The sequence below is a fragment of the Carettochelys insculpta genome, chromosome 1 (assembly GCF_033958435.1).
Source record: "Carettochelys insculpta isolate YL-2023 chromosome 1, ASM3395843v1, whole genome shotgun sequence".
NCBI lineage: Eukaryota > Metazoa > Chordata > Testudines > Carettochelyidae > Carettochelys > Carettochelys insculpta.
The window spans coordinates 224,734,844-225,023,201 of NC_134137.1; the positions used below are offsets into that span (position 1 = coordinate 224,734,844).

The 288,358-nt window shown below is 46.0% G+C and overlaps 1 pseudogene; it reads right to left on the reverse strand.

The window, feature by feature from the left end:
* Positions 1–233,395: 233,395 nt before the first annotated feature.
* LOC142011688 (zona pellucida sperm-binding protein 4-like) lies at positions 233,396–244,100 on the reverse strand (annotated as a pseudogene).
* Positions 244,101–288,358: the final 44,258 nt, after the last annotated feature.

A 288,358-nucleotide genomic window follows, 5' to 3' on the forward strand; every position in this document is an offset into this window, starting at 1 on the left:
CCCAAATTTCTGAACACCCGGGCGTCGTGGGTGCTGCCAGGCCAGCCAACATAAACGTCCAGGAAGCGGCAGCCCCGGCTGTCCACCAAGGCCTGGAGGACCACGGAATGGTATCCCTTCCTTTTGAGGAAGCGTCCTCCGCTGTGCTCCGGGGCATGGATGGGGATATGGGTCCCATCCAGAGCCCCAAAGCAATTTGGGAAGCCCAGGCTGGCAAACCCCGCGATGGCAGCATCCGGGTCCCCAAGCCACACAAGCCAGTGGAGGAGCAGGGCATTGATTGTGCGGACGACCTGCAGGGGAAGGACATGAGAGAGCACTGGTGAGGGGTGTGCAGGGTGTATCTGGCCCTCCCACCCAGGCTCCCTCCCTCGCCCCCCAGGGCTCCCCCCCAGGCTCCCCCCCCCGCCGTGGGCCCTCTTACCTCCATAAGGACAGCCCCAATGGTGGCCTTGCCCACGCCAAACTGCTCCCTTATGGATCGGTAGCTCTCTGGAGTGGCCAGCTTCCAGACAGCGATGCCGACCCGTTTCTCTATGGTGAGGGCACGTTGCATGGGGGCGTCCTGGTGCCGTAAGGCAGGGGTGAGCCACTGGCAGAGCTCCAAGAATGTCTGCCGGCTCATTCGGAAGTTCCGGAGCCAGCGGTCGTTGTCCCACTTGCTGAGCGCCAGCTGCTCCCACCAGTCCGGGCTCATGGGGTATCTCTACAGCCAGCGGCGGGTGCGGCGGGGGGGCTGGGAGGGCAGCAAGGTCTGGGGCCGCTTTCTCATTCCCCTGAGGACAGCTCATCTTCCTCAAATAAAAGATGGTCAGCTGCCTCCTGCATGGCACTGAGCAGGACAACCACTGCTCCTCCAGGGGCTGGTGTGTGGGCCTCTGGCTGCTGCTGCTGCTGCTGCTGGGGGTCCATGCTGCTTACCCGGGGTGTGTGTGCTTGTGGCTCTGCAGACCGCATGCTGTGCAGGCTGAGTGTGTCTGGGAGGGCCCTTTAAGGGAGTGGCTAGCTGTTGCCCTGGAAGTGCTAGTCCACCCTGTCACCCTGTCTGCAGCTGTTCCTAGAACCCTTATTTCGATTTGGCCCTCTTTGGTGTGTAGACGCTCCCCTGCAGCACCTACTTCAATGTGGTGCTGCCCAACATCGACGCTGAACATCGACGGCACCAGCCCTGGAGGATGTGTAGACGCTATTCGTCGAAATAGCTTATTTCGATTTTGCTACATCAAAATAAGCTATTTCAATGTAGCATCCCAGTGTAGACGTAGCTTAGGTGAGAAAATTACCTCAGGAGAAAGCTTGAAACCTGCTGAGTTTTAATCACAAGAAACCATACTTATACTTTTGTTTTAATTGTAACTCTTATCTCTGCTAGGGATTATGGAAATCTGTTCTTTAACAACACACTTCACCTTTTTGTGTTTTGATAGTATGTAGACTAGCACAGCTTTCTCTCTGTTACACTTCACCTTGTTTTCCTGTCAATTCATTTCAGTGCTGATATATCAAAGTGAGATATGCTCCCTCAGCTGAGCCACTGTATTTTGTTTCTTTGAAGACAACAGACTTGGTAATTTATGTTAGTGTCCACTGACAGGGACTTGATACTGCAGAGGAACTTTCTTCAAAGGAGGTTCAGAAGCTGAAGAGACAATGAGTTACCGAAAATGACAAAATATGGGTTGGCAGAGCCTTTGGAGTTTCTCTGGCTGGCTAACCAAGTTGGATGGCAGGAAGATGTGTCACAGTTTAGAACCAACAAATCCCACTTTTGCTAAAGCAGAAAGGAAACAAGTTCACCCATAATTCCGGAAACCCTGAGGAAGCATCACTCAACCACTTACTCCTGCATGAAAATTTCTACTCCAGGCCAAGAGGCCTTTAACTACTTCACCTCATAAATTAATATGATTGCTATGTACTCAAAATATTTCAGTTACTTAGGCTGCCACCTTGTTTGCCTTGGTCATAAAAATAGTACAAAAGAGTATGTGAAAGAGAGGCTACTTTTGAGCTAAATGAAATAACATCCTCCTAATATTTTACTCTTACTTTTGTTACCGAAAATTCGGTCCGCCTAGCTGAAAGCCAATAACAACTAGACAGGGATAAGGAAGATTTCTTTATTTCTGCAGGAAGGAGAGCCAAGTACCTTGGTACAAAGACTCTGCCTGGATACAGAGCTGAAGGTCTCTTTATACAAACATCAAGATAAACTACAGCCAAGCTAACATCTCATTGGTGTTTACTGCAAGTTCTCATAATGTTTCTCTACACAAGCAAAAGCAAGCACAGGAAAAAACTGGTTAAGGGCTAGTTTCAGCCACTTCTGTGAGTGCTAGGGGGTGTAGTTCAGAAGTTTAAGGTGCTGTGTATGTGACTTGCCCACTCTTATACAGTAGCTGCTATTTGGAGATACCTGCAAGCTGCCCAGACCAAACTTTTGTGACACTTCGCATATGTTTTAAGGATGGTGTAACTGGTTTTAGGGAAGTGTTAAATCATGTAGGTTTTAATTCGATTCTGAAACCTATGTGTCTTTTGTTGATTTACAATTGGTGGTCATTTATTGGACATTGGCCTATGGCTAAAATGCTATATTAGTAAACTTCATATTTTGGTTAGTACGAGTACCCCAGCTTCTCCCCTTTTTGTTTCCAAATGGGAACAGAAGCACCATGCTGAAACCCTCTTAAATGACTCCCAGAAGACTTGGGGAAAAAGCCTGATCCCGTGACTATTCTCACCCCACTTTTACAGGCTCAAGAGACACAGAAAGTATTCCCTCTAGATCCCTAGCACCTGGAGAGGTTGACTCATTCACTCTACAGAGTGGAGAAATTTGACCCCACTAACAAAAGGATGTAAGCAGGAATCCTTCTAGCTCATCCCACATCCTATCGCTCCCTCCCAACACGTAAAATGCATTTCAATGTCCCTTCTCCACTGTTGCACAGTAAATCCTTCTTAAGATTATAAGTTCTATTGCACACATTCATACTGCTTATTGCAAACTCTGTTGATCCAGGCAAGGCTACCACAAAAGGTGGTCCTACAGTCATTTGTATTTGCTTTAGAATGGCAAAACCCTGCTCTGTTTTCTGATCAGTCTTTTTTCCCCCAATCACTATGCCTACACTACAGAGATCTTTCAAAATAAGCCCTTCCAGAAATCTCTTCTAAAAGAGCTTCTTTCAAAAGAGTGCATCCACAAACAAAAAAAGCAGATAAAAAAAAAAGAGTGCTCTGCTCTTTTGAAAGAGCGTGCCCGCACAGCCTCTGCTCTTTCAAAGAAAGGGCCTGGGGAGCATCTGCACACATTTTCTTTCGAAATAACTTGCTAGTGTAGATGCAGTCAGTCAATGATGTTGGGATGTTTTATTTCAGTTGACGATTTTTTATTTTTAATTATTTTAAGCATATTCTGAGATTTGTAAACAAAAACTTTCTTGAAAACAGAACATAATTCATTTTGAAAAGTCAGAATGAAACATTTAGACAATGTTGCAAGATTTTTCTAAAAAATTGCTACAAATTGCCAGTTTCTGGTGAAAAACAAAGCAAAATATTTCCTTGGAAAATTCACAAACAGCTGTAATATTTAGTTACTTTACTCTTTCCTAGGTCATTGAGACATGACCTTTTCTTGTATTCAGTATCCTAGCACCTTCTGGAGGTCTTGTGGGGGAGAGGTTTACCATGATTATATGAGCCACAGTTTTATACATACCAGATAACAAGGCTTTTCTTTCCCTGGCCTATGACTTGCTACTTCTGCCAGTGAAGCCTATGCAAGTTCAAATGATACCCACTTCAATTATAATTGCAATTATATCAATTGACTTTATATTGCAGTTGTGGATATCGTTACATTCCACCTGTGCCAAAGACAAACTTGTCTCCAGGGCAAGTAAATACAGCAAACAGAATATGAAAAATGCAAATAACTGAAGTTTAATGATGTGTAAGTTGGGTGTTTGTGTGAGAACTGGTTGAGCAGATAAGCTTGTTCAGAAGTGAAACAAGAGTATATCACCAAGCAAAATTTTTTATCCAAGTGTTAATTAATGAGCCTTAGATGCCCATCTGCACTTCTAGAATCACCACATCAGACAACCCATTAATAACATTACTCCATCTGTTACTGTAGCTGGAACCTTAGCCACGTTTCTGACCATGCCAAAGCCATGCCCAAGGTTAGTGCACGGCTTGAGGACACAGTTAATACCACTAGATCCCATCTGTATCACCAGGCTGAACTGTACTACAACTAGCTGTCATGATACAGTGCTGTTTGCATTGCAGATGGTGCCTTAGTGCAGTTATGTCACAGGGAACAAAACAAAATCTGGTCACTTAAAGCAGCAAACCCAGAAGCCAAACCAAGCTGTCCAGCCACAATTATGAAGCTCTCTTCTCTAGGACCTGTCTCATCTTTGACTATTAAGTAACTGCTGGCTAGCAGTACTTGGGTCCAGCCTGAGAATCTAAATGGGCCTGTATTAGCCACTCCTAACTTATTACCACCTTAAACCCCTGTGTGAGATTTTAGAAGAAGTTTACTCCCTGCTCACTAGAAAGCAAATAAAGGTTTTTAATTCTGATTCTACATGTATTTAGGTGCCTAACTCCCATTGGTAGGCACCTAAATACTTTGAAAGGTCTGGGTGTTTGTGCTTTGTTGCAGGATGCCACAAACTTTTTATTGACACTTATCTGGGACAATGTGAACGACACACAGAGCTCTGTTATCTGTGAATAGTGGTATCACAATAATCACAATAAACATAACAGTCAGATCATTCAGAGCACACCACGCCATCACATATTCTATTAGAACATTTCACACAATCCACTGAAGTCCTGCTATTATTACCATTAGCAGGATAATCTGTCTTCCATGTTACATCCTTGGGGCCTCTTCCCCCTCTTCTAGAGTACAACAGAACAGAACCTTTTATTATCTAAACATACCCCAACAGACTAACACAAATGGACGAGGATTCCAGTAGTTCTGTACTAATGCTCTCCACGCTGGTTACTAAATTTTGGAGCTCAAAGATGACATTGTAGCCATTAGCAGAGATGGTCACATGAACCTCCCTGACTTATATCTGAGCTTCCTCAGCTCCGGGTAAGTAATACGTCAGCACATTTCAAGGAAAAAGGACTCCCCTTTAAGACATTTAAACTTATTTCATTTCCCTGACTGAGTGTTTCACTTTTTACATTTATAAAATGTGCCCTTTCCCCAGGCACATTTGCATAGTTGAGTAAAAACACATAAATCTTCCTTTTTCCAGAGATAGGAAGTCAAGTACAATCCCTGTTTTGGCCTCCTTAAATAACTATTGGAGCAAAGAGATGGCTCTTGCACTAGGTCTTATAAATGTTTATTAACTCTGACTTTGTTGGACTAGCTGTGGAGGCCAGTTCTAGAGGTCTCTAGTGAAAACACAGCCCTGATGTTTCCCTTTGGGGAAAGTTGCCTCAAACAAATACCCAAGCTGAAGGAAAAAACAAGAGCTCACTATGGAGATGGAACAGTTCCCCTGATATTCAAACTCAGTATCAAACATTTTAGGACCTGCACAACAGAGATCATAAAATGATCTCCCTGATACATGCACTAGCTAAATTATAGTCAACATAGACCAGGATTGCATGAAACCAATTGTAGAAGCAGAACTGTCACCGCAAGAAGATTTTAGAAAAGGATGAGTCACGTTTGATAAAATACAAGGAGTACAGTCACCCACTGATCACGTGTTTCTCCCAATGCTCAAAAGTGTATAATATTAAACATCACTAGTAGACATGGGAATTGAAAAGCAGCTAAGTGAATTACATTGCAAGTTTGTCCCATCAACAACAGATCTCACAGTGAAAACAGCAGCAGGTGACAATGGATAGTTTTCCTAGGGCAGGGATAAAACAAGGAGTATTGTGTTCCCAAGCACATTATTCTACGACAAGCCCTGGAAGGCTTGTACAAAGTGGCAGGAGCTGGGATTTCCACTGATGAAAACCTCATAATGGACCACTGCTAGGCTGATGACACAATGTCTTTGCTACAATCACAAATGCAATAAATGTCAGAGCCTGTAAAAACACTGAAAAATGTAGACTATCCCTGAATGTGTCAAAAATAAAATGCAGTCATGCTGACACTATTATATCAAGATGTTAGTAAGGCTTGTGACATGATTTCACATGACAGTCTGATAAACAAAGTAGGGAAATGTGATCTAAAGGAAATCACTTTAAAGTGGGTGCAACTCTAGTTGAAAGACCAAACTCAGAGAGAGTAGTTATCAATAGTTCACTGTTGATCATTGCGCATATATCCAGTGGTGTCCCACACAGGTCAGTTGGATAATTGAATAAAGAATATGCTGTTCAAGTGTGTGGACATAAGAAGGTCTATTTTGAGTCAGACCAAAGGTCCATCAGCCCATTATTCTGTTTTCTGACTACGGCCACTGCCAGATACCCCAAAGGGAATGAACAGTATAGGTAATCATCAAGTGATTCAAACCCTATTGCCCGTTCCCAGCTCTGACAAACAGGCTAGAGACATTACACTTCCCATGCTAGGTAACAGCCATTGACGGACTTCTCCATTAATTTATCTTGCTCTTTCCTGAATCATGTTAAAGTCTTGGCCTTCACAACATCCTCCGGCAGGGAGATTGACAGGTTGACTATGCGTTATGTTTGAAAGTACTTTTTTGTTTGTTTTATACCTGCGACCCATTAATTTCATTTGGGGATCCCTAGTTCATGTGTTACAGGAAGGAGTAAATAACTAATTCATTTTTTCCATGCCAGTCATATTATATTGATATTATATACACCCACTGATATTATTATATACCCACTTAGCCATCTCTTTCCCAAACTGAAAAGTCCCAGTTTTCTTAATCCCTCCATATATGACACCTGTTCCAATCCCCTAATCCTTTTCTTTGCTCTTTTCTGATTTTTTTTCCACTGCCAAGACATTTTTTAACATGAGGACACCACATCTGCACACAGTATTCAAGATGTGGGCAGATTGTGCATTTATACAGAGGCAATAAAATATTCTGTCTTACTGCCTATTCCTTCCTTAATTATTTTCAACTTTGTTTGCTTTTTTGACTGCTGCTGCACATTGAGTAGATGTTTCCAAAGAACTATCCACAATGACTCTAAGATCTTTCTTCAGTGGTAAGAGCTAGTTTAGTCCCCATCTTTTATACATATAGGTGGGATTATGTTTTCCAATATGCATTACCTTGTATTTATCAGTATTGGATTTCACCTGTCATTTTGTTGCCCAGTCACCTAGTTTTGAGAGATCCTTCTGAAGCTCAGTTTGCTTTGCACTTAACTACCTTGAGAAGTTTTTTGTCATGTGTAAGTTGTGTCACCTTATTGTTTACCCCATCGTGAATGAATACTTGTGAAGAGCTAAACCCAGAGAGAGTGGGTTCTTTGGTGGCAAGCAACCAGGTGAGCCAATGGGAAAAAGATAGGGGGCTTTTTGAATTGAAACAGTTAGCTGATGAGATGATCTTTCTTGTGTGTGGCAGGAGAGAGAGACAGAGAGAGAGATGGTTTAAGTCTAAACCAGGCTTGGAGGAGTTAATTAAAAATCCAGGCCTCAAGGAAATCTGGGCATACAGCTATGTAAGCAGAAAGTAAACATTTAGTCAGATGTGATCAGGCTACTTTTTATTTTTGGGTTTGGTGTGGGACTTCTCAGGCTGGCTGATGCATCCCTCTGTTCCAGGGATTCCCAACCTATGGGTTGCGATTATATTTTCTAAGGGTCACTGGCTGAGCAGCTCCAAGCCACATGTGGCTCTGTAAGAAACTATTTGTGGCTCCCACATCACTGCTTACCCCTCCGGCTCCCAGTCCCTGCCCTGCCACACTGAAATGGACCTCAGTTTAATTGCTTTAATGGCCGGCAGGAGGAATCCAGCCATTAAACTGAGTCCCATTTCAGCAGGCAGACCGGGGAACTGCCTGCACCTGGGGGAAGGGAGGAGGGCTGGGGGAAGCCAACTGAGGAGGTGGTGGCAGCAGGCTAGTGAAGGAGCAGCAGCAGCACATGGAGCTCATGTGAGTTACATGGGGAACGGGGTTTGGGGCTGAGAGTATTTTAAGCCTCAGGTGCAGGGGGCAGTTTGGGACTGAGAGTGGTTTAAGCCATGAGGCTGGAAAGGTGCATTTTTCCCAGGGGAGACCCTCAGCCCATTTTAAATTGGTTGTGGTCACAAAGTCTTCCTGATCTGTCAAAATGGGTCCCCAACTCGCAAAGGTTGGGAATGGCTGATGTAACGTCTAAACTGAATCTTAGGGAAGTAATTCTCTGTGCTTTAATCTTCCTTTTTTTGTTGCTCTGTAATACCTAGCAACCAAGTATACACTTTATCACATATATCTTTGGTTTTGTTAATAAGTCACCTTTTTAAAGGCAATGACTTGATTCCTGTGTCCTAGGAAAGGGTTTGAGTATATACATGCCTAAGACTGAAAAATCAGCTACCGAAGGTTGTAACTTAATTTCTTCCTCTTTATTACAAGCTCTCGCCTAAGGTAGGGTTAAGAGCTTGGGGTTACCCCCTGGAGCGAGACATCCCAAGTACATCTGCTTGGGTCCTAAAGAGGGGTTTTCTCACTTGAGTGGCGGCAGCCACCTCCCACAAGCAGGGGATCTGTGACCTTGGGAAGTTTTTAAGCAAAAGCCTGTAGAGGCAAGGTATTTTTAAGATCTCTTTCAGGCCCCCACTTCTGCACTGGGAGTGTCAGAGTTGGGAATAACCTTTGCAACTTCTTTCTCCAGATCATTTATGACTATGTTGAGTAGGATTGGGTGTTGTATGGACCCCTGGGGGACACCACTAGTTAATTCTCTCCATTCTGAAAACTGACAAATTTATAACTATCCTTTGTTTCCTATCTTTTAACCAGAGAGGACCTTTCACCTTAAACCATGACATCTTAGTTTAAGAGCCTTTAGTAAGGGGGCTTGCAAAGGATTTCTGGACATCTAAAAACATTGCATCCACTAGATCCCGTTTTCCATATGCTTGTTAACCTCCTCAAACAGTTTTAGTAGATTGTTCAGATGTGATTTTCCTTTACAAAATCCACATAGATGAACATAATATATTGGGGAATAGTCTGTGTGTCTGGCAATTCTATTATTTACTACAGTTCCAACAAGTTTGCCTGGTACTGAAGTTAGATTTGCCGGCTTGTAATTGCCAGGATAACCTCTAAAGGTCTTTAAAAAAAAAAACCAAACAAAAAAACTGGTGTTACATTAGCTATCCTCTAGCCATTTGGTACAGAAACTGATTTAAAGGATGGGTAACAAAGCAGTTAGTAGTTCTGCAATTTTGTATTTGAGTTTTTTCAGATGACACCAATCTTGGAAGAATGGCTAGTACTTTAAAGGATAGGATTAGAGTTCAAAACAACCTTGAAAAATTGGAGAATTGGTCAGAAATCAACAAGAAAGTCAGTAAAAAAACAACTGCAAAGTACTATACTCTGGAAAAAAATAAAATGCACAGGTACAAAATGGCAATAACTAACTAGTCAGTAGTGCTGCTAAAAGGCTTTGGGGGTTAGAATGGATCACAAGTTGGATATGAGTCAACAACGTGATGAAGCTGCAAAAGAGGCTGATACCCTATGAAGTACAAAGACAATGCTCATATGTGGGACAGGAGAAGTAGTTGTCCCTCTCTACTCAGCATCATGTGATGGATTACTGTGTCCAGTTCTGGGCAACATACTTTAGGAAAGATAAACACAAACTGGAAGATCCCAGATGAAAGCAACAAAAATGATCTAAGGTTTAGAATTTGACATATGAAGAAAGGTTAAAAAACTGGTCACATTTAGTCTTGAGAAAACAAGATGGTATGGGAATCTGATAACCACCTTCATATATGTTAAGGGTTATTATACAGCGGATGAAGTTCAATTATTTTCCTTGTCCTCCAAAGGTAGGGCCAGAAGTAATGGTCTTAATCTACAAAAAGGGAGACTGAGATTAGATTAGGAAGAACTCTAACTATGAAGATCATGAAGCCCTACAATAGGCTTCCAGGGAGGTATCTGGAATGCTCATCATCAGAGGCTTTTAAGAATAAGTTGGACAAACACTCTTCAGGGATACTAGGTCCTGCCTTGGCACAGAAGGCTGCATTAGATGAACTCTCAAGATCCATTCCAACCCTATAATGTGACAAATGCATAATTATACCTTAACACAAACAGTATGAAAGCAGACGACATGACTAAAGGCCAGCTTGTAGGGGCTGTACATGAATTTATTTACCTGGGATCATACATATCCAGCCAAGGAGGCTGTTTTAAAGAAATTAGAAGTTGACTGGATGGCTCATTCATCCATGGTCTCCTTTACAAAAGTTTGTTAAAAACCATGGCATCTGAAAGTGTGCAAAGACTTACCGATGTGACTCTATTGTGTCTACACGTGCCCCAAACTTCGAAATGGCCATGCAAATGGCCATTTCGAAGTTTACTAATGAAGCGCTGAAATGCATATTCAGCGCTTCATTAGCATGCGGGCGGCAGCCGCGCTTCGAAATTGACGTGCCTTGCCGCCGCGCGGCGCGTCCAGACGGGGCTCCTTTTCGAAAGGACGCCGCCTACTTCGAAGTCCCCTTATTCCTATGAGCTCATGGGAATAAGGGGACTTCGAAGTAGGCGGCATCCTTTCGAAAAGGAGCCCTGTCTGGACGCGCCGCGCGGCAGCAAGGAGCGTCAATTTCGAAGCGCGGCTGCCGCCCGCATGCTAATGAAGCGCTGAATATGCATTTCAGCGCTTCATTAGTAAACTTCGAAATGGCCATTTGCATGGCCATTTCGAAGTTTGGGGCACGTGTAGACATAGGAAATTCATGCAGCTAACAACTAGAAAACTGAAGCCTTTGAGATGTTGTGCTAGCAAAGAACCTTGTGTATCTCATGATGGAAAAGATGATGAATGGTTATATTATAAATATTATTGGGAGACAATCATAGAATACTAGAATGGAAAGGGATTTGAAGAGGTCATGAAGTCCAGTCCCCTGCCCTCATGGCAGGACCAAGAGGTATCTACAATCATTCCTGTTAGATATCTATCAACCTGTTTTCCATTGATGGATATTCTACAACCACCTTAGGCAATTTATTCTAGTACTTAATTGCTCTAAAAGTTAGAATATTTTTCCTAATATCAAATCTAAACCTCCCTTGCTACAATTTAAGCTCATTGCTTCTTGTCCTACCCTCACAGGCTACGGAGAACATCTTCCCTCCTTCTTGTAAGACACGTATAGATAATTGAATGCTGCTATCATGTCCCCTCTCAGCCTTCTCTTTTCCAAACTACACAAACCCACTTCTTTTAATCTTCTCTCATAGGTCATATTTTCTAGACCTTCAATTATTTTAGTTACTTTTCTCTGGCCTCTTTCCAACTTCTCCACATCTTTCCTAAAATAAATACCCAAACTGGATACAGTACTCCAGTTGAGGCCTAATCAGAAGAGTAGAGCAGAAGAATTACTTTACATGTCTTGCTCACAACACTCTATTAATGCATCCCAGAATCATGTTTGCTTTTCCTTCCCCCCAGCAATGTTGACTCATACTCAGCTTGCGGTCCACTATGACCCCTAGATCCCTTTCTACAGGCCTCCTTCCTAGGGAGTCAGTTCCCATTTTGTATGGGTGAAACCTATTGTTCCTCCCTAAGCAGAGTACCCTGAAGTTATGCGAGTGTTCTGTTCCACGCACCCTCACGTAACCTGGATTTCGTGTAAGTGGGGGGTACATTTTTTTCTCCGGCAGAACACATGTTCTACACCCAGAGAATGAGCAGAAAGGTAAGCCCTGGTGTGTGGGAGGGATGAGGAGGGTTCAGCTTGGCAGTGGGTAGGAGCCTGGAGTGGGTTAGGGCTGCAGGGGAGCAAGGGGTGGAGCTGAGCACAGGGGTGGTGAGTTGAGCCTGTACATGAGGGGTTGGAACCAGGGTGGGGGCCGGGGCAGGGGGAAGCTTGAACTGGGACAGGAGGATGGAACCAGAGCCACGTGCAAGGTTTGAACCAAGAGGGAGCGGGGTTGAACTGGAGCTGCACACAAGGGGTTGAACCAGGGCACAGGGGAGAGTTGAGCTAGAGCCGTACATGAGGGCTGATGAGCCAGAGCCAGGTGTCGGGGTGAGCCAGCAGGGGGTTGAACTGGGGCCAGGGAAGTTGAGCTGGAGTCGCACCTGAGGGGTGGTGATCTAGAGTCAGAGGAGGAGGTGGGGATTGAGCAGGAGCTATGAATGAGTGGTGAGTGGAGCTGGGGGGAGCTGAGCCGGGGGCCATGGGGGAGCGAGTTAAACATACCTGGAAATCGCACATTTCCAGAGTTTACTATAGGAATCAGGGGTCAGCCATATTGGGGCAGGGTCGCATACTCTGAGACCTTACTGTACTTCATCTTACTTTCCTTAGACCATTTCTCCAGTTTGTCTAGATCTTTTTGAATTCTGACCCTATCCTCCAAAGCAGTTGCAAATCCTCCCAATTTGGTATTATCTGCAAATTTGATAAATACACACTCTAGGTCAATATCTAAACCACTGAGGAAGATATTGAAGAGAACAAGTCCCATAAGAGAACCCGGGAGACCCCCACTTGTTATTCCCTTCCAGCATGATTGGGATCCATTAATAATTACTCTCTCTGTACTGTTATCAAACCAGGTACATGCTGTATCAAACCAGGTACATGCTCACCTGATAGTAGCTTCACCTAAGTTGCATTTTCCTAGTTAAATTATAAGAAGGTCATGTGATACTGTATCAAATGCTTTACTAAAGTCTAGTTGTAGCACGTCCACAGCTTCTCCTTTATCCACAAAGTTTGTTATCCTGTAAAATAAAGCTATCAAACTGCAGCAAGGGAGGTTTAGATTGGACATTAGGAAAAGGTTCCCAACTGTCAGGGTGGTCAAACAGTGAAATAAATTGCCAAGGGAGGTTGTGGAATCTCCATCTCTGGAGATATTTAAGAACAGGTTAGATAGACATCTATCAAGGATGGCTTTGATAGTACTTGGTCCTGCCATTGGGGCAAGGGGCTGGACTCGATGGCTTCTCGAGGTCCCTTCCAGTCCTAGTGTTCTATGATTCTGTGATTTGTTTCTGACAAACCCACCCTGATTGTTACCTATCACCTTATTATCTTCCTGGTGTTTGCAGATGAATTATTTAATTATTTGCTCCATCATCTTTCTTGACACTGAAGATAAACTGGCTGGTCTGTAATTTCCTGGGTTGTCCTTATTTCCCGTTTTATAGATGGGCACTATATTTTCCCTTTTCCAGTCTTCTGGAATATCTCTTGACTTTCATGAGTTTTCAAAGATCATAGCTAGGGGCTCAGATACCTCCTCTATCAGCTCCTTGAATATTCTAGGATGCATCTCATCAGGCCCTGGTGACTTTTCTAAGCAATTCTCTAACTTTTTCCTTTCTGCATTTTACCTTCTTGACCTACCCTGTTTCCACTAGCATTCATTATGTGAGGCATCCAGCCTCCATCAACCTTCCTGGTGAAAACTGGGAAAAAAAAGAAAAAAGAATTAAATACCTCTGCCATTTCCACTTTCTTTGTTATTTTTCTTCCCTTTTCATTGAGGCATGGGCCTACCCTGTCCTTGGTCTTCCTCTTGCTTCTAATATACTTGTAGGATGTTTTATTGTTTTCCTTTATATCTTGAGATAGATTTAGTTTGTTTTGCAGTTTTGCCTTTCTAATTTTGCCCCTACATTCCTGTGTTATTTGTTTATATTCCTCCTTTGTACTTTGACCTAGTTTCTACTTTTTATATACTCTATTTCCGGTCATTCTAGGTCTCCTGGTTAAGCCAGCCTGGTCTCTTTGCCACGATTCCTACCTTTCCTATTCAGAGAAATGGTTTGTTCTTGCACTGTTAGTAACGTCCCTTTGAAAAACTGCCAATTGTCTTCATATGTTTTTCTTTGTAGTCTCTCTTTCCGTGGGGCCTTACCTTCCAGCTCTCTGAGAGCAGCACACCTCACTGCTAGAAATCAAAAGGCACAAAAGGTATGTACATTAGTCACATCAGACACAAAAAGAAATAACCTCCAGAAACTAATGGTGGATAGGGGTCCATCATAACAGGAGAAAACCAGTGAGCAGATAGACAGATGAAGTGTTGCAGATTATTGGGAGGTCAGCTACTGAATACTTGAAGCAAGCATAGGACTGAGAAGCCTTCTAAAAATTCTGCTATGATATCACCAATACTGAGACATAAATAAATGGATTTTACTCTTTACTTCCATCAGAGAGTCTCAAACTGCTCCGCCTGTAAAGTCAGTTAATGAAATATCTTGAGAATCAAACTCTGTGAATTTAAAGAGGTATGAGGGAAGATGGTCTGGAATGGATCTTTGTCTTCTGAAGTGGTCCATACGGTAAAAATCATGGGCACAAAGTGAAAATTAATACTACAGATCCAAGTGGTCACTTAGCATTACCACAGAAGTCACTCAGAGACCAATTTAGTGGTTGAAGAACTGGTGTATTGAACCATTTTGCACCTGTCCATAATTAAAAATGCATCACCCTTTAACTCATTAAAATTTGATGTGGGCTCATTGTTGCCACGTTATTTAAATGCTTTAACAGATTACATTTATGCTTTAATACAGGCTATCATAATTATAAGTTTAATGGCAAACAGGTGTATTTTATAAAAGAAAAATGTAGTTAATTAAATTTAAAAATATAATTCACATTCAAACAATCTGATTTTTTCCCAAATAATCTGTTTTCATCTCTGCTGGTTGCACTCATCTTGACTTCAGTGAAATTGCAGGAGATCTGCATATAAGTGCAATTTCCACCGTTCACTATAACATGCTACTCTTATTGACTGCTGTGGAGATGCTTCCATGTTGTAGGAAAAAAAATACTTTGGACTATTGCTTCTAAAATCCCTTCAGGACATATATGAATTGGCCCAGCATATTCTCTGTTACTCAGAGGGCTCATAGTTAATATGCTGAATAATATCTGTTTGCTTCTTGTTGGGTGCAGCATAACTGTGTAGCTAACGTTCCCCAGAGGAGGCTGAAGTACATTCAGCATTTCTCTGCCATCTGAGCCCCCTCACACACTCATTCTAAATTCATGCTATTACACAGTTACTCAAAAATCAACACACTGCCTCAGACATGATAGATACCCTTAGCCTGTGGCTTCAGCTGTTACAGCTTAATCAGATACCATGGTGATGAGGGAGGTATAAAAAATTAGTTAGGTAGCTAAATCCTTGACAGTCACTCTCTCATCCCAGGGAGCAATAGTTTTCCCACTCTAGATAATTCACTAGGTAAAGGCAGACTAGTTTGTAATAGAGAACTATTGCCTGTAATGAATAAATGAATGATAATTAGATATTATGTCCCAAGGCATGGTATTAGTCCAGATGGAGGGCACGTGGTAAGGTGATAGCTAAATGGATTAGATCAGACAGCACATACTCCTATGTATTGTGGTGAAAAAGAGATTTGTGTTGCCCTTTTTCCCCCCCCTTTTCCTCAATTTCTCTATCTTCATTTTGCTGTGCTGCAGCACATTTCATCACCCTGCCAATGCCCTACAGGACACACAGCCTTTCCATGTTGGCAGTGTTTTTATTTTTATCAGTGTGGTGTGGGTATTGAGGCGGGAGAGAGGCTACTAGGAAACTATGAACACAGACTAAGTCTTCATCAATAAGACAGCTTGGGTTGGACAGAGCTACCAAGCCGAGCCACTTTGCAGCTGGTTCAAATATGTGCAATAATTGGCAGGATAACCATTTTCAGAGAGTAGTTATAAATAGTTCGCAGTCACACTGGAAGGACATATCAAGTGGGATTTCACAGGGATCTGTTTTGGGACCAGTTCTGTTCAATATCTTCAACGATTTAGATATTGGCATAAAGAGTACACTTATTACGTTTGCAAATGATACCAAGCTGGGAGGGGTTGCAACTAGTTTGAAATAGGCTCATAATTCAAAATGCTATGGACAAACTGGAGAAATGATCTGAGGTAAACAGGATGACATTTAATAAGGACAAATTCAAAGCACTACACTTAGGTTGAAACAATCAGCTTCATACAAACAGAATGGGAAGCAACTGTCTAGGAAGCAGTACTGCAGAAAGGGACTTAGGGGTCATAGTGGACCACAAGCTAAATATGAGTCAACAGTGTGATGCTGTTGCCAAAAAAGCAAACATGATTCTGGGATGTTTTAACAGGAGTGTTGTTAGCAAGACACAAGAAGTCACTCTTCTGCTCTACTCAGCACTCATTAGGCCTCACTTAGAGTACTGTGTCCAGTTCTGGGCATCACATTTCAAGAAAGATGTGGAGAAATTGTAAAAGGTCCAGAGAAGAGCGACAAGAATGGTTAAAGGTCTAGAGAACATGAGCAAAAAGGGAAGACTGAAAGAACTGGGCTTGTATAGCTTAGAAAAGAGGAGATTTAGAGGGGACATGATAGCGGTTTTCAAGTAATTCAAAGAGGGTTGCAAGGAGGAGGGAGAAAAATTGCTCTCCTTGGCCTCTGAGGATAGGACAAGGAGTAATGGGCTTAAACTGCAGCAAGGTTAGATTAGACATTAGGAAAAAATTTCCTGTGAGGGTGGTTAAACACTGGAATAGGTTATCGAGGGAGGCTGTGGAATATTCATTGCTGGAAATCTTTAAGAGCAGGTTAGACAGACACCTATGGGGGGGCTGTGATCTAGATGGTGTTTGGTCCCCTCAAGGTCCCTTCCAGGTCTAGTGTTCTATGATTGTGTGTGTCAGGGCCATAACCTTCCCATCTGCTGGCCAAACATTCTCATGTCTGCCTTCCCTTACAATGTCCTTAGCTGCTTTAGGCAAGAGCCCAAGGGAGCAATAGGGAAGAGAGAGATGTGTGAACTGCAGAATATGAAGACAGACAGAACAAGGAAAAAAAATAGAGGAGTGGGAGAGAGCAAGAGATGCACATATGGGACTGAAGGAATGAAAGAGATTTATTCTCTATTCCCTTGTTCATCTCCCGCACAGACTGAAAGTCACAAAAGCATGACAATAGAAAGGAGTGACCTGGGGTCAGAAGGGTCAGACACAGAAGCAGGGAAGGAAGGAAAGAGTTAAGAGAAAAGGAAGGGAGATGGAAAGGAAATAGGAATCAGAGAAAAAGACAGTGAGATAGGATTTCTTATGAAGATTTGCACCACCCACTGCATATGAGGTCTTCAGCTGGCCTCAGTGTTTAGCATCATAAATGGATGCGGTCTTACGTCTGGCTGGCAGGAAGCAGCACCAACAGACCAGAACAGCCCGAGTACAACTATAGCTGAAGCCATGTGTGTCACCTTACAGCTGAACTAAGGGCAAGCTGCTGTGTTCCAGTAACATGGTGGCATCAGGGACACTTTCCTGATTGCTCAGTAAGGCTCTGACTGCCTTCTCTGTCCTCGCTTTCTCTGTACCTTCCCTCATGGGCCACCGTTTCCTCTCAGCCTGTGGTGTTTGGCCTTTTCCTAATCTACACACCTACATCTGTCCTGGAACAGAAGTGCTCACAGACACCATGCGGAGCGCTCTTCTCTCAGGAATCTCAGCCCAGCCTGTGCTCGATTCCGTGTTGGTTGCCAGCAACACTAATTTGGATGGTCATAGTGGATAAAAGGCAGATCTATATGGAGTGGTGCTTTTGTGAAATTTACACCTCCCATTCTACAGTTATACATGGTCTTGGTGCCCTCCATTAGCTCCTGCCCAATCCCGCTGACACTCATCCTGTTAAACCTCACACTGAACACCTGGACTGCTCACAGATATTTAGCACCGTCTGTTTTCTGCCCAGTATTTGGTGCAACTGGTTTCATTAAGAACGTTCCCTACAGACATGGACACAGAGTCCAAGAACCGTTAACCCTCATGCGAGAAAGACAGAGATTCTTCCATTATAGTCATCTTAAAAGGGAACAATGATTCAATGTTACTGTGAGGAGTAAGGGGTTGTTTAAGTGCATGGTTTTCCGAAGTTAGCTCAGTTCTTTCCTCAGCAGATTGACAATGAAAGAGTGAAAAAAAAGAATCTGTAAGGGTTGGGGGGGGGGAAGCTACTGGCTCTGCATTCAATGGACACTGATCCTTGGCATGTGAAAGAGCTATAATCTTTTGTAATAGCGTCCATTGTCTAGTGATAAGGGCCAGCAAATAAAAACCCAATCTCTTACATGACTTTCCTGTAGCTCACATTTTTATCAGAAGGACTATGAAGGACAGGATTTGAATAGGTATTTATTATTGTTGTTGCTCCTCTGCCAGGTGAGAGCTGTCTGGGGTTTTGCAGATTGGCTTTTTGAGAAGGAGAATAGTGGCATGGAGCCTTGGTAAGTGTAACTTGCTGTATTCAAACACCTACACCATTCCTGGAACAGAAGTGGTCACAAATAGCATTCCGAACAATACTCTTTCAGCAATCCCAGTCCCAGAATGTGTTTCCCAAAGAGCAACTATGCCTCAAATTTTGAGTCTAAGGGACTGTTCAGACTGCTCTCTCTCCACCAGTGGTTCCCAAACTTTTCAGCATTATGCCCCCCTTTTGATTTTTGAGAACTCCTCATGCCCCCTGCCTCTTCTTTACTATCATCTAATTCCCTCTAACAAAAATTCAATTTGTAATTTAAAATAAACACAAAAACTTGATACAAAAATGTTGTTTAAAATTAAAAATAAGCACAAATTGTTTTTCTTAGCCCCTTGCAGGTCTCTGGTGCAGCCCCAGCTGGCCAGCTGCCTGAGCTCCATGCCATCCACCAGAGCTGACTGTGACAGCCACCCACCCACCTGAAACTTGCGCTGCCAGAGCCCCCCGCCTGAGCCCCATGCCACCAGGGACAGCCACCCACTCACCTGCCCGGGCCAGCCCCTACCTACCCACTGGGTGCCCAAGTCCCATGAAGCCTGGACTGACTGCCTGCCTACCAGACACCTGCCCCAGCTGCAGGCCAGCTGCCCAAGCCACCCACCTAAGCCCCACGCTGCCACGGCCTTCCACCCTCCTGCCATCCTGAGCCACCCAAGCCTCATGCTGCAGGTGCCAGCCACCTAAGCTCCACGTTACTGCGGCCAGCCACCCGCCTGCCAGCTCAAGCCACCCACCTGCCAGCTAAAGCCACCCGAGACCCACACTGCTGGATCCAGCTGCCTGCCCACCCGCCAGCCTGAGCCCTGTGCTGCCAGTGCCAGCTGCCAGCCTGAGCCACCTGAACCCTGTGATGCTGGGGCCAACTGCCCAAGCACTGCAAGTCGCACAAGCTGGCCGACCACCTGAGCCCTGCAAGCTGCCATCCCAAGTCCCACCCATCCCAGGAAGCCTGGCACCACCAGCCGCCCCCCACCCCCGTTCTTACCCCATCCCTCTCACCCGAGCCAGGCACCACAGCCCCCTTCTAGCCCCATTCTCATCCTCCTCCTCCGCAACCCACCCTCACTCATCTTTGCAGAAGGCAGCCAGCCTCACGAGGGTCTTCACCAGATGCCTGCTTTTTATAGCAGCTGTACCGGGTCACCCGCATAGAACGACAGGGGCTGAGAGCCGGAAACAAAGGCTGGCTCTTTCTTCAGGTGGGGAGAATGATTGGGGGGGGGGGCACAAGGTGGCCTGGTCACCTTGTGCCCCCCCCAGTATTTCTTCATGCCCCCCACCCCCGTTTGGGAAACCATGATCTACACAGAGCTTTCTGTAACAAAATCACCAACACCACAGAGACTGTCTTCTGAATACTCAATATTTGCCTGCACAAAAGACCTAGTAAAAGACTTTAAAAGTCTATGGTTAACAGCACCGCCTAATGATACCTTAATCATAAGTAGCAAGAACTGTACAAATAGAGAGGTAAATGGCAGTTTTGCCTCGAAGACTATGTCCACACTAGCACACTACGTCGAAGTAGCCTATTTCGACGTAAGAACATCATCTACACTTCCTCCAGGGCTGGTGCCATCGACATTCAACGTTGAAGTAACGATGGTGAATGTTGAAAGGAGCCGCCCTGGAAGGAAATGCGGAGCGTCCACACATGCAAGCGCTCCCCATCGAAATAAGGGGCCAGCAAAGTCCCAAGCTGCTCCCTTAAAGGGCCCCTCCCAGACACACACAGCCTGCACAGCACGACATCCACAGAGCCAACAACCAGTTGCAGACCCCGTGCACGCAGCATGGACCCGCCCAGCTGCAGCAGCAGCAGCTGCCAGAAGCCCTGGGCTAAGGGCTGCTGCACCCGGCAACCATAGATCCCTGCAGGGGCTGGAGGGAGCATCTCTCAACCCCTCAGCTGATGGCTGCCATGGAGGACCCCGTTATTTTGATGTAGTGGGATGTGGCTCATCTACACACTCCCTACTTCGACATTGAATGTCGAAGTAGGGCGCTATTCCCATCTTTGGATAGGAATAGCAATTTCAATGTCTCTCTGCCTAATGTTGATTTCAATGTCAAAATAGCGCACGGTGCATGTACACGCGACGCGTACTATTTTGACTTTGTGCCAGCTACTTTGAAGTAGCCGGCTAATATAGACACACCCAAAAAGTTTAAACTCTACAAGATCAAATTTCTCAGGGGCAATGAGATGAAAAAGTGGGCTGGGGTGGAGTGAGGGGAAGATGAATTAACAAAACTAACAACATGTATAACTCAGCCAGCCAGAAACAGTAATCTGAGCTCACCACCTGCCCAGCTTTTATGAGATGGCATGTTTGTATCTTCATGTTTAAAAGATTTTCCTGTGTGTACCAGAGTCAGATCTAGTGGCATAGTGAAGAAGGCTTGGTCTACCCTAGAAGGAAAAATCAATGTTAGATATGCAAATCCAACTATGACAATTGCGTAGCAGGACTCAACATAACTAAAATCAATTTTTACTGCCATCCACACAGCAGGCAGTCAACAGGAGAAATTCCCCTGTCAACTTCCCTTACTCCTTGCAACTGCCAGGAGTACTGGGGTTGATGGCAGCACCATGCCAAGTTCAATTTAACGCATCCCCAGTAGGCAACCTAAAATTGAACCTGAGAAGATCAGCCACCAGCACATTGATCTCTCCATAAATGTAGATGTGCTCTAACATAAGCATGTTCTCCCACTAGCCCTGCAGAGCCAGGTCAGCTCTGGGAGAGGGAGCTGTAGTCTGCTGCTTCCTATACAAAACAGAATTATTTACTACCTTCCAATCAATTACACAGCAGCACACAGTCGTAACTGAGGGCCTAATTTTGTGCTGCAGAACTTTTATTACTCATGAGGACTCTTGGGGGCTTGACTCTAAGATTGCAGGTTGAATCTGATGACTTGCCACTTGAAAAAGGTTTTGCATGTAAATGTGTTATGCTTATACGACACACACAGTGTCTTTTTTGAGGAGAAGGTGGTGTGCTGCATTTACTGAGAACCTAATACAGAAATCATATGCGCACACACACCCATGCACACTTGAGCGACATGGCTACAAATGGAAGCTACTGCTCTGTGGCCACTGAGACAACCAATACATGTGGGCCACACAATGCTCTTATAAAGCTACACTGCAAAGCAAAACTACAGCCCAGACAGGATTGCTCTCATTTATTCCAGAGTCTGCTATGGAATTTATAGATTCTGGCTCAGAACTGTGCAGCAGGTTCTGCTGCAAATCTCACAACTAGGGAGTCACTAACTCTACACAGCCCCAATCGTAACTGAACGCTTAGCAATACTTTCATGTCACACTAAAACTAATGGCTCTCAGGAGTCTCCCTTTTGACCTGAATCTGCTTGGGACTGTTAAAAAGGAAACTGATGGATAGTACAGGCCCTTCTGGGCCACACAGGGGGCCTGCATGATAATGGTAGTCCTCCCTCACGCAAGTTGCCCCAAATATAAGGAAGCAGCTTCTGTCTGTGGTGTGGATGGGTGAGGTACATGGCAGGGTGCTCTGCTAAAAGAAATAATCAAAAGAGTCTTATTCTCTTGCATTTATCAGGAAGGAATATATAAAGAGGGCACTTGCCTCATTAGATGTCTCTGTGGTCGCTATTTTTCCTGCAAGAAGGGAACTGGGCTCTGACCCCCATGAAGGCATTTTCAGGTGGAGTTGCAAGGATTTACTTTAGTAGAAAGTATATGCTTTGTCACCTGGCATCATGAGGCACACTGCGTGCAGAGGGGAAGGAGCAGGAGCAGGAAGGAGTTCTCTCTCAGGTCAGACTGGCAGAAGCCCTAAGAACTTTTTGTCTTCCTCTCCAGTGTGGGGCACTAGCGCATGTAAAAAGTACAAATGGTGGCTTATTTCTAACTTGAAGTCGTTAAATCAAGCTTTGAGGACTGAAGGAGCTCATAAGATGCTAAGGGTCAATTACGGAAGTAGGTGGGTGAGGGTCCGTGGCCTGCGACGTGCAGGAGGTCAGAGTGGATGACAGGCCTGCCAAAAGGAATTCCAGACCTCTGGATGGCACAATCAATGGGTGCCCTGCCCCACTCCCGCAACTGCAGACATGAGGTACCTCTAGTCAAGGAGGAGCTTAAGTGCCAGCCCTTGACCAGAGGACCCCCAGGCTGGCTGGATGAGCGAGTGAAGAAGCTCCAACCACACAGGTGGGGGTGGGAGGTGATGCTGTGGCTGGAGCACTAGTGCTGACTCCCCACAACTGGCAGGAGGGGGAGTCCTGAGCCTTGTGATTCTAATTAAGGTGAGCCGGGGCATAGCCAGCCCTTGGGCTCTGCCCACTGCAGGGAGTGCTTCCTGGCAGCATGCAGAGCTGTGCAGAGCCACCTGAGCTCCCCTGGGCAGTGCAACAGGTAGGCACCTTCATCCCCTGCCCCACTCCAGTATACCCTCCCCCCACAGACCCTGCACCCTCCCCTTTTCCGTATCCCTTCCCTTCCAAACCCTGCACCCTCCCCCCGACCCCACACCCTCATCCCCTGCTCCCTTCTGTACCCCCTCCCTCCCAGACTGTGCACCCCTACCCTGCTCCTGCACCCTCTCCATTGCCCAGACCCCATACCCCTACCCCCAGCTGGCTCCTGTTTTTGCTACTCGGCTACTTCAAAATCTGCGTGGGGTGAATAAAAGCATCTCTGAGGAGGCACTTTTCCCCAGAACAGGATGGGTCTGAGGGGTCGGGGGAGGAGGCACGCCAGCTGCCAGCCCTGGACTTCTCTAGCTAGGGAGGGGTGCTTAGGGTTTCTCCAGTGCATCAGGGACAAGGCTTGCTCCAGCCATAGAGGGTGAGTGTGGATGGAAGAGTCAAGCTGGGGACTACTCTCCTCCAAAGGGGGCTTCACCTTTGCCCACTCACTCGCGTCTGCGGCCTGCCCAGATGATGTTTAAGGGACCAGAAGGGTTCCCAGCTGCCACTACCATGGCAGTGGCCTAGTCCCCAGGTCCCCTTTAAATTGGCCCCTCAGCAATTTCCTCCTTTGCTTTCTCTCCATCACTCCCTACTGGCTGTCCTGAGAGAGGACAATGCTGGTCCCTTCCAACCTTAAAAGTCTATGGGTGTGTATTGCACAGTACAGCCTCGAGAACGCAGAGGCGGCTTGGGCTGCTTTGCAGCTGCCTCACCAGCGGCACATCCTGCATGTCTGAGACTTGCAAGGGTCACGTGGCATGCAAACATAATGACTCCCATGTGGCCAATGCCTGCTGGGCTGCCATGCTGCGGTCAGGGAGGCCACCTTTCCTGAGTGGCCAGACTACAGAGGCGGCATTGCTTAGAATTCCACCTGCTGTCCCAGATCCCTCTCCCGGCTAGTCAGTGGAGTTACGCCAAGGAAGGATTTGGCCCTGCTAAGCCAGGAAGCAAACTGGCTTGTTCCAGCCATATCTTTTCCGCCTGCTTTCTCCACACAGACCAGAGGGAAAGAGGAGGCATTTGGGCTTTTATTATTTCCTTCTGCAGAAAGCACCACTTGGTCACCACTCAGCCATAGCCGTTTCTTGTTATCATTGTCCATGAGCCAGAGTCCAAAGAAATGAAGGAAGTGGAGGCTATTTGCTGCTGTTGTTTTGAATGTGAAGCAGAGCGGAGCCTGGTTTCACGCACAGGGCAGCACAGGGTCACAGACTACACACAGACACCACCATTGCTTATCTCTCCCTGGAGGCATAGCTCAGAAGAAAGAAAAGAGATACGCAGCCTTGGGTAGGGTTCGCTGCTCTTGGCAAACTGCTGCCAGCACCCCAGCAGGGAAGGGTGCGCTCCACAAGCCAAACTAGCCCCCTTGATGTGACACAGTCTGTAGCTTATTACTGTAATTCCTGGGTCAGCCGGTCCCCCAACTTGGGGGCATATTATATCATCCAGTGGCCTAGAAGTGAGAGGCTCCAGAAGGACTCCTAGTGGGATATGGTACCATCTGCATGAGGTCACAGATTTAAAGTATGCAAAGGATGGTGACAGCCTTATGTATTTCAGCAGCAAGGCAAGCAGAGGGTTTCTGCACCTCCCCTTGTCCCGCACAGGTGCCGCCCATTCCTACCCTTTCTAATTTTGAAAAGGAAAATCTGTTGCTCCTGTTCCTACCCTGCTGCTTTGGGCACCAGGAAATAGGGACAGGGAAGGAACTGCTGCCACAAGGAAGGTACCCAATTTGCATAAACCCACCCTTCTGAAGAGGAGCAGGGCCAGCCACGGGTTCATTTCAGGCCAAATCAAGATATGGAGGCCAAGGGGCTGCAGGTAGAGGTTTTATTTCCCAGAAGGCCACAGTCTAACAGCTTTGTGGCTGGGAGGGGAAGCTGAAGGAGAACTCATCAGCCTTTTCCCCCTTGGCCTTACCATCCATGCTTGAAAGAGGATGGGCCCTAGAGAGAGAGGGAGCCGAGGGAACAGAATTGAGCGCTTATTGCTCTAACGTTGGCAGGGAGGCTGAAGCTAACTTTGGCACAATAAGTGGACAGGAAATAGCTCAGGTTGAACACCTGAGTCCAAAAGGCCTACAAAAGCTTGGAGGGCTGAACCGGACCATGAAAGTACACATGAGGGGAGAGAGAAAGAGAAAGTCAGTGAGGTCACAGTAGCAGTATCTGGAGTTGTCATGAAATATGGCATCACAGTTATTCTATAGCTGTGTTTATCAAACAAAAAACACAGACACAGTCTTCCATGAACAGCTTGAGTCCTAGCTTTGTTTTCTCCATTTACTAGAAACATACTTTGGAATTCTCCAGTGTGCAGAAGACACACAGTGGCTAAATAAAAGACCGCAAGCAACTATCATTATAGTAGTGATAGACCAGAAGAAGCTATAAGGCAAGCTGGAAGGATTAGATCCCAGGTGCCCCATGTAAAAGGCTTGATAAGTCACAAAGCACAGTGGCTTGATGAGCATTGCTCCATTGCAGAGGATGTTAGCTTAGATGGTGGAGATTGCCTTGTTGTCCTTTTCCCCCAGTCTGGTCTCATGGCTGAAGGAGCTCCCCTCAGGTAAGTAAGTGTTTGACAGAAGCCCTACAGAGCTGCCACTGCTTACCAGTGAGGCTCTGTATGATGGCTTGGCCAGATCTTAGAAGTTATTTTCAAGACAGTTCCACTCCCCTGAAGCTAGCCCTCCCGTCCTCTCTCCCTCCACCTGTAACAGTCCTGACATGAGGAGCCCATGTCTCCCTGTTTGCAGTGTGGAAGAAAGGAAGCTCACCCAGATGGATTTCAGCAGTTCTCATGAGTATTTTATGTTCCTTACTGATTTACAGCCAGTTCAGCATTCTTGTAAATGGCCATAAATTGGATTGAAGTCATAAATCATAACCAGGGAGAGTGTCTGAGTCCCAGCTCAGATTAAGACAGCAGCATCTATGAATATACCTAGAAAACATGCTTCCTTATTCCTGCCTCCAGTCTGTGCAAATAACCCAGACAGCAGCCCTGATCTTGATGGGCCTCACTCTGCCATGCAGCCTCCCACTCCCACACAGATACATGGGGATGCATTTGTGTAATATATACCACCCCATTTCTTACACCTGGCTGGCATGTCTATCTAGTTAAGATACCTATATACTCCCCCACCACCTTACCATAATAGCTGAGCATCTCAACCTTTGGGAAGAAGGGCAGTGCTACTATCCTCATTTTACAGAGGAGAAACTGAGGCAGGGAGCCCAATAGTGGGCTTTTCAAAAGACAATTAAATCATCATCATCATCATCATCATGTCAAGGAGCCCCAGCCCAGGAGGATTCCACTGACTTCAGTAAGACTCAGCCACCAAGGCACTTTTGAAAGTCCCACTGTATGTGACTTACCCAAAAAGGAAGTAAACCCTCAGGTAACACACACACACACACACACACACACACACAAAATCCCAGTGACCCAATCTCAGGCTGTGCCTACACAGTGAACCTTATAAAGGTGCGACTGCCCCACTGCAGTCACACCATTGTAAGGTGTATTGTGTACCTGCTCTTCATCATTGGGAGAGAGAGCTCACTCAGTGGCAAAATAAAACCACTGAAGAAGGGGTGGTAGCTTCATCGACAGAAGCAAAGTTCTTGCTGACATAGTGTTGCCCCTCCTGGTACATAAATCTTTTAGAAAACATGCCCCTGAATGACAAAACACCTGAGCAACAAGCATTTTAGGCATAGAAGTCCCTAATGCCCTGTGATCTGAGGATTAGAGCAGGAAGATAGGAGTCAGGGCTGTAGATCCCTCTCCTCATCACTGCCAGAGAATAGATATTTGGCTTTCAACAGCTCACTTAACCTCTTTGTGCCTCAGTTTAACCTCTGTAAGTGTGAATAATGATATTAACTGATATTCCAGAGCTTGTAATTGGAGAGCCTTGAGTTGTTAGGTGAAAGACGCATAAGAAGACAAAAGGATTACAGGCGAAATTTTCAAACATGCGTGTGTGATTTAGGAATAGGGTGACCATATTGCCTTATGCCAAATATGGGACACCCAAACAGGGGAGTATTTCTGTTCCCTTCTCCATGCCCCAGGGCACTGGAACAGGGCTGCTGCCCCAAGGAAGAACTCCCCAGCTGCAGAGGCAGTTGCCCTGCTGAAGTGGGGTGGTTTGCTGGCTGCCCCACGCTGCTGAGAATGCTTCAGGGATGCTCCTGAGCTCCAGGGGGAATTGCTGCCCTGTGGTAAGGGTGGCACTCCTTGGCTGTGAGGAGCAGCTGCAGCTCCCAGCTGCCCCATGCCTCCAGGCACCAGGAATGGGGCTGAAGGAGTGGTCCCCGCCTCTGGGGGCTCCCTAGCTGTGGAAGCAGCTGCACTGAGGTGGGTGGGATGGTGGGGCAGCTACACAGAAGGCTGTCCTGCGGCAGGGATTGGTCTAGTTCCCCTCAGTGCTCTCACCGGCTGCAGAGGCATCTGCCCTGCAGAGGGGCTATCCAGAACTGCTGGGGCTCCAAGTCCCTCTTAAAATCTTACCGGGGGACAAAACGCACTACCCTACCCTGCCTTACCTCTATGGCAGGGCCCCTGGATCCCTCTCCTGTTGCTGCCTCTACTAGCCAGTCAGTATGTGCCACATGTGCTGTCCAGCCAGTTCCTGATTGATTTTTCTTGCAGCTGTAGCTGCGCCGACTTGGGAAAAGGGCAGCTCAGCAAGGGGGAGTGACTATACTGGATAATTAGCTTTTTTGTTTTAAAACAAAAAAGGTGGGACGCCTGCCTAAAATACAGGACTATCGTGGCAAAAGAAGGGGGAGGATGGTCACCGAATTTAGGAACATAGGTCTCACTGAAAGGCTGTGGGATTTGTGTTCCTAGCGTGCTTTTGACAATACCATTCTATGAGTGGGATAGTTCTCTCAGTTACAGAAGGGCAAAAATCAGTAATAAGGCTCAGCCAGTGCTGTATTATTGCAAATGCACTGTGATGAAACATGCTTGTCTCTCCTAGAGACTCAAACATGACTAGGTTTTTGTTTGTGCACATGGGCCCCACCTGAGCGCCTGAAGGCACATGATCTAGCCCAGGTTATAACTCAATTCCCAGACGCATCTTAAATCCTTAAGTTTCACTTGATTCAGTCTCACCTATATTTATTATTTAGATCCATTTAGCCTTGTGCACACATCCATTGAGAAAGAGACGCTACGTCTCACTGTGGGCTCCTCCTGACAATTCTTAAATACATGGTTAATTTTCAACATGAATGGAGACTGATACAGTAGCATGCCCGTAGGATCTGAACTGGTAACAATGACTTTATTTGTTAATGATCTGGAAATGGGGATGAATGACTGCTCATTACGTTACACAGTCAGAATTTCAGACCATAATCATCTCTCCACCACCTTGTGCTCCCGCTGTCTGGCTTGTTACATCCATCTTTTTTTCCCCCTCTCACTTATTTATCATTTGTGGCTAGTGCACATAGCGCCTAGAAGCCCCAGCTCAGGACCAAGTTGTGCTAGATGATATACAAGCATGGGAAAGAAAGATAGTTGGGGTTAGACCAAAAGTCTCTTGGCACAGGGGTTCTCTCTTTGTATATACAGCGTACCTGGCACAGTGGCACCCTGTGACAGTGTAGTTGCCCTGCATCGACATAGAGGGGTTAAAAACAGCCAGAGGAGAGGACTGTTTCGGGAACCGCTCGCAGGCGAGGCTTGTGGCAGCCAACCAGAGCCCAGGAGGGCTGTAAAAAGAGATGGCTGGTTAGGGCGAGCACGCGCGTGCTCCAGTGCTGGGGAAAGAGGATGAGCTAGGGGAGCTCTGGCCAGGCAAGCCCCTGGCTGCAGGGCCTGAGACAAGGCCCGAGAGTACCCAGGCAGTGGAAGGTGGTGGGTCCAGCCCTTTGCCAATGACGAGTGGCCCTTTCAGGCTGCAGCTTACCCCTGAGGTAAGGGGCTACATGAAGACTGTCAGAGGGGCATCAACAAGGTGACCATCTGTCCTGTTTTTACTGGGACAGTCCCTCGTTCTCCAGCGCCCCACACTTCAGGGAGGAAGCGCCTGGTGCAGTGAAACTCATCTATGAGACAGCTGTCTCATTCCCCAGCCTGTCAACTGCTGCTGCTGGGGACCCCTGCTGTGGTGCAGCTCCCACATTCCCCCAGCCTCCTCTGCTGGGAGGCTGCAGAGCCCCTACTCTTGACACCTCTGCCAGGAGGTTGTGGAGCTCCCATTCTCCACTCCCTCTCAACAGGTGGCTGCAGAGTCCCCATTCCCAGTGCCTTACTGCAGTGCAGCAGCCCCCCTTGCCGAGGAGCCCTGACACAGGAGCACAGCACCCCAATCCCCAGCCACTGGTGTCCCCATATTTGCCTCAGGGCAATGTGGACACCCTAGTCGCTGAGGCAAGGTGGGCATAGGCAGGCTGGGGTACCCTGGGAGGGGAGGACCGCAGAATGTGGGGTACTGCAGAAGGGCAGTAGTCACAGGGAAGGGAGGGACCCGTGCCCTGATATAGGTTGGAGAACAAAAGTGGTAGGCAAGAGCGGGTGGGGTACTGGCCAGAAGAAGGCTCTGCAGAGGCTGGAAGAGTTGATGGCAATTGGAACAGCAGGAGGCACCACAGTGGTGAGTCTTGCCCATTACAGGCCCTCTTTGCAGCTCCAAAGTGCTACTGAAATAATTAAGTAGTCAGCCTTCTTCTGTTTGTAAGCTGTGAAAATATATTGAGACTGTCTTCCTAATTCGTTCTTTAGTCACATTTGGCAGTTTGGGTAAAGCAGCTGTAACCTCGGGGTCATTCAAAGATCAGTCACTAGACGTGTTTGCTACACATGCTGAACTTTGTGGTTGGTTACCTAGCTTCTTCCACAAGGTTAACACAGTCACTAGACTCTGAGTTCCTCATACAGACTACCTTGTTCTTCTGCATTTGTACAGAACCTAACACAATAGGATCCTCCTGAGTGGGATCTCCTTGACACCAGGATTGTGATGATAACAATTAATTAGCTTTTCAAAACAGTGATGAGAGCACGTGAGCTGCAATCACTGTTCTACCTCTTTATTCACTGGGTCTTGCTTTCCGCAAACACTCTTGGGCATAAACATACATTCTTCTGAATGCTTGCAGAAAGGGACTATGAAAGTTCTTGTAAACCAGTGACAAATCAGCTAGTTTTGCTTGCAAGAACAATCAACAGTTCTCTTTTGTTCCCTTCACCCAGCCATATAGCGAGCAGAGAGAAGACCTGTAAAATTTGCAAAATGACAAAATCACTATGATCAGATGAGATTAGAGATGACTAAAATGGACATTCTGGTGTGGTGAGAGGGCCTCTTGAGATCTCCAAGTTAATTTTGCCTGTGGAATGGATTAAATAGTACCAAATGTCAGCTGTGTTACAAAAGTGCCCCAAGACAAGAGATTCTAGACCTCCCACCAGGTTTTCATCTCATATGTGCTCTTACCACTTCAAATTGCACCTATCAGCCATTGTGCTGTCAGAGCAATAGATCCTGCATTGTTTTCAGAAATGACATTTAGACACATCCAATGGAGTATGGCGCAGTGTGGGTTTGTTTGCCAGATGGTGTTTCCTCCCTTTTGGTTGTTTACATGGCAGAACAAAACAGCCAGCATTCTCAGTGCTGCAGCACAGTCATCTCCAGGCTAATCCTCAGCATACTGTGCGCCTGGGAAGGTGCCTAGGTATGGAGCTGGGGTTTGGGAAGCACTGTGAGTGCAGGAATGTGGAGGATTGCTTGATTTGTTAATTAGTTAACCTTAAGCCTTTCCATGCTCAGATCTTATTTCCCTGCTTCCAATAAATTCCCTATTTTTACAGTGTTATTTTGAGACGTGCTGTTCCTTTGCTGGAGGTTTTGTTTATGTACTTTATTGTTCCTGTGTATTGGGTTTCATACTCTTTGTACAGTAGTAGCATATCCCAGGGGTCAACACCCTTTTTATCTTAGGAACCGTGGGGAGTCACTTTAAGAGGAGGCACAGGGGAAAGAAAGAACCTAGAATCCAACTTATGTGAGGAGCAGGGAAAAGTCGTTCCAAGTAGGAAGCCGGAAGAAGGATGCTCAAGCCACGTTTTAGGAATGGGGTTACACACAACAGTAAGAACTCCAGTCCTGTGAGGAAAGGGCTCTTACCCACCAAAGCTCATGATCTAATACATATGTTAGTCTCTAAAGTGCCACAGGACTGCTTGTTTTTGGGAAGCTGCAGCCTAACACAACTACCCCTCAGACAATTTATGCAGAAGGTTGTGGCCCATCCTGTTGGACACAGACCAGGGCACAAATACTCAGGCACTTGGCTACAGTTGGGTGATTTTTTTTTCCCTCAGCAGTACTGAATTCACTGGTGGGGGATGCATTGAGGGGGTGTACTGAAAATATTTACGAACTTGGGGTGGATTCAACTAATAGTTTTGACTGAAGAAAATGTAAAGAGTATCAAATGTCAAAATAGTTCAGAGGTCTTTGAAATGAACCATTTATGAAATAACATTTGAATGACTTTAATGACCCCAAAATTGTTTTTTGTTAATTTATTTTGGTAAAAAAAAAATTGGAAAAAAATAAAAGTGAGTTTTTATATAATTTTTCAATTCAGCTGCTGAAGCAACAACCACCACCACCACCACCACCACCACAACCACCAATTATTCACTCTTCTACTTAGGACTTCCATGACTGATTATTGCAGTTAATATCTATGAAGGAAGCCACCTATCCTGTAATAGCTCCATTTTGGAGAACACTCAGCATCTAATCTGCTCAGCAACTGAAATTCCTACAAGAATTGCACCCTGGGGCTCCTCCAAATAGAGAATCCAATTCGTGGCCAGTGCTCTGATACTCCCAGCCCACATATCATTAACTTAGCTACTGAGACAGAGTGCTTTTCTCTGCATGGCCATAACTTGACATGACTGCTATGTTCTACCAGGACAAGAGAACTGTCAATCACCACGATGAGGTGCCTGAGTGTGGGAGACGGATCTCACACAGGACCCAGACCACGCAGCTCACTTCCACAAGAAGCTGACAGCTGCAGGTCTCCTCACTTTCATGACAAAAATGCTAAATGCATTTATTTGATTAGTGCTCTCTGTAGGGTGAAAATTCCTGAAGCAGACAAGGGTTTGTTCTAAAGACCCCCTATTTGATTCTTAAAGTCTGGAGTAGGCCTATAATATCGAAACCTAGTAGCAGGAGCAGAAAGATATCTTGATGAGCCCCTTCTCCCTCATCTCTCAAGACCCAGAGAAGGACATCCCGGCTCAAGCAGGAAGGGCCTGGAAGTCTGAAGAGAGGAATAGCTGCCTCAGCAACCACATTCCAAGAGGCAGCCCTACATGTGGAAACCAATTGTTAGTGCTGTATGCTGTTAATATCTTCTGCTTTCAATCTTGTAAGCAAACACCCCCAGATGCGCCAGTGTGGAGGCATCACCACATTCTCTACCCTATCTTGACATGAACCGGTCATTGTATATCTGTTTTGTTTAACGTGTAAAGAAAATCCCCTGTACTAGAGATAAGATGTTCTATCAACTATGGGTGGGGATCATCTGTAACCTTTTTAGATTATTGGCTTATTGTGCTCATTTCATCTTTCTGCTAGACCCTATTCAGGTACCGTTGGGCATCGCCCACTCACAGCAAGCTAGGACAGTAACCTCCCTGTCTCTAAGGAGGTAGGGCCATATTACTAGAATAGAAGGCACTGCATTTTCTGAGGGTACTGGGGGCACCTTGTACCCCAGTGAATGCTGGGCCCATTCCAATAAGGAGATTTTTGTGTACTTGCCCATGTAACATCTTGATGAATCTGTCTAGGTTTGAAGTGGTTGGCAGCGAAAGCCGAACACATACAGAGCTGGTCCAAACGAATGGTTGCTACTGGTGTTTGAGTGCCCAGACTGACCACTCCATTGAAATGAATGGAGAGCCCTGCCCCTCCATATACCCATCTGTGTGCATGACAGTCCCTCACCAGGCAACTTTGACTGTTGACGGGACACGGCTCCACCGTACTCTGGAAATGACTGATAGCCAATGTGCTTTTGGGCTTCGGCCACCAACTTATCGATCTTTACCTGCAGGGCCACTAGACCCTCCTCTGGGTACTTACTTCCGCTGTGCCGCTCAGGATCCCATGTTAGGTTATCTGAGGTACACAGATAGGGAAACCATGGACCAGGCTAAAACCAGTACTCTGAGGCACAAAAAACAGGCAGTAAAGGTCAAGACAATGATTAGCAGCAGCGCCTCTACTGGCAACAAAATCCCCTGGGAACTGATGTGGGAAGTGTCTATCACGATATTCCTAGAAGCACTGGTGCTATACCAGCACTTCCAGAACAAAATTTAAAACGCTAAAATTGTTTTATTTAACCTGGTGAATTCATGAACCCTGTGGTTAAGAGGAGGGTCTCTAGGGTAAAAATTCCTGAGGCACACCATAGTTTGTGCTAAAGACCCCCTATTTGATTCTTAAAGTCTAGAGTAGGCCTATAATAGAGAAATCTAGTTAGCATGAGTGGAAAGATACCTCGCTGGGCCCCCTTTTTCCTTACCTCTCTCACAAGACCCAGAGAAGGACATCCCAGCTCAGGCAGGAAGGGCCTTGAAGTCTGAAGGGAGGAATAGCTGCCTCAGCAGCTACATTCCAAGAAGTGGCCTGAATGTGGAAACCAATTGTTAGAGCTGTATGCTGTTAAGTCTTGTGCTTTCAGTCTTGTAGATAAAACACCCTCAGATGCACCAGTGTGGAGACGTCACCACATTCTCTATCCTATCTTGACACAAACCGGTCATTGTATATCTGTTTTGTTTAACGTGTAGAGGAAACCACCTGTACTAAAGATAAGATGTTCTATCAGCTATGGGTGGGGATAATCTGTAACCTTTTTAGATTATTGGTTTATTGTGCTCATTTCGTCTTGCTGCTAGGACCTATCCAGGCGTGGGTAACACCCATGTCATATTTTCCCCCCACCCACCAATAATTTATATAATCAGTTGTAATCTATTGTCTGGCAGTGCTTCACTGAGTCCTGATGGGCAAAGCGACACTCCACCAGCGCTGTGTGCAACAACCTCTGCTGCTTGCTCCATACACGGTGTTCAGACTTTGTTCCAACACCCTCTCCACCAATGCTTTGCACGAGCAGACCCACAATACGCCTACACCCCCACTCACTAAGAGGCATTCACAAACACATTGTCTCTCTGGCTCAGGAGAAAGAAAGAGGGGAGATTATTATTTTTGCTTCTATTCTTAATGCATGTGAGCCTTGTAAATATAATTACAATGCAAGCCATGTAAGAAAGTAGATGGGCAGGAAAACTGTAGCACTCAGCAGCTATGCATGGCCCCCAGTCCCCCAGGCACCAAAAGTCAGCTCCTTCTTAATCCACGCTACATCTGCGAACAAATATCTCACCAGTCTTCTGTGGAACTTTTTAAAGATTTCTTTTCCACTGAGTTCACTTGCCTTTTGTACTGTCTTCCCATAAACACTCTATGGACTGAGTTTACTGGCAGGAGCATTCCTGGATGTAGCAAACTGCAAGTCAGGGTTGCACAATGATTACAGAAAGTACATTTTGAGTTTGTAATCAAGAATATGCCCATCATGTCTTTGAAAAAACATTTCCACCATAATGACACAACACTGAAGCCATTTCTACAGCTAAGCCCCTTCTAAAGAAAATATAAACAAGACAGGACATTGATCTCATTTTATTATCCTCCCAACGCTATCCAGTGTTTTGACCATTGAAAAGAGAAAAGCAGCAGGAGACCCCCATAAAACCCACTACAAACTTTGTTGTTATTGCAACCGATTTTACATGGAAAATATGCAGACTGACATCTTAGGAAGTGTGCCACAGGTGGTGTGTGACCAAGATTCGTCACCAAATTTGGTTCACTAGGAAGATTATTAGTTTCCCCAGCTACCAAACAGAACATGCAATGTGTCATTAAAAGTAGCCATCTGAACCAGAGGACTTGGGGTGAGTGCACCACAGTGTTCACTTTTTATAACCTGTATTTCTTTTTATCTTGTCCGACTTGAATGCTGATCCATTCCCTTCACACCGACAGTCAGGTCGGGAAGGCAGCATAAAACAGATAGTTTTAAATTCCGAATACAGCATAGCAAATATTCCATGCAATTCTTTCAGGCTATGTCTGCAGTACAGAGATCTTTTTAAAGAAGCCCCTCCAGAAGATCTCTTCCAAAAGAACCTTTTTCGAAAGATTGTGTCCACACATGAAGAAGCGGCTCAAAACAGTGATCTGCTCTTTCGAAAAAGAGCATCCACACAGCCCCTGATCTTTTGCAAGAACGGGCCAGGGATTTAAAAAAAAACAGTTCCCATGAGGACCGCTCTTTTGAAAGTTGGGCCCAGCAGAGCATCCACTTGTTTTTTTGTTTTGAAAGAAGCTGTTGAAAAGGGGTGTTCTTCCTGAAACAGGAAAGGAAGAGTGATTTTAAGGAGCACCACATTCTTTCGATTTACTTTCTAAAGAATGCTTTTTGTGCACAGATGCTTCATAGAATCTTTCACAAGAGCCCTCCTCTTTTGAAAAATATTTCAAAAGAAAAATATTTCTAGAGAACTTGCTAGTTTAGACACAGCCCCAAGTGATCAAGTTCACAATCAACCCGTAGGAGGATATATTTTGGCTGTAAATATTTCACTGAACAAAAAGAACCACAAATTATGGTATACCATGATTCATGCATATATGAACGAAAAGCAGAAGAAAGGGCTATATTTGATTAACCCAAATTCAGATCTGATTCTGATATAAGGCACACATTTTCGCAAAGAGGACAATCAACTCCTGGGAAAAACTACCAAGGGAAGTGCTGGAGTCTCCATCTTGCGATGTCTTCAGATTAAGGTGGGTTGCCTTTCTGGACTTGACACTTTAGCCACACTCAAGTTTTCTAGTACACTTTAGGGGTAACAGGGTGAAATATAATGACCTAAGATATACAGGAAGTCAAATTAGATGATTGAATGGTCTTTTCTGGCCTTATACCATAAACCTACAAATGTATTGTTACAAGTCTACCTCATCCCAAATGCCCCCTCATGGCCAGCTGCTCTGTCCTGGTTTCTTTCTCAATAGGGCACCTTAAAATGCTCCACACCATAATCAAAAGCTATTCTGAACAATGTTACCCAATTTATGCCTCACCAACATGGTAACAATGAAATGGAATTCAAAACAACAAACAGTCCTCACACCATTGTTAGCTAAGCCCACTCTCCCAACTGAGGGCCTGTCTTCCTTTCACAGTTCACAGAGTCTTCCATCTCAGACCCATACTGAGTGAAACCTCACTTCCTTGAGAATCTGTCTTCTTGCTCCCCCTGTAGTAACTCCCTGCCCTTCTTGCCTGGAGTTTGACCTTGTCATCCTGAGAGGTTCCAAAACCTTCTCTGCCTCCTCCAAATGTCTCCTTCCCTAACTTTCCAGCCATCACTATTTTACATGCCCCAGGTCTGTTTGGGTCACATGACCCACCATTCTCATGACCCTCTCCATTCTTCCCCCGACTGGGGAGGTGAGCTGGTCTTGTCTCAGTAAGGGCTGAGGCCCATCTCCCTCTAAGGGTCCAGCCATTCTCCTATGGAAAACAAATTGTTCATTACAGTGATCAGGCTGATCAAGGTCCTCAGCTGGCGTAACTTTTGACTTCATGAACTTCAGTCACACAAAAAGAGGATCTGGTCCAGTTTGCTCAGCTCTAGTCCCAGATATGTAACATGCCCTTGAATAAAAATAACAAAAGAAAGCAACAATTGGAGTTATATTATGAATAGCCTTTAAAAGATAATATCTCCTCTCCTCCTGTACTCAAAGCAGGAAGGACGGAGATTTCAAGGTTCTGTGTACAAGCTACTATGTGTATAAACTTGCACACCATGCTGCAGAATGAACCTGACATCCCAGAGACATAGGCTATAGTCTGCGTTGCAACCAGCAAACCAGCTAGCCACATGCATACAAGGTTTCAAAGGCCAGTCAGAGTAATTTGGTTTACTTCAGGTAGCAGTTCCACTCAGAGCTGACACTTGTCCAAAAGCTGTGCCCCGCTCCCAAGGACAAAACAGGATACCTCCCTACCATCTCTTTTCTAGCATTAGTACTCCGCTTTCCAGGAGGTACAATTCCAACCAGCTCCCTTTAAGCTTTTTTCCATACACAATATACATTTTCCTTCTCTCAATTTCCTCCCATTACTTCTACTCATTCTCCCACATATCACCTTCAATGGTTTGTGTTTTCCCAAGGCTGCCATGTCCCCTTAGTTGCTGCTTAACAAAGCTATTTGAATTTTGTCCTTTTAATCTCGTTTCCCATGAAGCAATCCCTCTAGCCCCTTAATTATTTGTGTTGCTTTTTCCTCTAAAGAACTCCAGCTTTTGATAATGACTTGATGGAACAAAAATGTGTGTAACTTTTATGGAAATGCCATAAGAGCAGCATATGTTTTCCAATACCAGACTTAGGTGACTCATATATGGATTATGGGTCCCCTTTCACTTATTAAGCTCCACACATACGAAAGCTATGGAAAATATTATGCTATCACTAACAGAGAGCGAGAGAGGTGGTGGATACGGTAATATTTTTATTGGATCAGCTTCTACAGGTAAGGGAAAGGTATGCTTTTGATCTACAGAGAACCAGATTGGAAAAAGAGCTCTGTGAAACTCAAAATCATATCACTCTCACCAACAGATGTTGGTCCAGTAAAAAGTTGGGCCTCCCTCACCCCGTCTCTCTTGTATCAGAGGATCAAACACAGCCAGCACAAGTCTTCAAATATACAGTAAATATGGCATATTGCTGCACACGTATCCTCCCCATATGAGGGAGGATAGGTCATTGGTGGGGGCTGTGGGGTAATGCATTGGAAAATTGAAAAGGGAAATGTTTACTCAGGCCAAAAGTGCATGCTTAAAACTAAGGAAATCCAGGCCAGAGTACAGGAATACAACAGACTGTAAACTTCAGCAGGGAATATATGACAGAAACGATGCGTTCAGGCTGGGAGTGGCATCACTGGGTGGCACAGGGAGAATGTAAACAGTTACTGTTGCACTGAACTGAACTAGCCTCTACAGTTCTACAGCTGCTACATGGGCTTGAATGTAAGTACGTACTAGTGCTTCCTCTCCCCAGCCTTCGCTGCCATGAGCGGGAGCTCACGTTGAGAAACTGAGTCGCGTTCCAAGCCATAATTTTGGCCCATGACACAGATAAAGACAATAAGAAATTCTTCTCTGGCCTCATCCAAAGCCAGCTGAAGCGTGGGAAGACTCCCATGTGCTTCAGCAGGCTACCTCCGGCCCCGAGTACACTGGAGAGCCTCATTTCTTTATTGATGCAGGTGGAGCACATCAATCTCCCTATCTGAGAGCACTTGAGGTCTCTGGAGGTAGCAGCCAGGGGAACCAGAGAGATTCATCTGGGTGCCCCACTAAATGTGCACTCTGTGGCAAGGGCCAGAACAAGCCTACATTTTAAGTCCAGCCAGAGCCTGAAGCCAGCCCCATAGTGTTGTCTTGTATTCAGACCCAAGTTAATCCTGGCACTTCTTGAACCTATCAAAGCTTCTGCCTTGTCTCTGGGGCTCAGCCTGATGTGAGTTTCCCACCTCTCCATAATCCGTTTCTGGCCACTACCTGCCCGCAGGGTCAGTGCGTCAGCAGCAGCACACCCCTCTCGCATCACATGTTACTGTTTTGCTGCACTTGTCCGTACACCTCATACACAGAGCAGCAGGGCAGGGATGGCTGGTAGAAGCTTGTGTACACTGACCCCCACAGGCAGGCGTGAGGTGGTCAGACAACCCAACCCAAGCCCTAAAGGCTGTTCCCTCAGACCTCTCTTGACCCGATCCCCATGCTTGTAGCCAGGTTCAATTCAAATTGCATGGTTCTACCAAGTAAGCCTGATTTTCCTCTGAGGAACATGAAAGGAAACTGGTTTTTTCCTGTTTTGTCCAAACCCAAAGGTTTCTGTCTATCAATACCTAGAATAGGCCCTGAATTTTTAGAATTGATTGGATAAAATATTCAAAAGGTATTTCATTACAGCCAAACCAAGAAATGCCAGTGAGAGCATTGTTTTTCTTGTCCAGCCACAAGAACGAAGACTGTGGAAGGGCTAGCTAAGCCACAAGAGCGTGAAGAGATGCAGAGACTTTTCTTCAGTCTTCCCCAGGCAGGGTAGTGAGGAAATATGTCCTCCAGGGTCACTCTGTCCTCACTGCAAAGGCAACGTGCCCCACACCACAGAAACATTAATACAGGAACCTATCTCTGCAATAAACCCCATGCCAACTCTGTCCACATGTCTATACAATTAACACCATCAGAGGACCTCACCACATCAGCCACACCAGAGCCTCATACACCCACACACCCACTAATGTGATATTTGCCATCATGTGCCAGCAATGCCCCTCTGCCATGCCCATAGTCCAATCTCAGCACCAAAGGATGTAGGGATATATATTGAACCTCAGGAACTGGAGCAGACAAACCTACAGGAGAACACTTGAACCTCACAGGACATTCAATAATGGATTTAAAAGTAGCCATCCTTCTACAAAAGAATTTTACCACAAGGTTACAGAGGAAGACATCTGAATTGGAATTCATTTGCAAATTTGACACATTTAACCTAGGCCTGAACAGAGATCTCAGTTATCTAATGCAGTAGTAGTAGGCATCCTTCAGTCTGCATAGACTATGGATCGCGCCCTTAAAAGTTTCAATTGAAGACTTCATTTACAGCGTCTATTGTGACTATAAAGACCCACACGAGAGTGACAGTCCTTGCTGCATCTCTTGCAGATGTAGTGGGTGTCTGGCAAGTCCTTATTGTGCTTTCTGTGCGCTCGCTTCTCCTCTGCTAGCTGTCTGATTTTCAACTCGCCCTTCTGAAGGCCCTTGTGTAACCCCTGCCTCCATCTTCTGCGGTTGTCTGCTAGTTCTTCCCAGTTGCCCAGCTCGATGTCTACCTCTCTGATGTCTCTCTTGCAGACATCTTTGTAACACAACTGGGGGCATCTGGGAGGTCTTTTGCCAGAGGCTAGCTCACCATACAGGATGTCTTTTGGAATCCTTCCATCGTTCATCCTGTGGACGTGGCCAAGCCAGTGGAGCCGACTCTGCCTGAGGAGGGTGTGCATGGTTGGGATTCCAGCTTGCTCGAGGACAGCTGTGTTGGTAACTCTGTCCTTCCATGATATTCCAAGGATGCGCCTGAGGCAGCATACGTGGAAGACGTTCAGCCTCTTTTCCTGGTGGGCATACAGGGTCCAAGTCTCACTGCCATTAAGGAGGGTGCTGAGGATGCAGGCTCTGTAGACTTGCATTTTGGTGCGAGTGTACAGCTTGTTGTTATTCCACACTCTCTTGCTGAGTCTGGACAGAGTTGTGGCTGCTTTTCCGATCCTCCTACTTAGCTCAGTGTCCAACGACAGGGTGTCAGTGATGGTGGACCTGAGGTAAACGAACTCGTGGACAACCTCTAACGTATAGTTGTCAATGCTGATTGATGGGGATTCAGCAACACCCTGACCGAGTACGTTCGTCTTCTTTAGGCTGATGGTAAGCCCAAAGTCCTTGCACGCTTTGGAGAACCGATCCAGCAGTTTTTGAAGCTGGTCTTCTGTGTGAGACACTACAGCAGCATCGTCTGCGAACAGCATGTCTCTGATGAGGACTTCCCGCACCTTAGACTTAGCTTTCAGCCTTGCAAGGTTAAACAGTTTCCCATCAGATCTTGTGTGCAGCAAGATGCCCTCTGTTGAAGATCCAAACGCATGCTTCAGGAGGAGTGCGAAGAAGATCCCAAACAATGTCAGAGCAAGCACCCATCCTTGTTTGACGCCGCTTCTGATTCTGAAAGCATCCGATAATGTGCCATCATATTGGATGGTTCCTCTCATGTCTTCATCTTGAGTAACCGTGGAGGACAGCCTATCTTGTGGAGCAGCTTGAACAGACCATCCCTGCCGACCAAGTCAAAAGCCTTGGTCAAGTCGATGAAGGCTATGTAGAGTGGCTTTCTCTGCTCCCTGCACTTCTCCTGCAGCTGCCTGAGAGAGAAGACCATGTCAACGGTAGACCTCTCTGCGTGGAATCCGCACTGCGATTCGGGGTACACCCTCTCAGCAATCTTCTGGAGTCTGCCAAGGATGACGCGAGCAAACAGTTTACCAGTGACGCTTAGGAGGGAGATTCCACGGTAGTTGTTGCAGTCGCTTCTGTCTCCTTTGTTCTTATACAACGTTACAATGTTAGCATCACGCATATCCCGTGGAACCTCACCCTCTTTCCAGCACAGGCACAGTAGCTCATGCAGGGGTTCCAGGAGTGTGTCTGCGGCACATTTGATTACCTCTGGTGGTATACCATCCTGAACAGGTGCCTTTCCTGCTGCAATGCTGTCAATGGCTCTCTTCAGTTCATCCACAGTCGGTTCTTGATCCAGTTCATCCATTACTGGTAGGAGCTCGACGGCATCGAGGGCTGCGTCAACCACAACATTCTCGCGTGAGTACAGCTCGGAGTAGTGCTCAACCCAGCGCTCCATCTGCTTGGCTTTGTCAGCGATGACTTCACCAGATTTGGATTTCAGAGGTGCCATCTTGTTCTGGGTGGGTCCTAATGTCTTCTTCATACCCTCGTACATTCCTCTGAGATTACCAGAGTCGGCACAGGTCTGGATGCTGCTGCATAGCTGGAGCCAGTGATTGTTGGCACAGCGCCTGGCTGTCTGCTGTACTGTTCTTCTGGCCTCTCTAAGTGCTTGCTGAGTACTCTGGCTCGGTGAGCGTTTGTACTCCAGGGCTATGTCTACACGTGAACGCTACATCGAAATAGCTTATTTCGATGTAGTGACATCGAAATAGGTTATTTCGATGAATAACGTCTACACGTCCTCCAGGGCTGGCAACATCGACGTTCAACATCGACGTTGCGCAGCACCACATCGAAATAGGCGCTGCGAGGGAACGTCTACACGCCAGAGTAGCACACATCGAAATAGGGATGCCAGGCACAGCTGCAGACAGGGTCACAGGGCGGACTCAACAGCAAGCCACTCCCTTGAAGGGCCCCTCCCAGACACAGTTGCACTAAACACCACAAGATACACAGAGCCGACAACTGGTTGCAGACCCTGTGCATGCAGCATGGATCCCCAGCTGCAGCAGCAGCAGCCAGAAGCCCTGGGCTAAGGGCTGCTGCACACGGTGACCATAGAGCCCCGCAGGGGCTGGAGAGAGGGCATTTCTCAACCCCTCAGCTGATGGCCGCCATGGAGGACCCCGCAATTTCGATGTTGCGGGACGCGCAATGATTACACGGTCCCTACTTCGACGTTCAACGTCGAAGTCGGGTGCTATTCCTATCCCCTCATGGGGTTAGCGGCTTTGACGTCTCACTGCTTAACATCGATGTTAACATCGAAATAGCGCCCAACACGTGTAGCCGTGACGGGCGCTATTTCGAAGTTAGTGCCGCTACTTCGAAGTAGCGTGCACGTGTAGACACAGCTCAGGAGTGCAGCGCGCTTCTTTTCAATGACTGGAATCATCTCATCAGAGTTAGCTTCAAACCAGTCGTTCGTGTGGCTAACTATTTAATGCATTACAAGGGAAATTTTCCCACCTTTTGTGTTAGCAGGAATGAGACACATCCTATTTAATCTGCTTCATCGGTTGGTCCTACTAGTGACAGGAAACCCTTTTCCCCATCTCTTCCCCTTCCTCCCTGCTATATAAACCTGGATTCTATTTTGCTGCTTCGTTTTCATCCAAAGAAGTGGGTTTTACCCACAAAAGCTCATGACCTCATAAATTTGTTAATCTCTAAGGTGCCACAAGACTGCTTGTTATTGCTGGAGACAAAGGCATGAAAAGATGGAGAAAGTGAAGTCATTAAAAGGAGGAGTGAATGGCAAACATCTCAAAATGACAAAGGATCTCGAGGACAGGGTAGCTGAAGCTACCATCCAGAACATGCAATGTGTCATTACAAGTAGCCATCTGAACCAGAGGACTTGGGGTGGGGGAAAACAGTGTTTACCTTTTACAAAAGAAATATGGATTATCTTGTGAAGTAAAAAAAGAGATGAATCATACTTCAGTATATTAGGAAATAGGTGAGAAAAAATCCTTAATGACAGAATTATAATTAGGCTTGGTGAAATTCAATTTTTTTAAAAAAAATCATTTTGAAGGATACATTCTATATTTATATTAAGCATTTTCCCCAATTTGTGTATTTAAATTTCTACCCTTGCAGAAAATTTCGGGAAGTAGGGTTTGACAACAGAAGGGCTTGGACAATATTTTTTCATGACAATAGACGTTGAGATTCAAAGAGTACAAGCTTTATAACCATTAAAAACACAAAATACCATCATCAAAATACCCAAACAAAATATCCTCCAATCAATTTCTACTAAGTCCCCAAGCAGCATATTTCTCACTTTGTTGGCAAATTTCAGTTAGCAACATGGAAATATTGCTTGGTTGGTTTGCGTGTGCATGGGGAAATCAGCATTTAACAACATTTACCAATATAAATCTAAACCTTCCAAGCCTAGTGATAAAGTACCTAGACGAGTATAGAACTTAACAGAGAAGCCAAGCAGCTGTCTTTGTCATACCTCTTTAACTTATTAGGATTCTGTGAAAGAGTTAATAAGGGGGATGAGGGAGCATGGAAGCGGAAAAGCTTTTGATATAGCCCTTCACAAAATTAAGAAGCTATTGTGGAAATTCTGTTACTCCTTGGGTGGACAGGAGTCTTGACATGGCTTAAAAGTGAAATAAGTAGCAGAAAAACAAAGAGCAGGAATAAGCATCTAATTCTCAGCATGAAAAGAGGTTAATAGTTGGGTGCTCCAGGGATCAGCATTAGGAAGAAGGATGTTCAATGTGTTTGTTAAAGATCTCAGAGAAAGAGGTGAATAGCAAATAAGCAAAATTTTGCTGATGGCACACTTTATTTGTTGCTATTCATTGGCTGCATTTACCTGACTTTCTCTCCCTGTGAAATGTTAGCAAACAGATCGTGAGTTTTGACAACTGTTGGACTAAATAGGACTCAGCTCAGTCACATGGTATGTTTGTTGTTTCCTGATTGGATTATCAAACCTTCCTAATGAAAAATGCCTGAAGAAAGCACTGGGGTTTGGGGGAATTACAGAACATGCAAAATTATTTCTTGTGTGAAAGAGGACATCTTTATATTTGGCTCCAAATTTAAAAATAGCAAGATTCCTTTCAGAAAGATGGTGAGGGAAAGATTTAAGCTAGATCTATTGTCTCTCTAGTAAATCTTCACATACAATTAGTTTTGTCACATTGACAATAAAACTTTACACATTCAAGGTTTTAATCAAAGGTTGCAGCCAGATTCTTACTGGGTCATAATATTGATAAAGTATGTAGGGTTGCCAACTTTCCTGACAAGACACCATTGCCACAAATAGCATTCATTCAGAATAGCTGGTTACCCTATAGCAGGCTTCTGGCTAAGGGGACTGTATTCAGAAAGCTGCTGTGTGTGTGGTGTGGTGTGTTAATATGTACCCCATTGTAAAGAGACTGAATCTGCCATTAAACATTTGATGTCTTCTTGCCATTTGCCAACCACTGTCTCAAATCACTAATTGTGTGTGCATCTGCATTGCTCTTTGTAGAGGGTTCACATATACTTGTTAATTGTGTTGTTCCTGAAACCCACAAGACCCTTTCCAGCAAATCATTTAAGCATCAGTGTTAGAACTTAAGTGTAGGCTGAAAATTAAGCATATGTTTAATTGCTTTACTGAATCAGGAGCATCTTAATGTGTTATGCACCCCTCCCTGCCCCTTATTAAAAAAAATTCACACATCTTCTAAGACCAAGTACATTTTAATATACTTTTCTTCTATTCCCCCCTACCTTTCTCCATGCACTAGGCCCACATTCTGACAACTCAGAACAGAGTAGTAATTGTGAAGGTATTATTGATCCCACTTTACAATGGAGATTGACGTCTACCTGTGTCCTTCTTGTTATATTAACTCCGTTAGTGCCAGGCAGAACTCTGGGGAAATACTCTATTAAGTGCTGCCTCATCCCTATGAATATCTGCAAAATTACTGTCATCTTGTAACAAGCCCATTTAGGCTCCTCTTTAGCAAAGCACTTCAATGCATGCTTAAAGCTCAAGATTTTTAGATGCTCTGCTGCCCAGGAAAAGACTTAAGGGCATGCTTAAAGCTAAGCATGTATTCAGGTGTTTTGTCAAAGCATGGATTCTGCCCATCTACCGCTAATGATGTCTAGCGGCGACTTGATGTTGTGGATTCTCATTGTCTTCATTTACTTCATAACTTCATGGGGGCTGAACTCGATGACTGCCCTGAGGTCTCTTCAGCCCTAGGATTCCATGATATGAAGTGGGTATAATATGATCAGACAATGAGAATATTCACACCTGGACTCACCACCCAGCTCCACTAGCACTGGCTTTGTTGGGACAGCCATATTATGATGGAAGACCAACAAATTACAAAGCAAGTTTACCAATGAATGCTGGTACACACTGCTGGTAATTAGATGAAATGCTCACTCAAACCCAGTATCATGAACAAATTGAACCAACATGACACAGAATATGCAGAGAGGATTTAAAAATTGTCTGTTCCCTAAGAAAAAAATCTGTTCCACAATCAAAAGAAAGACCAAGTATGGCTAAAACCCCACACTGCTTCAGTGGTGATGCGAAGACTGCAATTAGGAATACAAAAAAAAAAAAAAAACACCACACCCAAATGTCTAACATATAGGAGAAAGGAAAATACAGAGAAACCTATATAAGTTAGATGTTATGAAATACAGGAAATTGATAATGGAAACTAAAGGCATCTGGGCAAATTCTGTGTTGGCAGGGGAAAGATAAGGGACTCTTTAAAGTATGTTAGGAAAAACTAAACCTTTGAAAGGATACAGGCCTATTGCTAGATGGTAATGGTAAAGTATCAGTAATGATGCCAAAAAGGCAAAGCTGTTTAATAAGTATATTTGTTTTTTTGTGGGAAAGAGGCAGGATGATGTACTTATATCACAGGAGGGGGATGAAATACTTTCCAGTCCATTAGTAATGAAGGAGATATTAATCACCATCTCCTAGGAATAAGTTTTATTAAAATCAGCAGCACTGGATAGCTTGTCCTTAAGATTACTAGAGGAATTGACCAAGAAGATCTCTGGCCCAGGCATATTCCATAAGACTAGGTGACTGCTAATGTTGTGCCACTATTCAAAAAAAAAAAAAAAAGGGCAAGCAGGATAATCCAAGTAACCATGGGCCAGTTAGCTTGATATCAAACCCAGACAAAATAATGGAACATCTGATATGGAGTCAATTGATAAAGAATTAAGGGATATAAGTACAAGTAATGTCAGTCAACATAGTTTTATGGAAAAACAGGTCTTGTCAAAAAAACATGAATTCATTATTGAGGATGTTACACATTTGGTTGATAAAGGTAACTGTGTAGATGTACTTTACACTTTTGTAAGGTGTTTGAGTTAATACCTCGGCATTCTGATTTAAAAAAAAGTTACAATATCAATAAAGTGCAGGTTATATGGAGCAAGAACTTGTTATCAATGGAGAATCATCACTGATTGTTGCCGAATGTCCTGGCAATATGCCCAATTGCTACAAGCCCTGCTGTTATTCAATATTTTCTTTAATGATCTGAAGATAAATCCAAAAATAACTGCTGAGGACATTTTCAGGTAACACAAAGATGGGGAAAGTGGTAAATAAAAGGGAAGAGGGAAGCTAAAGAGAGCAATCCGGATTGCTTGATAAATGGAGGTTATTCAAGTAAGTCATGTTTTAATGAAGCCAAATATGAGGTCATACATGTAGGAACAAAGAATGCAGGCCCACACTTACGGAATAGAGACTTCGTTCTGTAAAGCAGGAGTGAGCAAACTTTTTGTGTCACCCCTCCACCCCCTTTTGTCCCTGCAATTAGCAGCCTCCCTCTACGTCTCTAATATAATCCAAACCAATGGAAATTTCAAGTATGTTGATATGGGGATGGGGCAGGGGGAACATACAGCATACATAAGAAAAGTCTGTAGACTGTAAAAATGTTATTAATCGGTATATAAATGTGAATACATGCACACACGTCACATATTTCAACATTTGTAATGAGGTGGATGAGCCTGAGACCCAGCAGCTGATTGTACTTCACCACCTTATGAAGTTTCACACACACAGAAGGGGCCCACCCCACTTTGCTCACCCCCGCTGTAAATCAATGACTCTTAAAAAAAAATAAAAAAAAAAAAAAAAAAAAAAAAGAAGAAGTCCTGACAGACATGCAACTGAACATGAACTGGCACTTCTAGGCTGTTGCCAAAAAGTCAAATGTGATCCTGGGACATATTAAACAGGAGAGGAGGATGTAGGAGTTGGGGGATGGATTTTCTCTCTGCTCTGTGTTGGTGAATCCTATACTGGAAGAGCATATCTATTTCGGGTGTCCACATTTTAAAAGTGTGTTGAAGAACTGGAGAGAGAGCAGAAAAGGAGGACCAAAAATGATGAGAGATCTGGAGAAAATGCCTAGAAGTGAGAGAATTAAATAGACCAGCTTAACTTATTTAAAAGGGGTTTAGAGATGACTTGAATATAGTGGGTAAGTAGTTTCCCAGGGAAAGGATACTGGATAGTAAAGGGTTTTTTCATCTAAAGGAGAAAGGTATAAGAACCTATGACTGAAAGCTGAAGCCAGACAAATTCAGAATAGAAACTAGGCATGTAACTCAGCAGTGAGGCTGATAAACCATTGAAACCAACTACCAAGGGAAGTGATGAACCCTGCATCACTTAATATCAAGACTGGATGCCTTTCTAGATGTGTGATAGCCAAACAACTCAGTACAGAGCACATGGGTGAAAGTTAAAGACTTGTGACATTTATGAAATCAGACTAGCTGATCTAATGAGCCCTTTTAGCCTGAGGCTCAGAGAAGATGCTGGATTATAGACTCAACTAGAAAACTTACCCGACATTGCCTGGGTCACAGTGACGGCTGTGTGGCCTGAGGTAATGGGGCCTGCCTGGTGGCTTCTCCCCACAGAGGGGTGAAGAGCAGTGTGCTAGTCATCCGGGGCTGGGGAAATGACCCTAGCGTGGGGAGCTGCAGGCCTAGTTAGTGGCTACTCCCTGGGGCAGTCCAAGGCAGCAGAGGCCATGTACCACATCAGTTCAGGGTGGCAGGGGCCAGCAGCTGCTACACGGGGTGGCGGGGCCCCATAGTGGTCAGCAGCAGCTCCCCAGGACAGGCCAGGGTGACAGGGACTGTGCTGACTGCCACTAGCAGCTTTCCAGGGCTGGGAAACTTGGTTCCCATCCCCCCAAGCACCCCCATCCCCTATTATTATTATTCAGGAATATGACTGCCCCTGCTCTCACACCTCTCTTTCAATTTAATATGAAACAATCACATTCCAGGCACAATTACACCCTTACTTTGCTTTAACTTATAAGAGGGAGCTGCACACCAAGTGTGGTGGCCCTAGCTCTCACCATTTAGGAGGAGCTCTTGAACAAAAACAAACAGACTCAGCTGGATGGGCGGATGCACAGACTCTCTAAAATGTATAGTCGATAGAATTTAAAATTGCATGCTATTGCACACTAAGGACAGAATGCACCATTATGATCTTCCAGTGTGACCTCCTGAACATACAGGCCATGGAAATTCTCTAAAATGTATTCCTAGATCATATATTTTAGAAAAATATCCAAGCTTTCAGAATAGCAAAGGTGAAGAACCGACCATGATCCTTGTTAAATTGTTTCAATGCTTAATTACCTTCACTGTCAAAAATGCACCCCTGATTTCCAGTCTGAATTGAGCTTCATCTTCCAGCCATTGCACAGTGTTATACCTTTCATGGATTGATTGAAGAGACCATTATTAAATGTTTGCTCCCCATGTAGCTACTTAATTGTGATCAAATCACTTGTTAACCCTCTCTTAGATTGATTTCCTTGAGTTACCATAAGCTGTGTTTTCTAATCCTTAAATCATTCTTGTGGTTCTTCCATGAACCCATTCCAGTGTATCGACATCCCTTTAAAATTGTAGGCACGAGAATCGAACGCAATATTCTAGAAGCAGTCTCACCAGTTTTGAACAGAAAGGTAAAACTCTCTCTCCATTTCTAAATCAAGATTCCCCTGTTTATGCCCCCATGATTCCATTAGCTCTCTTGGTCACATTGGGAGCTCATGTTCATTTCATTATCCACAACCTCCAAATCTTCTTCCCAAGAGGAAGCCCCCCCCCATTTTGTAAGTATTGCCTGCATGCATGTATATTTAGTCATATTAAAATGCATAGTTTGATTTGCACCCACTTTACCAAGTAATCCAGGCTACTCTGAATCATATGCTTGAGTCATGTGTTCTGTATTATATTTCCATGAGCAGCAGTGATTGAGCCCATGAAACTCACCTCGTATGTTTTCATAGGTTAAGTTCAGACATGATCCCTGCCAGTTATGTCCCATCTGTGACACTTTAGTATGTCTGTATGCATCAGTACCAAAACTATCAACACTATTTTGTTTTGTAAGCCCCATTTTGTCCTACCACTTTCCTTTCTGCCTTTTGCTTTCCTCTTGGATTGAAATTTAACAGGTACAGTACACCTTCAATTTAATGGACCCTGTTGTAATGGACTTTGGAAATAGACATTGTCTGCCAGCTCCCCCACCTCAATAAATGCTGGAGAGAGTCACCAGAGCCACCACTGGGGCTGAAGGTGCTGCCAGAGAGGCTAGGGCAAGCAGGGCGGGAGGGGTCACCAGGGCCAGAGGAGGTGGGCGGTGGGGGGAGGGGAGACGGCTGCAGGACACAGGAGCTCTCCTGTCCCAGCACCGTGTTCGTGGAGCATGTTGGCACTTGGCTGCCACCAACTGCAATGGCACTGAGCAGCAGCCATGGTGTCAGAGGCTGCTGCCCGCTGGTAGACGGGTGAGGGACATGTTCTACCTTTACACAGGCAGCGTGGAGCCACAGCACTGAGAACTACAGGAGGTGGAAGGAACCAGGACAGCATTCAGCTCCTCTCCTGGTAATTGGGAGAGGGAGAAGGAGGTGTGAAGGGAAGATTGGGGCAGAGGGCAGGAGTGGGTGAAGGGCTGGGAAGGTCAGTGCATCATCATACAGTATAACCATACGAATATAATGGACATTCAGCATTAACGGACACCTCTTTCCTCCCATTAGTCCATCAAATCGAGGTTTTACTGGCTTGAAAAAAAAAAAAGTCAAATACAGAGGGATGTCAGGTTGTTAAAGCAGAAGGTCCCTATTCAAATACAAGCACTGTTTGACAAGGAGTTACTCACTATCCAGGAAGACCTACCCTTCCTGGTGAGTTGGTAGCCAAGCAGCTGCTCACCTGAGGGGGTGCTTGAGACTGACAAGGAGGGTTGCAGGAGAGTCATAAAGGAAAATATTTGCTCTAGGTAGCACTCTTTCACCAGCCAGAACAAGAAAGGGGAGGAGGAAAGGATGGGTTGGGACCCCAAAAGTTCTACCAAAACTGAAAGTGTTCTGAGTAGTGAGGATGTTGGAGGGAAGAATTTGGCATGCAGCTGTACAGATGTCAAGATAGATAGATAGATAGATAGATAATCACAGATATCAAGTCTCTTGTGCTTTTTCTATAACTAGAGTGTGCAAGTGTTTAGAAATCCCTGTGCAAAGCCTCTGTGTTACTTGCCTACTTGGGTCACATAACCCCCAAAGAGAGACATTAAAATTAGGATATCAAACATGGAGTCTACATCTGGAATGTGTAGCTGGAACCCAGGAGCCAAAGATGCCTAAAGTCTGCCCAAATCCAGCAAACCAAGAACACAAGTCTCATGGGTTGGGTCCAGTAAAGCAGCTTGGAGAGTGCCTAGCAAGGGGAACTCATCAGGTTTATGCCCACTTCTGTGCAAAGCCTTATTTGCAGGCACAGCAAAATACATAGTCAGAAAACCAAGATAAGCAGAGGCTTGGCTTTTGTAGGCAGGGGATTTCTTCATCCTCATTTCTGTTGACCGGGGAGAGGAATTTGGGTAGGACTATTGTTTTGGTAACAGAGAGGTAGCCAGGTTAGTCTGTATTCTAACAAAACAAAACAGCAGCAATGTAGCACTTCAAAGACCAACAAAATGATTTATTGGGTGATGAGCTTTCCTGGGAAAGACCCATTTTTTCAGATCAGTTGTATTTCCAGTACAGACTGGAATCTATAGGCACAGAGGTCTCAAAAATATTGCGATAAAAATTGACAAGTACATAGGACTGAAGGATGGGGATGAGGGACATTAAGGCCATGTCTACAGTAGCCAAAAACTTTGAAATGGCCATGCAAATGACCATTGCAAAGTTTATTAATGAAGCGCTGAAATACATATTCAGCACCTCATTAGCTTGTGGGTGGCCATGACACTTCGAAATTGACATGGCTCGAAGCTCTGCAGCTCATCCAGATGGGGCTCTTTTTCGAAAGGACCCCGGCTACTTTGAAGTTCCCTTCTTCTTATTCCTATGAGCAGATAAGGGGACTTCAAAGTAGACGGGGTCCTTTCAAAAAGGAGCCCCATTGGATGAGCCGCATCAATTTCAAAGTGCCACGGCTGCCCTCATACTAATGAGGTGCTGAATATGTATTTCAGTGCTTCATTAATAAACTTTGAAATGGCCATTTGCATGGCCATTTTGAAGCTTTTGGTTAGTGTAGACATAGTTTAAGAGTTTTGCCTGAGAGAATTATGAGCATCAAAGGAAGAGAAGCAGCCCTTGCAATGCACAAAGTAATTGTTTCTGTTCATACCAAGTGTTAATGTGTCAAACTTGAATATGATGTCCAATTCACAACTTTTTCTACGTAATCTGTTTTTAAAAAGTCTGTTTGTTCTAAGACACAAATTCGCAGGTCTTTAACAGAATGGCCCACTCCACTGAAGTGTTCACTGACTGGCTTATGTTTATTAAAAAACAGAGAGAAAGCCATGGTAGTCTAGAAGTGTGTAGGTAAGTATAGCAATCAGTGGGTTTCCGGTTCAGTGTGGTACAAATCAAGGATGACCTTATCGGGTCCATGCTCTACCAGTACACTGATTGCTATATTTACCTACATGCTTCTAGCTTCCATTCTGCATACCTAACTAGATCCATTGTTTACAGTCAAGCCCTTAGGTACAATTGTATTTGCTCTGATCCTACTGACAGAGACCAAAAACTACAAGATCTTTACCAAATGTTCATAAACCTGAATTAACCGCCAGGAGAAATAAAAAAAAAAAAAAATTTCAGCAGGGCCAGACGAATACCCAGAGACCAGCTACTCCAAGACAGACCCCAAAAAGCGAAGAACAGACCACCACTGGTCATTACCTACAGCCCCTAACTCAAACCACTGCAACGCATGATTAAAGACCTACAACCTACCCTTAATCAGGATGCCACACTCCAGAAGGCCCAAGGTAACAGGCCTGTCCTCTCCTACAGGCAACCTCCCAACCTTATGAGGATGCTCACCAAAAGCCAGTCTATACTACAGGACCACCAGTCCTGGGACTTTTCTTTGCAACAAAGCCTGCTGCCAGCTTTGTCCACATAACCAGGTTAGTCACAGAAACAAGGGCGCATTCTCATGTTCCTCAACCAACATCATACATGCCATCATGTGTCAACAATGCCCAGATGCTTTGTATATTGGACAGACTTCAAACTCTCTTAGACAAAGAGTTAATGGGCACAAAACAGACATAAAAAACACTCCTGATCCACAAACCAGGCAGTCGACATTTTAATGGAATGACCTAAGAATTTGCGTCTTACTGAAGAAGAATTTTCACAGTACTTTGGAAAGAGAGGCTGGACTCTCTTTTATATTCAAATTTGACAAATTAATACGTGGTTTGAACCGGGATGAGAATTTTCTGGGTCATTATAGAGGCTCTTTTGCATACTTGGCTTAATCTATTTCTTGACTCCCCCATGCCCTGCCCCTCTACTCTCCGATTTGCTCACCTTGATAATTTTTTTTCCGATTTGTCAATCTTGGTTACTGTTTTTGGTTCTCTATGCCTTAAATATTGCATCCATTCTGGTATGGCTATGGTCTAAAGAAGTGGGTCTTTAGAGCCCACAAAAGCTCTAAAGTGAGCCCACGAAAGCTCACCTAATAAATTATTTTGTTAGTCTTTAAAGTGCTACTTGACTGCTTTTTTTTTTTTTTGTTTTGGCTTATGTATATTGAGATTCCTGATGTCTGTTCTGTGTCTATTCATTCTTTGGTCAAGGCTTTGCCCAGTGTCCAATGTATGATGTAGGAGGGGCATTGCTGGCACATATAATATTGGTTAAAGTACACAAGAATGTGCCCTTGATTTTGTAACATGTTTAGGTCCAGAGATGGTATCCCCAGAATAAATATGTGGGCAAAGTTGGCAATGGCTGACAGGAATAAGGAGATTCAACGTTTGCAGGGGCCTTTTGAAAAGGACCCCCGTGTAGACGAGCCACCTTTGAGCAAAAGGTGGCATTTTTGAAGTACTGTGGCTGGCAGCATGCTAATGAGGTTCTGAATATTCATTTCAGCACCTCATTAGTATTCTCCGATTTGGCCATTAGCATGACCCTTTCGACGGATTGGCAAAGGGCAAACACAGACCTGGAGGGTAATTATGTTTTATAAATATTTGGTAGAGGTCTTGAAGTTTTTGGTCTCTGGCAGTAGGATCAGGGCAGATGCATTGTTTCTAAGGTCTTCACTATAAATGATGGATTGTGTGGTGTGTGCTGGATGGAAGCTGGAAGCACGTAGGTAAGTGTAGCAGTCAGCAGGTTTCCGGTAGAAAGTGGTGTGGATTGTTTTGGGTCATGGCTCACCAATATGACCCAGGAATCTCTGTGTTTTGGGGTGAAGGGCGAACTTAGCTAGGAGGAGCTATCAGAGATCCTATCTGAAGGGAGGTCACAGGACCTGCAGCAGTTGTATGAACACTGCAAGTGATATAATAGAAGCAGTGAATTTATTACATATAATAATGGAGGCGACAATCAAGTATTTAGAGCGGTTAGATACAGCTTAACTCACTTTGATTAGTTACATACAAACCAGTACAAACATATACACACAGAACAAATATACCTAGGCTAACACCACACTCACACTCCTTCCTGTTGGACTTGAGGACCTGAAGGACCAGCCAGACTCTGAAGATGGTGAGATGCAAGACAATGTTAGATCAGAGGACAACTTTAAAGAAAACACTAGTAATAGTAAAATGAGAGAAATGAATGGAGAGAACTGAGGAAAAAAAGACAGACTAGGCTTCCAAAGAGAGGGACAGAAACAAGAGTCTGTTGGCTGAGAGGTATTACAGGTTGCCCTACGTCACTTTAGCCCAACTTTTCGAACTCAAAACTAGACTTCCGCACCCTAAGATTTTCAAGGGTATGCACACCTGACTGGGTAATGGCATTAACACCCTCTCCTTTGAATATGCATGTCATGTTGCAGCCCTATTTACCTGCAAAAAATAAGCATTTGGGGCAAAATACCACCTCAGTGACCTTGGCCTTAACTTTGCATAAACAGGATGGTTGTTCCGATGGGGCCAGAGCATCTCAGCACCACATGACAGCAATTTTGCTTCTTAACTATCTAAAGTCTGGGAATGCAGATGCAATCCCCATTATCTATTTGTCTGGAACTGTATAGATGCCCACACCTATCTAGCTCAAGCTAACCTCTTACCGATTAAGACTCCCAAAGGCTTCTTGCATCACTTCTAAACAAATGGAATAAAGTGAAAGGTGAAGGAAATAGCAGATAACAGCAAATATATAAATTTAGACTTATACACACACACTATATTGACACAAGTGTTCCCTTTGTTGTTGCAGAGTTCTCGTTCCAAGAGTTCCACAAGCACAACTGCGACACAGGATGTTAGAAGACAATCAGGGTGGTCCCTCTTGGTTTAAAGCCTATGATGCATTTGTAAGTAGCCTGGTATCACATTAACCTAGCCAATTCTTGCTAAACACATTAAGCAAAGCCAGGCATACTAAGGGGCAGGCATCCTCATTTCCAGTCACTGAGCACATTCTGTGTCAACAGGCTGGCCACCTTGACCTACTCCTCGTCTTCCATGCAGGGAAAAGGGCTCCCTCTCCTCCCCAAAAACGGACTCTGCCAGCTATTTGCCAAGCATTTAAGACCCCAGTCTGGCCTGCCCTACCGAGATAAACAAGGAGGTTATGCTACTAGTTACATGTCCATTACTGAATGCTGCTTCCATGGAAAATGTTCTAGGAGCAGTCTCATTTCCACACAACGGAGCACGTGACTGCTAGTAGCAACAGGGAGGGGGAAAGAGAGTGAATGAGTACTCAACCGAGATCCAAAATACTAGCCTAGGGCTTAGCACTTGGCAGACAATCAACACACTAGACTACTGTGCAGCGTTATCAGTCAGCATCCTTCTCTCGCTTTCATCTTGGTTTCTGTTGCTGCATGTAATGACAACAGATGTATTAATTTGCATCTTTATACATGTATATAAGCTCTACAAATAGGTGGGTGGGCATAACCTAACCTAATTTTCCAAATTATTCAGCACCTTTAATTTATGCGTTGGCATGTATTTTGGAGAACGGGTGAGCTGCAACGAGGAAATCACTGTGCATCCTTCCCTTGAACATCGAGGCCTGACCCTCCTGCCAGCTGTCTTTGCGTGTTACTCCCCTTTCAGTTGATTGGAATTACTCAGATCCCAGGGTGGCAGGATCAAGCCTTCACATGCAGTTGTGGGGAAATGGCAGCATGTTTTGAGGGTGTCTAATTGCAGTGTAAACAAACCCTGAGAGGCTAGGCCATTAGGACAGTTCATAAACAGAAATAAGCTCGGAGTATCTCTGATTTAATGCATGGCCTCACTGGGCATTACAGAATCTCTTCTGCACTGACCCACTGAAGCACAGGCCTGAGTCAGGGAAAGTACAGATCTGCATTGTCCCATGCGGAGCTGCAGTAGCTGTTGTGCCTCAAAACACAGGCTTCCAAGAGCTGGCAGGTGCACAAGGGGAATGTGCACATGGCCCTGCCCATAGGATGGAGCACCATGCTTCCAATTCCACGACCGGCCAACTCTGTAGATTGGCATGGCAGTGAGGGGGTGCTTTAACCAAATTGGAAGGAGATTCTCTTGCACCTTTAAGGGTTCGCAGAGGCAGTGGTCCCTGCATTCCCCAGAGTGCAGGAGCTGCAACTGAGGCAGCCCCTGAATGTGAGAAAAGGGTGCTTAAGAGAAGAAGGTTCTTTGTGCCCTCTCCCCTCCATGCCCGCACCAGGGCAAGCTACGAAGGGGCCATGTATTCATGAGACACTGCCGATATGACACTTTGTGAGTGAGATGACTAAGGATTCTGCTGCTGCAGGTGGCAGAGATAATCACCAGCTTAATTCATGGGCCTCAGTTTGTGTATTAAAAGATGCAGTTGTAAATGTAATGCCGTCACTGTCGGTGTGCTCAAGACTGCCGTCAATCAGCTACGCTTTGCAGCGGTGCATTTTGATATAGATGTGCATAGAGGGGGAGCATACATATCATTAATGTTCCAATAGTGAAGAGAGGCTTCAACAGAGATCCGAGCCATATTGTGCTAAGTGCCGAGCAAATGCACGGGAAAAGAAAAATGCTGCTATGGAGAATTTACAATATAAATACACAGGGCAAATGAATGTGAGGAGGGAACAGTCACAGGGAAGTGGCAAGTGAAATGACTGGCCCAAACTCACAGTTGGTAAGCAGCAGAACTAGGGATACATCCCAGGTTTCCTACCTCCCTAGAAAGTGTGAGACACTCGGAATTCCAATAAGCAAAGGATTTTACATGGAGTGGGGGCCCAGGGTCCATCCACATCACTTAAAGAGAAGGGGTTGGAGGATATTTTTTTTTTTTTTTAAAAGGAAGATCTGTTGAGGAGCGAAACCGCCTTCCACCCAGCTCTATGAATTCCCATTAACAGGCCCATGGCGAGGCCAGGATCTGTGAAGAGAAAGAGAAACTTCATGAGGAGGGTTGGGTTTAAAAAAAAAAGTCCTCTCTTGTGCCATGATTCTCCTCTCTCTCACGTTGATGTAAATGAAGAATAATCCCTTTGAAGTCTGTGGGATTGCATCACTTGTTAATCGGGCAGTTGTTAACAAGTCTCACAATACCTGGTGCGAGGGGGGTTTTAAACTTCAGATGCTGGAATCAAGAGATTGTATGAGAATAGCAACCCATCTTCCCCCACAAACTGGTAATTTTCTAGTGCTCACAGCTGCAGAGAAAAAGCTAGAAAGTGAGACCCCAGTGGACCATTAAGACTGAAACCAGAAGGCAAAAGAAAAAGAAACCCCAAATTATGGTTATAGAAATGTCATGATTTTTAAGCCATTCTTCTAACTCACGGATTTTTGAATGCTTGGTGTTGTCAATACTGTAACAATGTGAGTGAGTCAGATGTTTATCCAGGTTTCCAGGCTTTATTTAAATGTGAGCCTTATGAACCCAAGCAAACAAAAAAGTCAAATCCCACCTTAATCTTTTGTTCACATTCTCTTCGTGTAACTTTAGTCCTAAAATGGAGTCCTGGGGAATGGGGCAGACAACCCTCAGAGGAGCTCCTTGGCAGCATAAGCTGCTGCCCAGAGGCACAGGGCACTGAGAAACTGGGCATCAGCCCTATGGTGGGGTTCCCTGGCAGTGGAGGCTGCTGTCCTGAGACACCAAGTGCCAGGGAACAGGAGCCCTGCTAAATATAGGACAGTTTGCCCATTTTCTTAAAAAGTTAAGCCATCTGTGAGACAGTTTCAGTGAGGGACTATCCAGGCAAAAATGGGACAGATGCTCACCCTACTTATATACCCTCCCAGCTCTCTACTACAAATTTGAAATCTGCTGAAGGGATGTAACTCAAATAAAAGCCCCACGCTTCTATCAGGCATCTTCTAGTGAAGTACTTTTTAAACCATGTTCCACAGAACACTGGTGGTCCATGGACTATTTACAGGTGTGCTGTAAGGGTCTGCCTTTTTTGATTTCATACACGATTGGTATATGGTTTTAGTTATTAAAACTAGATACAATGTTACTTCTTTGTTGCTATGATACCCAAGTGAATGACTTCATTTTGGTTTTGCTGTGTACATTGCTGTTTTCTATTCTGGTCTGACAATTTTTTGAAGAAAATGTTTACAAGCGTTGAGCATAAATATATTATTGTTTGGTGATAAAATATTTCAGAAAAACTGTTCTTGTGGTTCCCCTCTATGATGTAAGAGACATGATCGCTCAGCAAAAACGGGTGGAGAAATTCGACAATGACACTCAGGTTCCTGTAACTGACAAAAGTTAGTAAAGACGGCATTTCCAAGACAATTTTAACAGAAATAACATGTGCAACCGATATTCAATGTTGACAGTATGATGTGTTCTTTGCTTGCAAGTAGTGCTGCAAAGCTTTATTCAGTTTAATTGGAACAGCAGTTGCCTTGATCTTGCTTCTACTGAATTGAAAATACCATCATCATTAATAGCAGATCCTGCATTTAGCAATCCAAGTACTGTCTATTTTAATTTAGGCAGCTCTTGAATCTCAAGGTTTTGCAGGGGGTAACAGGTGGGAGATAAGACAGACTGCCAAGGCTAACAAACAAGCTATACCAGATATGAGAATTGGGTCTAGAGTCTCAAAGAAGCTAAGGTCCTGTGATGCTGAGCATCACAATGCTTAACTTTTAGGCACCTGATTATTGGGATTCACAAAGCCTGAATTAGGAGTACTGGCTCCCTCTGTGATGAAAGGATAGACATAGGTGCCCTAGGGAGCAGATTCACGAAAAGCAGCATGGTAGAGCATGGCTCCTGGGAGGCAGCCAATGTGAGATGCTGAGGAGAGGGGTGTGGCCCTCTGAGACAGGAACTTCCCTCTGTGTGGGATTCTCCGCTGCAAACCCTGTTTTGGAGTTGGGCACTCGTGTCATTTTTGCAACATACGTGGGGGATATGCATTGTGCCTTAAGTGCAGAGATGAGCGTGGAGGCTTGGAGGGGTCAAGTGGCCCCCCCAGATAGGACTACCAGGATCAGGGAGGGGGAGAAGACTCTGTCCACTCCCTGTGTCTTTCTGCCAGCATGTCTAGCCAATCTTCTCTCAGGAAGAAATAGCTCAATCCTGCTCCCAGAACCTGAAAGGGAAGCACTTCCCTCCCAAAAAAGGATCTCTGTGGGGAACCAAGTCCTCTATATTTAAGTGACATAGCTATACCAGCAAATTCATAGTGTAGACCAGGACTGAGAAAATTGGTTGGTAAGATCTCCTGGGAGGAACAGCTTGGTGTTCAGGAGATCTGGCAGTTTCTCAAGGACACAATATTAAAAAAAGATACAACTGCAAAATATTACAATGCGTTGTAAAGATAAGAAGAATACAAAAGGCCAGCATGGTCCCCTCAGGAATCCTTTAATGCCTTAAATTTATCCTCATGTCACCCCTGTGAGGTAAGGAAGTGATAAAAATCAAAAAGGAATCCTATAAAAACTGGAAACATGGGTGCATTTCCAAGGAAGACTAAAACAGAATTGCTTGAGTATGTATGATCAAAAAGGCTAAGGCACAAAATAAAGCATACCTGGCAGATGGCCTAAAAAGACAATGAAAGAAATTCTTTAAATATATTAGGAATAAGAAAAAGATTAAATGAAGTATAGGTCCTCTACTTAGCCAAGAAAGGAAGCTACTAACTAATGACCTCCAACATGCACAGGTGTTTAATGCCTATATTCCTTCCATCTTCACTACCAAGGTTAACAGTGGCCAGATAGCACAAATATTAAGAAAAGCAAGTCAAAATAGGGAAAGAACAGGTTAAAGAAAATTTAGATAAGTTAGATGTATGCAAGCTGGCAGAACCTGATGAAAATCAGCCTCCTGTACTTCAGGAACTAACCAAAGCAGCCATTAGCATTTTTCTTTGAGAACCCATGGAGAATGAGTGAGGTGTCAAAGGACTGGAGAAGGGCAAATATAATAGCTATCTTTAAAAGAGAAGGAACAAATTGGATATGAAGAATTATAGACCTGTAAGCCTCACTTCAATATCAGGAAAGACACTAACAAATTAATTCATTTTACACACCAAGATGATAATTGGGTTATAGAAATAGCCAGCATAGATTTGTCAGGAACAAATCCTAGCAAATCAAACTAATTTTTTTTGTTGACAGAATGACTGGCCAAGTGCATAGGGGAAAGCAGTAGACATGATGTATCTTGATTTTAGTATGGCTTTTCACACAGTTTGACATGACAGTCTCATAAACAAGCTAGGGAAATGAGGCCTAGATAAAACTACCATAAAGTGGATGGTTCACTATAAATCCACAAGGGTATACTTAGTGGTGTTCCACAACATCAGTTCTGAGTCTGTTACGATTCAGTATGTTAATTAAGAAGCTGAATAATGGAATGAAAATATGCATATAAAATTTGTGGATGATCCCAAGTTTGGAGAGGTTGCCGTCACTCTGGAGGACAGGATTAGAATTCAAACCAAACTTCACAAATTGGAGAATTAGTCTGATATCAACAAGATGAAATTGAATAGGGACATATGCAAACATTTCACTTAGGAATGAAAAGAAAAGTCAGACATTCAACTACAAAATAGGGAATAACTGGCTAGGTGGTAATATTGTTGAAAAGCATCTGACGATTGGAGTTGATCACAGATTGTTGACCTGCATCACAATGTTTCATACTCAGTGTGATCCAAGTCAAAAAACCTACTTTTCTGGGATGTGCCTATTTCATTACACACTTAGAAAACCTCAAACGGCCTACAGTGTCCAATTTGGGGCCACATTTTAGGAGGCATGTTATGAAACAGAAGAGATCAAAAATTATCAAAGGTTTAAAAAAATGGGGCTTATTTATTTGTGAGAAAAGTTTCGGAAGTGACTTGATGGGTCATCAGATATATAGCGGGTGACCATGAAAAGAGACTGATGAATTGCTCATGCTCACTGAAGGCAAGCCAAGCAGAAATCAGATTAACATGCAGCACAGAAGATCGAGGTGGCCTATTAGGAAAATCTTAGAACTAGAAGGATAACACTGGCCTGGAATAAGGTTCTGAGGGTGGTCACAGAATTGCCATCATGTAAATTTTTAAGAACAGGTTGGACAAAACTGTCAGGGCTGGTCTGGGTGGTTTACTGGATCCTGCCTCAATCCAGTCCTTCTCGTCTATGACTGTATGATTCCAAAGACCCCAAAGGATGGCAACATGGTTGTCTTCATATTATATATTTTTCCCCAGAATGGGCACCAAGGGGGCAGGGGTGCAGCAAAGAAGACAGCCGCCCATGGGCCCACTGATTTAAAAAATTGCCTGGGGATCCCAGCCAGAAGCTGCTGTTATCACTGCCATGGCCAGAACTCCAGGGCCTTTAAATCACTGCCAGAGCCCAGGGTGGTGCTCACTGGGCGGCACAGAAGAGCTGGCTGAGACAGGAGGGCCTCCAGCCCTGCTCCTTCTACCCCAGGCCCTGTCCCTTCTAGGAGGGCCCAAAGCCAGCTACCCCAACACCTTTCCTAGGGGCCCTACATTTCTGTCCTCAGCTGAATTTTCACCTAGGCAATCCCACTACGGTTCCACGGGTGCAATGGTTCCTGCTAGAGATAGCTGAACAGTACAATAGCCTTTGCTGCTCCTCTCCCTCAACTCCTGATTCGAATGATCTGTTGGCCATCATACAGACTGTAAGACGGCCCTGTCCGGTCATGGAACTGGTAGGCAGTCGTGCACTCTCACGTCTCTGGCTCAACCTCCTCCATCTCCTGAACTGTCTCAAGACACAGAAAAGATAAGCAAGTGGTCTGTTTGCAGTCTGGAGAACCGAGAGACAGAAGAGTGAAATGTTCAAGACAGTGTTGGAATATTGGGGAGCTGAAATTTTTCAACTCAAGCTTCTATTTTGGGTGGCAAAAAAAAAAAAAAAAAATGCAGATTTAACACCAAGTTCATGTCAATTTCAGCCACTTGTTTCAGCAAAACTTAAAAAAAAATCCAAAAAACCCTGATGTGTTCATTTTGACATTTGTGATAAGAAACATTTTGGGGTTTTGATTAGAATTGACTGCGTGTTTTGACATTTCCCTTACTTGTAAAATGTATGCTAAAATATAATTAAAGAGTGCTTGAAATCTAAAGCAAATCTTTAATTTCAGGTGGAATTAAATAGTTCACTGAAACCAAAACTCCCCTTTGCCCAATTTTTCAGATTTACTAATTAACTGAAAAACACACTGTTCCCCCAGCTCTGCAGGGGAGGTGGGAGATGAACGAGTCACAGGAGAGTTTGAATGCATCCTCTCTTAAAGGACCAGCTCACATCCTGACCAGACATTTGTTAATAATTGTTTCCATTATTCAATCATTTCTAGTTTGTTCCTGATTTACACTATCTTCCAATTCAGCAACATATTTGAATGTTTTTAAATCCATCCCTAGTCAACAAGACACTAACGCATATACTTAACATTTAATATATGCTTACGTCCCATTAATGTCAATGGGCTTTGCACACACGCTTAAAGTGAAGCACATGTTGAAGTGCTTTGCTGAATAGGAATGATTTGCTGACTCGGGGCCTTACTCCTGGTAATCAGGAAATACAGGGAAAAAAAGCACACCCATTTGACAGTAGTTAAGCAAGATTGTTTTAAAACCCTTCAGTATGTCTTGGGATCTTGACAGAGGAAAGAATGCAACTATTATTTACGTTTACTAATGATGACAATGATTAGTACCATCCAACCTCTCGTGCCAGCCACCTTTCTAATCAGAGTGATCCTGTAACTATTATAGACAATTAAAATCCCTAAACCAAGGTGCAAAAGGAAGCAACCCTTTCAGTGTAAATACTAAATATTTAGCATAACAAGAGAGAGCTCCCTGACTCAGATCACAAATAAGTGTAGTTGCAGGCTTCCATTCTTTTTAATTTACCATCTGTTCCGTATGACACAGCCTGCGTCTCTTAAGGGTTTAGTACCAATTTATTATCCAAAAGCCACCTCTGCCTGCTATTAAAATCATGTTGGAGTGATTTAGAGAGGGAATCTGCCCATTCCCCCAAGTGGAAAGATGTGTCATCAGCATAAACGTAAATGCTACAGCCATCCTGGACTCTAGGAATGGGAACTACATCAATAAAACGCTTCCTCCCCCATCTCCTCCCCTTCTGTAGCACAGACAGTCAGCATGGGCTAGTCCTGAAGGGTGTGCGTGCATACGCGTGCGTGCGTGCATGCACACCCCCCCCTCTTTCTCTCTCCTCCTCCCAATCTATTTCTCTCCCTTGTCATTTCCCCCCACATCCTATCCTCTCTGCCCTGTCCCTTACCTGCTGCTTGCTCACTTCTCTCTTGGTCCTGTTTTCTTCTGGTGGTCTCCCAGTTCCCCTCTCAAGCTAGCATTCACTTTGCGCTTTTGTCTCTGTTGCCCACATCAGTTTCTCTCTTCCCCTTCTCATCCAGTTTCATTCATCTCAGTGTGACCACCATTACTCCTTTCCCTGATTTTCCCCCCTTCACGCCCTCAGCCCTAGCCCTCCCCTTTTCTTGCCTGTCATTTTGTCTTCTCCAGCCCATTCAGCCCTATTACTCACCCTATTATTTAATAAAATACAGATAAAGATAATTGCTGTCACTTCCTAAAACCCGGGGGCGGGAAACTTAGAAACATCCTAGCAGCTCCTGGACAAGAATCTCACCTTAATAATGGATGATTGTTAAATTAAGTGAGAGGTTTTCAATAGTCTCTACAAATTGATCCCAAGCCATGCCCCTCCACCTCCACAGTCACCTCACATGGCTTTAGCCACTTTCAATTAACTGAACAGCCCAAAGCATTCCACAGGGACCTAGGACAAATAGAAGCCAAACAGAAAACAAGCAGGGAACTCCAAAGCAATTAAACACAAGGTGGATTGGCTTCAAGGCATCTGGCACAGCTAGAAGCAGCACTATGGAACTCAGACCTTCAGGGAGCACCAGATGTGGAACAGGGAGCAAAGTTCACTTTGGGATAAAGACCAAGCAAAATAGTGGTACCCGTGGTTTTTCATAGGGTGATCAGATGCCCCATTTTTAAAGGGACAGGCCCATATTTAAGCATTTTACAAGCATCCCTACTTTCTAAAAAATGGGCAAATTGTATTTTCGCTCTTCCTTCCCACCCAGACTGGTGGGTCCTACAGCTGGTCAGACCCTTGATCCCCAGCTGCCCACCCACCAACGACAAGGGTGGGGAGGTCCAGGAGTTGAAGATGAGGGGGTTGGGCAGAGCTGCAGCGTGCCAGGCTGACCATGCCAGCTCATGGCCAGCAAGCTGCCCGCCCTGTTTCCAGCTAGCACCAGCTGCTTGCTGCAAAGGCTGGCAAGTGCAGGCAGGCAGTGGCTCTCGCTGGCCTCTCCTTGCTGTGCTTACTCACCACCCCAGCTCTGCTCCTCCTCCAGCAGGAGTGCATCCTGCTCCTGGTGCTCTGCTGAGAACCAGCCCCTGGTCAGGTCATTCAGCCCCCCCCAACAGCCCCACTGGCTCCTCCTTTCTCCCACTGTCCCTTGGGGCTGGCACCCAGCAGAAGCTCAAGACCCTCTGGTCTGAGGCACTAGCCAGGAGGGTCCAAGTTGCGCATGTGCCCAAGCCCCATACAATGCTGGCATGGGGAAGATTCTCTGTGCCTCAGCTAAGCTCTGGAGAGATGGAGAGGAAAGTATTTCCTGGCTGTTTGCATTCTGACCCTGCAGATCCCCAACCAGGAGAACTTGGCACCCTGTCCACATGCTGCCCCCCTGGTCCTATGCCCTGCCCCCCAGGGTTCTGTCCCATAGGACAGCACAGGGCTGCTCTGTCCACTGAACCCCTGCTAAGTCACCTCTCTGGCTGAAGTCACTGAAGCCCCTTCCGCCAAGTTCTCTGGGCACTGGTGCTCAGTACAGACTTAGGGCTTAACCCCTTCCTGCCTGCACTGTAGCCAGGGGATAACAGGTGGCTGCCTTTCTACACTGTGCAGGCAGCAAGGGGCAAGCTGTTTCTATCCCTAGAGGAAGCGTGGGCAGAGATGACTGCTGGAAAAACATGGGCCAGGTCATCCCCACCCATCCCTTCCAAAGCAGTTCCTGTCCCTTCCCTCCTGCACAGTGCCAAAAGGCTGCTGCTTGCCACATTCTGGTGCAAACCCCAACAACAATCTGGGAGGGAGCCAGGACCCTTCATTTCCCATGCATGTTGCCTTGAGAAAGTGTGGTGCCAGGTACAAGGAGAGGCAGGTCCATCCCTGGGCCCAACCAAAGGCAAAGAATAGAGAGCAGTAGGCAGGGAGGGTTTGATCAAGTTGATGAGTGTGACCGTCCCCTATCCCCCTGCAAACCTTACAGGTAAGAAGGTAAACACAAAGACTGCAGCTACACAGCATTTTTTTTTAACAGGGGCTCAGTCAACTTGGATGTTTGCACTGCATATTTCTGATTGACTGCCACAGAGCTCACTTGAACACAGGTAATTTTACTAGGTGTCTCATGTTCAGGATAGGAAAATATGATCACCCTATTCACGTGCGACAGTGACACCTTTGTATTCTACTTAAGGCCTCTACCAGCTTTCAGAGGCATCAGCCACTGTGTGCCTAGGTTTTGCTACAGCCTGTTTTAGAGGAGACATGCACAACCCTAACAATGAAAACCCCATTCGGGCCCCATAGAAGTCAAGAAGAATGTTGCCACTAACTTCAAAAGGGTGAGATTTCACTGGGAGATGTTAATTTTCCTCTTCCTTTATGATATGCTTCCTTAATCACAAATCAAAGGAACTTCACATGGGAAGCTTTGAACCAGTTCAAAATGAAAGCCGTGATTTTAAGCTGAGATTTTGAAATTACACAGGGATTTTTGTTTTGTTTCCACATAAAGTGTCCTTCACTTTCTGGTTGCCAAGTGGGGTTCAAGAAAATAAACCAGGAATTATTCCAGAACCAAACACACGTTAACAGAGTGAGCATCAGATGCGTGGGCAGAGCTGGGAGTGCCTGAAGAGTTCAGGACTGGAGTAATAGGGGTAATGCAGGACAGGCTAGAGAAGCAATGGCCATGTTTCCTAGGAGCCCAGCACTGGAAAGGTCAGGACAGGACTCACAAGTGGGGTACAGAACTGAAATAGAGTGGGGGATGCTGCAGATCAGCACTGAACACAGGGGACACTTCTGTAGACCTATGTTTAGCTCTCAACACCATCAATCTTCCACTGTCATGTGCACTAAAACTCACTTAGAAAATGTGCTTTAAAAAAAATGGGACAGGAAAAGAAAACACCAGGTTCCCATCTGATGATCAATAACAGTCAGAGACAGATGACTTTTTTCTCCCCCCAGCCATGGGGAAACAACTGTTATTGTTGAATTACTTGGGAATTTTGCCAGTGAACAAAGATAAACTAATATCAAGGAGAGAAGGGGCGAGATTGCTTTCCATGAGGCCTGCCACATGCCCCTTGAAAATGTTTCCATCAACCCTTTTACCGTAGCTAAGGTTTCAGCAATCAATGCAAACCAGGCACAAGGGAAAAGGAGGGGAAACTTGCATCCACTGTGAGGCCATGATGCTGCTGCTGCCCAGGAGGGAGAGGAAGGGAGCAGTACATGGTTTTGCCTGCCTAGCTGTCTAATCTGCGCCATACCACTGCAACCATTCTGGGGAAACTGAGGACTTTCAGTTACCAGAACTGTCAGTGCAGCACTTTTCTATATCACATGATTGCTGCTCCTGGACGGATTGACAGAGGCCACGAACACTAACAAGTTGTCAATTTCTACACTGCTGTGCCACTGCAACAGCAGAGGGACTTCAGGACAAGCATGAGGGGCACTGGCAGAGCTGCATCCCAGGATAAGACTGCATGAGAAGCTCAGGACTGGAATATGAACGGGGGCTGCAGGGCTGGGATCAGGTGCATTGGCAGAACAATCTAGGGTTTCAGGAATATAGGTTCATAGGAAGTGCTGAAAGTCATCAGAGCTGTAGCCACAAGGCAGGTTGATTTCTTGACTGTCTCATCCTAAAAACAACCAGACTCATTTTCTGGGAGTATGGTAATAAGAATCTTTGTCTCGTGTTATGTTTATGCAGAACATTTTTGCCTAAAACTCTTTAATCCAATGTCCTCAGCTGTGTGCCATTTACACTGAAAAACTGCCACATTCTTTTGTTGGCAACTGCATTTTTTCAAATAAATTGCCTGTGCCCTGTGACTCTGCCATAATAGACATGAACAATATGCATCACCCAAAATGTCCAGCCACCCTGAATCCATCGGTCATATGGCAAAATCCCAACTGTACAAGTATCTGGGAATTCTTGAGGGCATAGATTCTTAAAGGGCAGTTTACTATGTTTGGTGGGTTTCCTGTCAGTAATGGATTCCCCTCAGAAGTACTCCAGGGAAAATGGAAGGATTTGCATGGTCATGTTACTTGACTTTCTAGCACAGCATACTTTACAAACAAACAATTACCCTCCTTTCCAGTATTTTGTACAGGGCAGTTATCCTCACAGGACCATATTAATCCTGGATGTAAATCCACCGACAGCCACAGTTATACCAGGCATGGTAACAGAGAGGGAGGTGTGCTAGTCTATACACTATCAAAACAAAAAAGCAGCCAAGTAGCACTTTAAAGACTAGCAAAATAATTTATTAGGTGAGCTTTCGTGGGACACACCCACTTCTTCAGACCATAGCCAGACCAGAACAGACTCAAGGCACAGTTTGGTCCCTGATTACCATGGGCTTTCAAGAGCTCATATGGGCAGATTCCAGAACTGTGCTTTTGGAAAGCAGGTCACTGAAATAATTTGAACTTTCCAGTGTTAATTTCCAAAATTTTCCACGATCAAAAATTGGAACACGCTTAATTTGTTGATTTTTCTCAACATTACAAAAATCAGAGATGGTAAACTCACAGTGTAAATGGTGCATTACAGGAGTCTATTACAGAATGGGAGGACTTGTCCAAGGTCAGAACCAGTCACCGACTGAGTCGGGAGCTGATCCCAGGAATCTTACTTACAATACCATCAACTAACTGCCAGAGGCCATTGCCTAGCTATGCATGCCCCAGTCAGCAGAACAGTGATTAATACTGGTGTTACTGAATCCCAAGCTCCTTCTGTTTTTAAAGATTTCAGATTTGGAGCAGATCTTTTGCTGGGCTGGTAGTCATCCACTCTGAGAAGTTCCCAGAAATTCTCAATCATCCTTATGCTCTTCCCTATGACTTATATACTGCAGAGAATGAATAGGGACCTTGAGTGACTAGCTCTCTGAGGACTCATGGGACAGATACACATACTATATGAGTGTTTCATCCCACTGCTTGATCCCTGACTTCCAGAAACCTACTCCTGGAGGTAGGAGGAATCTCCCTCCATGGCCTACAAAGCCTTTGGTTTTTCTGTCAGAGGGGCCAGCTGGGATGATAGTAGACACTTCTGAGCCCAGCCAGCTTTTCACATAGACGATTAAATTCATACAACAGAACCATATTATGCCCTGGTCGCTTTCGGCTGCTATTGCCAAGGGCTCTGTATGCCCTGAGCCAGTCTCTCCATCCCAAGCTGCTTCTGCCCTGACTGAAACAAAGTCAAGAGACCACGATTCCTGTAGGCCCCAAGTCCCTTCTTCATGTTTGTGCTGTTGTTTAAATGGCTTTGTTTTGCTTAAGCACCCCTCTTAAAGTAATGTTTAGTTTCCAGCTGGAATGAGCTCCAGGAAGCACGGCCAGGGCCCTGCCTGAACAGCCGCCTGTAATTTACGGTGAGTTATGTTTCAATTACCTCAGTGTTATAGCGTCTCGGTGAGGGCAGGCATTATGTCATGTCAGGGATACGGGCGAGAAGAAAATACAGACACTCCCATTACAGCTAGTGATGGAGCAGTTTTAATAATATTGCAACGAAAAAAAAAGTGGGGGGGGCCACAAATGACTTTTCTGCCACACCATTACTGCACATTAGTAACACAACACAGCCAGGGTGTGGGGAGAGAGAAGGAGCAGACTGAAGGATGGGGAAGGAAAGAGGAGAGGTGAGATAAGCAAGAGAGAAAAGAAGAGAGTGAGAGATGGGGACAGAGGGAGAGAGAACATGGGTGTGGGGGAAGAAGGGATGGAGAGATAAAGAAAAAAAACCAAGAGAGAAGGAAGCTTGAGGTGAAGAAAAGGAGCAAGGTACAGAGAGAATATGTGGAGAGGATGGAGATAAGTAGATGAAGGAAGGAGTAGAAACAGTCACAGTGAGGGGAGGGAGATGGCACCTAAATGTATTTTATTCTCTTGACTTAAGGATGTACCCAACCTTCACTGCACAACCACAGAAGGTCCTGCCTATGGTAAAAATGCTCCAACACTCCCAAGCAAGGCAAAAAGCCATCCATGCTGCAGAACCCTGCTTGATAAGGTTGCTTTCCCTTCCAATGCCTGTCAAAGTGTTCTCTACTCACCATCAGGGCTCTTCTGCGTGACTGGATTTGAGGAATAGCTGCACCAGGTCAGACACCCCATTCCATCACTCACTCATGCTGCAGCCGCTCTTTCATTGCTGGAGTTGTTCAGCTTCCTCTTTGCACTTTGGCCCTTTGTTATGGGGCTTCCCTCTTTTGGGTTAGCAAAGTCTCCCTGGAGTGCTTATCCCAGCAGTCCTCCCAATGCAAGACTGTGCCACTTTCTCAGTGGCAAGTAAACCCCTTTTCTTCAGCACCAAGATTCCTGGCCTGTTCCTTTCCCACTGCAGGTCTCCCTTTCCCTCTCTGAGCCCAGAGAATGACTGAAAGCATCTACCCTCGCTTTCTGACCTTAGGCCAGCAGCACTTGCTCCTGTCCAGCTGGGTTCCATTCTCAATCAGTGCTTGCTTATCAAGCCTAACTCCCCCTCAGCTGTGGCCTATCCAGTTACTCAACCCCTTTCTGAGCTGCATGAACCCTGTCTAGGCTGGTGTGGCACACTGCTGCAGAGCCCTGATGGCATGAGGGGAAGGAAGTGGAACATAACTAGTGAATCCATTTATGTCCCTTCTCCAAAGCACAAGCAGGGCATGGCCCCTTTCAGTCAGGTTGAGTGGAGGCTCCACACGGAGTTATCCTTATGACACATTTGGGCTGACATGGGGCAGAGTGTAAAGACTGGCATGGGGAGAGTTGGTACAGCTCTTAATTGTATCTACCAATCCTGTGAGTAAGAGTTGCTTGTTGGAGGAATACAGCTTTCAACTTTCTAATTGTAATAATCACAATAAAAACTTCTATTTTTGTGGTGGCCTTTTTTTTGGCATTGCAGTTGAGCAGGGTAAGTCTGTGACTTCATTCCCTCTCAGAATTACACATGCTCAGTGACTCTTGTTCACACACTCTCTCTCTCGCCCCTCCTCTTTATTTTCTTGACACAAATGGCAGTCATTCCTCAGAGAATGTGCAGGGTTAGCCTGCTTTGTAATTCAAACCTTTTATTCAGGTTACCATTATGTCCTAAAGAGGAAAATATGTATTGGCTAAATGGCCTTTTATGGATGTTCCTATTGTGGGAGGGAAGGTTGGGCTCACACAAACACATACACTTCTCCAAATCATTGCTCTATTTATCACGGACAATGGAATTCTGCTAATACTCAGATCTACCTTTCTTATTCCATCGGGAGTAAAAATTCTCTTAAGCGTAGAGATTTACTTATGCCTTTCACAATGTTCTTTCATTCAAAACAAAGCACGGCAAAAACACAAGGAACTCGTCGAAGGTCCAGTGTCTGAAATTCAAAGGCTGGGTTGGGTCGGGGGAGGTCTACTTTGAGATGAGAGAAGAGATTCAGAAGGTCCCAGTCTTAGAGCCTTGTGGATTTGGTGCTATTTTACAGTTACTGATAGCTGGGAATTCTACAATGAAACAATTTTTGTCAGAAAATATTGATATTTCAAACTGAAACTTTTCACAGGGATGGATCAGTTTGGATTAAACTTTCTCAGGTCCAAGATATAGTTTCTGGGTCACAGTGAGAGAGATCCATCCCCTTCTATCCCAGAATAGGCAGGGCATGGATCCCAGAGGAATGGATCATTTGGGCTACATCTACACTAGGGAAAAACTTCAAAATGGCCATGCTAATGGCCAAATCGGAGAATGCGAATGAGGTGCTGAAATGAATATTCAGCACTTCATTAGCATGCTGCCAGCCACGGCACTTTGAAGGTACCACGCTTCGCTCACGCATGGCTCGTCTACACGGGGGTCCTTTTCAAAAGGACTCTGAAGACATTGAAATCCCTTTATTCATATCAGCTGATAGGGGATTTCGATGTTTGCAGGGTCATTTCAAAAAGGATCCCCAGGTAGATGAGCAATGCTTGCGAAATGCGGCACTTTCAAAGTGCTGCAGCTGGCTGCATGCTAATGAGGTGCTGAATATTCATTTTAGCACCTCATTAGTATTCTCCAATTTGGCCATTAGCATGGTCATTTTGAAGTTTTCCCCTAGTGTAGATGTCGCCTTGATGGTTACCTATTCTCTTCTTTCCCTCAAAAGCATCTCACATTGGCAGACAAGATACTGAGCCAGATGTCCCATTGGTCTGACCCAGTATGGTTGTTCTTATGTAAGAGTCAATGGTCTGTTCAGGCACTTTTGGACTGAGAGATAACAGGTTCAAGTAGCTACTACAGATCAGGCAGAGTAAGGACTAGAATCTGGGTCCCGTATAACTGATGGAAGTTCCACTAGCCTGTATAATCAGGTTTTTTGGGTTTGGCCTAATGAATACTTAATAAATGATACAAGGTAGAACAGCTCCAGCATGAAGAACTGAACTGTTGAAGGCCATGTCTACACTAGCCAAAAACTTCGAAATGGCCATGCAAATGGCCATTTCGAAGTTTACTAATGAAGCACTGAAATACATATTCAGTGCCTCATTAGCATGCGGGCAGTCGTGGCACTTCGAAATTGACGTGGCTTGCCGCCACACGGCTCATCCAGACGGGGCTCCTTTTCGAAAGGACCCTGGCAACTTTGAAGTCCCCTTATTCCTATGAGCAGATGGGAATAAGGGGATTTCGAACTATCTGGGGTCCTTTCGAAAAGGAGCCCCGTCTGGATGAGCCGTGCGGTGGTGAGCTGCGTCAATTTCTAAGTGCCTTGGCTGCCCTCATGCTAATGAGGCTCTGAATATGTATTTCAGCGCTTCATTAGTAAACTTCGAAATGGCTATTTGCATGGAAATTTCGAATTTTTTGGCTAGTGTAGACATAGCCGAAATGTTTCATTACATGGTATTCTGTTTTGTTCTTGCCAGCCGTGGATACAAACGGGTGTCATATTGTTGGCTTATCTAGCCTCTGGAAAGGTAACTACATCATACCAAAAACACTGAAAGGAAGCAACAAACAGGTGTTCCTTTCACTCCTGGACGTAAGAAAGTTCAAGTGGATCAGGCAAATTCCACAGGCACCAAAAGCAACGGATTCGTCCGTTATGGAGTTGGACTAGGCCTGCACCACACATCGGTTTGAGAGAAGAATGGAGGAGCCGGATAAATAGCAGCTGTTTCTACCTATTGTGACGGAAGGCTGCTGCTGCGGATGGCTTCTTGGCTTTTACATCTCCAAACCATCATGACAGATGTGCCTTCCAAGCTAGCATCGCACAGTGCCCTGTGGAGATGGTGAGGAAGCAATCCTGGTCTAATTATGAATTACAAACTGTAACCCATGCTAATGCAGTGCAGCTCTTAATCCCCCTCTAGTGGCCATGCTGTGCATAGAGGTGTATTGGTCTGATACTACAAATAAGCTTATTAAGTTGGGACTTCAGGTCAAGAAGTGGCCAGCCTGGCCTTGTACTGACTTTCTACCCTGGGCTCCCAGGTTGGCTACCTGCAGATGACCTAGCCAGTGCTGGTGGAATCTGACCAAATTAGAGCTGTTGCTTCTGACCACATATTCGTCTAGAACCAGTTCTGGTTGTACGCGTGAACTTTTGCAAACATGCACTAAGTAGCTTATACCAGCAATTCTTCTCAAACTGTGGTTAATGGACCGCTTTCTGGTAGTCTGCAGAGAATTGGCTCAGCGCATGGTGTTGACTCCTTTAGCTTGTTTTCAGCTGCTAAATAAGAACCTACATGAAATACTGTCATATCACTTTTCAGTGCTTTGCAATGCTGAGCTGCCATAGAGGTATTATTTAACAATCAGGGAGAAAACACAATCCCTGTGCTTCTTAATAGTACACAATGCATGGATAAATGAATTTCTCAAATAGGATGTGGGTCACACCATGAAAATATTGAGGACCGCTGTTTTATGCCACTAAATTGAAGCCTGTGAGACACTTACAAAATGTTCACTGACTTATTTACGCATGTGTTATTTCGGATGGTCACCTAACTCACATGTAATTTTTCTGCTATCTGATTGGATATCTGGAACTTTTTAAAATAATAGAATAACAACAGCGGAAAAACATTTTTTCTGGCGTGAATTTTCAGGCGAAAAATATTTCAAGCAGTCAGAATTGTTACAAATAACAAAACAATATGACCATAAGGACAGTAAGAATGCAGACACATCCTGTTTGCGTAGGAAAATATAGTGACCGATCTTCTATCAAAACTGCTTTAGTACTGAGGATTGTTACGCTTTTTTAGATGGGGAAGCTAGAGCACACTGAGATTAAGGGATTGGCCAAAGGTCCCAAAACAAATAGCAGAGTTGGGCACAGAAACCAAGAATCCTGAGTGCCAGTCCCTGTTCTAATAATTAGGCAACACTGCATTTTCTGTTGGTCTTTGGTGCCTCTTGAGATCATCAGATGTGGGGTTTGTACTATAAATGGACAATTCTATCAGAAAGACTGTTGGCTTTGATTCACGGCCCAGATGTCATGGGAGTTAACCAGATAAATTATTTTATATCCAACCTTCTGTGTACGTAGTTTAGCATTCTTAACTGCAGTGGCAATAGATTTCAAGACATTTATTTTCTTTTTGTTACTGTTACCTTGCCTTACAACTCTCCTTTTGTGGACGATCCTATTATAGGCCACATTATCAAGTGAGCGGGACATATTACAATCCATTTACAGGGCCAAAGTCCGCTAGGTTATAGAGAGTGTGAAGCTTAATAAGGTATAAAGAAATGGAAAACCTCTTTAATGGTACTGAGGGGACGTGTGCTTGAACACATTTATTCTTAACACATCTGTAACTAAGCTGTGGGTGGTTGAACCAGCCTTTACTTTGAATACCATAGACGTGTATTAAAATCAAATACACACTCCACAGGCAAAACTACTCTTCGAAGAGTTCCTATAAAATACTTGTATTCCTTAGCCAGCTAATACCTTATGTTAGTGTGTACACCTCATTGCTTCAACTCCAGCATTCACACCATTGGCTGGTGTGCACATTTGGGTGCACACATCGGTGCATTAGTGTTAGGCTGACACCCACATCCTATGTCACCCCAGGCTAAAACCTAAGCCACAATATTTTAGGGTTTCTCCTGCTACTGTTTTCCTTTCATTCCTCCACCCCACCCCCATTCTCTCTGGTTTGCCCTCTGCTTCCCCTGCTGACCACTGTAATTTTCGGAAGAGAAGATAGGGAGGTAAAGGAGCTGGGAGTGGATACATGAACGTGAGTGAATTGTAAGAGGAAACTATACCTAGATCAGTCTGGGTGACAGATGGCTCAGCTGCCCAGAAGAAGATGCTCAGGGTAATAAATTAATGCAGAGCTGCTCTGCAGGAACTGCCATCAGAAGCACCATCTCCATCTCTTTTTGGGTAAGACCTAAAACATGAATATCCTGGCCATTCAGGATCTAGTGTTTGCCCCTGAAATCAGCAAGACTCTAGTTGTTCAATGCAAGAAGTTTGCAAATGGCTTGATTGGAGTGCTGTTCCAATAAAAAAAAAAAAGAGAGAGTCCACTGAAATTATTTTTGACAGAAAATTGACTAAATAGTCTTTCCGCAAAAAGCATGTTTTATGTAGAATAATTTATTTCTTATGAAAAAGCTGAAAGCCAGAAAAAAATTGAAAAAAGTCATATCCTCCAAGTTTAAATATTTTTTCTGAAATCAGAAATATTTTGACTCCCAAATGCTGCTGAAATGTCTTATGGGAGTTGTAGTTCAGTCACTTCATGCTCCAATTCTCCTTGATGAAGAGCTCGACAGGGTCATCCTAGGAGATGTAGTCCACGAAGGAGCTTGGCCTTAGGAGCAGTACAGAAGCACAAATCATGCAAATGACAACTTCCAAGAGGCACTAGGGCAGCATTTTAGCCTCAAAATATTGTGGGGTTTTTTTGTTGTTTTTTTGCTGAGAACTTAAATTTTCCAGTAGAAAATTTCAACAAAAATCTAATTTTCCCTTTGTCAAAATTTTCTGTGGAGCCCTACCCCACACATGCCTATATATTCTGATCAACTCTACTTACTATCCTGTTAGTGAACATGATCTGAACTGGAAATTGGGTTTTGAGTCAGCTTGTTCCTTCTCCTTTGTCATTCACAAATAGTTGACCAAGTGAAGGTTGTTTGTTTTTTTCATTTTTTGTCCAAATTAGGCAGAATTTATTTAACCAAGAAACAAAATGAATTTAGTTTTGAACAGAAACAGAAGCTACCTGACTGCCATTTAGAAATTCACTTGTGCGGTTATTGGGGAAGGGTAGAAGGAAGGCAGAGAAGTGATGAGGACAGAGGCATAGAGGAGAAGGGAAACAGGCAATAGAGGAGGATCAGAGGAATGAGATGGAAGAAAAGAGGTGTCTCCACTACACACCCACAATGGCTCATTTCACAGAACATGTCCTGATACAATATGTGCAAGAGGCCTGTGAGACAGGCTGATATAGATGAGCCCATCCTTTGCAAATAGGGATGCCCCACAAGCACGTGTCATTGTGGAGAATGAGAGTAGGACATACAACTTCAAACAGCATATGCTGAACATGGACCCAAGGACAACCAGAAGCCCTCTGGCCTGGCCACTACCTATGCATTCAGGCAGTCATATAAGCCAGAAAAGTACATGTAAACCAGATTGTGCACAAACATGTATACATTACACGTACTTAACTAGTATGTGAACGTGGCAGAAAAAAGAGAAAGTAAAGTCCATTCAGCTTCTTTCTTTCTCCTTTAGCCTGTAAAGACCCGGGTGTTTGTCATCCTGTGCATAGCTAGTTTCCATGTGCATATCTAGTCCCACTGCTTTTTCAAGTCAGGAAAATATTTTAAAATATCCTGAGTCCTGGTCCCTTCCCACACTTCCCTTCCCTGAAAGAGTCAGTCCCCACAATGATTTGCTTGTAATATTTAATTCCTGGTTATAAATTTTAAATTTTCCAGTCTGGGGAAAGAAACAGTGTCACATGTTTTCAGTGACCAGCATCACCTAACAAATACCAAATAATCAAACATCCAATTCATATGTAATTTGGGGGCAGGGACTATCTACCACAATGCATTTGTACAGTGCCTGGCACAATGGGCCATGTTCTCACTTGTTCCCTCTTCGCTACTGCAACACGTCGAATAAATGGGATGTAATTTGTCTGTGCAAATATTCACTGAATAAATCTGAATAACAAATACATTTGGGCAAATAGAGATCACATCTTGAACAGAAGGAAGCAAAATCCACTAAATAAAATATCAGCTCCATCTAGTAGTTGCATTCTACCACCCACAATGCCTGCTGGTTTCTTTATTGTTTACAAGAGTGTACAAAGCATGCAGGATGCCTCACAGACCAATGCCTCTTCCATGGCTCCTGAGACTTGGGACACCTGTATCAGGCCAAATAACTTAGTATTTGGCTTTAGTCTGATATTTGTCATGGCTTTTTCTGGTTTCAAGTGTGTCACGTCTGGGGCTAAATTAAAGCCACACCAGATCTTCTTCTATTATTTCCAACATAGAACAGGTGGGACAGACTTTGCAGTGTTTTGGCTCTATAAATAGTTCACTGGGGGAATTACAACACATAAGCATCACCACATGAAAGCAGACATTCTAAGCTAGGCACACATCCTTCACAGCCAGCCAATCCCTGAGACTGGCATTGCCCCTGATTTACGCCCTCATTGATTGCCTAGGGACGTCAAAAATAATCTTTCCCCTGCCTTGATGGACTTTGGACCAGCCCTAGGAGTGGCTGTTGGTGAGAGAGACATGCTTTTGAGCTTACACAGAGCTCTTCCACTATACTGTAAAGCACCTCTCTGACCCATGGAAGTGGGTCCAATAAAAAGCTATTGCCTCACTGGCCTGTTCTCTCTCATATCTTGGGATCAACTTGACAACAACTACAGAGCATAGCAGCCCTACCTCACAGGAACCAGCACCCCATTCCTGCCTCGTGCCCCCTCACCCTTGTCTCTCTCCAGCTTTGCCTGTTTGTATTGTCCCAGCACAGGGTGACCTTTTGTCTCACTTTTGCCAGGACAGTCTCTTTTTTAAGCCCGGCCCCAGGTGTCCTGATGGTTTTGGCAAATTGAGACAAATGCCCAGTTTTGCCAAAAAGTGGGGATGTACCCCCAGGGGACAGAGAGGAACATGGGGGTTGGGGGAGGAGCGAGTCACAAAGCCGTCCCACCGCAATGATGCCCGGTAGCTCAGCCCATCCCATGCATGGGACGAGTCTGCCCCCCCGACCTTGAGGGAATGCTACATGGTGTCCCATTTTCCCTTTGGGACATATGGTCATCCTATCCCGGCCTCACTCTCTGGTCAGTTGATATGAGGATCTGTATGGTCTTTAAAGCTCAGTCTGCTATTAAAGAATCTCCCAAGGAAGCTTTGTCCTTTGAACTGGTTTATGCTTTTTTCCCAGAAATTCACTTGAAAGGAGCCCTTAGTAGCTAGACATTGATTTCCACGTGATGTTTAGGGAACTCACTGATTCAAACACATTTGAATACCTTCCACAGGCACTCTTCAAAGCCTTTGCTACTCTTGAACTGATGCCATTTACTTATTCATCCCTGCCTCAAAGTCCTTTCTTCTTTCTTCTACTTTACTGTCTGGAGCCAGTCTTTAATTATTCCCCAGAGCATTTCCCAGGTGAAGCAACTGAAAATTCTACTTATCACATCCTCTGATTAATGAATGGGCTAATGAAATAAGGGAGTCTGGAATTTCCTGGGTGTATTCTGGTTCTTTCGTTCCTTCGCAGGGAAATCAAATCTTGCATGCCCTAGTTTGCTTTTCCCCTGGTTGGCGGGGAGACCGACTGTATTCAGCTTCAAATGTTCCAGTGCTCTGAGGCTTCAAATTTAGATCATATGTGGACAGCTATCTGGAAGGGAGAGTATGGAATCTCCATTTTAACTGAGGCGACCTAGAAGGAGGAATGTAAGCAGCCTCTGGCTTCCCTTTCCTCTCTTCCCCTCTCTTTCTTTTTCTTTTTTATTTTATTTATTTATTTATTTGGTCATAGCTGCAGAATAAATGTTTCATTCACATTTCAAAGGCTGGTGAGTAACTAGAACTTTGTTGGCATTTTCCTCCTAAACTGAAAAAAACAAACACCACCACCCTCTCCCAGTCTGTTCCTACCACAAACATAGCAACCAGCGCACATGGCTTTCTGCAGGCAGCCCAGTTTGCATTTAATTAGCTCTGAGATATCCTAAACTCCTTTCAGCCTCCACCCCCATACATCTCTGCAGAAATCCTCACAACAGGGAATGTTGCAATAGAGTTGTCAAAATGCCAGCATTTGTGGTGCCCAGCCTTCACAGAGCTTGGGTCCCAGACGCTGGACCGTGCTTGGCCTGGAAATTTCTCCTTTTTCCTTCTACTCCACTTGTGGGGGGAGAGGGATAATTAATTTTCTGCAACTCCACAGCCTGCTTTACAAAAGTGAGAGGGTCTGATTGCCCCCATTTTACAAATGGGGAAACTGACCCAGCAAAGTGAAATAATTTGTTTGCTTGAGAATCAGCAGCACTGTCAAACCTGGGCTTCATTGTTAATTGAAATAATATCAGAAACAGTGTGTGTTTCGAGGGGAGGGTATTAGAGTCTAAACAGTTTTGAGTCCTCACCCCAGCTATAAAAGCTACCCTTCCTGGCCTCTGAAGGTAGTTCTACACTGCAAAGTCATTTTGAAATAGCAGCTGCTATTTCAAAGTAATATGAGAGTGTCTACACAATGCAACCACTATTTCGAAATAATTTTGAAATAGTGGATGCCTTATTTTGAAACTGGTAAACTTCATTGCACGAGGAATAGTGCCCATCTTGAAATACATATTTCAAAACAGGGACGGTGTACAGGGAAGAGAGCCTATTTTGAAATAAGCCATAGTACATACAATGACTCTGTTTTGAAATAGTCTCCAGTGTGTGTAGATGCTGTATTTTGAAAGAGCTGAGCCTTCTGGCCGTAGCCACACTAGCACCCCCCTTTTGAAAGGATGACGCTAATGAGCCACTTCGGCAGATGCTAATGAGGCGCTGCCACGCATATGTGCACCTCATTAGCATAATGGAAGCCACACACGTTGTGAAAATGTCGCTTTCCAAATGCATGCCGCTGATGTAGATGGGGTCTTTTGAAAGGACACCCCCCCCACCGGATTTCTTGGGGTGTTTTGGTTTTGGGAAAAAGGGGCTTTCGAAATCCAGGGAGGTCTTTTCAAAAGGCCCCCAGCTACACTGGAGGTGCACATTTCGAAAGCAGCACTTTTAAAACACGTGTAGCTGCCATTATGCTAATGAGGTGCTGCATATGCACAGCAGCACCTCATTAGCATCTGCCAAAGTGCCTCATTAGCATCCCGCTTTCAAAAGTGGGGTGCTAGTATAGCCACATCCTCTGTGTATAGCTGTGCTATTTCGGAATAAGATATTCTGGAATACGTTATTCAGAAATAACGCTGCCATGTAGACATAGCCTTCGAGTTGAGAGCAGAACCTAGGACTGCTAATTCTAAAACCCTCTCGTCTGACCACTTGGCCATACTACTGTCTCCAGATAAATCCTGACGGTTAATCTCTTGCCCTATTTTATTAGGTTATGCCCCCATCCAGAGCTAGGATAAAACCCAGGGTCACTAACTCTGTGTGTTTTGCTCCAAAGACAATACAACAGAATCCAGGTATCTCAAGTCCAAAACCTCTGCTTTAAGAGCCAGATGCTACTGAGAATTGTGGCATGGCTAATTTTGGAGGCTGAACTGACCACAAGACAAATTAGATGCAATAAAATGTCATTCTTGCTGGGTGATCCTTATTAGGATGTCCAGATTCAGGGAAAGAAAAACTGGGGGACATTTCCTCCACATTTCTATTTCATTTTCCATTCAAAGAGCTCTGCCATATTATTTCAGTCTGAATTACATCTATTTGGGATTAAGGAAATTCATGAGAGCACGAAGGACCAAAGTAAATCTGCCCAAGAGATCACAGTGTGTCTCTCTCCTGCAATAGGCTGCATAGGTCTGCCTCACAAAATGGCAGCTTCTCCAGCAGACAGACTCCTTATAGAGATAAGAGTTCAGGACTTTAGCGCTATGAAACATATGCGCCTGTCACAGGGCACTGGCAACTGGGAAGGCGTTCTTCAGAGAGATCTTAGTAGCTGAGAGGCTGGTTGCAGGGAGAGTCTTGACACCTGGGAAGGGATACATTTTGCAGTACTTGCCCCTGGGGCAGGATTGGGAAGATATAGGCAATGTACAGGTTAGGGGGAGCTTGTCCCAGGACCTACGGGAAAGTTTAGCAGCTGCAAGATAAGTAAGGATGGGGTTCCTTATGAAGCAAAGGTGGCTGCTCCACTGACTCTCCCCCTTCCTATATTATGGGTTCCTGCCCTTTCTTCTCACAAATCCCAGTGCATCCCCGCCCTGCTGAGCACTTACCTCACTCATCTTCCTAGGGGATGGACCCCACTGATGCGGAGTTGCCTGCCTGCTTCCTGACTAGCTTGTGCCTGTTAGTGTGCAAGGTAACCTGTAATATTCCCACTTGCACAGCCCTCTAGCTTAGAGGTGCTGTAGACAGCATTGCCTGTTCATGTAGGCACAGTCTCAACAGGATGCTTGCAAGCAGATGGTAAACAACCTGAGCACAACACTGGAGTAGTTGTGTCCCAGGTTTATTTTAACATGGGAATGTGCTGGATGCACTCTGGAGAGCCTCAGCTTGTGTCTAAGGAGCCAGACCACCGTAGCTATGAAAAGCAAGACATGGTCATCCCAGCCGTAATGGAAACCAAAGATCTCCTGGATAGGTGGTGGATAGTGATTTACTTGAGGAGAAGGGACAGGAAGAGAAAACTACAGGCTCCTGTCTCTCTCTACTTTTTCTTCTTCCTGATGCCCTTCCAGCCACACCCCAGCACTTCTTAGTCCTCCTGACAGCCAGCCAGGCTCTCTGACACCATATGAAGCAGCACATGGAGCAGGAAGACACCCTCACCATCAGCATAACAGAGTGACATTTCTTTCCCAATTCCACCAATTCCCTGCAGCAATGGATGAACCTCACCCCATTGGTGCATCTTTGTGACTGTGAGCAATGATAGGAGGTGACATGTAGACAAGGCTAAGGCAGGCTCAGACTTTGTTACTTCTCAGCCTTCTAATGCTGCTCAGTGTTTTGAATGGGGCTCCAGGTGATAACACACAAGTCTAGTCCATACCACAACTTCCGTCATTGTTGAATGGCAGGCCCCATTCATGCCAGGGTGGAGATGGGTCTCTCTGGGCTTGTCTACACTTGCCCCCCACTTTGAAGGGGGCATGTTAATCAGGGTGAAGGGAGATTATTAATGAAGCGCTGCAGTGAATATGCAGCTTTTCATTAGGCTAATTCTTCCCCATGGCAACTTCGAAGTGTCAAACTTTGAAGTGCCGGCTTGTGTGTAGCCTCAAAATTTTGGGGAGTAAAGGCACTTCGAAGTAGCGTGGGCACCTCGAAGTGCCCATGGCTACATGCAAGCCAACACTTTGAACTCTGATGCTTCAAATTTGCCAGAGGGAAGAATTAGCCTAATGAAGTGCTGCATATTCACTGCAGCACTTCATTAGTAATTTCCCATCGCCCTCATTAACATGCCCCCTTCCAAGCTGGGGCAAGTGTGGACCCAGCCTCTGTCTATTTTCCACATGAGGTGGAGAGGGCAGCTGAATGGAAGTCAGGGATTAAATCACAGACAGCATATGCCTAACTTGACAGGCTTTTTCCCATCCTCCCCCACCCCCAATGTTCAGTGCCTGTTAAATTTGCTGCAGCTTCATCTGCTTTATCATCTCATTTGCTTTCTGATCTGCCACCAGCCTGCCATGAGGCTGATCAAAGGCAGATGCAAGAGTGTAGTCTTGCTGAGTGGCCCAGGAATTCAAACAACTATGTCATTTCCTATCTCTCTGCAGTTTCTCTCTTCCTTGCTCTCTCTCTCTCCCTCGACTTTGCTTTTCATTCTTTCCCACTCATTTTCCCCCTCTTCCTCTCACTTTTTATTTCTCCTCCTCCTTCCCTTGCTCTCCGTCTCTCTGGTCTTTTTTTCTTTTCATTCTCTCTCTGTTTTTTCCCAGCCTGGAAACTCTCTCTTCCTCTCACTTTGCCGTTTTTGGCTCTCTTTTCTTCTTTCCTCTTCCCACTGTCTCTCAGATGCTGCTTCTCCTCCTTCCTGTCTCTTCCTTCCTCTCATTGTGAAAATCTTCACACAGTTATTCTTTTAGCCATAGATTTGGGAACACAGAGAAGGTATTGTCTCCTTCAGAGTTGTTCAACTCTTTGTCAGCAGCATCTTACATCCATATATAAAATGAACAGAGATATCTCCAATGATGTGTTCCCTAACGGACTAAAAGGCCTTTCTGCTCCCAAGTTCCATGTTCAAAGCCAGCTCTGAGAGGGCACAGATACACTGCCCCTTTTTTGTTCATCGCAAACTTTCAGCTTTTTTTTGAGAGAGAGAGATAAACACAGATCATTAAAGCAGGCAACAAAATTATGCAAAGGCTGTGCAGTTTCTGTAAGTACCATGTTAAAAAAACATCAGTCTCATAGCTCATACCAAACTGGCAATTCTGTCAATATCTGTAGCAATTATTTCTGTTATTTCCATATAGAAATTTATTTTAAAGCTACAAACTGGCCCCAAAATTGGAGGTGGATCTGATTGTCAATACGCGGTGCTGGGTCAGAGCTTTCCCAAAGCTTTCAATCTGATCAAGTCTGACCTTTTGATTTAGGAACCTAGAAACACAGAAAGTACTAGTAACAGAGAGAAAGCCGTGCTAGTCTATATGGTATCAAAACAAATATGCAGTCCATTAGCACTTTAAAGACTAAGAAAATAATTTATTAGGTGATGAGCTTTCGTGGGGCAGACTCAGGTCTGAAAAGTGGGTCTGTCCCATGAAAGCTCATCACCTAATAAATTATTTTGTTAGTCTTTAAAGTGCTACTGGACTGCTTTTTTGTTTTGATAGAAATTACTAGTTTGGCTCAGGCCTCAGGTCCATCTGGTTCAGCATCCCCCTCTGACAGTGGTCAACACCAGATGCTTCATGGGAGGATGTAAGAGCCCCTAAAAGGGCACATTTGGGCAATCTGTCCCCACCCCATGTTAGAAATGAGGAGGACACATGATAACCATATGCTGGCTTAAATCCTGAAGCACAACCTAGTTTAAGAATTTGGACATAGCTCTGAACCTTCCCAGTCCATGGGGTTGCTCTGATAAGGGGTTTGGTTTCATACCAAACTCAACTAAAATGTTTTTGCTTTACGTGGAGTCATTGTGGATAGTTCTCTGGAAACTTCCACCCTGTGTCTACGCGAGCCCCTTCCTTTCGGAAGGGGCATGTTATTGAGCGGTTTCGAAAGATGCTAATGAGGCGCTTCCATGAATATGCAGTGCCTCATTAGCATAATGGCAGCCACGGTAATTTGAAAGTGCGGCTTTTGAATTGCGCACTGCCCAGGGAGACAGAACCCCCCTATTTTCGAAATCCCCTTCTTCCTATCTGGCCCCATTGGAAGGCTGGGCCTGGGGACAACTGCCCCCTTAGTACCTCTCCCCTTCCCCGCTAAGCAGGCCTGGCCACAAGTGCAGCTCTTTGCTTTTTATGTGGGCTGCATCCACACAATATTTATATGTCCGGTATAGCCCTGAACATGTCACATGTGCCGCAGCTGTGTGCTGATTGACTTGAGAGTGTTTCACCGAAGCATTGCAATGCTTTGATGGACTCAAATGCACGTAGTCCACGTGAGCCTGTTGCAATGCCTTGGGAAGTCAATAAAAACGCTCTTAGGCCATGGCTACACTAGCACCTCCCTTTCGAAAGGGGGATGCTAATGAGCCACTTCGGCAGATGCTAATGAGGCGCTGCCATGCATATACAGTGTCTCATTAGCATAATGACGTCCAGGCGCATGTTGGAAGTGCCGCTTTTGAAACGCACGCCACCGGTGTAGAGGGGGGCCTTTTGAAAGGACACCCTGTATTTCAAAAGCCCCTTCTTCCCAAAACCAAATAGGAAGAAGGGGCTTTCAAAATCGGGGAGGACCCTGTCTACACCGGTGGCGAGCGTTTCGAAAGTGGCACTTTCAAAATGTGCATGGCTGCCATTATGCTAATGAGGCACTGCATATGCATGGTAGCGCCTCATTAGCATCTGCCAAAGGGGCTCACTAGCATCCTCCTTTCGAAAGTGGGGTGCTAGTATAGCCACAGCCTTACTGTACTGATTTTGGCAACTTTCAGATCAGGCCAAAACTAAGATAACATCAAGGCTTTGCCCTGCAGTAAAAGTCCAGAGATAAGTAACCTGTTGCTCTTCCAAGCATTAACATGTGCTTCGTGGTTATTAATTCTGCTGAGTTTATAATTGCTTTCTTCTTCAGCAGCTGAGACCATAAACTCCTATAACCAGCTAGCCCTCTGCATACGCATCTGACTTTACAAAAGCCTCAAAAGCCTACGTTTTCAAAGTGTCCACTACTTTGAGGTCACTTGTGCTTATACAAGACTAATTTGACGTGCCTGGGTATTGTAGTTAAACACCCCAACATTAAGGCCACTTGTCTTAAATACAAAATTGCTATCTTAATACAGTAGTGCATCTTCCATAATGCATGCTCAGTCCTACTGTTCCCAACCTTCATAACTAGAGCTCAAAAACCAAAATGTGCAACTATAATTTGCTCAGAGAATTTGTTCTCTTTCTCTTCTGGTCCCTGGGAAATAAAAATGCCATTAACTGATTTTGGTGTAAACATGTAAATAGACATAATACACTGCTGACATCTAGGTAGACTTATTCACAGAGCAATGGAGTTGCTGAGATCTGAGGTACATATGGGTACCAGTGACAAAGAGAAAGGTAGGAGAGAGGTCCTAGAGGCTAAATTTGGGCTGCTAGTTAAGAGATTAAAATCCAGAAACTCCAGGGGAGAATTCTCTGAAATGCTTCCAATTGCACGTACAGAGCCAATTAGACAGAAAATTCAGAGTCTTAGTGCATACATGAGATGATGGTATAGACAGGAAGTATTTAGGTTTTCTAGGAACTAGGGAACCATTTGGGAAAGGAGAAGCCAACACAATAAGGATTAGCTCCACCTAAACCACAACAGTACCAGACAGCTAGAATGTAAAATTAAAAGGTTATATACAAGTTTTTAAAATAAGGCCTAGGGGGAAAGCCATCAGGTGCAGAGGAGCACGCATTTCAGACAGACACATTCCGTGGGCAGGGTTTGTTAAAGAAGGCTCTCTATAGCCTAGTAAAGCGGAATGGATAAAAGCTGTTAAAATACAGGCAGTTCTTGAAGAGAGAAACAAAGTCAGGAATGTCCCATTCCATTACATCACTCAAAGGTAGACAACTAAATATTGATAAACTTCACAAATGTTCATATACAAAGGTTGCAAGTTAAATACGATGATGGGTGAACTTAAATGCCTGATATAAAATAAGGATATTTATATAATAGATGTCACAAAAGCTTGTTGTGATAATGATAATCAAGTGGACAAAATATACAGCAATATAGGAATGGTAGGTTACAGTGGTCAGGAGTGACACCATGTGTGAAAGATAACATAGGTAAAGCAGCAAAAATGTTAAATGAATGAAATAGTCCCACAGAATCTCTATGGACAAAAATTTCATGTCTGAATAATAAGAGGATAGCAACAGGAATATAGTGCCAAACACCTGACCAAGATGAGGATGGTTGTAGGGGGATTAGACAAAAAACAGAAAACTCAGTGGTAATGGGGGATTTCAACTAACCCCATGTTTTCTGGGTACATGTCAACTCAGGATGGGATGTAGAGATAAAATTTCTAGATACCATTAAGAATTGCTTCTTCGAGCAGCTAGTCCTGGATCCCCCAAGCAGAGAGGCAATTTCCGATTTAGATCTAGGAGGCAACACAGGATCTGCTCCAAAAATCGCAACAGAGATGAACTGCTCTGTAATAGCAATAATAATGAAAGTAAAATTAACATCCTTATGGGGGGCAAAATACCAAACCACAGCAGCAATTAACTTCAAAAGGGAAATCTATACAAAAATGAGGATGTTACTTAAATAGAAATGAAAACAGTCACAAAAGTGAAATGCGTAAAATCTGCACATAGAAACATTTTTAAAATGCCATACCAAACGATCAAACTAAATGTATAAATAACACATCTAAAAACACAGTATGAGAACCAAAAAAACGCCATCATGGCTAAACCATGTGAAAGAGTTGCTTAGAGACAAAAAGACATCCTTTAAAAATTGGAAGTCAAATCTTAGTGAAGAAAACAGAACGGAGTACAAACTCCAGCAAGTAAAGTGTAAAAATATAATTAGGAAGGCTAAAATAGAATTGGAAGAAAAATTATCAAAGGACACAACAACAGGAAAAAACATTTTTATGTATCTCAGAAGGAGGAAGCCTGCTAAATAGTTGGTGGGACCACTGGATTGAAGACAAGGCCATTGTAAAGAAGCTAAATGATTTGTTTACATCAGTCTTCATCGCAGAGTGTATGAGGGACATTCCTATACCACACTGAGTCATTCTTTGGAAGGTGATACATCTAAGGAACTGTGCCAAATTGAGGAGTCAACAGAAGAGGAGTAGGAATAAATTGACAAATTAAAAAGAAGTAGATCACCAGAACCAGATTGCTCTCGTACAAGAGTTCTGAGGGAACTCAGATATGAAACTGCAGAACTCCTAATAGTGGTGTGTAATCTATTGCTTAAATCAGCATCTGTACCCAATAATTGGAGCATTGCTAATGTAATACCAATTTTTAAAAAATGGCTCCAGGGGAGAGCCTAGCAATTACAGGCCAGTAAGATTAATTTCAGTACCAGGCAAATTGGTTGAAACTATTATAGTAAAGAACAGAATTATCAGACAAATCAATGAACATGATTTGTTGGGGAAGAATCAACATAGTTTTTGTCAGTGGAAATCATACCTCATCAGCCTTCTCGACTTCTTTGAAATGCGGACAAGGATGATCCAGTGAATATAGTATACGTGAACTGTCAGAAAGCATTTGACAAGGACATTCACAAACAGTGCTGAAGCAAAGAAAGCAGTCATGGGATGAAAGGGAAGGTACTTTCATTGATCAGTAACTGGTTACAAAACAGGAAATAACAAAGGGTATGAATAAAAAAATGAATTTATCACAGTGGAAAGAAGTAAACAGCAGTATCCACGAAAGATCTGTACTAGGACCAGCGCTGTTCAACATCTTTATAAACAATATGGGGGAAAATGGTGTGGTGGCAAAGTTTGTATCTGACAAAATTATTCAAGATAGTCAAGTCCAAACAGACTGAAAAGTTACACAGGAGTCCCTCTAAACTAGGTGGCAGAGTAACAAAACAGCAAATGAAATTCAATATAATGCACACTGGAAAATATAATCCCAACTATACATACAAAACACTGAGATCCCAGTTAACTGTTACTACTCAAGAAAGAGCTTTTTTGAGTCATTGACTATGGTTACACTAGCCAATTTTGCCAAGAAAAAAAAAGAAAAAAACACTCTAGTTTTGTCGACAAAACTGGTGGAACGTCCACACACAGAATGCTTTTTGTCAACAGTTTGTCAACAAAACTCACCACTTATGCCAGCAGCGTTCTACTTCTCCGCCATGAGGCATAACACTGCTGTTGACAGATTTTCTCAGCTAAAAAGCTGTGTGGCTGCTCTGGGGGGGCCTTCTCTCAACAGACAGGGCTTCCAGAACAATGGGCAGCCCTGTCTGCTGTGCTTTCAGGTGCCTGTTTTGTCGAGAGGGCAGCTGGGCAGTCCAGACATTCTGTTGACAGATTAGAGTGCTCTCCCGATTGGCTTTTGTGTGTGGTCGCACTCTGTCGACAGAAGTTTTGTCAGGAAACCTCTTCCAACAGTGACTTTCATCAACAGAGCGCTGTAGTGTAACTGTAGCCATTGTGTATAGTTCTCTGAAAAGATTTGCTCAATATTCAGTGGCAGTCAACAAAGCCAACCAAATGCTAGGAACCATTTGGGAAGCAACATAAAAGAAGACAGTAAGTACAGTAATGCCACAATGTAAATCCACAATACACCTACACCCTGAATACTGCATGTAGTTTTGGTCATCACATCTCAAAAAAGATAAACTAGATTTGGAAAACAGTTCAGTGAAGGGCAACGAAAATGAAGATCAACAAAGAACAGCTTCCATCTGAGGAGAGATTAAAAAGACTGGGATTTTTTCTCTTCTGAACAGAGAAGATTAAGGGGAATTACAATACAGGTCTGTAACGTCATGAATGGTGTGGACAAAGTAAATAAGGAAGTGTTTTCAAAGTTCTCTCGTACCACAAAGTGAAGGGTCACCCAAAGAAATTAAGAAGGAGCAGATTTCAAACAAACATGAGAGAATACTTTTTCACACAATGCACAGTCAGTCCATGGAACGCATTGCTGGGGCTGTTGTGAAGCTCAAAAGCATAACAGTTCAAAAATAAATAGGAGATACATTCCTGTAGGACAGGCCCATCAATGGCTATTAGCCAAGATGGTATAGGATGCAGCCATGTGCTCACAGTGCCCTGGAGACTCTAACTACCAAGACCTGGGACTGATTGCTCCAAAATTACACTGTTCTCATCATTCCTCCTGAAGCATTTGGCACTAACCACTGCTAGAAAACAGTATAGAGGGCTGATCTGACCTGGTATTGTTTTGTTGTTCTTGTGTTCCTATTGAATTCACCTAATTTATTTTTCAGTGTTCTTTTTTTTTTCAAACTCAGTGGACTGATCACAGGCAGGTTGCTGTAATATTAGATATGTGACATTCCAAATGTCAACTACTGGTTAGTTCTGATTGATCACATAAGTCACCCAGCATTGTTTCCATTCCTTGTTTGAATCTCAATAATTCTTAGAATCCAGAGGATATCCTGAAGAAACCTGGGAAGAGGAAGTAGAGAGGACTCATTGGACTGGAGATGTTTCGAATACCTTAAACCAGTGTTTCTCAACCAGGGATACCTGTACTGCTGGGGCCACACGGAGGTCTTCCGCGGATACATCAACTCATATAGATATTTGACTAGTTTTACAACAGGCTACATAAAAAACAGTAGTAAAGTCAGTACACTCTAAAAGTTCATTAGACAATGACTTGTTTCTACTGCATCACATGCTTTACGCTGAAATGTAAATACAATATTTCTATTTCAATTAATTTATTTGATAAAAATATGATAGTAAGTCAGCAAGTTTTCAGTAGCAGTCTTCCATGATATTTTTGCCTGTTTTTATAAGTAAGTAGTTTTTAAATGAGGTGCAACTTGGTGGTATGCAAAACAAATGTGAGTCCTGAAAGGGGTCCAGTAATTTGGGAAGGTTGAAATGTCACTTGTTTCAAGTCATCAGATTACCTTAGACCATGTTGCTCAACCAGTGATACACACATGCTAGGAGTATACGAGAGAAGTCTGGGGGTACTTAATTTTTTTAAAGGGTACAATATTTAAAAAGTTTGAGAAATACTACCATAACAATTTACTCGCCCACCACCTGGCACTGCCTGAAGCATTACTGGTAGAAAGATTGGGCTACTGTAAAACTGATTGGCCAGCTCATCATTCACAACAAACCTCACGGCCAACTCTGCTCACATATCTACACCAGCGACATCCTCACAGGACCTAACATCAACCACACCATCAGGGGCTCTTTCACCTGCGCATATACTAATATAATATATGCCATGTGCCAGTAATACCCTACTTCAATTTACGTTGGCCAAACTGGACAATCTCTACAAAAATCAGACATCAGGAATGGTAACATACAAAAACCTGTAAGGGAACACTTCAATCTCCCTGGACACTCAGTAACAGCTTTAAAAGTAGCAGTTCTACTACAATAACAACAACAACAAATTAAAAAATAAAATACAAAGAGAAATTTCAGAGCTGAAATTCATTTGCAAATTTGACTCCATCAACCAAGGAATGAACAAAGTCTAGGAGTGGTTGGCCCATTACAAAAGCAGTTTATTCCCTCTTGATATAGTCACACCTCTACATTAGCTACTGACAATGGGCCACATGCCCCCTGAGTGAACTGACTTATTTTCTCCTCTCTTAATGTTCACAACTCCACATTAACTGATGATAAGGAGCCACATCCAGCCTGACTGGATAGACCCTGCCAGCTCTGGCCTAACTGATGATAAGGAGCCACATCCAGCCTGACTGGATAGACCCTGCCAGCTCTGGCCCTCCCCTTTACAGAGACTCCCTCTTTAAATCCTCCTCTGAAACCTCCCCACTCATGCATCTGATGAAGCGGGTCTTTGCCCATGAAAGCTTATGCTCCAAAATATCTGTTAGTCTATAAGGTGCCACAGGACTTCTTGTTGCATTTACAACCTATTTTCTCTTATCACGATCACACAAAGTAGTTGCAAATGCATAAATGGCCCTAATTAAGAGAAATAAGAACTATGTTTGACTTGCTTAACTACTTCTGAGACAGTGAGCTCTGATTCTTTGCAACTAAGAGAAATTATGACAGATCCATCATCCTGTTATTCAACCTCTGATCTAGAGCTGACTCATTCCTTCAAGTTTTCTTAAGCCAGTATTGCATCTCCTCCTCCACTTCTATTTTATTTGTACCCAATACAGTGCAGACACTGCAGACTCCAACCAACTCATGATATGCACTTATGTTCTAGAGGTAAAAAGATCCATAACCCAGCTGAAATCCCCGGAGTCACCCCGTCTCTCCATCTCTCTCCTGTTGTTGTGCTAATGTGTTTTACTGATGCAGACACAGACAGAATCATGTTGGGTTTTTCTTTTCTTTTTTTTTTTTCTTTTTTTGCTGCTGCTGCTTCAGGGAAGAAGCACATTTACATTACTAAATACAGCTTTCCAGCAAAAGCACCAAGTGAAGGCAGGAGACAGCCTTTGATAAGGCAGAAAAAAGACTTTGAAACAAATAACCCAAATTCACCAATGTATTCAAATAAAGACACGATTAATGGTGGTTAAAAAAATCCCCATCCCTGACATTTCTGCTTCAAACATTCTTTATCATGGCTTTCATATTGGCTGTTACCTTTCCTTTTGATAATCTCTTCTGACTCACTTATCAAAGGGCATTTCCTCTTTTCTCTTTCTACTTTAATGTGTTTAGAGGATGCTGCTTCTTACGTATGTACCTGTGTCAGTCTATCCCGTTCATTACACACCTTTATGGCTGGATGTGGCTTTTCCTTTCTAAGGACACATTTTATTTCTACAGCAAAGTTTGCTCTCAAGGACTGCATCTACAGTAGCAATTTTTTTTTTTGAAAAATCCAGGCGTTTTTTGAAAAACCCATACAGTGTCTACACACAAAATGTGCTCTTTCAACAGGAAATCAAAAGAACACAGACCATTTTCCAGCAGCCCCCTTCTGCTCCTGGAGGAGAAACAATGCCTTTTCTCGAAAGAATCTTTCAAAAAAAAAAAAAAAAGCACATGCAGATGCTCTGGGGGCACTTATTTCAAAAGAGGTGTCCTCCATGGCTCCAGCCAGCTGCAGCTCAGAGATGCCCTGGGCAGTGCTATTATAGCTATATGCTACCTGCTACCACACCCTCACAGCCACCCGCTGCTGTGCTGAGTCACATTATGGTTGACAGCCAGTGATCCCCAGGCAGTCCCCAGGCTATGAAAAGGAAGACTGTCCTGGACTGAGTCTGAGATCCAGGACGTCCTGGGCACCTGCTGGGATGAGGAGGTCCTGCAGACAAGCACAGGGAAGAGGCTGGATGCCCCACCTTTGGCTGGCTGGCCAATGGACTCACCTTGAAGCAGGTCTGCCACAAGGTGAAGGAGCTTTGCCAGGGGTTAGTTTGGAGCTAGGGACACAGCCAGGCACTCAGGGGCAGGACTGACCACCTGACCCTTCTATTGGGAGCTGCATGGCCCCCTCAGGGGCAAGGACAGCACCCCTTCTCCTGCATCATCCATGACATCATGGCAGAGGAGCCCCCTGTGGCACCAGAGGAGAAGTCAGGGCTGGACCAGGACTAGCCAGGACCCTACAGCCAGGCCACTGCACCGGAAATGGAGACAGAGGCTCTTTCCAAGGATGACTCAATGGACAGGACTCTGGTGATTGCCGTGCCCTGGCCCATCGAGCAGGCATCCCTGGATATCTTCGAGGGACCCTCTTGTAAGTGTCTGGCACATCACACACCCTGGAGCTGGGGGGCTGCCCACCCCTCCCATGGCCTGAGGCAGGCCAGCTACGTGGATGATGGCCTGACCCTAGACACCCACCAAGGAGTGTGTCCCTGCAACAGTCAGCACATGCTCCCATGTACAGTGCTGTGGGCCACACACTTGTGTGTGGAGGGGGAAGGGAGGGCCAGGCTGCCCCTGGATCACCTGCCCCCTATGCAGGGATCCCTCCAGGGCTGGACACCCCCCCACCTTGCCTGCTAGCCTGCTCCCCATTGGGGGGGAGGCCTGCAACAGTCAGCCCCAGCCCAAGGCACCACAGAGCATAAGTCGCAGGGCCCACCTTGCAGGGCACACGTGCGAGTGCTCCTGGACGTCCCCGTAACTCAGCCTGGGGATGGGGGCTGCTGCCCATGGGGGATGGGATGTGGGACTGATGTACCATCTCTCTCTTCCCTTCCATCCTTACAGCTCCACCAGCCGAGGGCTGGGTGAGCCCCACCTCACCTCTGGGACTAGCCAGCTCCATCCAACTCATTGGGCTGGGAGGTCTGGGGCCAGCAGCAGAGAAGATCAGGGCCCCCACACCACCACTGCCCAGGTGGACCCATGCCCAAAGGCCATATCACTGCCACGGGGACAATGCTGGCACCTACACAGCTGCTCTCCACTGCTAAAATGAACTGGCAGAGTGGTGGCTGAGGCTGACCTGGCCTGATGGTGGGAGGTCTGGGCTGAGCTCATGGGCAACCTGCACACCATCAGCAGGGCCCTGACTGAGCAGGCAGTCCAGCCTGCTGCCCCTGACCCCCCACCCTCTGCTCCCACTTGATTTCCCCCAGCCACCATGCTGGTCTTCACCTGGTGGATCTTGGCCATGGTGGGCCATCCCTCTGCTGAGCCTGAGCCCACTGTATCCCTCCCACCCCCCAACCTCCCAGTGATCCTGGCCCCATCACAGCCCCAAAGGGGGCACCAGACCAGTAGAGGATCCCATGGCTGCCATGGCTCGCAGCCCACCATTGCAGGCCTCCCTTGCAAGTTCACATGCCCTCACCCTCTGCTCCAGACCCCCAATGTATATAGTTCCCCCCATTCACCCCTTAAGTAGTTTTTTGCATAGTTTAACATTTTCATAATGTTTTGTTTGTTATAGTAAAAAGTTTATTTTTCTGTAACCCAGTGTCCTTTGTTATTGGGGTGGTACGGAGGGGTATATGGGCGGAAGGGGTTGTGGTGGGTACAGTGTGGGGCTGAGGGACAGAGGAGCCTGTGGGGACATGGGGGTAGTGCCCAAGGGTGTGTCCCTAGGGCCCATAGGCAAAAAAACTCTCCCAGAGGGCCTCCCAGATCCTTAGCCCATTGCAGTGGGCTTGGTGGTCTGGGGCCCCAGCAGGCTGTTTGTACCAGGGGCTGGCCTTAGCCATCTACCCTTTGAGGAAGGTCTCCTCCTTGGACTCCAGGAAGTTGTGGAAGGCACAGCACGCCCCCACAAACTGGGGGAATGTTGTGCACCCCAACATCGAGGCTCATGAGGAGACATCTGAACCGTCCCTTCAGATGGCCAAAGGCACACTTGAGGAGATAGCACACACTTCTGAGGTGGCTGTTGAACACCTCCTGGGTGGGGTTGGGATGGTCTGCATATAGCCACATGAACCAGAGCTGCAGAGCATAGGCCGCATTGCCCAGCATTCACAGGGGGATGGTGACATCCCCCAGTGCGAGCTCCACTGCGGGATGTAGGTCCCTGCCTCCATCCTCCAGCAGAGGCTGGAGCTGCCAAAGACCCCAGCCTGGTCAGTCCACAGAGATGTCCACGAACCATCTCCTATGGTCCATCAGAGCCTGCAGCACAACCAAATGGCAAGCCCTTGTGGTTAATGTAGTGAGCCACACTGTGGTCCAGGCCTTGAATGGCAACGTGCATGTCGTCAGTGGCACCAAAGCAGTGTGAAAACCCGAGGGTGGGAAACCTCGAGACAACAGGGTCCAGGTCCCCGACATGGATGACCCTCCAGAGTAGCACTGCATTGATTGCCCTCATGACCTGCAGGGGATGGACAGCAGGCACACCTGTGAGTGCATAAAGGTGTGCCCCAGCCCCCTCCTCACCCCCAAGCCCTCCAGACATCTCCCCTCCTGCAAGGCCACCCCTCTGGCAATGGGACTATGTAAAGGTGGGGCATCACAGTCCCCCAGAGCGAGGCTCCCCAAACCCCAGCCCACAAGGGTCCCCTTTGCCCAGGAGCCCCCTCTGTCTTCCTGTGTGTGCCTGTGAGTCAAGCATGCCTTACCTCAAGACGGACAGCCCCAACGGTCGACTTGCCCACCCTGAACTGCTGCCCCATGGAGTGGTAGCTGTCCAGGGTGACCAGCTTCCAGATGACAATGGCTGCATGCTTCTCCAGGGTCAGGGTCAGCCACATCCAGGTGTCCTGGTATCAGAGGGCAGGGGTGAGCCAGCTGCAGAACTTCAGGAATGTTTTCTTCTGCATGCCAAAATTCTGGATCCACCACATTTCATTCCACTCATCCAGGACCAGCTGACCTCACCAGGTCAGATACTTCCAGGTCAGTTACCTCCACATGTGCCCGATCACCCGTGGGGGCATGGGTGGGACCATGGAGGGGTAGGCACCTCTGTACCAGTGCCAGGTCTCAGCCAGTGGAGGAGCTGGAGGGCAGCCACAATGATGGTGGCCAGCAGCCCAACCAGAGCATGCATGGGGGTCCAGATCTGCTGTGGGTCCATGACTCTCAGGTCTGAGCTTTAGAACCATTCATGGACTCTGCTGTGCTTGGGTGAGCTCAGCAGGCCTCAGTACGTGCAGAGAGGGGATGTTTGGGAACGGCCTTTAAGGGAGCACATGGCCAGAGCTCCCAGAAGGGCTAGCCGGCCATCCTCAGCATTTTCTGGCCCATTCTTTCAAAAGTGCAGCTTGGGCTGTGTGGCCACTCTCTTTTGAAAGAGCAGATCAATCCTTCAACACGCTCATAGTGTGTGGACACGATCTTGCAAAAGAAGTTTTTCTAGAAAAGATCTTTCAAAAGAACTTCTTTCGAAGGACCTCTGTAGTGTAGACATAATCAAGATGGTTTGGACTGTAATCCATGCAAGGGAATTCTGCTGTCATGCCACAAATGATACCTAAATTACGTGGCAAGGTGCACAACTAGCAGTAACTCTCCAATGCATCAGAATGGAAGTTCTACAACAGCATCAGGTAAATTGGGGGACAGAGATTTTTCCTTATTTGCATGTGATAAAGAATGATTCAATGAGTACAAGATCTCATTTTATTTACTTTGATAGTTACGTCAAGTGTGTTCAGACTGGTGGATTGAAAGTGCCATGTAAGATCTAGTATTAATTAGTAATAGTTGTTATTGTGCTTTATTGTTTATTTTACACTGACCCTATATTTTCCACTGTACCACAGGCTGTTGTACTAGAAATGCACAGCTGAACAGTAAGGTTTCCAAGGCAAGAAAGCTAAAGACATTGGTGTTTCAGTACTGCATATCTGGGGTTTTTGTCTGTTAGGAAAGAGCAGAAGAACATTTGGGATTGTGAGATAAACATACCTGGAGGTTTCTGTTAAAATAAAATGCAGTTAAACAGCTATCAAGATTGGCTCTTACTTTGCCAGTACTAGGTTTCAACGTTAGCAGTCCATAGTGAGATGTCTCACACTTCTCAGAGATATTGTTCCAGGCTGGCTCTAGTTTCTGAAAAACACTACTGCATGTGTTTACATTCAGATCACATTTTAATGGTTTGCTCTGCAACCATATCAGTTGGAAACACAATATGTTAGAATGTTAAATGGAAAAAGCACAATTCAGAAACCAACATTCTGGTGAAATTTTCACGGCACAGATTCAGAGAATACACTAGGAGCTAGCTATAAAGGTGGTTGCCCATCATTTTTTCTTATCTGACCCTATACTGTCAACTATAAATGTCAATTCTAAACACATGAATGAATCCAAAATGCAGAAAATTTGAATAACCCTACTTGCGGGATGTTTGAAATCTAGACCAAAATCTGAACTATGCTTTCACAAATGGCCCCTCCTTTTACAATAGGGCAAATTAAAACTAATCTCCTGACTCCTTGTCCCTCTTTGAACCTTGGAGAGTTTTAAAGTCAGATCCAATTCCAAATTGTTTAGTTTGAATCTAACGCTAACTGAAGTTAGTAGTGGGAAATATTGCAGACTGTGGGGCTTGCAAAGCACTTGGTTGGTGAAATAGAGTGGACTCGCCCCCTAAGTCCCCTGCTTAGAGGCTTGTGGCCTTGCCAAATTCTAGCTCAGTAAACAATAGAGAAATCCTCCAGTGGAGGCTAGAATGTCTGCAGGATGAAGCAGATAATCAGGGGATCAGGAAGGCCTCGTAAAAGATGCTGCAGGACCAGAGTCAGCTCAGCCCTGATGGAGACCAAGGAGAGAGGACCAAGGGGCCATGTCTACACAGCCCTGGAGCATAGTGCTGCTGCCAGCAGCGCTATGGTAACGAGGTCTCTAGCAATTGCAAATTTTCCCATTTGCTTACTTGTGCAGCTAATTAGCACAGCCACTTGAGATTTCACTCTTGACAGAGGGGGCTGCTGGCAGCAAAGAGGCCATGTGGATGTGCCTCTGCCAGCTAAACCCCCTTAAGTTGCCAGTCCCTCATCCCTATGCTCCAGGGCCCTGTAGACATGGCTGGAGTGACTGGCTGCTTGAGGGAGCAGCAGCATCATGGACATCTCCGAGTGGAGAGCTAGCGAGAAACTGTGGACTACAGATAGATTCTGATGGACTGTGACAGAGCCCTGAGGTAAGGGAGAGGACGCTGTCTCCAGGAGGGGAAGCTCTAGTACAGGGCTTCCCAAACTTTTTGGCATCATGCCCCCCCCTTTTGATTTTGAGAAACCTTCAGGCTCCCCCACCTCTTCTTTACCATCATCCAACCCCCCTTTCAACAAAAAAATCAATTTGTAATTTAAAGCAAACATGAAATCTTGATATAAAAATTTTATTTAAAATTAATAATAACCACAAATAGTTTTTTCTTGGCCCCAAAATTTAGTAACAATGTAATTTAACATCAGAAACAGCAGAAACAAATGAATTTAATGTGAAAGGTGATACTGCATTTTTTCAAAAGTCGGAAAATCCTAGGAGACCAACCATGGACCATCCAGGCTAACCTTGTTGGTGTCTGGAGCAGCCCAGGCTGGCCAGCTGCCTGAGCCCCGTGCCAGCCACCTGCCTGCCCAAGCCCCCACACTGCTGGGGACACCCGCCTGAGTCCCCGCACTGCCAGGGCCAGTGACAAAGCCACCCAAGCCGTCCACCTGAGCCCCCTTGCTGCCGGGATCAGCCGCCCGCCTGCCAGGCATGGGCCAGCCACCTGAGCCTCCTGCCTGCCAGTCATGGGCCAGCTGCCTGAGCCACCCACCCAATCCCCCACGCCACTGGAGCTGGCCACTCAAGCTGCCACAGCCAGTAGCCCACCCAAGCCACTGGAGCCAGCCATCCTCCTGAGACCCGCGCTCTCAGCGCCAGCTGCCCAAGCTGCCTACCCAAGCCCTGGCGCTTTCGGGGCCAGCTGCTCAAGCCATGGCACTGCCTGCGAGCTGCCCACCCGAGCTGCAAGCCAGCTGCCCCAGCCACACGTGAGCCACCTGCCTGCCAAGCCAGGCACTGCCAGCTTCCGACCTAACCCTATGCTTCTCCTTCTCCACAACCCACACTCACTCACCTTTGCAGGAGGCAGCTAGCTCCACCTGGGCCTTCGACGGCTGCCTGCTTTTTATAGTAGCTGCGCCGCGTCACCCACATGAAATGGCGGGGCTGAGAGCCGGAAGCGAGGGTCGGGGGAATGACAAGGTGGGGGTCACCTCACGCCCCCCTTGAATTTCTTCACGCCCACCTCTCCCCATTTGGCAAACCATGCTCTCGAGACACCACTCCCCATCCCAGTAGGGAACAGCCTGGAAGGACCCTAGAGAGGGCACTGAAATGGGCCCCTGTTAAATGTGCATCCTGGGAAGCGTTTTGTTTGATGCACACAGTGTGCTGCAGCCAGACAGCTGAGTAGCAGAAGAGGCCGTGAACTGAGGCAGTGCAGACACACGCACACTCAACCAGATGGGGGCACTTGTGGAAGGTGAGACAAGTAGTCTGAGTTCACGGAACAATTATCTTACTATGTGAGCCCAAAGTTTATTCTGGGGAATATGTGATTTTCTAGCCAAAGGGAAATATTGTACAGCTATATTTAACATAGAGCCCTCTAAAAACTGAGATGGCACCAATGAAGATCATGTACATGATTTCTTTTCACTTCATTAGATTTAAATAACAGCTTTAAAAATCACCTGTGCAAGAGCTCTAGGTGTCCTAACACTTAAATGATCTTACAACACACTCAGACACCCAGCAGTGTTATAAACTCTCGAACAGGAGCAAATTAACTCATCTCAACTCAGCTGGCTACAAAAAGCTACTTTCCACCCCCACCATTCCTGGAAAATATTCTCCAAACACTCTATTACATGGGTGAGTTTTGCATTGAGCCAGGAAGTCCTCCGTATTTGATCTATTTAAGTTCAAGAAGGGAAGCCAGGCCCAGAGGTCTATGGCATGCTCAGATAACGGTAGCTGGCAGCCTCTTTTGTAACCAATGGATCCAGCATTACCGCCCTGCTGACCACAGGAGAAGTAGACTATATGTAGAGAGAGAGGTGGTTTCCCAGCTATGCTAGTCGCAGGCCATTTAAGTCTTTATAGCTCACATGCCACCCCACTCAGAGAGCAATAGATACATAATACATATCTGTGAGCCTGATGCCATGTACTCTCAGCAGGATACTGTGCTAAATAAATCAAGCCTCTGTATTTTGCACTAGTTTCAGTCTCTGAATGGCTTAGAGACTACAGGGTTTTCCCCATTCATTGTTATTAATTGCTATTATTTATTACTATTAAGTTCTTTATTCTCTGCTCCAAGTTATCCTATTGTAGGTGTCACTTTCTCCCTGTCCTCTCTTCCTTTTCACCACTTCTCCAATGCAGACTAAGAACACTCAAGCTCTGCTCTTGAGCCTACCCCATTTTGGTGTGTTCAGAGCAAGGCAGACAAGTTCATTTGCTCCTCATCAAAGCGTGCTCTGCTCGTTCTTCTACCTCATATTGTCAAAGAATTGCTCAGGGCCCCACCACTCAGGAACCAAAATGAAGCAGACCACAAGCACTTGTGCAGTCACCCACCACTTTCAGAAGACCCTCACTGGATCAGCCCGAATTCCCATATGCAGGTAGCCCACCATGTCATCTGGAACTCCAGCAATATGATCCAGGACTGGCTGTACTCACTCAGAATTCTGTTTGCTTGGTCCCCCAGTGCAGAGTTTGTTGTTGTGCTATCCCAACTCTCAGAACCCCAGGTACATGCTCTATAACCTCACGTGGGATCAAGGGAGAGATGGCATCCAGCTGAAAAGTTTGGATTTATATCCAAACGTCTCCAAAGTCTGGGAAATTTCAAACCTGGGATTTCACACTTGGCCTGCCTTCATTTGCAAAAGTCTTTTTTATCAGATACAAAATCTGGGCCCATCATATCCTCCTGAGTAGGACAGTTCCAGTTCCACCCACATTTGCTTTCCCCAGATCTAACCATTGCAGATGTGCCAATCAGCCACTGCAATCAAGTAGGCTGTGATTCCATCCATGGCTTCCCTGACATCATCCTATTTACGACTGCAGCTCTCCCACCTTTGAGCCTCTTCGCAGGTAACCCATCACCTCTCTGAGTCCTTGGAAGTAAAGGCAACTGGCTCTCCATAGCCAGCTGTGGTCTTGAAGGTAGCAGTCTGCCTGAAATATTTAAAAGCCTAGGTCATATTCAGCAGCTTTCAGAGGAGGCAATTTCCACTGGCATAAATGAATAATAAAGACCATGACAACTGCTTTGACCCTGATTCCTTGCATTTGCAGCCAATCCTCTACGTGTCTCATTCCACTTTGCCACCTCTTGATAGCAAAATCCTTTTCTTGCAGCTGACACGAAAAGACTTCAGAAAGCAGTAAAACCCTCATTTGCTCCCCAGAATGTGGTTCTGTGCTGAAACCGGGGCTATCAGCTCTTCCCTTTCATGCCTAACAGTTTCACTAATGCACTCACCATAGACAAGACCAACTTCATTCATTTTAAAGGGAGACAATCACCTCACACGTGCCCAGATTTTGTATCTGGTGAAAAAGACTTTTGTAAATGATAGATCTGAAGATGGGCCAGATATAAAACCTACATCTGAAATCCCCCAAAATTTGATGGCATTTGGATATACAATTGGAACTTTTCAGCTTGTTTCAGTCTCTCGCTGTGAGTCACAGAAATGTTTCCATGAATGTATAATTATTTCTTTTTTCAGTTCCAAAAGAAAAAACACTTAACTAGAAGAAAAGCACAACACATAGCATAGCCGTCAACATTTGGTGACAGCAAGTCAATAGATTGCAGCTTCGCATAGTTAAATACATTTCCATAAAATCCTCAAAATTAGCATAAAACAATGCCTGATGGTGTTGGGACTTGCTGCTCTCACAGACCCAGGCCTCTGCTGCAAGCCTGGCAGCACTTAATTCTGAGACACTTGAGCTTTGCAGCACGAGGCAAATCTGAAAGTTAACCTGACCAGCTCGTTTTCATTATCTAAGCCACCACAAATACAAAGAGCAGGAAGAGCAGACACTGGCGGAAGTGAGAATGGCCATCATATTGTATTTTGTACAGCACTTACCAGTTTATCAGTATTTAACAAATAAATTATACCTTCACAATAGGAGTAATTTTAAGCAAGTCTTTCTGTTGCAATAGTCGGTGGTGTTGTTAGTAACAGATAAAGATGTCTGTTGGATTTTAAAAGATATACATAGAGAAAGTGACTGTCAGTTGTGCCACTCTATTTCTCTATTTGGGCATCAGTTTAACCATGCACTACCAATAAGGGCTCAGTCTGGGCCAGACCAGAAGAATGAGTATCCTAGAACATATCCAGATTTTTTCCACATTACCTTCTGCATTCCATGTCTCATATTTGTTGTAGAAGTTGAATGGCACAGTTCCTGTCTCCCCAGCCACCCTCGCAAAATCACAGTGTAGCAGGCAGGTCTGTCAGCCTTAGAGTCCACTGAAGTATCCATGGAATTTATGCACAACACGGAGAGCAGCAGTGGAAGCATCCCCCACCCTGTGTGACTCAATCCTGAGCTTGGGGGGCTGAGAGGGAAGTTTAGTTTCCACTAATTGAGCCCTTGGCCTCTCTGAGAAGACTGTCCATCAGGGATAAGTTGTGGTGGTGGGTCCCATCACATTGACACTTGTCTGCTAGAAAAGGGATAGAGCCCTGCCAGACACATTTCATGCTGGCCACTGAACAGCCAGCAGGTGGGTCACTAATGACTTGGACCAGACTGGTGCACGGTTTAAAGAAGTGCTCTATATTCCACTTCTAATCCCAAATCACCTAGTTTCCCTCCCTGCATGCGCAGCCTTTAAAATATATTTGGTAGCACAGAAAATGCATTTAAAGGGATTGTGGAACAGGCCAATTTCAACACTAATTTAACTGCAGTGGAGGAAGGGAGCTGTTTAGAAGACACGAGAGCACCAAGGAAATCACATTGTGCAATATCACATATTTGCAAGAGCCCATATTCATATCCACTTTCAACCCACATCCTTTGTTAGAGATCCTCACGCACAGTCTGTCCTGCTCTCTCATTGGCCAGCATTTTGATGGTCCTGGATGCAGTCAGTCAGCTTTTTTATTTGTCCCACTCACGTCAGCTTTCTGGTAAGGATTGCACTGTGGCCTCACTCCCAAGCCCTTAGCAAGAATCTCTCTCAAAGACAAGGCTTCCCTTGTGATCCATGACAGTGCTTCACCCACAGCCCCTGGCCTCTCCTCCATCATGTTACTTCTGTTCTGATAGTGACTAACACTGGACACAGCTCTTTTAAATCCTTATTTTTGGCAGCCTGTGAGAATGGGGATCAGCAACTGCCCAAGTTGTGCTGCAAGGGTCATCTTGAAAAGCTGCCAAAGCGGTGTCCATTTGTATAGTAGAAGAGCACTAAAAGGGTATTTGACAAAGTCCCAAGCAGTTCCTCCTGGGGTCCTGCACTTTGTGGCAGTTATAGAGCTGACTCAGAGGCTTACCACGTCCCTTATTCTGCCTCCTATTTTCCCAGCTTATCAAGCCATTCTCATCATTGGCACAGTCAATAGCAGGGGAGACCCCTCTTGTATTTCCAGTCTCTTCCTCTCTTTTCAGAGCTGCCTCCACCCTGGGGTGTGTGGAACACGCTGGGGGGAACCCATTTCCCTCCCACTCATGCCAGGGATCCTATGTAGTCACTGCTGGAAGGACCGTCTCCCTTGGCGCAGCAGCTTTCTCCACGGGCCACTTCCCGGGTACCTTCTCCAGGTTGCAGCAGCAAACCTTTTCTCCTTCAACCTCTCCTTCAGCCACCTTTTTCTCCTTTCTGGTTCATCCCCTTTCTCCTTCCCCCACATCGCCTTACGGGAAGCTTTCTAAAGAGCTCAGCAGGCCCTAACTGGCTGCAGGAACTTCATTCACAGCAGGTGTTTTGGATTAGCCTGCTGTTGCAGGAAGATTCCTGCTGAGCTTCAGTCACTGGGGAACATAAAGGCACAGCCCCAACTGCCAGCATACCTGCCCTTCACCAGGTTACTACAGTCTGCTGGCTGTGGTCTATCACAAGCATCAGACTACTTCCGTCAGGACAATCCTACAAGTTTGGTCGACATAGTTTGTTTTTTTTTTTAATGAGAGTTTTGAAAAAATATACCTCTCTAGCCAACACAGCAAGACTTGCAAAATCCATCATTTAGCTGCATCCAGGCCAACAGAAGAGTGCTTCTGCCAACATAACGCATGTTCTTTGGGCAGGTGGTATTGCCAGAAAATTTCTGTCAGTGAATGCTGCCTCTCCACTGGGTTGACATAACGATGGCAGCAAGGCATTTGTAGTGTGGGCAAAGCCTTAGATTGTGAGCTCTTTGGGGGCAGGCGCTGTCTTTAGGTTCAGTGTTTTAACATGTTGGACCTCCCTGGCATGGCACCCTCTTGACCTGAGTGGTCCAGAACTAGGGAGTTTGCCGGACCAGCGGAGGTCAAATGAATGAACTGTGTGGGTCTTCCTACCCCAGCAGCAGAGCAGACAGCCACTACAAGCCCCAGGGCAAAATGGGAGGGGGACCCAGTTCTGAGCCCCAGAAGGGACAGGGCCAAGGGCAGAAAGACAGAACCTAGGGCAGTCAGCCCTTCTTACCACTCAAAATGTGGTGCTGCCTCCCCTTTCCCTTACAGCCATGTGGAGCAGCAGACATGCACTGCCATCACACTTTGACCAGTACTGCCAAAGTAGCAGCAGCTAGAGCTCTGGGACCCTCTGAATCACTGGGCTCTGGGGCAATTGTTCCCTTTTTCCCTCCACCTCTATTAGTGGGCCAGTACCTTGGCTGCTGATGTACAAATAGCAGGTATTGCCCAGACATAGTCTGAAATGCCTGGCACTCCCACACTGGCAATCACTCAGAAAAACAGCTTTGTAGGGGGTTGACTCACTGCCCCAGCACCTCGTGCTACACACAAGGAGTTAGCTCAGTTCTTCCGGCTGGTGTTGCACCCATCACAGTTCTCTGCTCTGCTGTCTCCACCATCTGCAACTGCACTGCTCCCACAACTGTGGTGTTCCCTCCAGGACACTGCCCACCACCCCATTCTGCCTTCTTCCAGAGATGTATCACCAGTTCTCGGTCTCACACCTGTCACTCTGGCCCCCTGCAGCCAGGATCTAGACCTTCATCTCAGGGGCAATCCACTGTCTTTAGGGTCACACTTTGTGGTAGCTTGATGCAGTGCAAGGGAGAAGGGAGTTCCCAACCCAGGGACCCTCTGGCAGCAGTCATCTCCTGCCCTCCTCCTCTCTCCCTGTCAGCTCCTGTTCCCTAGGCCACTTCCCTGTGACCCTTGCACCTTCTTGGTCCTTGTGTCAATGCCTACAGCCTGGCAGGTATCAGGCTGGGGTGCCTCTCCAGCTCCCCTGAGCCTGCCCAGAACTGCTTTGTCTAAGATGCCTCTTTCCCTGGGACCCAATCCTGCGCCTTGCTGGTCAGGATCCAACTGCTGAGTGCTCTGCTGAGCAGCTCCTTATAAACAGGGCTACCCAGCAAGCCACCCTCTGATTGCCTCCCTGAAGCCCTTTCCTGATTGTCTGGCGCTCTGTACAGACTCCCTTGAGCCTGCTTCAACCTCTCTCTAGCACGAGTGGGGCAGCTGCCCCAGCACAGGCATCTATTGCAAGGAAGTTATTTTAATGATCCACAGCAAAGGGGACAGGGGTGGGGGTGAGGGCAGATACTACCAGAAAAGGCCTGGAGTTTTAGGCCTCTGACTTCAGGTATGACTGAGGCCTTTGGTTTCAGACCAAAAAGCCACCCTCAGGTGTCTTATGTTAGTTCATTAGAGTGGTAACTTGCTCAGGAGTCACTGATGAGGTCTGGTGGCTGAAAAATAAGCTTAGGAATGAATTGCAAGGAGAACCTCTGAGTGAGAACCTGGACCCCGCTTGATTCATCTCACTGGGTCATGGGGGGTGGGGGTTATAACAACTTTCACGTGGCCAAGACCATCTTAGTTGCAACTAGCAAAGTGTAGGAAGGGACACGCCAATCCTTCCAGCATGAAGAACAACAGCTGAGCTGAAGAGGCCTTTGTCCTGCAGCCAGTTAGTAATGTCTTTTATGGGCAGTGAAGTGCAGTAGCGGCTAGAAGCATTTGCTGCACAAGAGTGTGGGAGTAGCTGAGATGAATGGAGAATTCTTCACAGGGCCATGCAGACTGATAGGCAAATGTTCTCCTGGGGAACATGAAACAGAATGTGGTGGGTCGAGAAACAGAGAGAGGAGTGCTCATTGTAGACAGAGTACAAATGTATGAGTCAGATACATCCCAGGTGTTCCTTTAAAGGAAGTGGAGTGACACCAGCAATGAATATGGCTTTGTGCCTCTTCCAGGCAAAGGACATCACAAGCCTTTGGCCCATGCCTGAGGGGCTGTCTATATTTTATGTTTTGACAGGAGAATGAGAAAAGCCCTTTAGTCAGCATCGAAGGGTCCTGTGGCACCTTATAGACTAACAGAAAAGTTTTGAGCATGAGCTTTCGTGAGCACAGATTCACTTCATCAGATGCTGGTCTTGGAAATCTGCAGGGCCAGGTATAAATAAGCCAGAGCAAGGGTGGGGATAACAAGGTTAGCTCAGTCAGCAAGGGTGAGGCTTAATACGAGCAGTTGATCTGGAGGTGTGAACACCAAGGGAGGGGAAGCTGCTTTTGTATTTAGCCAGCCATTCACAGTCTTTGTTTAAGCCTGAGCTGAGGGCGTCGAATTTGCAGATGAATTGTAGCTCAGAAATTTCTCTTTGGGGTCTGGTCCTGAAATTTCTTTGCTGTAGGATAGCTACTTTTAAGTCTGCTACTGTGTGGCCTGGGAGATTGAAGTGCTCTCCTACGGGTTTTTGTATATTGCCATTTCTGATATCTGATTTGTGTGCGTTTATTCTTTTACGTAGGGACTGTCCAGTTTGTCCAATGTATACAGCAGAGGGGCATTGCTGGCACATGATGGCATAAATTATACTGGTAGATGTGCAGCTGAATGAACCCACGATGGTGTGGCTGATCTGGTTAGGTCCTGTAATGGTGCTGCTGGTGTAGATATGTGGGCAGAGCTGGCAACGAGGTTTGTTGCATGAATGGGTCCCTGAGTTAGAGTGACTGTGGTGCGGTGTATAGTTGCTGGTTAGGATACCCCTCCGATACTTAGCATGTGGCTATTGTCTTCTGAAACCTTCCAAACCTCAGAGACCTGAGGCCCTCAGTGAAACCAGGCTCACAGGGTCAGGCAGCTTTGCCTTGCACACTGGCTCTTGGCTGAAGCAGCAGACATCACGGCTCAGAGCCAGCCCTTTGATAAAGCCCCGACCCAAAGCTCAATAGAGGATGTGCTCCTCTGGGATTACTGGAAGATATTGACATTGTTTGGAGTGCAGGTGGCCGAGGAGTTTAGCAGATGGCTGCAATGAGATGGGAACTAGGGAACAGAGCTGTGTGCAGATGGTGCACTTATTCCCTTTGAGATAGTTTGTAGGCTGCCAATATGGTTGCAGACTTCAAAAACCTGTATTCCCACACACTGCTAATATCATCATGACATTTCTGTCCTTGGGGAAGGGACAGATGTAGGAGTGAGAAAGAGAGAGAGAGATAGGACAGAGGGATAGACAAAGACAGACACATACAAGGAAAGAAGGTTCATTTGTATGGTGAAAGACAGCACAGATTTAAAGAAAAAGAGAGGGAGACTTATCCGTCTCTGGCTGCATCTAAACTAGCAACTTCTTTCAAAAAAAAAAAAAAGTGCCTTATTCAAAAGAGCCCACAGAGCATCTACACACAAAACGCAGTCTTGCGATCTTAGATGGAAAGAACAGAGCACTTTTTTTCCAGCGGCCCTCTTCCTCTCCCAGGTGAGGAAGAGAGATTTCTTCCAAAAGATTCTTTTGGGAAAAAATGTGTGTAGATGCCCCAAGGGCCCTTTTTTTGAAAGAGCAGTCCTCATGACATCAGATTTTTCGATCCCTGGCCCATTCTTTTGAAAGTGCAGGGTCCGTGTGGATGCTCCATACTGAAAGAGTGGATCAACTTTTTGATCTGCTTTTTTTGTGTGTGGACGCACTCCTTTGAAAGAACTTTTCTCAGAAGAGATCTTCCGGAAAAACTTCTTCAGGAAGATCACTGTAGTGTAGACATAGTCTCTGAGATTCCATCCCTAATCTCCAGTGCCACAGCCTCTTCCTCGAGAATGAGTTCAGATTCCAAACAATGGTTAAACACTGCTTGAAAGGAGCTTCACCCCTCGGGTCACGTACCTGAGTATCAGTGCTTGGCTGTTAAAGTCTGAAGGATTTTCAACTAACCATTTTCCAAACAAGATATTATAACTTTCCGTTGATGAAAGGCCGGCAATAATTTTTAAACACAGACCGTACATATTACGGACCTGGATCCTGTGTTGGGGCCTGATCCAAAGCCCATGGAAGTCAATGGAAAGGCAAAAGGCATCCGCAGCTCATATTGACTCTAAGGGGAGCTAATAGCACTGCACCCATTCAGAATCAGGTGCCAGGTAACCAGTAAAAAAGCCTATATGTTAAGTATAGCAGCACCACACAAACAACAGTATTTAGCAGGTACTGTCTTTGGGGGAGGATTATTCACCTGAAGGGGTGGGCATGGGTATATGAAGTTATGTTAGCCTGGCCACTTGGAAAGCCAGAGAGTGGAGACAACTGGTCCATCTTTGGCCTGTTGTGAGTATTTGCAGCTGACATGAGGGTAACATGAAAGCTAGCTGGACAATTTTCTTTGAAACAGTTTTTAAGCTAAAGATGTTTTGATTTTGATGGAAAAACATTTCAAAACCACAACAATCTAAACTAAATTTCCTACGAAAAAAATTAAAATATTCCATTTTCAACATTTGAGAAAGGGCACATTTTTATTTTGCATTTTGAGGTGCTTTTTCCCCCACACCACTCGTTGGCATGTTTTTAATAAAGACGTTTTAAAAGATGTAAATACCTAGGAAATATGTTCATTTTAGTGAAATTCAATGTTTCAATCAACCTGAAATGTATTTTTCAAAATATTGTTTTCGAGGACATTTGGATTTCTTTTTCCGTTCCATTTCAAGTGGGGAAGAAAAAAAAATCTAAAAAGGAAAAACTGGTTTCCACCCAGACCTAGTTAATACCCTCACTCATAAAGAACAATCTCCATTACACCAATTCCACAACTGCAATTTAAAAGGCCAGCCTAGTGGCTACAGATTGGATTCTAGCATTAAGCCACCACCATTATTTTCTCAGATGATTTCATAGGAGTTGCCCTCATAAAACAGTAAAGAGGCAGTGGTGGGAGAAGTTTGGCACACTGTACTCCCCTGAGACGCAAGACACCTCCAAGAGATCCTGGCATGCAAGGAGACAGTGCATGTTATGGCAGACTGTGGCATGGTGGGGAACATGCTTGTTATGTCATGCCCTGCTCAGTCTCTGGGCCTGCTTCTCCTCAGCCCTTTGGAGTGAGCTGCACCCCTTCTGCCAAGCTCTGACCTATTATCTTTGGTCCTCATATGAGGCACAAAGGAGATGGTTGTTTATACTCTCCCTACCCCTACCCACTTTATCTAGAGCCTGGGACCAGCTGACCTAAGACGCCCCTCCTGTCAAAGAGCCAATGGCCACACAATAGGAAGCTCTACAACATGCACAATAATGCCTCATGCACAGGAAAAAAATCCAGGACTTCTAGGCCAGGTCTACGCTTGGAATTTAAGTAGATGTAGCTGTGCTGTTCAGAGACGTGACAGATTCACTCTCCAGAGCACCACACCTGTGTTCATCACACCCCTGGTGGGGATGCAACTGTGTCAATGGAAGAACTGTTCTATCAGCCTAACTCCAGTCACCCAAGGATGCAGATTACCTACAGCATGGGCAAACCCCTCTTACCATTCTATAGGCCAGGTCTCTTCGGTGGGGTGATGCTAGGATAACTACAGCATGGTAGCTATGGCACTATACCGCACACACACCCCCGCAGCGTAGACCTGCGTCGAAGCTCCCAGAAGCTAGCTGTAGTGAACTCTGTGGTGGCATGTTCCCCACACAGCAACCAATGCAGTCCTGTCCCTGAGGGCATATGCCCCGGTGCTTTGTCAACTTCCAGGTGATCCAAGCAGTGAGGTTTCTTCTGCCACTGGTCAAACTCTCATGTGTAGACACTCGGCTCAGGGTCTTCCCAAGGAAAACCCCTCTATCTGATGACTGCTTTGCAAAATTCATTTCTTTCCCTCCCTCCCCACTTTTACCAGCTCAGGAGACTACAACACAGGCAGATATGCTAATGAGACAATTAGCCCTCAGTTAGCTGATTGAGTGGCTTTTTATTTCTGTAACTAGCCAAACCAATTTGTAACATTATGAGCACTTGAGTTTCAGAGTGATCAGTTTTCCCTCTCATACACACACACACACACCATCCAAAAAAATGATGCTAAAAGGACACTATTAAAATTCCAAAGCTGAGTACTTAGAAATTAGGAAATGCCAGAATTAATGGTGTTAGTGCAGCCTTAACTTGTCTTCCATGTGCACATGCCTTATCATAGTCTTTAATTGCACAACAATGTTTTGTTAGTACACACAGAACCCCTCCTCTCATTTAGTGCACCAGATGGATGGTGCTCACTTAATGGGCAGCTGTTCATTTTCTCCTCATTGTTGAATGTGTGGCCCCAGGCCTTATTTACTGTACATTATTCAAACCCTGTTTCTGTGGTTCTGTGTTTTTGTGGGCAGGGCGGCTGAATACATCTATTGCTACTCAGGTCCCAAACATTTGAGAACTCACTATTCTGTCATAACTTGTCTCCTCTGAGCAGCATATTTGGCATCTTGACCTGACTGTGACTGTTACAGCCAACCCCTAAGCACACCCTGTAATGGAATCCAGACTATGTATAATCACTGGCTTTGCTCAGGTCTGCAGGATTCTTCTTTGCCTGATCCTTGCAGATAGCTAGAGCCTTATCTTACCATTTGATCCAATGGGCACTGTACCTGTGTTTATTTTTAAACTTTGCCCTACCGGAGCTGATGCTTTTTGGACCAGACCCAGATACAAGAATACTGTAGCAGTGAGGCCTGATTCGGACGACAGTGTCCCTTCATTTCAAACGATCCTTCTCAAATGATCACCCAGCATTCATCTCACCCAGCCTCATTAATATTCACTCTGCCACATGTGCACGTTCGCACATAGCCCAGTCTCACTGCACCTCCTGATTCCTCTCTCTGCAGTGGCCAGCGTCTTCCCTCCCTCTCCCCACAGATGGGTGCAGTTAAAGGCAGCAACAATGGGGCGTAATTTTCCTTGTGGCCAACACAAGACCAATGTTTTTTTTGCTGACTCTAGGGCAACAGAAGGCAATCAGCCGCGTTTTGTTGTTCTCCTGACCCTGTCCAGTTGTTTATCCATCTGGCAGCCTTTGCATGGCTCTGTCCCTCCACATTCTGGGGACTCAGGCTCCCTCTGCCTCCTAGGACAGTCTCGAGGGGGCTGAGGAGAGGTAGGAGTGCTGGGAGGGTTGGATTTAGGATCTTGCTGAAGCATGTAGCTGCCAGCCATATCTTTAAAAATCTGCAGAGACAGCTCAGAAGCAGAGTCAAATACATCTAGACCCGTTGTTTTGAAGCTATGACTTGCAACCCTATTCCTTGTCCCTTTTAATCAATTAAGTTCCATATTTTGTGCCTCCCCTTGCTTTAAAGGATAGGCCTTTTGTTGGCCTAAAGGACTCTGGCCATCAGCCTCAGATTTAAGACAGGCCAGGCCTGAAGTTCATGTCCCACCCATTCGTCCTTCCTGGAAGCATTATTCGAATTGCCCAACCAGCCAGGCTGACAGCAGCATTATGGAGCAGGAAGAAGGAATGCACAGCAGGTTAATTGTGCCCAGTTGGCTCAATATTTGAAATTATCCACCAAGTGGCCAGGTATCAACCAACAAGCTACTTGCTGACCGCTCACCCTGGGTAGTTCTCTGAGTGTCTGCTCTTCACCATTAGCTGTTGTGAGTCTGGCCATCTAAGTCACGTGGTATATTTTCAGCTTGCTGATTGACCAGCTCTTAAACCCACCAAGAGCTGTGACAGTAGCCTCATGTGAATACTTGTAACACGAACACCTCTTTTTCTCAGGCTCCCCTCTGCCTGCTAGGACAGTCTCGAGGGGCCACAACAGCACTCTGCCAGCAAAAGAACAACAACTTGTACAAGGAAACCAAATCAGAGGGACTGTAAACACCAATATGTGGTTTATATGTTTGCAAATACATTTTCGAAGCATTTGCCAAGCTCTGACTAAAGGGAAGAAGCAAAAGGTTGCAGAAGAAACTGTGTGGCTTTGAGCAAAGGCTTTTCGTTCACCCCTGGTTTAAGAGGCACAGCACAAAAAACTGAGAGCTAAAGGTTTTTTTCCTGTTACATTGCAGCAGCAGTGCCAGATATAAATAAAATGAAAATATAAATCCAACATTTGCTCCACGGACAAACAGAGGGAGAGAGGAAGAGTGATTTGGGGGAGGGAGAGAGGATAGATGGAGCACTGGAACTTCGAGAAGAGAGATGCATCACACAGTATATATTTTATATGTATTAATATTCATGCCAGTCCTTTTTCCCCCCCACCCCCCGGCTCTGTCTGCAGCTTCAGTTCATCTATCCAGCTCCAGGAGGGAGATGAATTTCTCTTCCCTTTCCTCTGACTCTTTTTACTAGTGACTAGGTGTCAGAGATGGACGTAAGTTCCTTGCTTAGATGCCTAGGACATCTGGTCATACCAGGGGAAGCCACGCAGATGTACCTTTAGGCAGGAATCAGAGAGGTAGCCGTGTTAGTCTGTATCTTCGAGAACAACAAGAAGTCCTGCGGCACCTTATAGACTAACAGATATTTTGGAGTATAAACTTTCGTAGGCAAAGACCTGCTTTGTTACATGCATAATCAGGCAGGAAATGTCTTGAGGGTACAGCCTGTTCAAGGACAGACCTTAGATGCCAAATTTTGGAGAGAAGTCTAATGAGACCAGAGTGCCTTAGGTCTGAAGTCACAGAATATGTTGCTGTTTGTTACTGTGGTGCATGTAGCTTTAAGAACAAAGGTGATTGTGTGAGCGCTCCACCTTTAAAGTACGGAATATGCCAGCTGGTTGAATTTAAATAAAATCTTCCCATTCAGCAGTGAGTTGCAGCTGGATTGAAGTCAGAGCTAGCTGTGGAGGCCAGTGTAGCTTGTGACTAAAACTCAGTGCCCCATCTTTATTCACTTTGGTGGTTATTTGGTTATTCTGCCCATTCTGCCCTAGGAGAAGTCACTGTGGTTAATTAAAAAGTCACATCCTGTTTATTTGGACCTGGAACCATAAAGGGAAAAACCACTGGTGTGGAGGAGGTTGGCATCAGCTTGCTGGGAGAGCCCAGCATCCTTTTGAAATCACTTAAAGTATGACTAGACTGAAGTTAGATACCTGCCACTGGCCTGTAGCTACTGGCTCAGCCTTGAGGGGCTCAGGCTTAGAGACAGTTTAATTGTGGCGTAGGTCTTTAGGCTTGGACTGCAGCTGGAGATCTGGGACCCTCCCACCTCAAAGGGTTCAGAACCAAGCTCTACACCACAATTAAACCATTTCTTAGCCTGAGCTATACTAAAACAGCTATTCTAAAAAGCCCCCGACCTGAGCCCCGGTCAGCTGGCATGGTCCAGGTGCAGGTTTTTAACTGCAGGATAGCCAGGCCCTCAGAGATCAGACACACAGCACAAAGAAAGGAACAGTAGGAAGCAAGGCACAAATAGTCATAGGTTTACAGATGGTTTCCCCAATGACGATAAAGGTAAGGATTCTGGAGTTTACATGCAAAGGCTGCAGAAGTATTTTCATGCCAATAACGCTGAAAACACCCACAAGAAAAGAGCCCACTCCCTGCCTCTGCTTGGAAAAGAGACATTGGCTGTCCTGGATGTCTGATGTTTCCCTTGAGAAGGGGGTGATAGGAAAGATGACAGCTTGATGGAAGCACTTAAAAAGCTCTGTGCACCTCAAACGTCACAGCCTGGGCATAGAAATTTCACTTAAGAAAGCAAAGTAAAGAGGAAAGTCTGTCAGCTTTCCTGGCTAGCTTTAAAATGCTGTCCTCCTGCTGTCATTTAGGTCTACATCTGTGAGGCATTTTCTGGGATTGTTTTATATTTGGGATCCGAAACATGGACTTTAATGAGCGTCTGCAGAGTATTGTTCACAAGAAGCAACTTAATTTAGAGGAAGTGGTAGACAGGGTATTTGAGTCAAACAACAGAAAAAGTGCAGGAGCTGAGAGACCATTCGTGCCTACCCATTGCAAAAGGAAGGAAAGGCTATCCATAGATCAGGTCAACAACTGAAGCCATTATAAGCAAAAAGACAATAAGAGCCTGGAAGGACCCATGTTTGCATTGTTTAGGAATACCACATGAACCATGACAATGCTTCTCCAGCTAAAGTGCAGGAGCCATAGGTGTGTTTTGGGGTGTCCCACAATGGAATTCAATGACACAAAAATCATTGGCACCCAGGTGACCAGGAATGAGCCTAGACAAAATATGTGTCTGTCCATACTAGAACAGCTTCTGAGACCTACTTGGAGTGCAGGATAAATGAGATTCAGTTGCTCCATAGGGCATCAGTGTAAATATAGTTAATGTGATGATGATGACGGGAACTAAAGCCCAGGCTCCAGTATCTGGAATTTCTCAAGTGAGAGAAAGGGAGAAAACTGTTTTTGTTATTACAAGACAAATTGACTCTCCGGTGACAAATTTGAGAAGAGAGGAATGGTAGGCATCCTTCAGTCTGCATAGACTATGGATCACGCCCTTTATAGTTTCAATTGAGGATTTCATTTACAGCGTCTACTGTGACTATGAAGACCCACACGAGAGTGACAGTCCTTGCTGCATCTCTTGCAGATGTGGTGGGTGTCTGGCAAGTCCTTAGTGTGCTTTCTGTGTGCTCGCTTCTCCTCTGCTAGCTGTCTGATCCTCGTCTCGCCCTTCTGATGGCCCTTGTGTAACCCCTGCCTCCGTCTGCTGCGGTCGTTCCCAGTGGGTACAAATAGGTGTCATTCTACTGAAGTCACGTGAGTCACACTGAGTTATGCCAGGTGGCCCAATACTTTCAGGTCCCTGAAGGTCAATGTTAAGTACAAAGATACATGCTGGCTATTACCTTGATTTGTTACAGAAGGTGTATGGAATTATTATTACTTGTAATACGTCACACCTAAGGCCCTGGATTGGAGCCTGATTGTACACCAGTGAGCACAAATACACAGTGAGAGAGTCCTTACTATCTACAAAGACAAGTCCAACAGCAGGTGGGAGGAAAAACAAAGGTAAAGGGAGGTGGTATGGCTGGCTCACAGGCAGACAGCGGGTCAATGGCAGACCTGGGAACAGACGCGAAGGCCCTGGTGGTACAATGTACTATTCAGTGAATCATGGTCCCTCTAATAGTAGATGATTGTTTACTATAGGTCTGGGGATAAGCTATACCAAAAAGTTTTTATGCAAAACCATTTGACTGCTCCTCTCCTTTCAGCCAGAGGACTCTTCCTTCGAGATGCTCCGCTGATCACACTGATGCTTCAAATGGCTTCCATCGTGGTAAACCCCTCCTCATTTCCTGTGACTGTCTTGCAATGGCTTCACATCCACATAAGTTGTTTGTTTGGTTTTTTTTAAATTAGCTATCACAACTTTAACTGAAACAAGAGGTGCAGTGTAACAGCCACATTGCCTCAGAGACTTTGCTTTGGGAACTGGGAATCTAGGGTTCAGTCCAGAGACAGGACAGTTCCTTATAGCCAGTGACAAAATACTGGACTGGGGGAGCCTGACTGTCAGAAAGCAGGTTGGTATATGTGCCCATGCTTGCGCATTCACAGCTGATGCGAACAGTTGGCTTGGTTGTTGTGCTGTGGAAATAGTATGAAGGAAACGGTTGGGGCGCGGGTTGTGAAGGCTTGGTGTGGGGCATGTATGGATATTATAGGATGGAGTGCACAGTTAAGGGTGAGCAGATTGCTCAGTGTGTGTGTAAGTGTAACTCAGGCAGTGCTGCAGGGCTCACTCCCATGGCTGTGTGTTTGAGTGAGTATGCAGCTGTGGGTTGAGGTGGCAGGAGGTGAGTGGATTTAAAGCAAAAGCATTCATACAATTAGAGTGGGATTTTTGAAAAAGCCAACCATTGGCTTCGTACGCTTTCCTGTGAGGTGAATGAGGCCAGTGCAGAGACATTTCAAAAGCTCATGTATGGACACAAGCTCATTTTCAATTCCTTGTTTCTTTCGCTCTTCTGAACTAGGGGGCAAATTTTCCAAAGTGCTGATTGCTTGCAGTACACACTGATGTCAGAAGTAGTTATGGCTGATCAGCACCCCAGAAAACCAGGACACAAATATACTCACCAATCTCACAGATAATTGTCCTGTTTGTGGCTTAAGCCCATGGCGAGGCTAACCTTAAAATAGCAACCTGCTTTTAACCTCCACAAGGGCGGAGAAGCCTCTCACTTAAAAAAAATGTAAAACTCCTCTACACTCTTGCAAAATTCAAAAATAGCAAGGTTAAGTTACTTGCAATATTTTAAGAAAACTCTTTGGGCTAAAATTAACCATCAGAAATTTCACCATAAAATTAAAATGACAGAAAGTTCAGAGGGAACAAAAATAGGGGCTAGAGTGCAGTAGGTGTTTCCCCACCCCTCAAGTCTCTGCTTAGGGTGCGCCCAATGTTGCTCACACTGGCAAAGAGACAGAGGCCTGGTCTATACTTATACTTATATTGACACAAGTTTGTCAGCTAGGTGTGTGGAAAAAAACACATCCCCTAGTGACACAGCTATTCCAGAAAACCCCCCAGTGTAGCTGCAACCGTGCCGACAGACCAGTGCATTTACTGGCTTCCCTAATAACAGTCCCAGAGGCGGTATAGTTGTGCCGGCCGAAATCTTCATTCTGTTGGTGTATACTGTGTCTACACTAAGGAGATCTAGCAGCATAGCTGTGCCACCATTGGTATGCCAGTCCAGGTTCTGTAATGCAAACATGACCTAAATCTGCAGCTCAGAGTCTTCCCATTCTCAGGGACTGAGCTACTGTCTCCATTGTTAGTGCTGGTACTGTGCAACTGGTGCAATGGTGTTCTGTTCCACAAATAGGCCTCCTCCATGTTAGAGTGAAAATTTATAATGTGCGGCTAATGACATTTTTAAACAATAGCGCTCTGCCCTTCTAGGATCTTACAAACATGTCTGCAAAGTTCACCTGTGCTCTTGCAGTTCCCCTTTGGAGGCAGGGTGCTGGCCATGGTCCTGATGTTGAAGCATCAGGAGTAGAGGAGGGATATTCATGTCTTCAGAACAAAGTGAGAGGCTGCACAAAGGAAGCAGAGCCCTCTGAATGTGATATGTTACTTAACCAGCTGTTGTTATGCAGACAGTGCTCAATAGTGACTTTCTCTCCTGTTACACAAAGTACTTCCTGGCTGAAGAAGGCAACACACAGGTAGACAAAAAGTGTTGTCTCTATCATACTGGTTTCCCAGACAAGAGCAATTACAGAACTACAGTGATGAACCTTTGCAGTTCCAGCAAAGAAATAAAGCATTTTTATCACAGGATTTGGCTTGGCATGACTTATCCACAACACATAGAAAAGGAACACAGTACAATACAGCACATCTTTATTTTGTGCTTAGTCACTGTTTCTCATGCAAATCTTGATGGAGCTAAAGAATGCAACCTGTACAGCACAAGTGACAGACCTCAGTGAAACAGGGCTGCACAGAACTAGTATAGTGAATAAGTTAAAGAATCCAGGCCCTGGAAAAATAACAATGGCAGAGGGACTGAGAAAGAGAAGCAGGTGCAAAGATGGAAAGAGGTGTTTCTAGATGAGATGGAGAGTTGATGACACAGAGAGAGAGAGAGACTGCAAAGAAGGAGGCCCTTGCACCAAAGGTGGTGAGACTGTATGAACAAGACAAAAAGGAGGCCTGTGCTAAGCAGGAGACAGAGAGAGAAGGTCCAGCCAGTTGGTTATAACAAATCCATGAAGGGTTTGAGAGGCTATAATCATCCAGCTCTTTGCCAAGTTGTTGAAATGGCAACATCTATTCTGGTGAAATTCGTTTTCTTATCAGAGCCAGCAAGGCCCAGATAAAACTTCCATATATCCTCCATACCAATGTCTCGTGAGCATCAGCAACGAAGGGTCCTGTGGCACCTTATAGACTAACAGAAAAGTTTTGAGCATGAGCTTTCGTGAGCACAGACTCACTTCATCCTGGGTCAGGAGAAATATGAGAGTCTATTCTGAGGCATCCCTCACCCAGGCAAATCCAACTAGCTTTAGAATGGGCTCAGCCAGACACCCCACACTTGAACTCCACCTGAAATTCAGGTTATGTTTTACAAACAAATCCTCTTTTATAATGAGCCAAACAAGTCAACTTAGATCGAAGCATCCCCAGTCTCAGGAGTATTCAAATATCAGCCTGGCTCTGCAATGGATGACTTGACACCTTCCCTGCATGTACCACAAAATGACTGTGGTCATCACAGGGTGTAGGAGAGTTGGAACCTGAAGGAATGGATCAGTTCTGAGTGAAAGGAAAGTTGTTTTAATCTTCCTCTGCCCTCAGAGACCTGGGTGCTGCTGCTTCAAAGACTTTAAGCAGATAGATTAGACTGGGTTAGATTGGATTGGCTTGAATGGAAGCTGCAAGCTTCTCCAAAGATTTCACAGTCTTTGGCCCTCTGGTGCTTTGTTGTTCGTTTCATTCCACAGCAAGCAAAGGTAATTAATACCTGGCTCTTACATGGCACTTTCTGGGGTTCACAAAGGAGGTCAGTATAATTATCCCGAGATCACAAGAAACTGGGTAAAATTATATTTTTTAAAGCTAGATTAATTTTATTTGGTACACCTACCTCCACAGCTCTCTGTGCCTCCGTTCACTTTCTGGTGTTTAAGCCTGATCTCATGGTCCTGACTCAGACAAGATTCTCATTGGCATCATTCTAACAAAGCATCAAATTTGTCCATCTGTGAAGAGGGTCCAGGAGGCCATGTGGCTTGTTTTATAGGGCATCAGACATCTTGGGTTCCAGTCTCAGTTCTGCCACTTGCTCACTGTGGCTATGTCTACACTACAAAGTTATTTCCAGATCAGGTGTTTAACAACAGCTATTTTGAAGCAAAACCATTCAACATCTTGGTCGTTCAGGTGTATGCCTCCACATCAGAGAGCAGGGTGGAAGAGATTGAGCTATTCTGTAAAGACTTGACAAAGACACTGGAGGAGATACTGAAGAGAGATGTGTTGATCATTGGAGGAGACTGGAATATGAAGGTTGGAACAGATAACAAAGGTTGGGAGAGAGTCATTGGAAGGTTAAGGTATGGAGAAAGAAATGAATGAGGTGAGAAACTACTAGAGTTTGCTACAGAGAATGAAATGGTGATCAGCAACATGAGATTCCAACACAAGGACTGTGGGAAGTAGACATGGTGATCAAATGATGGGAAGTCCAAGAACATGATAGATGTGGTTTTGATAAGAAGAGGGGTAACTTCAGGACAGCAGTGCCAAACTCTCCAAGGAACAGATATGGACTCAGACCACAGTCTAATGATTGCAAACATCAAGGTGAAATTCAAGGGAAGGTGTAAGACACAGTTCATGAAACAAAGAGACGTGGTGAGGCTAGGCAAGGAAGAAATAGGGAATGCATACAGAGCAGTGCTCAAAGAGAAGATCCGGAAGGTGGGCACAGAGGAAGAACTAGATAAGAGAGTTGAAGGGATGGCCATGGCGATAGAAGATGCAGTTGAGCAGATGGTTCCAGAAGAAGAGATGATCAATAAGAAGTGGATTAACCAAGAGTCAGTGAAGTTGGTCCAAGAGAATAGAGTGTTGAAGATCAGAAGGGATGTTTCCAGGTGGGTAGAAGAGCAATATAGAGGGAAATGCAGCAAGGTAAGGAAAGCGGCCAGAATAGATAAGTTGAAATTGATAGAGGAGCAGCATGAAGATATAGAGAGGTATTACAGTGAGTGTAAGGCCAGGGAAGTGTATAAGATGATCAGGAATATCAATAGGAAGCGGCAGCCTAAGCAAATGATGATCAAAGACGAGAACAATGTGGTGCTCAAGAACAAGGAGAAGGTTGTGCAGCATTGGACAAAATACTGCACCAATCTGTACAAAGCACAGCTGGACCCAAGTCTCTCAGAGAAACTGATGGAAGAACTGAAAGAGATATCACCACCAAGCATTCACAGCAACACTGGTATTTTGAAGGAGGAAGTAGAAAGAGCAGTGAAACCACTAAAGAACAACAAGAGACCTGGAAATGATAAGATCATGGGAAAGATGATCAAACATTGTGCAGAAAGTATGATTACACCAACTATTGTACACCAACGATGTAATATAATGTGGAAAGAAGGGAAGGCACTTAAGGAATGGACAAGATCCATGCTAATGACAATGCACAAGAAAGGCAGTGTGCTGGAGTGCAAGAATTAAAGAACAATTGCCCTAATGAGTCATCTAGGCAAGGTGCTGATGATGATATTGATGGAGAGACTGAGATTGCTGATAGCAAGTGGGATTCAGAAAAGATAGAAGTACCAAACAGCAGATATTGGCACTAAGATTGATAGTGGAGAGAGCTCGACAAAAGAAGAATATCTACACTTGCTTCATTGAATTTCAGAAGGCATTTGATAGTACAGATCACAAAGTGACTTGGGTGGCATTGGAGTCCTATGGAGGGGATAGAAGACTGATATGGTTGTTGAAGGATATTAATGACAATGCAGAGGCAGTGGTGAGAATGCGAGGAGAGTTGGGAAGTTAGTTCAGAATGAATAGAGGTATGAGACAAGGAGATCCAATATCTCTGAGTAACTTCATCACGCACCTAGAGAGAGCGATGGACAAGATCAAGGAAGAGGTAGAAGGGATGTCTATTTATGGGATGAGAATCAACAACCTGAGGTTCATGAATGATACAGTTATCTTCAAGAAAAATGAAGAGATGATATCGAGAACAGTGCAGGTGCTAAATGAGGAAGGGAAATGGTACAGAACAATTACGAACATTGATAAAATGAAGGCAGTGGTATTTGGAGATAAGGAAACAGGAAGAACGATCCATGTAGATGGGATCAAACTAGAGAATGTAGAGAAGTTCACACACCTGGGGAGCTACATGATATATGATCTAGCTTGTAAGAAGGAAATAGCGATTAAAATAACGAAAGTAAGAACGAGTTTGATAGTGATGGATAAGATCTGGAAAAGCAAAGCGATTAACCTAGGAATGAAGCTGAGCATTTTGAAAACGTGTATTCAGCAGCAAGTTGTACGGATGTGAGACATGGGTGATAACAAAAGATTCAGAAAGAAGGATATTGGTGTTTGAGAGGAGTTATAGAAAGATCTGGAGAATAGGATGGTTGCATAAGGTCACCAATGACGAATTATATAGGAAGATATAGCCAAAAGCTATTTGGGCATATCTGCAGCAAAGTCAAGACTCTGGTATTCGGCATAATGCACGGCTTGAATAGGAGAGGTGTAGCCCACAGGGAACGGGTAGATGATATAGTTCCACTAGCTCCACACCAGAAACTAAGACACTCCACACTGGACAGGAAAAGATGGAAGGAAACAGTGAGGGAGGCATTTGACACCAATGAGTGCTGAGCCCAGGGTTGTTGTTGTTGATGATGATGATGATGATTTTGAAATATCTTATTTCAAAATAACACAGCTACACACAAAATGTATTTCAAAATAGCATTTCCAGACAGCACTATTTCAAAATTGTGCCATTGGACGCCAGTATGGCTTATTTCAAAATAGCTCTATTCTGTGTCTTAATAGCGCCTGTTTCAAAATAGTTGTTATTCCTCCTGCAAAGAGGTTTACCCATTTCAAAATAATGCATCCACTGTTTCAAATTTATTTCTAAATAGCATGTGCATAATGTAGATACTAGTAAATATCAGCTGTTATTTCGAAATAAATCTGTAGTGTAGTCATGCCCACATGTGTGACTTTGAACTAGTTGCTTTCTTGCTGCTTGTGCCTGATTGTTTCCTTGTCTGTCAGACAGGGGTAGTGCTATTAGCCAGCTTGTAAAAATGTGCTGAGCTCTATCCATGAACAGTGCAAGAGGGGACAGGTAATGCGTGGACGTATTACCCAGAATTGGGTTCCCGTGACTAGCGAGAAACAACAGGGCTACTGGTAAATACTCATACTGTCTGTGACAGTCCAGGAAATGTCCTTCAGTCTCCCTGGAGAAGCTTGAAAGGGGGTAAGTGTTTTGAAAGAGTGGAACTAGACTGAAGAAGGAGCCTACTTCTTTTGATATTTAAACAGGACTTTTCTAAAGCCTGTGACCAATTTTGTTTTTTGAAATAGAGTGAAATGCTGATGTGTGAGCTTGCCTGCAGCCTCATCCTGCAGAAGGAGAAGGACTGGGGAGGGAGAACTCAGAAGGGAACTGGATGGCTTTCTCTCCTTCTCTTACTCTGCTGCAGAAGCTCAATGGCTTCAGCCTCCTCTGATTATTTGCCAAGAAGCTGCATTCTCTGCCTGGGTGGACTATCTGCCTTAGTAGCCTTCCTCTGTGCCTTGGCGAGGTCAGAGCTGTGGGACAAAGAAAACACTAGTAGGTAGCGGGTGGGAACAACCGGCCTTGGGCTGGACTCTGTAAAACCACTAGGACATGAGAAAGTGAGGGCAGGCCTGAGCATCAGGCAAGCAAGAAGGCCGGTTTTCAACTTCCCCCTGCACAAGGTACACAGAGAAGGCATTCTTGAAAGCTCTCACCTGTCTCCAGCCTGCATGTTTTTAATTAACCCCTTTGGAGGTAAGAGGATTGGCCAAGGTACAGGAGGATCTGAAGCGTAGAATGGGGCCAGTGGGAAGGCAGCGGGCTTAGTATTCTCACAGCGTGAAGCACACCACAGGATTTACAGTGAATTAGGATCAGTGGGACAGTGATGAGAGCCCCGGATGCCCTGCTAGTGCTCTTGCCTCATTTGGGACCCGCTCTGGAGCTACACTCATTAAAGCCTTGCAACCTGCAGTCAGTCACTGCAGATTACAGGCTAATGATATGACACTCGTGTGTTACAGAGTAATTACTATCCAGCCTGCCTCTGGGCACAGGAGACAGACAGTGACCCTGTATTTGTTTAGCAAGGACGCGAGTCTTCCTGTGCTAAGGAACAACAGTTTGCAGCCCAAATCTCCAAAAGAATTGGGTTAAATCCCCTTTCCTCATTTAATTGTGGTGGCTTTGTGAACACTAGGCTTCTGTGGCCCAAATTTCTCACTTCTGCTATAGCTTTGCCTGTAGTAGCAACAATCAGTGCTCTAGTTCATTGGCCACTGGTGTTTATAGCAGCAGGGTGCTCAGACCAACGCTGAGCATGATTGGGCCATGTGGCATCAATATTGGCAGCCAAGGGACCCTTGTCTACACTAGTCCTGCCAGGGTTTCCATCACTAGGGGAACTGCATTGGTTTTGGTAATTATGGGAACCAAAAGCCTAGGATGGTTCCAGCCTTAATGAACATGGTGCCAGTGAAAGGTGATGACCTGGTGGTCCTGGAGATTGAAAGCCTGTAGCCACCACACAGTAAGCATTAGGGTGTATTTCCTCCTCATTGCATCCTGCCAATATGCCTCATCTTCTGCTGGAGGGGCCATTTCTTGGGTGAGGGGGGGAGTTCTGTCTCTGTGGCTTATTCAAGTTCTCGGGCCTAATGATGCCATGAGTGCTGATTTAACATGATGGGCTCTGAGATACCTCCACCTTAACAAGAAATTTGACTGAGACTAACCAGCCTTTCCCGCGTGTGACTTAGCTGAAATCCATCAGAGTCTCTGATGGGCTGCAAATCTCCCTTGGGATGCTACTGTCTTCCAGCTTCATGAGTGCTGAGCATGTGACATGGGCAACGAATTCTGGGATGCATATGATCTACAGAGACCTCTGTGCATGTGGGCTGGGAATAGGGCTCCCATATGGGAGTGGGGGCAGAGATGGAATCAAAGAGAAGGAAGAGAGGGTCCCCATATTTGTAGGCAGTGAGAATTTTGGGGATTAGGGGCTTGCTGAGAATCAAGGGAAAGGATCAGAAGATAAAATTTTCACTGAGGTCAGTGAAAAGGACCTATAGGATTGGGGACCTGCTGTGGATGCAGAAGGATATGATCATGGGAGAAAGGAGAAGTGGTTGAGCAAGAGGAAGGAGGTGAAGTAGGGAGAAGGGATAAAGGAAAAAAAATCAGACTTGGCTAAGTTCACATAAATTCCCATGGGCTTATTCAAACCATGCTGCTGAATGTAAAAAGGGTCTCCTGTCAGTAGTATTATCTTAGTGAGCAGCTGCTCCCTTGATGCACTATGCTTTTCACAGTCCTTCACCTTTCTGGCCCTCACACTCATGAGTTCTTATCCAAACCCTCTCATTAGTATGGGACAAATTGTTCCCCACAGTATTTGCCTACCACTTTCTGTGGGCCAACTAAGCAATGGTGTGTGGTGGTGAGGGGGCTGGCCTGGCCTTCTGCCTATTCTTTTTTCAATGCCTTATTTTACATCCATATCCAGACTGTATCTCAGGCACTAATAGTGCTACATGGCAAGTGATAAATAATTAATGGCGCAGTGTCATATTTGTTACTTCTAAAACCTTTTGCCAGGAGGTAGAAGTTGGACCTTGGGTTTCTTTAACTGAATAGTAACATCCTCAGACTCCCAACTGCAAGAGAACAGGTGGAAGACTGTGCACTGAACGGAAAACATGGATATGGGTTCTGAGCAAACCATTGCTTGACAATGCTGAGATCTGGCTCCTATGTGCAGTCCCCCATCACCATCAGAACCACATGCAGAATTCACTCCCACTATGGGATGGGACATTCTGATCCAGAGTTTTGCTTCTTGTTTCTTCCAGCAAACAAAAGGCTGTTCCTTGGGAATATGAGCAAGCAACTGTGTAACTTCTTAGGAAGGCTCTCTGTCCAACGCAAACCAGAATCTGAGTCCTGCGACCACTTAGTCACACACTCAACTTTGAGATCATGAATAGAGTATTTGTTCCTATTAAAGACAACAAGACAAATCATGCACTTAACTTTAAGCCTCTGAATCAATGTTTGCAGGATTAGGGTCCTGGTAGCAATTCCTCTGGAATATCAACTAAGCCTCATACAGTTAAAGGGTAGTACATGTGTATGCTTTCCAATTGTTTAACTCTCTGCTGTTCTCAATAACCTCCTTTAAGCCTGGAAACAATCACATTTTCCAGAGGAAAGCCTTCTCAGAGAAATGCTACTTTTCTTCACTTGCGTTAATGTTACTTAGAGGACTAAAGCATCCAACCAAGGTTGGAAACCTTTGGATGGGATCTGGTGCCTTGAACTTGACACTTGCTATGAAATATGAAAATATTTGGGGGTTGCTAGTGAGGTAGGAAAGTCTTTCATGTCTTGGGAACAACCCAGGCTCAGTTTAGAAGAGCCTGGAAGTCATTACAAATATAGAGAGCTGCAGGGAATGCCCTTTTGCTTTACAAGCTCTCCTGGTGTAACCGTCACAGGGTGCTGTAAATAGAGCCATAGAGAGGTATGCTGTCTGGTGCTGCCAGCAGCACTAGCTGTCCCAGTTTTCCAGCTCAGGAAACAAGACTGTGCCTAGAAGCTAGATGGATCCCCTGGAAGGAAAGTCTTCTCTTCATGCGTTATCCCTTCTACAACACCTGCACAAGAAGCAGCATAAGTTGTCCCAGAGAATAAGTCTCCAACACTTACCCGATCAGAATTTTCCTCAAGATCACTGTGCTAAATAAAAGCACTTGTGATAACAGATTTACTGCTGATCCCTGGAGTTTCTCCTATGGTGTTGGGGCCCTGCTAATTTACATCACCATCAAGTTTAATGGTCATTCAAGAGCAAGAGGTCTATGAGCTCTTCATGACCTTTGGGGATCACTCATGTGAGCGGATAGTGACAAGTCTGCTGTTTAAAAGGGATCAAGAGGATGGCATCACTTAATGAAATCCAAGTAGGGTGCTCCAATTCTTTCGTGTTCATAGTCCTCAAAAGAAAATGAGCCTGACTGTACTGAGTCAAAGGAATGACTAGGATAACTGAGAAAAGCAGAACTGGGAAGAGGATGTAATAGGCTCCCAAAGAGAGGCTAACCTCAGATAGATCCATCTGAGCTGCTGGCTGCAGCTTTCAGCTATGAAGTTTGCAGCAGGATCCCAAAGGGAGAGGAAAGCTTCTGATAGTGCCAACCAAATTCCTGGCTGCAGCTTCATTCTCTGGAAGAGGAAACAAATCCCTGGGAGAGAAAAGAGTTTGGAAAGACTCAGCATAATATTGAGCTGAAGCTTTTATCTCCAGGAAAACACACTTTGGGATTTATCTTTTTCTGCTCGGTAACAAAGAAAGTCAAGAATGAACAGCTATGGCTGGGGCCAACGATGCCAATCCAGGAGGGCAACGACAATGTTTTTTGTGTCCCTATACAGTCATTATTGGTCTGTTGGCTGCCCCACGATGAACTGAAATTTTTGCTAGTCTATGATGTAACTTGTAAATATTCAAGTGACTTAGCTTGCTGCCTCCTGCTGCCCTCTTTGTTGATGAGGCAGAATCAGCACATCTGGCATTTTAAAGAAAGATTTAAAATGGGCACATTATTAACATTTGAAAACTGGCTCCTACTCATGAACACAGAAAGTGATCAAAGCATTTTTAATTGCACACAAGTGTGTGTACTAGCTTTATTTAATTTTTAGACTTTTTTACATTACTCATCACTGTAAGGCTGGGGAAGCTGGTAAATGTTAATTATTTAATCCTCAAAACACCCTAATTAGATGGATGGGTTTCATTTTGTCTACTTTTTTATGGATGGGGAACTGAGATAAGAGAAATTATGTGATTTGCCCAAGGTCACACTCAGGAATCTGTGGCATGACTTCATAGTAATGTACCTTAACAGGTTCTGAGACCTGGATTGAACCAAACCCAAAACCCCATGTCCAACTACCACAAGTTTTGGGAAAAATCATGTCAAGAGGCAATTCACCTAGCTAGCTGAAATTAAAAAAAAATGGTTCTACATATTTCTGTTCTTACGAGAAGTTCAGCTCTGCATCTGAATGATTGTGTTATGATGCACACAGAGGCCCCTATGGTACAACTAAGATTTAGCACTTTACTAGTGGTAACCCCAACAAGAAAATGGAGATGAAGCATTTCTTCTGAATGTAAAGATGTAAATCTTCTAGTATTAACTGTGCATGAGCCTCCTAGCACATGTATTTATGTCCCCTTTCTCTATAACAGGGTAAACCAAAACTCTTGGTTCAAGCATCCTCGGGATTTCTGGAAACATTCAGTTCTGTATTTGAATGATGTTTTCTTGGTGCACTGTATCTTCAGCACAGTATTTCCATGATAACAAAGCAGAGCTAACCTCCTCAGAGGTGCTGAAATTACCAGATTCTGTTTGGGAAGTGTAACAAAACCCCAATGCTGCCCAGTCAATCTGATACCTCATTTTCCCAACCTCCACGTTAAAAATCACAATGAAATACAAAAGACATACAATCATTACGGGAAGGTTGTATGTGGAAAATGTCAGAAGGAAAAATAATTTCTCTGCTCAGAAACACAATGTGGGTAGGACTGTTTGAGGTACAGGGATATACTACTAAAGATTGCTTACAAGAGGAAATGCAGGGCAAACAGTAGGAAAGACTGAGGAGCATCAGATTATGGAATGGCCTCTCCAGGGAAAGGGAAAGAGCCCCATTGCTTGGGATAAACACATTCTAGACCGGGGTGACCAACATCTGGCCCATGAAGCCTTTTAATCTGGCCCATGGAGTCAGCAGTGGTCTGTGGAAAGCCAGCTGTGGAATGAGTGGTCAGCAACCTGCAGCTCTGGAGCCACCTGTGGCTCTGGATGCTGCCTCCTCTGACTCCTCCTCCAGCTCCCTGCTCTGCCACGCTAAAATAATGGAACTCGATTTAATTCCTTTAACAGCTGATGGGAGGGATTGAGCCATTAAACCAATTTAATTGAGCTGCATTATTTCAGCACAGCAGGGCAGGGAGCTGCCTGCACTGTGGGTGGGGGAAGGGAGTAGGAGGGTTGACAGGAGCTACTCAGCCATGCTGAGGAGATGGCAGCCAGCAAAGGTGCAGCAGGAGGCAGCAGCAGCAGCAGCAGCGCATGGAGCTCCTGTGTGTGGTAGGTGGGAGGCAGTTTGGAGCTGAGGGGGTTCAGCTTGGGGATGGGGGGAGCAGTTTGGGGCTATTTTGTGTTCAGTCCCTGAAACATGTAAAAATTGCCATCTGGCCCCTGATGAAATAAGGTTGGAGACCCCTTTTCTAGACCTAGACTATACACTAGTAATATAAAGGAGGGAGGGATCCTGCATTCCCTGGGGGACAGACGAGTGACTCCTACTGACCATTTTCAATCTTTGGACCAAATTCAGTAACAGCATAAACCAGGGTAGGTCCCTGATGACCATGGGAGGTACATTGCCTTACACCAAGGCTCAACGTGCCCATGAGATTCTGTGAGCCTAATTCCCAGAAACTTCAGCATGTTTTGGACTGAGAGAATCACTAAAAGCATTTGAACGGGAGGCTTTGGGGCACGTGAGTGTCTGCATGCAGCCATCATGTGACAGTGTACGACACTGTCGACACGAGTGCCAGCAACGAGCAGATGATATGTAGCACTCCCAGGCTTCACCACGTGACCATACCATTATCTCCAAGACAGTGCATGGGCACAATCAGCTGATGTTTGAAGGCAAGTTGGCTGAAGCTGGACCTAATCAAGCCAGAGATGAAGCTGGTGGGCAGAAGAAAGTACTTAGAAAACTCTCCAGATATGGTTCAATCTCCTTTGGTCAAAGACACATGCCCAGAAAAAAAAAAACAATCGTTCAATTCAGTCCAGAAAGCTCTTGAATTCCTCTCTGATGCTGAGCTCCCACACACCACACACATCAGTAATGCTTTCTACGATGGATGATAACCTGGCCTCAGTCACACCCATTTCAGTCACCTCCTATCTGGATTACAGACGTGAGACGCCTGGGCATGAAGCCATCAGCCCTTGGGAAACTCCAACTACTACAGAATGCTGAAGTGTGTCACCTCACCACTATGGGCTACTGTGCGAGCCATGACAGATCTGTCCTCCACTTCCCACAGAAGATTGAGTCAAGTTCAAGGTCTCAGTCCCCATCTTCAAGGCATTCAATGGTATGTATCTAAAAGATTACTTGAAGCTTCAGGATGAAGACAGTGCTTGATGATGCCATTCCTCATGCATAAGGGACTTTTCTACCACTCAAGGAAAGTTTGCTAAGGTGGAGAATGAACCTTCTTTTCACGGGCCAGTCCCAGATTGTGGAATAAATTTTCTTGGGAAATAAGGACCCTCACGAACCTTCTTCATCTTCCACTCCAAGTGTAAGGTGCTTTTCTGCAACCACTGTTCTCTAACAAACCCGCAGTTTGTACATATATATTTTTTATATAATATTTGACTTAAAAATCCTAACCTTATCAAGCCAAAACACAGTTGCACCACACACACAATTCTCTCCTGGGGAGAGGATGAAATAATAAACTGTATGTGACAGAGGTTAGTCACATTACTTAATACTCTGCAGTGATAAGGATGGTAGGAAAACCTGCATAAAATAGATTCTTGATACCAGGAACAATGAAGGGAGCAGAATGATTGCTATGTATTTCAGAACCAATGTCTATCTTAGACTATTCATTCGTGTTGCAAAACAAGTCAAAACAATCTTCCATCCACAAATGCTTTTCATTCCACATAGCACACAACTGCATTGTGCACAGGATCACGCACCACCTTTATTATTAAACATATGACGAATTTTTCTCACAAGCTTTCAACAGCACATCCACACTCATTGTCAGAGATAAAACAAGCCCCAGACATGAAGGACATGCAGGGAGTATGTCTGCTTGGAAGGATTTCTCATTGCTGAAAAGGCCCAAGAGTCTCTTAATCCCCTTTTTCCTTCTGTTGTCTGAGTCCACCCTTTCTGACTACACAATGTTCTCTTACCCCTAATCCTGCTCTACCATTGAGGCTTTCCTTCCACTATAGAACACGATTTTATGGGAGTACCCCTTTGCTGATTTTGGAAAGGAGACTTAAAGATAGGGATTCAGAGAAGACACAACGATGTTTTTTTTTTCCACAGCTTCCAAAGAGCCTTCTCTGACTTCACTCTATTTGCAAATGATCCAGTCTCTGACACCCATCCCATTTGGGACAATATGCCATGGCTGTCTAGAGTGACACATACCTTATGTGTGGAAGGTGGGAGATCACAGAAAGGCCAGAAGAATCAGGCCTCCCATTTTAGGAAGAGAGTATATCAGTATGTTGGTCTGAGGAGGACCAGTGAGGATGAACATGGAGAACGAGGTCCCCTCTGAAAAAAGAGCGTGAGGTCTTCGCAGATGGTGTATTTGAACAGAGAGTTAAAAGTGGGAGAACACTGGAACAAAATGTCCAGAAACACTCCCTTGAGTCAAAAATGAGTGCTCTTTGGTTCTGGTTTCTTTTTATGTTCACTTTCCACAAATTTCAGTGGCAATGACCTTTATGCCAATAGCGGGGCAGAGGAGACAGAGAGAAGGCAGCCAGTTTCAGCCATGTTACTGAGCATGCTCCGTCTCGGTGAGCATGCTCAGTACAAACCAAGTATCACATATGGGGGGGACACATGATCCTGCAGGCCCTCCTCCCCTACCTGCCATGCATCACCTCTGAATGTTGGCAGCATCAGGTCTCACTGGCATGAGCCACGTATGACCACGTGAATCTCAAAACCAAATGCTTGACTCTTTGTGGAAGTCATGCCTGCATGTTCATCTAATCAGGAAATAGAAGCAACACAATAGGATTCATCTGAACAATCGCAAATAACCAGCAATGCACAATGAACGCTCATAGAGGACTGCTCATGATCAACACAGAGTTAAAAATACTGTCCGCCACCTAAAAAAAAAACAAAAAAAACCCAAAAAAATAAAATACAAACAAATACATTGTGTGAATTGCAGTCTACGCACAACTACTTGGGAAGGGGGGGAGCAATACAGACTGGATTTATTGTCAAAATGATATAGTTTTTCAGCTGTGTGGATGAATCATGGGTAAGGATTAGAAGTAAATGAGCATCTCTGACAGGTTCACTCACAGTCAAGATGCTTACTCCTGGCTGCTCAGGTCTGATGCTACCCTTCCTTCAGTGGCTCTCGCCAGGGCCTCTCTTGATCTCTGGGACTCGGCATGCTGTCTCTTCACGGCTTGGCCCTCTAGACAGGCTGCTATATGAGTTTCCCTTTCAGAATAGAAAAGTCTGTCTGCACCAACTGTCCAGTTATCTTTCCAAGCTATTCTCCAATCAAAGACTAGGCCACTTTGATGGGCTGATGAACCTGGACCCATCCACTACTTTGTGTTCCATCAGAGAGGGTCTATGAACCAAAGTCTCCTTACTCATACAGCCTGTTGCTATTTCTCAGTGTTCCTTCTTACTTTTCTTCTTTCTCAGGGTTACAGGCCAACCCAGGAGCTCATCTCAAGCTCTGAGTTCCTCAGAGAGTATCAGCAGCTTACTTCCTCTACAGACCCCTTCTGCTTCCAGCTTCCTGGCGTTATATCAGCCCAGCCTATACCTACTCATCTGAGTCTCATCTTTTTCTTTCTCTGGTGCAACCTGCTAGGTTAATTAGCCCCTTCCAAGCTAATTCAGCCCCTTCTGGTTAGGTATGCAGCCAACTTCGCAGTCAGAGCCTCATCAAAATATTAACTAGCACTTACATTACATGTTACAGGCTCAAAGCATGGTTCAAATCTCTTGGGAGGTTACTGTTACCCCATTTCACTGCAACACTGACAGGTCACGAGAGCTGCCCTCAGAGTCAGGGCCAGATTAAGAACAGGTGGGGAAGTGGAACAACACAGTCAAAGACCCCTCCCTGGTATATTCAAATATTAATGCAACATCATTATTTATACTTTAAAACTCTATTTGTTCTTTTTATTACTCATGTTGCATAATAAAATTGCACTTAATTATAAAATAAGAATGACGTTTTATTCCATTAAAGTGAATTAAACAAAATGCAGTTATGGAACTGTGGGTCCCCTCATGCCTGGGGTCCCTGGGGCAACTGCCCCTTTTACCCTTATGTTAATCCACTAATGCTCAGAGTGCTTGTTCCTCCAGGCCATGGAAGCTGAATTACTGTCTAACAAAGAAGGCCATTAACTGACTGGGACCCCCGAAGGGGCTGGGTGGAGAAATCACCGCATGGATATGTATGTAAAGTGAGCCTGTCTCTTGCATCACTGCTGTGGTAATGGGCCCTGCTTCAGTGGAGCAGCATCATAGCAAACACGGCAACTCTATTCTTCCCTCCTGCATCTGGCAGATGTTTGTGCCTCTTCACAGTCAGCAGTGAGACGAAAGGGTAAAGCCAGATTAGTTTTCACAGGGCTTGGCTGTTGCAAAACTACTGTGTAAAAAATGATTTTAAGTGACCTAGATGATGTCTTTTCGTATCATTGTTTAGCAATATCTGCCTCTGTAGATAATGTAGCTGTTAGTGCTGTTGGATCCCTTAGGACAAAACACCAGTTGTAACACATTTTCTCTGCACCAAAGCCTACATAAATGTTAGATGAAGCCACTTGAAACAAATATAGGTAATGGAGGGGGAATAAGTTAACAAAATCAGCTTTGCAGTTACTAAGTCATAATATTTTATTTATTTATTATCTCATAATAGCTATGACAAAAGTAACTACAGACAATAAAGTAGTATTAACAGATGCAGATATCAAAATGACTCTCATGTTCAACCCTTTGTAAAATTGCCTCTGACTGAAAGCATCCAATCTGCTCAAAAACACAACAAAACATGTAGCCCCCAAAATATTATGTTTAAAGCCTGGCTGAGAGAGAAAGCATCATTCCATGATCTATAGATGCAAAACTCAGCCAAAAGATAAATCTGCCAGGGCTGGCAAACTGAGGCAAACCTACCCTACAGGAGCGGCTGTGGCACAGATGTGGTACTGCAGCTGTGCCTCTGTAATGCCACGATGCCATGATCTATAGGGAAGGCTTGGAAGAGGTTCCCCCACACACACACTGAAGGAACTCCACCTCCTAAGCTAAAGTACTTAAGCTGGCAAAAACATTCTACCAGTGTCCTCGATGTATCTACACTGAGGGGCTAGGTCAGGATAGCTGCTTCACCCCGGGGTGTGAATTTTTCACCTCCCTTACCACTGCACTTATGCTGATCTAACCATAGACCAGGCCTAAGCCTGAGAGCCTCAGTTACAAATCTCCAGTTACATGGCAAAGGGAAGGAAAGAAATGTGTTTAGTTTTTAAAGATAAGTACAAAGAGTAACGGTCATTTGCAGATCCTCCCCTGGTGCTCCACAGAATGAAAGATTATGACAGCCAAACAACAGTGAATGGGTTATGGAAGAAAAGATGGGAAATATAAGAGGACCTCTCTCTTACAGAGTGGCTCTTGGAATAAAAAGTACACATGTCATGGTGTTTCTATCATAGCACCTTGAATTACATGAAGAATTGAGTTGGTGGTCAAGGCAGGTAAGGAGTAAAGGTGTTATGTACTCAAACTCCATACTTACTAAGAAGGTGGGCAGCCCCAAGAATAATACATGACATTCACCCAGTCTAGAGATGACAAAGATATGCATTATCTTGGCACTGCTCCCACCTGGGCAATGGGAGGTAACCATCTCCGGGCTGGATACAGATGGATGGAAGCTACCAGTGTCTTGTGGGCACCACAAAGTAACAAGGGTTTGCTAAATGACCCAAGATCTTAATCCATCATTGTAGGTACAATTCTCTCTCTGTTCCTCAGTCCCTCAGCACTGTGTCCATTTCATCCAGATTCAGATACGGACATTTCACTAACATCTCATACCTATCCAACACAGCAGGAAAACAGCAAGGACTGAGATCAAAGAAAAAAGTTGTTGAGTAATCCTGCTCCTACCCTTTACTTCCCTTCCTTCAGTTCAATGGTGTGGCACGACAACAACACTGTTGCAGATTAAATCCAGTGACACTGCTAACATAGTGCATAAAAATGCCCTTTCCCCAGCTCTCATACTTCAGCATTGGTTTTGTTATAAATATAATGAACATTTATGCTTTAGCCAATGTCATTTAGACTACTCCAAAGCATCATTCTGTGCATCACATAGCATGCAGCACTGCCTCATAAGAAGATTGGCATCATGTCTAGCAGCGTGTGACATTTCATTTTGAAGCCTGCAGCCAGGCTGGGACTTTGAGGTCTGCTTAGGGAATGTTACTTGGGAACAGCCATCTCCAAAACCTCAGTGCTCTGCAGAAAGTCATGTGGCTGGTTCAGCAGCACTCTGCTTCAGAATCAGCATGGAATCCCGGCTGGCAGTCTGAGCCAACGAAGTGCCTTTTTTTTCAGATTAGACACACAACCACTTGTGTGGCCAGCAAAAACACTCCGGCAGCTTTCCCAAAAGGAAGGTTAGCCTTGAGGTTAAAGCACAAAGTGGGGACATCCGATGATAATTCTTGGCTATGCCACTATCTTGCTGTGAGATTTCAAACCTCTAATTTAATCTCGCTGCCTCATTTTCTCCATTGGTAAAATTGGGCAAGCAGTACTTGTCTCCTCTTTCATGACAACTGGAGAACTAAACTAATCATGGTGAAAGTGCTCTGACTTTGGAAGAAGGTACTAGAAAATGCCAAAGATGACATTAGGCTTTTGCCCGGATCTGTCCACTCCAGGTCTCCTTGGCCTTTCAGCTGGTACTGCTATTCTTCAATTCCTGTCTAACACCATGTATGGTTTGCTGGTAATTGGAAATATACCATAAATCTCTCTAGAGGTGCATGAAAAGATCTTTGTGTACCCTTTTGAGATTGTGTCCTTCTGGCTGGTTCTCTGATAATGGAAGTGATTATTAGTGTTTAGCGCCTACTTCTTCTCGGTTTAATACCAAAAGATGTCTTTTCATCTTGTTAGAATTCTGGGGATTGAGCTGGCCTTTTGTGTAACTCACTTCTTTAAGATTTCATTATTTTCAACAATGGGAAGGAGTTCTCATTTGGCCTGTTTGGGGTATTTCCAAGCACAGCTGGTGGTGCCCAGAAGGGAGAAAGAGCAGCACTGTAGAGATATTCATGATGTCCAAAATAGAAAGCAATTTATATGGACAATTAAAAAGAAGCCACCAGGGACCTTGGTGGCTGAGATCTGGGATTTTGTAACCAGGCAATTTCTGGGATTTAAGAAAAAAAGTCATCTGAGGCCATTAAAAAGAAATGGAAAAAATAATTTGCCATATCATTTACCCAGGCATTTGATCCCTGGTTCATTACCAGGCTCTGAGGTGGAAGAGGGGAGCAGAGTCACCAGGGGAACAGGTTTGAAGTTTCACATTGGGTGCCAGGTAAAGGTGAAGCATGTCAGGGTCTCTGCATGACTTAAAAAAAAAATCCACTGAAAGTCTGTGTGATCTGGGCCCCTCCTCCTCCTGCTCCTCCTCCACTTCCCCATGTCCTTGCCCCTCTGTCTCTAATTCTGCAGTCCCCTGACTCCTCTGCTGTGTTTCTGCTTCTGACTCATGCTATTTCAAAGGATTAGGCTGGTTAAAAGGACAGAACTGTGGTAACGTACAGTTATTTGGTTTATCAGGGTTGTTTTGTTATCATTTTAGCTCCTTTGGCATTGGCTGGACCAAGAGCTGTAGTCTTTCCGGTCAACCCCACATTTTCCTGGTGACCCCTCAGATAGGAAGCTCTAGATCAGACACAAGAAGTTAAACCAATCTGTGGCAAAACAACCCTAAGAAATATTTTAGCTACGTACAAGAGCCTCTTAGGACCCCTGACCATGGGCTGAGGTGCCACAATGCGGTAGCAAGTGTAGAGAACTATAGTGTAGGTGAGGCATAGCAGTTGCTGGCATTTTTAAGTCCTAGGCAAGTGACTGATATGGAGGAGGCTGGATTCTTCAACGGGAGTGAGTGTTCAGCAAGCACTGACTTGAGTTCTGTGTTTATTTGGTTGTCCAGCTTCTCACACAGGAAGAGAGTCCAATCCAGGAGCTGCAATTGAAGTTGTGTAATTGTAATTGAGTCCAATCCAGGAGCTTGCAATTGTAGCTATTGTTGTGGGGAAGGTTTGAGGAGTGGGCCTTACACATTGCTCTCCTCTGTGGAGACCTCACACACCACTCCTTGAAATTAGACACAGACTGATAGCACAGATCTTCTCAGCCAGGTCTAGCCAATGCAATGAGTTTTAATGTCTAGCCTGCATGGTTTGAGTTTGGCCTTCAAATTGTCTTTGTATGTGAGGATGGGGTGACTTTACAGTGGGTTTTCACGGTATCTGCATCATAGCGGGTGGTAAAGCACTACTTTTGGTACGTGGAAAATTTTCACACAGACCATGTCTGACCCAGTGAAGTAGAGCTGTGATGAGCATGCTCTTGGTGCCAGATATGTGGACCTCAGTGGTGGTCAGGCAGATCATTTGTAAGTGGATCTGTATTACAGCATGACTAGAAAATTGGCAGGCCTCTGGGACCATGCTTATATTTTGTGGCATTAATGAGGGAAGATTATCAGATAAAAAGGTGAGTTTGGGAACATATTGTCCATATCCATCATAAAAACTTGGCAGGTCTAAGGCTTCCAGCTCCACTAACTTGGAAGTCAAGAGAGAAAAAGTTACACAAAGCTACTGCTACTCAGGATATCTTGTCGTCAGCTAAACTACCAGGAGTCTCTGGGTCCTTTCTGTCCCATGGTGGTTCTCTGCCAAAAGCAGAATTACATTTTATGTCATTTCAGAGCCAATGGATCTTAAGCAATTTAGGCAGTCCTGGGATGAGAGGGAAGGTTCTCTCATGGATCAGTATCTAACTGAAAGATAGGAGACAAAAAGTAGGAATAAATGGTTAGTTCTCACAATTGAGAGAGGTAAGCAGTAGGACCCCACGGAATTGTACTGGAACCTTGGGCTGGTCAACGTATTCATAAATGATCTTGCAAAGTAAGGCGGCAAAATCTGTGGAAGATACATTACTTAAGAAAGTTCTATCCAGAGTTGTCTGTGAAAAGTTTCAAATGGATTTCAACAAAATGGGCGGCAGGAACAAAACGACAGATGAAATTCAAATGTTGATAAATGTAAAGTAATGCACATTGGAAAATTCTGACTATATACATAGAAAAGGGTGGTGTCCCACTTAGCTGTTATTATGGAGGAAAGAAATCTTGGAGTCATCGTAAATTGTTCTCTGAAAATATCTGCTCAATATCCAGCAGCAATCAACAGAGATAACAATGTTAGGAAGCATTAGGAAAAAGACCGAAAACGAGACAGAAAATATCATAATGGTACTATATAAATCCATGGTGCACCCACACTTGGAATACTACGTGTAGTTCTGGTTGCCCCATGTAAAAAGAAAATATATATAACAGAATTGGAAACAAAACCCCAGAAAATCAATCCTGAGTGGGTCAATCTTCCACAGCAGTATAAACGTAGGCTTAGAGGAAGTGATACATGTTTATAAAATAATCTCTGTTGTGGAGAAAATGAATAAAAATGTGTTATTTACATCTTCACGTAATATAAGAACCAGGTATCACTCAATGATGTGAAATCTATAGGCAGAAGATTTAAAACACACATAGGCAAGTACTTCTTCACATAATGTACAGACTGATTGCCAAGGACACTGTGAAGGACAAAAGAATAACAGGATTCAAAAATGAATTAGATAAGTTCACAGAGGATAACTCCATCAATGGCTATTCAGAGTGGTCTGGGACAAAACAGCGTATTCTGGGTGTCTCTGAGCCTCTGACCAGTGGAAGGGAAGCTTAAATGACAAGGGAAGCATCACTTGATAGCCAGTTCTGTTAATTTCTTCTGAAGTAGATGGCACTGTTGGAAGACAGGATACCTGTCTAGATGAACCTTTGGTCTGACCTGGTCCAGCCATTCTCACACAATTTCATTAATAATAAACTACCAGCATGTACACGCAACTCCTCCCTTTCATCTTCTTAGCGCATTTCATGTAAAGATTTCAAATTATTTTTTCCCAATATTTATTAATGAAGCCCTGTCATAACCCATAAAGTATATCTGTATATACTGTATGGGCTTTGTAGAAGGAGAGGCAGTGACTCTTATACTAAGTTGCCTAACCCTTTCCATTGGAAAATGGTTTTGTGACCATTTTTCAAGTAGCTGTGACACCTGTATAGTTTGCAGAAGGAACTGCAAATTTTATAGGAGGAAAGCCCTAGGGTCAGTGATGTGCTTGTTTCTGAACCATTTATTTCTGGTCAGATTTGACTGGTATAAAGTGAGGAAAATCATCATATCTCATCTGTAGTTTGCATAATGTTGCTTGCTTCTGGCAGCATGATTGTGATGTGAACTTGCCTAGAAATATGTGAACTATGTCAATACATTTCCATTGTTATCTGCACGAAATAACGCCACAAGACAGATGCATAAAATCATCTGATAGAATAAAAGCCAAGGTTCTGGTGCTCTTACCTATACACAGGAGGTTTATCCTACTATTCATGCAAGCATAAGATTGTAAAGTTCCTCACCATTTTATTGTTGGTGTTTATTATAAAGCATCCTGTACTTGTTATCTGGTTATAAAGGAATCCTTGATATATTATTTCAGAGTAAGAGCTGAGAGCGAGTTAAATTACATTAACCTTTAACGCTGGTATTATTAGGTAACATCAGAGACTGTACTACCGTGCAATTTCCTCACCTATTCTTATCCCAGCAGTGTATTTTTACTTGGTGTATTTTTACTAATAGTGCAAACCCTGCATTAGAGTCTTTTGAACTCTCTGCAAGGGTTTTCTGTTCTCTTCCAGTTGAGTGCTCCTTAAGATGTAGAGCTATCTTTCCCTGACCACTATAGATAGATGCTGAGTGGAAAGGGGCAGGTTTGCATGGCTGCAGCTGTGTATGCTGGCCCTTGAGCGAGTGCTGAGACAAATCAGCAAGTAACGGGATGGCTGGATTGGTACGCGCTCTGTGTCTGTGTTTGTTTTGTAAGACGGAGGCTTTAGGACTGTACTGGTTTATTAAGGGTTGCTGGAGCTTGATTAAAATTACAGGCTTTCTTCAGGGCTAGTATTAATCCTTGAAACTGAGTGTAAGCCCAGCACATGCTACATAACAAGGGAGGGACATGAAGTCACTTGTGTTACTAAAGTGTGTCAGACAGGTCCATGACCTGGAGGATCTGATGTTCTTAGATATAGAAACTAAAGTATAAGGGCCAAACTCTGCTCTCAGTTCCTCACACCTCAATCTAAAATAACAGTTGACTTCAGTAGTTAGTCCAGCTTTACAATGGCAGTCAAATGAGGGTTTTCAACGAATTAATGTTTCTCCAGATTTACATTGGTCTAAATGAGAGCAGAATTTGGCCAGTGATTCATTGTAAGAACACAAATGAAAATATCTGCATTAAAGAATAATTTGGTCTGTGACCACAAGGCAGCCCTTCTGTCAGATGTTCGGGGGTATGTCTAAACTACCGCTGGGAGTGAACCTCTCCATCTGGGTAGACAGAAGTAGGGCACTGAAAATATCTGCAGGTGGTTTTGGTTTAATTTGGTAGTTGGGGTATGAAATCTGATGGCTAGTCCAAGCCTCCGCCGGTGTTTCAACATTCACGCTGATAAAAATAGAGCCCTACCCTGAGCTCCACTACTGTCTGTCTGTCCAGTTTGGGAGGCTCAATCCCAGACACAGTGTAGACATACCTCAGAACAGAGCTGGTACAAGGGGACACAATATCTTGCCTTTGAATACACTTTCATAAGGAAATAACCTCAGTACACATTCGGCTTAAGATCCTCCCTGGAGCCCATCATTTACAAGCTCTGTGCTGTAAGGATGTAATCCATAGCTCATTTCAACCCAATGAAAAAATCATGAGGGCTCACTACAAGGCCCTAAATAGAAGTGATCAGTTTTTGTTATGAAGGGTTGTAGGACTAAAGATGTATGTTAATAAAGAGTGGCTGCCTCCTCTTCTACAAGCTAGTATTAACTGTGGGAATTAACACTGTAATTAACGAGAGGGAAAATAAATAGTATTTTTTTTTTAATTCAACAAATATTCCAAATGCACCAAATTCTGAGCCGTGTTGCTCAGTTGTTGCTCAGCCCTTTGTCAGGCAATGTCCCCCTGACATCAGTGAGAATTTTGTCTGAGTAAGGCCCAAGAAAGAGCCCTCTGGATTTGTGCCTTCGGTTTCAGGGAAAGTTCTACCTGAGTAAATCAAGACTGTGGGCAGGATAGGGTCTAATAGTCACAGCCTTGCATTGGCTGACCAACACTATACCTCAGTGGTCAGAGGCACTGTAGCCCAGGATATATAGGGATTCCTGGAATTCTCAGTAGGAGTATACAGTAGATGGTGTGTCTCTCTTTAATGGACACTCCTCTATAGCTTAGCTGATCAGTGGTGATAGCCAGTGGCAAGTGGGGAGCATGGCATGGCCTTGCCTCCTCCTCTATCCTTTGGCCTGGCTCAACTCGCCTTGCAAAGTGGTTGTGTTCCATATCGCCCACTTAACCTGAGCCACGGAGGCTTTGAGTCTGTGACAAGCCCAGCCACACAGCTTGCCCTTGAGCCCAAGCAGTGGAGGCTTGTGATTTTAGCTCTGGAGGTCCTTGACTGAATCCCTGGTGTGTTAACCAAGATGCTGCCCCTTAATTGCACTCTGATGACATTGCACACTCAACCAATGGCTACACCGAACCTAGCCCTAAGTAAGAGCTTCGGTCCTATACAATGTCTTTGAACCGCTATACAGAGCTCTCTATAAATATCTGGAAAATAAAAAATTATAGTAATGGGCAGAAATATTGTTGAGTTTTCTTAATGATAAATGAAATGGAAATTTCTAGCTGAATGATTGATACAGGAAGTCAGAATTCTTTTTGCTAGGGAGCTGATGCCTCTTTATATCCTCATCTCATAAAATTGTCAGAGATATTTAAAAAAGAAATATGCCAAAATTAAAACAGAGTAGAAGGAATCATTTCACATATTTAATAGCATAATGAAGTCTTTTAAATGTAATTTTCTTTACTCTTCTGATTTTGCATTCACAAAGAGAATCTCCTCTTCCATCTTTATTAGCCAGTGTGTTTGTCATCATTACAGGTCAAGTATTTTCATAAGCAGTTGATGAATATTAACCATTCAAAATTACACAGTAAATAGTTTCCTCTCACAATGACAACTCTTGTGTACGGAAATATTACTCAGAGAGTAAGTAGCTTGTCATCACCCTTCACCTCCCTCTGCCACTCCCTTGTTTTGTACAAAGGGCGACTGCATGGGAGGGGAAATGGAATTCTTCCCTGTGCCAGTACCTCAGAGGCCTGAGAGGCTGTGTGCTTCATAGCTACATAGCTCCGGGGCAGTAGCAATGACCTGTGCTCCCCTGCATGGGGTTTATGGCTAATGCACCATTTGCGCAGGTCACAATCCCACTGGCTTCTCCTTTACCCCTTGGCCCCTCTGACTGTAATTCCATCCTCCTGTTACCACAGAACCAGTGGCTGCCCCTGGGCCTCAGTGGCTAGGTTTGGAGGGGCTCTGCTCCGTGCCCCCCAAAGGGGCAGAGCCTTGGGCAGAAGCAGCAGGGCTGAGAGCAGTCAGCCCTTAGCCCCGCCTGGAGCATAGCCCACAGCCACCTGGAGTAGAGCTTCCACAGTGTTTTGAAAGGGCCAAGGGCACTGGCTGCCACCTCTGCCACGGGAGCTCTGGGCCCCTTTGAAATGCCAGGCTCCTGTCCACTTGCTCCTTATGCACAACCCCTCGCCCCTGTTCCACCTGTGACCCTGCACAGACTAAGACAACAGGTGTTTGAAAATGTGTTTGCCAATGTTTTGATGGACATCTTTAAAAAACATGAATAGACAAAGGTTTAACACCTGTGAAGATAAATTCACTGGACACGGAACCCACGGCTGACCGGGACTCCCTAACATTTTTAAATCCGGTCCACGCTCAGCACTAAGTGGTGTTTTAAAACACACCAGCCAGTAGTGTTAAAACATTACCCATTCCCCTGCTGTAAGCATGGGCTCCTGGAGAGAGCGACTACAGAAACAAAAGGGGCTTTGGGCAACATTCCCTCTAATCTTTTCTATACGTGTACAGAATAATTCTTATATGCATCGAGGCATGTGCTGATATGCACCACCCATAGAAACAAAGAACCGAGCTGTAGGCACTCTGCTAAACAGCTGGTCAGCATTTGAATCTCTCCTGCATGGCCGCACAAGCCCACAGCTTACAGGGAACACCGGCTATGGGATACTACTTTGTTTTATCCCCATCATATCAAGGAATCCCAGCATTTCAGAAGCACATGGGGCCTTCTGCAGCTGCAGAATCACTTCACCCAGCGAATGCAGCTCTCTCCCAACTCCAAAGCCCCTCAGCCTCCTTGCACTGGAGCGTCTGTGACAGCTTGCAATGAGAGTAGCAAAGCACATTTTTGTAGAAAGCTGAGCAACATGTTTAAAAAAAAAAAAAAAAAAGAGGTGGGGGAGTGTGAAAGAAATCTACTTGTGAAGCTTCTAGTATACCGCTGGGCCTCCTGAAAGTGAAGAGCAATGTTTACAAAGTTGTCAAACATTAATGGAATGGTGAGTGTCATAGGTGGCACAGGATATTTCTGCCTTCCCATCTCTAAACCAGGTCATTTTAATTAAGTCCCGTAAGCAGAGAGCCCAAAGGGAAGTCTGAATGGCTAAAAAATCCCTAGCCAGGTCCTGACTGGATAGGGTTAATAAAAGATTTGCTGTCAGATATTTAATTAGCATTGAGGTACAGGGATTTGGCATTAGGCTCAGGTTTGTTTAGGGCTCATATGTGCTCAAGCACAGAGGTAATTTCACATTGTACTTTGCCGTGCCCTTTGCTAAGCTCAGCAAGCAGTTGTTACTGGGCTATAGTGACTCAAGCTAGAGTAAAAGCACCACCTGGAGGCAGCACAGTCCTGCACTGATCCCAGCTACAACTCGGCACATAATTTCTGATTGCCAGAAAAACTGGTCACATGGGGGGAGAGGGGAGAGAGGGGTATATTTGCTGAACATGGGCTTTTACACCCACCACCATTCAATCACAATGGAACATCCTAGTTAATCAAAAGAATTTCACTCCCAACACCTCCCCTCTCTCCAGTCAGCATGGAATAATCCATTCAGGAAGCTCCCCAGAGACTGTTCTAATAAAAAAAATCCTCCCTTTAGGGCTTTTCAGATTTTATTTGACTTTTTTCTCCCACAATCACTGTAGCTTATTTGCTTTCTCAGAAAATGTCATGTATATAGCAGGGACGTATAATGGGTCAACATCAACCCCTTGGATCAAAACTACCCTCATCTTTGGAGCTAGGGTTTCAAAATATAGACCCAGATGTGAACTGGGTAGCTTAGGCTCATTTCTAGGCATAACACTTCAATGTCATGCCAGATGCTCAAACTAGCACTGAATCTCTAGGTTTCTGCCTGCTGTGCAGTCAATAAGCCCAGTTCCTGGATATGCAAATGTTATCATGTATGCCATGCTGGCACTACAAAGAGCATGGCAGGGCCCTTTGAGGATACCAACAGCGGCCAATACCAGTCAGTGAAAGGCTGGTGTAAGCGTTAGAAACTGGTCTTCCTTCCTGGCCTGTCTTTGGGGCAGCAAGGCTTTCCAGAGCAAGAGGAGTGCAAGTAGTGCCACAGAAGTCTTAGGGTATATCTATACTTATAGGGGGAGTTCGATAGGCCTTGACTGATTTTCTGGAGATCAGCAAAGACATTTTTTTTTTAAATTAAAAATCTTTCTGGGCTTGGCTGTTGACCCTGGTATTTCAAGGTGCCACACGGAGTAAGGGACATCAGCGCAAGCCTGAAAAGCCCCAGTCTACAGCAGGGAACAAAGTTGATACGGATACATCGATTCTAGCTACACTAATACCATGGCTAGAATTGCATAGCTGGGATTGCCGTCAATCCCTAGCATAGACAAGGCCTTAGTCTTTGTAACTAAAACTACAGGGATAGGAACAGCAGCATATACCACAGTGATGGATCATCTCTCTGCCCTGTGAATACTGCTAGCGTGAACAGGTATCTAGTCTACATTAAGTGACGGTACATATATGCTTACGGTGGTATTGATGCTGGTGAGATGGATTTTTCTTAGTTCAGTTTAGCGCATCTACTTGGGATGCACTAAATTGAATGCTGAGGGTATCCCCATCAACTCCAGCACTCCTCCCAGTTGTAAGGGAAGTTGACAGGCAAGTTTCTCTCATAAATCTCCCTCTGTGGGGACAGCAGAGAAAGTCCACCTAAGGTATGTTACCCTAATCTAGCTACCAGAATAGCGTAGCTGGAGTTATCTTAAATTGACTTGCTTGACTAGCACAGAGTTGCCCTCAGGCCTCTTCAAACAGGACTAGGGTAGTTCAAACTAGGCACCTTTTAGCTCACACTAGCAGCATCTACATGCAGGAGTTACAGCACAGAACTTTTGTGCACGCGGCAATTCTCACCCCTATAATCTAAACTCCAGTGCTCAGAATGTGCATAATGGGGTTTAAGTGAGTTTAAAGGGATCTGGTTCACCATTGCCCTGTACTTCATATAGTCATTTATGTCAGTGTGAACATGTGACATTTTATTTTGGGAGTATTTTATGGTGTGTGTACACGATGCACTACAAGCAGCAGTGTGTGGTGTACATGTCACAGTGAAAAGGAAGTTGCAGCTGAACTGGTGCATAGCTCTACATGGTCACTGAAATGCACTGGTGGGGAAAGGAAGTGAGGAAATCTGACATTTAAAGTGTTTTTCTGAGCTGCCTGATCTCACAAGTAGAGGACTTTTAAATAACTGTGAGCAGTACAGAAGGTCACCAATGAGGAATTCTACAGGAAGATACAGCCAAAAGAGAATCCACCACAGAAGGTTATACAACTCAAGGTGCAGCTATTAGGGCATATTTACAGAATGAACGACAAATGGAAAATCAAGATCCTGGTATTTGGCCTAATGGACGGTTGGAATAGGAGAGGCAAACCCCACAGAGAATGGGTAGACGATATAGTAGATTGGTGCAGAGCTATTCTAGAAAAACTAAAAGCCACTCCACACTGGACAGGGAAAAGATGAAAGGAAATAGTGAGAGAGGCATCAGACACCAATGGGCACTGAGCCTGCGGTTGTTGATGAAGCTTTAAATGTGATCTGAACCACCACATACACAGGACAGATTATAGGGTGCTTGCTACTACAGAGAGTAAGGGAGTAGTTCTTTCTTGGGGAGCTGGGTGACTGGAGGGGACCTTGCCTCTGCATTGCTGACTCAGGGTATGCTGTTAACAGTATAAGGCCCTGGAATGAAGGGGAGAGGGCTAGGATGACATGGGGCCAGCAGAAGACACAGTCCACACGCAGACTGCTGGGATCTTCATTAGCCCTCTGCCACATTGGCATAAAACGTCAACTTTTAAAATAACATTTCCCACGAACTGGAAATTCGGAGTCTCAGCCAGATCGAGCTAGACATATTCAGAGGGGCCAACAGCGACCACAGGCCAAGGACACAGACACAGACACACCCTAAGAAAGCACTTGGAGTGACACTCCCCCAATATTTCAAAGGGGCCCAGCGCTCCCGGCCATTGCAGCAACTCCCGAGGCAAAGGCTGCAGTCAGGAGTTCCAGACCCCTTTGAAATTCCGGGCCTCTATGCAGCTGCCCACCTTGTTCACCCCATTGATGAGCCTGGATATAGTCCTTTTCCTGCCAGGAACAAGCAGCAGCTCTATTATGTCTGTGCCAAAGCAGAGCCTCACGTCAGGCTGTCCGATCTCCCTTAGACCTCCGGCAGCATGCCTTTGTGCCTAGGTGACACTTTATCCCTGGCCTGGAGGGTGTTGCACAAGCCCTAAGTGCTTGAGTGGCAGATCTAGCAGGACATCCTACTGACCGGTCACTTTGTGCCTGCCTTTGTCCCCAAGGGACCAGAACAGTCCCCCTTCTGCTCAGCCTCCGATACAATTTTCATTTTTCCCCTCACTGCCCCATTTGATTCTTTTCGCTGATTTCTTTATGTGGAAATGTTTCAGCAGCTTGGGACTGCTTTACTCCAGGTCCCTGTTTACTCTGGGAATGACATATAGTCACGGCACACAGTTTGTTTCCTGCCTGACCAATTTATTACTGGCTGCTTTGAAGTCCCACAAGTACTGAAACAAAGGTGATGGAAAGGTGTGTTGTGCTGGGGCTGTTTTGTGTGCTGATCATGGCCCCACTACAGATTAACTCCCCCCTTTTATGAGCTCACTGGTACGCTGGACAGCTTTTGGTTGAGCAGGTCTGTTTCATAAAATTCTGGGCAAACTTGGCGACAGTGATGCTTTAGCGATTCAGGTGTAATGTTTGTGGAGAGTGGGCTTAACTGTATTTCTTCCAATCTGTGTGCAGACTGACAAATATAATATCCAATAGCTTATAATGTTTTCTAATACATTGATTATGTGATTTTTATAGTGAACAGATTTTTTTCCACATCTCTCCTGTCAGAATAAGCCATTCCTTGTGTCTCTTTTGTGCTCTTGCTTTCTCATCGGTTAAGCTGCTCCCTCACCTCTTTCTCTCTCTCTCTCATAGAGCAGAGGTAGCCAAGTTCGTCTGCATCTTCAAAAACAATGAGAAGTCCTATGGCACCTTATAGACTAACATATTTTGGAGCATAAGCTTTCATGGGCAAAGACAAAGTGGATCTTTGCCCACAAAAGCTTATGCTCCAAAATCTCTCATACCGCAGTTTCTAAGCCCAGAAGGGACCACTGATCATCTAGTCTGATGTCCTGTAGAACAGAAGCCCCAGAACTGCCCCAAAATCATTCCTACACTTTATCTTTTAGAAAAGAAATCTAATCTTGACTAAAAAGCTGTCAGGGATGGAAAATCTTCTAAGACTCTTTGTAAATTGTTCCAGCTGTTAATTACCCTTACTGTTAAAAATTTATGCCTTGTTTCTCTTTAGCTTCAAACTTCCAGACACTGGATTTTTATACCTCTCTCTGCTAAACTGAAAAGCCTTTTATTAAATATTCATTTCATATATCATCACATACTGACTGTAACCAAATCACCTCTTAATCTTTCCTTTCTTTGACTAAATGGATTGTGCTCCCTGAGAGTATTACTAAGAGGCATTTTTTCCCTAATCCTTTAATCATTCTCATAGCTCTTCTCTGAGTCCTGTCTAATTTATCAACATCTTCCTTGAATGGCAAGCATCAGAACTGGATGCAGAATTCTCCCACTTTTTGCGCCAGCACCAAATATAGAGGAGGCAAAATCTCCCTGTTCTGACTCGAGATTCACCTGCTTATGCCTCTCAGGACTGCATTAGCTCCTTTGGCTGCAGCATCTTATTGGGAGCTCATGGTCAACTCATTATTCACCATGAGTCCCAAATCTTTTCAGAGTGCCTGCTTCCCAGCATGAAGTCACCCATCACGTAAGTAGGACTACATTCTAAGTGTATGTATTTGCATTTTGCACTGTTAAAAATATACCTTGTGACTGTGTCCAATTTGCCAATCTATCCAGATCACTATAAACGAGTGGCATATCATCTTCATTATTACCTCTCCTCCAATCGTGGTGTCCTCTGCAAACTTTATCAGGGATGATTTTAGGTTTTCTTCAAAGTCATTGGAAAAGTGTTCAATAGCACACAGCCAAGATCCAATCTCTGTGGATCAGATTGTCACCCGAAAACCCCTATTTAGTGGTGATTCCCCATTTACAAGTATATTATGTGACTCACCCATTTTAATCCATTAAATGCATGTCTGATAATTTTATATCATTCAAGTGTTTGTAATCAAAATGCTCTCCATTGCTAAGTCAAATGCTTACATATATCACATCAGCAGTTACCTTCATCAAGAAAATTTGTCATTTCAGCCAAAAGATCAAGTTACTTTAATAGTATCTACTTGCCATAAAATCATGTTGATTTGCATTGATTGCATTACCTTTATTTCTTTGATACAACACTCCTGATCACACCATTATCTCACCCAGTATTCATGTGAGGGTGACAGCCCTATAATTACTTGGGACATTTTTTTTTAAACTTTAAAAAAAAAAAAAAAAAGTGAGGCACAACATTAACTTTGTCTTTTGGAATTTCCCCAAAGCTTGAAAACTTATTGAAAAGCAACCTTAACAGCCCAGCATGCTCCTCGGCCAGCTCTTTTAAAACTTTTTGAAGCAAGCTATCTGGACTTGCTAAGATATCTAACTTTAATAGCTTCTGTTTAACAGGAACCTGAAAGACTAATGGAATAGAATGAGTTATCACAATGATGATGATGATATCAAGTCTTTCCTTTCAATACTGAATAGAAATTATTTGAATACTTCTGCCTTTTCAGTATTGCTATTGATAGTTCTTCCATTTGCCTCTGGTAATGGACTGACATCTTTGGGTGAATTTTTTTTCCAAATATATTTCGACAACTCCTAGTTATTGTCCTGACCTCTGATGGTCATAGAGTTCCCCTTATATCTTTTTCCTTCCCTTACCAATATTCTATAGTTCCTCACTTCTGATTTATATTCCTTCCTATTAACTTCCCCTTGTTTCCATTTGTTACATAATTTTTTCCACTTCCCCGCTAAACCAGGTCATTTCTTTAACCAGTACAGATTTCTTCCTCAGTTGTGTTTTTTGGGGCATATGGTAAGATGTTCTCAAATGATTCCCAATAATTATTCATGTTTTTCTTTCTGAATTACTTCTTCCACTCATATTTGTTTCCAGGGTTTATATCATACACACACACACACACATAAGTCTGATTAAAGCAACAAGTATATACCTTACTGATCAGGACCTTATCCTGCTTGTACATTTTAAATATGATCAACTCATGATCGTTATAGGCTGTTCCTCATCTCTTTCTCTCCTTCTTTCTCCTTTCCCTGTCAGCAGATCAGTTTCTCGGCAGTTGCAGTCTCATCCATCAGTCCGATTCATCTTCCCCTGTCGCCTTTGGGGAGAGTGAGAGGAAAAACCACAATCTGCCTTTCGAACGAAACTGATGGCAGCCACAGGCATTAATATGAGAAGCTGGGGAGGGTGTCATTTTTCACTCAAGCTGACAGTCAAGCAGTTTCATAAATATGAAATCAAACCAAAGGGTTCCGAATTGGCTGCCACTCCTTCCTGCTCTAACCGAGGGTGTCACAGCCATCCCCTTCTCCAGCTTCATACAGGGAAAGACAAACAAGTAAATCACTCACAAGGAGTGAATGAGAGGATGTGCTTAATGACACGGGAGTGATGTCACTACTCATGCCAGGGAAAAGGAATCAAACAACTCATGGAGGGCACTGGCCACCCTTAATTATGGCAAATTTTCCTGAGCTGACTTTGTTATTGGGCTGTGTGCAACTGTCATGGCTCCTTCCCCACTCCAGCAAGATAAATGCAGAAGTGGGGGCCAGGAAAAGTACCTCCAAAACCCTGTCTACCAGGTTTTGGTATAAACTTCCCTCCCAAAAATCCTAAAAACCTTACATTTTGGGAATAAAATTCGCTGCCACCAGCCAAGTAGTAATAAGAAAACCAGGGAGAGACTACTTGGGAAATCTTAGCCCCATAAGTAAAAACCAGGACACAAGCATTAACCAATACCAGGTTAATAAAAGGAAAGAACTTTTATTATTACAGCAATATTCGTGTTGCAAGCCTTATGACTAGATGGAAGAGTCACAAAGGAAAACACATGGGGAGTCTCCACCATGGGCCTAGAACTTAGTTACAAGGAGAGTAAAAGAACATTTCTAAAAAGTGCACAGACATCAGATCCCACTTCCCAAACCATAAAACAATAAAGCCTAATGGATCTGTCTAAACTCTACCCTACTTACAGAAGATTGGAGGGGCTGTACTTGGAGAGAGATATTCTGTCTCCCCCTCCCTCATGGCTGGAAAGAAGAAGAAGGAACAGAGAACAGAAGAGGGAGGGGTCAAAATTCAATCCTTACCTACATTCCTATAGGCCAACCCCACCTGGCTAAGGAGGTTAACCCTTTTACTCCCAGGCTGCTGGCTAACCCTTATGATTATGACAGCAACAATGGGGTTAACATATGCCCCTCACTGCATGGGACAGTCACTCCATGCCCGATGACAGTTCACTCAGGCGCACACACACACGCACACCCTGCTGTGGCAGGTGAGTATCTGGGTCACATCAGGATTCCAGCAGCCTTGCACTACTCTTGTGCCTTACAATAGATAAGTAATCATGGGATCTCCCATTAAAATTCCTGACCATGCCTATGGAACAGCCCAAATAGGAACTTATCCAGAAAACCACCTTATGTTTTACAAAGTGCTCATATCAGGATGAGGCAATACAGGCTGTGAATACAGCAAAGAAAGCATGGAGCTCCTCTCTGCAATAGATGTTTCCAGCCATGACAGCCCCCTGGGACCACAGGCGAACAGGTATAAATTAGAGCAGCCCTGAAACTGCTCTAGTTTATATCAGGGCCTGAGCCCCAGCATAACTAGCCCCAGAATTGTGGCGCTGGAAAAGTTTAAAGCTAATTTTTCTTCCCACCTCAAGTCCTCTATCAAGAGAGGTTTGAGTGCACCCCTGAAGGTGAGGCAACAACAGAACACTGTGTTGATCTGCAGATTCAAGCTGCAGGAAGCTTGAGCGGGCAGTAATCAGTAAGGATTTCTTTGAAACCTCCCAGATCCCGAAAATGGGGAAGCTTTTCATAGTGATTATATTTATACCTGGCACAAACGAATGCTTAGTCCAATACCGTATGAAAATAAAATCATATTCTAGTGAAAGGAGAGGGCAACAGGTTTCCACAGCAAAGGGAGCCATAAGAACTTAAGAACAGCCATACTGGCTCAGACCAAAGGTCCACCTCACTAGGTATCCTGCGTTCCAACAGAGGCCAATGCCAGATGCCCCAGAGGGAGTGACCAGAACAGGTAATCACCAAAGCGATCCCTCTCCTGACATCCATCTCCAACCTCTGACAGACTGGGGACACCATTCCTACCCATCCTGGCTAATAAACAGGTTCTAAGAATGTCAAGAAGCTGAGCACTAGCCAATAGCTACCTGGTGAGTCTCAGACCAGTTCCTTGAGCAATACCTCACAGGAAGAAAAAAAAGTGTGATTGGAACTAATTGGCTTATTCATTGGCAGTCTGAGAATAGACATCAAGGGCTGAAAAGAACATGGATGCTGAATTCTCTTATTCCCAGTGGAGGTCCCTCTAGGTCAGAGTTAGGGGCAGCGGTGGGGAAACTGATATTGATTGCCTTCAACTTGTTCTGCAGGAAGTGGGCCTCATCCCAGTAGCTTCTCTGAGTTAATGACCTGTTCCATTACCTCTGAAAGCTTAGGGTATGTTTGTCAGGCAGCATAAGTTCCTTGGCCACTAAGCAATCAATGGGAGTGTGACAGGGTGAAACCCATCAGCGGGAAGAATAGTTTCAGAGTTACATCAGAGCCATAATTAACTCGCGGCTTCTCGTCTGCGCCCTTCAGTGATGAAGTGGCATCAGGTGATCAGCTAATAGGACACCTGGGCCCAATCAAAGGAGAATTCAGTCGGGGTGAGGGGGGGGGGAATCAGAGGACCACTGTGAAGGGGCCACAGTCTGTAGGAGGACAGCTTGGAAAGATGCAGTCTCAGTGGCCAATGCTGAAGGCTGGAGCTGAGGAGTAGCTAAGGGGTTTGAAGACTGAGCCCAGAAAAAAAGGCAAGTTAGGGTGAGACACCTTCAGATGTTAGTTTAAGTGTTTGTTGCCCCTGAGAGACTGGATTTAGATGTTTCTCAGCTAGACGCCCGAGTTGTGGGCAAAGACAGATGACTAGAAGGTGAAAATCCCTGCCGTGATGCCATTTGACTCTGCAGTGTACACCATAAAAGGGAAGCGTTTACACTTCCCCTCTAACTCATTTTACCTACTTTTCATCTATCATCCATTAATTCCATTAGCATCCCCCACCTTTCCACAGGCATAAAGCTACATGAAAAGACTGACTAAATGCTGGCTGCTTCCGTTCCTGCTTGCAGAAGGAGATGATTAATTATTCCCCCTATTAAACCAAAAATTAAAATATTTCCTAAGCTTTTATCCTGTTCCTGTTTTTGTCTTTAGTTCCTCAATACCTAAAAAAACCCAATACGTTTCAAAATAACCCTAAATTGATGCAAACAGAATAATTGGCAAGGCGTGAAAATGCCTCCCGTATCCTGGAGACAGGCTGTGTTGTTGGTCGTTTCTTAATTTTCACTCTATTAAGGTAATTTCCTGTGACTGGGGCTTTTTCTGCAGTGGTTCTCACAGACTGCCATTTCTGGTTTCTTATTTCCCAGGCAGGGAAAGAAAAACAGAACGTAAAACCTCAGCTACAGAACTCAAGAGGCACATATGCTGATCCTGAAGTAAAATGAAAACCTGGGAAAAGTAGGAAAAGAAGAATGATGAAATGGTTTGATGGGTTACTCAGTCCAGTTTCCACATCCATGCAGTAGTTAACTATCATCCTTGTATGCAACATTATTGTGCCCATGTTAGTCTGAGCATACTAGACAGAGGAGACTAGTGCAGTAATATCTTTTATTGGACCAACTTCTGTTCATGAGAGGGAAAATCTTTTAACCTTAAACAGTTCTCTTCCTCATGAAGAATTGTGGGGACTTAACCACACCAACACATTTATTTTTGGTTTAGTTTCCTTCCTGGGTGACGACACACGCTATGTGCCCTGATCAGAAGGTGAAGCTGGAATATCTACTGAAGTAAGAAATGGGCCCAAACCAAAGCCTCAGATCTGAACACTCTGGGCTGTGAAGAAGTTCAGATCCAATTCCAAATTTTGTAGCTCATGCCCATCTCTAAGTGAAACAAGGGCTATTTTTCCAGATCTGTCAGTTACAGGGGAGGCCTGGTTACATTTAAGAGGCAGGGTGAATAGTTCAGATGATATAAAACCCCAGTTTACCCAAATCGTAAACTGAATGCATGTGTGATGCTGTTTTAAAGAGCTGCTGAAATCTGGTTCAAACCTTACCCTGTTTGCTTGTTTTTTCTAATCCAAGCCCCTGTCCCAGCTGTGAGCCTCCTCCTGTACTCTCCCCCTTCAGACTGGCACTAGCTTAGAGCCTGAAGCCACAACCTGTAACCCTTGTCTATGCTAGGGATTGACGGCAATCCCAGCTATGCAATTCTAGCCATGGTATTAGTGTAGCTAGAATCGATGTATCCAAGCACCTCCTTCCTAGCCATACCCCAGAACCACACCCTCAGCCAGAGACTTCCTGCTCAGCCTCCTGCCCCAGTCTGGTAAAAGAATGAGTGAGTGAGTGAACAATGGAGGGGGGAGCCCTCTACTGAACCCTAAACCTAGCAGGAGCACTTCAGAAAAGGGGCAAGGCAGGGTGAGTGCATTTGGTTTTATGCAATTAGAAAATTGGTAACCCAAGTTGAAGATATATTTTAAACACGTCAATGCTCGTTTTGATTGGGCTAGCACACCACTCAGAACAATGAATCTTCAGTAGCACAAGCCGCAAGAGTGCTATGTAAGTAGGTTTTCAGAAAGAACCATATTCAATGTGGCCTGCTCTTCCTGCTACTTGCACCCCTATGGGTGCAGGTCTCTTGTATTTGACAAGCTCCATGGGAGCCAGTATGAGTAAGCCTACCTGAGCTGGAATTTCCATCTCCAGCTACAGTGTAGACATATCCACAATGCAAAGGTGCTGGAATAATCAGAGAAAGTTTCAACCACAGAAGAGGCAGTAACAGCAATCTTGGGGTGAATCTTCAGTGGAGGAAAGCAGGACTAGCTGAATGACCAGCTACAGTGTCATGCTGGTGGAAGTCAGACAAAATAGATAATACAGACATGCACTCTGTCAGGATCTCGGTTTCCTTATGCCGACACCCATCACCTCCATCTTATATGGGTTGAGACACACAGCCACTTAGCTGCTTCCTATGTCTGTCAGATACAAGGAGAGCAATAGGAATATGATCTGTGCTCAGGGGAGGAGAGTTTTGTTCTCATCAGCATATTGATAACACCGTTTTCCCATACATTTCACTCTCTTCTCCAGCAACTGCTTTACATGCTCACCCAGCAAAAGGGGTCAGAAGATGGAACCTGGAAGAAAAGATGGGGCAGTGGAACAGTCATTTAGCACTAATCCCTGGGAGTTCTCAGAATGAAAGGAAGAAAGCAAGTGTTTCTATGAATAGGAACAACTGGGAGACATAATACAGTAATGAGTGCCTTACATGACAACACTTATGCTCATATGTAGCCCTTTACACCTATAAATTGAACAGGATGTTACAAAGGTAGAGAATGGTCATTCATGCCAATGCACAGGTTGTAGAAAAGGCACAAGCAGGTAGAGTGACTTCTTTTCCACTGTCAGTGACAGAAGTGGGGCTGGACTCCCACTCTCTCTTCTCTCACACTATGCCTCTTCACCCACCTGCACTGCCTGCCAGACAAGCAACAGGTGGGTAAGATGCTGCAGATAAACCAGCAGAGCCAGTGACATCCAAAGCAGCTGTTCCACTCAGTAAACTCCTTCTGTCCATCACTGGAAGGCTAACATTAGCTTCCGATACCACTTGTCTTAGAATGAAAGACTGAAAGATTCAAGTTAACCATAAATAAATGGACATGAATCATTTCGTAAAACAGAGCTGAATGCAAATAGGAATCTAAAGGTGTGGATACCGGCCACAAAAGGGCAGTGTGTTATCCTCAGTGTGTGTGAAAAGTACCTTTAAACAGAAAATCTAGACTAGCAGGGACACAAAAGGAGCAAATTGCAATTCACCTGGTGATGGTGAATGCAGCAGATTCCTACACATAGCTGCCAGTCAGCCATCTCAGTCAGTGGAAACGTGTGGTAGTTATGACAGACAAAAAAGTGTATAGACAGCTTTGCATAAAATAGGCACCTAATCATTCAGGTGCATTTTCTAAAATTGCCCAATAATCTTGAGCCCATACAAATGATCTGCTGGGAGGCGATCCTGGGAATTATAGCCCAGCTATCTTCACTTGCAGCTCAGAAAATTGCTTGAAAAGATAACTGAATATAAAATTATAGTACTTCAAAAGGAACACAATATGAGAGGGACAAACCAACATGCCTTTGGTAAAAGAAAATGGTCTCACTCCAGTCTACAAGGGTTCTTTGAATGCATCAGCCAGGTTGGATAAAGGATAACTCTTTAGACTCTCAAATAGTCTTTCCCAAAGTCCCTAACAGTAGGTCTACACAAAGCTATTTCAAAATAATGGCTGTTATTTCGAAATAACTCCTCTAGCATCTATACAACACAACTGCTATTTCAAAATAATTTCAAAATAGTGGTTGGCTTTTATTTTGAAATAGGTAAACCTTGTTCCATAAGGAATAGCACGTATTTAGAAATAAGCCGTGGTTTGTCCAATTGCTCTATTTCAAAACAGTCCCTATGTGAGTAGATAGTGTATTTTGAAATACCTAAGTGCTATTTCAAAATGCATTTTTTGTGTATCAATCTTATTTCAATATAAGTGCTTCTGCAATAGCTTATTTCAAAATAAGGCTGCTGTGTAGACATATCCTAAAAAGGACTATTAAGGAACTTGTCCCATCATCCTTATGATGCTGGGAGCCAAACATTTTGGGAAGTTAACTTGCAATGGACTCTGATGTCCCATGTCCTGGTCTCATGCACTGAAGGTTCACCCCAAGATTGTTGCTACTTCCTGTGTGATGTTGAAACTGTCTCTAATTATTCCAGCATGTTCACATTATGGGTATCTCTACACTGTAGCTGGAGAAGTAAATTTCATCTTAGGTAGACTTGCCCATGCTAGCTCTAAGCAAGCCAGAGACAGGGCTCTGAGCTCTAAGTTCCTCCTTCCTGGTGGGACTTATTCCTTTTGATGATCCATCAGAGCCAAGATCTACCAGTAAATATTCCCGTTGGAAAAAGTGCTTTGGAGGAATAAAGAAGCCACCATCCCCAATAAGTCTTGGGATTGTTTGGCTCTACAAAGGTGCATAAATTAGCGATTTACATTGCCTCCTTAGGGCACACTACATTATTCCCATGTGTCCAACCAGTAGCTGCAAACTAGTGGCATTATTCCGAAAATATATTTATCGTTCAAGTCAGCTAGCTCCATACTCAACTGTGCAAATAGCCCCATGTGGCTAGGGTGTGGGAGACCACGGTCATATTCTCCAGTGGGCTCTTCTGCAGGATGACTGGAGGAACTGCACCTAATCCTTCTACTGAAGAGGCTGTTCAGACTTATTGTGGCAGAAAGAGTAAAAGCGCCAGATAGACCAGAATCTGAGAATGAGAGGAGAGGAAAGGCCTCAGAAGCATCACACAAACAGAACGGGTGAAACCAAAACAAACCAGAGATCTCCGGAAGAAGTGAGCTGCCCACAGCTTTTAAATCAATGCTGCTCACTCCTGTTAACATTAACAAAGCAGTTCCCATTCAGTGGGAAGCACAGGAGGAGAGGAGATGCGAAGAGAGTCAGAATGGAAGGGAGGCACAAGAATGAGGGAAGTCAAGGAGAGGGAGCAGAGGAGAGAGGCACATTAGAGGGAGGGAGGGATTAAAGACAGATGTGGGTTGTCATGGCTTTGTGGAGTTCTAGGTTTTGGGCATTACCTCACACAGGTTTTGAGATCACCATGAACTGATGTATGCCTCTTAATTGAAATTCAGTGCCTCGACTGTTCAGGGAATACCAGCTCAGGCTCTGCATCTTTATCTGCCTAGGCACCTGAATAAGCATGTGACTTTTCAAAGGTGCAGAGTACCCAGCAGTTCCCGCCGCAGGCCAACGGGCGCTGATGAGTGCTCAGCATGTTATATAGGCGTGTAAATATGGATGTAGGTGCTTATCTTTGGGCAACCGGGTTTGAAAATTTTCGGTCATGTGATCTTTTTCCTGCAAAGTGGAATGCCTCCCTCCCCTCGCCCCCACTTAAGTAAAAGTAGTAGGCATCCTTCAGTCTGCATAGACTATGGATCGCGCCCTTTAAAGTTTCAATTGAGGATTTCATTTACAGCATCTATTGTGACTATAAAGACCCACACGAGAGTGACAGTCCTTGCTCCATCTCTTGCAGATGTAACTACCTTGCTAACCGGCCAGCTTGGAACCAAACCTTCCTGCCCTCCCTGAAAAAGCTTCGAGGCTGTATTTCTACTTCCATTAGTATTTTTCTTCTCCCTTTCTCTGTCCTTTATGTCACATTCTCTATTTGTTTTGCAGTCTACCCTTACCTGTTCATGGGAGATCTTCTGTTTTCATACCTTGTCTTATCTTTTTTTCCAGTCCTTCTTAAGTAGAGCACAAATGTGGAAACATCTGAACTCAATGTATTTACTCTGATGTTTGCAAGGATTTGACTTTAGGCAAGATAAGTTTGCCCATCCCTAACCATTAGCTATTTAATTGCCCTCTTTCTAACAGCAAGGTTTTGCCTAGCCTAGGCGTATGGAGTAGTCAGCTTCGGGAAGGGAAATGAATTTAGGATTTATTCACACCCACACAATCAAGTGCTGAAAAGGTGAAGGGAGACATCCTTTTATTACATGATTTAAATTCAAATTAGTTTTGAACTCCATGTGTAAGAAACATCCCATTTACAATGCAGAAAAACACCAGAACCTGATGGCTGACATATCTTGGACAGATAACCTTTAAAGACAAGAAAATAGGTGCGGAATGAGAGTCTGATTTAATAGAAAGAGTTAATTACCTGTGTCAGGGAGTAGACCAAACAGCTTGGAAATTAATTGAAGTGAAAAAAAAATTCTCTCAAAAACTGGTTAATTTATGGAGTCCTGTAAATGGGAGATAACGATTCTGATTCTGCTCTGAGTTACACCAGGGTAGCTGAGGGGATTGGGCCCAAAAGATTAGGCAGACTTTTGCTGAGCTTCTGTACGATGTAACATTGTCATCACCTTGTTGGATAAGTTAAAAAGTGAGCCTCTCTTGACAACACAATTTGGTCCAATAAAAGATACCAGTGAACCCACTTTGTCTTTCCAATATACTGGGAGCAGCGCTTCCTGTAAGCTGAGCACTTGGGTGGCCACCAAGGAGAGATTTAGGGGCCACAGAGCTGAATAACAGTGCCCACAACTACCCACTGCTGTCAGCATATTTGTCTACAGTGGTGCACATCCCATGGTGCTTATAAAATGTATGCCACCTGCAGATGGAAATAATGAGAGGGAACAGTGCCTGGGATCCATGTAACTATAACACCATCTTGTCTCACCAGGACAGAAATCCTGGTATTGAAGCCTTTTGCCATGACATCAAACAAAGAGTTTGTAAATGCCCTCACAGCAGCTGTGCCAGATACAGATACTTTATTTCCGCGGTCACGAAGATGAAATCTGCATTGTCAAATCACTCCTGATAATGCAACAGCACCACCAACCATCATTTTGCCAGTCTCCAACTTAGAGGACTTTTTCCTTCTGCTCCCTCTAGAGCTGTAAAGCCTGAATTGCAGTTACTCTTGCTTTACTCTATTAGCCCTAAATACACTAATGAGCAATTGAAGGGAATCATCATCCTTCTTACTCTTGTGGCCTCCCAGGATCTCAAACTACGGCTTGAAAGTTCAGACAGGCATCACATCCTGGCTTCCTAGTGGGCCAAGGAGCTGGTCAGACTACAGCCTCAGCCAATGCAACGAGTCTGGGAGCTCTCATGGGAGGATGGCTCTGCCTCACTGATTAGTCCAGCCATGCTAGTTAAGCCAGGAGGTGGCACAGGAAGCTGTCTGAGCCCCTAGGGGCTCATTGTTGCTGTCACTGCATTGAGCCCTGCTTGTGTCTGCTCCCAACCCTGTTCCCAATTCTTGTGTCACTCCTAGCCCACCCCACCTTTGCTTCTGGTTGTTCCCTGGCTTCTAATCCTGGCTTGATCCTTGCCTCTTTGCTAGAGCGTGCCTTTATGTCTTGCTTCTGACCATCACTTACCAGTCCTGGCTCTGACATATTACTCAGGGTTGCCACTGGGCTGTAATATTTAGTACCTGACCTTTACTCTTGGTTAACCCTTGGCTTCTGGTAATCAGCAGCTGGTCTGGAGCTGACCCTCAGCTCTGTTCCCTGACCTGACAGGTGTTCTGACTACTAGACTGCTTACATCCTGGTCCCTAACAATTGCATCTGTCCCACCTCCCTGTCACAGTGTAAGCCATCGGGTGCTTCACTGACTGAAGATGGGTAAGCTGGAAATGTTTGGTCCAGTTTGCCTAAGATAAGTACTTCAAAGTCCAGCAAAAGATTCCATCATCCCACAGCTTCATTTAGACATCAAAATAAGTGGCCAGACTTTGAAAGAGCTCTGCAGCTCCCATTTAGGGGCCTGAAGGAAGCAGCCAAAGTACAACAGTGAATGCTGAGCACTTTGAAAAACCTGGCCCAGATGTTCAAATACCTTGAATAAGCTGAAGATGAATATGCAGAACTTCTTCAAAAAAAAATCTCACAATGACTGACTAGGTCACAGACTTTTCTCATCAGAAATGTCACAGAAGCAAATTGGTTTCTCAAACACCATTCTCCATTGTTCACCTGCAAATTCTAGACTCAGGTAACTGCAACCCCAGTGGTGTGACTGCAGCTAACCATGGGCCCCATTTTGGATACGTTGGCACAGAAAGTGGCAGCCTGACTCAATCGCTGAGCTGAGCCTGGGTTGACAGCTCACACCATGGGGCTAAAAATAACAGCGTCGATGTTGTGCCTCAGGCTGGAGCTTGGGGGATGGTATTTTATTTCAGGCCAGTAATGGATGAATTATCTGAAAATGCCAGCACACAGCCTAATTGCAGTCCATGCAAGTTGCTGTGCTCCTGTTGTTTAAAGATTGACTGAAAAAATTACCCGAATACTGCTTCCCATGGCTCTGCATTTGGATGTGCTGATGACATTTTTAGCCTGGTGAGTGTCCTGAAGGACCATCACTTTTAAGGCTACAGGTAAGAGCCAGAACTCTGCTGCTCAACGTCAATCTGCTTGGCCACATTAGTCTTTGAGGTAGCCTGCCATGAGTAGGGCTGTTCATTGTCCCAAAGCGGAGGGAAGAGACTCACACTTGGAGTTACAGGCTCCCAGTCTTGGGATCTTTCTGCTTCAGCTGATATATTGTTTAACTCTAAAACTTATTTAAAAACCTGTCTGGATGCGACGGCTTTTAATTAATCTTCTCTTAGTTTTTATACCATATAGTACCTTGAAGACGCAAGATCAATCACCATGGTATTGTAATGTAGAGTTGTGAGACAGAAAGATAAATGAGCTATCACGTTTAGCATTTTGATAGCTAAGTTTAATTTTAACTACCTCAGGAACATACTGTAGATCCCTGGATAAAGTTGTGAAATGAAGCATTCATCGCTAGGGCCCAGGCTAGAATCCATCAGACAGGAGTAAGCTTTGTAGCCTCTGCTCAGTTGCTGGTGGACCTAGGGGTGTGATTGCTGCACACAGACACAGAATTCCAATCGTACATCTACATTTCTTATGCTGCAGACCTGTAATACTAGTAAAAGTGCACATAACCCCTTAAAATTAGGAACCCCAGCAAATAGCAAAAATAAAAATTATAATAGCTGACTTGTTGACAGGATCATGCTTATACTGTGTTGAGTATTAGTGCTGACTGTTAACACTCACATAAATATCTTTCATACACAGTGCTCTAAAGCTGAGGTGAGCAAAGTGAGGGGTGGGACCCCTCATGGGGGCATGACATTTTATAAGGTGGGGGGCACAGTATTATCAGCTGCTGGGTTTCAGGCTCACCCATCTCATTAAATCTGTTGAAATAGGTTACATTTTTATATATGTGCATTCACATTTATATAGTGGTTAATGAAGTTTTTCGTACAGACTTATTTTCTTATACTTGCCACAGGGTTTTTTTCCTCCATAGGAAATATCCATGGGTTTGGATTATGTGACCCAGGTTGGTGGTGCTGTGGGGGAGATCCTGCTAACTGCAGGGAGGAAATGTAAGGCCCGATGTAAAAAGTGTGTTCACCCCTGCACTAAGGTCACAGACCTGCAAGGGACAGGCATGTGCTGAACTTTCCACAATGTGAAAATCTCCATTAAAGGTAACAGAACAACTTGCAGTACATAAAGTTAGATGCGTGTTCACGTCTTCACAAGACTGGGTTCTCAGTGTTTTATAAAAGAGGGCACTGTGCCCTCAGTCCCAGAATTTCAGCCACTGACATGGCTGCCATGACAGCTGGGTTCTGGGTCCATGTGAAACTTTGCAGCCATGCTGCTCTGCTACTGAATGGTTCTGACCGGGTGGGGGGGGAGGGGAGAAGGGGGAGCACCCTAGTCTGAGCGATGCTAACGGCTGACTGCCCTTGGCCCTGCCCTTTCCATCCGTGGCCCAGCCCTTCCAGGGGCACAGATCCAGGGCCACCTCTCACCTAACCTCAGGGCCTGTGGTGGCTGTCGGCTCGCTGCGTGCCATCATCATGATGGGAAACAAGCAACAAGGGTGGGGAAGTGAAGGTTCAAAGTGAACCAGGAATAAAAATCCAAGCATACTGACTCATCTGGTTTAGCCACTAGACTCTACTCCACACTACAGGTTGGTAACTTGATAGCCAGTATCCCAGTTTATTACTTTGAAAAGGACTATATTAGAATGACCAATGTTCAGGACTTTGTGCTTTTCATGACTCAAATTCTGGCATGTTTCACCTAGCTCATTCGGCAGCTCTAATTTTGATATTTTCTACCAAGCCCATTGTAATGGCTCTCATGCTAATGCACTCCATGTATCCATCACAACAACTCTGTTTCTAATATATTCCTCCAGGTCTTACAGCAATAACTAATTCTAATGCACTGCATCATATCCACAATGAATTTCCATCATGTGTCATTTCAAAAATCACACTCCTGTCATTAGAGCTGTCTTCATTTGAACAGTCTCGTATATTCTGCTGGCCTAAATCATAACTCTGGTCTTTACCTGTGAGATCAGTTAAAAAGCTGAATGGGGCTAAACAGAAATCCATTCACTCACTTTCTGCTTATCTAGCCTGTGGTATCATTGAGCACGCATCACCGTAGTTTCTGGTCACTAAACTAAAGCACTCTCCCAAGTGGGTTAGAATAAATTATTGATATAGAGTGAAATTTACTTAATCCAGTATAGTTACCACCTTTGATGAGTCATCTCTTTATTCCATGCACCCAGTCATAACACGCAAAGTTTCCCCAGCTGTACTGGGATCCAAATTGTCTCACTTTCATGATGCTGAAAGAGTTTGGGGTTTAGACTTGTAGAAATGTTTCCAAAGCCATGACAACTGGGTTGCCAGTTATCATACTGACATGATATCATGAGAATCAGACTCTAGAGATAGAAAATGTTTGTTTCATCTCAGTCAACCCCATCTCCTTTGCCAATCCAGGATTACTTGCTGCTGTTGTGCTGCTAGGGCTTCATCTGGTCTGTTTCAAAATTTGCAATGAATGGGGCTTCTTTAACTTGGCAATTAAAAGTAACAACTATCTTCCCAAAAATTTGCAGAAAGAAGGGATCTCTGGAAGGAGCTCTTCCTTCCAGAAGGGCCCCCGGGGGCTGAGCTTCTACACACTGTTTAGGAGCCTGGAAAAGCATCTTCTGGACTCCAAATCATGTGACCTTATCCTAAAGAGGTGCAGGGAACTTGCATATTTTGGGCTGTTTACTAGCATGCCACTTTCAGAGAAATTGGCAAGTGTAGAAACCGCCATAGTATACCAAGAATTGCCTATCTGGGATTGACTTTGATCCCTAATGTAGACCAGCCCCAAACATAAGTCATCCTGTTTTCAACGGGAAACAAATTTGCAAGAGAGCTACAATTTGGGCAGAGACATCACACAAATAGCTTTTTGTTTTATATTAAAAAATGCTAAAAACTCACCCAATTAAATTGTTTACTGTGAATTCTTTACCTGCTAAGTATACCACAAAGGCTTTGAAAAGGATGATGGAAAGAATAGAATGCTGACTGGATTATCCCTGGACACAAGTACTGCTCTCACTAGGAACAGCTGCAAGGGAAAAACTTAGTGAAACATGGCCTGTTTATACTTAAAACATTGCAATGACCCACGTACACCACCACTGTTGTGCTTCAGTGAAGATGCCACCTCTACCACTGGAAGGTGGTCTCCCATCCATGTAGGTAATCCACCTCCCTGAGAGGTGGGAGCTAGAATGTTCCCATCAACCTAATGCTGTCTGCTCTGGGATGAGAGAATTTGTTGCAGTGAAACTAACTTCTCCGGGGTGTGAATTTTCTACACCCTTGAACTACATACTTATAACAACTTTATTTCTCACAACAGACCAAGCCCGGGACTCTACAAAACTAGCACACAGTTTGTAATGATGGTAGCCTTTGACCAATTCTCTTCCAGTGCCTAGTACCCCAATATCTCGGAAAGCCAGGAGTGGGATTCAAACCATGCAGCTCAGGCCTACCTTTCCTCTTAACTTAGGACCAATTCCATGTATGAGTGCTTACTTCTTTCCCAGTTCAGAAGAGATTCCTAGGTCAGAAAAATGATCACAAGAAAGCATCCAAGGAGTGCAGTTCAATGGCCAAGTGCAGGAAGGTTCTTATGGTTCACAAATGTTGTGTGTCTTCAATTGAAAAATCCACCCTAGAGATCACAAACTGACCACTTGGAAACTGTAGAAGGCAAGAGGAAAAAATGGAAATGAAATGGATCAAAGAGGAAATGTATCCAGAATATCTTAACAGACAAATAGTCTCAGAGGGGTAGCCATGTTACTCTGTAGCTTCACAAACAAGCAGTCCTGGGGCACCTAAGAAACTACAAAATGCATTAGGCCATGAGCAGGGTTCCCTCTAATTATTTTCCATCAATGGGCAGAATAAAATTGTGTTATGTGCACCAAGTCAAGTGTAGGATGTGTACCACCAATATAAACATGTGCCGCTGGCTGTGGGCAGCTGTAGGTACTCTGCTAATCAGCTCAGCAGCACCTGAATGTCTCCTGGGTGGCTGCCCAACCCCTCAGCTTACAGGGAACAGGTCATTAGCTTTCATTGGTAAAACCATTTTCATCCAATGAAGTGGAAGAGGAAAAGCAGAATCCCAGGTTTAAATAGCCAGGACACAGGGTGTCACTACTAGTGACAGGTAACTCCCCGTCACCCGCCCAGGCTACAAGGACATGCCAGCAGCTGAGCAAACTGAGCAAGTGCAAGTGACCAGCCCCACTCAGACCTCAGAGCACCAGCAAAATTTTTTGCAAGCCTGCCGCCCCTGAGAACACCCAAAGGGAAAGTTTCTTAACAGCCTGGCAGTTAGGCTTGCATTTAAGTCCTGCACCAGGAGGCCTAATATTTCTAATAAAAGTTCTATCTCAGAGGTCTGCAAACTGCAGCTCCGGAGCCACATGAGGCTCTTTAAGGACTTCTTTGTAGGTCCCAACACTAAATTGCAGAGTGGAAAAACTCTGATTATTTTCAATATTTTGGTGAACATCTAAAAGCCAAAAATAAGCAACTCATATCTAAAACGCAAAAGGTATGTGATCTCAAAACACTGGATAACTCGCCCTTTAATATGTGCAGTGCATTGTGGGATATATGTGTGCGCACTCTTCTTAAAACAAGGGTTTACAAAAAGTATGGTTTGACATTATTTATGAAAGCCCATCTTGTATTCATATGTATTGCAGCTCTTGAATTACTGAGGTTTTTTTTAATGAATTCAAAAAAAAAAAATGGCTCTTGTTCTTTTGGTTGCTGACCCTTGCGCTCTCTCTCATCCTTATGCAACTGTTCTCACTATCTGTAGAAATCACTACACCTTTTTGGAATTAAGCTCTGTGGCAGTAAGTTCCATAGATGAGTAGTAATGCTGTATTTTTTTAAAGTACTTCTCATCATTAAACACATCTAATATGTCACCCGTTATTCATCTTCTGCCTGACTATTTCCTGATCTTTTCAAGCTCTCCTTATCTGGAAATCCTTCCAGGCTTCAAATCATTTTCATTGCTTGGCTCCAAATGCTTTCTATTTCTGCTACATCATCTTTCAAGAGAAAATTCCAGTAGGAGTAGCAGAGGCAGACAACCACCTAACTACTTATAGAGTTTTGATAAATTTATGAATGGGATTATTTGATGGGGTTGTCTATGATATCAGGGAACTAGACTCAGTGACTCAGGAAACATCCTATCCACCAATGCAGAAATTAAATCAAGCTGGAGGAGAGGAGAGAGTTTAATCAATGATTACACATTTGTTAGTATCAATTTTATCACATTATTTAGCTGTTTTATTGTGCATCTTTTTATGCAATTATTTAGTGGTTTATGTCTCTCTATTTTCTTTTTCATTACCGTACACCTTTGCATCCTGGTACCATTTTCTAACTAAGAAGGTATTGTGGGTACTTCCTGCTGTTCTCTGCATCTCTAGGAGATGCAGCTCTGATCTTCCTGTCTCAATGTGGGTTTTCAGGCTGTGTTTATGTTGTGATTGTTATTAAAATGGCGATGCCCCTGGGGTGAAACAGCTGTCAGACTCCCCATTAAAGGAGAGTTTGGAACATTGTCATTGGTTTTTCAATACTGCCTTGTTACTCTTCATTTAATTTTTTTGTTCCAGTTGGATTTCTCCCAAATCCTCTAAGAGCACATCCACATACAATCCTGACCTCCCTGAGGTCTGGTCCCTTTGCCACTGGGGACCAGATCCCCTTCTTACCACCTTTGGACTGCTGGGCTGATAGGTCACCTTGCTCCTGGCATGATGATGGGAACAAGGCCCAGTCTGGGAAGCCAAGTCACTTCCTGTACTATCATTGGTGGGTGCCAAACCCGAGTGGTGCTGTGACACCAAGCTTCAGGTTGCAATGCCACTTGCTCAGCATTTGTCCCAGCCAGCCCTCAGTCATTCTGGGGTCCCTTTGAAATGGGGGGTGGGGCTTGGACACACTGTCACTCCCTTCCTCTCAAATGGCCCTGTGCTCTCCCGTCTGTGTAACTGTGCACAAGTCACTCAGGGGATGTTGAGCCTTTATATAGCCATAGCTGCACTAACTCTGAGTGTGCTAGCACCTGGTGGTAGCAATATGGCCTAGCAGCTGAGTCCAGCCACTCGCTTATGCACTCCAGGGTGGAAGGTGACCTTATAGATTTCAAATATAGCTATGTAAATCAGGGCCCAGCCACCCTTCTCACACATGCCAAGAGCGGCACGAGCCAATTTTCATTGGCACATGAGGCAGGAGCTCAGCCCTGCCCCTCCTCCCCCAATGCAGCTCGGAGCTTGCTCAAAGCCATGCCACCTGTGGATTAACAGAAGACCAGCTAATGCTACCAATCACCACCTAAACAGTAAAGCTCTGCATCTTGATGTACGTATTAATGAAGCTGTTGTAGGTAGGACTATTAGTGACTTTGCAAAGTATCACTGGCACTTGGACCATATATAGAGGTCAAAAGATCAAATTTCAGCACTCTGCCTCAAAAAGGTTGCTAACCCTTGATGCAAATCATTGCTGCTATGACTGTTACATAATTGCAACAAACCTTATACAAAATGTGGCACTTAAATGTCTGGAAAGGTGATTATTTGATAAAAATGTGATTTTACCATTTGTTTGCATGCATCATTTTTGTATTTAAAGTTTGAGTGTTGGCTCTGTCTCTGTACTTCACATTTTTGGTCTTGGAATAACACCCATGTGGTAGTTCTCAAGTGCATCTTGAAAGGACTTAGTGGCTCATCAAGGGACACTTGACTGAAATGGACCATGGCAGGTGCCCATCTACATTGAATGGACTTCTCTATAGATCAGATAGAACATTCACAGGAAACAGCCATTGCTCTGACTGAAGTCATGCAGAGGTAGGTAACCTGTCCATGTGATTCCAATCTTCATATTTTAACCTGGAATTTTCCACCAGTTGTGCTGAGGGCTTGGTTTAAAACAATGGGTTTCCCTTCACATGATAGAAGCTATAAAATGTCCTAGAAATGGCTCCATTTTGCTTCTTTCCAGCTCCAACCTTTTTCCTGTTCAAACTCTGAACTTGCTCTAATGCAGGGGTGGGTAAAATGCAGTCAATAGCATGGATCCATCCTGCCACTGTCCCACATCCCTGTGGGAGCCTCAGGCAGGGGCATCTGGCCCACTCCTCAAAGTGGTTGGATGTGGGGAATATGTGCCTATCTGCCCTCATCTCCAGCATGATCTTGCAGCTCCCATTGGCTCATTTTCAGCCAATGGGAGCTGCCTAGATCATACTTATGGTTCAGGCAGCATACAGGGGACTACCCCCGGAGGGGACATGGCGCACAAAGATGCACATGGCCCCTGCAACCAGGGGCATTCAGTGGCATGCTGCTGGCAAGGAGCCTGCTTAAGGATTCTGCTGGGCCACTGGCCAGGTGCCACTTAAAGTAAACACCTTGTGGCAAGAGCCTGCACCTGGCAACCCTCACTCTCCTGTTCCCCAACACCCTGCCGTAGGTCACCCTCTACACTCCTGCTCCAGGTCAAAACCCATACCCTCTGTACCCAGCCTCCTGCACCAATACCTCTGCCCAGACTTTTAATCCCCTCCTGCTCCAGGTCACCACCCCCTCCCTAGGTCACAACCCAAACCCCTGCAACCACTGTCCCAGGTCACAACCACCTCCCAGATGCCACACCCCCTCCGACAGGTCAAAAATCTTCTCCTGAAACCATACCACATTCTGAACCATCTTTACCTCTCAGCTTTCTCCAGCATCCACACTCCATTTCTGACTACTTCTAGGAATAAACCTTGAGATTTTACATATGAAAGGACTGGCAACAATGTGATTTTTGGCTCAGATCCGAGTTCCCTGTTGACCTGGGGGTGTGGCTGGTCCTTTGGGATCAGAAAAACCTTTTGTTTGATGAGACTGGTTTTGAAGAACCACTCATTTCTAAATTTGTTTCTGGGGAATGATACAAGGACTGGATTCCTCAGGCAGGGGTGGGGAACCCACAGCCAGCAGTTCAGATCTGCACCGTGCCTTGCCTAGATCTGGCTCCCAACACTCAGGACTCTCCTCCCCAACATCTGACACCCCAATGGGCAAGTGTTTGGAGCCCTGAGACTTGCAGGCCAGAGTCAGGCAAGCCAGGAAAGGATCCAGCCCATGGTCTCTGCCTGGTGGGAACAGGAAGTGGAGCCCTGGTACCTGTGCCTATACTGCTCCTCTTCCCCCAGCTTGTGGAACAGCAGCTCAGCACTGTCTGGAGTGGCTGCCCCTGCTGCTCTGATTGGCCAGAACTGCAGCCAATCAGAGCATTGGGGGGCAGTGCCTGGGAGCAGGGGAAATAAACATCTCAAGGGAGCTTTTCTCCACATTGCTGTTCCCTCAGCTGAGGGAGGGGGTAGCGACAGCGGCACACAGAGTTAAGCACACCTCCCCACGCCCCAGGCCCACCACACCCAGCCCATTCCTGTATCTTCCTCCTGCCCAGACTCCTACACTCTGTCCCACCCAGACACCGCATGCCCATCCTGCTCCTGAGCACTTCCTCCCACCCAGGCCTCCCCACTCCAGCCTGCTCCCAAACCCCTCGCCACTGCTGCTGCCAGCCCACCTATGCACACTCCCTCCCACCCTCATCCCAGCCCCAACCCACTATGCTCCCTCCCTCCCAAGCCCAAAATACCCAGCTCCAGCCTGTTCCTTCACCCTCCCTCCAGCCCAGACACCACACCTGCTCCCCAGCAACACCCTCCCACACACTGAACCCCTCTTTTCTGGTCTCAGGGGGCAGGGGAGTTCTAAACTTTGGTCCCTCCTTTTCCATCCCCCCACCCATGGTGCTCGAGTGTGAAATGTCTCAGTCAAGGGCCACACCGGGGAGAACTTTTTGTTTGGTTTTTAGCTTCTCACTCGTATGCAGCCCACAGCTGATTGTTCCAAGGAGGCAGGGTCAGAAGCCCTCAACCCAAAAGAGCTTCCCCACCCCTGGCCTAAGGCAACTGCTTGTGTGACTTCCTGTTTTGCAGTGTGGTGACACTGGCGTTTATTTTTTGTTGCTCATTTGGTTTATCTTATAGGAGAGTCATCATGTATTTCGAGGTACATTTACCCAATTTCTCAACCATTTGTCCTGAAATTTGACTTCTCAGTTGTGACACAGGAAAACACAGTCACAGGGGTCAGGAGGCGCTGCAGCTGGTGGCTAGTCTACGCCGCTGTGGCCACACTATGTTTAGCATGCTAGTATGTGTATATATCTGCTGAGAATCACTCTTCACAGCCTTTATATTGGCATACCTGTAAGCCTATCTTTAAACTTGGAGCATTTTCCCTAGCTAAACGTAAGATAGATTGTGAGGTGCTCAGCACCAGGGCCATAGAAGTACCACAGGGAGCTTTTTATTCTCACAGGACTTCCCTGAAACCAACTTGTGGGAGGTTTGGGGTTCTGTTGCTAACATTTTCTGCAATTCTAGCTGTCATGAGGTAGGATGGAGCTGTGGGAAAAAACAAGTGTAGGCTTGACAAACAACCCTCTACAAAACAATGACTTAAAAAAAAAAAACCCAAAAAAAGCCTCTCTCTCATTGCACCAGATTATTTTATTTTCAGCTTCTAAGTTTGGAAATAAACTGAGTTTTGTGAACCTTTCATATTCGGCCCAACATCTTATTTTATCTTCTTGGGTTTTGTGTTGGTTCCCCCCCGCACACACACACACTTTTTTTAATCCATTTAGCCATTTGCTGGATCTTCAGTTCCCTAGTTTTTCCTTTGCTGCACTATCTCCTGCTTCTCACAGATAAACACTTCACACCTGGCAGACAGGCTCCTCTAATTAGTATTAAAACCTGAAGTTTTTCTGCCCTGCTTTGAAGCTGTCTTGGATGCCTTTTTGTGAATAATAATGTCCTCCATTCACCACAGTGCAATGCTCCGTCAAAAGTAACTGCAGCATATACTCCCTTGTAAGCCAGTCTTCTCTTCCCCCTCCCTATGCATGCCTGATGATTAAAGGTATTAAGCAAGCAAGTAAGAGGTTGGATGGCATCCCCCGGCTCTGCCACAACATCTGCCGCGTGGAAGTAATTAAGGGGTATTGAAACCTCTGAGCCAGTTCTTGCAAGAGCCAATGCCTTCCTCAGACAGGACTCAATGAAACAGGAGCAGGATAAACCTAAAAAAGCATGACCCAGTGCATACACATGGACATTCCAAACTCACAGTGGTTAAGACTGGTCCATGATGAGAACTTGCATTGGCATGACAGTAAAGCCGATCTAAACCCTGGTGTGGACAGCACCAGGTCAACAAAAAAAGAACTATTTTGTGAACTTAGCTACTGGCTCTTGGAGACATGGATTACCTGTGCCAATGAGACAACCCCTTCAGGCAGGATTGCTCATGACCACACTGAATTGCTGCAGCAGTGTTGCTATACCATTTCAATGTAGGTAAGCCATTAGTGGTAGAAAATAGCTACAAGGTCACAGTCTGTCAATAATGGGGGACTGTTCCCATGGCTATTGCAGTGGTTTAATGTAAATATAGAATTCCTCTGTTTTTTTATTTTATGCCAGCATAACCATAGTGACAAAATGTTCACTGGAATGCATCAGATTCTGGTACCCTTATTCAGGGACCAGTCCTACTAAAATCTGTCATGTTGGTTAAGGTTTTCCAAAGCCTAAAAGCACCATTCCAATTGATTTTCACTGGGATTGGGGCTTCTAAGTCACTTTTATTCTATAAAAATAATCCTCATCCATTGAGCAGTAACTTTTAATGCCACTGAAATCAGTGGAACTAGTCATGATCTAAGATGCTATTCATCCTGACTGAGGCTATGTCCATATTGCAGGAAAAGGTGTGTTTTAAATGGAGATCACTCGCTCAAGGCAGTCCTCTCCATGGAAAATCCCCCTGGACACAAAGCACCGATAGTTTTTACTTTGATGGAGATATGTGAGGACAACTCTGTATCCCAACGAACCCATTGGTGTTTACCTCAGCTATACACACTTTGTAGCAAAATCTGACCTTGCCTCCGCTAGGATTTTATACTGATAGCTAAAAGTCACGCAATTGTAACAAGTTCTGCAAATTGCAGAATGTGGCCCTCATTTTCATTTGGTCCTTTTTCAGCTGAACTCCCACCATGTAAGGCTCAGTGCCTTCCCACCGCTGAATGGTGTTCAGTTCCTGCGTACACCATGGTAGCTCTTTCACTCAGCAGAGCAACATGCAATATTCACACAGCAGTTTTGGGAGGGAACCTTTAACTGTGAAGGTTTAGGTCCAGGAGGAAATGTCACCTACTGGATGGTTTATCAGTAAGTTGTCCACCGTGGTGTTTCTTGTACTTTCCTCTGAAGCATCTAGTATTGGCCAAAGGATAGCCATCTGCAAAGCTGGTATAGATAGTTCCCAAAGCTTTGTCTATACCAGCATTTCCGTGGGTAAAACTTTCATTGGTCAAGGGTGTGGGAAAAAAAAACCCTCAACTGACCTAAGTTTCACAGAGAAATTGCTGGTGAGGACAAGACTGTATGAGCTGAACAGGGTCTTCTGCGGGCATCACTAAACCCACCCATTGAAGGTGGTTTAATTAAGCTGGTAGAGGAGCTTTCTCCAGCCCACAAACAGCAGCTGCATGGGAGAATTTACAGTAACACAGGTGTAGCAGTATGGCTTGCTGTTATAAGAAGTGGCTCAAATTCACTTCCCATGAGCCATCCCCGGCCAGAACAATTGTGCCTTCCAGCCTGGAAGTCCTGGTGGGAGGGAAAAGGAACTTTCTGTTCTCATCCTCAAAGCCCCTCCCTTTCCCGCTGCTGCTTTGGCTTCTCCTCACCATGGTACCCCCATCCACTGAAAGCCCTGGTTTTCTGGGATACTGGCGGAGCCTGGTACAGCAGAGGTCTCGGTCTCTCCCTCTCCCTCCCCCTCACACACACACCCCTTCCTGCAGTGGTGATCTGCAGGGAAGCAGAGCACTCAGTGAGCACCAGGCCCACCCACAGAAGAGCAATGGCAGCTGTTGGAAGAGGGGAACAGACAGACAGTCTCCTCCCCCTGGCCCACCAGGACTCCCAGGCTAGGTTGCACAACTGCTCCAGCCAGGGATGGCCCACACTCCAGGAGTTTAAGGCCCCTAGCCTATAAGATCCATATAGTGTACACATAGCCTAAATCCTGCATTCCTAATGCAGAGGTTTTCCACATCCACTTTTAAACTGCAAAGGGAAATGGAGATGTGCAGAATGTAATTCGTCACTTTTGCATTTCATGAGGTGATTCTTACTAATTTTTTCAGAATAAAGGATTTTGAAGGTTATGTAAATACCCATCAGTCTAAAGGGTCAGATAGTTTACCAAGTATATCAGATAAATTAAGACTATTATCCTTTAATTGATTATTGCACATCTTAATCCTATAAATCTAGTGAGCTGGCATGTGGGTGAGTGATTCTTGTGCTCAAAGTTAAGTGTCTGTATTATTAACTAGAGCTAGGCATAGAACAGACAGCTCCAATCTTGTGTCCCACATACCACACAGCTCCAACAATATCCCTCACTCCTGCCCCACATCCCCCTGCTATTCCAGCTCTGGGTTCCCAACACACCTCTGCAAATCCCTCTCAGTCTGAATCTGCAAGTCCCCACTTCCCACCCACCCCTGCTCTGCTGTTCTTCTAGTTCCTTTTTGAGAAGAACCAGATAATCATATTGAACTATGCCAGATTTTAATGTGCTTGCCTAAGATAGACATAAGCCTAGAGACAGAAAATACCAGCCACATTTCACTTGATCCAAGGGTATGTTTTCCTGGGTATGATTTCACGTACCTAGCCAGCACACACAAAATTAAACCATCAGGAATTGACAACAACCCCTCTACACCTCAATCTTGCGAGGAGTAAGGGAAGTCGATGGATGAGTTTCCCCTGTCAACCTCCCTCAGTGAGGTTGGCCAGGGAAATTGATTGTAGAAAAGTTGGTTCCAGCTACACAACTGCTGTGTCTAATTGCGTATCTGAAATTGACTTTAAGGTCTAGTGCAGACCTGGCTGAAGATGCCATAAAATATGAAACCCCATCCACGCATAGTTAAGGCATTGATCCAATATGCCCCTGAAGCAAATTCCCTACCCCACCATGAGCTGGTATAATATATTTAAGTCCATTCTATATGCATTGTTGTTGATTTTTGTCAAGGTTAAATTAATAGTTGTATTTGCATTATGCAATAGAGTTTCTATTTGAATGTTTAACACCAGTTTAAATGATTTTATTGTGATTAAGAATGATAAACATTTCCCCGTGTCTTCTAATCAATATTCATAGTGCTCTTTCAATAGCCAGTCTCTAAAGGGAACTGACCAACAGCCTGGTTTATAAATTGACGATTTATTCCATGGATTTTTTTTTTTTAAAAGAAATATGATGGACCAAGAGTTGGACACATCCCTGTGTTCTATCAACCTTAACTCTGACCCTAAGTATAATCCACCATTATATGCACGCACACTCACACAGTGCTTCAAATCTTTAATTGCTAAAAAAGAAAAGTTACAAGAAATCAGATCACCTAATTTGCATTACTTTCCCTCAGCATTATAAGGTAACTTATTTCATAGCCAGTACATGCAATCTAACACCAGACCTCATGTTCTTACACAAGCCAGTAAAAAATAAAATACAATACAATTATGGAAGCCACATCTCTTATCAAAACATATGTCCCTCTAACAAATAACCCTGATTTAAATGCAGGCTACACATTGACTGTTGGTGAGTTTTAAGAATTGTTGGTGGTAGAAAGGAGGTTGATAAAAGAAACTGAGCTCAATAGTGAATAATTTAACTGGTTACTTCCTTGCTTTGTATGGTTTGCATCAATGGAGTCTGCAGTCTGACAACCTTAACTCCCAGCAAATGAACACTTTGTGGGCTACATAATAAAACTTCAGCAAGAAAATTGATTGCTAAGGTGGTGTTGAGTTCTCCTCACTTAAAGCAGGACTAAAATTCCTGTTTGATTACTGAATTCACTCTCCAAATTTGGCACAACGCTACTGCAAAGGACAACTGGTATAACCATTTCAATATAGGATTGATGAACTTGCACAAAAACAAACATTATAAATGCATGCTATTAAAATTTGGACCCATTTTCCTGACATTTCTTTGGGTTCCTCCAACTTCAGTCGCAAGCGTTACAGATGCTTCACATTCCACCAGAATTTCAGGCAGAGTACATATTGAAACTTGAAGTGAAGACTTATAAAAAGTTATTTCTATCCTTTTTCACAAACAAATTCAGTTTTGCATAGACAGACAATACTTGCGAGAGTTGTCAGAGTTGCATTCTGTTGAGTACCAAGAGACTTTAGAAAAGGTGCCCTTATGGGATGAATGGACATTGGCAAATAAGCTGACCTTGAATGGAGAGGACCCCAATGAGGGCTGAATAAGACTTCCCATATCCTGTCATCTGTGGTCTACAGTACACATGAAAAGGTACTCTTTGCAAGCAATGGGGTCATTTTTTTCTCCCATTCAAGAGAAAGCTATTGTAAACTTAAATAGAAGCAGCTTTGGTCCCAGATACATTCTTAACATGAGAAAACTCAGTTGAAGACAAGATAGTTTGTAGTTTTCACTCAAGTTAGTAGGTTGAATTAAAGACTCGTATTAAACGTCACCTATTAATTCTGTTGAAAACTACAAGCTGCCTTGTCTTTTCTCCAATTTTACCACCAAATAACTAAGTTCAGTTAAGACCACAACTTTTTTTGTGGTGAAAACTCAGATGGGCTATCCCCTAGAAAAGTGTGTTAAGGCAATGCATGAGAGACAGAGGAACCAGATGCTAGAACCCCATTTGGTAAATGTGGTTAAGGCTTTGTTTACGTGGGACAGTTTATAAAGGTTAGATCAGTAAAGTTATAGAGCTATTGGTACCACTCTAGGTCACTGTGTGAACAAATAGCTTAAGTCCTTCCCAAGTGATATAAGCTAAACCAAACAAAGGTCCCCTTATACCAGTAATTGTCCGCACTCTGGAGTTATGCCAGTATAACTATTTCAGCTTAAATTCATATTTCAGTTTATATCAAACACTTTTCTTTGTGGACAATGCCTAAAGGGGAAATAAAACATCAGTCAAGAAGAGAGTTGAGGTAGGAGGGATAAAATACTAAGTTTGTGTGGGAGAAGGGATGAAGCAGTATTTGAGAGGAGGGCCTGGGTTAAACCACTAATAGGGAGGAGTGTGTGGGAAGATAATTTAGCCTTCAGGAGTAGAATCTCAAGGATGACACCCTTGAATATTCTACTCTGTGTAATAATTAATAAGGAAATGAGTCTCACCCCAATCTGATCCCCTTATTAAAGTAAGGATATTGTGGAAATGGAAAAGGTCACAGCAGGACAGCACCTTGAATGATTGATGAAGGAATGCAATTTCAACAGATCATTTCAGAAAACACACTGAGGAGAAGAATTCAGAGGAAGATTTTGGCAAAGCTCTAGGGCTGTCTTAAAGCATCTCTTCTCTCAGAAGTGCTCCTCACGCTCTTTCTGGCTCTTCCCTTACCCAATCTGCAACTGCCAGTATCTGGAAGCAAAACCTGAACGTGGTCCCTAGCCAAATCCCCAGATCAGACAAATACCGATACTTGTCATTTGCATTCAGATTTCTTGCAGTCTGAACTCATTTTAGGTCCCTCTTTACCAAAATCCTGCTGAATGCTAGGTTAATTCAGTGCCCTCATCCTGCTTATTTTTCTTTTTTCTCCTCTTGATAGGTTGGGCTCTGGCCAAGACTAGAAACAAGAAGTTCTAAAATTCCATGAGCAATGATGTGTTTAAAGTATTGGATGTAGGCCACATGATCTGGAGACATACCCCAAATGCACTAACATATGAGGGTGCTGTTCCAAATAAGAGTTGGAGTTTAGGCCCATCTCTAGTTTCTCATCCCTTCAAAAGCAGGAAATTCCCAAGACTGATAAGAAGAGAGCTTCATGAAGTTTTAGTACTGCACAAACAAGTGGCCCAGCCTCAGCTGGGGTTAAATATCCAAATGTTGTGGAGCTGAGTTGAACACAAATTCAGGACTGACTGTAGTTCACTGCACTCACATGACTATAGATAGACCTGGCAAGTCTCTGATAGCCTATCAGGAGTGGACAATCCCCAAACAAAATCAATCAATGTAGCTAAGTCACCTTCAACTAGCTGTTTACCCAATTGCCTGAAAACCAAACCATGTCCTTCTGGAGAAGAGATCCACAACAACCCTCCCACAAGAGCCATGAACCTTTTTAGCCCTGCAGCAGTTCTCAGGGAGCACAGCCTGGCTATGCAGATGTTGGAACAAAGTCTGGATACCATGTATGAAGCAACCAGGAGGGTTTATTACACACACTGCTTACGAAGTATCACTTTGCTTGTGAGTTTCAGGGAACACTTCCAGCCAATAGATTACAACTGATTATACAGGATGTTGATGGGTGTGGGGAAACAATGGTATAGGTGTTATCCAAGCCTGGACAGGTTCTTGCATCAAGACAAAATGAATGCAATAAGCCACTTATCTAAAAAGATTACATAGCGTCCCCACCCATAACTTACAAAACACCCTATCTCTAAGTACAGGTGGTTTTCCTTACAAGTTACTTAAACAAAGCAGACATTTAATCCCAACTATGTGTCTAATTGGATTAAATGATGGCACCTTCACACAGGCATATCCAAGGGTGCATTATCTAGAAGATGAAAGCAAAATACAGGAACAGCATATAGCACTTGCACATTTGTTTTTATGTACCAGCCTGGGATAGCAAATGGGATGGTGCTATATCCTGGTTCTGTCAAGCACTGTGTCTTCTTGGAACATGGTTGCCAGGGCAACTATCCCTCCGTCCAAACTCCAAGACCCTATCCGAGTTGGGACGACCTTCCCTGGGTCTTGTGGGTGAGACAAGCGGGGGTAGCCTTCCATTCATGCTAACTCGGTTTCTGAACTATAGCATTATAGGCCTACTACAGATTTTAGGATTCAAATAGGGCAGTGGTTCGTAACCTTTACCGCAACCTGCAACCCTTTGGTTCTCAAAATATGTTCTTGCACCCCTTATCAAAAATGGAGATGGGGGAGCATACACACTTTGAAATGCACATTAAATATATATAAAATTGTTTTATGTTATTACTCACCAGAAATAATATTACAGTAGGCATACAAAAATAGACAAGTACTACCCAGAGATGATGCAGAGTTTTGCTGTGGAAGTAAACTGTAACTGACGCACTAACAGTCAGCAGCTAACTGAATTCAAACAAAGCTGCTGCGCTGTCACATCACCATTTTCACGTGTCAAGAAATACTCCGCAACGTGGTGGTACACTGTATTTTGTAGTGAGAATTTCACTACAAGTAGCTTAAAAACTTTAAAAATAAGATTTTTGTTTGTATATTACAGTAATTGGTAAAAAAAATGTATAATGTTAATAAATACATAGGTTTGATGAAACAAAAGTTACACTTATATGCCTGTGCTTAATTTGTGTTTTCAATGATTTACCTTCTAAAAAACCCTGGCATGTCTCACACCCCCAGAAAGGGCATCATGCTCCCCCCAAGTGGTGTGTGAAGCCCAGGTTAAGAACCACTGGACTAGGGGGACTTTAGCAGAATACCATAACCTGCCTCAGAAATTTCCATCCTACAGCAGAAATGGACTGCTCATTCAGGTTTCTCCAACTCAAGGGGGAGGTAAGTCTTTTCACAGGCAGCTGTAATATAGTGGAGAAACAGCCTAAAAAAAGCCAACCGACAAACCAATAAATAAATAAAAATAAAAAACTAAAACACCCACCCAAAAACAGCCCTCCAAAACAACTGAACAAAACATCTCCCCCGGCTAACAAATAACAGGCTTGGCTCGAGAACAGTAATTGTGTGTGTAATGTGCCTCACATCTAGAGTATAATTACATTTTGGAATCCACTGGGTAATAAAAGGCACCAGTCAAGGAAAAGGATGCCTCTTTGCCCTGGGTTGACAGGCAAGCAACAAACAAGAGGCTTTTTTCCCCCACCTTTAGTCAATAAAATCAGCATATTAAATATGCAGGCAGAGCTCCTCCATTAAGCAATTCACTTTCTTCTTGATTTTTTTTCACCTTCTGCTTTTGTTGCCATCAAACCTAGAAAAGTGGGAGGGGAAAAGGATATACAACTCCCAAGCATTACATGAGGCATGTTTTAATGAAGCTGAATTTTAGTTCCTCCGCTCTCCTGGACAAACATGTGCACAGCCCCATTGCACAGAGATCTGCCTGAGTGGGCCTACAGGAAGGGAATCAGGAGGCAGAGGGGAGGGGACCTCACTCATATTTTATAAAAAAAAAACTCTCCCCTCCAATATAACGTACTAGTCACAGATATATGGAAAAAACAAAAAACACACACACTTATTTTCCTCTACCACCAAAAATGCAATCAGGACTATGGAGGAAAAAACAGAAAAGGGGCCCAACAATATACCCACATCTTTATGTCCCTGTGGTAGTTTCAAGGGGATCTCTGTGACCTAACTTATATCTGGGCTGGTCACACTCCTGAGCCTGGCTACGCGCCCTCGAGGGTTCCCCACCACCTTGTTCTGCCAGGCAAGTATGTCTGGTCTCCCCCAGGAAAGGCACAAAGCTGGGATTACAGCCCACTGCAGAGCAAAACAAACACACAGTGAGAACAGCTCAGTTCTGGGAAGGCACATTCATGTGAACTTGACACAGCCTGCAGGTGCACAGCTGTACTGGGCTCAAACCTCCAGATAAATCCATCTGACTCTGAATTAACGTTGTACACAGAGCATGCTCATAACTTCACTCCCTTTATCAAGGAAAGAGATAAAGAGCTCTTGTTGCCCCCAGGTAATGACTATTTACACTGGGTTAAATAAAGTGATTTTATCAAAAGTCAGATTTAAATGTTTGCAAGTGATGGCAGACAGATCAAAGTAAGTTAAACTAAAATCAGCTAAGTTTAACAAAGACACTGGTTACATGCAATTCCTTATCTTAACAGTAGTTTTAATTATCTTTTCTCCAAACTAGGCCGCTTCCCAGCTTGGGCTTGATCCTTTCCCCTTTTAAGTCTCAGATGCTTCCAGCAGTCATCTTGGTGGTAAGGATGGGATGTCTTGGTATCTCCCATCTGCTCACTTCTCTATTGTTTGGTTCACTGCCTATAAATAAGTATTGCCCAAGGCCAGAATCCTTTGTGTTCAATTCTTTCACACCTCAGTGTGAAAGAACTGCATTCAAAATGGAGTTTCAACATCAGGTGACCTACCCACAAACTTTAGCAGGACCAACCATAGTCCAGGCTTACAGGAAGCCAAAGACTATTTACAGATCATTGTCCTGAGCACCAGTCCTTTAAGTTCCTTCAGTATCACTAATTGCTTTCACAACACCACCTATATTAAATATGTTTCCGTTTCATATTTTTAACTTCTAATATCAAAATGATACAGCACTCAGAAAGAATGTGCACATTCATGGAATTACTTGTTCTCCAGTGACTTGTTACGTGCCTCATTTTCCATGAAACATATTTGAGTTACTCATTCAAAAACATTTTCTTCTAAACACGGGCATATCACCACCCTTTCATTGAAATGTTGGATGTGGATCTAAACTTGACAGCTGAATCTTTGGCTCTGCCATGCTCTGGCAAACTTTTGGGAGATCTGATTCAAAAGCTCTCTCCAGTATTGCAGTTAGCCTCAACCTCTGTTGGTTCAAAAGAAAACTCCAGGCCTATGTTCTTGATGACTTCTGGTCTAGTAATGAATGACCTTATAACACTGCTGCATAAGTTTGAGGCCAAAGCTTAGTTTGAGTACTTGAGTCTGCAGAAAAGCAGCTAGAAATACTGAGAACAAAACCTCATGTTCCCCAGAGCAAGCAGGGCCTCAATCCTTAGGCAAGCTATCTGATATTTGCTCCAGACTGAAGATTTTGCAGCAGCTTAAAGATAAATTTAAAAACCAGAGATTTTGTATTGAATTAAATATGAACATGAATAATGCACTCACTATAGAGTCCCCTGTGTTATTTAGATATGAATTTCCTTCATGTTATACCGCCCCTAGTTTTCAGTAGCCCACAGATTTAACACACTAAAGACAACACATAGTTGCGTTTTAGGCACTTAGAGATGCAGATTTAGGCAATTGAGTGGGGGACAGCTGCATCTTTGGGGTGGATTGTGTAGCTGGCAGTTGGGGTTGTGAGCTAAATCCATTAAATATATTCTTCTGCTAACATACTCAGCAGCTAAATGGTTAGCAATGCCGGCATTTAAATTCTTGAGGCAAATCCTCACCTATGGCAAACTAGTAGAGCTTCATTGACAGAAATGGAACTAAACTTCTTATACCACAATAGGATACGGGCTATCATCTTTAGACTTCAGGGTTAACATACTCAAGTTGAATGCAATAATTCACATTTCTGAGCATAATCATTTCATGGGGACTTCATTGATGAAGTTCACATTTACAGAGAATTTTCTTTATAACCTTAAGGAATAGAGAGAGCAGCAGGGCCAATAGCCACCACAGGCTCCAGGGGGAAAGGATGGAAGAGGGCAGGGCCTACGGCAGTCGGCCCTTACCACCACCTGTATTGTGGTGCCCTCCCGCTTCTGCGTGGAGAGGTGGAGCAGCACTGCCATGGCACTTCAAAAGGGGTCTTGGGCTCCAGCCACCACCATTGGCTAAAGGAGCAGCAGTGGTAGCCAGAACTTTTGGCCCCTTAGAAACACTGAGTCCTGCAGCAACTGCCCCATTTGTTCCCTTTCTCACGTCAACCCTCCTGCCCCATGAGCAGGGATGAAAAAGTTTTATTTGCTTATTATTTATTTGAAAGTTTTATTTGCTTTCACTCTAAACCAAAATTCTGTGCCAAGAGACAGAATCTGCAGCAAACTCTGGTTGCCATTTTTCAAAGCGCATGGGGGCCCTGGCCAGAAGATGAGGGTTCATCAAGAGTTCCCACAATTTCTGCTTTCACCCTTGGCCAGTAATAGCATGAAAGCACAGGTGTTTTGTGGTGTTCCTTCATGACCAGGACACTGACCTGAAAGGGAAAAGTACTACAGGTTGAACCTCTCTACTCCAGTACTCTTGGGTCCTGACTGGGGCCAAACCAGAGAATTTGCTGAACCACATGAGGTCAGTGTTGTCTAGCAGCATTACCAACACTCCCATTGCTTGCCAGGCTCTTAGAAGACACTTCGGGGTAAATTAGAACTAATCAACACCACAGAACACAGAGCCAGAATTGGTGGCTGTAAACAAACTTTCTGGGACCACAGAAAGCTTGGGTGACACGCGTGGTAAGTGATCATTCAACTAGCTAAAACCATGCTGGGCCATGGATGTTGCTGGCCCAGAAGGTGCTGAACTAGAGAGGGTTCAAATGACGGAATATTTCTGAAGCTCAAAAAACATCTGGAGCTGCACTCACATTTAAGGCCCCTGGTATACTAAAAAGCACCCCACGCCAGAGTTATATGATGGAAGCATACACTACTGCTGTGTGCCCATTGAAATACAGTGGCATATACTCAAATCTAGAGCCAACCTAGGGGCAAAATAGGGCAGAATGGTGATCGTACCCTAGTTTCACCTTCTTCTGGTGTCCAGTGCCCTTAGTGGTACTCTCCTCCAGCACTTTGTTCTCAGATGGTATGAGCAGGCTCTGGCTGCTCTCAAACAGAGGCACAAGGCAAGAATAAGGGTCCCTTGATGGCCCTCCCCAGCCTCCAAGGGCCTGCACCTCAGGAACTCATCTGACCTTACTATGGAAATGCCTCAGGTTTGGCAGGAAAGATCAGGGAGGTTCAAAGCATCTGATTCTCTGATCAGCTTCAGCTGCCTCATGGGCCATGTGAACATGAAACATACAAAGTCTCTCACGGGGCTAGCGTGGTGTCAGGAACCACAACAGGAGCCGAGAGCAGCATAGGGATGGATGAAAGAACCACACCACCGACAGAAGAGCTCAGCTGCAATTAAACTGGAACCGATGGATAAGCACACTGCAGCTAATTGAAAAGAGACCTGGTCTAATCAGTTAGCATTTCCTGCTTCAAATGCCTTTTGATCCCATTCCCATTCTTCCCTGCCTGGCTGAAGGTCCACTAATGACCGCACACAGCCAGTGGGCATTAGACTTAAGATGCAGAACCTGGCCTTGGAACACACAGCAGAGAGTGATGGGGCCATTTTGGTGGCCACTTACTCTCTCCAGGGGTCTGGGGTAGGAGGGATGAAAGAGGACTAGGAATTGGGAAAGTTTCCTGACTCAGCAGTGGTGTGTTAGAAGAGGCCCTTGCTGCTGCTGCTGCTAATAGGCTGTGGTAATGGAGAAGCGTCTTACAGGCAGGATGGTGGGAGGCTGATCAGCTCCAGCAGAAGGAGTGAGGTCAGTGGTAATGAGCAACAGCAAAGAGGAATGCAAATTGCAAGAGGATTTATGGAGCAGTTTCTGCTCAGTGAGCAGATTTCAGATAAGTGGAGTGTTAATAAGGCAGGCGAGTTTTTCAGCTGTGCCAGCTGTTAAGAAGACACTGGTACACTTCCTGACTGGTGTTTAGCAGAGGTGAGGCACAGGGTGTCACAACACAAACAAGTGCACACATGTTCTGTCACAACACACTCGCACACAGGCTGTTGTAACACATGCACATGCCAACACTCACCAGCACCCTGTCTCAATGTGTACAGAACGTCTGCTCACACTGGGCTAATGCAAAGGAAAAGGAAAACAGGAGAGAGATACCAGAGTGTGGCAGGGCAGGTGTGTGTCTGGGCGATAGAGCACAGTAGTGATAGGAAAGCAAGGAGTACTACTGAACAGGCTCAATCCTATCCTTGAACTACACTGTCTTTTCCCCTTGCCAGATGCTCATGCAATGAACTCAACTTGTGTTACAATGTAGATCAGGAACCTAAGGCTCTGAGCATAATTCACAGAGTAATAGCAGACCGAGGAATAGCAACTTCACCTCATCTGCCTCTGACCTCTCTCTGCTGAAGTCCATCAAAAGTGTTGCTAATTTGAAACAGTAATAATAAATAAAAATAAGATCATTATCTATAGAAACAATCCCAGGAATCTTGACTCAGAGTCCCCTGCTTTAGTTGTTGGTTAATGTTGCTTTTTCAAACTGTGCTTTGGAGGATCTGCTCTGAATTGGCAAGAAGCAAGGGTGAATGCTGTTTGCTTCTGGAGAGAAAGATTGACCAAGATAGGAGAGAAGGTAAATGAGTCTCTTCAAACATGGATGGGAAATATACCATAAAGCAGGATGCTTTGGTGATGGTTTGGGGGACCAGCCTTTGAATGAATTTATGAATTTTGTTTGATACCATAAACTCTCTCTCTCTCTCTGTATCAAACTACAAGCTCCATCTTGTTTTCTCAACACCATTTTGATTACAAGACTGTTCTTTGCCTTTCCCTTGTCTCTGTAGCCTCCATGTTCAGCTGAAAGCTCTAGGTGTGAGGAGAAATGCTGGCCCCTGGAAAGTGCCTAGCAATGGAAGGTCACTAAACCTCCTCAGTCTTTTATTGAAACAGAAGCATTGCTGAACTAGGACCTGGTGACTGTCCAAGACAAACCAGTTTTTCATGTTTGGGCTCTGAAGGAGTGGTGGTCAAGTAACAGGGCATTTGAGGCAGACCAGAAGGTCTCATTGCAAAAGGCGAGAAGAAATTATAAAGGGACTAGGTTAGTTTGGAATCTCTCTCTGATGGACCAAAAGACAAAGACACACAGGCTGGAAGAGAAGTCCAGTAGAGAGGATTCTGACCAAACCGCAAAGAGCACTAAAAAGTGGCAAGGGAAATGAGGCAGACAATGGCATACAGAAATTCTATATTTTGCATAGATCTGTAAATCTTTTACTCTGCCTAAATTAAAAGGGAAGTTGGAAATCCTTCTGCAAAGTCTGTATTCCTAACTGTTTGCTATGTGCCTATATGCACTGTAGACAAGAATACCCATAAGTGTGGAGCTCTGGAAAAGTGTGCGCTAAGCTACTGGGTTGTTGTGGAGGGTGGGGGACCAGCACTGGCCCCAGAAAGGGCAAAGGCAGCTAGACCTTGAGGTCTCACTTTCAGAAGGAGTATCAGAGTCTGTGCCTTAGAATCATGCCAGAGAAGCTAGAGCTGCAACATGGCAACTGACATCTGCCCAGACAACATATGGCTTAGAAGTATAAGGGCCTCATGTCAGGGTCCAAACACAGCCTGGTGAGGTCAGGACAGGCAACTTCCACTATAGCCATGACATCCATGTTCCTAAATCTTGGCCCCAGAGCAGGGAGCATGCCCGTCTGTTTAAGGCAGAACCAATCTTTACTTAAAAGACTGCACAAAAACACCCTCAAACTGAGGCAATGTGTGACCTGAAGCGGTGAATGCCTTGAGGTAGCTATGCTTTCTCCAGACACCTTGAAGTGTCTAGCACAGGGGACGGACAAGATCTGGCCTACCAAGCCACTGGATCCAGCCTGCAGACTTCCCCACTGGGACCGTCAGGCACACAAACAGGAAGCCACTTAGATACCAAGAATCTGAAGGGAAGAGGGAGGCAGCCCCTTCCGCATCAGGGTTCTGTTCTTTTCCCCCCACTACAGACACCTCTGTAAAGACTGTTAATTATGCTGCTTTTTGCTTGCAAAGATGCAGTTACTGCTGAGCTGGAGCCAGGTAACGGGCGCTCCAGCGGAACTGCTGCTTGCACGATAGGAAGCATGAGTGGAGAAAACATAGCAGTGATCTGAGTAATTAGCAGCCAAACTGACAGCCTGTGGAGCCTATGAAAGCAGCAGTGGCAAACAGTAATTCAAAGAGGGCCACGCATGTGGTTTCCATATTTGTCACAGCCCCTTCTCTCCCCAGCTCTAAATAAATGCCCTCCTCCCCCAGAGCCAGGTACCCCCAGTCCCACATTCTAAATCGACTGTGACAACTCGCCCAGGCAGCCAGAGCTGCCAGCCCAAGCTGCTGCCACCGTCCCAAACCACCACCACCACTTCTCCCACCAAGCAGCGGGACGCACGAATGGAGCGGGCAGACAGCAGTCCTGGCATGCAGCTCTAGAGCCAGGAATCGCCACACCATGGTGCCCTGTTTGGCACATGTGGTGAGTGGTGACCATATATAACAGTGTGGTATTAGAATTCTCCTGGGAATCAGTTCGTGCTCTAGAATCAGTCTCTGGACAGATACACAGTGTCTGTATTGTTTAACTCTCATCGAAGATGGCAGAATTAATCTCTGTCCGCTTTGGCCATGAAAGTTTGCAACGTTAGGGGGAAAAGCCAGCAGAACACAGCAACTGGAATCTCTTTGTGGGGTCTGTAATGGGTTTGAGATGCAAGATGAACACAGGGAAAGTATGGAAACTGCCTATATGGCAACAGTGTCGGTACAAAGGCCAGCTCTGTCTACATTCCGCCCCCCCCCGCCACACACACACACACAGACTGAGTACTGATATGCACACGTACAGGGATAGCCATCCACATACATGCAGAGATGCACAGGCATGTGTTCATAGCTACCACAGTACACTTACACACACAACCAGAAGCTGTGGAAACAGTGCTGCTCCGCTTAGGAATACAAAGAGGCGTTACCATATATGCATGGGACAGAGAACATGTTGTACAACAAGAGACACAGCTGTGTGTCTGTCTGAACAGATGTGTGTGCTGGCACAGGGACTCGTATGCAGAGACCTATAGGTGCACAGTCACACCCACTTGATCACACACATACCCTGTGTGCCCAGACTAGCATGTCTTGCTATATGAATGCACAGCATACTATGCTCCCAGATATGCTGGGGCCGTGTGACCTTGTGTATGTATGGTCTGTGACAAACTCACAGGTACATGGCACACATCCCACCACTCATGCACCCACACATACGTACCCACAAGCATGCCTAATAAAAAAATCCATTGAAGCACCAGTTATAGACACACGTTCAGTAATGCACAGACACACAAGCACATGCCCGGTCACTGACACACATAGGCTACGTCTACACGTGAATAGGCTATTTCGATGAATAACGTCTACACGTCCTCCAGGGCTGGCAACGTCGATGTTCAACTTCGACGTTGCGCGGCACCACATCGAAATAGGCACTGCGAGGGAACGTCTACATGCCAAAGTAGCACACATCGAAATAAGGGTGCCAGGCACAGCTGCAGACAGGGTCACAGGGCGGACTCAACAGCAAGCCGCTCCCTTAAAGGGCCCCTCCCAGACACAGTTGCACTAAACAACACAAGATACACAGAGCTGACAACTGGTTGCAGACCCTGTGCGTACAGCATGGATCCCCAGCTGCCGCAGCAGCAGCCAGAAGCCCTGGGCTAAGGGCTGCTGCCCACGGTGACCACAGAGCCCTGCAGGGGCTCGAGAGAGAGCATCTCTCAACCCCTCAGCTGATGGTCGCCATGGCGGACCCCGCTATTTCGAAGTTGCGGGACGCACAACGACTACACGGTCCCTACTTCGACGTTGAACGTCGAAGTAGGGAGCTATTCCTATCCCCTCATGGGGTTAGCGACTTCGACGTCTCGCTGCCTAACGTCGAAGTTAACTTCGAAATAGCGCCCGGCGCGTGTAGCCGTGACGGGTGCTATTTCGAAGTTAGTGCCACTACTTCGAAGTAGTGTGCACGTGTAGACACGGCTACATACGCCTATCGGAGCACACAGATAATTCTGACCTTGGGTCAGAGCCTCAGCTGGCATAAAACAGCATAAATCCAAAGATCTGGTCCCTTGTCTTCAGGCTTCGCTTCTTTCACCATAGGCTGCTTAGTATTTGTGAAGTATTTTTCCTCTGCTCTGTGCAGGAGACTATATGGATGAATTAAATGGTAGTGTGCAGCAGCCTGACACCCTCCCTTTGCTCCCTACTTTTCCCCCACTTGGAGAAATTCACAAACAGCAGCAGATGCCAGAGAAATTACAATATTAAAGGAAATGAAAAGGAAATAAACCTGAGCCAAATCCCTCCCTGGTGTAACTCTACCAAACCCAGCGAACCACCAGGGATGAATTTATCCCAACCGGTTGTTTTGATAAACTAAACAATTAATTAACAGCTATCTCTTCAGCAGATCTCTCCTCAAGGCTGAGTGTGTGAGGAACACGCAGATCACATAGGGACTCTATAGTCACCATTACATGTCAAAGAACAGTGCTAATTAATTATAATGATAGAAAAGATTAGATCCAAATTCCTCTACACTATGTGTACGCAGCCCGACACAGACAAAATAAATAAGAGCATTGTATCCTAATCCACAAGCTTCAAAGAATTAAACAGGTGTATTCTAATCACAGGCTCAGCACAACCACATTCCATATGTGTGGGAAAGAACCAAATGCTGTACATTTTTAACAATACTGGGAGAGGTATCACAGCTCAGATGATACACAAAACACAGACCCTGGCCATCTGTAGTCATTTAAGATACCTTGGTGGGGCTTTCCCCACACCCCCAAAAAATATTAGACTCTGTCCTCCCAGGAAAATTCTAGTAGGAGCAATTCCTTTCCACCTCCTTATGTCCCTCCTGGGATTTCAGGCTGAGATGGCATTCCCCTTCATTTGCTGTAATAACGTGTTTTTATGCTGTTAGGCAGCTGCCTGTTTCCATTCAAGAGGTGCCTGCATTTAAGTGACAGGGCAAATTATTCTGGTTTGTGAAGTATTTTAGGTTTCTGAGGGATGAAAAAAAACCTAGAAGTCCTGTGGCACCTGATAGGCAGATGCATCTGACAGAGTGGGTCTTTGCCCACAAAAGCTTATGCTCCAAAAACATCTGTTAGCCTATAAGGTGCCACAGGACTTTTTGTTTTTGCAAATACAGACTAACACAGCTACCCCTCTGATACTTGTCACCATGCAAGGGATCAAAGAGTCTACATATTTAAGGTGTTATTTAATCCTAATCATTGTTAGCGAAGAACTGGGTTTCTTGGCATCTTAAAGAGCCTTTGATTCCTAAAGCTTGGTGGAGTGGAGTGGAGAGCAGGACAAGCTCCTTAAGATGCTAGGAAGCCCCCTTCTTCCCTAAGAATGAATATGATTAAGTTACTCAATACCAGCCAGAGACCAAGCTTCTCACCGGGGGTGGGGGGAGAGGAGAAGAGATTCATATTTATACTCACACATACACACATACCGCTGAGGTACAACTTGGGTTAATGAAAGACACTCCACTGAATCACCTTGCCACAGTTATCCTTGGTAGGATTGCTGAATTAACACTGTTACATCATCTTCTAGAGGCACAACATAATGGAGAGTGTGGAGGAGACATCTGAAAGTGAGTAACGAGGAAGGTCTGCAGATGTTTGTGGAACCCAAAATTCTGAACAGATATGGACAGGACAAGACTGTATTCTTGAAGGCCTGAAGGCTGTTACAAGAATCGAGGTGTGAGATGAGGAGAGCTCGGACAAGAGCATTAGCCATGTAGAGGGAAAGGCTAGGCCATATCGTAGTGATGGTGCACAAAAAACTCTGCCAAGATGTAGACATGGCAGTTAAATGCTCACCCTTACCCCAGCAGTGTGTGTGTGTTAGTAGAGCTGGACTTCAATGCTGTCAAACATGGACGTTGGGGGAGGCTGAAAAGCCAAAGCTAGAGCTGAATTTTGTAAGGAGCCCATTTTGATAGTGGTCTTACCCCTGAATCCAAACAGCATCCCATCCCTAAACTTTGGTGGCATTAAAACTTAGCTGTGGAGTCCGAACCCCCTTCTCTATGATAAAGCTGAGTGGTGGGAATTGGGAGAACAAGACTGGCAGCCTTGTTCACAGAACAAGGCCTGCACACAGAAATCCCAGTTGCTTCAATAAGAATAGATAGGAGGTCAGGAAGTGGTCACTGGTAGTTGACTCAACAAAGCATAGCATGCAATAAGCACTGCTCAGCTTGAATGCTGATAATCTTACCATCCAGCTTGGGACAGTGGGAGACTGTGTAATTTAAAGAACTAAAAGGTCAATAAAGTGCTAGCAAACATCCTTCTCATCCTAGTCTTAGCGCCAGAAGGTAATATCTCCCGTTCATCTCAGGAGACCAGCCTTACAAAGCAGCTTGAGTGACAATCTGAGTGAGCCGAAGTGATTCGTCTTAGTCACCAGGGATGTTTGGGCACATGGTAAATCTGCCTCACCCATTCTACACCACTAGCTACTTCTGCTGACAGAACAGAGGGAGCCAGGCTAGGAGCAGAAGTGGTGAGAGTGTGAGGAGTAGGGAGTGCTGTAAGCCAAGACTGGAGGGCATTGCCAGAGCTGGGTGTGCACAGGGTATCCAGGACTGGAAGAACAGGGGCTTCTGCAGGTCAGCATGGAAGTGCAATGAATGATCTGACACAACTGAAAAGGAGCAAGGTAATCTAGCAGCTAAACAGGGCCTGGGGCAGTTCTGTAGCCACGTAGATTGTTAAGAGCCATGCAAGAGCCTAGGAATACACTAGCAGCAGGTATTGTGTGCCAGGCCCCAATAGCAGTCCTGTTCTTAGAAGTGACAGAGCAAGACGATGACAGCTCAGAAGTGAGGTTCATTGGCAGAGCTGTGGGAAGAGAAGTGCTGGGAGTAGCAAATGTGCTGCAGGCTCAGGATGGGGATGAATTACCAGAGTGAGCTACAACTGGAAGTGGGTATCAGTCTGTCCCAGCTGCCTCTTGACCAGCTTGCATTATAGCAAGCCGAAAGCCAGAGGCTGGACGGGATTTGTTTTTTATATATAAAAATGCATTTAAAAAGAAAAAACACAACCACACAGCATTCTTGGAATGATTTTCTGATCCGAGCTGGGACACATTTTGCTGGTTTCTTGGCAAGGAAAAGAAACACTCTACCAATGGGAACTCAGATACTGGGTCTGGCCAAGCGTGGGGCGGAATCTGCTCTTTCCAATTATCTGCCAGCCTAATCATAAAACCATCACGGTGCACGCTCCATATGTCATTTTTATTGAATTCATTCAGGAGTTTCTCGATTAATCTTTTATTATTCCTCTTCAAATCCCAAGGCGCCCATAAGCAGGGGCTGATCATCTAAAGTAATTCTTCCAGAGACAAGCGCCAGAAACATTTCAGAGCCCACGTCCCTGCTAGGCTAAAGCATGCGCCCACACTGCTTCCTATGGCATCTCCTGCCGGGAGAGACAGCCTGCACCAGCATTCGGTCCCCTTCCTTACAAGGCCTCATGCTGGGACAGGCTGGTCCTGGAATAGCCATGACTGACCACAGATCCAGTGTTCCTGTTCCATCCTCAGAGAGTTCTCTGTGTCGAGTAGCTGAGACTGGAATAGCAGCCTGCTTTGCCTCAGCGAGTTCTGTGGGAGGGTTGGCGACTGGAATATTTGTGAGCTTCCCCCACCAGCTCTCTTGTACTGTTTCCCACAGTAAGGTGTCAGTAAGAGACCCCACTCTTGCGCGACTGACCCCGATTCCTACAGTAAACCCTGTAGCACGATTTCCAGTGGAACTTAATTTGCTTCCCCCCAGCCCCGACTTTGCCCTCTTCAGGTCCACACAGCCCCAGATCAGCCCCCACCAGCTCCACTCACCACCAGTGCAGAGCTCTTGCTCACTCCCCTAACCTCACCTCTGTCTCTAGCTCACCATGCCTCAGATGCAAATCCGGCTCAACCTCCCCAGCCCTGGCTCAAACCCCCTGCCAGCTCACTCCCCACCCCCACCCCAAGCTCTGGCTCCCGCTCACCCCCACCACACACAGCTCCAACTCACCCCCAGCCCTGGTTCCAACCCCTCACACGCAGCCCCGGTTCCATCCTCCTACTGCGCTTTAAACTGCCTGAGCATGGCTCTGGTTCAAGCCCCCGCCTCCATGCATGGCTCCAATTCAACCCCACTGCCGGGTCACCACTTGCGCCTGGTTCTGGCTCATCACCCCTCACATACAGCTCCAGCTCCTCCCCTTCCCCCTGTGGCCGGCTCACCACCCAAGCAGGGCTTCAGCTCAACTCCACGCCTTGCTCCCACTGGGGCCCTAACCCACCCTAGCCTTGGCCCCCCTGCCTCCCATAGCCCCAACCTACCACCAGGTTTTATACTCCCCAGCTGCCCACCGCACCCCAGGACTTATCTTTCTGCTGCTTCCCCACCTGCAGAACATGGGTTCCACTGGGGAAAAAGCTGGACCCCCCAATTATGCAAAATTCAGGTTACACAAGGGTGCATGGAACAGAACCCTCACATACTCTGAGACCTTGCTGTACATGGCACCTGCCTGGAGAAGTTGAGGCCAGACTGTTTGCTTATATGTATTTGTGTATCACACTAAGGCTCATCACATGTCTGAGCATGCATTCCAATGGCACCTCATCCTGACGAGCAGTGGTGACCCCTGTGACTATGATTTTCCTAAGCCAGGGCTCCAGCACTAGTCCCTGCTGGAAGAAGTTGGAACAAAGGAGATATGCAGCCTGCCAGAGCCAGTACTCCTTTGCCATTCTCTGCAATGAACCTACCTGGGAGGGACGGAATCTCAAGCAGCTGTGAGCTTCCCCAGGTACAGAGTCTGAAGAGTGTGTTGTCTCTGGGGAAGATTTGTCCTGCTCCAGTAACCTAGGGTATAAGTCTACATAATGTCTCCTCCTTATTAACACTTCAGGTCATTAATTAAATATGTAATGCATTAAGTGGGTTCCTGTTATGGTAAGAAGCTCGGCTCTCCTTCAGGGTGTATGCAATGTTGTGAATCCTCCCCAGAAGCTCCAATTTGCCATGCAAACTGCTCACAGTCTTCAAAATCTGTGTCATTTCTGCAGCAGCTGAGCAAACCATACTCCTCCACCCACAGCTTGAGGGGAGCTGGGCTGATCAGACACTTGGTGGGGTGGTTACAGATTTTAGAGTGAATGGGGCAGTTTGAGAGCTCTGTGCCTTTCCTGGGACTAGGTCCCAACATCACTTGCTGACTGGGAGCAGAAGTTAAGTGTGAGTAACCTCAGAGTGAATCTTACAAGGGAGGTACTCTGAGCTAGCAGACAAAGCAGTGGACTGCGACTTAGGCATTTCTAGCCCTCGCTCTAACTTGGCTTGCTAGTGACCTTGGGCAAGTCACTACATCTGTGCCCCAGTTTCCCCCGGGTAAAATGAAGATGGGGGGTTGATAAGCGCAGTGCACAAAACTACCCTGTGTACCTAGAATTTGTGTGGTGTGCCGACTGAACCACAGCAGCACTTTGATTAGCTGCTGAGGGAGCCCCCAGCTCTCAGTGTCAATGTCGTGTGCAGTCAGCACACACCTCACTTCCCATGAAACCACCAAATGTAAACTTCAGTGACTGCTGAACACTCTAATACGCTTTCCATTCTCCTGTCCTATCACCATACATACAATCAGCTCTCATTATCTGTTTATTCCTCAAATACAGAACAAATAGTTACTCAACACTTCTGCTTTTTCTGCATCATTCATCATTCTACCATTTTCATATAATAATGAAGCCATGCCATCATCAGGTTTCTTTTTCGTTACTAATATAGTTCAATAACTCTTCTTATAGTCATTGGGGATGACCATAGATTTCTCCTTATGTTCCTTTACTTCATTTATAAAATGCTTATAATCTGATTTATAACCAATACTATCAACTTCCCCTTTCCTTACATGCGACTTTTAAAGTTATCCCTTCCCTACTAAACTAGGCTGTTTGTTTTTTTTAAAAAAATGTATCACTGCACCCCTTCCCTCATCTTGATTTCTGCATTGTTGATTTTGGGGCATCCAGTAAGGTTCGCTTATGAGAGTCTCATTTATTATTCACGTTTTTGTGATTAGATTAATCTTCCCAGCTGATCTGGTTCATAACTGTTTTCAGCAGTGTGAAATTAGCTCTGTTAAAGCACCAAGTGTATATAGTGCTGATCTGGACTTTATTCACTTGTACCAGTTACCATTAATTTTTAGTTCGGTGATCATTACCTCTTTTTCTGTTAGCACAAGTTCTAATAAAGAATTCCCCTGTGTTGGCAGCAACACTCCATGAATAAGGAAACGGTCATCTGTAGTGCTCAGAAATTCCAAGGCTGTTTTAGGACTGACAACATAAAACCTCTTTCATATTCAAGCCCCTCTGATCACACAAATCTTTTTCCCCCCTACTCATTATAGATCGGTGCATAAGGAGGTGATCTAATGGTCTCTAGAAGACACCAGCTGAGACTGTTAGGACTTTGAGCCATAAGCATTCAAGATCATTTTCTTCTGAACTACCAGTGACTTGGAAATAAGTAATGTCATTTTTTGACAGAGTGCCTCTCTCCTTTTGCCAACTCAATCCTTCCTAAGTTAAAACCATTGGATTTTAACATTTTGATTGCAAGACTCATCCTACTAGTTTTCAACAATACCAACTAGATCAAATTTGTGCTCATAAATGAGCAGTTCCAATTCCCTCGTTAGCCAGGCTCTAGTGTTGATGTATAGGTAATTTGAGAATTTCTTCTCATGTCCTTTGGTTCCTGATTAATTTTGTTCTCAGCACCTCATTTCTGTGCCGTCTGTTCGTATCTTCCCTCTTAACGCTCTCCTTTTGCTGTTAGTTTAACACCATCCTGATTATTCTCAAGGACAGGCTGGCTAAAGTTCCCCTGCAGAGAGGGAAGCCATCCAAATGGTGAAGGTGGGGGTGGACTGAGGCTTCTGTCCAGAGGTTTGCCAATGGATCCACCAGCTGGGTGGAAGGCCAGGGCATTTAGGAAAGGATTCAGAAGCTAGTTCAGGGCACTGTTTTGTAGGTATACAAAAAGGCCACTGACTAAAGATCCTCTCCCAGGCACCTACACCCCTGCCTGACCAGGTAGCTGAGAAGAGACTTATAGACCTGGAAGGGACCCTGAGTGGTTACTGAGTCCAGTCCCCTGACCTCGCAGCAGGACCTACCACCATCCCTGGCAGCTATTTTTCTTTTTTAAAAATCCAACTTGTCCCAGACCCTTGAAAGGGCCCCTCAAGGACTGAACTCACAACTCTGAGTTCACAAGGCCAAAGCTCTAACCTCAGAGTTATTTTCTCTCTGGTATGACCCTGAAAGCCAGTGAGGGTGCTTCCTCACCGTAATTGTAGTCTAACTTCCTTCATGCCCCTCTTTTTGGCTGGCAACTGGCTGGTCTGTCCCCAGGCCCATTTCCTCCCCACCTACCCTTTCTCCCTCTGCTACTTAGCAATCCCTGCTGCTGCAGGTGTTCCACAAGAGGTAGGGTAGGTGATTGGCAGCTAGCATATGCTTAGTCAACCCTCAAGCTGAGCCAGTTGCCTCTCCATCCATCAAACACAAAAACAGATTCAGAAGGAATGATAAACATATTGCAATGTGCGGGCCACTGAGTAGGCCTCTCAACCTCCCCCATCTGCAAGGTTGGACTGGGATGAACTGCTTGAACACAGCAAGGAAATTAGCCACTTGGCAGGAGGAGATTGTGCTGCTGGTAGGAACAGTTGAGGGAATAGGCTATTATTTAACTCTTTTCCCACCCTTTGCACCTTTTCATGGTGTGAGAGAAAGAGGGCAGCACAGGGAAAGGAAATGTGGAGCAGTAGACTCTGCTCAAAGCAGCATTCATTCTGTTGGAACTGAGTAGCCACCAAGAGGAACTCTATTCAGACAGGAAATAGAGAGACTGGTTTCCCAGCAGAAACAACGGTCTGATGGATGAACCTTCCTCCTGGGCTCCAGGAGGGGGAGTGAGTGGGAAGGAAGCATCACACAGACAAAAATTATCAGAGGACATAGGTGCTGACTTTGTGGAACCAGGGCTCTGTCTTGGGGCAATCATCAAGGTCGGGGTGGGCAGCTAATCTGAGGCATCTCCCAATCTTCTGATCCTGGGATGAACTGGGGGAAGGCAGAAAGCAGTGAGTGGTCTCAGGAGGAAGATGTGGAGTGAAGGCAGGCTCTCAGGGGACAGGGGGAACAGAGGTGGTAAGAGGCAGAGGTGATGATGGGGCCTTGGGAAGAGGTGGAGTCAGGACAGAGCAACTTTCACCACCACCACCACCGGAAAAGTAAAAGTCAGTGCATTTGCCAGGAAAAATCCTACAACAGCAGCAGCAGCATGCTATTCTGCACCTTGATGTTGCTTCTTTTGCCCTCGACTTTTATCAGAGTCACACGCTACCATTACAACTGGCACATTTATTGGCAATCACAGGGGCATTAGACAGAGAGGTACTTTATACATGAGCATTTGCACTTAAAGAGACATAACTCAGAGTGCTTTCAAGAAGTGGAGCAAACCTCATTAGCTACAGCTGGAGACAGTAAGGCACTCAGATCTTCCATAACTTGTCTAAGGGCGCATTGCATGTCAGTGGTGGAATCAGGAATCAAACACCAATGAGCACCCAGAACCTAGCTACTGGAAGGAACAACATGCAAGCAAAGGGCCCAGGGATGGTCAGTGGCCACACCTCCTCTCCAGAATAAAACAGGAGCAATTGCATTAATGTGTCTGGTGTTTCACTTCTAAATGTAGAACCATGCAAGGAGTCTTCTCTCTAAAGATGGCCCTTCCTGCTCATACAGGGGCTGTGCACAAGGAAGCTGGTTTTTGCTGTTACATCATCAAACTTGCTATCCACACCCCAAGAGTCTGTCAGTCTTTGGTCTGGCCAGCCTGGCACCATTGGTTGCAGGGATAACCGGACAAGAAAGGCTAAGCCCCCCATTACAGCTGCTGCTGTCCAGGCTAGGGTGGCCCATTGCCCCTTCACTGAGGCCTCTACCACTGCCTGGGGAGACCCTACTCTCCTCCATGTCACCCCATCCCTCACACTCCCAGATGGGACCTGACAAGGTGGGGCACAGCAGGATGGAGTCTCACATGGGAAGCAAGGAGAGGGACATGGCAAGGGGAGGTACCGCTGGTGGGGGAGTGAGGAGAAATGCAGCAGGCAAGTAGAAGAAGAAAGGAGTGATGTGGCAAGGGGGAGTGGGGCTAAAGAGGCAGCGGGATGACGCTTCCCCCAAGGGAAGCATCATCCACCGCTTATGTCCAGCATCTCTCACTTGTTTACATCTGTTCATGGGAATTTAGTACAACAGCAACATTCACCCATGGGTTTTTAAGCACTTTCCCAATATACATTAAACAAAGCCCCCAGCAACCTTTGGAGATAAGAACATAAACACTATCATCAGGCCTGTTTTACAGGTGGGGGCTGAGGAGGGAAGGCCTGCAATAATGTAGACCTTTCCTAGGTGAAAATCTGAAGTCACTGGGGGTTTTGCCTGGGTAAGACCAACCATCCTGAACTGGACTTACAGGCTTGATCGACAGTTGACTGAAGTAAATGGAAATACTGCCATGCTATTTGCCTCGATCACTAATCTGTGAAAACTGAAACCACAGGACAATTTTGCTCTTTCTGTTAATAAGTCAGGCAGACACACTTACCCTGGAAACCAAAACCACACCACAACAAATTTTCAGTAAAAAAAAATATCAGCTTTTGAACAAATGATGATTTTTTGTTTTGTGATTTTCATAGGAAAAAAAAGCACATAACTGAGGAAAAAGTAATTACATATCTGAAAAAAAAAATTGCCCCAAAGATTCCCATTTGTCAAAAACACCATTTTTCATTGAAAAAAAGTCTTCCATAAGAAAATAGTCAGCTATACAGTCATAATAAAAACTTCACTTTGTCACAACTTTCAACTGACAAATTGTTTGGCCAGGTATAATATTTTCCAAACCCTTTGCGCCTGTTTTTTGCGGTGTACTAAAGCTGTAACAAGTTTGTTTAATAGTAATCTGCAATTTATCTAACTCCAGCACTGGCCTGTGAACATTTCTCTCTTAGCCCTTGGGGGAATTTTGCTTTGCTCCAAATGGTTCCATGCTGTTATATAGGATTGCTTTGACAAACCTCTAACACTGTAGTCACTTGATTTCTCTCTTGACCTTCATGCGCACCTACCCACCCACACTTGGATTTCTAAGCTCATTCTTTTTAAAATACGTAGTTCTGTCAGAAGGGTGACGATTCAGCCAACATTTCACTCCCCCTGAGAGCAGCTGGAACAGTTCTCACCCTAAATAATGCAAAATTACAGCAGTAGACATTCTGGCCCTGTGAGATTTTTAACACCTTAAACACAAATTGAAAATCTTGACCATTGCTCCAAGGTACACAGCTGCTGCGAGGGTTTAAATGGTAGTAACACTGCACCAGTCCATAATGCAAAAGTTAATTGTGTTTGAATACCACAGAGACAGCTGGCACAGTGCTGACCAGGACTTAGCAGCCACTGTAGACCAATGCAAAACATGTTTGGTATGTCTGCCAACAGCAATTAAAGCAGGGATTTTGAAAGGCCCAGCCTTATACAATCAACACATCTATCATTACAGGCAGATGGATGCAGGATAAACCCCATACAAGTACTAAGATAAAGAGATTTCTTTTTATGTAGGTATTGATACGACACCCATCATCAACGGTACAATCTGTAGGCATCGCACAGAGGAGAAGGGAAGAGACAGTGAGTCATCTGCTCATTTTCCTGAAAGAGCTGGATACTCAGCATAGAACAACAAAACTTAGTGAAGCTAGTGAGGAATATTTCCCTAATCCTATCTCAAACCCTGGCTCTGACACACTCAGATCCCCTATTTTGTCCACTAGCCATCATGACAGGGTTCACTCACCACAGGTGGCCTCTCCTTGTGATGTCTAGGCTCAGCTCTCAGCCAGTCAGTATTTTCTTCCACTGATTACTCAGGCTGCAGCCTCCCTCTCTCTCTCTCTCTCTCGTCACAATTTAGGATAGTGTCTTATGCTGGCTCTGCACTCCAGCCAGGTCACTGTACAGTCCTTCTCTTACTGGTAACAGTCTCTGCAGCCAAGCTGCCCAGGTGGCATCTCTAATGTTCCTGCACCACTTCCCTGGGGTACACAAGCAGGAGAATACAGGCCCTGCTCTCTGTAAGGAGTTCTAGCTCAGGGACCCTGTAACAAGCACACAAGGTCTGTACAGTTCTAGACCTTAGTGCATTTTCCCTGGGCTTTTTTCTGCATAGCTCTCTTAGGGTTCCCCCTGTTAGGGCTAGAATGAGAGTATTTATTTTCCTTCTTGGACTTTTTCCTCTCAGCCTAATCAGTCCCCTCCCAGAGCATGACTACAGACACACCTTTCCAGAGCATTCTTCTGAATTTATAATCTCCCCTGAGCCTGCCCAGCTGTGCTTCTTGTTCACTTAGGCCTGGCTTTCCCTCCAAGTGCAGCCAGGTACTCTAACTGGCCCTTCAGGCCCACATTAACCCCTTCAGGTCCTGTGTGATGTACACATTCCATTGCAGCCACAAAGGAGACACCCTGTGGGTGTTCCTTCAGCTCTCTGGCAAGAACAAGCAGCAGGTCCCTCACCACTAAATGAAATCTGACCATTAATAAGTGATTGAATTAAATAAGGGGAAGAACTAAAAGCAGCTATGGTGGCAGCCTCCTCCTATCACAGGCTTCAGCACAAGGTGGCCCAGGTGCTGATCCCTATTAACAGGTGATACTAGTGAAGTCACAGTTAATTTGGATTGACAGTTGCATGATAGCACCCACATGTTGAGATTCTTATCTAAAGGGAAATGTAATTATATAAACCAAGAAGAATAGACAATTTAATGTGCTCCCTGAGAGAAAGATGAGGTGCAACAGCAGGGTACTTTCATCCTGTGCATAGGTTGTCTAGTTTCTGTCTCTATCACTTCTAATTTCTCCTCAGCAGTACTCCTAATGTGTCCTGGTTTGATAAATGAGGTAATTATGATATAGTCAATAGCCCTGCAACTTGATGGTTTGATCTTCCCCCTCCCCGGCCCCAAGCAACCAAGGGGCCAAATTATGAGCAGACTTACACCTAGTACAAAGCTTGTTAGCTTCATTTAGTTTCCACACAACACAAGCAAGCACAGACTTTGGCCTACTGTTTGCGAAACAGATATAGCACTTTGCTATGGTCTGCTTCTAGTGTGAATGCAAGGCGTGAGCTCAGCTCAGCTCTGATGTCCACTCTAGCACCATTTCTTAGCTCCTCTGTGAAATACAAATGTCTTTTTGCTAAATTTCTTCCTCTCCCCATTTCTGCTTCTTCTGTCACTGCAGCACACTGATGCTGAAAGGCAGCTTCCGGGGGAGGAACAGACTTGTGGAGAAGGTCCTCAAACTGATTGTTAGAATGCTGAATAATACAGAAGGCATAATGGGAACCTGCTTATGCCCTTCTCAACTAGGCCAATACATGAACAACAGTTATTCATTTCTTTGTGACAATGAGTGATGAGTGGGGATAGGTAACAGAGAGCTGTAGACTAAATGTTCAAAAGGTATTTGCAAATGTAGATAGAGGTGATTTACTAGGACCCAGGACTTGCTTTATAAAGATTTTTAGCCACATAAAGAAGTGTCTAGGCCTAGAACCTCAAAGGCATCTAATGCACACTGAAACCAGGCACCTAAATACTTTTGAGGATTGACAGTCTTGTTACTTTGGAAAATCCCAGTAGGCCTACCTGCATTCTGAGGCACCTAAATGCACTTGAAGCCTGACCACCAGTGCATAACAACACACGCAGCCCCATAAATAGGAACTGTTCACACAATCCCAGGCCACAGTCCTGGCACAGATGCAGTCACATGCAACAGGATAACAGCTCACAGTCACAGTCTTGGCCATTGTGCATAACCCTGGAACAGAGACAACTACCTAAGTAAACAAGGATGTAACGACAAGCTTTGCTCCCAATGCTGCACTTATCGCTGCTTGTAACAGTTACTTTCTTTAACCGTGATGAGAGAAAATGATTTCAAACCTTTTCCAGCCTCTGCAATTAATTTTCCTAGCACTGATCTCTTATGTCAAGCCTTCTTGATTAAAGTAGGCTGGCAAAGACAAAAAGAATGAATATGCCCTAAAGATTCCCTAATTTTCTCTCGTTAATGTCTCCTTCCTCCACAGACAGTCCTCAGGAGAGTGTGGGTGCAATCAAAGCCCCCAGTGAATTTATCACACCATTTCCCCCTTGTCAATGGCATTTACACAATCATGGAATACAAACACCACATGACTATGATTGACAATCCCACCATGGCAAAAACAAATTGCACATAAGCAGCAAACACAATTAGAAAACTACCAAAAAGTTGCTCTTTGTTTATGAACAGAAAAAAAAAAGCTATATATCAGTCCACTGCAGAAAGTTCAGCCATTTCTAATGCAGTAGGAAAACAAAAGGGTCATTATATATCAACATAAAAATTCTGAAATTGTTCCCACAAATTTCAGGGTTCCATTTTCCAATAGTTGTCTTGGATGAAATCAATAATCCAGTTTCTGGAGGCTGCAGTACCTCTGGCAATCAGTATCAGGCCTCCGCAGCCGCCCCATGCTCAGCTGTGAGATCTCCCTTCATGGATTTCAATCAGAGTGAAATTGAGTGACTTCAATAATTTCATGCCGGGTTACAGGAGGGAGGTGAGGAAGGGTAAGTTCCCAACCATCTAATAGGTCTCTAACAGCTTGATAATTGGCCCATCCTGTGGGTGATTAAGGATGAAAATAACTAATTTCTGCTCATCTTGCAGATTAATCAGATCACCTAACCCCCATGGATTGCTCTACTGCTTAAAGGGACAGTCTGGCTCTTTCTGCCTATCATCAAAGGGCTGTGTGATCAGTCAGTTTAGACCGTTATAAAATACTGTTTCTTGTTGTACTGGAATGACTGGACTGGTGTGCTGCCACCCCTCCTGTTTTTTTTTTTTTTCTAATAGCCTCTTTGCTGATGAATTCTGGTGTGGTGGTCCAGGTACCATATGAGCAGCAGGTCAGCTTTGCCCCTTGCACCACTCCAGGCCTTGTCTTTTCATGAGATTCCCAGCTAGCTGCTCCTCTAAATGCTTCTTTGGCAGAGCTATCTGGTTAGTCTGCTGATGAAGTTTTGCCCTTCATCTAGCAGGGGCCTCCTGTGGGGCTCTGATGAGACCAGACACCCTACGGGGACTCATAGATGTGTAGGACTGGAAGGGACCTCAAGAGGTCATGTTGTCCAATCTCCTGCACTCAGGGAAGGACGTGCCTAGTACAGTGGCAAATACTTTGTCTCCACACAGCTGAACTCAACCTTCCCTTGGCTGAGCTGGTGGCTACATCTTCTTCTCACAGGCACAACCGGAGCACTGATGTAACTCTTTTGAGATGCCAGCCAAGATTTTCCAACATAGACCCCTGAAGTCAGGCTCCTAGGTCCACATTTAGGTACCTAAATGAATGGCCTGATTTTTAAAAGCACTCAGCTCTTGCTCGATCTCAGTGACTGACATCATATTCAGGGCGTGTCCAAGGAGGGGCAGATTAGAATCTTGGTGGTACTGTGAAGACTGTGCTAGAATGACTGATCCATGCTCTCAAAGTACAAGTTAGATTCTTCAGGTGAGCTGGTTACTGCAGGCTGTTGGTGCCCCCTCACCTCAATAGATCAGGTGGCAGACCTTATGGAACAACAAAAGCCTTCAGGAAATTACAGTTTTCCTCAGCAAGTGTTCAGGGCTTTGTCTGAAATCATACAGATCCTGTTTGGTAAGCGTGTACTGCCCTGCCCTGGCTGCCCCAGCAAATTCACCCTGTGGAGACCTCAGAAATGGGCTCAGGGCAGACCTGTCTCCAGAAGCGAATGGCATGGTTTGCTTCATGTTGTACTCAAGTACAAACTAAACCCTTCCCTAGGGAGAGAAAGTACTCTATGACACAAACAGGAGTATCTATCTGAGAAGTGGGTGGTGGAACTGCTGCAATATTACTACCTTGCCAGCATCCTTTCTACTGATCGTACACTTCCTAAAAATCTGCAGGCACTGTAATGCACTGCATACAGAAAACCTGCTAGAGGTTGGGTTGCTTTTTTTTGCATGGTTGCTGTTCTCTGGGCTGGAGACAACTGGGGTCGTTTAAGTGGCAGAGGACTAGCGACATGAAGACTGTAAGTGAGATAGAGAATACTTAGAAGCTGTATGGTAGCCCCCAGAGCCTTCCTGTCCATCGATGAGGTGGGGGCCCATGCCACCTGTCTCAGCCATCCAATGGAAAGGAGGAGGTGAGGATTACCTGGGGCAGGGCAAGGTGGCAGTGGTGAGCAGTGGCAGCAGTACGGAGTGGCCTCACCCTGGTCCACCTCACCCGCCCCTCCTGCTCTCAGCATGCAGCACTGGCAGCAGCCTGTTTCACTCAGGTCCACTGCATTCTCCCAGGCTGTTGACCCCCACTTCTCACAGCAGGCCAGGAGGGAGCAGCGTGGCACAGCAGAGCAGGCTGCCGCTGGCTCTGCATGATGAGTGTGGAGGTGGGAGGGCTGACGGAAGGCAGCATCAGTAGGGGGCTCACCTGTCACCCTACCCCAGGTGAGTCCCAGCCTGGTTGGTGGGGGAGGGGGAAGTGGATATGGAGAGAGCAGAGCAGGGGAGAGGCAGGGCCTACAGTGGACGGGGCAGGGGGCATTGGCAAGGTCCCACACCTGGGGCATATGGGATGGGTTGCCCCGGGCCCTGGTCCCCACCTTCCTTGGGACGGCACTGGCTGTCTCTTTTCACTGGAGCTGTCAGCCAATATCTGGGGAAAGAGTTGTCGTCAGGGTTTATGGGCCCTATGCAGTGCTACTAGATTGGCAGCCAGCGGGAGTTGTGGGGGGACCGTGATTTTTGAGAGATGGGATTTTATAATCTTCAGCAACACACTAATGAAATAATTTTTAAGCAAGTTTTAAACTAGGGTCCTGTCAGCTTAACACAGTAAATTCAGAAACTGGCAGGGGGTGGCAAATTCTTCATTCCCACTCGAATGACTCTTTCCCGGGTTCTGCTAAGAGGCCTGACAGGCTTTTTCATGTTTAAGTGAAATAGCTGCTCTCCTGAGAGAGCCAAGCCACAGAACAGGGATAGGAAGAAATAGATGGGTGGCCATTAAGACCCAGGGGTGCCCCAAATCTTCAGATGCTGTACGCAGCTGTGTATTCTATGTCGGGGTGAGGACAGCTCTGTCTGGGGCCTTGCAGGGACTGCTTTCTTAAGAAGAAGAAATTATGCAGTTATTTCTATGGCTTCCAGGTATCTTTACACAAAGGGGCATTTAATTACTCTTTCAATTTAGCCCACCCCTCTGCTTTCAGAGGGGCTCTGTCTAGAGATCAAACACCCACATGATGGCAGCCATTAACACCTTGCCGCAGAAGTGTGCTGTGGTGTTTGCACCTAGCAGACCGACCGACAGCACAGAAGACACTTTGCCACTGCCAGTCAGAATGCTAGAAATGGCTCTGATTTAGATATTAATTATTCCTATTATTATCTCACTTGTTCTCTTGCTCTCTTTGTTTTGGTGGTGTTTGATTGCTCAGATGATAGCTGCAAACAGGCGGGTAGGAGTTGCCTGATTTTCCAAACTATATCTAGTCCTGAATTTAATTTTAGATACTTTGCCACCGGTTTAGGCGATAGTGCCATAACAAGCCATCATCCTGTGCCAAGCATGCTGATCATGCCCCGTGACTGGCTCTGTCCGCAGGATGATTCTGTCTGGCCCTGATGTGCAAACAGAATGGTGTCCTCTCCACAGGGTGGCCTTACATGCACCATACATGCATCGCGCAGAGAAAGCCATTTTGCCTGCAAGTTATAATGCATGCCAGACTATATATGCCACAGCATGCCACTGCTGTGGTGGGAAACCACTGTGCATGCCCCTGAGAATCAGCAGGGTAAATCCGAGCTTAACAAAACAGGCCACGTCAGATCTGTGACCCAGGAAAAACAAGCCAGTAAGAGTTACTTTTATCCTGCAGTGGGACAACATGGAACTGTGACAAATCAGATGCCGCTGCTTTTGCACAGTTCTAACTCAGGAGTTGAAGTAACTTACGTTTCCTCCGGTACACGTTGCACCTCTGAAAACCAGCCCTCTGGTCTGGCAACATCAGCTGTCCAGCAGGAGCATGGAGGATCCTTGACCAGAGAAGCCTGGGAGTGTAAGGGCAGAAGGCCAGCCACAACCAGATGGGCAGCCCACCCGTCAGCAGCGCGGCACTGGGGCCAGAGCCAGAGCCAGAGTCCTGGGGCAGTGTGGGTCCAGACCGGCAATCGCACAGCAGAGTGGGGCTGGGGCTGGAGCCATGGGGCAGCCTGTGGCCAGAACTCCCCAGTGGCACACAGCCTGGGCCAAAGCCCCACAACAACCTCGCAGCAGACCGGGGGTGAGGCGGGAGCCTGAGGCAGCCCCCTGGCTACAAACGGTTAGGACCGGAACCCCCCCATAAGTGTGGGCCTGTGGCTGAAGCCCTGCATCGGTGCAGGACCAGGGCACAGCTGGAGCCCCTGGGCAGGAAGCCAGAGTCTGAGCTACCCAGGACACCAACAGCAGCTAGGCAAGGAGCCCAGCGGAGGGGGAGTGAAGGCAATGTAAGGTGCCTGTAAGCAGGCACTTAGGGGCCCATGGCAGGGGACGTCCCAGGTCTGGCAAATTCTCTCATGTGGGCTTTATCAGGTCCTGACAGAGCCGGCCCAGGGAGGTGAAACCTGTACTGCCACATTGTAACTTCTCCCTGACGGGGCCGGGGAGGCTTAGGACAGAGGGTTTGGCAGAGGGGTTGTGATACAGCAGTAGCTGTCAGAAATGTAAGTGTGGGATGCGATGGAGGGGGCTCAGGAAGAGGGGTCTGGGGTGTCTGCAGGAGTCAGGGCAGGGGGCTGAGTGTGTGTAAGGAAGAAGGTACAGGAGTCAGGGCAGGTGGGGAAGTGGGGAGGCTCAGGGCAGGGGAGCTAGGGTGCATGGGGCTGCAGGTGTCAGAACAAAGACTTGAGGGATTGGGGGTGTGGGGAGCTTCATAGCGGGGGATAGGGTGTGGGGGGGTGTGCAGGACTCAGGGCCGTGGCTGGTGTGTAGTGGGGCTTATGGTATGGAGCTGGGGATGTGTGTAGGGGGAGCATATGGCCAGGGCTAGGGATGGATTACCTTACCTGGCTGGTGGACAGGTCCCTGCTCCAGTACTCCAGCTTGCTGCCAAGGGAGTTGTGGGCCAGCTGTGTGGGGACACTGCTGCAGGAAAATGGGCAGTGGTGAAGTGAGAGACCCCCTGGCCTACCACCCCCTCCCCTGGCTTCTTCCCAGAGGCCACCAGCAGCAGAGCATGCCAGGGGTGACACATCCACTGCCCAGCATGTAGCAAGAGAGAGGCAGCAGGACAGGCGCAGATGCACCAGGAGCTGAGCTGGGACTGTGCGCACCTCTCCTATGGCGTGCTCCAGCTGGCCCCTTTCATAGCTGCCAGCCGCACCAAGCTACCCGCTATGTACCCTGGTGCACTGAATCACCATGGCCAGCCTGATGCATGGGGGCCACACTAGCCGGCAGCAGCCCAGCTGGAAGAGTGCACCACAAGCTGCACCATGCACCTCCTCGTGCAAAGGGATGCCACAGCTGGCTCTTACTGGAGCAGCACACTGGGGCACACCCCCTCCCATTCAGCTCTAACTTTTAATTTCAGGACCTTTGGTTAGATTCACACTGGAGTACTTCTGCTTCTGTCGCACAGCAATTTTGACTGCAGGCCTGAAATTCCCTTTTTCACAACCAGAGGTACAAAGAAAATTCTACTTGCCTCTACTTTCACCCAAAAGAAACACAGAAGGATGCAGACATCATCATTGACAACATCGCGGCAAATTGCAAAGAGACATAGCCCGCTAGGAGGGGATGACCTGGCAGATGTGGAGCAGGTCACCGACGTGGGGAGTATTATGGGCAGAGATGGAGGGACAGACAAGGATATCAGTGCCAGGATAGGGAAAGCAACAGCTGCATTCAAGAGTCTCCATCCCATATGGAGTTCACACATAAAATCTGCAAAGATGAAACTGCAGATCTTCAACACAGATGTGAAGAGTGTGCTCTTGTGTGGATGCAATACCTGGCATACTAAAAAGTCTTCAAATCACAAGCTACAGACATTCATAAACAGCTGCCTAAGGTACATCGTTTGTATCAAATGGCAAGACTTTGTCACAAACGAGCAGCTTTGAAACAGAGCAGGACAAGAACCAATTGACATTGAAATCAAGAGAAGAAAGTGGGGATGGCTGGGCCACACTCTCAAAACACCATCATCCAGCACAGTCTGACAAGCTCACTCATGGAACCCTCAAGGAAAACGCAAAAGAGGAAGACCTTAGACAACGTGGAAAAGAGCTACTGAGACTGAAGGACAACAACTGGGGTACTCCTGGAGCCAGCTAGAAGTTGTGTTCCAAGACAGAGTGAAGTGGAGGAGACTCGTAGATGATCTGTGCTCTACTTGGAGTACAAGGGTTAAGTAGCAGTTAAGTAGCATAGCCTGCTTCCATACCAAGCACCGTCCCAACCAGTCCTTCAGAGGGTCTATTATCTGTTCCACTGGTTGCCCAGCACTAGTCAAACCCTTGACATATTCAATGCACTGTGGCCCCATAAAATTATTTCTTCTAGCTGTAATTCCCTTATCACTACTCAAACGATCTAAATTTTCAGGCACTTTTTCCAGTCTGTGCTGTCTTTCAGCTCACTTTGCCTGTTTGCGTTACTCAGCAACTAGGGAATTTTCAAAAAGGAAAATGACTGGTAGTTAATGGCCAACATGCAAAGATATCTTCCATTGTCTTGAGCTTCCGTCTGGGTTAGCATATTTACTAACACCTTGAGACAGGCAGCCCATCAACAAAAATGATGGAGCACTATAGGTTGAATCTCTCTAGTCTGGCACCCTTGGGACCTGATCGGGGCCAAATGAGAGAATTTGCTGAACCCTGGGAAGACAGTATTGTCTTGCAGCAGTACAAACACTTCTATTGCTTACTGGGCTCCTAGAAGACCTTTAGTTTTAAATTACAGCTAAGTAACAGCATAGAACACTGAGAGCCAGGACTGGTGGCTGAAAACAATCTTCATGGGACCACAGGAAAGTTGGCCGCACCCATGACAAGTGGTCATCCAGCTAATTGTGCCAGTTTATGGACATTGCCGGATAAGAGAGTGCCAGACTAGAGAGTTTCAACCTACAGTAATGTTTAGGCCAGCAGCTGAGGCTGGGTACAGCTTTGCCAGGGATTTGGTATGTGTGACAGTACGCAAGTGCATTTGTGTTCACCTTTTGGCAAATTGTTGTTTACCATAAGTACAGGGTATGGATCTGTAACAATTTGAATGAAAGAAAAAAATATAATAAGTAAGATTTTAAACTTCTAATTTGAAAAGCACAAGAAAATTCCTCTGAAAAAAACAGCTCTGAGAGATGAGAACTGTCTTTAATCTTTTTAAGGGCTCCAGTCTCTGGATGACAATATAAAGGACAACACTGTTAACTATTTCACTGCTGCTCAATACACAGAAGAAAGGAATGGTGCAATCATGTTATGGAGTCTACTATGAATGCGATTTTCCTGTTGCCATCTCAGATCAGAGCAACATGAATTTTAGATTGTATTTTGCTCATCATTTGACTTTGAGAGACTTCAACTTTTTTTTTTTGCTTCCAGTACAATCCCTGAGTACACTATTTACATAAATTTGATATAACACTGTAAATGGGCCTCAAGATCACTTCTTAGGTTCATTCATGTCTTGACAAACCAGACCTGAGTTCCCAGCAGTGCTGAGTAAGTTAATAACAGACAATTGACTCAACGAATATTGCCTCTTTATTATTTCTGCTTGTGGAATTACCTGAAGGAATGGCAATTTCCTCTCAGTTCCATGATGCCTGGCTCTCTTTGACAAACCCCTTTCCTTGCATTTTGCTCAATGGAGTGACCAGTAGTACTGAAATTTCATTCTGTGTTGTTTAATTGCAATTGGTAGCAATTATCACTTACATTCTTTTCACTTTTTGGTTGGCCAGGGAGTGCAAGAACTCTGGAAAGTGAGAAGTTGCTTGCGTGGATTTCAACCAAGGACAGGTCTACTTTTAAAACGCTGCATCTGCTCAGCTGTGCCATGGTGTTGGGCCACTGCAGCATGTAAGTAAAGATGCACCTCAGTTGTTAGGAGAGTTTCTCTCATCGGTATGGTTAATCCGCTTGCGTAAGGGGTGAGAGCTACGTCAAAGAGCAATGCTCTCCTGCTGACATTGCGCTGTCTACGGTAGGTGTTAGGTTAGTATTGCCACTGAGTGATGTTGTTACCTTGCTATAAGTCTGTAGTACAGGCCTGGCCTAAGGTTCCAGGGACATGCAAGCAAATGACTTAGCAATTCACTCTAGGTGGGCACATTTTACCAGTAAACTCCAACACCTCAAATGTTCACAGACAGCAAATATTACTAGGATGTGAGCACTGTCCCAATGAATTCACTTCATAATTCAGAAGGAGTCCTTTTAGCTCTCTCTTTCTCTAAACCAGTGTCTTATCGCCAGCACTAGGTCTGAGTTACAAATAACAGGCAGTCCTGTAGCACCTTAGGACGAACACATTTATTAGGTCATGAGCTTTCATGGGTGAGACTCACTTCATCAGATGATTGGAGTAGAAAAATAGTATGGAGACAGGAAATTCTTAGGTTTCTCTGCAAATGTATAACAGCTTGAGGTTTCAATTCAGCAAACCATTGACGCATGTGCCTTGTGGTGCTGTGACGGTTAAGAGCCACTATTTGGGGGGCCACAATGGAGTGACTAGCAAGAAGGTTCCAGCATGTGTAAACAGGAAAATAAAAGAGACAGCCTTGCATTCACCTCAAATACAGCATCCTGGATCTCTGTAACCTGGACATCCCTATTCAGAAACGTGGGTAAGCAAATGCTAAGTCCCAAAATAGTCAAAATACTGAAGCATGTGCCTAAGCTTAGCACGTTTCTGTGCTTTGCTGACTGGGGGTTGACTGCTGCAAGGGGGTTGCAATGACTAATGCATTGTACAGTGTGTGTACCTGCTACGCACACCATGAATGCTTCAGGACCCTGCAGGAGTCATCACTCACGTCAGGTTGTGCCCCTCCTCCTACAAAGATCCCCATGCTCACATGCTGAATTGATTGTCCCTGAACTCCACTTTTGTCACATTTCTAAAACATCCAGAACAAAACTGATATTCTCTTGACATTAGGCTATTCAATATCTGTCACATTTCCCCCCCAAAATTGACTTCCCAGTGACATTATATGATACGCTGTTATATACTGCAACTTCTAACCAGATGGATCCCTTCCATCACTCAGAAAGCAAGGCACACATGAGATAAATGATCTCTGTCATGCAGTCCCTCTGTTCGCTATTTGGCAGCAGGATCCATTGCCCTCCCTCAGGGAGCCTGAGGTCTATAAGGGGAAACCTGTCCCACTTCTGTGTGAACAACAAGGTTTCCATCTCGGGATTTGTGACAGCCCTGGTTTTGGGAGAGGGTGGGTAGACATCTGGATCCTCTTACACACTCTGCCTTGCTTGTGCGATCTCTCTCTCTCTCTGACAGTCCCAGGAACAATGAGCACAGCTGGAGGCACACCTTCAGTTGCTGCAGAATCCCCAGGGAAATAAATAATTGTGTTCTCTTTCTCTCTCACTCTCTCTGAAGCAGCGTTTGCCAATTGTATCTGGCCACAGAACCCTTTTACACTCAAAAGAATTTAGCAGAAACCCTCCTAACAGTCCTATATCTGGAGCTGAAAAAGTGGACGACAAATAAATTAGAACAATAATAAACAAATGCTGAACAAGGTCATGAGAGAGTTGGCCCCACTGCATGCATGCCAGCTATTTGTGTGAGGGGCTCTCTGTGGCTCCTTGCCCTGCTACCACTGAAATAATGGAATTAAATTCAGTTGGTTTAATGGCCGGATTCTGCCTGCTACCTGCCAGCCCTTTAACCAATTCACTTTAGTTCTACTGTTTCAACAATGGCAGGGAGCCACAGAGGAGTCAGCAGTGTCCGGAGCTGCAAATGGCTCCTTAAAGAGCCGCAGGTTGCCGACCCTGATCAGTCAATTTAGATTTGTTATGATTAAATTTTTAAATACAAGAAACCACTCGACTGTACTATATTCAGTCACCCACATGATGCACGCTCCCTGAGAATGAGTACAGGAATTTATGGTGGTATATAACAGCTGATGGCATCTGACAGAGTTGAGTAGTGACATCATCATCCCCACTCTCTGGCTAAGCTGACATTACACAGGGACACTTATCGTGATAAACACAAATGAAAAAATGTCATTAATAAAATTCACAAATGCTTAAATATTGATTATTTTTAAAATAAAGTGTAATTGTAAAAGAATTTTCACACTGAACCCCTATTTTCACTTTGCGGAACCCAGGGTTCCGCAGAACACCATTTGGGAAACACGGCTCTGAAGGGCTAACTTCACCTTTGGGTAACAATTGCTAGAGGATCACGCTTTCTCTCCCTTTCAGCCACTGTACAAGCGAGGGAACCCACTGGCCTGACTGCTCTCCTGGATTGCCCCAAGGTGGATGTACAGAGCTAGATTGACTCCCTCTTTCTGTGTGACAGTTCCCAGGTGGGGATACATACACAGCTGGATTCATTGCACTCTCTGACAGTACCAAGAGCTACACATCCGAACTTTCCCTCTCTCTCTCTCTGGCTAGGTCTACAGCAGAGGACAAAGTTGAACTAAGATACACAACTCCAGCTATGTGAATAGCGTAGCTGAAGTCGATGGGCCTTCTGTCAAATTTCCACAGCATCCCCATTGTGGGGGGTCAACAGGAGAAACTCTCCCGTTGACTTCCCTGACTCGTCTCACTCCAGTGGAGTAGGGGAGTCCATGGGAGCATGGTCGGCAGACAATTTAGTGGGTCTTTAACTAGACCCACTAAATTAAGCTGCGGGATGTCTAGCTCCGCAGCATCAATCTTCCAGGAAGTAGAGACAAGACCTGTGTCTCTCCTCTCTGATGCTCCCAGGAGTGGATGGATAGCCGCAGAAGTATATTTATAGCCACTGATGAGAAACCTTTGAGGTGGAGGCCCATGTACTGGGGAAGCATGCATGTGGGAGTGGAGGGCTGTCTGGGGGAATGAGTACGGTGACTCTCCAGCCAGGGATATTAGGCCAGCTCTCCACGGGGGTGTGGAATGAGTAGTGAACCATCTCAAGGCACTACAGAGTGTTCTGAACCCTGAAACTGCACCAAAAATTTCCATAGCATGTTTCATCCTGTGGACTCCCATTTCTCTTTATGACCTATGAGTATTGGGACTGCTCACCCAGCACAAAAGGCACATGGCTTTGAGGGGGTGCCCTGACAGCTATCTAATAGCACTCAGCAACTCTGCACAGGGGTTCAGTACAGGAAGTGACACATAATACACCTGCAACTTCATGGAGAATTTAAGGAGACAGGCTGGGATACCACCTGGGCTAACACTATCTTTACAAAAAGCATAGGAGGACTTTTTTTCTTTTTTATCACAGTAGCAGATCTAGACTTCCTTGTCTCTTCCCAGCCAAAAGATAAAACCTTTAGCAGCCCAGCACCACCTAGGGCAATGCTCGGACACTGGACTGAGTACTGAGTGGGACGGAAAGCTGAGTCATATCAACACCCAACAATTCCTGCACCACCTGTCCAAGGACTTCCCTCTCAGCAGTGTGCCCTGTAAGCTGGGTGCTTGGGAAAGATTTAAATGCCACCCAGCTGATTAGCAGAGCACCCACAGCCACCAGCATGTGTTTCTCTTGGTGGTGCATTTCCGCACATGCCTCAAAGCACATCACACAATTTGTTTTGTACATGGATGGAAAAAATTACCGTCACTGTGTAGTTAATAATGATAATAATTATAAGGAGAAACATAGCCCTAAGAACCAGTCCAGCTAGTGTCTAAAAGTGGAGTTTGCTGGGCTGTAAAAGCAGCCCAACCAGTCAGTCATTTGTCTTGCAGCTTAATTCTACCATAAAATGCTGATCAGCCTGTGGAGCCGTGTCCCCCTCGCGCCGTATCTTTTTACAAGCCCATTAACGGGGTCGTTAGGGAGAAGGGACTTGTATGGACACTAACACATTCAGCACTCATTTATTTCTCCCTCTGCCTCCAACTTCATCCCGCGCCACTCTTGGTCATACCCAGGAAGCAGCTCGGCCTCTCTCTAATTAAGTGGTTGCCTATTTGTATAGGCCCAGCTGCCTCAAAATGACCCCCACAAGGAAGCTGGTGTCCATACCTCAGGGTATCACAGCATGGTTTTCTTCTGCCTCCTCCTGCACCGCACAGTGACCCCATGGTGCCGCACTAGTGCCGCGACATCGCAATATGAATAATTCTGGGATGATTTTGAGGGCCTACTAACAGGGCTGGCAAGTTGCCAGGCAGGTCCATGACAGCAGCAGCTGTGATCGAACCTTTCACAGAAAAGGGACCCGATGGGGTTTTAACAGGGCCATGTACTGTCGTAGGTGTCAGGCCTGATGGCTATATGCAAGATAAGGGGAAGAAGCTGGGTCTAGGACCCAGGTGCTTCAGCAACACAGGCTTCTGCCATCTGACTGAGTAGCTGCGATGAACAGCAGATGTTCTATTCTATTTCGAGGGCAAACTCTCTCATACACAGGCAGTGTCTGTCAGAGCTGTGTTCTACGACAATAGCAGTGGGAGAGCTACCTCAATAAGAGTGCTCATCGCAACAAAAACAAGGAGCATGTAATCCCACCCCAGGGAGTGTTGTGGCAGTTATTCTCGGCATTCCACCTGCCCAAGGTAGCTGTCACTGCTTGGGTGAAGCAGGAATAATGCAGCAGTAGATACAGTACAAGTGATTTTTTTTCTAATTCTTATCCCCACCCCCAGCATTAGTGAACTGTCCCCTTTCCATCTCCTATTCATACTCTCATGGCCTCTCTCTTGCCATATGCAAACCACAACCCTCCTTTTCTTCCTTCTGCTTTATATTCCTGCACATTCATTAACTACTCACAAAGGACCATGCCTGGCAGATTGGCGCTGCAATTATCTCTTGGTTCTGACCCATGTTCTGCGGTCAGAGATTAGCATCAGCAATAATAATGGAGCGCCAGATGCAGACTGCTGAGTGTTGGGGATTTGACAAGTACCCAGACCAGTAACACCAGTGGGAGAGGAAGGGAGTTCAGTCAGGGTGTGAGGGGCAGACTTTTAATGATGATTGAAGCTTCTTTCTTACAGCTATCCAGGCTATACCAACATGGAAATGAATCACAGAATCATAGACACTAGAGAGAACAAATCTACTAGACAGATGAGTATTTCCTGGTGGGGCAAGATCTAATCTCAGTCTTTCTTGTCAGCCAGTGAAAAAATGTGTCAAGTATTGTGATATAGTAACAGAAATACTTTGAAACTCTGGAGTGTCTTCCATCTACAACACTGTTTTATTCTATCTATGGGTCTAAGACAGAAGAATGTCCATAGTGAGCTAGAACAGTGGTCCATCTAGCCCAGTATCCAGTCTTCCAACCATGGTCAGTGCCAAGTATTTCAGAGAGAATGCTCAAAACAGGACAATTATTGAGTGATCCATCCCCTGTCATCCAGTCCCAGCTTCTGTCAGTCAGAGATTTAGGGACACCCAGAACATGGGTTGGTATCCCAGCCCATCTTGGCTAATAGCCATTGAGAGACCTAGCCACCTTGAGCTTATCTCATTCTTTTTTGCACTCATATGTTAGGTCTTTGTGACACCCTATGACAATGAGTTCCACGGATTTACTGTGCAATGCATGAAGAACTTCTTCACGTTTGTTTTAAACCTGCTGCCCATTAATTTCATTGGGTGACCCCTGCTTCTCTGTTAGTTGTCTCTTTTCTAAATGGAAGAGTCCCAGTCTATTCAGTCACTTGTTAAATAGAAGCTTTTCCACACCCCTAGTAATTTTTGTTTCCCATCTCTTCACCGCTACTACGTCTTCTTTTAGATGGGGCAACCAAAACAGTATTCAATGTGTGGATTCATAGTGATATTTTCTAGCCCTTTGCTAGAGGCTCCTAACATTCTGATAGCTTTTTGACTGCCACTGCATACTGAGCAGATGTTTTCAGAAAACTATCCACAATACCTTTGAACTCTCTTTCTTGAGTGGTAACCATACATTTAGATGCCATCATTTGTATACATAGTTGGGATTATGTTGTTCAGTCACCCAACTTTAGTGAGATTCTGTCAACTCTTCAGTCATCTTTGGACTTAATTACTTTGAAGTAATTTCATGTCTTCTGAAAATTTTGCCACCTCATTATTCATCTCACCCCCACAGCATCTATCACCAAAGAGTAATTAAGATGCCAGAGCAGGCATCACAGAAGATTTTGCTTTTCTTGTCTTGTAGGTTCCTAGCAGCTCTACTTGTTGGATTGCATTGTTCAGTGTGTTCATGGGTCTCTGATGTCTTGTCTTTGCTAATTGCCAGCTAGTCAGAACACAGAGGTGAGTCTTGCAACATGCTTGGGAAGCAGTCAGACTTTGTTTCAGTCTTCTCTCCTCCATCCACCAGTGCTACTAGGAAAGAGTCCACAGCATGTCCTTGACAGACCCTTTATTGTGAGTGATCCAGGATGGCAATGTTCTAGGCTTTGTTGCAGTTTGGTTGTCACCTGTCTCTGCTCAATGTTTTTGCTGAGAATCGAGCAGGTCTGAGATTCAGACACAAGTTTCCTTTCAAGTGTAGGGGTGTTTGAATTGAAGGTTTTAGTGCAGCCAGCTTCAAAGATAGGAAAGAGACAAAAATATGGTGCTATCTTCAACATTTAGAAGAGTTTGGATCCAGAGTTTCGTTGATGTCTGATCATTCCTGACCTTATTCCAAGTACTCATGTCTCTGGATTTTAGATCCCATTAGAACAAACTTTCTTATTTGAAGATTTCCAATACTTCCTGTTTCTGGCTGAGCTAGCAATATCGCAAATGAGTCTCCTGAACTAGCTAACTGTTTCTTGCCTGGCAGTGAGATTTATGGGCCCTTGGTCACTCAGGGATGGAAGGAGGGGACAGTTCACTTATGGGGAAGAAAAGAATTACATTATGCCTGGCTCAGGGACCCAGCTCCAGCAAAGTTCAGGGCTGGGTCTTTCCTCCATCCCATGTGCCTTCCCTGGTCCACCCCACTGCCTGGCCTGCCTCACCTAGATGATTTTAACAAGGACCAGGGCACTCTCACTGCCACTACCAGCAGAGCAGTGGGGCTAGAGTGGCTTCCTGCCTGCTCACCTTGCATGGCTGCTGGCATATTCCTGTGGCCTTGGGCGAGGTATGTGTGTTTCTGTGAACTGCCCCTGCATCAAGTTCCCCTGTGGCCAATGAGAGCGGTGGGAACAGTGCCTGCCAGCAGAAATATGTGGAGAACTCCTGGATCCCCCTCCTAGGAGCTACTGCTAAAGTAAGGCAACCCAGGCATGCACTGCACCATGCACCCACTCCCCAAGCACCCTACCACACACACCCCCTTCTGCCCTAAACTCCCTTGCCCCCCACCTCCTGTCCCAGCCCAGAACCTGCTCCCCAGACCTCCTCCCACTTCCAAATTCCCTCCCAGAACCAGACCCCTCTTCATCTCCTGCTGCTCCCAAACTCCCTCCAAGAGCATTAGGCATGTGGAAAACAGTGTTTTTTTGCAGCGGGGGTGAGACACCACCACAATTTGTACAAACCTGCAACCTGCTTTGGGGTGTCACTGTCCTGAGGCATATTGGCAAAGCAGTGTGAAAGTCTGGACTACCACTGTTTTGGCTATACCCATTTTGGTCCATACATAGAAGATGCTGCTCAGCAGGGCTGTTAATCTGGCATGAAATTCACTTGAAAGCAAATTATTTGGAAGTAGAGAAAATTGGCCTGGAAAGAAAATTTTCCCTGTGCTTAGTTCATTTTTTCATGAAACTGTTATATTCTCCCTCACTTTTGCATGTCCAAATGAGAAGATCTTTTCCCAAAACCACTGGGGGGAACAAAACCTGTAATCAGAGTTTTCAGAGGCTGTTTCATTCAGCCTTCTTGACTGGGACAAAGGTCCAGAGGCGAGAGAATGAGCTATGGGAAAGCAGAAAAGCCTTTGAAAAGTGGCTTTGATTTCTGCTGGTTCAGCTCTCTCAACATTTCTGTGGGAGCCTGTGTATCTATCCCAATACCGCTATCCAGTAGTGAAGTAAGGAAGAAAAATTCAAGGTCGGGTCTATTAGGGTGAGGTCTTGCAACAGACAGTCCTGCTGCACTCCAGTGGCTGTTACAATGGGCATCTTAATGAACTCCTTATACATGCAGATTCTGCTCCTCCCACCATGTCGTGCACTTAGCACTCCTCTCCCTTATTAGTTCAGGACCTGTGCAGTAAAACTTGGCAGCCCAGGCTGAGCCTAGAAGCTAAAGAGAATGACTGGATTTGTCTGTATCCACCAGCCGCCCTAACCAACCCACTTTATATTCTGCAGGTCTACTCCCCTTGTGTCTTAAGTCACATCTGTTGTATTTGCTAAAAGACATCATGGGGTTTTTCTGGGATGTTTTTTTTTTTGTTTGTTTTTTTAAATACACCCAAACCTGAACTTTGGGTCTGAAGCCCCAACAAAATTGGAGTAAGTTTGGACCTGTTCTGTATCCAAATTTTGTAGCTGGTCCCATCTGAAACCCCAGATCTGAACTTCCCAAAACTTTGAGGAAGTGGAACTTTTTTGCTCGGCCCTGTTTCTTACATTTACTCTTGTTGGACCTGCAATAAACTAGGGCAGGAGTATGCAAAGTGGGGACAGGAGGAGGTTGTGAAATTTCATAGGGTGGGGCACAGCATAATTGGCTGCTGGGTCTCAGATTCATCCATCTCATTAAGTAGTTACAGAGTTAAAAATAAGAAAAACTAACATATTTCATGTATGTCTGTTCACATTTATATACCAATTAATAACCTTTTTAAATGCTACATATTTTCTTACACATGCTGAAAGGGAGTTTTGTCATATGACAAGAACCAAAATTTCTGTCCATTTGGATTACGTTAGGTTGTGCGGCCCTGCTAACTGTAGGGACAAAAAGTGAGGCCTGTTGTAAAAAGTTTGCTCCACCCTGAACTAGGGGATCTCAGGCATCAAGGTCGGCAGATAAATCTAGATTTCATCATCCTGTACTGTATGTCTAAGAGAAGCAAAAAAACAAAAAGCAGTCTCATAGGATCTCATACAAAGTTTATTGCACTTACAAGTTAGGAAGGAAAAACATATCTTGACTTATTAATGAAGCCCATTTGTTCAGATACTTGATATGGTATTGGGTTACTTTAGTTTGTGTATTACAGTAGATAGTGCACCAGCCCCAGACTTATCAGATATGGGCTCTATTCCTGGATTTGCTACTGACATCCCCTTTAGAAAATCATTTCTCCTCAATGAGCCCATCTGCACAGTAGAATTACCGTAACCTCTCTGGCTCTCGAAGCTGCTTTGAGATCTGCAGATGAAAATGATGTTATTACTTTCCCAAAATTCAAACAATCTCAAAACACTGTAAAAAGTTTGAGTCTTAGTTTTTATAACGAGGACTGAGCTGGACTGATATCTGAGGATACCAGACTAAAGAGACCTTACAGAGTCTTCTGCTGTCTCATTTTCTTTAACTTCACCCCACCTTCATGCTCCAGGTTTGTTTGTTTATTTAACTTAATTTAGTGCCGGTGGAAGATACCAGATTGCCAGGCCTGAAATCCTTTGTGCAAAATGTGTAGATCAGCAGCAATACCAGTGTCAGTTTCTCTCCACACTGACATCCACACAAGCCCCCAGATGTCACTTATGATGGTGATCATTCATGGCTGAGTATGATCGTCTTCCATGGGAACTATGGATTCTCAAGTGGCTGATAAGGTCTATCCTTGGACCACAAGTTCTATTACAGTGAGGACAGATGTTTCCAGGTACAGGAAGCTGTTGATCCTGACTGAAAGCCAGTCTCTCCTTCTGCCTGCACCTCGTGTCCTCGTCAGTGGACAAGTTCAAAATTCAGAGGACCATCACATAGGACTTCTCTCTGTTTTGAGCAATCCTAAGCAAGTGTCTCCCTAGTGGCAATATCAATATTGCACTTCTTTAAGTTATCCTTCAGCAAATCCTTACGACGCTTCCATGGGCCTACTACGTTATGGTACCCTTCTTTCAGAAGAGAGAACAGGACCTGTATTGGGAGGTGATCGTCTGGAATCTGGATGATGTAACCAGTCCAATGGAGTTGCTGATGGATGATCATTGCCTCCTTACTGGTGGCCTTTGCCTCTTCCAGAACACTAATGTTTGTGCGCTTGTCTTACTGCACGATCTTGCAGAGTCAGCATTGGTGATGCCTCTCAAGTGATGACTGTAGGTTGTCCAGGTTTCAGACACATACAACAATACTGGGAGAATAACAGCTTGATAAACAAAAAGCTTGGTGTCTGTTAAAATGTTGTGATCTTCAAAAACCCTGTGCCATAAACAAGCAAAGTCTGTACCGGCACAATTCAGACAGTGGTGGATTTCTGCATTAATATCTGTGTAGGGAATGTGGCAGCAGGAATGCAATGCTGCTGAAGGCTGGGAGGACTGTGTCTCCCAGAGATCATTTGCATGAGAATGCAAAGGTGTGCATGTGTGATACCTTTTCAGGCAAAGCCTAATGGGTAGCAAGTAAGTCATGAGATTTGGTCTATTGTAAACATGTAGTTGTAAAATCATAATTTAAGCTGACACTTAGTGCGGGAGTTGTGAGATCTCACCAATGCTCTGGGTTGTTGTGGGGGACAGGGCAGTCTCCATAGCTGCCTAAGACATTGATTACACAGGGCTCCCTAGTTTAAAGCATTGTAAAGGAGGAGGGGAGGGGTACTGGTTGAGCCAGCTTGCTGAGTGCCTTGGTCCTGCCTAGATGTTGGCCATATAACTATAAGACTGGCTTGACTAACCCTCCCCACCTCTTGAAAGACAGAGCTGGATACTAGGGTGTTTGAGAAACCCCACACTAGAGATATCAAGAGCTGAAATCACAGAGTGGTAGCTGAGGCCATGCAGAGCTGAAATCACAGGGTTCTGCCTCAGGGTGATCCCAAGCAGTGGGGTTGGGAGCAGCAGCAGATGACGGTGACTGCCAGGTGGCCAGTAGGAGCGACGGTGGACGACGGCAACTGGCGGGCGGCCAGTGGCAGCAAGCGGAGGCTGCAGACAAGTTCACAGCTAGTACTGCCCTGGTGATGTATCTGTGGGCTCTGGGTTTGGGACTGCACTGCAGAAGGTACACCCTGTAACTGTAACAGAGAGTAAGCCGTGCTAGTCTATACACTATCAAAACAAAAAGCAGTCAAGTAGCGCTTTAAAGACTAGCAAAATAGTTTATTAGGTGAGCTTTCGTGGGACAGACCCACTTCTTCAGACCATAGCCAGACCAGAACAGACTCAATATTATTATTGAGTCAATATTATTGAGTCTGTTCTGGTCTGGCTATGGTCTGAAGAAGTGGGTCTGTCCCACGAAAGCTCACCTAATAAACTATTTTGCTAGTCTTTAAAGTGCTACTTGACTGCTTTTTGTTTTGACCCTGTAACTGTGTGTGGGGTAAAGGGCCAAGAGCCCCAGCAAGAGATGTGGTTCTACTGCATATGGGGATGGTATCTTGGTAAAGGGGTTTGTCTCTTCTGTGCTGAGATATACTGCATCTGTCACTGTAACCTTGGGGTAGGTTATGGTCATTAAACAAGCCATTTCTATCTCAGACTCTGTGCTTGAGAGGGGGGGAGAACCTCCTTACAGGCACCCAGCACGGGGGTGAAATTGTCCCAGGCCACTGGGTAGGGGCTCGAGCCTGTTGGTTGTGTCCTTGACAGGAAAACCCCACAGGAGTTGAACCCGGCCCCTCTGGCAGGCATCTGGCGTTAACAGAAGGGTTACATCTGTCTTGGATGAGAGATGACTTCCAAGGTAGAGGAAATGGTTGACATACACCTGTATTTCTCCAGCAAGGGCATAGGTTGGCAGAAACTTTGGTGATACCCAGAGCCCACATCCCTACTCCCCACCAACCAAAATCCCTCTCTCCCCATCTGCCTAAGGCTCTGGGAGGGAGTTTGAGTGCAGGAGGGGATCTGAGCTGCAAGCTCTGGGATGCAGTCTGGGTGCAGGCTCTGGGTTGAGGCAAAGGACTGAGGGGTGCAGTGTACTGTCTCTGGGAGGGAGTTTGGCGGCAGGTGGGGAAGAGGGAGACAGGCTCTTGAAGGGATGCAGGAGTTTGTATGCAGGAAGGGGTGGAGGGAGAGCGGGTAGGCCCTGGGAGACAGAGGAATGTGAGAGAGGGTGTGGGGGATTATTGTGTTTATCCAGGGGCACACCCTGTTGTCCCTCCTGAGAGATAAGGGGTCGCCACACATTCCTCCCACACATGTTCCAGGAGCCCCACCACCAATAGTGCAGTGGGGCTAGAGCGACCTCCAGACACTTGCTCCGCATGGCTGCCGGCACATCTCTGTAGCCTCATGGGGTTGTCTTTGTTCACTGCTCCCAGGAGCACACAGACCCACATATCCTAGTCCGCAGGGATGGGCAGGCAGCCAGGCAGAATGAGTGGCTGGAAGTTGCTCTCACTCTACTGCACTGCTGGTGATGGTGGTGTGGGACATTTTAAATCACCTGAGGGTAGCAGGAGGGGCCAGGGATGCACTGGACAGAGTGCATGAGGGCAGCAAGCAGGGCTGGAGATGAGAAAGGCTCCAAACTTATCTCGACCAGGCACCAGGAATGTCCCTGCTGCTGGGTCATCACAGACCCATAAAACTCACTGCCTATGTTATAAAAATATATAAGCTGCCATTGGCCTTTAAAAAGGTTTTTTGTTTTTGTTTTTCTTTTTCTTTTGGTGGAAGAGAGAAAGGAGAAAAAAAAGAACAAGAGAATAAATGACCAAAACCCAAAATTTTCAGTTTGCAGCTAACAAGGAATAAACATTTCAATTTGGATATGTCAAAATGGTGCCTCATGGGCGTTAGTTTGGTTTTCTCTGATGCTCTCTGAGCCAGGCTCCCCACAGAGATTACAACTCCCATGCTTCATCGTTAAAAAAAAAGTGCAGCACTATCTCCGGCTCAGAAGAAGGGGGTCTGCCCCATGAAAGCTCATCACTTAATAAATTATTTTGCTAGTCCTTAAAGTGCTACTGGACTGCCTTTTTTTTATTATTATTATTTTTGGTTTGGTTTTGTTGTGTTAAGATCCAGACTAACGCAGTTACCTTTCTGTGACGATGCTTCAGCATGGTAGCGCACCAAGAGGTGTGACTATGGTGCATCATGGCAAATGTGCCCAACCAGGAAGCACAACCTTACAGAAAATTGCAATATGAGCACGGAAATGATAAATCCTAGGAGGAGATCTAACTGCATGTCCAAATAAAATGACTTGTGATTTTGGGCAAAATACTTGTTTTCAGTCAAAATATTTCAGGTTTTGATTTTTTTTTCTCCTTGAAAAAAAAAATCTATTTTCCAGCCAGCTGTGGCTGAGATCTAGGGCAGTGGTTTCCATGGGGGGCAAAATTTCACCTTCTGATGTTATTTACTGTGTATAGTGCCAAGCATGCTTATGGCACTAGAAGCATAATAAATGTAAATTAATTAATAGTAATTAAAGGCATATGTTTGACTTGGGAGACTGCTGCAGCCTTGAAGATCTTACAAGCCCTCTTTGTAATTCTTTAGGGAGCCTCATTCTGGGGAATAGGGAATCAATGACCTATGACTCATACACACGACTCTCTTCTCTTGCAGTGATTTATAGCTTGATAATACAGTGGAATTCGGTTGTACTGAGCACGCCTTCTAGGGATCGTTTGACTCTCGAGATCAAAACTCACTTCCCCCGAAAAAATAATCTCTGCATGTGTGCAGATGTCTATGCCTGGATGATCAGTGAGGCACCCAATAGAAAGTGATTCTTTTATGTTTTCCACAGATAGGAAAGAATGTCACACCTAATATTTAAGTGCCATTTGGTTGAAGGTAAAGAATGTCACAGTTTGTGAGAGTGCTAATTAGACCCAATTATATCCTAAGAGACCCACCTCCATATTAAAATGCCTACCAGATCTGCCTGAGCCCTTGCCAGGGGGAGCTTTTCCTCTTGTGCATGTATCTATCTGGAAGGTTTGCTCTTTCGTGGGACTGCTTTGCCTATAATTATCCCAAAAGCAGGACAGGGCCCTAACTGAGCTTTATAATAGAATCCCATTGTCTGCTGAGTTCCATTTTGTTCAGAACTATGCATATTCCAACTGTTACAGACACAGTGGACCGCATTATGTTTCTGTCCCCTATTTCATGAGCCACATCATAAGTCACTCCCAAGAGATAATTTAAAAAAGGAGTTAAATAATCAGATGTGCCTCCTGCTGACCTATGTATTTTATTTATGTGACCATCATTAGAATAGTAGCTAAGCACCTCATAAGAACGTAAGAATGGCCATAGTGCATTGGCCCATCTAGCCCAGTACCCTGTCTCCTGACAGACTAGGTAATCATCAAGGGACTATCTACATGGCAAAGTTATCTTAAAATAACTTCAGCAGTGTCATTGGGATGCTGCGGTTGCCAAGGGAATGCCCCCTCCCCCCCACACCGCAGGGCCAATGAGCATGCACAGCAGCCCTGAGTCTTGCGGCGGGGGTAGCTAGTAAGTTCCCAACTCGGTAAGGTACCCTCCTGGGGTTCTCCCCCTGATCACCCCTCCCTCTTCAGTGCATCCCTGGAGCTCCCTAGCGCTCCCTTTCTGAGCATCCCACCCCCTTCCTGAGCACTCTCCCCCCCCCTGCACCCTCACATCACTTCCTGTGGTCCTCCCACAGGCTGGAGGGGTGGGGGCAGTTAATTGCAGGGCTGAAAAGAGGGGACTGACATAAAAAGTTAGAGCTAAGCACCCTGTAAAGCTTTATACAAATCCCTGCACACTGTAAATGCTACATTTTGTGCAGCTTCACTCTATTTCCACTTCACTTACACACAGTATGTACCTGCTTTCATGGCACTATTTCTCAGTATTTCAAAAAGAGCTGTGTGTCAAGAGTCCCCCAAGTTTGTCCATTTGATCCCTCATTATGCTGTGCTCTCTCACAACCTGCTGCCTCCAGCCTCTCGACTTTGTACATTCCTTAAAGCAAAAATCTCTTGCAGGGTATTCAAGGTGCCTCAGCAGGCAGCCCCCTTTGTACTGATCATTACAAGCAAACTAGACTCAGTAGTTCCTGAGCGGAGCTGTTAACTCATTTTTGGGTATCCCTTGTAATACGTGTTCTGAGTCCAAGTCATTGTGGCCTCCCAGAAATCCTTCTAGAAATATTGAATCGTAGGGCTCCAGCCTCAACACATCCACCTGCATAATACAAATTTCCTTCCCTGTCCTTGCCAGGCTGAGCTGACACATGGTGATTTCAGAGCACTACTCTAAAAGCTTGTAAGTCAAACCCAACAGATCCCTTAATATTTGCTCCAGCATGGAAGTGGTGCTTCATGCTGGCCCCTTCTGTGACCTCAGTATCCAACTCCTGTTTACCTTCACTGCAGGCATAACACTTCTGTGGTGAAGATAATACCCTGCAGCAGCTCCTCAGTACATGAGATAGTCTCCTTCTCTCCCACCAGCTAGCTGCTCCTAGTTCTGCAGCTAGAGACGCCTGGTATAACCCATGGGTTCAGCTGTCACAAAAGCCCAAGCAGCAGAGGTTTTAAAGAAAATCATCTGACTAAATCTTGTTAATGCCTCACATCAGCTACGTCTACACTAGCCGCAAACTTCGAAATGGCCATGCAAATGGCCACTTCGAAGTTTACTAATGAAGCGCTGAAATACATATTCAGCGCCTCATTAGCATGCGGGCAGCCGTGGCACTTTGAAATTGACGTGGCTCGCTGCCACACGGCTCGTCCCGACAGGGCTCCTTTTCGAAAGGACCCCGCCTACTTCGAAGTCCCCTTATTCCCATGAGCAGATGGAAATAAGGGGACTTCGAAGTAGGTGGGGTCCTTTCAAAAAGGAGCCCCATCGGGACGAGCCACGCAGCGGCGAGCAGCGTCAATTTCGAAGTGCCGCAGCCACCCACATGCTAATGAGGTGCTGAATATGCATTTCAGCGCTTCATTAGTAAACTTCGAAATGGCCATTTGCATGGCCATTTCGAAGTTTGGGGCTAGTGTAGCCACGGCCATCTTGTGCTAAAGGGTTCATGCTGTTAGTCATATTCCTCTCACAGGTATGAAACACTCACACACAGCTTTCAGCCCCATGTCTGTATATACACACAGCTAGCACCCTTTCACACACATAATTTACACACTCAGCACTCTCACACACACACACTGGCACACAATGCTCCATCACTCATAGGCTGGTAGACATTGCACATTCCCTCACATAATGTTCAGTTGGAGAATTACTTTAGTGGAATGTTAAGCTATACCTGTAATGACAAAACCTAAAAGGAGCTGTGAGTGGGAGGGCCAGGCTTCTTAGAATAAAAAGAATTACGGAGAGAATGTGCAGAACTCTCATTTATCTTTGAATTTGAGATATTAACATGTGATTTGAGCCAGGACAGCAATTACCTGGCCCATTATCAGGAGGCTCCTACACACTGGGGCTTTTCTACACAGGCCACTTTCTCCGAAAGTGGCATGGTAACACACAGCCCAAAATATGCTAAGGAGGCATGGATGCAAATTCTCTGTGCCTCATTAGCATATGGTCACGAGATTTGGAGTCCAGAAGCCCATTCTTCCAGACTCCCAAACACCGTTTAGAAGCACACACACACACACACACACCCCGCCTCAGGCATTTTCCGGAAGGAAGGCCTTCTTCCGGAGGTCCCTTCTTCCCAAAATTTTTGGGAAGAAGGGGCGTCCGGAAGAAGGACTTCCTTCTGGAAGCTCCCCCAGGGCCACGCTTCTACATGACATTTTGGAGTCCGGAAGAACGGTCTTCCAGACTCCAAATCATGTGACCATATGCTAAGGAGGCATGGGGAATTTGCATCTGTGCCTCATTAGCATATTTCAGGCCGTGTATTCCCATGCCACTTTCGGAGAAAGTGGCCTGTGTAGAAATGGCCTGGGTGTCTCTACACTTGTATTCCTCTTTCGAAAGAGGAATGCAAATGAGGCAAATCAAAAATGCAAATGAGCTATAAATTTGCATATTCTGCTCCTCATTTGCCCATGTAAGTAAGCCCATGTTTGAAAGAAACCTTCTTCCCATTAAATAAAGGGAAGATGGATTCTTTCGAAGACGGGGTTTACTTTTGAAAGAGCAGCATGTACACTGGCTTTCTTCTTTCGAAAGAAGCTCTTTTGAAATTCGAATATGCAAATGAGGAGCAGAATATGCAAATTTATAGCTCAGTTGCATTTTCAATTTACCTCATTTGCATACCTCTTTTGAAAGAGGAATGCAAGTGTAGCCACACCCACTTTGTTTTAGCTAACTCTTGACTTCCCCAGCCCACATCCCTCTCCTTCTGCCCCTCTGCTCTTCTGATTTGCCAACCTTACTAACAATTTTGCTGATTTGTCAACCTTGATAATTGTTGGACCTCTGTGCTTTATATATTGAGGCTGTTCTGGTAAGTCTACCACCTGAAGAAATGGGTCTTTCCCATGACAGCTCATCACCTAGGCTGTGTCTACACTAGGCCCAAAACTTTGAAATGGCCATGCAAATGGCCATTTCAAAGTATACTAATGAAACACTGAAATACATATTCAGTGCCTCATCAGAAATGCCGGCAGCTGTGGCACTTCGAAATTGATGCAGGTTGCCACCGCACGGCTCATCCAGATGGGGCTCCTTTTTGAAAGGACCCCGGCAACTTTGAAATCCCCTTATTCCTATCTGCTGTTCGGAATAAGGGGATTTCGAAGTTGCCGGGGTCCTTTCAAAAAGGAGCCCTGTCTGGACGAGCCGCGTGGCGGCAACCCATGTCATTTTCGAAGTGCCAAGGCTGCCGGCATTCTAATGAGGCACTGAATATGTATTTCAACACTTCATTAATATACTTCAAAATGGCCATTTGCATGGCCATTTCGAAGTTTTGGGCTAGTGCAGACACAGCCCTAATAAATTATTTTGTTAGTCTTTGAAGTGCTACTTGACCACTTTTTTGTTTTGACAGAATACAGACTAACATGGCTATCTCTCGGTCACGCTTCTCAGTACTGCTCTTCAAACTGTGGTTGGGGTTTTATCACTTGTGGCCCTTGGTCATGAGAGTTACTTCCACATTCAGTGACATGACATCATCATGTCATCACGCTAATGTTGCTGGTCATTGCATTTTTTATTAAAAAGTCTCCATCTGCCAAATTTTGAGGAAATCTCTATCTTGCCATCTCCTTGTCTTTTGAACACACAAGTAGGAAGAGTGTGTTTTATTTGCTCAGATTAGATGGTACAACTGGGTTAAAGCCTGGGGTCTGGGTTTACTAGGTAGTTCTATTTTTTTTTTTAAATTCAGTTTGAGTTAAAAGGAAACCAAATCATTTTTAAGTTGGTGGTGGTTCAAAAAAAGTTAAAAAAATATTTCTAGTCAAACAAGTTTTGATTTGGTATTTTTAATCTCCTATAGGCTACCCTCCCTGGCTTGGCTATATGTCTCATGTAGCCACAGGACTCTCATGAGGCTCTCCACAGTTCAATTAGATGGATTTGTTCTACATGGCATGAAAATGAGGCCCCATCCACCCTAAGCTGAGATGTTGATCTGAGATACGTGATTTCAACCAAAAGTGACGTAACCTAGATCAGTTTTTCTGGCTGTCCACTCAGAGGGAGGTCAACCAGAGAGTTTTTAGGGCCATCCTTACTCCTCCTGACAATGAGTGTGAAGATTAACTGTAGAGCCCTGATGTTTCAATTTAGCACGTGCTCATTAGGCACGAACCCTGGAAGATCAACACTGAAGGGCTGAATCTTCTGGTGAGGGTAGACATACCTTAAGTGTAAGAACTACAGCTCCCATAAGGCACATATCAGAGGGGTAGCCATATTAGTCTGTATTCACAAAAACAAGAAGTCCTGTGGCATCTTATACACTAACAGATTTACTGGAGCATAAGCTTTCATGGGCCAAGGCCCACTTCATCATATGAATCCCATAAGACAGTGAGTCATAAGAACATGCAGGGTTATTTTATTTCTAAATTAATTCAGGATGACACTAATTTTCCATTACAAAATCTTTCCAGTGGACCATTCCTGACTGGCTCGTACATGTGTGTAGGAGGTGTTTTTGCAGATAAGTAGCTGAAGGGTTTCTGCTGTGTTTTGTGATGTTATCGTTGGGCCCACACTTTACTCTTATTTGGCATAGAAGACCTGCAGACCTAACATCAACCTACCCAGACATGTGGGTCTACACTCATCTCAGTCACATACACTGGACAGAGATTTGATTTTGAGCCACCTAGGCTAGATTCCAGGCCAGGAGTGAGCTGGAAACAGTTATACTTTCCTATGTGCCCTAGGTAAAAATCCCAGCTGTAAATTTATTGCCTCTCCCTCACGAAGCTCTGGAGCAGTAAATTCCATTTTCATGTTACTTGCTAATTGGACATGTATTTAACTCTAGTGCTGGTTTTTAATGACTTTCTGCTATTGTTTGAAGTTTGCTATTATTTGTAATAACCCCCGCACCCGTGCCATATTTTTGCCTCATTATTCCCATCAAATAGCACATTTCCTGAATCCCCTCCCTCCCTTTCCTATTCCCCAGCACCACCTCTCAGACAAGGGCTCCCAGGGTTTCAAAGACCAGCTGTTATCATTTTGTTGATGGAGTGCTTTTGAAAAACTTCTGTTGTGGGCTCCGGCACAGCAGGGGCTGCTGAATAAAACATCAGCCCTTCAAAAGGGAATTAAGGCAGAGAAAAGCATCAGGGAGGAGATGAGAGGCCAGTCCTCCTGCCACCCAGCAGTTTGAAAGAGGGACCCCTTCCTTGCAAACTCGGAGCCAGAGGCCTGCAAACACAAGAGGTAACTGATGTGACCAGTAACTCAAATGATATTTGGCCTTTAGCAGGCAGGGAGCATGGCTGGGGCGGTTGCGCTGTTTCTATTATTTCAATTCTATCAGTCCTCTGGATACAAATATTAACTGTCTGCTTCTAACTGTGAGCCTCCTGCCCTACCTTATGCCTCTCCAGGCTTCCACATAAAATGGGGCAGAAAATGACATTGGGTTGGGCCAAATGTCAGGTGCAGGGATAGCTCAGTGGTTTGAGCACTGGCCTGCTAAATCTAGGATTATGAGCCCAAACCTTGATGGGGCAATCCAGGGATCTGAGGCAACTAGATTTAAAAAAAAAATAGCAGGGCCCTGGAGTCATTATCTTTTTTTTTCCCCTCCTCCTTCTTCCCCCTTTCCTTGGAGGGAGGGATAGATCAGTGGTTTGAGCATTGGCCTGCTAAACCCAGGCTTGTGAGCTCAATCCTTGAGGAGGCTATTGATGGATTGAGGCAAATAGATGTCAGGGATAGTGCTTGATCCTGCCAAGAGGGTAGGGGACTGGACTAGATGACCTCCTGAGGTCCCTTCCAGGTCTAGGAGATATGATGTATTTCCAATAATTTAAAGCTTAAAAAAAATAGCTCAAATTTCAAAATTGTGAAGCAGGAAACTCTCCCCCCAAAAAAGTCTCAAAATGCAACATTTTGACAATTTAAAACTTTTTCCCCCTAAACTTGCTTGAATGGAGAAATTCATCAAAATCTCATCCTTTCTCACAGACACTGTTGGTTTCTACAATTTGCCCTTTTTCAGAGGTGGGGGAGGAAACCAGTTCAAGCAATTTCCCAAACAGCTCTATTGATGCCTTGTGCTTCTGTGGTATAAGTTAGAGGGGCATACAGAGGAGCATCTGGAAATCCTTACATAGCTTCCAATGGAAAAAAGAATTATTAGCTCACCCAGCATAGGTGCCCATGGCCATTACAGGATGGTTTCCTGCTGGATAGATTTGCTAATGCTTTGCCCAGTCTAGATATAGGGGCGCCAACTGCCTCCCATGGAGCTGAATCCAGTTTATTAAAACTTTAAGACCACAGACAACCAAACAATATATATAGTTCTTATAATACCCTACAAGTCAAATTCTCTACTGATGTAACAGCAATGATTTCACTAGAGTAGCAGCAGGGAGGCAGCCTTTAAACTTAGCTTGTTTTCAAGACAGCAGTGAACAGCGGTTTAGTGATAGCAGAAGTAAATAATGAAATTATTTATGCCTTTAAAATGCTACTGTTCTACATTTAAAATGGCCTAAAGTGCTACCATTCTGAGATACCCAAACCTTGGCTAGAATACCTCCCTGAGACAGACTAGACTCTGCAATTGCATCATAGCCTCGGCTAATCCATTCTGGTAACTGACCAGGGAGCTTTTGCAACTCCATTGATAAATACAAAGAAATAATGAGGCACCTCCATGACTAGCTGACTGGGAGTCAAGAGACATCAGTTCCAGTCAGTGGCAAATCTGGGGCTTGCTGTGGAATCGTGTGCAAGCCATTTTATGGCTCTCTATCTCAATTGTCCTCATCTGCAAAATGGGGATAGTATGATTTGGAGATCATGAGGCCTAATCCACTGGCACTTGTGAAGCATTTTGCCTTTCCTTAGCTGCTTCCAGCTGAGAATCTCAACTTATCCCTCTACTGAAAAAATATTTTTAGCGTTTCTTCCAGTGTATTTGCCCTTGCACAAAAAGAAGGCAGTTCCTAATGCAGCTTCTTTAGCCAAACTTACACCTTCCCCAAACAGATAATTCTGCACCCCAGTTGCAGCTTTACCAATCATCCCCTAAAGGTTTTTACTTCCCAGGTTATGTTAACTGACTCAAAGTGCCTTTTTCAACATCTTACTGAGGCTAGTCACCATCTACCAATTGGAGAGTTCAGGAATCGCATTAGAGTGTGGGAAGGCATACCTATAGAAAGTCAAATGCCACCTTGGAAAGCACCAGGCTGTCCTCAGGAAGTCAGCACAATGATTGAATGGTAATTAGGTCTCATGCTGCCATGCCCCACGCAGCTGTCAGCACACATTCACTGCCTCCCGTTCCCCACAAAATGATGGCTAATGCTCAGAGCCAGGCAGATGGTTTCATCCACTGAATGGAAAAGGTGCATGGGCCTGGAATAAGTAGCTGAAGCTGTGGGGTCTTAGGTCAGCATCACCTCTTACATCTGGATTATAGTTTAGCTGGCCCAGCTATGAACTATCCCTTCCACTTTCATGGGATGGAGGAAATAGGTAAGGGTATAATGAGCTGTTCCCCCACGCTACAGGCATGGACACTATTTGTCCATAGTGCTTCAAGTTGCACTGCATCACGGCAGAAGATCAATGCTGCTAGTGCTACCATACAAGCACCCAGTATAAGGGGGTAGGTGGAAGTGAAAAAAGCTCAACTGTACTATGATTTTAAAATGTGATATATTACTATGGGGGAGATGATGTTCTGAACCCCCTGCAGATGATTCATTTACCCCCCCCCATACCATTCAGAACGTGCGAGGCAGATGTTTACTTGCTAACTGCACAATTTGGCAGAAGGACATGCCCCTTTTTCTCCACTGTAGTTAGCTTTATTGGACTATTCCATTCTTCCAGCCCTTTCTTGGGCAGCAGGAAGGATTGACTGCCCATGTTGCATCTCACACCCCTGCCCCCTTTCTGCTAGGCTGGCCTGTTGCAAAGTGGCTCTCTTTTGTTTCAGCTAAAAGCTCAGGTAGGGTGCCTGCTGCTGCTCAAACACCTTTCATCATCCAACATGAATACATTTGGGCTACTGTACCATCTGTATCTTTGAAGAGGGGCTAGTGGGGGGAGGAGAAGGACAGAACTGGTTTGATTCACCTTCAGAAGGCTGAGTGTGGAAGAGATTGACTTCATAAGGCCAGGTTCTATATACTCAGCATCTTTGTCCAACCACTGGACAGAGGTTTTGTATGTGAAGTAGAGCCAGGCCTGTAACCCCTCCTGGATAGCTATGTTGCATACTTAGTCTTGCAAGAAGATCTGTGCCACTGTTTCCCTCTAGTAACTTAACATGAACCCCATCCATTGCCTTTGTGGGGTGGCTAAGGAAAGACAGGAGCTTCCTGTAGGGCTAGGACCTCTAGCTTAAAACCACAGGCCTGAGAGCTAAAGCTAGAAACTCAAAGCTCCTGAGAAGGGGTAGCTGGGAGATAAGCTGCTATAAACAGCCCAGCTTTTCTTCCCACCCTTTTAGTTGCCACTCTGCAGTACGTGTTCTGCTTGCTCTGTGGTGATGCAGGCCATTTCTCACTTTATCATCCCAGAACTTAAGGGGACTAGTCAGGTGTGGACTTCAGTTTCTACAACTTTATCACCTCCAGATGATGACCTTTGCAGGAGACTCTAGCAGCCATGAAGGTCAGTTAGTGAGCTTCCTGTAGCCTACTTCAAGCAACTAAGTGACAGTTAAAAGTGGGCATGGCCAGCTACTGGGAGGAAGGGCATAAACTGCTCTTCTTCCTGGAGCAAAACCTACTCAATAGCAGCTTGACATACTTCGCAGCCCTGAGTAGGCAAGTATTGAGGGTAGTGACTGCTGACCAACTGCATGATAAAGAACACCCATTAAAGGAAGGGGGTGCTCCTGTATAATCTTTCCAGGGGCTTGTAGACCAGTGGTGCTGGTGGAAGGTAGGTTGATCCAGCTGTAAAAGTTGCCATGGAAGACTTTCCCCAGCCTCAGCAAGAACTAGATCCAAGCCACAATTCTCATTTTTATTCAGGGGTTACTCTTACATTGTCTTTTCCAATACTTAACTCCCATGAAAGCTAAGGCAATATCAGCAGCTCCCACTGCTGCCACCACCACTCTCAGGACAGAAGTTGTGTGTGGGGGGGGGGGGAAACCTGTAAGAGAAAGAATCAAGCAGTAGTTCAGGAAAAGGTGAATATACACACTCCCCAAAAAGCAACAAGTCCCCTAGCAATTAGGCTTTGAGCAAAGGCATGCATCTGGTGAAGTGGGTCTTTGTCTGTATCCACAAAACAAGGAGTCCTGCAGCACCTTAGATTTTTCTTGGAACATAAGCTTTTTGTGGGCTAACATACTACCCCTTTGCTGTTTAGCCCCAAATGGTTATTTATCCACAACCAGCCCTTAGTGGTGATTGTTCCTGTTCTATTCCATTGTGGGAAGTGGCTGAATGACATGTTGCTATGAGTTCTGTACCCAGAGCTACAAGAATCTGCATGGCAAAGAGCTACTATGCCAGTTAATTGAGACAGAAGGGTGCTAACTTGATAGTAGCAATGAGCTTGAAAGCTCTGCCCTTATGCTATGCAACTGCCCCAAAGCTGGGTTTTGACATTGTCCCAGTCCCACCCAAAAGGGGCTTGTGTACCTTTAGATGTAAGGTCACTTTAAGGGAAGGAGCTTGTGATTAACCTCTGCTCGAGGTGAGCATCATAGGCAGGACTCAAGCTCCTGTACCTTGCATTTGGAGTTTTCCCAACTTGGAGAGTCAGTCTGACTTTAGCAAAAGCTTTCCAGCCATCCTGAATCAATGACAGGGATAAGTCCTACATAAGTCCCTGAATGTGTCTGTCCATGAGACAGGACTTGTCATTACTGGATGACTCAGACTTGCTATAACCCATTTTTGGGAGGTGGAACCAGCTCTTGACAGTAGACTCCAGATCCTTGTTTTCCTTACAGCTCTTGTCTGGCAAGGGGCTATTGGGAGGTTCCTTTCAGTTAAGGGCTAGCAAGAATGGGAGCTGCAGCAATTGGCCCCTTCCAGCTCCAGCGATCTGTACAGCCATCATGGCCCCACAAAGGGAACACCCCAGTTCTAGAAGACTATGGGACAGCAGTATGCTGGAGTCAGCTAGGTCAGCCAGTAGCACCTCCCTATAGTACCTCTCTGTTCAAGTGTCTGATCAGCTTCAGTGTTCTGAGAGTCCACAGGTCCCTCTGTGGTCACCAAGTTCCTTGGAGGATTTTCTGAGGCCTGCTTCTCAGGTTCTCTTTTTGCTGTTTAGAGACAAGGAAGCAGAGATTGGTGCTTCCTTGTTAGGAAGCCCCTGCACCCTATGGATCAGGTGCCCTGCCCCTTGCTTTATGCTAGGCTTTCATGGTGCCTGTACTTAAGGCATAGCCTACAGTGTTAGTTTAGGTTGCCACTCACTGAGCCTGAAACCCTGTCACTGTAACAAGGCCTTCCAGACTTTGCCAGGTAGTTTGTAGTGTATGAAGTACCTGCCTCCAGGACAGGAACCCTTAGTGCCAATGTATTTGGCTTGGCAGGGCACTTTAAGTAAGCCATGACAGATTTACCTTTTGCCCCTGCCTGAAGTCCATCATTTGAGGGGGCAATAAGTTGCCAAGATGTCATTTACTTCTGACTACCCATAGTTACTTGCTTGGCAGAATGAGGACACTTGGTCTGTCCAGGGAGAGACCATCAGGCTTTCCATCTAAATGGCAGAGTTAGTGGAGCTATTTCCTGCCCAAAGTAGTAACAGCTGAGAAATAAGGGCATAAGGTCTTTTGACTTTACACCCTTATGTTGAGGTATTACATCTAGCTTCAGGAGGAGGCTAGAAACAGTATAGCTCTTACTGCATGTTGTGGGGCAGTGAGCTATGCAGGTTTCTACTGCAGATGGACACAGGCTGAAGCACTGCAGTGAAAGTAGACCTGGGGAGAAGAGAAGTTCCTTCCTGAACTTGATAGTAACAGGAAGTTACTACTGTGCAGAGCATAACGTCAACAGAGCCCTCTCCCCTGATATGCAGAACATCCTGATGAGGTAGGGAAGTAAAAGCTGCTCTAGCTGCAGAATCTAGAAGGTTCTGAACTGCCAGGCTTCTGGATCTATAGTTTTGTGAATGAAGGACAGGCCTGGCTTGTTTTAGCAACCAGCCTCCTGAAATTGAGACTGTTGGATCAGAGCCATAGCACTTTGCATGTTGGCTCACAGCTTGGAAGTCCATATGCTGCTAGGAAGAGGGTACAAGACTAATGCTACAAGGAGGAAGTGTTTTCATGGGGCAGATAGTAGACCCATCAAGTTTTTAGCTTCATAATGGGGCTTTCCCCACCATAGCCAACAGGTCTTCTACAGATTAAGGTACTTTGAAGGGACTGAGACTTACTGGTCCGCTAAAAGCTTTGAGGCAGAGTCCACAAAGGTAAAGGTGTGGATTATGAAGCACTGGTAGTGAGATGGCATTTGCAGCCCTGAAGCAGCTCCCACAGGGATAAGCTGGGTTTGATAGTTGTCACCTGTGAATGGACACCTGAGAAAGGCAAGCTGAATGAGGCAGAGTCCTTGAGTAGCCATCTACAGCTCTGTGCATTCCTTGAGCTCACTTACCCATCCACCAGGAGTGGCCACTCTGGCTGCTGCAGAGGATTAGTGCTTGGGGTGGCCCAGCAGTGGTGCAGGACCAAAGCCAGACTTGGGTCTGTTCTTTGCAGGATCTGTACTTCCACATGACTGGATCCTGCAGAAGCTTCACCACAGGATAATCTACTATCATGTTCATCTGTAAGGAGTTATGTGAGAAGGATAATGGAAATTCTGCACCATAGGGAATCATAAGGGACATCAGTTGGCATTTGGCCATTGGCTATTTTGAGTCAAACCAGTACTCCCTGGAATCCTGTACAAAAGCAGCTTATGCCAGATTGGGCAAATGCAAGCAATTCAGTTGAGATCTGTAGAATTTGTGCACAAGGCCAAGGACTCCAGTGAACTAAAGAGCTGACATGTTACTCACGAGAGCCTTCTGCAATAGCAAGTTGCCCTATGAACTGCAAGTACTTTGGCATCAGTCCAGCACTGAGCACTAGTTCTCTAGCCCTTCAGAGGCTGAGGAGATAGGTAGTAATTAGTCTAGTACTCAGAGAAGCAGACCTGGAATAATGTTGCTACTGTCTCAAGTCTTAATGGCAACTCCCAGTAGGCATTGTTTTCACCCTCCTGGTCCCATCAAGATCAGAGTTTGACAAAGATCCCAGGTATAACAAGTGTTGCAGTTACCTGTGGCAGTCCTTAGCTCCAGAGTGAGCAGACCATATGAGTGGCTGGAAGGGGAGCTGGCAAGGTGAAGATTTGCCCATTGAGTGGCAGGAAGTCCCCAGTGGAGTAGCTGCAGCTGACTTTGAGCCTGGTCTAGACAAGGAGGAGATGTGCATTAGTTCTCTAGAGTCCCCTTAATAGACTTCAGCTCTATGTTCTGGTGTGCACCTCCCTGGCGCTAAGGGAGTAGCCTGGCCATCAGGCTCACCCTGGAGCACCACCTAGTTATACATAAGGTCAGGAATCTCCTCTAAGGAAGGAGGAGAGGTACTGTTACAGGTGAGACAGTGCATCAGGTGGAGATAACAGGATTGCATGTTCTTCCCACCTGCATCTCTAGAGCAGGAAACACTAGTATTATGTACTATCACCTGCCAGACTGCTTTCTATTCCAGACAGTGTACTGCACTAGGGAGGTAGCCTAGGTGGGGAGGAACATGAGGTCTCTGCCTCAAGCCTAGCCTATGCCTAGATTTAGTCTACCTCAAGATATGACTTTAGACCAGTGTTGTTTATATCCTGCCCTTCCAACTTTAGTTCTTGTTGGAAGAGTTCAGCTGAATTGTAATTAGTGTCCCCATGGCTTTCCCAAAGCCCTGTACCAGCAATGGATTAGTAGCATCCTCTGCAAATAAATGCAGGTGGGAGTGTTTGGATAGGAAGTCCCCCACCCCCATGCACAGATCCACTCCACCTGCAGTGGTCTGCCCTCCAGAACAGTTACCAGTACCCCAGGGCATGTCCAGAATGCTGAGGACTTTAGCATGTTCTTCCCACCCACACTGCTAGAGCTTGAAATGTTACCTGAAGGTACTGTCCCAGGTGACAAAGCCAGCACCCCAGCTTCTCACATCCATGTCTGCCGTCAGCTGATTCTCAACCTGGTCTCTGGCTCCCTGTGCAGGTGACACTAGTATTATGCACTAAGCTATCTGTGGCATGGTTGCAGATGTGAGGCTGTAACTCACCCTGTATCCAGCTCTGCCTTGTGGCCCCTGCTTTAGCATGCTCAGAGCCTGAGCCCCAGAACCAGTTGGGGCAACTTGCTCCCTTTCAAAATTAGTCATGGAAAGCAAAGCCTTGACCCAGATACTCTTTTCTGCTGTGGTTTCCAGTAGTTTTACTGTTTCTTCCTTGAATTTTATCTTACTCAGATCCTGACAGGCAGTAGAGACCAGAACACAGCAAAGGAAGTCTTTCCCCAGTTCCTTATTACCCGGAAAGTGGTTCCACAAGCTGAGTGGGAATCTGTGTAGGACAAAGCTGTTACTTTTGGTCACAGGTATATAGCTGCCACCTGACCAGATGCATAGAGTCCAGAATCAGTGGTGGCAGAGTCACATCTCTAGATACTGCAATGGAGAACTGTCCATCAGCTGTACATTGGGCAGTCACTGAAAGTGAAGACAGGCTTGGTTAGGCACCACACTGCCATCTTGTCCTTCAGGCTCCTCTGCTTGGTACTACCAGGCAAGTCTTAGACATTAGCTTTTCCCAAACCATACATAGTGCCACCTGCCCCAAGTGGCAAGGGTTTTCCCTTGACTTATTGATCCCTTTCAGTCTGGAAAGGGTGCAAGCTGGCCTTCTACAGTAGGCATTAGTTAACTGCTTACCATGATGAACAGGGCAGGGATTGATTAAGGTTGAATCCAGAGCTGGGCTGAGATATTGCCATGCTGGACTTCATGGCACCAGCTAATCAGGAGCCTAGAGAACATTCATGCCACAGGAACACTGACTCAAGCCAAGCTAGGTGCATTGTTCCTTATGGAGGAAGCTAGGCACTTAGTCCTAGTGTCTTTTGGGTTCTGTTAAGCTAGCCTTTAGTGTAGATGTACTACTAAACCCTTCACATTTCTCAGAAGACGGCACTTCAATCTAGGCTGCAGGAAGGGTAGAGTGTTTTTTGGGGCTGTAGCTAAGTGACTGAGGTAGCTCATTAGAATAGCTTACTCAGTGGTAAGGGACTATTCAAGTTCCCTTCATCTCAGAGGGAAGAAGTTGAACCTGGCTTTCCCCACATGCCAGGTGAGTGCTCTCATTGGGCAAGAGCTTAAGGTGGTCAGCACTAGCACCTTCTTGTCCTCCAGCCAGATTTTACATGTATCTGATAGCAGCCATTATTCAAAGTTACACCAAATCAGGTTCCCATGGGCTAGTTAAGTAGCCAAATGCCTGCTCTCCCCTTGTTTGTGTATCATGCTGGGGCTGTAGGGGATCTAGACAACTAGTTTGACACAAAAAGCAAGTCAGCTCTGTGCTTATTCAGAGGGAAGAAATCAGCATCTAACAAGTTTGGTCAAGGTCACATGGTGACTACAGGGACTGGAGGAAGATGTGATCAAGGAGGACCTCAGTTCCTATGTCACACTACCCTTAGTGTTTTGGTCTTTAACACGGACCATAGCCAAGGGTTAGTCTTAATATTGCCAGTGTATTCTTGGCACAAGAGCATATGCCAGTAAAAAAAATTTGTGGCTAACCTGAACTTAAGTATTGCCCACATGAAGAACCAGAATCTTACAAGATGTTCAGGAACTGGGAGAAATTTAGTCATCTAAAGTCATGCACTTAGAAAGTTCTTTGTCACTCTACAAGATGGGGACTCAAGTTGGAAGCAGAGGAAAGCTACTTTTATGGTTCAAATGAGGCACCAGTATGTTGCTGCAATGGAGGAAAGCTAATGCAATCCTAGATGAGGTATTTCTTGTAGAGTGGAGTGTTCTTGCTATTATGAGGCCCTAGAGAGACTTCATCTGGAAGACTGCAGTTCAGGTCTCATGGTTCAGAGAGATTACTAACCAAAACAGGTTCAGAAGGGTTTCTAGGATGATTACAGGAATGGAAAGCCTATCATGAGACAAAACTTAAAGCTTGGCCTTTTTGTTCAACTAAGCAAACAGGGGAGATTCTCTATAATTAGAGATAGAAAGAGCAGGGAAATAAGTTATGCCACTGTATACACATTGTTTTGGCAAACAATTGCATCAAGTGAGCTGTTTCTAGCCATCAGAAAAGGGAGGAGATAAGTTTCCCTGGCTTCAAGACATACAGAAAAGTTAGAGGGCATGGTAGCTGACTGCCTACAGTGATCTAAAGTCCATCTCCAACAGCTGGAGATTAACACTAGTCAGACTTCAAGTGACTTTAGTGTAGCCCACATGCTCCAGTTCTAACCATGAAGGGCCAGGAAGCCACATTCTGACCCCTACCCACCCAGCCCTCTAGCTCAGACTGGTGTTGAAGCCTTCCTCTGCAGCATCAGACAGGGTAACTTGCTGGTTTGAAGTTGATTAAGCAGTGGATTCTGAAACAGGAAATTTTAAAGCAGGATTTGAAGTCTTCAGTGACTTGGCCATAGGTTAGGGTCTGTTACAGTGATGGGGAGGTTCTGTGGGCTGCAGTGTGCAGGAGGTCAGGCCATCCTGATCATCTAGAGGGAGATATGGTGCTAGCCATATTCCAGTGGAACAACCCTGATGGATTTTGAACCATCTCAAGGTCATTCCTTACTGCACTGTACACCTGGCTGTGACGCTCAGATTCTGCTTGGTCACCAAGACCTGCTTTTTTAAGCTGCCAACCCACCTGTATTGCCATAGTAACAAGGAGCAACTGTCACCAGGATTGTAGCAGCAACCTTTCCCTTCACATTCTTCGAGACATAGGCAGTGTGGCACAAGGCAGCCTGTCTGGATGCAGAACAGCTGTGCACATGCTGTTACTTGAGCATCTAGAGCTGGAGAGAAGCTGGTTCAAGCCAAAGCAATGCTCGCCCACTTGAGCCATAGAAGAGGGCCACACTGCTCTAATTGAGCAGAACAGCCAGCATTTGCTATGCATCAGTCTGACCTCCCTGGCATTTTAGGCACCACAGCAAGCCTACAGATGTGGAGCATCCCCCTCCTCCCGAACTTCAGACCCTGCCCTTCCCTCCCTACCACAGCTGGCCCTGCCCACCCCCCCCCCCCCCACATCCCTCCATCTGCCCTGCCTCTTCTCCCCAGCATCCTTGCTGCCAGAGGCCACACCCATGCACACAGGGGCCCCTGTTGCCCTCCCAACCCTGCCCAGTGGTGTCCTGGCTGCAGTGCACCCAGTGATCTAGCTCCCCTGCAGCCCTGTGCAGGCAATAGAGCTCCCCTGGTGACATGCAGGGCAGGGGAACAGTGTTCCACTAACATTTGCTATCCTTTGACAGGTTGACTAGTCTGTCCAAGTGTGACAGGTTTGTGCAACAGTGTTGAATTAGTGCATTGATGTGTACCACCAATAGCAATACAACCTAGATAAATATTTGTCCCTTGGTATTTAATTTGACAAGGATCATTGCTTATTAATATGAATTTAAATTAAGAGCACTACTCTGAGTACCTGTGTTATCCTTTCTAACAACTCAAGTTAGTGAGCACACCAAAAAACATTATCCACATAACACATTAGAGCTGAGCTAAGCAAATTAGAAATACTTTGAGGTTATGGGATGCTCAGGGCAGCAGGCTGGGGATGTAGGGGTGCAGGCATGGGGGTAGGGAAACAGGAGGAATAGCTCAGTTGTTTGAGCACTGGCCTGCTAAACCAGGGTTGAGAGCCCAATCCTTGAGGCCATTAGATTAGTAAGGGACAGTGCTTGGCCCTGCCAGAAGGGCAGAGGACTGGACTTGGTCTCCCATGGTCCCTTCTGGTTCTGTGAAGTGTGCCCCTATGGAGGGGATAGGAATGTGTCAGGTACAGGAGATATCAGGGTCAGGTGTTGGGGATATGGAAGTACAGTAGTCATGGCTGGGGTGCACAGGAGCTCATGGCAGCAGGTTGCAATACAGGGGGTGTAGAAGTTAGGTTAGGGTGCTAGGAGATGTCAGCAGCTCCAGAGTAAGGGTTGGGATATGAGGGTCAAACAAGGCTTTGGGGTTTATAGTGGATTCAGGGTACAGTGTCTAGAGAGAACCAGGTTCTTACTTGGCTGCTGGATTTGAGATGGAGGTCTTTTGAAAAATTTAAATGCTTCTCTTCCCTTTAAGAGAAAGCAGAGTACTCAGATTGTGCACCCAAGTATCTAGGGAAGGATTTGGATGGTATTTAGAGACATTTCAGCCACAAAACATTTAAAGCAAGTTTTAAACTATGGTGCTGTGGACATAATACACAACTGCCAGCAACATCATGGTTGGCATATGCCCATTAAGTGCTTTTAATTACAAAATAGGTCTCAAGTTCTATGTTAACCTAATATACCTAACAAAAATAGAAGGGTTTTCACTTTTAACACAGCTTTGACAGTTTGAGTCAAGAGTCTGCAAGCTGCTGTTGTGCAAGCTTCCAGGGCAGTCAGAATAAGGGTAAGTAGAGCAGAGGTTGAGCACTAGACCCAGTGAGGCATTGCCTCATACTCACTTCCCATGCCTGCAGGGCTTAGGGGCAGCCCACACCCTATACACAGGCCTGACACCCATCTAAACCTCTGAAGAGCACCCTCTGACAGTGACCTACTGCACTAAGGCACCCAGCATTTTGCCTCCCCACATCCAAGAGGAACAGCTAATGCAATCTCAGACTGGACCCTGGGAACCTAGAATTATACCTGGCAAATGGATTGGGCATCTCAGTTCTTAGTCATGGAAGAAAACCTCCCCAGCAGCATCTATTCTTTCAATCCTGATGGTCATCAGAAAATAGCCATTCTGCAAGAGGTGTGCAAGCCAAACCACGATTACTGCATTTCTACCCTTCATGGTAAGAACTGGAACTTGAAGACCATGTACGTTAAATGGATGGTTAACTGGCACCATGCCAAAGCCTATTTGAGGAGCTTTCATACCCTAGAGCACAGGGCTATAGCATGTCCAGCCATCTAGAAGCATGGCTCATTTCCAAGTGGGACACACAAGACAGAACTCCATGCACAGCTCCTTAACACTGCCTCCAGCTAGATCAGAAAAAGGGAACTTGGCTCTCCCACATCCCATCTGAGTGCATTATACCTTCAGCTGAGGCTAGACAATTAGTTTGTTCTAAACATGTCAGCTAGAGATGTATCAGCTTTCACATCCAGAGTCTGGCCTACTCTCCACTGTTGGTTAGTAGTAAGTGAAGAATCAGACTTGGTCTTACCACCCTTCTTCCCCAGCACATAGCTCAGTTGGATGCTTGTGCACCACTTTAGCTGCTCTGAATTCTGGTATGCAACATTGTTTTGAGACTAAAGGAGCCTTCTCACCTGCTCATTTACTCCTGCAGCTGGATCTAGTCTCTGGCCCTAGATTCCATCATGGAGTTCACTTAATTTGCACCCTGTCCCAGAAAGGGCAAGCAGGCCCTCTGTGTTAATTCAGAGTCACTGCTCCCTGCTTGAAGGTCAGATGCAAATCCAGTCTTAGTTGTATTATAGACAAAGTTAGTGATTTGACATTAGCCAACATGTGCAAAATCAGGAACAGGTCATTGTGTTTTGAGATTCTCCTCAACAGCAAGCAAATGTTCAATGGCAGAAGGCTCCCCCCCGGGTGAAATATTACTACCCACTCCTATGATGGTGAAATTCCAGTCATTAAGACAACTTGTTTCCTTATTGTCTGCAAGTCTCTAGGCTATGGAAGTTGCATGGTACAGGGCACTTTAATTGCAAGTCTTGTAGAAGCTAATCTTTATGACCTAGCAGTCAGCAATAGGGGAAGTGCTTCCTCCACTGCTACCATTGGCTATGTCTACACTGGCCCCAAACTTCAAAATTGCCATGCAAATGGCCATTTTGAAGTTTACTAATGAAGTGCTGAAATACATATTCAGCACCTCATTAGCATGTGGGCAGCTGCAGCACTTCGAAATTGACGTGGCTCGCTGCCGTGCAGCTCCTTTTCGAAAGGACCCTGCCTACTTCAAAGTCCCCTTATTCCCATGAGCAGAGGAAAGGACACTTTCGAAAGGGCCCATGACTTCAAAGTAGGCAGGGTCCTTTTGAAAGGGACCCCCATCGGGATGAGCCACATGGCGGTGAGCTGTGTCAGTTTCGAAGTGCTGTGGCTGCCTGCATGCTAATGAGATGCTGAATATGTGTTTCAGCACTTCATTACTAACCTTCAAAATGGCCATTTCAAAGTTTGGGGCTAGTGTAAACACGGCCATTGGGTGGCAGGTGGAGAGGAGCGTGTGGCTGGAATCATGCCAAACAGCTCCTAGGGTCCAGCAAGAAGGCTTTCTAGGTAACAGGTCAGCATCTCTTTCCTTGGGGACAGAGGTGGCCCTACCTTCTGGATGAAGCACCCAGTGTAGGGAGCAGTAACAGCCATGGAGCCATCCTGTTTCTGGGACACCAGGACCCCACATGGAGTTGGGCAGAGGATGAGGCTTTCCTGCTGAATCTAGGAAGGAAAACTAGTCAGGCAATAGCTAGCCCAAGGAGACAAACCTATCCTAGCAGCTGAGCAGCCTACAGTCGCTCAGTGGTTAAACAGCAAGGAGGAGTTTCTATGTCTGTGTAAGAGCTAGTTGTTGGATGATACAGAAGAGAAGGTGTACTGCCCCTCACAGAAGGCTCCTCAGCAAGCAACTAAAGCCTCCCTTAATTGCAGCCCGTGGAAGTTCAAGCTACAGCTTCAGTTCTAGTCCAAGAATAAGATTCTACCCACTTTTGGTCAGACAGGAAGCCTTGGAGAGAGCTAGGTCTTTGCAAGTGAGTACAGACCAAGAAGCTGGAGCATCCTAATGTTTGCATCAGTATGGATACACCCCTACTTCAAGTCAGTCTTGGGCAAAAGTCACTGTTTTTTAGCTCATCCATAGCAAGAGGGTACTACAGCTCCTGTTTGTGGGACCAGCTACCATAGAAGTACTGCAGGAACTAGTTAGTAGGCAACTTTGCTTATGCTCTTAAGCCTCAATAGCATTAAGTCACCAGGACATACCTCCCTCAAAAGGCAACAGAAACAGGCTAGAGTACCCCACAGCCACACACCCTTGTGTATTTCAGGTGTAAGTGTCTGAAGTAAAGGTAGCATGACTGTACCAGAGTTACAGGGAAGGAGGTCTAAATTTCTAGCTGCTCTTCTAAACTCACAGGCCAGAGCAAAACCTAGTCTAAATCAGATCATACAGCCAAGCAAAATTATACCAGTTTACACCCAGAGGACGTGACTTGATTGTCTCTTTAATCACCTGTGCAATGAGTACAAGATTTCCTGCAAGACACACACCCTGGGGAGTTAATGGACATTAAAAGACAGGAATAAGTTTTATACTTGATCACAGTTTTATCTTCTGACCAGAGAGGACACAGTCTCATGCCACATAGTTCACTTACCCAGAGCACTCAGGAAGGAAGCCATCTCAGTTTGCAGGAAGGGTGAACTGCAAAGTCTTCCAGCCACAATGTAGTTGACCCCTGTCCCTTAACCAAGTTGCATCTTTAAAGACACTAGGAGTCCCCCAGGCTAAAAGATAAGGAGCAGATGAGTATCTGGACCAGAATACACCCCCAAGAACTACCTTGCTGCTTTATTACTCCCATCCTACTCTCTAGCAAGAAGCTCCTAAAGTACTTGGCTCCCAGGGAGCACTCTTGTATTCTTAAGTGAGCTGCAATTGGACAGAACAAAAGTGTGTGTCCAGCTCCAGGTGAGACTGTTCAACCCTCCCTGAGGAGGGCAGCCTGAAATCAATTCACACCTTGCATTCACTCTCTCATTTAAATTCTGACAGCACCTGCTCTGCATTTACCCCGTTTTATTTGTTCTGAAATGACTTTTTGAAATCCAGCCATATTTGCTAAGGAAAAATAAACACATTTCAAAATGGAAATGGAGGAGGTCGTGTCTAAAAAACCTCCCCAGCATCTCAACAGAGTGAGTCTAGTAGTAAATGAGATGTCCAACAAGCTAGAGGAATGCAGGGGGAAGGTGAGAGCTTGAATAACACAAAAGGCGAGGATTTCAGAAGCAAGAAGCAATATAATACACTACCTGGCAAATAATGCAAATATTTCCTATAAGCTTAGCTGTACAGGTGTATGGCTTTTTTATATTTCTCTGTACCCTGTATGTTTTGTACTCTGCACACAGAAAGGCTCTATGGAAATACATATAGACATACGGCAGGGGTAGGAGAGGCATTTGTTGTGGAAACCTGGGACCCAGTCATGCAACTAACACATCCATACAGATGAACTTTCACATCTGCTCTAGGCATCCTCAACTTCACAGGCACGGGGGGTGGGGGGTGTAATAGGGTTGCAGGATTGTGGTCTTGGAGCTGTCAGACTACTTTTGGGCCAAGATGTGGAATTCCTTACAAAATAGTGGGAAAGAGGGGGTGTTGGGAGAGGCAAGAATGATACAACCACATCTGGATAGGGAATGATGTTTCAAGAAAAGTTAGAAGAGACAAATTAAGAATGACACTCGCACTTGTCTAGGGCATAACCACATGAAGGGGAACGTGACTGGGAAAAGGAAGTCAGAGCTTGGCCTGGATATAGCACTTTTGCCACCAAAGAGGCAACTGAGGATTCACACCCAAAATCCCTAGCTAGCGCAAAGTTTTCATAACTGGATTTGTTATACTCCTTCCTGCCCTCCATATCAGTGTGAGGAATGCACTGTGGGAGAGTGCCTCTGTCCTCTAGCAATCCACTCATAGCATAACGGCCTCCTCGGGACCAGTAGTAGACATGATGAGTTAGAGCAGCCCTTAGGCTGATCTTGCTTACTTCTAGCACTGAACTGGTCCCAGGATCATGAGTTTTTTGGGAAAGTGACATACAACCACTTCCCATCCACCTTTTAGGGTCCTAAACCGAGAGCAAATCAGCCAGATGCAAGGACTGGGTGTACAGAATTCAACTTGTGGTGTATGTAGCTGTTTAAATATCATTAAATTATATTTCCTATAATGTACTGTAATTTTCCAAGGCATCTGTCTTCAATGATAGCTGCCATTTCGTAAGGCAGTGTGGCGCAGCATGTTAGGGAGAAGGTATACACTCTGTGTTCTCTCTCTCCCACTCTCTCACTGAGACTTTACCTTTGTGCTTTCTTATATTGTTGTTCTCATTACGGTAAGCTAAAAGTCATTCAAACTGCAAGCATGTGGCTGCTTTATGTCTATGGAAAAGCCTAATAAAAATGACCAATATAGTCCCAATGTCCAAGCTGAGTGAAGTGCAGAATATATACAAACATATGGGAAATGGTGAAAAGCAAATTTGCTTTTTAAAAATTCTGTTGGTTTCACTCAGAGAGAGTGATTTTTTATCTCAATGGTATCGCTTTGGTCTTGAATGCAAACCAACACCTTGACAATTTATTAATATAGATTTTTTAGCAAAAATGGGATTTTCTAACAGGCTTAATGTTGATCCACCTGGGCTTCCATTCAAATTGGTTGGTGTTTTATCATATAACTGCTGAAAGTACAAAAGTAAAGAAAATGAGGCACAGACTTGAGGAAGGGATTTGCCTATCACCCCTGAGTCTGCAGCAAACCTCAGAATCCAAATCTTCAGCCTCCTGGTGTCCTCAGTTTCACCTGCAAATCAGGAGACCTTTCCCCTTCTCCCAAAGGAGAGCTGGCCTCTCCTACACCACAATCAGGAATGCAGACGTGCTTCTGCACAGCCTGGTATCATAGGCCCGACTGGCAGATACTCCTTTCCTGCCCTTGAGGCAGGGGAGTGTAAAGTGGCCAGAAGGTTTGTGCTTCCTCTATTCCGAGGGCACACTTAGCCCCCTTGGGGTAATGTGTCCGACAGGCACACTCAAACCGAGGACATTTGGCGCTTATGCACAAGCCTGGACAGTCTGAGTGAAAAGGCAGCTGGTTCACAGCTAAGGCTGTAGAGGAGACTCATTCTTCTTCTGTGTAAGTGGACTAGGTGCCACTACATGGAACAGTGAACAACACCCCTCGGTATGTGGGTTACAAATGCACTTCAGTGCTACACTCCATCCACCCCTAGGCTAGGGTTTCATGACCTTCCAGCTCTCCATGGGCCAGCCTTGTCCTCTGCCTAAGCGAGATTCACAGGGGGCTCTTTGTATTCACTTTAAGTCCCCTTTCTGGTGTCAGGGCAGTTCAAACCCTTAAAGTAGCTAAGAATCAGTCCCCTTATGTATTTCATTTATACCCATGTGTTGTGAGTGTACATCCCTGCCTTTCTCCCAGCACTAGACACTAAGCAATGGAGAATCAAGCCCCAAGAGGCTGACGTGTTGTTTCATGCGGTGGCCGTATGTCTTTGCAACCAAGACGGAGCAGGAGCCAGGTAGCTACGCCAGAACGTGTTTGACTACGTGGTTTTTTTTTATTCCAGTGGTACGAGCTGTGACTCAGATTGGGAAACCTGTGCAGGGAATTGGGGTTTTGGGGGGTGTGGGGGATGGAAACACATCTTGTCTGTGCTCTCCACCCCCCAGGCAGGCCCCAGAGTGAAACCAGAGCTGTTGTGAGGGGAACTAGCTGCACCTTGGCACCTCAGAGAAAGCTCATCACATACGTCACAGATGACTCCAAAGAGCCTTCAGGTAGGTTGCAAGGAAGCAAGATGGGGCCAGGGGAAGTGGGCTGGGGAGATATTTGCTGATTCTTTTAAGAATGGCTTTTGTTTGCTCTCCACTCTGAGGGAAAGCAGCCCATGTCCTCCATCTCCCAGATCATGTAAAATTCATCAGCCTCCTCCTCTCTTCCATCTGTGGATGTGTGCAGGCTCCAGCAGCAAATCCTGCTGCACGCTCACTCAGTAGCAGATTTAGAGGAGATGGAAACAGAGGGGAATCAGGAACAGTCCTGACTTCAAGGACATCCTGTGTTTGGGACACCCAGCATCAGCTTCTGTATTTATACACTCTAAGCCTCATCCTCCTTAGCTTGAAACCATTTTACATCAGTGCAGGTGAGGTGTAAAGCCCCACTGCTCTGATTGGCCAGTGTTTTATACTCGTTTTGCACACGTGTGGATCCATAAGGCACAGGACAGTTGGGAATCAAGCCCATTACGTCTGATTTGTTTTTTGCTTTCATGGCTTTACACCACTGTATTGCAACAGAGTTCTGTGAAGTTACTCCAGATTTCATAGGAGGGGGAGGGAGAGCAGAAGCAGGCCTGTCAGTCTCATGTACATTAAGGGCCTCTTTCTGGTCTCATTTGTACCACTGTCAAACTAGACTCACTCTGCAGATGTCAGTGGACTTACTGCAAATTGACACCCCGTGGGCCAGATCCACAGGCTCAGTTCTTACCCTTTGCAATGCTCTGGCAACACCCAGGAGAAGAAAAATTGCCTTATACAGCTATCTGGGGATTCCTTTTGTATGAGCGAAGATGTGGGTGGTGTAAAGCTAGACTAGTGAACTCCATAGCACTCTTTCCTGCTGTTTGCCTTGTAGGAGAATCCCAGTAGAGTTTGGGTGACATGTCCAGCTCACTCTGCACCTTGGCGGTGGTATATCAGCAGAATGGCCTCTAGGAAGCCATCACCAAGACCTGGTAATTTACAGCAGCCCTCAGGCTGCTCTAAATTGCAGCAGGCCCAAAAAACCTAGCTGTCTGCTGGATTAAGGGGGAAAGAATAAAAAAAAAAGACATGAAGCCACCTATTCCCTCCTCCAACCTGTTATTTGAGTTTTGCCCCCAGCCTTGCTAAAACTGAGAGGTATATTTGGCCTGGGTATGTACGGTCACACATTTGTATTGAAATACTCTGGGGCTTGGTTCCTCATCTTTTCCTGTTTCCTCTTTCCAATGGCATCTGGGTTTTCCATCTTACCAAGGCAGGAGGATATTAATTTTTTGCTCTGCTAGTCAGAAGATTAGAAGTATTAAGATGTATGCAGCATAACAATGTTTATTTAGGGTTTAAAAAAAATCTGGAGACCAAAGAGAACTTAATTTAATTGGTGGTGGGAAGATAAAATGGGACTGCATTCACAAACAGGTTATCTTCCAGCAGTCAACTGTCTGGCCTGCTCTGTCAATCACCTGATTTTAATTGTTTCAAGGTTGCTAGTTTTAATTGGCCCTTCCCTGCTCTTCCTTCCCCATCATCCCACTCTTGCATAATGTATTCCATTCACAGGTAGCTTTGGCGTGTAGGGGAGGCTAAGGGAGCTTCTGATTGCAGAAAAGTGCATAAAGCAGTGCTAGGAAAGTCCAGGACTGACTTAACATTTACATAGGGAGATGGTGGAATTCTATAAATAGAGACTTGATGTTGCACTAAAGATAGGGCTCAGCTCAAACAATGATAGGTAAGGCTATGTTTTAGTCATGGATATTTGTAGCAAAAGTCATGGAGAGGTCATAGGCAGTAAACAAGAATTCATGGCCTGTGATCTGTCCCTGACTTGTACTATTTACCTGACTAAAACTTGGGCATGGGGGCCATGGATGCTCTAAGGGGGAGAGTCTGGGGGACCCCCACTAGAGTTGTGAGGTGTCTAGGCAGCTGTACTTAGGCCAGGACCCGCAGGGGAAGGGTTGGCAGAACTGACAAGCTCCCATCCTGGCTCTACTCAGCTGTTCCTGCAGCTCCTAAGGGAAGGGAATGCCACTGTGCTCCTCAAAGGTCTCACCTCACCGCATGGGACGAGGCAGGTGCAGGAGAATTTCATTTTGCCTGTCCCCCCGAGACTAATTTCAGTGCTTTTACCCTACAGGTGTGAGAAGAATGGGACATTCCCCTGCACAACCCTCAGGGCCAGGGCTATACCTAGGGGCGGGTGAGGCCTGGAGCGACTCCCCCCACCAGTGCCCCAGGTTCAGGGCCTAGGGGACCACCTTCCCCACTGGCACCACCCCTGCTCCACCCCCCTGCCCAAAGCCCCTGCCCTGAGCAATGCCAGCAGGATTCCCAGGGGGTCTGGTGTGGAGTGGCAGCAGGGGTCACCCCACCCCCCCACGCTCACCATGGCGGCAGGAGCCCGAATGACCTGGCAGCCATCTCTGTTCCACTCCATCCTGCCCTGATGTCCTTTCTCAGCCTGCTGTGTTCTGCCTCACTGGGGGGGGCGGGAAGTGTAGCATCCTGGGGCTGGGTGGATCTGCTTCCAGCTGCTCCAGTGAAAGAGAGTGCGGCAGGCTGGGAGGGGCAGCAGGGCGGAGTGGAGCCAGCTGTCAGGTGTCTCTGGCTCCCGCCGCCACGGTGAGTGTATATGAGAGGATCAACCTCCTCTGCCTGCCAGGTGACCTTCCCCACCCTTCAGGTAATGCATCAGACTGCCCTGGGCCCTGAGAGCTCCCATCACTATGGGGGACCTTCCCTGCCATAAGACAGTGGAGGCAGCCACTGTGGGTCCCTCAAAGCATGGAGTCTGGGGCAGCTGCCCCAAGCCTTCCTATGGGCAGGACAGCTCTGCTAATGGCATCAGCAAAACAACTACTGTTCCACCTTACTCCCCTCCTTCACCCCCATCTGCTTCTCTGGCTGAATTTCTCCCTTTCTTTGTCTGGAGTCCCCTCTGCCCCAGGACTGTGTCAGCCATGTTCACACTCACTGTTTACTTAGCCCAGCACTTGTTCCTACATCAAGGTAGGAACACCACCTCCCACAGTGGTGAACACATGCAGCTGTTGACAGAGCAGTGTCTCTAGCGGGGTAAGGTTATCATAGCTACCGCGCTCAGGGAGGTGGATTTTTCAGAGCCCTGTAACCTATAATAATGTCAGCCAGAGTTTTAGGTGTCAACCAGGCCTGAGTCAGATGCAACACAAAGCTGATAGCTCTGTGTATGTCTCTGACCAAGCTGGAAAGGGCTACAGCATAAGCTAGGTACAAGGACAGCTACAACTGCTGAGATCTTGCCAACTGCTTTGACTAGCTCAGACTATCACATCTGATGTGCACAAACACATTTGATTTCTTTTTTCAGCTTTCACATCTCTCCCAGCCGCAGGTTAGATTTCAGCATTGAATATTTCCTCTGCTCTCCCTGTGCAGTGATGCAGGCTGTCCTGTCAACCCCTTTTGTCCCTGTCATAGGGCAGAGAAGACTAGGTGGGGTAAGAGAATGGCACCCACATATTTGGAGAAGCAGTGGTAGGAGGTCCCTTGCTAAAGAAGGGATGGAAGGAGGAAGGACTCTCAGCTGATAAGACTGTGGTTCCCCAACTTTTCTGCTTGCATCTCCCTTACTCCAGTCTAGGCCCTCTCAAGCCAGGATGTGGACAAGGGTAAGAGGGGCCAAGATTGGGGCCATGGCCAGAGGTGGAGTGAGACTGCATGGTGTTCTTTCCCCACTCTGCATGAGGGCTGGCCCAGGCCCCTGTGTCCTTCCTGCCAAATGTTCCTTCATGCCCCCTCCAATATGGGGACCTCTGCTGTAAAAGATCATTATTATTTTGGCTCCAGCTAAGCATTTGGTATGTCAGTCTAATTTACATTCACTTTTTAAGGCCTGCCTCATTCACCCCTTCCCTTAATTCATCTACAATGCCAACCTGCGGTACACCAGAATTCTTTGCAGCAGAGCAGCTTACGCCACGGGGGGTTTGTGCCACTGTAACTCAGCCAACGTTGATACATCTGTGGGTATTTTCTTAATGCAGCCATGGTCCAATTGGTCACTGCCTTGCAGCTTGTGTGTAATTAACTCCTGTTCACAGTGGAGATAAAATGCCATCATTTGGCCTTCAAGGCATTTTATGTTCATTTTGCACTTGTGTAAGCGACACACAAAGTGCAAGACAACGACTGATTAGGCACAATGTGTATATTATATCGTAGGACAAAGGGACCTCACTTAGACCCAGAGATTTTTAAGGCATTTTCTGCCAGCTCTGACCAGCTTAGTCCTGAATGAATTTTGCTTGATGGGCCCATGGTCCATATCTGGTCTATGCTGCGATTTTCATAAATGTCTTACTAGTTAACATCAAAAGGGATCATTCTGATTATTTAGTTGGACTTCCATAACACACCCTACAGGATCTCCCGCACCGACTCCTACATCAAGCCCATAACTAAGGCTATGTGTTTATCACAGGACGGCACAGAAGTCACAGATTCCTTGACTTTCTATGACTGACCCAGTGGGCAGGGCAGCTGCTTACACAGCAGCTCGAGCAGATGAGAGGCACATAAAGCTGTAGAAATAACAGCACCAAACAAGCTCAAAGAATGTGCTTTATAGCCACCACACTCATGCACAGCTGCCACCGGGCCTCCTCACACTGCCCTCTATTTCCTACTATCCACAGTCACTCAGCCCCTTGGCAATGATCAGTAGAGCCCTGCAAATCCACGGAGATCCTCTTTATATCCATGGGTATCCACACCTGCAGGTGTGTATAAGCTATGTGCAGCTCATTTTTGCAGATTGCAGATGTTAATATAAAATTTGTATCAAGAACCCTGCAAATTTGCAGGTATCTGTATATATTTGCAGGTAACCACATCCATAGCTGTGGATGGAGATATCTGCAAATTATGTATGCCGATGCAGCTGTTGATACCAATTTTGTAGCCACACAGGAGTCTAGTGATCTTTCCAGGCTGACAATAGTTCCCATTGGCCCTGCAAAACAAGCCTCTGTTTTCTTTTGGAAGCTTCGTGTGATGGTTCCCACAGTACCCAGGACTGTGGGTTGTCTGCAGAGATAGCGTGTTGTGACTGGGCATAAGCTCCCTGCTTCCACCAGCCTGTTAGTCACTCAGGCATTCTGGGCTACGCCAGCCCTGCCTTCATCTTGCATGTTAGCAAGAAGTGTGCTCTAGTCCCTGAGGTTCTTTGAAGCATTTCCCTGTGATATCCAGCACCTTACATTGGCTTCTCACAGAAATCCCAGCATTGTTATAGGCTGGGGACCAACTGGCTAAGCAGCAGTACAGCGGAAATGGACCTAGGGGTTATCGTGGATGAAAGGCTGGATATGAGTAAACAATGTGCCCTTGTAGCCAAATAGGCTAATGGCATATTGGGGTGCATTAGGGAGGAGCATTGAGAGCAGATCTAGAGAAGTGGTTGTTTCCCTTTATTCAGCACTGGTGAGGCCACATCTGGAATATTGAGTCCAGTTTTGGGCCTCCCAGTGGAGAAAGGATGTGGATGTGCTGGAGCAGGTTCAGCATGAGGGCAACAAAAATGATTAAGGGGCTGGAGCACATCACCTATGAGCAGAGTCTGAGGGATTTGGGTCTATTTAGTTTACAGAAGAGAAGACTTGAGGGGTGATTTAACAGCAGCCTTCAACTTCTTGAAGGGGAGCGCTAAACAGGATGGAGAGAAACTGTTCTCAGTGGTGGCAGATGGCAGAACAAGGAGCAATAGTCTGAAGTTACAGAAGGAGAGAAGTAGGTTGGATATTAGGAAAAACTACTTCACCAGGAGGGTGGCGAAGCACTGGAATGCGCTACTTAGAAAGGTGGCGGACCCGCCATCCAAAGAGGTTTTTAAGTCCTGGCTTGACAAGGTTTGGTTGGGATGACTTAGTTGGGGTTGATCCTGCTTGAAGCAGGGGGCTGGACTAGATGACCTCCTGAGGTCCCTTCCAGCCCTATGATTCTATGAAAGGAGCCATGTATCCCAGTTACCCTTAAGCCGCTGCTCCTCTAAACACAGCACTTGTGAACACTTAAAACAAAACTGTGTGTGTTAACACACACACACACACACACACACAGACACACAGAGTTCTGTCTGCTGCAGAGCTGCTTGGCAACATAAGAAGCAAAATCCAATTTTAAATGAAAACACTTCTCCTGAAGCTGTCTCCCCCCTGAAAGAATACCGACCCCCTCTTATTCCTCTGTGTTATAGAGATATGCTATTTTGTTTCTCTTCCCAAACAGGATGAACCCCAATTCTGTTTTGCTGCAATGTTCCTTTTTACCTTTAAAGAGTTTCAATTGTTTGCTGTTGTCGCTCATGGTTTTCCCTTGAAAGTCTCAGGATGGAGCCAGGCTAGACAATTGTGCTTTGCACTGCATCATTGCCTAAGCAGGGTGACAGTGACAATTCCCTCCTGCCTGAATGAACCATCACTGAGACATATTATCCCATGGGGACTAATTTTTAATCTAAGCCCATAAAGCACAGTTTCACTATAAATACATGATACCTTAAATATTACCTGAGCATACATGTGACAATGAGTATAAATCCTGACAAGTTATGAGCTTTCTGTAGGTATCTTACACGTCTCTTGATATATAACTATCTGGAAAGACTTGTGGTTGGTGTAGTGAGTTTGTCAGGTCTGAGGAGATCGTTATCTGCAGAGACCAGAGAGGCCCTATGCCTCTGAGCCTCTGTCTCCATTCTGTCCCCTATTTACAGAAAATGTTTAGCCAATGGTTAATGAAGTTCATATAACTAAATAAATACATATGACCTCACCTCAGATTCCATTGAGGCAGAGGTAAAATTGGCCTGGTGTGGGCTGTCAATACCATGTCTGCACAGGGGAGACTTTTTGTTTCCCCTAATGGCAGTCCGGATGGTAGTGTCTGGAAATGTGGGGCAGCAGCACTTTAACGTCACTGCCCCTTTTGACCCTGTCCCCCAGCTCAGGCAATGGGCTGAAGCCAGGAGGCCAGACCCTACCAGCAGGGCCACCAATTTCAGGGTAAGGGGTAGCTGCCCTGGAGTCTGGCAACTTAAAAAGGCCGGGGGTTCCCAGCCACTCTTCAAATTGCCACCAGAGTCCCAGGACTTCTGCTGCTGCAGCCCCACAGTTCCTATCTGTTATCCATGAAGGACTGGTTGAAGGGTGGCGGGGGGTCTCTCCAGCTCAACCCCTTCCATCAGAGAACCCACCAGTGCCTCGGGCCAGAGCCGCACCCCCTTGCTAAACATGCCAGGCCCAGTGCAGGGTGCACCAGTAAGTCCCTGTGTTTACTTTACATCAACCCATTTACATCACTGTTAATGTGCCACAGCTGTAAATCCAATGGAGTTTCATGCAGGTCATGTAAAGGAGACATGCACAAATGCACATAGAGGTTACGTCTACACGTGAAGCCTACATCGAAGTAGCTTATTTCGATGTAGCGACATCGAAATAGGCTATTTCGATGAATAACATCTACACGTCCTCCAGGGCTGGCAACGTCGACGTTCAACATCGACGTTGCGCAGCACCACATCGAAATAGGCGCTCCGAGGGAACGTCTACACGCCACAGCAGCACACATCGAAATAAGGGTGCCAGGCACAGCTGCAGACAGGGTCACAGGGCGGACTCAACAGCAAGCCGCTCCCTTAAAGGGCCCCTCCCAGACACAGTTGCACTAAACAACACAAGATCCACAGAGCCGACAACTGGTTGCAGACCCTGTGCATGCAGCATGGATCCCCAGCTGCAGCAGCAGCAGCCAGAAGCCCTGGGCTAAGGGCTGCTGCCCACGGTGACCATAGAGCCCCGCAGGGGCTGGAGAGAGAGCGTCTCTCAACCCCTCAGCTGATGGCCGCCATGGCGAACCCCGCTATTTCGATGTTGCGGGACGCAGATCGGCTACACGTGCCCTACTTCGATGTTCAACTTCGAAGTAGGGCGCTATTCCCATCCCCTCATGGGGTTAGCGGCTTCGACGTCTCGCCGCCTAACGTCAATGTTAACATCGAAATAGCACCCAACACGTGTAGCCGTGACGGGTGCTATTTCGAAGTTAGTGCCGCTACTTCGAAGTAGCGTGCACGTGTAGACACGGCTAGAGAGAGCAGCTGGAGATGGCTAGGAGGGCATATTATAGTCTGGGACCGGCGGAGTGGGTTACTGAAGGTAGCGTGCACTTCAGTCTCCTGTGAGAAGAACTTCTGAAAGGAAGCTATGTTGTCTGTATGAGCTAGCAGTCAATGTGGTCCCATTTCTAATGCCATCTCCCACAAGAGATGGCAGCCCACTTCCAGGTCTGAAAGGGTGGGTTCATATAAGACCTGAAAAACAAAATCTAAAGGCTTATCAGCTTTTCTGACACTTTGGCACCACCTCTGCTGAAGGGAAGTGCTTGAAATCCCTCTGCATGAGTTAAAACCAGCTGGACAAAGCCATCCTGAACAGACTGCAGGGCTGGGTTCTCAACCTTTTTTTTTTTCCCAAGGCTTCTCCAACATTCTGTAAAAATTCTACACCCCCCACAATCCCCCTGTGCCATAACTGTTTTTCTCTGTATAAAAGTCAGAGATGTCATTAGGGGTAACAAGCAGGCCAGTTGCCTTGATCGCACACCTTTGTGAAGCTCAGTTGATCAAGCTTTATATTCAGCCTAGGCAGGGGGTCTTTAGCCCCTGTGGGGTTTCAGAGCTTCAGCCCGGGGCCCATTGTTGGCCCTGCTCAGCAGCCTCCTGAAAACAGTTTGCTTGGGCTGTGGATCCCTACGTGGTAACCACTGCTGCAGGGAGTAACCACACACCGTCTGCTCGCAGAGGGTCCAGATGACACATTCTAGGCCTTCACTGTTTTTAATATTTAGTGATTACCTTCTTCTGAGTACCAGTGTTGGACTCAACAGTGCAGGGCCCATATTGGTGTGCGCACACTCCCTTCTGAAGAAACCATAACTGCTCCGGTGAGGAAGAAGTACCAAGTGAGCTTGTAGTGTCACCTATTTACACACGTATGCATCTCTTCTTGGGGCACAGCTTTAGCGGTGACTGTAAAGATCCTCTAGGCACTTTTCACAACCAGAGGAGTGTTAGAGGAAGTCTGAAGAGGAAATCAAATAAGATTCCCATTCTATGGAATTTGAAAGTAAAATTTTAGTTTCTATTTTACATTAGAAGTTCAGGTCTCTGCCCTGGAAGACATTATGGAGATGGAGAACTGATATCACAAAAGTGAAGACTGGGCAACTCAGAGGGCAAAGGGATTTTTTAACTGGCCAGTTAAAACTCTTCAAGCAAGCTTCTCCACCCCAGGTAAAAGGGTCAGAACAATGTACAGGGCTCTAAAAGCAGAGGCAATGAAATGAGGGGTACTGGGTCTCTGGCTGGATCCTTGCTTTGAAGTACAGGACCCAGCCTACACAGGGATGGCAGCTTTGTTCCGGGTGTGTCAGAACTTCCACTGGAAAACTGGCTCCAGCCCTCCTGCCCAAAAGCTCCTGTCCTAGCTGGCAAAGAATGCCCAGCACAGAGAGTGAGGAAGGTGGACCCCAGGCCCTTCTCAAGGACACCCTAGGTGGATGTCAAGGATGGGAGAGGAGTGGCAGGGGCTAGGCTGCACAATGCGCTCACGTGGAGATTTTGGGCACTGCTGCAGCCCACAAGGCAGCCCTCAGAAGCTGCTATATTTTAGGTAGCACCCTTCTCCATCCCCAGAGACGATCTAAGTTACAACCTGGCCACTCCAAGCTCCAGAGTAGATCAAAGTCAGGACATACAGGTGCTTTTAATGTTCCTCACAACCCCTGTATTCTGCATCTGCACATGGTGCAGTCGCATCTCTCAGTCAGGGGCAGCGTGGGCCAACTGTTAGAGGCTCAGCACAAAAGAATTCACCCTTTGATTTTTCACTGGGCCTGTCCACATGTGTTTAGTGGCAATGACTGATTCATACTGGAAAGCATTCTGCAAGGTTGCGCAACTACCTCTTCCCCTAAGGCATTAATGCTCACAGTGACCATTACAGTGAATAACAAACCAGGGGAGCCAATCTGACACCCTAAGTATTGCTAAATGCTTGTCTGCATGAGGAAGTTGTGTGGCTTTCACTGTACCAGTATAATGATGGCTGTACAAAGCCACGTTGTGGGCTCAGTTATAGCTTATACAGGTATAACTACTCCTGGTACCCATAAAAAGCACCTTTATATACCCGTTTACTGGTATCCACTCTAGGGCTTTTACCATTATAACTATTTAGCTCTAAAATCACTCTCCTGCATTAAATAGTTTGATTTGCACAAAAACGAAGCATAGCTCAAAAAGCAAGGCAAAGGGGAGGGGATGTAATTTAAAAAAAAAATCCTGTCAAACCTTCTTTATAGATCATAAAGAGAGCTAATGTTTGCACAGTGTTTTGTGCATACAAAGTGCTATTAAATGCCACATGTTATGACTATTAAAAGGGCACATAAATAAAAAAAAGCCTTTGAGTAACCCCATATTCTGAACAAATTTCAGTGTGGCTATTCTCCCTACTTAAGATTCCCCTTCCAGTTTCAGTTTCTTGACTGCCTTGCATTATGTGTCATCATTTATATATGTGTATACACACACACACACACACACACACACACACACACACACACATCTGTGCCAAGAGGTGCCACTCTGATCTGGGTGCATTGTCCATCTCTTTTCCATGGGGCAAGTGAGCATAGATACATGTCAGGGAATGACTTGAGCCCTTTATTTTTTCTCCTGGTCTGATCCACATCGCTCCACCCCAAGCTAAGGTTCAGGGCCAATCGTGTAAAAACAGTGTTGGGGAGGCAAAGAACCTTACTCTGCTCTCATGTCTTGTGTAAAATAAAAGTAATGAAATGGAAACCAATACAGCTACAATATTGTAAATGAAATCAGAAACTGTCTCTCTCTGTGGTTGCCTGGTAAATTTCTTTCCCCACACAGAGCAATTGCTTCCTCCTCCCATTTGCATAAGCACTTTGCTCATTAAAATATTACAAAAGAAAAGGGGGGAAAATGGTGACTGATAGAATAAGAAGCTTAAGTCTCGAAAGCAGGAAGGTCACGTTGAGCGTGAGACGATAAGAGCCGAGGTCACCAAAGAACAGGGCACTTGGTGCCAAATTCACTCGGAGAGAGCAAATGAGATTGACTCTCATCCCTTGCTCTTCTGGATACATATCTCCCCTTTCCAGGTCTCCTTCCTTCCTTCCACTGCTCTCCCTCCACTCCCTGCCGCCCCATACCCCCACACATACGCTCTGTCTCATAAAGGAAGTGCAGGCTCATCAGTATGGGCAATTTTCCTTTCACTCAGCCAGACGCAACTCTACTGAGTTCATTCTGATCTACAACAATGTAAGTGAGCAAAATCAAGCCCCAAATCTCCTGCTAGCAACAGGAAGCAAAGGCTCAGCTGGTGCCATAGCTCTGTCGGATCTGACCTGGAATGGCTTTTCTGGAGGAATGTAGCATAGCAGCTCCTTAAGATTAGCACTGCTTTTGTGGCAGACGTGACAAGTACACCCAGGAGGGATGGCAAAGAACAGAAGCTTCTGTCTCAGATACTGCAGGCAGGACACATGGACAGCTTGCTCTCTGAGCCTCTGGATCCTGGTTCACACAGTGGGCTTGGGAGAACATCTGGTTCCCTCACTCTGGTTCCTTCCTGTTGGCGTGCGCTCATTCCTGGAGAGAGACTGCTCATGCTGCTTTAGCCTGTGGTGCTGAGTACAGCCTGTCATGGAGCTGAGTCATTTTCAAAGCTGGCCAGGTGTGGAACAGAACAGAGAGAAAGCAGAAAGCATAGGCTAGGATAGAGAAGCCGGGTGAAAAGATACACCAAGACATAAAATGTCAGCTCAGATGGTACAGCAATGTGCTCCTACTGAGAACAAAAATGAAGTACCCCAGAGGTTACTTGGGGTGAAATTATAAGTAGGTACAGGACGTTTCCCTCCTTTAAAGTGTGTATGATTGGGGACTGCAACTAGTTCCCCTCCCTCAACTTTGTAGCCTGTAGAGAGGGCTGTCCAGGCCCAAAAGTAGCAGCTGAGCCCTACCAAGGGCAGCTGAGCCCTCGCTGCCAGTGAAGCTAAGACCCGATTAGTAGAAGTAAGAGTTCTGCTCCCCCATTGGCATGCAGAGGTACTAAAGTATGCTCTGCCAGCCAGGGGAGCCAGAGGATGGAACTCAACATCCCCCTCTTGTCAGCACAGCTAGCTGGATGCAAGGAAGGCCAAGACGACAATCCTAAAATGGTCAACAAGGAGTTAACTGCGTTATACAGAATATTATGACATGGTGACATGCTCCACTCCATCTCCTTCCATCCTGTTTGGTCAGTGAGGATTTTGTCTCTGCCCATTATAACTGGTGAGGCAGTTGAATGAAGCTGGAAACATCCAGTTTTCAGTTTGTGGATTCTGGTACACAGAGCAGTCCTCAAAGAAGTGCAAGCAACCAGCTGCCTTTCCTGTGCACTTGGGGGAGAAGTTACTGTTGAGGGGATGTGAAGAGACACCCTGTTAGAGTGGATCTGAAGGTGACACATAGTGCCTGACTGGAACACCCCATGTACTTAGGCCTCTGAACCCAGTTTCACCCCCTCCCCTCAGTGTGCCCTGTCCCCACCTTCTCCCCCATGGCCTCCTGCAGGCTGCACAACAGTGCTGTGATGGAACCAGAGTTGTTGGTGGTCAGGCCTTTGGTAGATGAGGTGAGGAGTGCTGGGGGTGGAGCTGGCTGCCAGTGGGTGCTAAGCACCATTAATTATTTTCCATGGGTGCCGCAGCCCTGGAGAGCCCTAGTAAAGTGGCCTCCCTCAGAGGCTGACAGGGAGCGGTGGGAGGAGACATGGAATATCATATGACAAAAATAAATATTTGGCTTGAACTTAGCATTCCTGGTGGTTCCACCCAATATTTGTGCTATGTTTCCAGGGCTGAAAGAAGTTGGAATTCATCTCTTGGTACTCCCAGTCACAACAGCTACAGTGAAGTATTCTGTTTTCTCATTTAATAACTCTGTGTTCTGAAGGCAGCCGCTTTCTGCCTGATCATGAAACATATGATGAAGGACTAGCAGTACCAGAGACATGAGAAGCCACCAAAGATGAATGCACTGCATTAGAAAACTTCATTAACACAGTTGGGCAATATCGTAACAAGAAACCAAGAAAGATGTATATGTTGTGCTTCATAGTAGGCTTCCGTAGCAAACCTTAAGTTGCACGGTAACTTTATAACATGAGTTCACCTAATAAAATGGTCATTAAACATTTTTATTCTCATGCCCTACAGCCCACCTTAGAATCACAGAACACTAGAACTGGAAGGAACTTCAGGAGGTCGTCAAGTCCAGACCCCTGCCCTCAAGGCAGGCCCAAGTACCATCTATATCATCCCTGTTTATCTAACTTGTTCTTAAATCTATCCAGTGATGGAGATTCTACAACCTCCCTAGGCAATTTATTGCAGTGTTTAACCACTCTGACAGTTAGGAATTTTTCCTAATGTCCAACCTAAAATTTCTTTGCTGCAATTTAATCCCATTTAACTTTCACCCTCATGGTCTCAGCCTTGTGAGCCATCATTTCCCATAATTTCAATTCCAGGGGTAAACATGGCATCCCACACCTCTCCCTACACCAAACTGGGCCAGTCCTGAATGCTGTAAACCAGACCAATCTGCCATCCCCATCCAGATCCAACTGGACCAGTACCCACCCACCACAGCACTTAATGGGACAAGTGCTGCATCCCCATCGAGACTGCACCCCCATCACTGTCCAGGATGAGCACACCCCGAAACTGCCTCTTTGCCGCTGTCAGGGAAGCACACAGTTTCCTGAATTTCTCACACTGACTAGGAGGGCAGGCAAACTGTGCACTTTGCTCTTGTTCTGTGGTGGGGAGTGGAAGGGGAGCAGTAAGCAGCTTCAGATCCCCTGCCCTACACACATGAATCCCCTGCCCTGAGCCCCCATACTCATACCCATTACTCCCATAGCCCCATACTCTCCCAGCCTTATGCACTGAAACCCTCATTCCCAACCCAGACTCCTAGATACGCAAACCCCTGCCTTAACTCCTGCTCCCCTCCAGACACACCCCAATCTCTGCCCTGTGTCCCTCCATGCCCCCAACCCTAACTCCTGCATCCGCAGACTGCAAGCGCTCTGCCCTGAGTCCTCTACACTCTACCCAACACTTGTATTTCTTACAGGTACTCTAATATCACAGCCCCTCCCGCAACCTCTTGTCCTGAGCCGTTCCCCACACCCCCGGTGGGGTTGTGATACAACAATATCAATAAAAAAATGTAAGTTAGTTTCACTCAAGGACTGAACCAATATGAGCCTGAAACAGAAGATGAACCTGTAATAGGATTGCTTCTCAATAAACCTTACAGAAAAGCAAGAAAACAGGGGAATTTGGAGCAGTGTTCTGTTTGGGCACAGCTAAAGCAGTGATTAAGGGTTGAAAACTAAAAGAAAATGTTATCGGAAACCAAATTAACTACAGCCCTTTTTTGTTAAAACATAGGCTACGTCTACGCTAGGACACTACGGCTACGTCTACACGTGAAGCCTACATCGAAGTAGCCTATTTCGATGTTGCGACATCGAAATAGCCTATTTCGATGAATAGCGTCTACACGTCCTCCAGGGCCGGCAACGTCGATGTTCAACTTCGACGTTGCGCGGCACCACATCGAAATAGGCGCTGCAAGGGAACGTCTACACGCCCAAGTAGCACACATCGAAATAGGGATGCCAGGCGCAGCTGCAGACAGGGTCAATGGGCGGACTAGCGGTTCCGGGGCAACAGCTAGCCGCTCCCTTAAAGGGCCCCTCCCACACACACTCAGCCTGCACAGCACGCGGTCTGAGGAGCCATAGGCACACAGACCCCGGGCGCCGCAGTCATGGACCCCCAGCAGCAGCAGCAGCAGCAGCTAGAGGTCCACCCAGCCCTCCCGGCAGGAGCAGGGCTTGCCCTGACCCATGCCATGTGGGAGGCAGCTGAGCACCTCCTTGCCCCAGGGGAGGAGATGCCCCCAGGGCAGCAGGGCTCAACCCCTACCCCTGCAGCACCCCGCTCCACCCCCCGCCTCACATGCCGGTGGCTGTGGAGCTACCCCACCAGCACCGAGTGGTGGGAGCGGCTGGTGCTTGGGTAGTGGGACGACGACCGCTGGCTCAGGAACTTCAGGATGACCCGGCAGACATTCCTGGAGCTGTGCCAGTGGCTCACCCCCGCACTCAGGCACCAGGATACTGCCATGCGGCGTGCCCTCACGGTGCAGAAACGGGTCGGCGTCGCTGTCTGGAAGCTGGCCACTCCGGACAGCTACCGATCCGTGGGCCAGCAGTTTGGTGTCGGAAAGGCCACCGTCGGGGCTGTCTTCATGGAGGTAAGCGAACTCACAGGGGGAGGCCAGGGCAGGGGGGCTAGGGAAGAGCAGGGGGGCCAGAGCAGGGCAGGCCAGGGCAGGGGGGCCAGAGCAGGGGGGCCAGGGCAGGGCAGGGGGGCCAGGGCAGGGGGGCCAGAGCAGGGCAGGGGGGCCAGAGCAGGGAGGCCAGGGCAGGGCAGGGGGGCCAGGGCAGGGCAGGGCAGGGCCACGCACACCCTGCTCACCCCTCATTGGTTCCGTCCCATGTGCTTTCTCTGCAGGTTGTGCGTGCCATCAACGCCATGCTCCTGCACAGGCTCCTGAGGCTGGGGGACCCAGATGCCACCATCGCGGCCTTTGCCACCCTGGGCTTCCCCAACTGCTTCGGGGCTCTGGATGGGACTCACATCCCCATCCGCGCCCCGCATCACAGTGGCGGACGATACCTCAATCGCAAGGGCTACCATTCTGTCGTCCTCCAGGCCTTGGTGGACAGCCGGGGACGTTTCCAGGACATTTACGTGGGCTAGCCTGGCAGCACACACGACGCCCGGGTTTTCCGGAACTCGGGCCTGTGCCGCCGGCTGGAGGTGGGGACCTACATCCCCCAGCGTGAGATCCCTCTGGGGGACACCACCATGCCCTTCTGCGTCATCGCAGATGCGGCCTACCCCCTCCGGCCGTGGCTCATGCACCCCTACACGGGCCATCTCTCCGCTAGCCAGGAGCGCTTCAACGAGCGCCTGAACCGTGCGCGCCAGGTGGTGGAGCGCTCATTTGGCCGCCTGAAGGGACGCTGGAGATGTCTCCTGACCCGCCTGGATGCGGGCCCCAACAACATCCCCCAGATTGTGGGTGCCTGCTGCGCCCTGCACAATTTGGTCGAGAGCAAGGGGGAGACCTTTCTGCAGGGCTGGGCTGCGGAGGCCGGCAGGGCACACGTCCAGCCACCTGCTGCCCCCAGTCGGCAGGTGGACCCCGAGGGGACCCGGGTCCGGGAGGCCCTGCGGGCCCACTTCGACGAACAGGACGCGGGGTGAACTCTGCCCAGGCCCCCTACTGCCCTCCCCTTCCTCCCCCACACTCCTGCCCCAACGCCCACACCATGGAGCACCCCACCGCCCCCCCCCGCCCCACTTGTCCTGGACAAATGACAGATGCACTTGTGGCTGAACGTAAACTTTTTTTTGTCTTTCAGAACCTTTTTTTTTGGGATGTAAAAAGAAATATGTGAACCACAAACAGAAAACTAGGGACAAACGTCCAACAAAAGCAATATGTAGAACAATAAAACAATGCAAAGAAACAACAGTGTACAATAAATAATAAAAAGAAAACCAGGGAGGATAAAGGGGAGAACTATTTACATGGGGGGGACGGTGCAAACGGGGGGACCAAACAAACAGGGTGCAACTATATACAAAGGGGGGGGCCACGTCCCGGGCCCCTCGCCCCTATAGCCCGGCACTGGGCATGGCCGGCCGGGAGCCCCGCCGTGCTTGCAGCCTGGTCCGCGGCTGGGTGGGAGCGGGCTGGACCGGAAGGTATCGGGGCTGGCGAGTGTCAGGTGGCTCCAGGGGTCCCTCAGCGCTCTGGCCCTCACGGGTGGGTGGCGGGGCAACGGCGGACGGGCCGGCGACGGGCGGAGCAGCTGGTGCTGGGGCTGCAGGAGCGGGCAGGGCAGACGATGTTTCGGCCGGCGCGGCATGGGGGGCCAGGAAGTCCACCAGGCGGTTAAATGTCTGCATGTAGGCCCCCCATGCCTCCTGGCACCAGGCCAGCACCCGCTCCTGCAGGTGGAGGTGCTGCTCCGCGACCTCCAGCTGCCCATGGAGGATGGCCAGCAGCTGGGGGTCCGTCGCCAGTGGTGGTTGGTGGCGCGGGGCCCGCCGTCTAGCCCGCCGCGGGGCCGGTCAGTCCTCGGCCGAGGGGCTGCCCTGGAGCGATGGTCCCGGAGGGCTCTCCGGGACGACTGACACCTCGCCGGTGCTCTCTTCCGGTCCTTGTGATGGTGCAGGTGCAGGACACAGAAGAGGAGGGGAGGAAGAAGAATGGAGACAGGCGTTAGTGTGGGCCCCGAGCCGTGGCCTTTGTCCCCCCAGCCCTGTGCTGCAGGTTCCCCATCCCCGTCCCCGGGAGATGATGCAGTGATGGATGGGGTTTGGGGTCCCCCGGCCCTGCACCCCGTCCCCTGGTGGGAGCAACTCTCACTTCACCCCGCAGGGTCTGACAGCAGGAGAGGTTTCTTAGGCCACAGATGGCCAGTTTCTGGAAGGAGTGACAGCACCAGCTGTCGGAAGAGACAGTCCTTCCAACCCGTCGTGGGGAGAAGACCCCAAGGGGGGCCCCTCTGGGATGCAGCTTTCCCCCTCCTCAGGCTGGCTGCCTACCAGCTCTCCCTTCCCCTAGCCTCTACCTGTGGCCCCCGCCCTCGCCCCCCAATTCCAAGCCAGCTCGGCTCCTCCCTCCTGTTGGTTCAGGGCAGAGGTGTCACCTGCGAGCTGTAGCGCCAGGATCCTCCTTTGGCCCTGGGAGGTATTTGGCTCTTGTGGCTCATATGTAGCCTGAGTCTCCCTTTTGCACTCCCGCCACTCCATCACATGCTGCTGCTGCGGGGTGTCCCACCCCCTCCTCCCGGGGGCCCCCTCGAGGTTCCGCTCCCCCCGGCCCGGGGATGGGGCATGGCACTGTCATGCGGGGCGGCGGGGGCACGGGCTGATGGCTGCAGTGCTGTGAGGGCCATGGCCCTGGTGTCCTTGGGGCCATGGCCATGTGAGCATGTGGGGGGCCCAGGACACATATCTCTTACCCCCGCCCCTCAAGCCCACGGGTGTCCACCAGAGAGGGGTACCTACCTGTCGGTCCGCTCCCACGGTCCGGAGATCCCCGGGGGTCGGAGGCCCTGCTGCTCCTCCTCCTGCCGCGATGTCCTGGGGGTGGCCTCCGGGGGGAGCCCCCGGGGTGCGGGGCTTGCCTCCGGGGCGGACTCCGGCTGCAGGGCCTGCTGGGGCTCTTCAGCCGAGGTGTCAAGGGTTGCCGGAGGGGAGGAGGTGTGCCAGGGGCCCAGGATGTCCCTGAGCTCCCTGTAAAAGGGGCAAGTGACGGGGGCGGCCCCAGATCGGCTGGCCGCATCCCAGGCCCGGGAGTAACCCTGCCGCAGCTCCTTGACCTTACTCCTGACGTGGTCAGGAGTGCGGGCAGGGTGACCCCGGGCAGCCAGGCCATCGGCCAGCCGAGCGAATGCATCCGCGTTCCGCCTCTTGCTCCCCATTACCTGGAGCACCTCCTCCTCACTCCAGAGCCCCAGCAGGTCCCACAGCTCGGCCTCCGTCCAGGAGGGGCCCCGCTGCCGCTTCCCAGACTGGCTGCCCCTCTGGCTGGGCTGGCTGCCCTGGCTCCCCTTGGGGGGGGTCCCCTGGGGGCACTGGGGGGGCTGCCGGCTAGCCATCGCCGCTGGGTGGGTGGCTGAGGGTGCTGCAGGCTGCCCGCATGTGCAGGCTGCAGCCTGCATGTTTCCTCAGCTTCCTGCAGAGGCAGGGAGGGGGAGGGGACCTTTAAAGGGCCGCTCCACAAGGCCACCAGTGAGCTGAGGGGCTGGAGAGAGCATCTCTCAACCCCCCAGCTGATGGCCGCCATGGAGGACCCGCCAATTTCGACGTTGCGGGACGCGGATCGTCTACACTGTCCCTACTTCGACGTTGAACGTTGAAGTAGGGCGCTATTCCTATCCCCTCATGGGGTTAGCGACTTCGACGTCTCGCCGCCTAACGTCGAAGTTAACTTCGAAATAGCGCCCGACGCGTGTAGCCGCGACGGGCGCTATTTCGAAGTTAGTGCCGCTACTTCGAAGTAGCGTGCACGTGTAGACACAGCTTACATTGAAGTAGCCTATTTTGAAGTACCAACATCAAAATAGGCTACTTCAACACATATCGTCCACATAGCCTGCGGGGCTGCTGCCGTCAACGTTCAACGTCAAAGTAGCGATGGGGAACATCAAAAGGAGCCGCCCCAGAAGGAAACATGGAGCATCCACACACACAAGTGGTCCCCATCGAAATAAGGGGCCAGAAAATCCCACGGATGGGGTCAGAGGCTGGACTAGCCCTTCCATGGCAACAGCAAGCCACTCCTTTACAGGCCCCCCCCCCGACACACCCGGTCTGCACAGCACGAGGTTTGCACAGTGCTAGCCCCACTCTCGCAGACCAACGCACAACAGCCATGGACCCGCAGCAGCTGCAGCAGCAGCAGCAGCACCTGGAGGCCTTCCAGGTGGTCCACCCAGGGAGCCAGCACCATGCTAGGTGCTGCACAGGAGGATGCCCAGCAGCTCCTGGCAGGGGGGCCCTCCCAGGGGGCAGATGGGGACACCCCTGATCACCGGGCTCCCCTGTTGCTCCCCTGCCGGGTGCTCCGCCAACTCTGGAGCTACCCCACCAGCAACGATGACACATGGCTGCGGAACTTCCGCATGCGCCAGCAGACATTCCCGGAACTCTTCCAGTGGCTCACCCCTGCACTGAGGCACCAGGACACCCAGATGCAGCACGCCCTCCCCATCGAGAGGAGGTTCGCAATAGCCGGCTGGCAGCTGGCCACTCCAGACAGCTACCGCTCCGTGGGACACCAGTTTAGTGTGGGAAGGCCAGAGTCAGGGCCACCATCATGGAGGTAAGGAGGCCCGGGCATGCACCCACTGGGGGGTGGGGGGGAGCTGGGGAGGGGGCCAGGTGTGGGGCTGGGGAGGGAGGGGTGCCAGGGAGGGAGGAGCTGGGTGGGGGGTGCCTGGGGAGGTGCCCAGAAGGGGGGTCTAGGGGGGAGGAGCCTGGGGCACCTTGCACACCCTCATGGGCGCTTGTGTTCCCTCCACACAGGTGGTCTGCACACTCAATGCCATGCTGCTCCAGAAGGTCATCCGAGTCAGGGACCTGGACGCAGCAGTCACCACATTTGCTGCCATGGGGTTCCCAAACTGCTTTGGGGCCCTGGATAGGACCCACATCCCCATTCAGGCCCTGGACCACAGCGGGGGAAGATATATCAACCAGGAGTCCATGGTCCTGCAGGCCATGGTGGACAGCCAGGGCCGCTTCCAGGATGTCTACATGGGCTGGCCCAGCTGTACACACAACACACACATTTTTAGGAACTTAGGCCTGTGCCACCGGCTAGAGGTGGGGACCTATATTCCCCAGAGGGAGATCCCTCTTGGGGACACCACTGTGCTCCTCTGCCTCGTGGCGGACACGGCCTACCCCCTCCAGCCCTGGCTCATGCGCCTGTACACCGGCCACCTCACTGCCAGCCAGGAGTGCTACAATGCCCGACTAAACCCTGCCCGCCAGGTGGTGGAGAGGACCTTCGGCCACTGGGCCACTGGCAATGCCTCCTTGCCCTCCTGGATGTCAGTCTCCAGAACCTCCCTCAGGTTGTGGGCATGTGCTGCACGCTCCACAACATTGTTGAGAGCAAGAGGGAGGCCTTCGTCCAGGGGTGGGCAGTTGACACTGACATGGGCTTCGCCCAGCTGGTCGCCACACCCCGTCACCAGGCCAACCATGAGGGGGTACGGGTCCGCAAGGCCCTGCAGGCCCATTTTGATCAGGGAGACCCCTGAGAACCTCACTGGCCTTCCCTGAAGGGCCTCCCACACATCGCCCCCACTGCCTGCACACTGCCCCCCCCAGCCCGCACACCATCCCCCCAAACAAGCACACGTCTCAGGTTCTTTGGAAAATAAAATTGTGGATTATTGAAAACTGGTAAATGTCTTATGTGCACAACAAAAACTGGAACCCATATACAAAGGGGGACAACTATATACAAATGGGGGGCCAGTGGATGACTCAGATGTCAGCCCATCAATCTGGGGTGGGTGTAGAGGGGTGTGACCCCCAGCGGGTGCAGGTCACAGCCCCCCCACTCGTCTGCAGTCCCCGGTGCAGCCAGCTAGGGGCCGGGAGGACCATCAGATACAGCCGGGATGCCTCCACCAGCTGGTCTTCAGCCCCAGTGGGCTCCGGTCCGGGGGGCTGGCAGGCAGTGCAGCAGGTGGGATGGCAGGTCAAGTGGCAGGTGACACGGCAAGTGGGGCGGTGGATGAGGCAGGTGGGGCGGCAGGGGGGCATCGGGGGCGGGAGATGGGCAACAGCCTCCCAGAGCGACCTGGCTATGCCTTGGAAGATGCCCATGAATTCCTGCCATGCCCCCCAGTACCGGGTGGACTCCTGGTCAAAGTGGAACCTCTCCTTGGTCACCTCCGCCTGCTGCCAGAGAGCTGCCAGGAGCTGGGGGTTCACGGGGGCCATTCCCTGGGTCTGGCAGCGGCATGCCCATCCTGCTGGTCTTGGAGGTGTCCCCGGGTGCTGGCAGTGCCTGGCATCCGGCAGGATCTCAGGGACCATGGAGGATGCCTGGCTGCCAGGGGCCTCGGACGGTGTAGCTGCAGGGAGGGAGAGAGGGAGGGCAAGGCTGTTAGTACTATGCCCTGTCCTGTGGCCTGTTCCCCCCGGTCCCCCTTGGGTGCTGGGTCTCCATCCCCATCAGTGGGTGTAGTGTCCCTGTTGGTTGTCCCCATTGCATGGGGGTTAGGGCACAGTGCTGTCCAGGGATGTGGGTGCTGACAGGACCCGATGGCCATGCCACTGTCCTGGACTGTGCTGTTGCTGGGTTCGCTGGGGGTGTGTGTGTCTGGTGCCCTCGCCCCGTGGCCCGGGGGTGTGTGCCCTGTGGGGTATGTACCTGACTGTCCACTGCCGTGGTCAGGGTAACTGCAGTGGGTGGACACACAGCTGGTGCTCTGGGAGGGGAGGGCTATGAGGAGACCCCCACTTGCCGCTGGACCCCTCCTCTGCCGTCCCAAGGGGTGGCTCCTCGGGTGGGCCCCGGGGTGCAGGGCTGGCCTCCGGGCTGGCCTCTGGCTCTGAGGCCTCCTGGGACTCCTCAGCTTTGGTGTCCAATGTGGCCTGGTGGGAGGAGGTGTCCCGTGGGCCTAGGATGGCCCTAAGCTCCCTGTAATAGGGGCAAGGGGCAGGGGCGGCCCCAGACAGGCTGGCCAAGTCCCAGGCCCGGGTGTAGCCCTGCCGCAACTCCTTCACCTTGCTCTGGACATGATTCGGAGTGCGGGCAGGGTGACCCTGGCCAGCCAGGCCTCAGCCAGTCAGGTGAATGCTTCTGCATTCTGCCGCTTGCTCCCATCACATGGAGCACCTCCTCCTCACCCCAGAGCCCCAGCAGGTCTCGGAGCTCAGCCTCCAACCAGGAGGGGCCTCGCTGATTTTTGGCCCCCCGTTTGGCTGCTGTGGGTTGCCTGGGTCCCCTCAGGGGGGAGCCCTTGGGGCACTCTGGGGGCTGGCTGGATCCCATGGCGCTGGTTGGAGGGGTCGGGGTCTGTGGAGGGCGTGCAGGGCTAGCACGTGCGTGTGCTGCTGCCTGCACGCTCTCAGCTTCCTGCCACAGGAAATCTGGGTCCGTGGTGCTTTAAGGGCTGCTGCGTGTGGGGACCATAGAGCCCTGCAGGGGATGAACAGCACATCTCAACCCCTCAGCAAATTGCCGGCATGGAGGACCCCGCTATTTCGAAGTAGCGGGACGCGGATCGTTTACACATGCCCCACTTCAACGCTGAATGTCAAAGTAGGGCGCTATTCCCATCTTTGGATAGGAATAGCGATGTCAACATCTCGCCACCAAACGTCAATTTCAACGTCGAAGTAGCGCACGGCGCATGTAGACACAATGCTTGCTAGTTCGACGTTGTGCCGGCTAGTTCGAAGTAGCCGGCTAGTGTAGACGCACTCATAGTGGCTGTGGCCACACTTGGCCAAAACTTCGAAATAGCCATCCAAATGGCCATTTCGAAAATTACTAATGAGGTGCTGAATTGACTATTCCGCACCTCATTAGCATTAGGACACTTCCATCCACAGCGCTTCAAAAGCGCCACTTTTGAACGCCCGTGGCACGGCGTGGCTGCACAGGGGTCCTTTTCAAAAGAACCCTGCACCTTTCGAAATCCCCTTATTCCTCTCAGCTTTTGAGGTGCCATGGATGGAAGTGTCCTAATCCTAATGAGGGGCAGAATATTCAATTGGAGAAAAAATACACTTGATGGAATGCTCATTTAAAACCTTTACTCAAAAAATTAAACTGAAACATTCTAACAATCCTTTAAGAAATCTGAAATACAAACTGCATAAAAATAGCACCCTATTTTGAAAAGTACAATCACTTAAATAAAGCATTTATATTGTCCTTTAATAAAAAACAAAAATAAAAAGTCTTGTTTAAGTGCAGGACCTGAATAATGCCAAGTAAATCTGCTAATTTTTCATGTTTTTAAAATGTTTTAAACATTTTGTTTAAAGATTTGCCCACTTCTTACACATGTAACTGAAGCCCTGGTAGTTCATGTGAGAAAGATGAAGAGTTAGTGTGATGGCTTCTCTTAGTGGGAGCAGTGGTTGGTTGATGCTTTGGCTTTTGTTACCTGATTTTACCCATACTGTAGTGTTTTGGTTTGTATTTTCTTTTTAGAGTTTCTTTCACGTACACTTGTGTGTGTAGTATCAGAGAGGTAGCCGTGTTAGTCCGTAGCTTCGAGAACAACAAGAAGTCCTGTGGCACCTTACAGACTAACAAATATTTTGGAGCATAAGCTTTCATGGGCAAAGACCCGCTTCATCAGACGCATGACTGGTGGGGGGGGGCATTCAGAGGGGTATTTAAAGAGTGGGGTCCCAGTAAGAGGGAGGGCCAGAGCTGACAAGGTCTATTCAGAAGGTAGAAATGGTCCAGTATCAACAGTACTTATCAAAAGAGGAAAAAACAAGTCAGATCAGACAGGGGGATGTGAGCCTTATGCGTGTGTTCTTTTTGCACTATGGCTACCACCGCTGATACCCTAATGGCAGCCACTTGCATCTGCAACTTAAACTTGTAAATATTATATATTAAACCTGTGCAGCTGTGCCAAAGACCTCTTCTGCGTTGCACTCCTGTGTACTACCATCCTTCCCCCTGCGTCGATACAAATTTATATCTTCAGATATAACTCGGTATCTGGGCAGCCATGGTACCAAAAGGAGCACAATGCAGGGCTGCCGTTCCCAAGAGCCAGTACCTTGCTCCAGCAGCTCCGTCAGGACTGCCGTACTACGCTGAGGCCTGCCCACCTCCCTTCCACGCAGCTGTCTGGGTCTCCTGTCAGAGATGTGTATAGCCCTGTGGGAGGAGCTGGCAGTGCAGGGCGCAGATTCCTGGGAGAGGCAGCCCTCCCTAAGTTCTGCTCCTTTCCCTTCTGTCGTTCCCAGAAGAGCTCTGTAGTTTCACAGACACAGAAATAAATTTGTACCTACTCAGGGCTCTACCCGTGGGGGACCCACAAATATGTTAGGAGCCAGGCCCATAAAAAGTTATTCCAGGCCCTGCTGCTTTTTTCAGGGTTTCCGGGTGGGTATCCAGAGTAGTGCGTGGGATTGAGTTCCCCCAACTGACCACAGGTGGAGTCATGTAACTCCAGAGAAGGGAGATGGATCCCTGACGAAGGGAGTTGTACTAGATCCAGGCTAGCAGATTGAAAACCACAAAGTGGGTCTGTGATACTGGACTTTGATACATCCCTGGAAGGGGACATGAACAGCTGAGTGGCCCAGCTGCAGCCTGAGAGGGTGAAGATGTTGGGTCCTGGTCAGCAGCAATAGGAGCATGGCCCCATACCAGGCCCAGGACTGTTTGAAGACTCTAGGTCTGTCTCCAGGCTCGGAGCCTGGGAGGGATAGGCCTGTGTTGCATTGGAGCCAACTCCATGGACTGTGGGGCTGGAGCACCCGCAAGTCAAAATGAGTGGGTACAAAGCACCTATTGACAGCCTGCCTGCTCCTTCTCCATACCTCACACCTACTGTGGGCCTCACTGACCAGTTCCTCCCCTCCCCTCCCAGTTCTTCCAGAGTGCTGTAAACAGGTGATCTGTAGTGTTCAGAAAGCTCTGGGATGGAGTGAGGATGTGACATGTTCAGGTGAGGAGCTGAGGAAGAGACATGGTGGGAGCTTGGGGGAAGGGGTAGAATGGGGCTGGGTGGGAGCCAAGCAGAGGCAAGGCTTAGGAGGCATTGGGTGGTGGGGTGTCCAGCAGCCCTGCCTGGAGGGGAATCTGGCACCTATGCCCTATTGGACTGTGCATTCCAGAACAGGGTGGTTCTTCTCCTGCTGCAGTTACAGACTATTAACAGAGAGGGAGCTGTGCTAGTCTATATATCATCAAAAAAAAAAAGCAGTCAAGTAGCACTTTAAAGACTAACAAAATAATTTATTGCGTCTGTTCTGGTCTGGATATGGTCTGAAGAAGTGGGTCTGTCCCACCAAAGCTCACCTAATAAACTATTTTGTAAGTCTTTAAAGTGCTACTTGACTGCTTTTTTGTTTTGATAGTTACAGACAATGTGTGACTCAGCCAAAGAGCTGAGCTGTGGAGCCTCTGCAACCAGAGAAAGTGGATGCGGAGACACTTGGCCAGCACATGAGTGGTGAGTCATCCCCACCCCGTTACAGTAAGTTAGAGAGTTAAGGGCACGTGTTCTCGGGAAAGCCAATGGGAGTTGTACTCTTGAGTCATTTAAGTGCGCTTGCAAACCAGCACTCTTCACACGCTGCCTCCCATATAATGTTTTTTGCATGAGGTTGCCAGTGCGCTCTGCTCATGGGGGCAGCCACAAAGCAGCACATTGAAGCAGAACTGCTGCTGTTTCTGTGTGCAGAGCACTTCAAAGGTTCGCAAATATTTCACGGTGTATTAAAGCCCTGGAGCCCGCCAGCCCAGATGAGGTGTAGCAAATGAATTGACTGTTCTACAAGATATCACCAATTGTGACAGAGGCAGTGTCTAAATCTCCAGAAGAGACGTTCGATTTGGAAGAAATCTTATTTGTCATGTAGTCAATAGTGCACTGAAAGATAGAGTGTCGTCCAGCAAGATCCCTTAGGTATTTGATTAGGCATGTGTAACACAGGCTGGGGGAAATAGCAGCAGCTTGGATTTTGAGAATCCTAATCAGGATTCAGGTTTCGCTAGAGGACACAATAGCTCCTGTTTTTATGTGAGGTTTTTCCAAAGCTGGGTGTCAAGTGGACTACATCAGCTGGCTACCCATCATGAGCAAAGGCGGAGAAGTAATTCTGTGGAAGGGTTTGGGGCTACTTTTTGCCAGCAATGACACTAAACCTTTCCACAACTTGTTAGGTAGGGAAACTTGCAGCTCTGCTAGCCCACTGTGACTCAATGGATACTGCAGGCGAAGATTTAATTATATAGCCAACCAGAAGCATCCTTGGGGACTGAGGCTGCCAGCCACAAGTAGCAGAGCAAAGGAGCAGAGCAGAGGTGAAGCACGTCACAGAGAGAGGGGAAGCATGTGGACTAGAACCTCAGGGGAAAGAAGGAGATAGGTCAGATCAGGTGAGGGACATGAAATGAAAAATGGGTGTTAGAGACTGAGAAGGTCTCTGAGCCCTCCCAAAAGATTTCCCAGGGGAGCCCACAGTAGAGAGTGCTGGCATGACTGGCTCCTAATCCACAAAGCCCAGTGCAGGGTGTGGAGAGAGGTAACAAGGCGAGGAGGAGGAAAATCTGGAAGGCACCACAGTTTGGCTACCCTCAGCTGACAGCTCTGATTTGCAATGGGGCTAAGTGAAGCACTGGAGAGAGGGACCCACCACAGGCTCCAGCCCACGGAATGCCTGAGAAGACAGGAGGCGTAACCATCACCAGGGATACCAGAGTGCAAAGAACTGCCCTGGCCCAAGGGAGTTTAAAAATATTCTGCTGGTAATTTTGTGTGTGTGTGTTCCCTGAAGGCTTGTCTCTCTCTTTTCATTTGTGATTTGTTTTATTGCAGACCAGTGGAAGCCACAGAGAATCCCAGGCATGAATCTTCCTAATACTCTACTTTCTTTTGGCTACAGAGTGCTCCAAAGAGGTAAAAGAATATATAGATCTCAAAAAATCTACTTGCACTTGATACTTTTGTATTCATGTATGGGTTTCTCCTCCAAGAACGCGATGTATAACTAAGCACACACCTAGCCAAGTATCAGAGCACGTAGGATGGTGGCTGTGATTACATCACAGGATTAGATGATAGGAGACTTGAGTTTATGCTTGGCTTAGTCACTGACTCCCTGAGCAACAAAACTCGCCTCAGAACTGTAACTGGGTTCAAAAGATGAATTGGATAAGGTCATGGAGGACAGATCCGGTCAGGAATGCAATCCCATGCTCTGGTTGTTCCTAAGCCTCCAACAGCCAGAAGCTGGGACTGGATTATAAGGCATGGAACACCTGATTATCCTGTTCTATCACTTTCCCCTCTAAAGCACCTGTTATTGGCTACTGTCAGAAGACAGGACACTGTGCTACATGGATCACTTGTCTGCCTCAGCAATGAGGGGTCCTGTGGCACCTTATAGACGACAAGAAATCTATGAGCATAAACTTTCGTGGGCAAAGACCCACTTCATCAGATGCAGGAGTGGGTCTTTGCCCACGAGTGGGTCTTTGCCCACGAAAGCTCATGCTCATACGTTTCTGTTAGTCTACAAGGTGCCACAGGACCCCTCGTTGCTTTTGCAGATCCAGACTAACATGGCTACCCCTCTTATACTTGTCTGCCACAGTGTGACCTTCTTATGGTCTTATGACCTTTGGGCAAGTCACTATGTATCAGTTTGTTAGTTTCTGAAATAGAAATAACTCATACTTTCTAACCTCATTTGAGGCAGGGGAAGAAGGAAGAAGGGGAAGACGATGCAGGCCAACATTTTCAAAAGCAGTTACTACTTTGGCACATTTTTGGGTTCCCACCTCGGCACACTGACGTTCCAACTGCAGTCAAGGCCATGGGTATTAACGCTTCTGAAATTCTGAGCCAAGGCATCTCAAGCTCGAGTCACCCCTCGTCACACTGTCTGGGGTGGCTCAGGAGTGAGGAAACCAACTCCAGGGTAACAAGAAGTCCTGTGGCACCTTTTAGACTAACAGATATTTTGGAGCATAAGCTTTCATGGGCAAAGACCTGCTGTGTCAGATGCATGAGTCAGGGCAGACTTCAGGGAAGACTGCTAAGAAATAAGGCCAAACCCCCAAACTGGCTGTGAATTCTACAGATAGATTTCACCAACCCAATTACAAGTGTGAACACATTAGGTACTACAACAACCTTACCATGAAGTCAAGCCCTTTGGACTCTCCAATCTACCTTGCCAGTCAGGTAAGCCTGACTCTGATAGATGGTCACTTTACAGCAAAGATCACAGCATCTTAGGTAAATCCAGGCCCGAAGGACCAGTGGCTTAGTCTAGGTCAATTTACACCTTAAATCTCACATCAAAGACAGTGCTTGTGGCCATTGCTGTTCCATACTATCCAATGATTTATTAGCGAAGAAAGCAATGAGTTACATACAGCACTAAAAAAGGCACACATGCACATACAAATGAGTTGCAGTTTTGGGTTTCCAAAGGTATTCCAGCTGCTGAAACTATACCAACACTATAAATCCCATAGGACTAAGCTAGGTCAGTCCCATGAATCTGTGGCTTATGTTTAGGAATCTTTGCCCCTTAAAGTATCCAAATAGAATTATAAAACCCTAATTATCTCTGACAAGTGGAATTTTTATCCCCATCTTCCTAGAGGCCAACTTGGTGGTGTGCTTCTGCACCTCCCATCCTTCATGGGGGTATTGAGATCAATTAACCAAGCCTTGCTCTTTGGCTTGCAGAAGCCCATTTGTTTTAAATAGGCCTTCTTGATGGGACAGAGCTTGGTGCAAACTAGCATTTTATATTTCATGGTGTGTCCTTCCCATTTGGGTTTTCAGTTCCTGAACAGGCACCTAAGTTTTACCTTATAGCCTGGGTTACCAATGTTATCAGTGAGGTTAAACTTTAAGCATGCAGCAACTCACAAGCATCTCATAAAGGTATTGCTAAAATAGGTATTAAACTTGTATCACACGGTTGAGTCAGACTGGTTTCTAGCTGTGCATTTGCTAGTGTTCATTTGGGGCCTAATGACCTTGGCATGAGGTGCCATAGCATCAAATGCCCTGTTTCAAAATGTCAGCCTTAACTCATGAACATTTGTTAAGCATTTGGACTAGAGAGACTTGAAACCTGTTTTCACATGCACTCAGTGCTGGTATCAGTCACATGACTAGTCTATAAGCAGGAAATGTCCCCCTGAGGGGATGTTGTTGTCTATCTCTCGGGATGGCTAATATCTGTGTGGTGATGGTACCTAAGAAATTATCACATACACAGACTGCTCTGCCATTACCAAGCTGATAGGGCCTGATTATCCTGCAGTTTTGCTTTGTGCACAGATCTCCTGTATCAGAGAGGTAGCTGTGTTAGTCTGTATCTTCGACAACAACAAGAAGTCCTGTGGCACCTTATAGACTAACAGATATTTTGGAGATTTCTAGGGATTTTGGAGAATTCCTGTAGATTTCAAAACAGCTACAATTCAGGCAGGTGACATTTATTTTTATGAAATAGAAGACTTGATCATACACTGCGAGTGTAGCAACAGAGCCAGAATAGCTAGGGCTGCTGATGGTTGGGTGAGAAGAGTTTGGGGTTCTGGAGGGAAACAAGAGGGTGCTGTGTAGGGTGTACTAGTGGTGTAAAGTGGAGAAAGTCATAGAACACAAATAACTTTTACTACAGCTCTGACTGTTTTTGGTCACTGAGCTTCCTGGCTACGTCTACACGTGAAGCCTACTTCGAAGTAGCCTATTTCGATGTGGAGACATCAAAATAGGCTATTTCGATGAATAACGTCTACACGTCCTCCAGGGCTGGCAATGTCGATGTTCAACATCGAAGTTGCGCAGCACCACATCGAAATAGGCGCTGCGAGGGAACGTCTACACGCCACAGTAGCACACATCGAAATAAGGGTGCCAGGCACAGCTGCAGACAGGGTCACAGGGCGGACTCAACAGCCAGCCGCTCCCTTAAAGGGCCCCTCCCAGACACACTTGCACTAAACAGCACAAGATACACAGAGCCGACAACTGGTTGCAGACCCTGTGCATGCAGCATGGATCCCCGCTGCAGCAGCAGCAGCCAGAAGCCCTGGGCTAAGGGCTGCTGCACATGGTGACCATAGAGCCCCGCACGGGCTGGAGAGACAGCGTCTCTCAACCCCCCAGCTGATGGCCGCCATGGAGGACCCCACAATTTCGATGTTGCGGGACGCGCAACGACTACACGGTACCTACTTCGACGTTGAACGTCGAAGTAGGGCGCTATTCCCATCCCCTCATGGGGTTAGCGGCTTCGACGTCTCGCCACCTAACGTCAATGTTAACATCGAAATAGCGCCCAACACGTGTAGCCGTGACGGACGCTATTTTGAAGTTAGTTCCGCTACTTCGAAGTAGCGTGCACGTGTAGACACGGCTCCTGAGTGTGAAATGTATACCCTCATTTGAAAAGAAAGGAGAAAAGCCCAGAGTGTGGCTTAACTTAGTTTAAATACTAGCAAATGTGGAACAATTTAAGCAAGAAGGCTTTCAGACATCTTACTGAAACACTTTCCAAAATTCCTTCCTTGCCTTAGAGGGGGACACTCACAAAGTGTGTGCCTCATTGTAGTTTTGCTGCCAAGGACTTTTTTGTCAGCAAGATAAGGAGGGAGCATTTTCACAGGCTAAGGAAGTGGGCTTTGGATTTTCTAGAGGGATTTGTGTCCTGTTCACTTACAATGATAGGGTTTGGTAAATTCCAAGCAGATGGAAGTAGACAGTACTATGAATAGGAACAGCTTCTGCAGTTATGCTTATTACAATACATGTTATTAGTATAATTAATCCTACTGCTTCAGGGCTTTCACTGATTACCAATTCTGGTCAGGAAGAAAGTACCCTCCCTTCCAGTACTATAACCCTGTATCATTGGGTGTGGAGGGGAGCATTTGACCCTGGCCATTTTCAGAGACGGAATATGGAGCATTTTATGCTTGAATAATGGAATTTTACTCACGGGCATTCTCTGGGGAAATGAATTTTACATTCACACATGCAAATACCTGTGTAGAGTGAATTGTAAATTCTCTTTCTCTGAGAATTCACAGCAGAAACCTGACTGCCTTACGAGAAGGAAGGAGCAACAACTCCTTGGGGCTTGTATGACCAATCACAACTAAGCAATATGGCTCAACTTTCTACTGAAAGCTGTTGAACAAATGTATTTTGAGATAACATTTGAAGGGACCGATTTGGGAAAAATTCCAATCTATTTGCTCAGACAGAAAGGAAAATGAAATTCCGTCAAGAGATTATTGCTTGTGAATGATTTGCTTAGCTCTACTCAGAACTAAGCAAAGACTGCAGTATTTGGCCACTGGGCAGCTGCCTTCAGTAGAGCGGTCAGCTCAGCAGTCTTTTTGTGACTATTTGGCCCAGGCAGGGACATGGTTGTGATGGTGCTGTGCTAATTGGTATGGCAACTAGAGAGAGGCTCATTCTGTGTACAGCAGTCTCCTTACAGCTCCCCCAGTCCTGTGTCTCCTGCCCCACGAGCAGCAAATTTCCATGGGATTTCATTATATCTTTCCTGCCAATGTGCTTCAGGGCCAGAGTTACAGTCTGATAGTTCAATTCAGGTGCTTGATGTCTCACCCTTGTACACAGGCCCCCTCAGAGGTCCAGAGAGGCCCAGGCCACTTTCAACCTGTGAGGCCCTTCACCATAATAAAAAGGAAAAAACAAAACATGAAAACAAAATGCGGCACCAGAAAAAAAATAGTGAGACATAATTGGAGTTTTTATTTAACAAATGTATTTCTGGGGGTAGGATTACGCAGCAACGTTATTTTGAAATAATAGCCATTATTTCAAAAGAACTATCATAGAGTCTACACAAGAGAAGAGATATTTTGAAATAATAATAATTAGTTGCCTTATTTTTAAATTGGTAAACCTCATTGCATGAGGAATAGCGCCTATTTCAAAATAACCATTTGGAAATAGGGACTGTGTAGATAGGGAATAGAGCCAATTTTGAAACAAGCCATAGTGTTTCCAATGGCTCTATTTTGAAATAGATTCTATGTATGTAGATGCTGTATTTTGAAACAACTAAGTGCTACTTTGAAATGCATTTTGTGGAATAGCTTATTTGGAAATAAGGCTGCTGTTTAGACATACCCTAGCCTTTTTCCGTACAAATGCACTAATTACTGAGCAATCCACCCATAAACAACTCATGAAACTTATCAAATGCCAATAAATTAACAAGTGCCTTAATTTAAGGCCACCCTTTGAGCTTGAGACCAAGGTCAAATAGCCCTCCTGTTACCCCTATGATTGGCCCTGTTATGCAAAACTGCTAGGAGCACCAACTTGTCCAGCCCCATTCTAGTTCTCAGTCCCTGGGCCAGAGGGGAGCTGTTCCCTCTTGATAGACATATATCACAGCCATTGTTAGTCACTCACTGCAAAGTTCTGCTGAAGTGGCAGCAGATGTCTGAGAGAAGTAGGAAACCTGGGTTCCTTACAATGTCATTAAGTCCCCTCCATGTGATTGACTACTTATGCTGCAGACAAAGTGTGAGTCACCAGAGCAAATGCCAGCAGCAGACAGGCTGGCATCGCAGCAGCAGGCACTTTGACAAGCACCCACAGGTCTGCAACTCATCTGGGTTTCTGACTGAGCAGAAAAAGATTTGGGGGCGCAGGGCAGGGACAGAGGAAAATCAGACTCCATGTGTTTTGTATATACTATGGCTAGGCCCTTTCTAACCTACAAAGCCACCTCTGCTTTACGCAGGGAAGGACTGTCTCTACCTCTCCCCCAGGGGAAGGACTCCTGCTCCAGTGCAGGCTCTGTTTGGTGAATCGGGGGAATGCATATCCCCCTCTTGCTGCCTGTGTTCGGGAGTTAGAATATGAAGTGTGTGTTCTTGGCTGAGCACTCTCCACCCTTTGTTTACTGGTTCGCCTACTAATTCTGCCTTTGCAGTGTTCTGGTGCAGCTCAGCAGACCTGAAGACACTAGGCTGGATTTCCACTTGAATGCTCAGCAGACCTGAAGACACTGGGCTGGATTTCCACTTGAATGCCTTGTCCAGCTCAAGCACAAATCCCCACTCAATGTCTGAAGCCTCCAATCAATCCGTGAATGGCACTGAATGCCCTTAAGAAAAAGCCTCTTTGATGAGGCGTCAATGTTAGCAACCACTCCAAACCCATTAGCTTTCACATCTGGAGTTACAAGGAACAATGAAAAAGAGTTTGATGGCCTCAATCTCTTCCAGCATCACAATAACTGGACACAGCTAAATACAATTCTGCATGATTGGCTGACTGTTCTCATACTGAGGGAATACTATTTTGCTAGTCTTTAAAGTGCTACTTGACTGCTTTTGTTTTGAGGGAATACTGAGCACCAGGGTAGCTGGAAGGACCAAGGGGCAGGTCTGAGGTGAATTGCCAGAGTCCTGCCTGTGCGAGTTAAAAGGAAAGGGTGAGAGAGATTAGGATAACTGAAGGTCAGGACTAAATGGACATTGGAAGAGCTGAATGCAGGGAGCCTAGGGCTGGAAAATCAGGGGGCTGCAGGTCTGGAGTGAGAGGCACAGGTGATGGTGTACAAGTCTGCTCATCATCTGCTCACAGCAAAGAGTAACTCAGACATGAAACTGCAGCACTACTAAGGGGGAAATGCAATTTATCACTTACACAGCCTCTATACCAAATGAGGATCTAGTAAAATGAGGGCCTGAAACATAAGCCCATGTATCACGGGCCTGCTATGAGGCCTAAGGCACAAAAGACTGTGCTATTGCTAAGCTGTGAGCCAGAGGTAGGCTTTGCTAACAGAATCTGGCGCAAGTGAGGCACTGAGTGCAGGCTGTAAACACATGCTAGAGGGATGGTAACAGACCACTTCATTAAGAGACATATTGGTACCAACAGACGTTCCACAGATAACAGGAACATACCAATCCAGGTTCAGCACAGAATCTAAATGGACAGCATGATAGATAGTGACCGAACCCTCATGTATAGGTAATGCATGGTCACTAGGTAATGTCTGAGGGTGGCAATCTGATACATCAGGAATGATATGTAACTTGTTTGTACCTGTATACAGAAGTGTACCCCAAAGAGTTGTCTTTGTCCAGCCTAAGGGGCAGCCTCGCAGCTCCCTGACACTGACAGAACTGTGTCCATTGTTGGGGGTACATCTGTGTAGTGGTTCAGTACAGTCTGCTGACAGCTATTACTGTAATTCGTTTAACAATACACCTGGCTCAGGTGCCTTCGATCCTTAGCTGATTTTGCAGTCTTTGAGGGCTCCCTTGTAGTCCATCACATTAACCAGCTGTGCAGGGTTAGTATGATATACAGCGGGAGTGCATGCACGGAGAGATCATCAGCAATGACACAGCAGGAAAGCTGTCAGGACACCACACCAGTGACTTCCGACTACACAGAGGATAGGTAATGTGACACCGATTTTTGAAAAAAATGGTTCAAAGACATTCCTGGGACTTATAGGCCAGTAAACCTAACTTCTGTATACCAGGCAAACTGGCTGAAACTATGGTAAAGAACAAGCTTAGAAGACACAAAGGTGAGCATAACGCATTGGGGAAGAGTTTGCGCAGCATATGTAAAGGAAAATCAGCCTCACGGATCAGAACTCTCTGAGAGGGACAAGGATGATGCAGTGGATAGAGTGTATGTGGACATTCAGAAATCCTTTGACCAGGTCCTATATCAAATGCTTTTAGAGAAAGTAAGCTGTCATGGGATAAGGGAAAGGTCCTCTCATGGATTAATAACTATTTAAAATATAGGAAACAAATGGGTAGGAATAAATTATCAGTTTTGACCCCGGAGAAAGGTAGATGGTGGGTACCCCAAACATCTGTAGTGGGACCAGTGCTATTCAACATAGTCATAAAATGATCTGGGGAAAGGGATAAACAGTGAGGCACAACACTAGAAAATGACAGAAAATTGCTCAGAATAGTTAAATCAGAGGCTGAGAGTGAGGTGTTACAGAGGCATCTCACTGAACTTGAGGAGTGGGTAACAAAATGGCAGTTGAAATTCAGCGCTGATAAATACAAAGTAATGCACTTTGAAAAACGTAATTTCTACCTATACATCCAAAATGATGGGGTCTAAATTAGCTGTTGCCACTTAAGAAAGTTATTTCGGAGTTATCACAGATAGTTCGCTGAAAACATCTGCTCAATATGCAACACCATTTAACAAAGCTAACAGAATGTTATAAAAGGGGTGGAAAATAAGACAAAATACCTTAACGTCACTGTGAAAACCCATGGTATGATCACACATTGAATACTATATGCAGGTCTGATCACATCATCTCAAAAAAGACGTAGAAGAATGGGAAATGGTACTGAGAAGGACAGCATAGCCGTGTCTGCACGTGCACGCTACTTTGAAGTAGCGGCACTAACTTCGAAATAGCGCCCGTCACGGCTACACGCGCCGGGCGCTATTTCGAAGTTAACTTCGACGTTAGGCGGCGAGACGTCGAAGTCGCTAACCCCATGAGGGGATAGGAATAGCGCCCTACTTCGACGTTCAACGTCGACGTTCAACGTCGAAGTAGGGACCGTGTAGTCGTTGCGTGTCCCGCAACTTCGAAATAGCGGGGTCCGCCATGGCGACCATCAGCTGAGGGGTTGAGAGACGCTCTCTCTCCAGCCCCTGCGGGGCTCTATGGTCACCGTGGGCAGCAGCCCTTAGCCCAAGGCTTCTGGCTGCTGCTGCGGCAGCTGGGGATCCATGCTGCAGGCACAGGGTCTGCAACCAGTTGTCAGCTCTGTGTATTTTGTGTTGTTTAGTGCAACTGTGTCTGGGAGGGGCCCTTTAAGGGAGCGGCTTGCTGTTGAGTCCGCCCTGTAACCCTGTCTGCAGCTGTGCCTGGCACCCTTATTTCGATGTGTGCTACTTTGGCATGTAGACGTTCCCTCGCAGCGCCTATTTCGATGTGGTGCCGTGCAACGTCGAAGTTGAACATCGACGTTGCCAGCCCTGGAGGACGTGTAGACGTTACTCATCGAAATAGCCTGTTTCGATGTCGCTAGATCGAAATAAGCTGTTTCGATGTAGGCTTCACGTGTAGACGTAGCCCATGAGTGATTAGGAATATGGAATATTTTCTGTATGAGGAGAAATTAAAAAGCCGGGAGCTGTTCCATTTAGAAAAGAGGTGACTAGGCGGAATATGAGAGAGGTCTATAAAATCATGAATGGGATGGAAGAGTTATGTGAAGAGCTAAATAACACAACAACAATAAGGGTTCATCCCCATGAAATTAACCGGTAATAGGTTTCCAACAAACCTTACCAAGTACTTCTTCACATAATGCAGAATTCATTTGTGGACCTCGTTATCAGGGAACATTGTGATAACTAGGGGATTCAAAAAGAATTGAATACGTCCCGAATCCAGGAGACCTGCCATGCAAAGATCATGGGATATGGTGACTAGACAGACCATGGGTCTGGCCCAGTCTGGCCATTCTGATTAGGTCTGAACTGATATTTAAATCTTCTCTGAAGACTAACAGTAGACAAATATTCTTCAGTTTCCTTTCTTTTACTATAACAAAAAGTGAAACTATTTCTTCGTATTCTTGTCCCCTGTGCACCTACCATTTCCACGTAATTGTGTCCCACCCCAGCCTTGACCTTCCTGCCTGCCGTCAGTGCAGCCTTGCCTTTCAGCCCTTGCTGCGATGAGAGAACCTTGCTTGGAGTGCTTGGTGGTGCCTTACAGGATTACAGCAGAGGCGAGAGCTAATTCCAGAAAGGCTTGCTGATGGAGGTGGGTAAAAGGGGCAGTTGCCCAGGAGCTCAGCATTTCAAGGGGGCCTAGAGCTCTAGCCACCACTGCTGCTACTGTGGCAGTGGCAACTGGGGAGACAGGCCACTTTAAATTGCCACTGAAGCACCACTCTGCTTAGGGCTGAGGGGGTGGCGGTTCAGCTCCATGGTCTTGGCGGCACTGAGCACAGGTTGCCTGGCTCTGCCCCTTCTGCCCAGGGCCCTGCCCCTTCTGGGGGTCTGGCACTACCCCCCCCATTGCCCAGGGGCCCCCAGAAGCCATCAGGCCCCCAATTCCAGGTGATCCGACAAGCAAAGAGACACTTTCACAGAACAGGGCAAGACTGAGGTAATTGTGGGGTTTGCGTTCCCAGTGAAAGCCATTCTAATGCTGGCTGGGGCTGCGTGTGCCTGACCAGGTCTAGGGCACCAAAGAGCACTGCGTGTGGCTGCAGCTCTTCAGCCACTTGCCTGGCCTCTTGCGAAGCTTCTGTTGCTTTACCTCTGGCTCTTCCTGTCCCAATAGATCCTTATTCTCACGACTGAAGTGATTTTTCATGCCAACAATGGGGGCAGGATTCATAGCCCTGAGAACTCACTGAACAGGACAGGCCCCTGAAATGGTATCCAAGAAGCTTGCTGGGAGCTTGGCGAAGCCCCAGCCATTACCAGATCATTTCAGATTTGTCCCTCACATTTCCCCTCCTCTCTCAGGGCCAGGAAGGAACTAGGACAGCGCCCACTTTGTCAGTTGCTGGGGGAGGGCAGTATGGAATGGTGATTTCTCTTCCTCCCTCCCCACACTTCCATGGCTAGTCCAAGCTCTCTTCCTCCTGCCCTAAGCAGAGGGAGATCCCATGCTGAGGCCTCAGCATGAAACTATCAACAGCAGCTGCTAATGGGCAGTCTAATGGCTATTTAATGGGACTGGTAAAGCTAATAGATTTGTAAAAATAACACATTATAATAGCCAGAGTAGAGCTGCTGCAGAGTCGGCAAGGCCTGGCCCCTTGGAGCATGCTTGCAGAACCATCACCTGCACCCAGGCGGGGGGTGAACTGGTTTTCCTAACCCACTGCACATTCGGAATAATGAGGCTTTACCTGCAGTTAGTATCTTTTATCCAGAGGATCCCAAAGCTATTCATAAACTGTGCGGCTGCCTCTGGGGCAGAGTTCACCAGCCAAGCAGAACACAAACCCCCTAGATGTCAAGGAGAAGGAAACTTTGGCCAAAATATCAGGGTAACTGACTCTCTCAATGTGCCATGAAATTGTAAATATTCCAACTGTGCAAACAGCTTTTTTTTTTTAAAGGTCTGCTCCAAAGACTCTCACACAGGGAGCTGCTCAGCAATTTATAGGATGAAAAGCTGAAGTGATAGTGTCAGAATACAAACTTGTGAGTGCAAGTGTAACTCACACACCTGCTGGGTGCAGTTCACTGTCCCATGTAGTGGCCCTTACACAGAGAAAGAATGAGTCCCCTCTACAGCCTCAGCTGAGAGCCAGCTGACTTTCAGCTCAAGCAGCAGAAGCTCATTCACTAAGCTCCAGAGGTCTCAGGTTCCCATTGGTGTTCCACAAGGACTTTGTACCCAGTCTGCAGCCAAAAGTTTTAGAAGACAGAGATAACCCACCATCAGCAACTACCCTGTATTCTTACTGTGTTCCCCAGCAACCCTTCCAGCTCTCCCCAACATAAATGTTCTGGAGAAAACAGCTTTGTTGCCTGTGGTTTCGATACAAGCACCCATCACTTTGGTATCTGGGCTACTCTCTGTGGTATCTGAGCTTTGAACAGGTAGCCTTAATATTGCCTCTTAGAAATGAGGGAGGATGCCATAGGCTTTCAGCATAAAGGGAGTATCGAGCAACAATATTCATTGCAGACACTAGAGAAGGTGCTTAAATCTGACAGGCTTCCACAGTATGGAAGAGATCCAATGCAGGGGTCAGGACAGTGAGGGAGCCACAAATTTATGCTGAGTATAGAAGAGGCATCTCACAATGATTGAAGCATCCCAGCATTGCAACACAAGTGTTTTGTTCTTCAGGATAAATTACACTGGCTTAATGCATGTGATCGTGTCTCCCTGTAGTGGCTGAAGCTAGCACTCCTAACTACCGGCTGCTTATTCATGTTTAAAGCAGCTCTCCCTTGGTTCACATGAACCAGGCCTTTGTCTCCCAGAGTAGAAAGTCTTTGTGTGTCTGCCTCACGAAAGCTCATCACCTAATACGTCATTTTGTGAGTCTTTCAAGTGCTACATGACTGCTGGTTTGTTAGGATACAGACTAACATGGCTACCTCTCTGCAACAATTGGTGTGACCTGTATTGCTTACCCCAGCGTTTCTGTGTGCACAGCATTTAACAAGGGTAAAGATGGCTAATCCCTACATGTCCGTTCACTGCTGTCCATGTGAGTGGGAAGCGACTGCAGTCTGGCAGCAAGCCTGCGAATGGGGTGACGAGGGGGACAGCTGCATAGAGGCCTGGTGTTCCAAAGGGGTCTGGAGATCCTGGCTGCCACCACTCTGGAAGCTCCAGGCCCCTTTGAAAAGCCACAGGAGTGCCACTGCACCCCTCCGTGTGGCTTCTGAGGTTGGGGGTGGGGTGGGGCGGGGAAGGGTAGCGCTATACTCTGGGCAGCACTGAGAGCCCTGCCCATTCTGCCTGACACTTCACCCCTTTTGGGGGTGTGGAGCTGCCCGCACACGCACACACACCTTTGCCCCAGCCCACAATGGCTGTCAGCCCTGCTGTTCGGCAGGTACGCAGGGGTGAAAGAATGCCTAGGGGGACCCCTTGCCACTGTGAGGAATTGATGTGAGCAACTCCCCCAGAGTGCTGCACAGGGCAGACTAACCTAAACAATCTGCCTCACGTGTACTAGAGTTGATGCACACTGGCTGGGGCTGTTGGACCAGATGCCTGACTAACAAGCAGGGTAACCAGCAGCAGGAGCCAGGGACCCCAGGCACAGCTAGGACTGTTTCGACTTATGAGCTGAGCCCAAGGAGAGGGTGTGATGATCTGGACCACAGGAGTTCCCTTGGGGTTGTCTCCTGACGTGCTGCCATCTGGGGTCATCACCTTCTGCTGTCTGGGTCATCCCATCACCCTGTCCTGGCAGACCCAAAGCTCTGATCTCCCCCAGCCAAAGCACAGAGCTGGGGTAGCAGCCCCCCAGCAGAGCAACACAGATGCTCAACCAGCTCAGCTCTGGCTGAGTTCAGCAATAAGGCCAGGTACCCAGGAACACAGATGACAAAGGGGCCCAGATCAATCCGTATTACTCTGTAAAAAAAGTTTTATAGACCATGTCTACACTAGCCCCAAACTTCGAAATGGCCACGCAAATGGCCATTTCGAAGTTTACTAATGAAGCGCTGCAATACATATTCAGCACCTCATTGGCATGCGGGCGGCTGCGGCACTTCGAAATTGACGTGGCTCGTCCAGACAGGGCTCCTTTTCGAAAGGACCCTGACTGCTTCGAAGTCCCCTTATTCCTATGAGCAGATGAGAATAAGGGGACTTCGAAGTAGGCGGGGTCCTTTCGAAAAGGAGCTCCATCTGGACGAACCGCGCGGCAGCGAGGTGCATCAATTTCGAAGTGCCGCGGCCGCCCGCTTGCTGATGAGGCGCTGAATATGTATTTCAGCGCTTCATTAGTAAACTTCGAAATGGCTATTTGCATGGCCATTTGGAAGTTTGGGGCTAGTGTAGACATGGCCATATAGAGAAAGATTATAAATTTTCCTTCTATCAGTGAAAGGGAGACAGGCATAGTGGTTGCTTTCTCCTTTCCCCAGCTAACCTTTTACACTGGGCTTCTTAATAAATAAAAGTGCTTTTATTCAGTATAAAAAGTAGGATTTAAGTTGTTGCAAGTGAAAACAGATCAATGTAAATTAATGAGCTAAAA